Source organism: Trachurus japonicus, chromosome 16, assembly GCF_045865225.1.
Source record: "Trachurus japonicus isolate A0001 chromosome 16, Traja_1.0".
Classification (NCBI taxonomy): domain Eukaryota; kingdom Metazoa; phylum Chordata; class Actinopteri; order Carangiformes; family Carangidae; genus Trachurus; species Trachurus japonicus.
In genome coordinates, this window is record NC_140922.1 from 18,445,217 (window position 1) to 18,726,020 (window position 280,804).

General features: G+C 41.9%; 2 protein-coding genes across 4 annotated transcripts; both read left to right on the forward strand.

Annotated features, from left to right (window-relative positions):
- Positions 1-1,138: 1,138 nt before the first annotated feature.
- Positions 1,139-27,182, forward strand: slc9a1a (solute carrier family 9 member A1a). Of its 2 annotated transcripts, XM_085802363.1 has the most exons (13): positions 1,139-2,308; positions 11,455-11,927; positions 14,626-14,876; positions 16,648-16,865; positions 17,693-17,895; positions 20,351-20,440; positions 22,692-22,762; positions 23,196-23,372; positions 24,275-24,401; positions 24,826-24,927; positions 25,781-25,862; positions 26,129-26,191; positions 26,735-27,182. In XM_085802363.1, exons 1-13 carry the CDS (start codon positions 2,020-2,022, stop codon positions 27,010-27,012), a joined length of 2,424 nt encoding a protein of 807 aa, XP_085658489.1. In that variant the 5' UTR covers positions 1,139-2,019; the 3' UTR covers positions 27,013-27,182. The 2 variants fall into 2 exon arrangements, with proteins under 2 accessions (XP_085658489.1, XP_085658491.1); XM_085802365.1 differs by lacking the exon at positions 26,129-26,191 and having other exon boundaries at positions 25,781-25,857; positions 26,730-27,182.
- Positions 27,183-41,800: 14,618 nt separating this feature from the next.
- On the forward strand, positions 41,801-229,757 carry LOC146972313 (mannosyl-oligosaccharide 1,2-alpha-mannosidase IA). Of its 2 annotated transcripts, none has more exons than XM_085802367.1 (12): positions 41,801-42,439; positions 121,987-122,083; positions 147,679-147,794; positions 169,375-169,455; positions 210,510-210,604; positions 215,116-215,239; positions 215,456-215,549; positions 217,068-217,183; positions 220,023-220,242; positions 224,391-224,563; positions 226,447-226,562; positions 228,217-229,757. In XM_085802367.1, the coding sequence occupies exons 1-12, from the start codon at positions 41,894-41,896 to the stop codon at positions 228,356-228,358; spliced, it is 1,920 nt and encodes a 639-aa protein (XP_085658493.1). In that variant the 5' UTR covers positions 41,801-41,893; the 3' UTR covers positions 228,359-229,757. The 2 variants fall into 2 exon arrangements, with proteins under 2 accessions (XP_085658493.1, XP_085658492.1); XM_085802366.1 differs by having other exon boundaries at positions 210,510-210,603; positions 215,112-215,239.
- The last annotated feature ends 51,047 nt before the right edge of the window (positions 229,758-280,804 follow it).

Consider the following 280,804-nt stretch of genomic DNA (forward strand, 5'->3'; position numbering starts at 1 on the left):
CCAGCTTTCAGTTCCTGGTAAGGTCAGTCTCAGCCCCCGCCCCACTGTGAATATCACTGCTTAAGTATTCAGATCGTGGAGCGAACTGGTCTCCTCAGGCATAATTTCCATCATCTGAGAAGAAGGCACAGTTCCATGATTATATTTGTGTGATGAGGGTTGGCTTAGGGCTAGACAATAATTCATTGTGATGAAACTTGTGGGAGTGGTCCCTAACAGTTGGTAAGATAACATACAGTAAAGGTTTTCAGTAGAGTAGTCACACATGTGGGGGTGCAGTTAGTTAATGTTAAAGCTGACATGACAGCAATCACAGTGAGCATCTACAGTATTCTGCTGAGGTGTCATTGAGGGAAAAAATAAAAGGATTGAACAGCATGTTTAGTCAGTGTATGACATTTTGTAGTAAATAGTTTGCATGTTTTGTACACATCAAAGATTCTTTCTGTTCTTGCTTTCAGTATTGCAGATCACTTCCAGGACCCCTAAAGCTTCAGTTTGTGTTTAAGGTGTTTAAGGTTTTCTCTTGACCACTGTCCTGTTGTAGCTAGATGTCATGCGTCTTAGTTTCCATGTCTTGAGCCTGACTACCTGCAGGACATTTGCATCCAGACTTTGCTAACATTTAGTGTAATCCATTCTCCATTCTGGCTGCCACACACAACCCCCAAGCAGAATATTACCACCTCCGTGCTTCACAGCTGGCAAAGTGAAGGGAAAAAAGTGGTGAGTATTGAGCCCAGTGCACATGCCTCCATATTGTGTTTAAGTTCATGAAATAAAAAGTGACAGGCTGAATTTAATAGGCTATATGAGGGCTGCCAGGGTTGTTTAAAAAGAATCAAACCTCTGCACTGTAGGCCGATGTAGCTGGGCTGTGACTGCAGTTTTCTGGCATGCAGGGCAGCATCCCTGCCAGATGAAAACATTATCAGATGACTGTCCAACAACACAGACTCAGGTTGAATATCATGATATTGATCCCGTTCATATGGGCAAAATATTTTCAAGAGTGCAGTTTGTAGCTTATTTATATCCTCGTTACACCTTAAACCTCCTTTCCTATAGGTGTCACTATAGTCGGCCATCCCCCTCCCCTTCCACTCTACTCCTCCTCCGCCTCCTCCCATCCACCGAAACCTCCGCGAAAGGGTGTGCGTTTTGAAGGTTGTATGAAGCTAAACACCGATGAGAACAGAGCAGTCGCCACTTGGGTTGACAGCCCGGGACAAGCCTGTGAAGCCGGGGATCATCACGCCCCGAGTCTCCTTCTTCTACCCCCACTCTGAGCTGAGCCCCAGACCAAGGTCCTGTCCTCTCGGGGAGGAAAATGCCGCATTCACGGACACTGATGTCAAAAAGTTGAAATACATAAAGGTACACGGGGCAAAAATGCAATGTGGCAGCGGTGTGGCTCATCTTCAAGGTCAGTATCAGAGCACCGCCGCCTCACGGACGGAGTTTTGTCGGGCTGTCGGAGGGGAAGGAGAGGCGTGGAGGGGGGGATGCCGCTGTGTCTCGCTTTGCCTCCAGCATCAACAATGACATCTTTCACCGACGACGACATTGATCGTCAGTGACACAAGATACAGAGAAACTCGCGGGACGCGGCTGTGATAAAAACGAACAGGACAGGTTCGACTTTTTACAACACTGTTATCGGGGCTGTTGTAAAAGAAAGAAAAAGAAACTCTTCACATCACCCTCCCTGGCGTTTCCTGCACTCTAGCTCTGGCCTGTGTGAGCAGCACTGTTCACCTGACGACGGTGAAGTGGAGCTGTCTGACGTCTCCGGAGAGAATGGACTCTCGGTTCGGTTCTAGTCGAACGACCGTTACTGTTGCTTAGAATGCTAAGAATGTTCGACAGCTGAAGAGTTCGGTTAATTAACTAACTAACTAACCTGACGTCACGGAGTTGTAACCAACTCCATTCAAGACAACTTCTTGAACTTCCTCGGTTTACAAGCGGACTTTTACCAACTTTTATTATTTTATTATTTTATCTTTTTGAGACAAAATGCCTTCGACAGGTTCGTGCAGCCCGGTGAGCTTCGTGAGGAGTTTACCGGAGCGGGGACTCCTCCTGCTGACGGTGCTGGTGCTCCTGGAGGGCACCGTGCTCACCCTGGGAGCTGCCAGCTCTCCGGATGTCACGCACCAGGAAAACACAGGCGGCCACAAAGAGGCGGACCAAGGACATAACTTCACTAAAAAGGCTTTTCCTGTAATCGGCGTCGACTACAAGCACATACAGAAGCCGTTCGAAATCTCATTATGGGTTCTCCTGGCTTCTTTGATGAAATTAGGTGAGTATCATGTGGACGTATGTTTGTCTGTGCTTCAGCTTCAGCCCTTCCAGGAAATGCTCGCGTTGTCATGAGTAAGCGGTGGGTTGTATATGAGAAGCTGTTATTCAGGTGTAGCTACTCAGCGCAGGTAAATTAGCCCTTTTGCCGCCTGTTCTACAAATGCATAATTACCAGCTCATCAAACATGACAGTCAGGCCACACTTCCAATCAAAATCGCGTGTTGAGCAAGACTTGGTTAGACTGTAAACCTATGGATCACATAGTGGATTTAGTTAACTTCAGAAGAGATAACATAATTGACATAAATCTTGAGATTACAAGTCTGTTACATATAGGCTGGGTTTACAATGATTGACAAAAAAACCTATCATTTCACAATCACCAGATAATCTCTGACCAATGACCACCAAACCTTCCCATCACTTTGTATTCTGCACAGCAATTAAGCATGCTGATTCAGGGTTGTGCCAGAATACCTCGGTTTGCTCACTGACAAGGAGTAAATCTATATTGCTGGTAATGCAGATTACTCATCAGATCTGTCAGTTTAATGTGGAGAGGGTCTTTTCTTCTTTCTGGACCTGTAGGCTACGTACTCTCTCTGCTTCAGTGATGACTAAGCAGCTTGATGCAGCAGTGTGGATGTTGGAAAGCAACAACCTGGCAAAATGTCAACACCGAGGAACCTCCTGCTACACTTTTCTATGCCAAATCCCTTCAATATTGTCAAGAGCGTTGTCTCAGAAGCAACAGGCAAATTAGAGTTGACACCTCGTGGTTTTGAGTGTGTTTCTGTCCTGCTCTTTCCTTGTGTCTGTCACTTTAGTGTCACTCCTCGTCTCTCCACTCCTTTGCAGTCTCTTTACGTCCTTTTTCTCCTCTATACACTGTCCTGTCATTCCCTCCATCGTCAATCCCCTCCTCGTGTTGTGCTTTCCACATAACACCGCATTGTCCCCTGCTATCTTTCCTGAGAGCCAGCAGTTTGTCAGTTGCGTGTGACATCAGGGGCCTGACTGAGCACCAGTCTGTAGTCAGGGAAGATACTGCCTCACTGTCTGGGCGAGAGGCCCAGTATCTCCGGGGACAGGGCAGCCAGAGAGGGACCACCTGGCTCAGGAGGATCACCGTTAGGACATACGTAGCTCAAGGACACCGAGTGAAAATGAGAGATGAGGACAAGGACAGTTAGTGAGTGGAAGGAATTATGCAAGCAGAAGGAAGACGGAAAAGAAGCGGGGTTGAATGAGCTGACAGCAGCAGTAAGAGAGTGGTGACCTTAAGCCTCTGGTTATCTTGGAACAGCTGAAAATGGGATGTGGGTAATTTAATGTGACTGCCACACTGTTCAGCCTTGGCCATGTCTCCCATTCATCTTCATGTACCCAATATCATACAGCCTTAAAAGCCCCGCCACAATCCATTTATCCTTTAAGCAACCCTGCCTATGTGCATGGTACCTTTCTCCCCTTAGTCTTCACACGAGTACATTTCCTGAATTGTGCAAAAGATTTCCATGGGAATATAAACCACAGAGATGTAATAATACCATGAACATGACCTGTTGTATTGAAGTAAGAGTGAAAATCCATATATTCATGAGAAATCTTCAGACTTCTGTCAATCAACACTTCTGTCAGACAACGCTATTGGAACTGGAAGTATACCTTATGCTATTAAGTTTTTTTGTGTCTGTCTTCGTTGGAAGAGTATCTGTTAATTCATAATCAAGAAGAATAGATTTATAAGCTAAGCTTTTATCTAAATGACCTTGTTTCACTTTGATGTTATCAGGGTAATATGTAACATATCAAACAAGTACTCACCAGCAGCTATAAACAGTGAAAACAAGTGTACTATTATAGGGTGTAAAATACTTAGTGTAGATTCACAAGGCACTGGCTTTCAGACTGATGAGCTCAGATATGATTATATTGACTAGTTGTATACAGTATGTGTAGGCAGTGGGACACACCTCATTGGTAATAACTTTGATGACTGTGATGCTGCTTGTTCTCCCTTGTCTGACAAGTCCAGTTAGTCTCACCTTCCATTTATAATTCACAGTTGGACAGACAAATTGTGGAGAAGGTGTGTGTTACGTAATTGTGACACACCACGAAAGTTACACACACACACTATAAGACATTACAAGTTGTTGTAATCCTGCTTTGGTATTTGTTAAAGTGGGAGTTTGACTGCAACCTGAAGCTGGATTCCTACTGTATGGAGTGAAGACGAGGGAGTGAATTTCAGCCTTATAGTTAAAACAAAATGTGTGTTTTTATAGTTTATTAGCTCACTTGTGATGATATAATGTTGACCTATTCAACAAGAATGCAAAATATAAAAACACTTTAAGTGCTAGTGCCCTACTGTGTGAGGAGTGTTGGATCAGATAATAGTAGTCATAAAGCAATACAGTGATAACATCACAGATGGCATAGTTTTACACAGACGGGCTGTTTAGTCATGTATGTCATAAACCACAGAGGTTTTGCAGATTGCGGTGGAGTTTGCTAATAAAATGGAAATATTTGATATGCCTTGGTCAACTCAAGCTTGCACTGATTGAGCAAATATAAATGGCGCTCAGCAGTGCTGCAGCTACTGTGGTGTGTGGTGTGACCCAGAATTTTAACCTCACCGATTTGTCTTCTATGAGTGTTAACATTATTGTCACCAAATTTTACCCAGATACACCTACTGTCATATTTTAAGTTGTTTATGAATCCACAAAGGTTCAATTGTTTTGTCCACTCTCATTGGATTTGTTTGCCTGAGGAACCCCACGGTGGTGTCATGTCTTTGTTTTTGTGCATTGACATGACTGTGAGGAAATCAAGCTTTCAAAGTGTTTGGTTGAATTTGTGAACTGCGCAAAGGTTTAATTTTCTAAGAGTCTGTGTCGGTGAACATAATTTTTTGTCAAAAGCAGCAATTGTTAGAATCGCTGAGTGAATGGGTCCTTAAGAGCCCTGCCCATACCTTAAAAGATATCTTATCTACAGTAAATAGCATACAGTAAACGGATAACTACGGTTGGAGACATTATCAGTATCACTGGCTTGACCTTAAATTCACCCATATAATCCTTCCTGAAGTGTAACTATGCCTCATGGTGCCTCTTGTTACTATTACTATGTTCTTAGTCGCTACATTTTGTTGATGAAATAGAAAATTGAGGCAGCGTGCCCAGATCTTACAAGTAACCTACTGATTTTCTATTACCTTAGACTGGGTGTCTGATCACATGTTGACAAGAACCTGCCTGAGTAGGTTCAATGAGTACATTCGTTGTCTAAAGTATCAGGACATGGTAAATTCATTAACAAAAAATGGGTCATAACATTGTCCTTATCTGTTATGTCTGTGTGGGAAAGATCTGAGGTGCTTCATTACAACCACACCTTTAGCAAAGCTTTAGTAAATGTGTCACAAGTTATCCATAGCTTATCTTCAAGGTGCTATTTAGCTTATGACTTAGCTGTATGCCAAAGAAACATTTTTGATTGGCGCCTAATCTTATAAATCCTTACCTAGCATTTACCAAGAGTAAACAATATCCAGTCAGTAACCACCGTATTCACAACTGTTACAGAAATAATGAAAAATAGCTGATGCTTGTCTATTCTGGACGTGTGTCAAAGACGTTTTAGTCATTAGGTTAGTGTTTGTCATCTTTATGAAGCAAGGCTATCTCTCACTCACAAAATACCCTCAAGGGTCAATCTACAAATCCCATACTACTGTAATGTTGAACAGACGTTTGATACTACCACTGAACACTACCCCACTCATTAGTTACGATAGATGTCCTACAGTAAGGATCAACAACAGTGGTGTTGTGGTGTTAACATCTCAACTTTCACCACAGTTCAGACATCCACCCTTGCAAGGAATCACCGGCTCAGATGGGCACAGCTTTTCTGTGCAGATGTGGCATTGGAGAAGATGTGTCCTAAATATACCAGCAGCAGGCCTTTATTAATAATTTAAACCAACACTGTACTTGCACAAGCAACTTGAGCAGCACAGTGGTCTGCATCAAACAATTTGACTCACAAAAGGCTTATCTTTTTCACTGCACTCATTGTCAGTAAGGCCCGTACAGTATCTCTCTGAAATAAACACGTTTCATCACCTTTCAAAGAACATCAAAGTGTCACGGTGTTTTAAAGCCAGTTCAATGTAATTTCAAACGTATCAATCTGTCTTCAAACAAAGGAATTGTTTAAATATTTTCTGTCTTTTGTGCGTGCTCAGGCCAACAGATTTCTTTGTCAGCGGCGTACAATTAGTCACCTGGCAACAGGAAACAGGCTCTGGCTGTGGAAAGTCTAATGTGTAGCAAGTGCCCGGCCGTGCTGACACTGGGTACACATGCACGCCAGTGAAAGAGCTGTTACTCTTTACTGGTTTTCAATAACCTTGCTGCATAGGAGCTCTCGGGAGCGAGTGGAGCAAGGACACGGCGCCCGCTGTTATTCGCAGACAGCCGGGATGAACCATTTGATCTTATAGTTCAAGAATGTGGGCAAGGAAAATCCACATGTGTTTTACATTCAGTTTTTCTCCGGAGTTCACTTACCTCTTGTCTCCTCCATACATACGCTTGGACAACACTGAAGATGTGTGCCCTGAGTGATTCTTTCAAGTTCACTGGCCTCCTTTTCGCTATCTTATCCTGTGTGGTATGGCTCTTTACTGCATGAGCACAAGCGACCAAAAATGGAGTCATGCAGGAGAGATTTAAGAATGTGTGAACTGTCACCACTTAGCCTGGGTTGGATGCTTCAGGCTTTCCTCACTGAGGCTTTTGTGTCGTGGTCACGGATGTGTTGAAAGTTTTTACATTTAGATGGGTCAATGCTGAAGCTGAAATGGTTTTTTGTCTCCTGCTGGTTGTGCAGCATGCAGTCCTCACTTTGTCCCCCCTGGTCATGCTTGAATGATAATGGGTCATTAAGAGTGTCATTCCTGGATCTAGTATTCAGTGTAACACTGCTTGAGGCCTCAGCAGTAATACATTTAGTCCATCTAGCCATGACCTGTTTGGCCTTTCAGCAAGGGCAGCGCTGCCTATCCTTTTTACTGAAGCTTTTGTTTAAGTGACTGTCTTTGTGGAGCTTGGACGCAAAAACAGTTTAGACATGTTTGCTGAGTCATTTCCCTCCCTTGAGAATGAAGCAACATTCCTGTGAGTTACAATTATTCCTCTGCCCTTAATGAGATTTCAAATATAAGTATAATATGTAATATATGGACACATGCCCATTTGCTAGTCTTCCCTGAAGAATTCAAAAGTCTGCACTGTAAACTAACATTCATGTCCCTCCCCACTGATCTTAATGGGGTTAGGCTAATGTTTTGGTAGAATCTCAATCTTCTTTTATCAAAAATGTGTGAATTTTGAAGTGTTGTTACAATACAAAAACTGACCCTTGAGTTATTGCCCAGGCTCAGTTTTGCCATGTAACCACTGTGGCAGGAATAGGACTCCAACAAATTATTGGAGTGTTGGAGTGAATGATGATGTGTTTCTATTCAAATATATATATAAGAAAGAAAGAAAGAAAAATACTATCACAGTCTTCATATGGCCGCCATCCTTTTATTGCCTGATTAAGGTTCAAGTGCCAGTTCATTGTGGCCTATTTATGGATCATGACACGGGGGGTGGAAGCTGTGAGCTGTAAGTGCCCTGGCTCGGGTTCATTACTTAATGTCACTCGGAAGAACACTTCACACGAGGGAGAATGGGCTTCCTTGTTTTCTAATAATACCTCCACTTGGTTCTCAGGCCACCCTCCAGATTCAGTTCAAAAATTGTATTGCAATTTCTTTTTACAGTAGCTGTGTACTTGACCAGAAAGTCACCCTTCAGCCAACTGCTCAACAACCAGTGGCCACTCCAAGGTGTAGGGTCTGGAAGAAGAACTCCCAGTTGGATATTACATTGTGTATTTTTAGTTGTAAAGAGAATTAAGTCTGTCACATGGCTGTCACTCCTTAGAAATTAGATGTAGATATTAATCAGCATGTGAACAAACAAATACTGGCAACACCATGTTGTTTGCACTGCTTTCTGTTGGACTTTTCCAACTTACAACTGGTTGCATCAATGAGACCTATAAATACGTGAAAAACTGACTATGCCTTGTTCACACATTTAAAGTGTTTCCTAAATTTGAATTGTTACCAGGGGAGCTTTTAAAGTCTTTGTGCTACAAACTCCCAGTAACTGTTGGATTTTTTTCTGTAACAAACTACTGTGGGCACTGGGCATGGTCTTTGAGGAAAGCCTGTTCCTGTTATCTCTGTGTCGTCAGCCACTTGTGTTAATGTAGGGGCCCTCACACTGAACAGAGATCTATGAAGTGCCGACATCTCGAAGAGATTTAGACACATGGTTCTTAATTATGCAGCAGTGTCTTTAGGGGGGTTGAGGTGTTGTGCTAATTTATGGAGCTAATTTAGGTTTTTAATTTTGATGCTTTCTTCTGGAGCGATTGTGTGCTTTTAGATAGTTTCCAAACTAGCTGTGGGATTGACATCCTGCTCGCCACATCAACGTCAAGGATGAGCTGCATGAGGTTCCTGCTTAACATGTTTTTGGCAGGTATCACAGTATATCTTTGTGAACATGGCGCCTCCATGGAGATGTGAGTGGTGCTTGTTTTCTAATGAAGTTGACTGAAAAGAGAAGAGCACTCACGCTCTGACATGTAGCTGTGGGGATATTAGGCCTCCGAAGACCGTTTTGAATAAAGGCTTCCTCACTGTCTTTCCTCTGAGCTCCAGACCTACAGCTGCATGCAGCTGGATAACCCACAGAGAAGCACTTTGTACTGAAACACTATTAGTGTTGTCCTCCAACTGCCCGAGTACACACCTCCCCCTACCTCAGATGTCTTGTGTTTTCAATAGGAAGCTCAGTTGCTGAATGCTCACATACTGTTAAACCATGTAACACTGTAATGATAAACTGGAGGGCACATAATTCCTGTGTGTTGATGATGAACAGTTCATTTACTAGTAAATCTTGTTTGGTGACATCTGTTTATAGGCGCTGTTAGTCAACACATTGTGTGATGTGCTAATGAGTGAATATTACGTAGCTGCTCTCCAGCATCCTGATTGTGCAAATGTATGTGGATCAGGCCTGGGCTGTTCACCTGGATGCCCCTCCTGTATTTGTTCAGGAGGGAGCACACCCTGTGGTGGCTACTGTGTCAAATGGTGCTGCTGTCATTTCTTCCATTATTGATAGCTGAACACATACATTGCGGTGGTAGCTATTGTCCAAGAGTCTAACAGCACGTGGATTGAAATCGTGTTTGAATATCAATGTTTTGGATGACCTATTTCCATGTAATGGTTGTAGCTCTGGGTGGATTATAAAACAACTTGTTGACATGACTCAGTAAACACATCATTCCCTTTGTGTCTATCTCAGATATAAACAGAGAGAGAGAGAGACTGCAAACACCAGGTTTTACTGTGCCACTCAGAAGAGCAGTGAATCCTCTGAGGCATGTAACAGAAAGCAGGTGCCATATCTCACATGAGAGCTTCAACCAGCTTCTGTCTGAGATTGTGTTTGCACTAGGTTCTATGAAATCGCAAAAGCATGTCAAATTCAGAGTGTTATTCGAGCGGTTCTTATTATTTGCAGGCGGTTCCCAGTTGAATTTCACCATGATAAGATCTATTTAATGATATATACAGTGTTGTATTATCTACCCCTATATGCCTGTGTGTGAGCATGTAACCTTACCTGGCTCGTATTTCTTCATTGTTGTCATCAGCTTGTGCTGTGCCAGCTGGAAAATGGCGTGCCCCTGTGCTGCAATAGTGTACAGTAAATATAGCAGAGCAAAGACTTCTCACTATGGGATGCATGCAGCTGTCTCTTTTGAAGTCTTCATCTCTGTTTTGCTTACTGTTTAAGAAAAGGCTCTGGTTGTCGCATTACCTGCATTTCTATGTCGCCTTAAGGTTTATGATGTCATGTGAAACTTTCACAGCAGCTCAATGTAAAGATATACGGATGTGGTCCCATATCAGCTTCAGTCAAGCTCTTTGGAGTCAAAAATAAAGGCGTCTAAAGTAAAAAGCTTTTGCCAGTTGTGAGGCAGTAGGTGTTGTTGTTTGTAAAGGCATTAGCATTAACAGTCTCCTGAGACTCACTGCTGAGCTCCTGTGCTGTGGGACATGTCTGCCACACAGCCACAAGCAAATTGTGGATAATTGCAAAAGGTTATTTCAATTATGTGGAAACTTTCCACTATATGGGATCCTTGCACATGTACTTGCACGTACTGCATCTAAATTGCAGCCTTGGCTTGAATGTTTGGAGTTATGTCATGTGATATTAGTCTACGATCAGTGTTTTGCATATTATTTCCCTCTCTTTTCTTTCCAAAATTAACAAAACCGTGGTGGCAGCACCAGAAGCTACACAGCACCTGTTGCATTTTTCACGTTCCTTCTGCAACCTATAGCTTAGAGACAGGAGATACCACTTTTTTTGCATGCTGAGAAAATCAGTTCTTCAAAAGTTTTGTATTACAGACCTGTCTGACCTGAAATAAGGAAATAAAGTCAGGCAGGCTGTGATATGTCGGTCTTATCTACGCAAAAATCAGAAGTCGGTGCTTTCTGCATTTCCTACAAACACTAACTTTGCACTGCATACATTTATTTTCTGTTGAAATGAACACGGATGTGTAGAAATAGTACATACTGTAATGGTGTTTTGTTTTTTTTAACCCGAAAGGACAATGCACCATCAAAGTGTCAGCCAGAAGTTAGAATCTGTTGCCTGGGTGGTGCTAGTTCTTGTGAAAGTGTGGCATGTCACAGCTGATTGCTCTTGTAAAGTTGTGTCAGGAAGCTGCAGATTGCATTGCAGTGTTGTCATTTTATACAGTAGCAAAACTGATGGGAGGAGTTCCAGTTCATCTTCCCCACAAACACCGTCGCCCACTTATCAGGCATGCAGGCAGGCACACACACACTCACACAGACTTACAAACATCGTTTAGGCCTGAAGCACTGAATTATCACTCGCTCATTCTTGTTCGTTGTCTCCCAACATGCCGCTGCATCTTATCCTCCTATGCCGTCTATTTCCCAGGGTTCCACCTGATTCCCCGTCTGTCCAGCATCGTGCCAGAGAGCTGCCTGTTGATCGTGGTGGGCCTGCTGGTGGGGGGGCTCATCAAACTAGCTGGAGAGGACGTCCCGCCAGTGCTGGACTCCCAATTGTTCTTCCTCTGCCTGCTGCCCCCCATCATCCTGGATGCCGGCTACTTCCTGCCCATCCGTCCCTTCATGGAGAACATGGGCACCATCCTGATGTTCGCTGTGGTGGGCACTCTGTGGAACGCCTTCTTCGTGGGGGGCCTGCTGTACGCCGTGTGTCAGATCCAGCCCAACAACCCGTCGAACCTCCACTCACTGGACCTGCTGTCCTGCCTGCTGTTCGGCTCCATCATCTCGGCCGTGGATCCCGTCGCTGTGCTCGCCGTGTTTGAGGAGATCCACATCAATGAGCTTTTGCACATCCTGGTGTTTGGCGAATCGCTGCTCAACGACGCTGTCACTGTGGTGAGTGCCGGAAACAAAAAAATAGGGCACAGTGTGGTTTCTTGCTTCATGTATTGTTTTATTGATACTGCAATAAAGGTAGACTCTGTGACAAGAGGGCGGGAGATAAGAGGATGAGATAAGTTCTCTGTCAATAATATAGATTATGCTACACTATAGTGAGGCTTTGGTTGTAGCTCTCAGAAACCTCTGTTATCATCCTTACTACCATAAGTTAGTCAAGCTGCCGTGCTTCCTGTATAGAGCATCATCAAGTAATTTCTGAACTGTCTCACTGATGCAAATTAACACACTGGATGTCTGTGATGTTACAGTTAGACCAATTAGAAGTGGTGCAATTGAATTCTGTTGCTTTAACCTTATCCACAAGTTTCCGACGTCATCTATGGACAAAAGCAGAAGTCAGTTTTGCCGGTTTGGTGGAATTGTACGTTTACGTTTCCATGGTTTTCAGTCGTTGTCATAGTTGCGGTAAACGCATGGATCTATTAACGCTGGCTTTTAACACGGATGTCAATTTGTGTGATACCCACTGTTAAAAGCTGGTGTGATGATCCATGCGTTTTACAGATTTTCATTGGGGGGAAGAAAAAAAAAATCCATGCATTCACCATTCACATTCACCTCGCTATGAAATAATCATGTATAATTATTAGGGCTGTCAGAGTTAACGCGTTAATCGCGATGAGATTAATTTAAAAAATTAACGCGATAATCGCGGTTAATCGCAGCCCATTTTGTCCTCTGTCTGCTGGACTGGAGGACTGGAGTGTGGGACCTCCAGTCCAGTAGGTGGCGGTAAGCCACCTTCAAGTTGGTTGCTACACAAATATACACAGTCTAACATATATCCACAGCTCCATCCATTGATTTTTTGACGGCTTTGTTGTCAACAAATGCACGTGGCGATGTATTGATTTTTTGACGTGTCTGTTGTCAACAAATGCACATGGCCAGGCAGAGACGTAGCAAAGTAAAGGGCAATTTCCACTGGATGCAATTCGTTTCAATTCTGTGTGAGTTTCATGCATCATGTGTTATGATTAGGTAGGCCTGCTAGGTCTGGTCTAAAAGTTGTTTGTCTAGAGATTATAACACTTTGGAGTGTTGAAAGTCCAAAGCGCCATATATAATATTTTTAATAGAGATTAATCGCGAGTTAACTATGGAAAAAATGTGATTAATCGCGATTAAAAAAATTAATCGTTTGACAGCCCTAATAATTATGTAACATTACGACACACAAAGTAAATATTTAGAACTACTTGCACTTTTGAAATCCCTCCACCCAACAGCCGTGTCTGGAAAGTAGGGCTGACCCAAAAAAATCGAAGCTTCGTTCGTTTCCATGGAAAATCGATCATGAAGTCTGTGATCGATTGTTTTTTTTTTCTTCCTTTTTTCCTTTTTGACACCGGTTCTCATCGGCACTTGTTACATTACAATGAATAGTCTACTTGGCATCCTGGAAACCTGCCTGATTTTGGAGATATGCAGTTTTTGTTTGCAATTACTTTCATTATTTCCGCAACCCCCCCCCTGTCACGATCGCGCACCCCCCCGGCCGTCGAAGCTTCAATTACAATTGATTTTATGTCCGCGAAGCTTCGATTATCAAAATATGATAATCGGGTCAGCCCTGCTGGAAAGTAGTTTTGAAATTCCTCCACCCAACAGCCGTGTCTGGAAAGTAGTTCCGTCTATTGAAAACAACTCTGTCTTGTAATGTTACGTTATTATTTTTATAGCGTGGTGAATGTGCAGGTCACAACTTGACCACTTATGTTTTGGAGTTGTTGGATTGTGTATTTGATGAGTTCAATGAGGGACAGGGGATTTGTACCGTTCGCTGAGCAGCTCAGGTCTCTGCCCCGCGGATCTCCAAACAACATGCACCGATAATTAAAGATAGTGAACCTACTCCTATGACTACAAGGATTATAGCAATAGGCCAATTTGCCAAAATGTTGAACTATCCCTTTAACCTAATGATCAACTGACTAGCCTGTCACCTTATAATACCTCCAGGCTCACAGCACACCATCTGTTGGATGGCCAGTTTCAATACAGCATCTTCTATAGTGTTAAGTTACAGTAGTTGCATTGAAGCCATCCAAGTCATCAACATTAGTTTTAACAGCTAGTTCGTTTGACATCAGCTGGCAAAAGCTTATCGTACCAGACGTCTTCCCCAGTATGTCCCTCAAGTGCTCTGCACGCTCATTTACCAAGGGCCATTGTCTCCAGGTCATATGTTCAGCTACAAGTCGGGCTTCAGTGCACTCGTATACAAGCTGGTCAGCACTGTGTTATCATTGGCACCGGCTGTTTTGAGTGAAGGCTCTGCTGAGTGCCAAAGCTCATCAGCTTAGGAGCGTTTGGCAGCGTTTTGGTTGATCTTCATGATTAGGCTGTCTGGCATAGCGGGGAGTCTGTATTTCCCATAGTGCAATGCTTTAAAACGCTTGGTGAGGAACTTTAAAGTATCTTTTTCTTTCTCCATTTGGCACAAGCAGAAGTTGCTGGCTAAACCAATCCATTATCTTTTACTACAAAACCCAATCTTGAAAATTAGCAACACTCAGCATTACAAAATAAAGGCTATAAAGAGTTTTGCCTATTTGAAGATGAATGAAATGTATATGTTTTCACCAGACCTCCGTTCATCCTCTCTCTCCCCCTCTCCACTCTCTTCTAGGTGCTGTACCACCTTTTTGAGGAGTATGCAGGAGTGGGCACAGTGACGGTGATGGATGCTTTCCTTGGACTCATCTCCTTCCTGGTGGTTGCGTTGGGTGGTGTCCTAGTGGGAGCCATCTATGGGATCTTGGCTGCCTTCACTTCACGCTTCACGTCCCACACGCGTGTCATTGAGCCGCTTTTCGTCTTCTTGTACAGCTACATGGCCTACCTGTCAGCTGAGGTGTTCCACCTCTCTGGCATCATGGCGTAAGTTTTTCAGGGTGGTTACATATGAATAGGCATAGAGATAGAATCCACAGAATAACACATCATTAGGAGCTAATATGCAAGTCCAGTTGCTTTTCCACTGTTTTGCTAACACTCCTCCCGACCATGTGCATTTGTTTACAACGAGGCCGGTGAGAAATCAATCACAAGAGTAGTACGTAGCGTTATGTATCATATACAATGTTACGACGTGTACATTTGTGTAGTCTTATCTGTCATAAACAAGAGATTATGAGGCGTGTTTGGGACGTGGTGCCCAGAGAAAAGAGCTGGGACACCAGCTCTTGCAAAGTTGTTTTTCAGCCAAGAGACGCAATAAGTGACACGCACTCTGAAGGCAGACAGCCGTCATTCTCACTGTAACAAGAAACTTAGGGTTAGGGTTAGGGTTAAACCATCACAATTACTCCAAAGCTGTAATGTAGCATAGTTAAGCTTAAAATCCTACATAGTTCCTCTTTAACATTGCTACTAATGTGACAGTAGAATGAGGGAATGTGATCAGTCACATCCCCTTGTTGTTACCATCTGAATTAAATGCTTATGAACTTCCTGTCTAAATTAATTGGCAAATAATCTAATCTAATCATTCATTCTTTCATTTATGTGGTGCTTGTAGAGCTTTCAAGTTTAATTTCATGGAGGTACTTTCTTTTACTTATACAACATACTGTACAAGGACAAGGAGGCAATGTATTTTTAGCCTGGTTGGCCCTAGAATCTAAGGCAGCTATCTGTACCCTGTGAAACACCGTACCTTGTATGTTCAGCATCTACCGTGCCGTGTTTGCTCTTTGGTCGACAAGTACTTCAGCTGTTTCAGGGCTGTCCCTATCCAGTTGCACCTTTTTAATATATGGATCCTCTCTCAGTGATTAGTCGTCTAGGTCTATATACAACCTTGCCTATGCAGGGAAAATCAATTTCAGCTCCTCCCCTATGACTGTAAGTCAACTGTTCATCTTGGTAGATTACACTACCGTAAAACCAGTGATATAATGAATGAATCTGATTTAATGCCACCTAAACCGAGCTTGGATTTACTGGCATTTCAGCGCTCTCCGTGGTGCCATTTCTCATCAGCTCCTCCAGTATGTATCAATCCATTTTCTGTTTTAGCTGGTAGGAGTTATTGATGTAGAAGACAGGAGTAGATGATGTGTGTGACTCTCCCCTCAGCTTCAGTGTGTAGTGGTTGTGTAGTGGTCGTGTTGAAGGACAATCCCTCCCAGTGCCTGCAGCTGTCATATTGTGCACCAGATCCACAACGTGATTTGTCAAGGTGGTTTTTCACAGCATGTGATACAGCTTACCGGTGTGAATTCCCTTCGTCATTTCTGTAAAGCTTTCAAAGTCAAACCAATATTGACACGAAGTAAAAATGGGATGAATGTTGAGCGGCAGTTGTGGCTTATGTAACTTGGAAGGTAGCCTTCCTTTTTGTCTCCACACTTTTACATAAAAACGCTGCATGACACAAGAATGAAATGGAGAAGTGGCAACCAGACACGAGTGGTGACATCTCTGTCGATGTCACATGTTTCTGTGATCATTGTGGAACAGGCTAAATAACTGGAACGCTCTGAGACTAACTGTCTCAAGTCAAGCCACCACTTCTTCTAAATAAGCCTTTATTTAAAATGTCAAAATTAATCTCACTTTGCTTCATTTCAGTCACATGTTCAACGTATATCTTTGATTTTTCCAGTATCTTTCAGCTGAGCTAAGCTTTGCCTTTCTCTCCTTGCAGGTTAATAGCATGTGGAGCGGTGATGCGTCCCTATGTGGAGGCCAACATATCCCACAAGTCCCACACCACCATCAAGTACTTCCTGAAAATGTGGAGCAGCGTCAGCGAGACGCTCATTTTCATATTTCTGGGCGTGGCCACGGTGGACGGACCTCACCAGTGGAACTGGACCTTCGTCACCGTCACTGTCCTTCTGTGTCTGGTGGCACGGGTCATAGGTCAGCTACAACGCCGTATTTCTCACAGCTAAATGTAATTGTTTAACGCAGGAGAGTGAATTAATTTTACTGATACCATGATGCAACAATGTGGCTGTTGTTTCATCAGCTGGCCCCTGCATATTTCTAATTGAAGTGCTTTTCATCCAACAGTTGTCATTTATATGTTTTATATATGCAAATCAGTTGATTTGCATGATCATTTTTGGTAGAAGGAGATAAATGCATCATAGTTTACTTTACTGGGGGGGGGTTGAAGTGCCAGAAAAGAGGACAGGGCACACTGACAGAAGCAAATGTTAACATCATGTGTCATCTAAGAGTTGTCAGTGTGTGAGAGGAAGTGCCACCGAGGATTTCCATGTTGGCTTCAGGCTGTCACAAGCTTTTCCATTGATGATCTGTCATGCTAGATTTATTAGTATTGTTGGAAAGAGAGACTGAAAGCGAAGGAATGATGAGTTGTGTTTGGTCCTGCCGTCCTGAATTGTCTAGCGTGCAGCAGGAAGTGAGCAGACAGAGCTGCTGTCTGTCTGTGACTGAGTTGTAACCATTCGTAAACACATTTCACTTCCATCATGCGCTAAAAGATCTTGTGATGGAAAACAGTTTGAATATTTCTTTTCCCCATCAGTTACACAGTCATCCCAGCCTTTATGCAGTTTTTAAATGGTTTACTGCAAGTCACATGTCATTTTTATGACTGCCAACTACTTTCCAAAGCATGCTATAGTGTTGCACAGGTTTTTACTACCATGACCTAGATCTTTAACATACCCACACAGAAGCAACCTAACCTCTGTTTGTCATTTCATTATCCTTCTCAGGTGTGGTTGGCCTGACTTTTGTCATCAACAAGTTCCGCATTGTAAAGCTGACCTCCAAGGACCAGTTCATCGTGGCCTACGGTGGCCTGCGAGGTGCCATCGCTTTCTCCCTTGGCTTCCTGCTGGACAAGGAGCACTTTCCCATGAGGAACATGTTCCTCACAGCCATCATCACTGTTATCTTCTTCACAGTCTTTGTTCAGGTACCAGTTTCTGTTTGTCTGTTGCTCTATTGTAGTCCTGTATGTTACCCACTCATTTGCATCCGTCATCACGTCAACACTGGTTTGCAAATGAGCTCCTTTTTGGTGTAGTGTATTTGCCTTGTCATTCTAGTTTGAACTTTCACTGGCATGACCTTTGTGAATTCACACTGACTGACTGGCACAAGAACAAAACCAGTCTAGTTCAGAAGAAATGTTTTGGAACCATTCAGTGAAACACTGTCAGTCTTGTTCCTGCTAAACATGCTGAGCAGTGAACATCAAAGGAACGCTCATATTTTTGCTCAATTTTTCTAGAAATGGCCTTACATGATGTAACGTCAGTTCCTCAACCTTAAGTGGTAATATTTTCTTTCTGTGTCCTTTCCTCCTTAAGCAAACAGCCAAAGCTGATTTAGGAAAATGATATTTCAAGATGTTTCTTTTAAGTATACCGACAGGCAGGCACGCGAAATAATTCACATGAAAAAAAAATGCAGAAGGAAAAGCAAACATGTGCGGAAAAATGTGCATATTACATTTTGTCCATTTTAAGAACTGCAGCCTGCCTCTGCACTCGTCGTTGCTACAACCGTAGGAAGGTTCCTGTGAGCTGCACCCGGAGTGGCAGCAACTAAATAAAACCCTCAAGACATGTGCCCTCTTCAGAGGCTGGATGAGAAATATGTTTTATTTATGCTGCGGGATACAGCACTGACAGACTGATGCTGAGACAGATGTAGGGTGAGGACGGTGAAGGACCTGAATGTGGAGTTAAAGTAGAACTGTGTGTTATTTAGAAGAGAGCCAGTCTACATATACATGTAAACAACTTATCATGATTAATAGTCATATTTACCAGATTATCTAATAGTAAATTGCAATGCAATAATAATTCAGAGGCTGTTTGGAGAGTTCAAGTTCTGTTGATTTGTCATTAGTATATAAAAGTGGCTTGTAAGCAAGCTCAGGTTTATTTATATAATGTAGGTTATTTATTGCTCTGCATGTGTGGGTTGAGTCTTATCTATTTTGTCATATGTTTTTGTAAGCTATTGAATTTCCCTCCAGGGGGATGAGTAAAGTATTTTTCTATTCTATTCTATTGTAATATTCTAGCTCTAGCAGAGAAATAGCATTATGTTTTATATTTCTGTGAATCAAGCATCATCACAAACATAGAAAGCTGAGGAAATCCCTACAAAGTAATCTTATGTCTGAACTTGAAGCTGAACCGAGGGAGGGAAGAGGGTTGGTGATGGTTTGCTGGTTTGTCACACACGGTGTCATGGATGACGGTGGATAGTTTGAGATGGTGCAATTTATTCTTGGCATTCTGAGATTTTTTAATTGCACTGTTTGGCTTTTAGCGCAACATAAGGGACAACCGTGACATCTCAACTTGTCATATGTCATGGGGGAAAGAATAGATGTAGCAATGTAATATGCATTTGTCATATTTGGAAAAAAGCAGGAGGTGATTGAAGTGTCAGTTCCTTTGCTTGCATGCATAGTAAGAGCACAGGGTTTCACAAAAGAGCAGAAATCTTCTTGAGGCTTAAGTTAACTAGCTAGTCGGCTTAATCTCTTTAAGAAGCAGTGATACGCTGTGTAGTGTAGATGTGCAGACAGGCACAAGTGCACATACACACAACCACACACACAACCACACATCAGTTATAGTCCAACTGCAGCAAAACATCAAACTGGTATTTGATTTAGTGTTCCTGCAGCCATTTTGTCGGCCATGTATTTTTCTTAATCCTATTGATAAGTGACCAAAAATAGAAAAACAGGATTACACATCAAGATAGTAGTGAAGCTGAATTGGGGATTCAAGTTGAAGGTTAAGGTGTACAATAATCAACAACAGCTGCTTTACAACCAGACTCACAGGAACAAACACACAACGTGTACACATCATTTAGGTATTTCAAACACGGTTGTGCACACAAGTTTTGTTTATAGTCACAGCATCTAATGACTGGAAGGATTTCTTTGCGTTTATCTTACTAGAATTTTGATTCACGTCTTTGTTAAAGATGCAGATTTTTTAAGCTAAAATCTGTAACCACTGTGGTTGCGATACTGTGAGCTGGTGAGAGATTTACAGTTGAGAGCTGTTGCGAAAGATTGTGAGAGAACCTGGTCTGGTTTTATCAATCGGCTGTTGCAACATGTGCCAACGAGTGACTTGTGATACCACCAGCCTCAATACTTGACTTTAGGAAGTGAAAAGAAAGTTCTCATGGCCTCTCCTGCGTTATAAACCAGGACAAGTGTGATCCGATAAGCTGATCTGGTGATGTCAGTATGATGCTTTAACATTTCACTCTCACAGAAATCTTCTCATTTCACTTGCATACACTGGGTAATAGGAGCTTGTCTCCGTTTTTAGCTAAGGTTTAGGGTGTTTACAGTAAATGATCTGCGGTTCCTCCTATCCTTCTTGCAGGGAATGACCATCAAGCCCCTGGTGGAGCTGCTGGCTGTGAAGAAGAAACAGGAAGCAAAGCGCTCCATTAATGAGGAAATCCACACCCAGGTAAAAAAACAACAACAAAACTCTCGCCTCCAATCATCTTCAGCCCTGATGCTAGTGTTTCTATATACAGCTGATAGATAAAATGACAAAATGCTTTAACATGCTTTCACCTATAGAATATCTATCACCAAAATCAATGCAAGTCATGTAGGAAATACTGATTAATTCATCAACTTCCTCTTTTGCTGAGGCACCTTTTGTTAAAGCAGAAGTAAGCGATCCGGTCGTTTTGGCTAACTTCTTGTCCTCGTCATGGATCTATTGGTCCTCGTCCCTACGTCACCACATTCACATGCATCCCTTGGCTGCACACACAGAGAGGACCGCCCCTTTATGCCGTTCTCTCTCCTCATTGGATAAAGGTTGTAGGATACAAGGAAGTATACAAGACGTTTTCTCCTCGGCTTACAGCAGAGCAGAGTGACTGACAGACCCGTGTTTCGGTCCAAACACTCTATGTAAGTGATTGCTGTGGGAAGATATAACTATTTAAGACTTATATTAACACAAACATTCCGCTTACTTCTGCTTTAAGCTGCTGCTGAGCTTTTCATTCTAATTTCCTGCCATGTTTTCTTTACCCAGTAGTACACACAGGTACAGAAAGAAATGCACATTAGTTGCACAAATTATTAGCCTCTCAGGCCATTTAGTTTAACAAGTTTGGATCGCTGCCTCCACCTACTGGCCGTGAGTTGGTACTTCACCTCATACACTGCAGCCTAATGAACGTTCATCCACAGATTTTCATAACATGATTCTAAAAAGGCAGCAGAGCCTCTTGTTTCCAAGGTATTTGCCTGTCAAGCACATTCATGAGTGACCACCATGGTGCACAATCCCCATGTGTTAAGCTAATGCACACACACACACACACACACACACACACACACACACACACACACACACAGCGTTTTCTGGGGCTGTGTGGTGAGTCACCAGTGCTTGAGGCTAGAAGAGCAGGTTTCTCTAATGGCTTCTCCTCCTCTATAAAACAAGGGTGATTAGAGTTAACTGAGCTGCCTGAGTACACAATCCTACTGGAGTAGCCGTGGTGTTGAATCCAAATGGAGTCCTCTGGTGTAGAGGCTCTGAGTGTATTTGTTTGTGTATTTTATTTCGGCAAGTGGTTTGCACCTGTTTGAGGTAAAAACTTGACATGCGGCCTTCAACAGGGTCAGGCTGTCCCACCTGGTAAATTATGCTACGTATCCTCAAACAGAGCTTTATCTTGCTCTGTTGGTGGTTTGTTTTGATTGGCACACAGTGCTGTACTGTTGGATCCTGACAACATGATAAATTACTCACAGTAATTTTGAAGTGGAAAAAGGAAAACATGCCCCCTGGATATAAAGTTATGAAATATAAAGTTATATCTAAAAGCAGACAACAGTCACACGTGTCTTTACTGCATAATGAGCAGCTGTTGGAGCCTCACACAGCAACAAGTCCACCTGTTCCTTTTATTCACTGTCAAATAAAGATAAAGTGATTGAAAGGAGAATCTGTCGATGCATACATGTATTAATTATGAGTTTCATTTGTTTACCTCTCACCTTCCTGTGTGAACACTCAAGCATGGTTGCATCTATTTAAGACGACACTTTTCAACCCCGCCCCCACACAGCGTTGGGAAGTCTTTACATAAATCAGTCACTTGTGACAAAGCAGAAGTAATTTCTGTGGCTCTGCTTAATCACTTGTTCCCATAGCAACACTGGCTGCCAGACTGTCATCGGCAGGCTTAGTCACAACACCAGGGCGACCTATGGGCTGGCTGCACTCTGAACACCGAGCGCAGCAGTGCATTTCTCTGGTTGTGTGAGCAGGGCGTGCTGCCACCGCTAATAAACGCTGGGCCATCACTCACAAGGCTGCTGCCACTGGTTTTTCACACATGGACTCCATTTTCAGAGCTCATTGCCTGCTGTTGTTGATAACGATGTTGGCAGTCTTACCTGGTAGGATGTTTTAACCGTGAGGTAACAGAGGGGAGGGAGAAGGTACAAGATGCAGCTGAGGAACATGTGTGGTACCAGAGTGTGTTCACTGTTGGTAACATTTAAAGACCAAAAAAAATTAAATTGTTTTGAAGTTGTTTGCTACAGACCTTGGAAAAATGTCTCACAAAAAGATCAGTTCTTTAGAATTGGAATTGCTTTAAATGGCACGTGACACTTTTTTTGTGACGTTTTTTGTGTGTCCCGACAATTTCTAAAGATTCATTTTTCTGTTTTCTTATCAATCCCAGTTCCTCGACCACCTGCTGACTGGAATCGAGGACATCTGTGGACACTATGGACACCACCACTGGAAGGACAAGTATGGATTTAACAGTGAACTGACATTACAGCTTGTAGTCATTAGCAAACTTATGGAAGACACACACACAGAAAAATACTCATCATAAGTTCCTGAAGCTCAAACTAAGTGTCTTTAATTACAACCAGAAAAGGGAGCAACTGTTTGACTGTCAAGTGTTTGCTAATATTTACTCATTAAGTGGCTTATGTTAGTGATTCATCTTCATAATTGTCATCGGTTAGTTTTCTGTCATGATCAGCTAATTATTTTAGCTCTATAGCGAAAACACATTAATAGATGTGAAATAATTGCTGTAAGTAATTCCCCAATTAAACATCTTTTTTCTGCCCATTACACAAACTCTGTCCAACCTCTCCTGACTCACTGTTCTGCTTCCTCCCCATGTCTCCGTTTCATCCCTGGTTCCTGTCTTGATCCGTTCTCCCCTCAGACTGAACCGCTTCAACAAGAAGTATGTGAAGAAGTGCCTAATTGCGGGCGAACGCTCCAAGGAGCCACAGCTCATCGCCTTCTATCACAAGATGGAGATGAAACAGGCCATTGAGCTGGTGGAGAGCGGAGGGGGAGTCAAGCTGCCTTCTGCTGTGCCCTCCACCGTTTCCATGCAGTGAGTGTTGAACAGCCACTTAGAGGGTTCACATATACTGTAAAGTGACTGGAATCCACCATGCTAGTTTTCACATTTATTACGAATTTACCTTTCACATAGTCCTCCGGTTATACAATAATCCTGACATATTCTTGATGTGAAGGTCATATGTAGGCCAACACTATAATAGCAAGTTGAACAAACCACAGTGGTGCCAGTGGAGTTATAAATAGAACAGTAACAGTTAGTGGTAAAAAATGAGGACATGGTGATTACTTTAAGTTTAATTTATTTTTATAGTTACAAGGCTAAAAGAAATCCTTTCAAAACAAGAATGTCACCCACAGGTGTGAAGGTGTTCTCTGATATCTGATGGCTGTGACTCACTGTCAGGGGCAGTGTGGTTGGCTGATGACTGACATCAACAACAGCATGTGTTACAGTTTTGAGCTATGCAGTAGCAAGTGATACATAAACCATATGGTCATCTTGGTCCATGTGGTGACAAGGAGCCTCTGGTTAGCACAGTGTGTTTGTGTGGTGAAACCTACTACAGCACCTGCACAGGCCTCATTGATTTCACATGTGTAACAACATGTGGTCTGTGATATATTCCTAAATGAAGTCTTGGTCAGTCTCAGTATCCAGTGCAAGTGCATTAGTCATTCTTGACTAAATGTTATTAAAAGTTGGAGACAGTAGTTGGATACACATAAAGGGATGTTTTGTTTTCTGGCCAGACTGATCACAGTAGAAACTGCTTTTTCATTCTGCTGCTTTCAGACTGAGATTAAACAGGGTCAGAGCTGTCTGCTTTGTTAAACTGCATGCTTTGTTAATAACGAATGTCAGCATTTCTACATAAACAGTTTTTTGTGGCCTCTTTATTTCTCAGACGATTCTTTCTGTCTGTTTTTCAGGAACATTCAGCCCAAGAAGCTTCCCCCTGCCAAGACTGTGGAGAGAGCTCTGCCTCAGCTGCCTAAAGGCAGGGAGGAGGAGATCAGGAAGATCCTCAGAAGTAACCTTCAGAGGACACGACAGAGGGTAACAATGCTGCTGCTGTATCAGCTAGAAAGATCGTCACGTATTCGTGTTGGTTAAAGAAGCATCATCTTGTCTTAGTGGTCCTCCATATTGAAGTACCTGTCTTCTATCATATCACTTAAGCGTATTGATTGTTTTTGAATTTGAATTGAATCAGTGTACTGGCACATTCATTCTTTTACACAACACTGAATTGAATCTTCAGGGATGTAAAACAATAAGAAAAGCACCTCTTATTGATTTACCCTTCCTGGAGGAGATCATAACAACAGTGACCTCTTTCATTAACAGTGCAGCACACTCTTTTCCTTCGTCTCTTTACATATTTATGAGTTCTTCTGTAGGACTATGACACAGACAGAATATTTCTTTACACTTTTTTTTTATTTGTTGACCCTGAAAGTGTGTGTTTTCTCTCTTTCAGCTGCGCTCCTACAACAGACACACTCTGGTGGCTGATCCATTCGAAGATGGATTCAGTGACCTACTTATTAAGAAGCAGAAGATGATTGAGCTGGAGAAGAAGGTATGATCATCAGTCTCTGTCATGTCAGCGCTTCCTGAATGAATCTAGATTTGTCTGTGTTGTTACTGACATCTGGCTACAATGTGACTGAGCCAAACATGTTTTGTTGATCAGTCTGTGCTTAAGAAGCTACTAAATCTTCAGGTGATACCATGGTAGTGTCCCACACAGGCTGTTATGCAGTCTGGTTTCTAAACAGTATTTTGTAGCATAATATTGGTGGAAGGCGACAGCAGCACACAGACACAGTCCAGATCACTTTCTCTCTGAGAAATGGTTTTCGACTTTTGGACCCCTGTCTGTATATCGCAGACAGCAGCCTGTGGTAAATCCTGAGATGCACAGGCAGCAGATATAGAGCAGCTTTTTCTCATTTCATAACAGGGCCACCAGCAGAGAAATGATTCAGCCAAAACTATGATTTGTGTTCTAATTAGAGTCCACCTTCAGTCTCCTAAATTAATTTTCTAAGCACAAACGGGAGCCGATTTATTTGCACGGCTGAGTGGCCCAACCACAGACTTCCATTTCGTCTGCCTGTAATTCCATAATGAAAATTGACTTTTGTTTTGGTTAAATCGAATGTGCTAGAAGCCACTGCAGACTCAAGAGGATTTCTGCCGAGACTAACAAAGCAGCACATCACTGTAATGAAGTTCCTCTCAGATATTTATCAATGGGGAATTACTGAACTGTTTTAGTTTGGCTGCTGTGCTTCCAAACAAGAGAAGGAGGAAGAAAATGTATTTCTTGTCATTTTTCTGTCATCTCAGCTTTGTATTGTAGTTATACTATACTGTATGTTTATGGAAGATGCATTGTGTAAACAAACAATACCCTGTGTGTTTCCTAGATAAAAGAGATGAATAACTACCTGACTGTGCCTGCTTCATCTCCTGACTCCCCGACCATGTGTAGAGCCAGACTGGCCTCAGGTAAACACCTGCTCCATGTCTCACCACCATTTTTACCGTCAGGCAGCACCTGAAACAATGGCAGATATTCACCATGATGCGACCCCACAGGGATCAGACGTTATACTATGTATGTGAGGCTGGCGAGGTAGCGCTCCACAGAACACGTAACACTGCAGACAGCACTGCTGTTCTTCACAGCCGCAGCCACAGATATTTCCCCCTCTGATGGAAATATGTTTGCATGTGCCAGCCGGCATGTAAACCAGTGTTTGGTCTCATTTTAGGCAAAGGTACTGATTTCAAACCTGCTCAGAAGCAGCAGCAGAAAGGGAAGAAAATCTGTCCAGGTATGTAGTCAGTGTAGAGAAAATTCATTTTGAGTTGTGATAATAACCCAGCAGCAATCCTAACATGCATGCTCCAAGTATCCTGCTCGTTAACCTCCATTAATTATTCATTACTAATGAGGTAATGTCATGACATGATTGACAAGCCTGCATTCAGACGATAAATTCGAGGCAAAGAGAAAAAGTCCCGCTGGTAACAGATTCTAGGTCAGCATGTATGTTACATGTGAGGAGAGAATTATTCCAGCATGTTTTGCATTATAAATGATCGTGACTTACTTTGCTTTTTTTGTTGTTGTTGTTGTTGTTGATGTTGTTGTGTTGAGAAATATGTGAATAGGTTTTAAAGCCTGCTGTTGTCTGGTTTGTGCAGTGATGGTACAATGATAGCTTTGTTGACCTCGGTATTTGTTGTTCACATTTTTTTCTCCCTTGACATTATATGTTCCTGCACGCTGATGGAATGACTAAATGATATCAGATTCCTCTTTAAAGCCCTGTTAAATCTCATTTCCTCAAACCGTGTCCCCGTCTCGACCTCAGACCCCCAAGCTTACAGCATGAAGACGGCGTCCGACAGCGTGCCGACCATCCAGGTGGACCTGGCCTCTCCCCAGTCTCCCGACTCCGTCAACGTAATGGACGAGTTCAGACGGGCCAACCAGGGGGAGGAGGAGCAGGGCCTGATGATGAGACCTCCACATGGACCTCAGAAGTCAGGTGACGCCGATGGGAGTAGAGATCCGCAGAAGCTGACGAGGTGTCTCAGTGACCCCGGTCCCAGTGCAGACGAGGACGAGGACGAACCCTTCCTGCCTTAGCGCGGCGGACGGGATGTGGAGGGATCAGGCCGCATGGCCGCCCTCACTGGTCAGAGGAGAGAGATGCTTCTCTTCTCTGCTCTAAATGATCTCTTTGGTTCAACCAAACAAGCCAAAACTGCTCATGCTGTACAAACCAGAAACTAAAAGCAAAAGGAGGTTGCCTAAGAGAGAAAAACTAGAGCCATTTGTTTCTTATTGTCATTGCTCTTAATTTTTTCAGACAGGATTGGAACTGCGGTCGCTGCTCTCTGGGAGATGGTGGAGTTTATGATCACGAGTCTGAGACATTCAGGAAAGAACTATGCATTACCAAAGGTCTGGACTGTTTTAGTGTCAGACAATGTTGTTTTTACTTTTTGTGTTTGACTGTTTTCTCTCCATAGTTAGTCATTTTATTTTTGTTCATGATTTTATAACTTTCTTTCTTTCAAACTACATCCTGAGACATGCTGGCTCTTGAGTCCTAAATGTAATCAACAGAGCAAACTACTTCAGTCCAGTTTTCACTGTTGCACATGAGCACTTGAGTTCTTTCATACTGTCACTTGAAATAGCTGGATATCAAACAGTTAGTGTAGCTAGTTGAAGATAATTTTGCCTTATTTCATGTCAGATCTTTTCACTTGGTGCATTTTTTTTTTGAATTTCTGTCTGTTTTTCTTAAAGCATTTTAATTTCAGGGGTACCAACATCTGTTTGTAATTCAACTTTGTTCCAGCATTCGTGGGATGTAAGTAAAAGCTGGATGTATTTAGTCACTGTGCAAACCACTGTGTAAAAGAACCACAGTTCTTTATAGTCATGCTTTCAGACCTGCAGCCTCGTCCGATGGCTTTGGAGGCAGTGAATGCGGATTTGAAAAACGTCCTCTTTATTGTATAAAGTGGTCGTGACGTACAGTGGCGGAGCGAAGCTGAGCGTGTGTGAGGCTTGTCAGACAGGCAGTGATGCAGCACAGATGTGTTGATGTCAGCCATCATGCTTGATTCCCCATCAAATTATGATCTCATGTTGTCATGTCACATTTCTGTGAACATGTTTTGTGTGTTACCTCAGTTTCAAACACTCACTCAATGAGGAGTGGAGTCAAAAGAGTAGATTTCTATCTTATCTAACACTCACCGCAGTCACGCTGATTATAAATCATTTCCATATTTTACATTTGACATTCTTAACTCTGTTTTTTATCGGCCTCGCAAGAAGCATTTTGTTCCTCCATTACCTTTGAGCATCTTACAGGACATGACAAGTGAAGGTTAACCTCCTTGAAATGTTCAGACTGTAGGCAAACAGAGAAATGTAACTCTATGCAGTATAGATGTGTGAAATATGTACATGAACTATAATATCCTATATTTATGAACACCCTTTAAAATGAAGTCTTTAATCTTATAAACATGCAAAACACAGAGAAAAACTAATGCTAAAGTCAAAGCTAAAACCGAATGCGGGCATTAAGATCAATAACAACCGTAAGAGAAGAAAAAAAACAGTTCACGAGAATTTTTGCACATCATCAGACTGAAGTTATCTGCAGGCATGAAAATGTAGTCTAGTGTTTGTTGATACTCTTAGGTCCTTCTCCACTGTACTGTACTGTATTATACGTAGCTGTACAGTGTGTATGATAGCCAGTGTAAAGTACATTGCATGTCTTTTTTACACAGCTGCTCAGTGAATTGTAATATAAATCATTCATTTGCATCGAAGTCCTCGATTGTGAAAGAAACACGCAACACGTTCTGTTTGCTCTCCAGTCAGAACAGCAAAGTGCCACAGCCACAGTGATGATTAGATTTCAAACCCACAAGTATTTCTTGCACCCGCATATATTATCACTAAATACTAAGGGGGAAAAAAAGTGTAGTTTCTCCACAGAGACCAAGAGCAAACATTGGCTTTGAAACATCATCTCACTGACGTAGCTAGAATGAGTCACTGTTCCACTTTTCTGACTGTTTCTAGGTGTTAGTGACCACTGAATCCTTCCTGATCCTCTTACATGCAGCAGACTCACATTACAGCAGACTGGAGGGAGCAGGAGAATCTGACAGGCGTCTTCCCTTTTTTTTTTATTTTTATGAAGCATCTGTAAATGCATTGCTATGATTACCATAGCGAGGTGTAATAGGATATATTGACCCGGGGTGTATGCACATGAATCTCTGAGCCTACCTGCACTGTAGCTGAGTATATTTGGTTTGTTTCTTTCCCCTTGACACTTTACTCGCTCCCCAATTTCTAAAGGGATAATTGCGGCTGAGGGGATGGGAGGGTCAAACCTTTAAAGCGTCTGTCTCAACCAAATTGAATTTCCCCTTTGGAAACGTCTGCGTGTGCGATGGAGCGTCGGGAGTGGAGGGCTGTGCTGAAAATGCCAACAAGGACAAGGTCAAAGACACAAGGGTTGTTAAGAACCCTGGAATGACTAGACATGTGACAGACGGTACCTTCCCCCCATCTTCACATCCTCATTTTATGGTTGCGTAAAGGATAGCGACATTTATGTGCAGCATCACATTTATGAGGTTCTAAAGAGGGGTATAAATTAGGCTGCAGTATCTCTAAAACCTGTTTCCCTCCATCTGTGAATGAACGCTGCTGGGACGACTTCTGTATCATCGTCCTACGTGCGAATTTGGTCTCCGTACTTTTTTGACTAGGTTTCAGGAAGGTGACAGTGAGCAATGCCTTTCTGAACATAGTCCCAGTAGTGAGTATGTGTAGCTGTGTGAATACAAAGCAAAGTTGTTCCCTGAGAGAATATGTTTCTCTGCTAGGCCATAGTATTTTGCATATCAGTGGATACATGGATATCATAACTTAGGGATGCGATCAAATAAAGGGAAACCAAAAAAAATTTGAATTAATACAATCCTGACTTCACATCCCTGATCATACTCCATTTTATTCCAAAGACTTTTAGTTTCTCAAAAGAAAGAGCCACTATTTTCATACTTTTCTTTTTTGTATATCGAATGCATCTTTTTCGGGGCAAACATTCTCACACTCCTTGGAGAGAAATGTTTGGTGCAGAAAACCTTAATCTGAAGCCATATAGCCTATAGAAGAACCTGTTTTATTCTATTCATGTATTAAAATGTCATGCACGTCATTTTGCCTTTTGTTTTGCTCAATGTGCAGAGCAAACAAAACAAAAAATCTTTACATTTAAATCACCTGTGTCTTCTTCACTTGTGAACTTCTGCAGCGGTGAATAGTTTTAAGTCGTGGCAGTTGTTGTCATTGAATGTGTCGGACTGAATTACAATGTCAACGCTGTTGCCTCACCAGCATTCACCTCAGCTTTGTTCTTCATGTTTCTCTGCGCTTTGAAAATGCTTCATGTGCTTTACTCGTTCAATGGCTTTATTGTACAAAGAGCTTTTGTTTTTTCTTTTTGGGGGCTTTACAGGAATATGAGCCCCCTTTTTTTTATCATAAGTACTTTATCAGAATTTGTGTGCATTACAAGACTTCACTGTTTTTCTTTCCCATCTTATGTTTACCTGTAACGGCACTGCAGGAGCGTCTGTCACCCAGACTTTATACTATGGAGGCTGAGGCTCCACATAGTAGAAACAAACTGAATTTACAGCTCTAAATATAATCAGCTCACAAGCCTTATGCTCCGAATTCAGTGCTACTAAAGTTACAATGTGGGAAAAATAAAGTGAAGGCATCTATTACAATCAGCCACACAAGCTGGTAAATAACTTTCTAACGTAAGGACACATTGGTGTTTTTGCATGTGTTTGATTTGTATTATAGTTGTTGTTTTTTCCCTGCGACCCAGGCAGCCATTAGTTTCCATTCATTCCCTGCAATGTAATATAACAGTGTAAAGACTTTAGACTTGCTTCACATCCATCACCGTGGACGTCAGCTGTCATGTCGGGTATCTTTTTGTTGTGTTGTAATTACAGTGCATTTTTGTTCAGCCAGGTCCTACCTGCAGTGCCATGCAACAGTTAGATGAATATAAACTAATGGCTGTCTCAAAGGTTGAAAAACACAAGATTTTTAACACTACAGTGCGCTTTGAAAAAGGCTTAGCACTTATTTAGTCTAGTGTCATGGTTTATACTACACAGGCTAAAATATGCAAAACACTGGTGTGTTCTATTATAATGTATTTAAGATTGTAACATTGGACCAGCCTGGCAGTGCACAGCTCAGCCACACTGCAGGTGAACATTAGACAACTATAAATACAAGGCTGTAATCACAGTGACACACACGCACGTCATGGACATAATGACCCTGTGGTGACATTACTCCTTCATCCAAAGACTGTTTTCTTCCCTCCTGTACCTCATCGTTCAATTTGCCTGAGTCCGGCTTCTGTTGAGTTCCATGGTTTCACACCACACCGAGCACTTTAAAGAAGCAGAACCTTTATCTCCAAACACTGATGTTAGAGACAGCAATAAGTGGCTTTAATGTAGTGTACACATCATGTTTCAGGTGACACATCACAGGGAAAAGGAATGTACTTTACGGTGGGCCTTATAAGGGGAGGGGCTTTGTGTTTTTAGTCCTAAAGCAGAAAAGCTGGGGTTTTAAATCCCAGTGAAGGCTGTGCTACGACTCGACAGAGTGGATTATATTTCCCTTTTACTCATATTTGGTTTTGTTTATCTTTATGAGTTTGTTGTATTTATGTCTCAGTCGATTATTTGCTGTTTGCAAATTTAAATTTTGCAATAATTAAAGTTTTTTTTATTTTAATTTTGTATATGACTGGGATATACATAAATTGGGATTATGTATAAATATAAATAATATATAATGAAAAGAAAACATGTATTAGTTTACTATGATGTACAAATCAGTCTGAAAGATAATGAGTGTGCACTTTCTTGTTGATTAATCTTCAGCTTTCAGCATTCCATTCCTGTAATGACCAGTGAAAACTAACAACCAGATGAAACTGTCAGAAACTATATACCAAATTAAAGTTTTACTTTATAGCACTGCTGTATCCGTATCATGATTTCAAAAACACAACATTGAACGTTGATATCACTCTCATGTTTCTCATGTAAATATAAAAGTAGGCTACCACCAGCAGCCAGTTAGTTTAGCCTAGTTTAGCTTAGTATAACTGGGTAAACAGTGCTAGCCAGTTTAAGTTTCCCAGTGTGAAAGTGAAAGGGTAGGGGATCATCAGCAGTTTGAAGAATTAGTATTACTACAGGTACAAAGACTTACTCATTGATGAGAGCATGTGTGAGCAGGAGTTTATGACACTTGAGGTGGAGCTAATTCGTTGATTTTACATACTTAAACCTCTACATAGCTGTAACATTTTATTTGGCCACAATGGTGCTAGATATTTTATATTCCACTAATTTATAGTATAACAATCCATTCTATTTTATGTGCCCATTAAATTTTAAAATCTATATGCAGCTAGTTATATACAACCTTAATTGACATTTTTTCCTGTTAAGTACCACAGAATTATAATTCTTGTTTGGTTATTGAGTTAATAGTTACTTTGCACTGCAAGAGACCAGCTGCTACAGTATCTTATTATCTGCAAGTGTTGAACAGTGAGATCAATTTCTCTAACCTGTAGTAGCCTTTTCCTTCCAGCAGGAGGAGTGCTGCAGTAGGCTACTCATAATAAAATCTGCCAACATTCAGCTTTCTGAAAATACGCGCCACTGAATGAGTGCCAAAATGAAAATGTAGAGGGGATGATTTAAATTTGAATATGTGGATGACTTCTCTTTTTTTTTTTCTGCCGAGTTCTTTGTAGAGCCCAATAAACTCAGTATGAACTGTCTGCCTTGTTATCGTGTTACAGCATTACTCAGCTTGGCAGCCACACAGTTCGCATGGAGGATGTGAGATATCCAGAGAGAAAGCTGTGGCCGCTCTTGTTGGCTTTGTTTATTTACTCTGCCTCTGCCTTTTTTTTTTTGTGAAATGGGAAATCACAGTGGCTCATGTGTTTCTTAACCAGCTTGGCCTGACTCTGCCATTCACTGGCTAATATTTTTGGAAGGGATCTGCTCTATTTATAACATTCGCTTATTTTAATTGTTGGCACTTGTTGCATTCTATCATTTTCTAGCAGAGCCTCTGGGTGGCCAAGTTAATTTTACATCTGAAGAGTCTAATTTGAGACTCAAATTACTAGAATTGTTGTTGGCTGGAACATCCTCTTTATATTTGTATTTGTGGACATTTAGCTGATACTTATCCAGAGGCATTAACAGAAAGTCAACAGTTGAACAAGCTTAAATCCAGAGAACACCAACTTTACAAGCAAACAATGTCTAAGTCGTGCTTGTTAGAGAAGAGTTTCACCCGTCCATCACTGGTGGGAAACAGTCTGGATGTTGATGTGTGTCTGACAGAGAGTGATCACAGAGTATTAAGTGGATATAGCAGAAACATGATGTAGCCTATGGGCTCTCAAATGCAGCACTCTCTTTTTTTTTTAAGTGTGTTTAAGCTGCAGAATGGATTGTGTAACAAACCAATTTCTCCAGTTTCTAGCTTTGAGGTCAAGTTGCAATATTTAATAAGGGAGAAAAAGAAAAGTGTTTGCTTTCTTGCCAACGCTTAGATGAGATGATGAGAAGATCAGTCACACTGTCTTGTCTGTATAGTAAATACCAAGTTGTTGCCAGCAGCTGCTTAGCTTAGCCTCAAGAAGTCACTGCATGCAGCCAAGAAACAGTCTGATACCACCACAATCTGGCACTTTTACACCACGTCTTCAATCAAACAAGATATAATGTGTTAATTAGTGAGCTTCAGGCCTGCTGTCTGTTGGATGTTTTTAAAACCTTTACAGTGTCAGGCTAGCTGATTCCCCCCCCATTATTATTCTTTATGCTAAGCTAAGCTAACTTGTTCCTTGGACCCCTCAAAAAATATATATATATAAAGGAATACACACACTGTAGTACACAGTATTGCACAATATTTGAATGCAACCCAATGCAACAGCCCTGCAATAAAATTACTGTTCATGAATCTACTGATTCAGTTCTCTGAGGCATCAGACAAGATTTAAATAATCTATATGGTAATTTTGTATTGAAGCTGTAGCTTGTGGTTATTGCATTGTACACCATTATAATCCACTATAGGTGTTGATTTCATTTGACTATACTGTATGTAAGCACCAAACTACTGTGAGATGAATTCATGCCTATCTTATATCTTATCTTATCCTATCTGAGTAACCATTTTCAGCTCTCAGCAGTGAGAAATATTGCAAAGTATCTGCTGCTCTAGTGAATCAATGAGAAGCTTCTACTAACAGAATTGAATATGACAAATTCATACTCTTCGTTCATTCATACTAAGTGACTCCGATTTACAGGCCCCTTTTTTCCATCCTCGATTGTGGCATAAACACACAGTAAACTCATGCCAGATATTTAATAGCCTTCCCCAGTGCTGCACATTTACATGTGGAGTGTGAAATAAGCCTGAAAGCTTCTCAAATGGATGGGTCTAAGTGTTTGTCAGTTTTATTTTGCTTATTATATCACTGTGGGCTCCCATCACGGTGGAGCTTGTTAAATTGGTCATATTTGCATAAGGGCTCTTCTGTTTATTTTCTCCTGATCACTCTATATTGTCTAGAGCAGCTGCCCTTTACACCTAATGACGCTATCTGTTTTGAATGTCGGAGCAGCCTGACCCTCTGTCACCTGCAAATACTTGGAGAAACAGAAGGGGTTGAAGTTTATTTTTCCAACTTTTATGATTGACAGTGAGTAGATATGCACTGTGTAATAAAACCTGTTTTAATGACAAGAAACAAGCTGAAAGGTGAAAGTTATTCAAACTCCGCCACAGTGTTGTCCCAGGCCTTGCAATATACACCCTGACCAGCAGGTGGCACTGTGTGGCCATAAAACTCTCAGCTCCACAACAAGTTCAGTCATTACTGAACAAGCTTCTAGTTTTTCACTTGTACTTTCGCTGTAGGAATAGTTAGTACACTGGAAGCATACTGGCATCTTTAATTGCTGTGTTGGGGAGGGAGTCAGCCTTTCTATGGACCTTTTCCATCAGCTTAATGGTGTGTTTGCTATTGCATTCACTCTCATTTACATGGCTCATATACTGCCTCTAATGTATGGCTAATTGTTGTGTTTAGGCAATAAAAACCCTGAACCACATCGATGTTCCTCACAAGCGAATGTTCTGATATCCGGCGACAGCTCTGAAAATATTTTGATTATGAATCTGGTGGAGACGGGTCACTCGAGGCCCTGCGTACACACAGCAGTTTGCTGTTTGTCTTGTGTCTATAAAAGGAACAGACAAATATAACTGCACCAAGGCAATAATGCTGAGCTTATTGTTCCGCTGGTACTATTTGCACTGATGGCTGATCTGAGCTGAGTTCTATTTATGTTATGGAGAGGGATGAGGGATGTAACGTGCCAGTTCAGACACAGAACTTTTCCAAAGAAATAAGCGTGCGATAAAGTGAAGTACAGGTGCACATGCAGCAATAGTTAGACGTCAGTGAAGAAGGTGACTCAGTGAGAGTGCATTTGCTTAAGTGCTGTACTTGCAGTGCAGTTTTGAGGTACTTTACTTGGGGATTTCCATTTTATGCCATTGTATACCTCTACTCCATTACATTTCTCCGACATTTTAACTGGACTACATTCATTTGCCCGCTACAGTTAGCAGGTACTTTGCTGATTTGTATTTCGCATAGAAAACCCATGATCAACCTATAAAAACAGCATACAAAGTAGTTCAAAAAAGGTCCACCTAAACCACTTAAATGATTTATATGCTGTATGATGCTAATCCGACATTTTAACTGGACTACATTCATTTGCCCGCTACAGTTAGCAGGTACTTTGCTGATTTGTATTTCGCATAGAAAACCCATGATCAACCTATACAGCATACAAAGTAGTTCAAAAAAGGTCCACCTAAACCACTTAAATGATTTATATGCTGTATGATGCTATTTAAAAACTGCAAAATTGGAACTTCTATAGGCTACTTTTGGCTGATAACACTTTTGATGATTTGGGACACTGTGGTGATACCACTTTCCCTCACAGGACGCACATAGCTTCAACAAATCACCCACTAAAATGAAGCCAGTCATCAGTATTCAGGTGCCTTGCTTGTCAAGTGACCCAGAATTCATGGAGGGTCACGTTGAGTTCCCTGTCTACAGTAATGCTTTGTCAGGACTTGTATATCTCTAACATCATCCACCAGGGTCAGAACCCCATCCCAAAAGGCTATCCTTGATATTTATAGCTCGACATCAAGCGCCCCGCTGGGCCATGATTCCCAGTGTCAGGGAATGCTTTGCGGTGGTGCTTAAAGAAACAAATAGCGGGCACGGTGACATTATTAATCTGGACACACTGGCATGGGCCAATACATCTCTGCCGGCTGTTTGATGTATTGGAATGAGCAGAACACAGAGATGGACTTTTTCATTGGCATCTCATTTGATGAATAAAACATCAGTGCGGGTTGGGATGGAATTGAATTTTTGAATACAAGAATAGAAATAGTTATGGATCACAGGACATATTACAGTCTGTGAGTCTAAGGACGGTCTGCTGTTTTAGACATGTCCCACCTAGCTTTAAAGAAACTTGGTGGCCGTTATGCAATTGTGCCTAACAAATCCTAATCGTTAGTGATTACAGCGCAGACTGTAAATGAACTGTCTCTTCCTCACCAAAATACTTTCTTACAGTCCATCTCGCCTCTGATCATTATCAATGTCAATTAAGAGCAGAAAAGAGGGCACAAAATCATTGCTCCTATTCCCTAATGTATTCTGTATGTGGAACTGCTCCCCGACTGATAAAGTCTGATAACAAAGGAGGGATGCATCTTTGCAAACAACTTCACATGCAGCCAGCGCCACATGTCCCTTTTCATGCTTATTATTTATATTTGTACATGAACGGACAGAATACCAGTCTGCACAGGAATGCTCTGAGTGTGTGTGTGTGTGTGTGTGTGTGTGTGTGTGTGTGGTGTTCTATGAGGAGTGAACAGTCACAATTTCTGCAATGAAATCATACACTGCATCTGGACAACAGCAGTTAGTTATAGTTTTTTAAAAGAACAAAATCAAATTATACACGAAATGGCCTTTTGTAGGAGCTATTTACTTGTACAACACATTTATTTTCAGTGGAAAAATGTCTGCACTTTGATTTCACCCTTGCCTGTTGGTACTGGTGGGACCGCATTGCCTTCCCCATCTATCCTGGTGATAAACTAGGCTGTCACTTGCCGGTGCAGTTGCATGCAAGCTCGACGACCGGACTCATGTATGACTCGGCCTTTTGAGAAACACTGACTTGATGTGTCTATTACGTTGTTTTAAAAAGGCCGACGTTGCTTTTTTCTGTTGGGATTATGCATTTTCCATAATAGAATATCTAAAAATGCCACATTAATGACATTCATTTTTCAGGGGCTGTGCAACATGCGCACTCAGTGGCCACTGCGTTGGGTGCACCTGTACAACCTGATGCAATCCAGTGCAACAGCTCTGCAGAAATCCCACATTTCACAAAGTCTGTAATTTTCAAAGCAGTCAACAAAGTTGAAAATATGAAAATCCAATCCTGCATTTATTGTTTGTATCAAAGCTAAAGGTGGTGTTGTGCTATAGCCTACCACATTTTACTGAAGAATTTCCCATTTGTTGTGGTGGCAGAACTACACCACTAACTATGACCGCAGTGTTAGAGCATATAATTTATTTAACACCTCCATAACAGTGTCAAAACTCAACATTACATGCTTCGTAACTTTATGACAGCAGCACTAGGTTGCATTAGATGGTACAGGTATGGCAAATAAAGCGCCCACTGAGTGTAGCACACAGTGATAAAAAAAGCTCAAGGTTCAAGCCTCATTATACAGAGACGCTGAGCCATCACAAAGCCCCCCTTTCTGACTACAAACTGTCCTTTTGTCAGTGATAAAGCCCACAAAATGCTTCATAGATTTACCTACTCTCAGAGGAAATGCTCTCGGATCACAAAATAAAAAGGCTAATTCAACAGTTCTGTCTTCTTTCTCCCCCCTCTGTTCTTTAAATTACAGACAACCAGTCTGATGCAATTAGGGCTGCAGTGGGAAATGGCTTAGCAGTGAAAATGTGGGGTCAAATGCAGTACAAATTACCTTAAAATTAGCTCACCCAGTCATATGCAACTGACAATGACCACAAAAAAAAAAAAAAAGCCTGAGGAGTTTCATATGTCAGATGTTAATACGTGCTTTTTTTTCTTGTACAGGCAGGGATTTTCACAGGAAATGTTGAAATTGTAGTCCCCTTTTTTTGCCTGGAAGGAAGAGGAGTATCCGCTTTTATATTGAAATGATTGCTCCAACAACTGAGAAGGAGACAGAGGAGAAGGATTTGGGCTTCAGGCTCATCAGACACAAGCAAATTGTCAGGAAAGTTGTGTCCTGAGGCCGCCTATGGACAACAGGGTGAGAATCACCCACCTGATCTCCGGGGACCAGCAGAGGCCTCGTGAGGAACAATGTTGGGGATGGATGGGGTAGATTAGCAATTAAAGTCCAATATTGAAACCAATCACCTTTGTTTTCTCATTTCTGCTTTCAGGTGCATTAGCTAAATAGTGCTGTGCAGGCTCTTCGGTAATGGCCAACTCACTGGCCCATCTGTCTTATTTAATCTTGAGAAAACATTGTGTTTACTCTCTGTTCTATCTTGCTTATGTAAACATTAGCTATATGTACACACACTTTTCTAAATTCCCTGTTTACCAGCGAACTTCAGCCAAAACATGGATAAAATACCTTGAATTCGAGCAAAAAATCCAAACTTGAAGTTATGCATAAGACTTAACCCTTGACCTTAGAAATGGTAGTATGACAACAATAGTTTTCAATTGTATCGCACAATTTTCATCAGTAGATGGAGTTTGCCATGGAGACAAACCTGACCAGCAACAGCCCTGTCTCCATGACAACTGTGCATACACTATCCTTTCATGAAGACCATGTGATATGGTTGAAAAAAAAAGCTGGTAAGTGCACTTTGACTTTTGATCGTTTTGTAGCTAGAATTTGTAGTCAGTTGGCCTTTTATTTTTAGTTTCACAGCACCAACTTTGTATGTCATAATTTATTGAATCTGAATCTATTCTCCAAGTAGGCTAATGCACATCTAAGATAGGCTATTTAATTTACAGCCAAACTCAGCGTCTGGGTTAGGCCTAAACAACATGGCCAGAGGCATTTGTTAGACACTGAGAAATAAGAACTTGTCTTTATGTTGCCATCATCAGGAAAATGGATGGAGTTTTACAACACATGCCCATACACAGTGAAATCCATGGGCCCTCTGATGTCCTTTGTGGGCATCCAGCTGGTTCATCATGGCACTCATAAATCATCATTTTTACAGCTGAAACTTTGGCACTGAAGGTTAAGTGAAAGTTAAGTTATAGTTTTCCTTTTGAAAGAGCCCAAGTCAAACTGTACCCCAATAGGAGTTTTCACAACACATACCACTTAAGACATTTCCACATTACTTACCCAGATGGAATGAAACATAGCCTCTATGGAGCACAATGGAAAATGATTGTCCATTCCTTTCCAGTGAGACTCTTTGCATCCAAGCAAAGATGGCAGCCCCACCCCCCAGTAAAATACACAGAAAACATATGAACATAAAAATATAATAAATGGAAACTTGTATACGAATTATTTTTGATTTAATTCCTCAAAATCACGAATATGGATATGTTTAATTTTATGGTTTTTTTTTTTTAGCTGTTTTAAATAAACATTTCATGGTGATGCTAGCCATTAAGGCGGGAACGTCACTTCCGGCAACAGAATTAGCGGCTAATCAACGGTTAGCAGAGCCAGTCTACGACGATATTAGAAATTCTCTGTGGGTAGGCTGCTTGTCAAAATATGGTCTTTAATGTGATGAGCATTAAAGCTGGTTGGTGTTTTAGTTTCTGCGTGAGTTAGATGGATCTGTTGGGGTTTGAAAAAAATGTATTCAAACCATAGGCGTGTGTCCTTACATGACTTATTGAGCTCTTCAAACTTTTTGTTTGTGTGTTAGCTAGCTCATTAGGGTCGATGCCAAACACCTGGGTGAAACCATGGATCTATTATACATCCATGGGTGAAACATGCTCATCATCAGACCAGGGCGAAGTGGAAACATGGCGATTCAACCAGAAATAAACACACTTCGTGGGTAAGTGTCACTTGTCATCAGGTGAATTTGTCCCAACTGCTCCTCACAATGAGAAAAGAGGTCATGAAAACCAATAACAAACAATGGACGTCTTGTACAGTGGCTAATAATCTGTTTTCTGACATGTGTATCTGACTGTATCGCTATTTAAGTCTTTGAGACTGTGCAGACATCTGTAGCAGATACGCCCCCCACCCCTCTCTGCAAAGGCTTTTCGAGGATTAAACAAACTCCTTTTCCTCGGGGGTGTGGATGGTTTCCTAACGTGTAGGCTACGGGGCCGTTCAGACCTCTCTCTGCCTTTGTCCAAGCGGCTCAACCGGCTTAACCGTGTTTTGATAAGCCGCTGTGAATATCCATCAAGAGATCCGACCAGCCCACTGGACTGTCGAGACGTGGACCGTTTCCTCTCTCTCTCTGTCGCTCTCTTTCTCTCTCCATTACTCCCTCCTCCTCTTCTTCTTCCTCCTCCTCTTCTTCCTCGCCCTGCCTGCACTATATGTTACATTTCCAGCCCCTCTCCTCTCGCCTTTTTACGCAAGCGGACGTCCACGGCACAGCGACACAAGTGCGCACTACAGGCGAGAGAGAGAGAGCGAGGCTCGGCACTCAGGCAGGCGGGCGGACGGCGGAGCGACGACGCGGCGACGTGTGTGTGTGTGTGTCTCGTCTTTTGTTGGAGACCCGGCGGACTGGATGGTGGATTTGTTTATTCCACGGATTTGGATTGGGGGCTAGGATAACTTCGCACGGGACAAAACCCGCCTTCTTTTTTTTTTTTTTTTTTAATGTCATCCACCGATTTGTTTCGCCCGGCGTGTTGACGCCAGTGGAAAAGGGAGAAACGGAGGCTGGCGGAGGAGCGCGACTGACAGACAGGCGACATGAATATACACGCGTTTCCGTCCACCAGCTGTACGGGATAGATGCAAACACAACGGCTTGCGATTTTTAACGTGATTTCCGGAGATTGTTATGCAGCAACGTGGGCCGGTTTTTAACGGAGACCAGGAAAAAGATGCTCTGCTGCACGCTTGAGGTTTTGCACCGTAGGGCAGTGTGTTATTGACGGATTTGCTCGGCGTGGAATAATGCATCGAGACACAACTTTGTTCACATGCCTGTCAGACTGCGAGACGTTTGATTATCTCCACTAAAAGTGCATTTATTTGTCAGACCGGCGTATGCTACAGTAATCCTGTTATTCTTGAATATAGCTCAGTGCTTCAGTAAACGCCAGTGCCATTTATCTATCAGCCCCGAAGCCCTGCGCTCTTTATGATTAACATTTTAAACCCAGATCCTGCCGTCTATTGATGTCAGTGATTGTGCTGTGTAGATAATCCCCCCAAAAGCTCTGGAGTTTGCGTTTCCAGATGATTGGTAAATTGTAGATGTAGGCAGGCCTAACCTTTGCTTATGCAGATCCAATCGATAGCGAGATAAAGACAGCTCTGGCAGGCTGTTTACGCTACTCTGCAAGTGTCGCGGGGGTGTGTTTAAAATCCCGCATATATCTAGTTTTTTACACATGCCTCAAGGCAACAGAGAGGCTGCTCAGTAGAGAGTGGAGGCTGACTGTCAAACACCGTGTAGTGTCAGAGATATCTACTGTAAGGCTGCGTCTCAAGAAAAGTTTCAATGGTTTTCCGAAAGTTGCCCGGTGTGTCGGCATCGGGCATGGGTCTGCGCCTGTCCCAGAAATTCGTGTTTCTGCTCTTTCTCTCGGGTTTGGTAACGCTGTGTTTTGGGGCCCTTTTCTTTTTGCCGGACTCGGTTCGACTAAAACGCATTTTTCTGTCCAAGACAGAGACCCAGCCCGTCACTGTGGGCTCCGGGTCCGAGAACGATGCCCGGGAGCACCTGAAAAGACCCAAGGAGCAGGAGCACCTGCGGGGCATGACCTCGGCCAAGGGGGAGACCAGCACCAAGCTGAAGAGTCTGAGCCGCAAGCCGTCCGTCTCTCACGAGGCGACGGAGGAGCGGCTGGCCGGGGGCAAAGCACAGGAGGAACTGACTCTGTCCAGGTCCAAAACGGAGTCCGCGACCTCCCCTGACCGCGGTGCCAGCTCGGATACTTTCAGTTACCTGAAGTTCAAAGGATGTCTGCTCAAACCCCCGCTGGGCAGAGACGGCGGCAAGCCCAGCGACCCCCAGACCAACGAGCGCCGGGAGAAAGTCAAAGAGGTAAGGATGTGACAGTGACCCTGGCTGGGGGTCTCACGGCTGTTAAACGTGTCTGCAGGGTGTGTGGGCGGCTGACATGTAGCGGTCTCATTGGTTATGTGGGAATAACTCAAGACCTGTTGTGCTAAAAGGAAGTAAATCTTGAGGGTTAAGAAGAGGGGAATAAACAGGAAGAATGTTTTGGAGGTTAATTCAGGACAGTGAAAGATGACAGCTGTCTTAACACATTGACCACAGAAATCATCTACTCCACCCCACAAATTAGGATAAATAGTGGTTCTTCTCATGTTTCTGTGTGTTTCAGTTCACATGAAGTAGGGTTCAGTTTCACAGAAAAAACACACACTTGAAAGAAGTTATTATATTTCTGTGGTTGAGTTTGTTCATGCCTGAATTGTCAGACAGTAAAGACAATCTCTCTGTAGGAGCAGTGGGATAGTTGTTTGTCAAGCTGCCCTCAAACAGACTAAATAAATTGCATCAGTTCCGTCATATCAGTTGTCTAAATTTACCCAGTGCTTTTTCTGCTGAGGTGACATGAAGTCGACTATTTTGTAAAAGAAATATCAGAATAAGTTTAAATACACGTGGCTGCAGATTAAAAGTATAAACTGCACTTGACAGTGTTTTGATATGAATGATAAAACGTGCTGCATTTAGTGATAGCACCCCACACACACAATCGCCCGCACATGATGTGACTGTGTGCAGTGACACTTTGGCCAGCAGCTCTTCAAGCTGTCTGCCAGCCTTTGTTGAGCCCTGTGGGTCCAATAAGGGCTCCAGAGTGGGAGCGTCTGTGGATCACACATCTGTACCCACTCGAGGCAAGTGAGGCTGGTGAGGAGGAGGAGGGAGGAAAAGGGGGAGGGAGGGGTGAAGCGAGGAATGCCATTGGCCAGCGTGTGCAGAAGGGTTTCATCCTTGGCATGTGACACGGATAAGTCCCGTTGTCACTCTCACTTCCAGCCGGCTGTCACCCTCTCACGCTGCTCACATGCCTCTCATACCTAGAGGTGAAGCGCTACATGATAACTGAGGCATCAGTGGACGGAGAAGGTTATGTGCCCTCATGCACCGAGCTCCGACTGACTCATGGTTTCTCTCCTTCGGATGCTCTTTCAAGTGAATGTCAATGTGACTTTGCTTGTCCGGTCTGTTCAGCTGAGCTCGGCAAAGTTCTTGCCTTGGGGTCATAGTCATCTGAGGAAAAGTTATTTTCCACCACACCCTCTTTTGCCTAATTATCCTTGCAGAATAATAATTGTTTCCTTGAGTGAAGGTCTTTATCATGGCGCTGAAGAGCAGCCAGTCCCTGCTTACATGCGTTGCGTGCTAACTCTTTTTGTGTTCATATCCTATTGTGTGTTTTGTGTGGTTTGCCACTGCTGTTGCTACAGTTCCCACTGTCTCAAGCCTGTTGGCAGTGTTCCAGATGGTTTGTCTTTTTTTTTTTTTTCCTGGAGGCTCACATTCATGCTGCCAGCACACGCTGACACATAGCGAGCCTGTGCTTTGTCCAGGGCTATAGAAGTAAAAACCAAAGAGCAAAGCTAACAATACCAGCATATTTTGATGTATATTTCTGTGTTGCACGAAATGCTGTACAGAGCTGTATCTCTAGTTCATTCCCTCAGCGTGTGCTATGGTTGTACAGACAGAAGAGCTCTTCTGTGAAAGTGGGGTTTTTTTGTTGGTCATTGTAAGGGAATGCAGAGACAGGGTATCCCCTCCCAAAGCCAACAGAAAAGGTCTGGTCCAGCCCCCCCCCCTTCAATGTGCCTCAATGCCCAAACTCTGAATGGGCATCGTTTTTCTCAACTGCCAGCTACTAGAAAGCAGACTCCCCACCTTCTTCCTCTGTGTGTGTGCACCCACTGCCAAGAGAGGGTGAAACAAGGGACAATGACTGCCTGATCACACAAGGCAAATGTTTGAAGGCGGCCCACCACTGGCTAGGTTTCCCAGCATGCCAGCAAATACTGTCAAAGTTGCCAAAGGGCTGTATACCTGCTCCAGCAACTCCCTGCTGGTAGATAGTTCATTCCCCTTCCAAAAGTCCTCAGCAGGATGAAGACGATAATTTTCAAACGGCCTCCTATTTGTAATTGTGTGATGGCATGTCATGGCTCACTGAGTCGCCTGCGATGCTATGTTGCTGCCTCATTGGCTCCAGAATAGGCTGGAGCAGGAAGCAGGGATCGCAACCACAAAAATGCAACCGGAGCAACAGGAGGCCATCCTTTTCTGTTTCTGCATGCACGTCGTGTTGCTGATGTCCTTTTCATGCTGTAAAGTTAGAACTTGGATTACAGTAATGAAATACTAGATTGAGGGCGCAGAAGTAGCACATCGCTCCGAACGCAACTGCAGTGCAACGAGGACACCGGAGAGTGGTAGGGAGCTCTGTGGCAGTTGGAGAGCTGAGGCTCATTCGCAGAGTGAAGCCTCCACATCTCCCTCCTCTGTTGGTCTCATACATCAAAACGAGAAGTGCGCAATAAAAGGCAGCCTGGGTAAAACCTGAGATTCGCCGTCTCTTTCATCGGCTGAATGTTTAACACAGATATGCCGCTGTAGTCAAATGAGGTCCTTTGCTTGAGGAAATTGGAATATACTATATAATGCAGTCTCTAATGCATTCGCATGGGGAGAAGGTAGCACTGGGAGGAGATGGAGCTGACAGCTGAGAGTGCTGCAGTGAGAGGACAGACACACTGCAGCCTCTCGTGGCAGAGCCTCCTCCAGCAGAGCAATAAAAGTCTTCAGGGCTTCTTTGTCCTCTTTCTTTTGTGTGTGTGTGTGTGTGTATATGTGTGCACTGTCTGGCTTATCTGGCTGATCAAATGCTTTGGCATGAATGTGGAGTTTGACAGTGGCAGTTGGAAGTGTTGTCACTGTGTTTATCCATCTATGTCCAAGTCCACCTGCGTCACTGTGTGTGTGTTTGTGTGTGTGTGTGTTAAGACCCACAACATTCAAATGAGACACGTGTCTGTTCTGTTTCAGTACAGGTTTGTACTGATCAGTTGTCACATGCTACAAAGTCAAGAAAAGTGTAACACAAAGTCCATAAGACTGATGAGACATGAGCCATGAGATAAGTGTGATGAACCAGTTTTTTAGTTGGATCTAGATGCACTAACACTTCGTCTGCTTACTTCATCTTCTCGCCAACTAAATAGCTGAAGGGACATTTTGCCAAAATGTAATTTATGGTTGGCAGATTTCTGCCGAAAGTATATTTTTAAGGTCAGTTTTAGTTTTGAGTTATTTGCCTGTAAAATCTTGGATTTACAGAAAAGTTGGAACCTTGGGAAATCAGATTGTGTGTGTGTGGTTTGTGCCTCCGACTCATGTAAGCCAATTTAAGAAGGTGGTCAGAGGTCGAGTTCACTGAGAGTGTGTCTGAAATGCGTTTTGGTGACGTTGCCTTTCAGTTAAAAGGATGGAGGCCTCTCCACTGTACCATAGCATTGGATCTTTTATGAAATTGTAGTAAAATTACAGGTTTTGAATGTTTGTTTGAGACGCACATAGCCAGGAATGTATGCTTTGTGTGTTTTTCAGAACCACAGAAGAGCCACTCATATAGTCAAACCAGAGGGTAGAGAGTATTCATATTTCCAGTAGCTTTGGAAAATAACAAACACAGGTACACACGGACACACACAAACGTAACACAAAGCCTCCCAAATAGGCGAGCTTGTAGCTGAACCCGAAATCCCCTTATAGCGGTAATGACCAGTGAGCCGGGTGTCTGTGTGAATAAAATGCTGCCGTTAAGCTGGCGCCTCCTGGCCGCCTCTGAGCACCGTGACCTCTCTCCACCCCTCATTCCCCCCGCTGCCTCCCGCTACGAACCAGGTACACCAGACAACCTCCAGTCGCAGCCAGGAAAATGGCGAGAGTCTTGCTGAGCGAGAAGAAAGAAAACGGAAGATGAACAAAGTCTTAGGGAAGGGGCTTACACCCTCCTAGCGGGTGCTTTTCCTCTCCTGTGTGGATGCTGTGCAAATGTCAGTGGCCAGTGTTTGGAATGTGAGTCCACAGTCGTCTTGGTCTTGTTTATGCTGGGGAGGCATTAGCCGGGCCTGCTTGATATTGATGTATTGTGTAAGAGGATCATAGCTGAGGCAGATATTAGCAACCTGCCTTTGCTGTAGGGCAGTGACGCAGGCTTTCTCTTCCACTCGCCAAGCAACTGACCCTCTGATCTTGTCAGTGAGACATTTGTAGGAGCTGAATTTGCATCGACTTTGAGGCTACAGTAGGTTTTGTATGGCGGTGGTTACAGTGACTGTTAACATTATGACCAGCCAATAATAAAGATGGGAAAGCATGGATGTGTATACCACCTGGTTACTGTTTTTACCAAGACAGCCTTATAGTACTGCAGTTTTTCCTTCCCTGCTTCTTTTTCTTCCTCATATTAACTCTCCGTTATCCAAGTTGAGTATTTTGTTACTTTCAAATCCCTCACTGCTTCCTCTTCTTATATCGTCCATGAGTATTGTGGGGCTTTCTCTCTCTTCATGTAGAAAAATCCATTGCAGTGAAGCCACCGGTTAAGATTTCTGTTTATGAGGAAGCGAAACCTGAACATAGAGGGTGTATGACATGATAAAACTAACTAAAAGTCGTTGCATGTAAAAATGCCAGCGCTTTTAAAAAGCGGTACAGTGGTATGTTAATGTGCATAATTGAATTCAATGCATTATGGATGGACTCAGTTTACTGAGCGAGCTGTCCTCACACAAACATGAGATATTTATTCAGCCAGCTTTTAAAGCCACGCAGCAGTCATTACTCCAGTGATAAACTGATAACTGCTGCAGCAGGTGTCGTTGTCTGCAGATCCGTTTTGAAACCCTCTGAGAGATAAACAAATGTGGCACAGACTTCAGTGAAGCTCTGAATAAAGCTCAGCTGCTGCAGAGCACATGTTTTATGCATTGATTACTTTAAACATACAGAGTGCATGCTACGTGTTACACCCAAACCCCAAAATGTTATGTGTTCTCGTTAGTGACTGCAGTATTATCAAAACAAAACACTTCAGAATGACAACACACTAAACCTGCACAAAGGTGCAAGATTATGTAACAGACCTTGACTCACAGAGCCCACACATACACACACACACACACACACACACACACACATTTGAACCATTAATGCTGTTTATGGCGATGAGTAGTTTAGAGTGAGTGCATGTCTATAGAGAATAATCCGCCTGAGCATGATTGACACCTTAAGTGTATTTAATTGATCAGTTTGTTTCCCTCTCTTTTGAAAAATACATTTAAAGGTGATCTGTGGTTTTATTGTTTGTATATTTCTTTCCCCAGGGGGCCTGATAAACGACTTGTAAGCCTCTGCCCTTGAGGAGAACATTTTCAACCCCGCCCTGCCTGTGCTGGCACATTCTTGTGTTATGTGTTACCGCCACATGTGGATCAGTGCAATAATGTGAAACCTCTGGCAGGAATGTACATCACGTCACCCTCGTTCTTGTGTGTGTGCCGGAGCGATCCTCTCATGAAGCCTTTGTTCTGTAGTGCCACTAGTGGTCAAAACCCCTCGGGGTACCTTTGTCATGATGTTACCTGTCTGAAGCTGAATGCATCAGCATGCTGGTCGCAGCAGTCCTACATGTACGCATCCTGCTGCAGCACTTGAGTGACACTCTGCTGATGTGGTGTTGACCAGTGAAAAGTTTGCTTGCTGGGAACTACAGTATCGATTCACTGCTTTACTTGCTCTTTCTGTCCATAAGTCAATACGTCGCCTCTGGGTTGCATGGACACAATCTTAAACATTGTAGGACACTCGGGGCTGGAGGCCCTTACAGATGACCCCAAAGGTCAAAGCAGCTGCATTATGGGAAATCCTTTTTTTTTTTTGCAGAATAATAGTCAGAGAAATGTCAGGTAGAAAAAAACAAACATCACAGCCCAGCAGAGAAGCTTTTTCCACAGTAGGCGATAAAAGCTGATTAAGCTATACCATATCAGGTCTTTTCCCCCAGGCAATCACTGCAGGAAGTGAGTGATCGGGTGAAACGGAGAGAGGGAAGGGAAGGATGTGAGGTAAAAAAGGGGAGATGTTAGCTAACATCCTTTTTGCATTCATGGCAGTTTTCTCCCCACATTCCCTTTGTGGTAGGGCCACTAGCTTCAGGCTAAGTCTCTCTGTTGAGGCACGCTTTTCAAGAGGTGTGTTACCTTGTGTGTGTGTGTGTGTGCATGTGTGCATGTGTGTGTGTGAACATACCTCATGTGCAAGTGCATTCATACACAAGCCCGTGTAGATAGCTTCAAGATATTTTGGTGTATGCTCCTCTGTGTTGTTGTGGTTTGGGGTAAGAAGTGGAGGATTATGTCCCATCTTGAACAAATAAAATGCCTAGAGAGCCCTGTCCTCTTGAGAGGCCAGGAAGGTCGCACTGCTCAGGGTTTGTGTATACATGCTGTGTGTGTGTGTGTGTGTGTGTGGAGGGAGACGTGGTGCATGAGAACATCGTTAAATGTTCCTCAGCACTTTTAAAGTCACATGCAGCTCAATGGTTTTTCTTTTCCTGATGACGTGGCTCGCTCAACAACAGTTTTCAGATGTTTTTCCTTTGTCGCACAGTAAAAATAAAAGTTTTCCCCAGAAACTCCCTCCTGTTTGCTCACGCTCCTCCATGTTTGCACAGTCTTAAATCCAGCCTCGCCAGTCTGTTGGTTTGCCGTATTTGTCCCCCCCCTCTGTCTCTGTTTACTGTAGCCTGTGGGCGTTTTGCGTCAGCTGCCAGTAAAAGCAGCGGGTCACGTCCCCGGACCGCAGTTTGTCCACATTTTGACATTTTGCTCGTCGAAACAGAGGAGCCCAAAGAGTGGGCAACTCTTTTGGCAGCGGTGGTGTGTTTTTTTTTTCAAATGTAGATTTCCACTTGTCTCAGATTTCATCACCCGGACTCTCAGAAATCCTTCTCACACCGTCAGTCGCTCTTTCCACTGCTGCGATGTTGCAATAAGTTCCACGGAACCCCATTTATCCGGAGTTAACGGTGCTGCTGACATAATGGGGTCACTGTGTGTATACCTCTTAATCCTGGCTTCTGAAGGCCTGTGATTACTGGAAAACACACACATACACACACTCACTCCTGAGTGGATGCTCTCAGGTTTCCTTTTTTTGGGGGCGATGACTTTGATAAGGCCAGATTCACCTCAAGTCCTGCATAGTCTGGCTCTCTGGCTTCACCACAGCTTTCTCTGCTCTCTCCTCTGGTGTGGTCACCGCCATCAGGCACAAATAAACAAGGGGCTAATAGGCATGCTTTCACACCATTATCTACACTCTTTCAGTGCTCTCGCTGACATTATTAGCTCTATAAAAACAAGAGAGAAAGAGAGGAGGAGATGAGCAGCCCGTGGATGCATATGGACCTGCAGCATCCAACAGTTACACCCCACAGGACAGATACTTTCGGCCCAGTCAGGTTTTTGCCAGATTCATCCTCTGTATAATTGAGTGTGCGTGCGTGCATTTATGTGTGGGTGTGCGGCCGTGCGTACAAACAAATGTGTATTTGTCAGAGAAGAAAATGGAGAAGATGAAAGGTCCAGGGACGGTCTTGTTTGCTGCAGGCTCTGCTTGACATCATTTGGAAGGTGCCAAATGAAATTGTCCCTACCTCTTCTACCCCCCACCTTCTCTGTTTGGCCTTGCTGCCTGGGCAGATTCAACAAATAGGAAAGAAGTAGAGAGAGTGGCCTAGATGTAACCAGCAGACTCCCTGAGCCCCCAGCTGAGTTCCAGCCCCTTGCCTTTATGCCTGCCTAATTGGTCAGAAACAACATGCGTGGCTGTGTTCATGGGGCACTGGCAAGACATTAGAGTGGGCCGGGGGACCTGGCTTGTCCCCTTATGTCTTCTGTCTCTTCTTACTACTTGCTCGCCTTTTTTCACTCCTTGTCATATTAAAAAAAAAAAAAAGCACAGATACTGACTCCTTCTAGTCTTTGTCTTCTTTTTCTGCTTCTTGGCGATGTGTCGCCTCAGGCATGTTTATTGCCACTGCTTTGACAATTATTCTCTCCTCTGCATCACCAGAGAGCCAGTGTGAGCTGCCCAGCTGCTGTCATTGCAGATTGGCCCGTCTGCATTGTTGTTATCATGTTGTGACATGGTTTCAGCCTACTTTCAAGATGGCTGAATAATGCTGTCAAGCCTTTGACCTACAATTTAAACGGTTCCCCCGGAAGACAACATCATCTTTTATGTAGCGGCCTTTGGTGGCCAGGATTGGGTCTTCCCCGACAGCCAGAACAATGGCTTCATATGGAAAGCTTACCAGAGCGTTTTCATGGTCAGCACAGCGCTGTCTAGTTTTCCGCGGGTTGAGAGGAAAGTGTGTCTCCCTAGTGATTTTCTCTTTCATCGGCATCAGTGGGCAAATAGCCATTAATTAGCTAAATGCTTACAAAACCATTTTAGCCAGAGCTGGGTGTATTTGTTCATTATTATCACAATTAAGTCCCTAATCAAATGGCAGCAACGGTGCTCAGTGCTCATTAGGGAGCCATATAGATTTCTCTTTTTTCCGTCAAGGTTGGATGATGGGCTAACTAGATAATTGCAATTTTCATCCATCCACAGTCTTTTGAAAGGCAGAGAAAAACAAATAAACCAATTTGATTGTCTAATAATGACTGCGTGTGTGCATGCGCGTGAGAACAACCAGTTTGCTGATCATTAATTGGATGAGTGTCGGTGACAGGCTCCCCAGCATATTTCTTTAGTATGAATATTAGACGGGGGAGAGACTCGACAGAGCTGGATGTGGAAGAGATGGATGCTTGTGATGACTTTGGAGAATAAATAACGCGCATTGTTGTTTTCTGTGTTGTTGCTGTTTTGGTACGTTGATGTGTGAGTTTGTTTTGTCTGGTTACTGTGGACTGGTGTGAAATAAAAATCTAGAAAAAAACCCCTTTTGAATATTTAACTTGACCAGAGAGAAAGCAAAGTGGTCCAAAATGAACCCTCAGTGAAACAAATCCCCATTTTTAGGAAAGCTGTTGTCAAAGTGGGAACATGAACAAGCTACTTTTGTTTTTTTGCTTAAAAAGTTCTGATGTTTCACAAGATGGAAAACCAACACTTATTATCATTCACAATGAATGACTACCCTCTTTGAAAGGTAAACCTTATATCTCTTAACAATATATTCATTTAATGTGTTGTCTACTTCACTTAAATGTCGTCACCCATCTGTGACACATCAGGGCTTTTTAATGATGGTTCTCTCTTATCTTGACAATGAAAGCATTGGCTTTTCATTTTCTCATAATGAGATGATGGTGATAAAGTACGTTGTAACAGGAAATGGGTGGATCTCCCGATCCAGTTTCAGAAGTCACTGTGGTTTTTTTTTAACCCACCCCCCCTGTTGATGTGTTGTTTCAGCTGATCAAATGTGGATGCAGGGCATTGGGTTGAACCTCTGAATCAGACAGCTGCTAAATTGATGACGAGGGTGAGAACCAGTTTCCAAAGAAGAAACACTGTGTTTTCAGATCTGTTTTTCACTTAAGTTTATGCGTTTACTAACACATCAAGTAAACTCTCATGAAACTCCATGAAACTCCAGCTAGCTTTGAGCAGACAGTCTTTCAAGCTGTATGTGAACACCCACTTGTGTTATTTGTAAACCAGAACTAAAAGGGGTTTTTACAGTTTTTTCTTATTTTTCATTTGAACCCACAGACCTCAGTCTCATGAGATCAATGTGCATTATATTTCTTTTTCTAAAGTAATTTTTCATGGGCACTTTATGCCTTCATTTGACAGGACAGTGAAGAGAGAAAGCAGGGAGACAGACTTGGGGGAATACATGCAGTAAAGATTGTCTCGGTCAGGAATCAAACTGCTTTGGGGCAACTGTTCCCATATCGGACGTGCTGTAACTAGCAAGCACCCGCAAATGTGCAACATTTTCAGGAGCATTTGCAATATCAGTTTTAATCTATCACTTGCATCATTGATGAAAACATTAGTCTAAGTTCTGAGGGTGTGCTGGTGTATTCTCTGAGGCTCGGCAGTGTTATACTTCTCAAAACTTGTGTTATAGTGTGCTGCACGATAAGAAAGACACAGAATATTATGTTTTTATAAATACATTAAATCAAACGTTCTTAACTTTTGGTGAGGAAATCTACTTTTGCAGAGAGATAATTTAGGTTGGAGCACAGACAATAGTGCAATAAAGTCAGGCAGTCAGTCGGCACAAAGTGAAGGATTCAGAACTGTTTCTGAGACAAGTCATTTTCTACCTTCATCCCCTGTGTCAGACCCAGAGTGCTTCTGGGTCATGCAAATGAACTAATTAGGCTTTTTATGTGCTAACCTGACTAAAAGCATGATCCATCTCGGCGTTAATTTAGCCCACCATTAGAGTGGAAACCTGCTGCTATCTAAACCTCCCTGAGAAGATGTGAGCCTGGTCATCAGCTCTCCCATAATGATGTCCGCCGTGGTCCTCTGGACGCCACAAGAGCCATGAAAATGACCATGACTTGTCATTTCTAGATGACCCAGGTCAAAGAATGTGGCTTCTACCCGCAGTGGAAAAAATAATTGTGGTACTGGGTTGAGATCATGTCATTTTTAATTACACTAGCTGAAAATGCAAATTGAAAATGGCACATGGCAACGACAAAGCAGCAATTTCCAAAGATATTATCACCATTTGATATAAGAACCTTAATTATGACAAAGTACAGTAGGGCTGGGTAAAAATATCGATTCAGCAATGCATTGCAATTCTTTTCTCTGCAATTCAATATCGATTCAGCAATCTTCTGAATCGATTCAAGCCCCTGGCCAGTGGGGGCGCTGCGAGCAACACCCTCGTGTGATTCGCGCTGTACGGACGGGGGCCGCACTAGACCAAACCATAACAATATGGGAGTGAGTAGCAGCAGCAGCGGGGATCGATCGTCGGGGGAGGGACGCACCGCGCCGTGCCGTATTAACTTTCGCTTTCAACACGCGCTGCTGTTATACATGCGTGCTTCTCTGTGGTGTGTATGTGTGTGAGAGGATGCGGCCATCGTCCGACGGGGGGGGGGGGGGGCGGCGGCGGCGGCGAATATCGCTACTTTTTTTTTTTTTAAGACGTTAGTTTAGGCGGCAGCTCTTTGTTGTTAAGGCGGCCGCCTTAACAACAAAGAGCTGCGGGAAACCCTGAACTTATCTGACAGCTGCTCTCACTTCTTCCTCTGCTCCTCCTCACTCACTCACCTACACACAGACAGGACTCTGTCTTCCTCACACTCACCCCAGCCCCTCAGTTTCTCATCCCACCTGCCCGTACCAGACACATTGACAGTCAGTCAGAAATCACAGAACTTAAACATCATAACAAGAACATTACTGCGGGGTCGCTACAATATTTTCAGTTGTGCAGTCAACTATTATTAATAATATTGTTTTGTATTGTTTTATTACTCAAAATGTTATGAGTTATTTTCCAAGAGGAAAGTATCACATAGCCTAATTTAAATTTAGCTGCACTGTAGTTCAGTGTTAAAGCAGTGTCATATTTTGTTATGCTATGAGTTATAGGCTGTTCATAAGGCATGAAACTAAACAAATAATTATTAAAAAAAAAAAAAATCTGGTACTCTTATTTGTGTATTTCTGCTTGATACTGAATCGATATCGAAGCATTTCAATCAATATCGAATCGAATCGATATCGAATCGAATCGTGACCTAATGAATCGAAATCGAATCGAATCGTGAGATTCTCAACAATACCCAGCCCTAAAGTACAGATTGTCTGACCTGTGATGTTTCAATAAAATTCACACCCTGGACTGATGTGAAATGAACTGGCCCCAACCTCAAATTCTTCATAATTCACCGAGTCAAGAATGTGTCGTCCCAATTAGTCTTCAGATATGTGTGTGTGTGCGTGCATCAGGATTTTGGACTCAACTCAGACTTGTGGCTTAGCAACAGTTGAATATATTTTTGCCTGGTCACTAACAAATCTAAAAAGGCTTTAGCTCTTTAACTGCCAAGTGTAACAGACACCAGTACAAAACAGTTTAATTGGTGTGAGACTGCATGAGCTTTAAAATGAGTTCGATATGTGTGTTCACTGAGTTGACAGTAAGACATGCTAACAAACAGTGAGTGAAGTATGGAAATTAAAGTGTGTGTGTGTGTGTGTGTGTGTGTGTGTTTCAGTATGTGTGAGGATGGGGGGAGGGGGTGACACTAAAAAATCATGTGTGGAAATGGCTTTTAGCTTTTTAATGGATTTGCCAACATTTCAGAAATTCTGTTTTTGCTTTGTCATTATGTGGTATTGTGGGTATTATTATGGACATTCTGGCATAAAGCTGCGACAAAAACGACAAAAAAATGAAAAAAAATGAAAAAATTGAAGGGGTCTTAACACGTTTCTGAATGCATCTAACATTGTGTTTTCTCAGTAAAATGAGATTGATGGTTGCAATTAATTCTGCAGTGACCATTAGCTGAAGCACCGAGCCCAGCAGAACCAAACAGCAGGAGACTGGAGATGAGAGCAGTGCAGTGTGTATGTCTGTGCATGCGTGTGTGTGTGTTAATGCATGTGTATGACGTTTTAAAGTTTGCGTGGGGACCTTCGAGGTCCGCTGAGTCTTTACAGGAGGCGACTATTTGCTGACTGGAGTGAATGAATCCTGACAGGTCCATTCAACATCTGTTCCAGCTTCTGCCTGTTTTGTGTATTTTAGGTACATGCAAGGAGAAATCATTATTGTAGTTTCTGGACTCATTTAGGGCACAGAAGACAGACCTTTGACATCTTATTACTTGGCATTTTTAGGGCAAGAAAATACAGTAATGTGCAGGCTGAAGCAAATAGGCTGTCAACCTTTAAAGATACTCAAAGGTCCTGAGGTCCTTTTTCCTCGGCAAGACATTTCAGCATAAAAATGCAATGAAATACAAAATTAATCTGCTATGTTGCCTGATTATGTAGCATCGCTGGCCTTTTCCTCAAGTAATGCTCTTCACATTGTGATGGAGGAGAAACAAAAATGTGTCGAGGCCTTATGTAAACGCCTTCATTCTGGTTATGTCTGTTTCCTGAATGCTGCTGGTGTTTCCTGTGTGTAATAATATTACTTCCCTGACCCACCAGCCATACCACCAACCAATCCCCCAGTCTTTATTTCTGTTCTGTACATCTGGCTGAATGGCACTGTAATGTATGCAGATCTTAAATCACTGATAAGCTGTAATTTTTGTAAATGGTTTTCTCTTTGACCCCTACGTTGTCATGGTAGGATGGTCTTGCTGTAATTAAATTAGGTTTTGCAGTGGGAGCAAAAGACATGAGAATCAGCGTTTAAATTGATGTTAAAGGCGTACAGTAAGTCCAACTGTGCGTTCAAGAGATGCTACAGACTGAAAAAATTGCCAAGCCTAAAAAGACCACTTCTAAAGAGTTTTATTTTGAATATCTTAATGTATTTTATTATACACTGACTGCACACAGTCGTCTTCTATCTAGTATTTTAATTGATTTTAAAAGGCTACTGGACTGAAGGGTAGACAGCTCTGATTGGCATGTGGGCCCAATTATTTCCTGTTATCTACATTATGGCTGGACGTCTCTGATGCAAGTGTTTTTAATTACTGTAGTAAATTAAAGCTTCCCTATCTGATTTTTAAAGCTGCCCTTTGTAAAGATTGGCAACAGCACCAATGTAGAATTGAAACTAGTGAGAAAACAGTGGGTGATTATCTAATTGGTTATAGTCCAGGTTATTAGCATGTTCAGATAATAACAGAACCATCCTGCTATATGCTTTACCAAAGCTCATTTATTTATGGTAAGGAAACTGCACAGTCTGGTGTAGTGAGTTGTTTTTAATCACTGGAAAAAAGGAGAAGAGAATATGACAGTGTGTGTTCAGTAATGCAGCCTCTAAGATGACATTTTGACCTCAGTGCCCTCCCTCAGACATCTAATGAGTAGCACTGAGATGAAAAGCACCGAGCTTGAAACCTTACATACATAAATGATAATGAATTTATACACCACAAGAGGAGCTTTCATTGTGCTGAGTTGACTCATCTGTGTTTTGTATTCCTTCCAGCAGCTAGCCAGTATTTGGATGCGAGTGTGAGGTTTTTTATTTTTTTATACTTTGCCTGAGTCTGAAGCAAGGCCTGCAACAACCGTGCTATCACACACGCAGGGGTCTGTTGGCCGCAGGGAACCAACTTATTTTAGCAGGGAAGTCAACACATGAGTGAACTTACAATGCTAACATAGCTAAAGGAGCTATCGGAGCAGAAAAGCCCAAACCAAAACAAACAAAGGGCTCTTGTTAGGCACAGGCTGCCACAGGCAGACCGGGCTGACAGTGGAGGACTTGGCACTGTGACAAAAAGCGCCATTCATTCATATTAATGCAAAAGTGTTTTCTTCCCTGGTTTGGCATTATTCACTAGCTCCCTATGGCATCACATACCAATCTGCCAGCCACATCCCATCAGCCCATCTCGGAGGATGAGTGTTGCTTAGAAACCTCCTGGAGACATTGACTGAAGTTGACATTCAGAAGAAAGTCGAGCCCAAACAACCGCTCAGAGGCAGGGCTGTAACTAAATGACTTCACTACTGTAAAATGGTGACACCCCGGTCATATTACAGCTAAAACTAACAATCATTTTCATTATTGATTAATCTGACTGCTCATTATGTTGTTGATTAATCGTTTGATCAATAAAATGTCAGAAAATAGAAACAAATTGTCATTACACATCTGCAGAAAGTGCAGGGTGACGCCTTCAAATTGGATGTTGCACTGTTGATAGTCGAGACAGAAGAGCAGAGCGTCACCTTAACTGAGAGGCGCTTTTGAGTAAAAAAAAAACCCAAAACCTGGAAGGAGCCATTGATTTTGATAAACCATGACCTTCAGCTGATATCTGGTGTTTATCAGTGAGCGCTCACCGTCACTCCTGCCCACTTGGGACCAGTCCATCTTTGGAGGTTATCTTGGGGGACTTGCACTGGGCGATTCATCTACCACTCCCTGTGTGCTGAACTCATTTGTTCAGTGCTCACATTAATAATTTATAGCGAGTGTGAACGAAGGGGAGCCTCGACTCTCTGGCTGTCGGGCTCGTCTTCAATCTCCTCCTCCAGCCTGTTCGGTTGCATTTCTCCTCTCACACTGTTTTATATGAATTTCACATCGCTCTCTCCCGCCCTTCTCTCTTACTTCCTGACTCTCTTCGTCTGTCTTTTTCAGTCTCACTCTGCAGCTCGGGCTCCGTCATCTGCTAGCTTGGTGTTTAGACTGACCTGCTGCATTGGAAATGCCGTGCTCCTTTAATACAGTACTTTGCCGGTCAAGAGAGGGCGATAATTTTCTGTCACGCCTGAATCACATCATTCTGCCCGGTGAAACAGATGGATCCCCCCGGCAAAGAGTGTTCATGTAAAGATGTACTACTGTATTGGCATCGTGGGTTAGAGACCATGCTGATTCATTCACTGTTCTCTGTGTTTTTTGTTGTTGTTTTTTTGGAGGACCAACATTCAGTGCTGGAAATTGTATTGATATCAGAATCTGCCCAGAGACCGAAGCAGTAGAAACAGGGTAAACCTAACTTTAGGTCAAAGAGAATTTAAGATAATGTGGAGGTGCTGCAGGTCAGACGTGTTCCTGCTCATCTCACAACTCCCTGTTGTTGGTGTAGAGACTCACCACTAGTGATTGTAGCACCGCCACATTTCAGAGATGTACAGACCAGACTGTCTGGCCACAGCTTGGCTCTGGTCTCTCAGGTCTTTACGTCCTGCCCATTTCTACCACATCCATTCACTAACTGTCTAATACATCAGACTTTGACATGCACCTCTATAATTATTTGCATATCTGTGAGTGGTCATAACGCGTTGGCTCTCTAGTGTATTTTCAACCGCACCTACCTTCTTCAGCATCATTAATCTGTGCCTGACATCTCTCTCTGCAGCATTTTTGTGCCGCCACCCTCAGCCCAGCAACAGAGTGAGTGCGAGTCGCATCCTGTACCAAAAACTGCACTTTTTCTGTCTGCCAATACCATACAATAACTTCCTCAACTGAGAACTCACAGGTCTAGCCTCCATCTCTAATCCCATGCCAACGAGTAGGAAGCTGCACAACGACCCAGTGAGGGTAGCTGGCTGCTGATTAATAAGCACTTCCACTCCCACACTATTGAACGCTGAAACATACAGACTGAACATTACTGGATAAAACCCAGTCTAAACATAGGCCCCCTGAGTCGTTGTTGCCATGGGCTTTCGCACACTCTCTGTATTTTCTTAAAAGAAATGGCCATATCTAATTAAGTCTTCTGAACACTTAGGCCCAGATGATATATCACAAGCTATCTTTTCTTTACAGGCTCTCCTTGGATTGTCCCACTCTTAATCTAGTGTAACATGCCTCCCTCCCCATGTGATTAGAGTAATGGTAAAAGGTCGAGTGTGCCTGCAGCCTTCAGGGGTTACATGGAGATTTAAGGCTTATTAAGCGTTGTCGAGATCATGACCGCGCTGGAAGTAGAAAACCAACTATGTTGATTTATATTTACTTATTTATTCATTGGTTTATTTAACAGAGGCCATGCTGAGTAATAAATATCACTGTATATGGTCTAGCTTCGTTTAAAAGCTGTTCTTCTCGGGGCAGATGTGGCAATGGAAAAAATCATGAGGAAATGGAAAACATTTAAAAAATGTGATACTGTCTTCCTTCTAGTTACCAGTTAAAATGGGTGTGATGTTACATCCGGAGAGACTGTTTTTAAAATGCATAAATAACACCTCAAAGCTGAAAAAACTGCCTCTTAGAAATGCAATCCAGTGCTTCACCAGAAAACTAGCTTCTTCAACATCCATACGTCCCTTCAGGATACCGCCCCTAAATTTGGTGATAAACTACTGTGACAGCCGCGACCAAGAGGAGGAATATGTGCGAGTCTTGTCTTTACCAAGTCAAGAGCTGGGCTCACAGTCGACAAGAAAAATACCCTCAGACCACGCCAAGCAATCTGTGGCCAAGTCATGCAGGCAGGGAGTAGTCTGAGATATGATGACACACAGATTGTAATCATGGCAGGTACAGGCAGGCAGAGCAGACAACGCCGGAATTGTGAAGGCACCGCAGACGATCTGATGCAGTGTAACTGATGGCTGCATGCTGTCTATATATAATATACTGTAGAGTTGGAACGAGCAGCAGCCAGCTGGGCAGGTGACTGGGTCGGGTGATGAGCTGACACAGGGAACTCTAGTAGTCGTTGATGGTGGGCAGGTGTGAATCAGTGGGTCTGTAATGATGGAGGAGGTTGGTGCTGTGTGCACAACACAGATTAATCAGATACACTTGGGGTGGAGGAGAGGTGGATGGAGCAGCTGTCACCCCAACAAACATTTATTCTACACTTTTTTCCTCTGCAGTTTCGTTCATAAGCTCTGCCTTCACTGTGCAGGTAGGAGCACTTAGGTGAGGTTATATCGTATTGATTTTCTTTTTTTGTTGAATTGGCACAACTTTTTTTTGAAAACCTTTTTTCTACTTGTATTCCTTCTCACTTTCAACCATTGCTCTGTCCTTTCTTTACCACTTGCCATAGCCCCCCCCACCCACCCCACTTCCAGTAGTGTTAGTGCTGAATCGTCCGTTTTTCATCCACTTAACATTTCAACATGGATGTTAATGTGCCAACGCCTCAGGGTGCCTGCAGTCTCCTGACATGCATTAGCATAAACAGTGTGCCTTCTAAATGCTCTTTACACTCTGGACAGCCATGTTTTTTCTTCTTCTTGCAGTTAAGAAAAAAAAAATCAGTTCATCTCCCATGTGACTTGGATGCAGCATTTTGGTATGCATACTGTAGCACCCAGCTATTCAGAATGAGCTCCCCTTACGCACACACACACACTGATGAGGTTCATTAACAGCTCTCCTCCTTTTCATTAACACTTAAGTTCATCCTCTCTGTGTTAACCTGTTTTTTGTGTCTTGATCTGCAGTAATGAACAGTATATAGTTCTTATCCTGCTCTTTCTTGGAATACGTTTCCATACAGGAAGTTGTTTTGTCCTAGTTTACAGCTCCACCTCCGTGCGGACGTTGAATAATTACAAGCCTGTCCGTCCGGAACAGATTGGCACCCCGCTGCATCCAATCTCGGATCTCATTTCAACATGTTATTTCCAATCGGTGTTAGTGACTCATCTCCATCAGCTATAGAGACATCAGTGAACCCCAGTGCCCTCAAACTGCCCCTGAGTGTCAGGTAAAGCTCTTCACTGAAATGTCTGAGCGGCTGCAAACAATGCTCAAGGTTTTTTTTTCCCGGTGTTCTTTGCAGGCCTAGAGCAGGAAACAGGAAGTTGACTCAGCAGAGGTGGTGTTTTCCCCTCTGAGATAAACAATATCAGTTTCAGTTGGCTGCCTGTCTCCCTTCTCCCTGTCATCCCCTGCTCATTCAGACATATCAGGGTCAGAGGTCACCTCACACTCATCCACACCATAAAAACAGAGCAGGAATCAGGGAGAGGAATTTCCTGCGGCCTGTTATCGACGCTTAAAAGGTCCAGGGGAGCAGCTCTTGGAAAGTGCCCCTTCAGCACTTCGTAGTCACCCGCCCCCAGCCTGCCAGGAGAGCTGCCTTATTTTATTGGACAACATAAGGAAAACAATTGAGATTTATGGGTCATATGGCTGTTTGCACTAACATTCTGCTTTCCTAGCTAAAGGCGAGCTGTAAGTTACCGCTCTTTCCCCGCTGCCTTCATCATTCACTCTTGCTTCATAATCCCTTAGCCCTCTTCCTCAGCCCCCTCATATGTCTCCTCTGAGTTGTGTTGGAGGTCTTATGAGTCCCTTGGGGGTCAACAATTGCCTGATAACCGCACGAGGGGGCCGGCTTTAATTTAGTTCTTGTCACTCAAAGGATGTGTTTAAAAAATTGCTTGTTTGATAACTGCATTTAAAAAAAAAAAATATATATATATATATATATATATATTTTATATATATATTTTTTTTTTTTCTCCAAAATTCCAAATTATTAAGACTGCATGAGCTCTCCATGGACCTCTTGATTAACGGGAGGAGGAACAGTATACAGCACAGCACAGGGTCATTATCTACCTAATATCTCTAATTGCCAGTACTAAAATGGTTTCATTCAGAACATGTACTTGTATGTAATTTTGCATACGCATAATATGCATAAAATATGTAAACTGCATGTATAAGTCACTTGATTAGCTAAAAATATGAGCTTATATTGTTATAGATGCAGACAATCAAATGTATATCACCAAAGATCTGCATAGAAGTAGAAATCCAAACTTCTCCAGGCTACAATTCATGTCTGCAAGGTTGTACACTATGTTTTTAAAAAAAATACTTGGACAACATAAAGGACAAAACTGCAAAGTCACATCATATTGGGCCATTAACTCTGACAAGAGGGTCTGTTTTAGTTAAGTAATAGCTTTCAAACCTCACTATTTTCCCCCAGCTTCCGTTGAAATAGATGCCCTGTCTTTGCTGCTGTGCTAAAACTCCCTTTAGCTCCGTTATCCCAAGCATGATGATGAGCGCCTCCAGTATGCCGGCATCAGAAAAAGGCGTGGAATTGTGTACCCCCCAACCTTTTCTTCAAACATTTAAAAGTTAGAAAAAGAGAAACGGATTTTACGCGAGGGTAGAAGCCAGCCTCCGAAACTCATTCTTCACTGTGACACTCGCGGTTCATAAACTGGGACTCGTGCAGCCTGAATGCAATGACAAAATAAAGACAGGGAGAAATATATTTTCAAATGAGGAATGAGTTGTTGGAGGGAGCAAAGCAAAGGAGCTGAGGCAGGGACTGCTGTTTGTGTGTATGTTATGACACTTTTCCTCTGAGGTGTGTTGTGCCCTGGGGCTGAATACTTTAAGAGAGGACTGACGGGCTGTTGTTTTGCCTCTCTGCTTAAGACAGAGCCTCACCCCAGGGGTCTCCCCCCCAGAATACAGCTAAATATACCAAATGGAAAAAGGAAAGAAAGCGTGCGTCTGCTTTTGTTTGTAAGCGTTTTGGGTGGAGGGAACGGCTCAGTGAGCCACGGCGCACCCTTTCCCCATTTTCACTTTCATGGGAACTGACTATTGGGCAAAAGAAGATTTCCCTTGTTGCCACACCAGAGTCCTAGGAAAATGACTCCCCATGACCGTCTAATCTCTCAATTCCCATTAAACCTTTTTTTCCCCCAAACAAAAACGCACACCCATGCGCACACATGCGAAGGCTTATTCCAGTACAGTTCCTCCTCTGGAAAAAAACTGCTGCTGTGGGTCCTGGAGAGAGAAGGCCATGCTGGAAAATCGCTGTGGGGATCAATAAGGCAATTTTCTGTTGGGTCAGCGTCTGACACTCGGGTTATTTACTCTTTGGGGCGGTGGTGTGGGGATAGGTAGTGTCAGTGTGCGTGTGCTGGTAGACATATTGCCTTGCTTACCTAATCTCTCTCTGAGTGCTTTGATCATGACAAACAGCTTCAGCAATGTCCTAGAACAGTCAGGAGATACAGCCCATCATGCTTTCACTCAGCGTCCCGTCTGTTTTCTGTTACTGGACGGCCAAGATAAATTTCCATCGCTTCTGGCATACTTTCGTATATTTATAGAAGAGAATATCTGAAATTTTTGGTGGGTCCCTGAATGTATTTGAGGTTATTCAATGCTGAAATGTGTAAGTAGAAATGTCTCAGGCTCATAAAGGGACACATTTTGGCCCATAGCTTGTCTCACTTTGGTGGTACAGGCTTCAAGAACAACTCCAGGATGATTTTACAACTCCCTTTTGACATAACATTAGCATATATGAGAGTGGAGACTTGAGGCTCCAGTAAAGGACAAAGTTTGCCCGTGGCGTCAAGAGCCAGATGTTGACGCACTGTTACTGGAGCTGGATGCACGGCCTCGGAGCTATCCCTGCCCGAGGGCAGAAAGCAAACAGCATTATCAGATAGCTTTTGGGGAGGGGTGAGGCAGATGGCCCCCACCCTGAGTCTGGCTCTGCTCAAGTTTCTGCCTCTGTAAAGGGAGTCTTTCCTTTGCCTCTGCTGTCATAAGTGGTAATTGTTGGGTGTCTATAAATAGGAGTACAGCCTATACACGAATTCGGCAAGCGATTTGTGTATGCCGCCATCTTGCGGAGGCGCCATTACTGCGGTGACATGTGTCAGTCACTTTACAGTCTATGGTCAGTCATAGTAAACTGATTCTCTATGACAGCATCATAAATAGGCTGCATTTGTGATGTTTATCTTACATGAATACCAATATTAATTTAGGAATTAATCATTTGTTTGAGCGATTAGCAGGAAAGATTAGAGTAACAGGGAGATAAGAGACTGTATCATAAACAATATAACATACCGGTACGTTATGCGTGCTGACGATGGCAAGCCAGCATCGGGATATTTAATCATGTGGACAGGCTACATGAATAAAAACAACAACTTGTGCTTTGTTTTAGATATTCAAGAATATTTTATTGATCAGTTGGCCTCCGATGATCAGAAGACATATTTACAGAAGAGAAAAGGTCCACTTCATGGCGCTTCATGGCAGAACCCATCGCTGCCTGACTGGGAGCTGTCACCGCAGTAATGGCGGCTGCTCGACTAACGGTTATTTCGCCGAATACGTGTATAGAGGGATGAAACGTGCCCTGACAGAACTTCTGTTATTATTTCATGCTATATAAATAATATTTGACATGGCTTGACCTGAAGTAATTAGTCAATTAATCAAATGGAAAATCATCATAAATGATCATAATTGATTCTCTTACAGTTTGACAAAACAAGTCGTTAGCATATGAAAACCTGGGAACTGATGAATGATTGACAGAAAGAAATGATCAGCAGATTAAGCAATGATGAAATTGGGGATAATGATTTCTCCCATGATTGATTTGATATGTCAGTCATTTTTCCAATTTGTACTAAAAAGAAAGTTCCACAGTCGTCAACAGACCAAAAACCAAAACCAAAAGAGATCTGTCACATCCTCATATTTGAGAGAAATTGAATCACCGACTGAAATTAATATTTCATCGTTAATGTTTACAGATTAGTTTTCTTTCCGTTGTCTAAACAATTAATCACCTATTATCATAATTTCTATCCAATGCACTGGAGTCAGCTTAATGCATTTTTAAATTCCTCTGTATGTTAAATGCAGTCGAGTCTTTTTATTTTAATTTTGCATTGCGTTTCTGTACTTATATTTGCATTCCCATGCAAAGTTAATTTCCAATTCACTCGATTAGAGACTGCCTGGGCTTTCCAAAGGCGGTGCATTAGACTTTATGTTGAACATGTAGATTTAATTAGTGATTTCTATTTTTCTCTCCTCCATCAATGGGAGATTGTACTGCAGGCATGTATCATACACTGCTATAATGCTGTGAGGAGGGTGGGGGGTGGGTTGGGTCAGCGAGGAGAATCTTAGCAACACAAACACAATGTGTCTGAAACCGAAAATTCCTGCATGTGGTGTCTGAAAATCTCCAAGGATTAGTTAAAGAATCTACGGAGCTGGGAGACCTTACTGATCTGTGTGGGGGTCTAACATTGCTGAAGTGCTTCCAGCGTCTGTGATGAAAACCATGCCTTTTCCCACTTCCTGGATTTTTCTAATGAGCAAGTGTAGTGCTGTGGATTACGCTCACCCACCCATCCCCCCCCTCGTGTTGCCTGTGGAATAACAGGAATCCCAGGGGAGATGGGAGTTCAGATGATTTTTGCACAGATTCTATATTTACAGAAGCCAGGATTGGATTCTTTGAGTCCTAACAGCTGTGGAATAACAGCAGGTTATCTCTATCACAGAGGTCTGTAGTGAAACATAAAGATCCAAATTTACACAAATAGGTCTATCATGCAAATGAGCCACATCAGTGCCCTTTTTTATGCACTCAGTCTCAAAAGATGATTTATGCTACATTACAGATTGTGATGTATTCAAGGTGAAATGGAATCCTGAGATTCTCAGACTAATGAACACAATCATGTCGCACACTGGCACCAGCTGACATTTTCCTAATGTGACGATAATGAAGCTCAGTGACCAGCTACACTGAAATGTGGTTTCACAGATACATGCATGCACATTGCACACACCCAGAAACACATGCAATATTCAGATAAATGACGAGTAGATCGTTTGGAGGTGTAGGAGGTTATGCAGATCTGTAAATGTTTTTGTGTTTTGTTATAGACAAATGACAATTCTTCTTCTGTTGACCGTGCCAAATGTAATTTAATTCACATTTGATTTAATGCCATTTTTACTGTCCCACTCCACAGTAATCACAGAAACTGTACAGCCTGCCAAGTGTCAGGATCTATTTTCCTCATGAGCCCACTGCTGTGAATACAGGTGAACTGAGCGTTCATGTATGTAATCTCACTTCAGGGGTGGAGGCAGAGCTGGCAGCACCAGGTGTACTGTCAGAGTAAGGAAGGGGCTGCGCGTAAACTGTCCACTGAATATACTCTGGATACATCACCAAGCCATCCGACTTGACTGCCTTGCCCAGGTGACGTGTTCTCAGAGCCCGGGTCCATCTTCTTTCCAATTACAGCGGCAGTGCCAGTGGAGTGGCCTATTTGCTTGTCAAGGCGCGCAGGGCACGCTTGGCTTGCTGGGATGCCTTGCGGTGAGGACTGGGATAAGGAAAGAGGATTTTACATCGACGCAAACGCTCCATCTGGGTACACAGCGAGTACAGTTAAATTCACTAATGGATGCTGTCAGTCTCAGTTCATGCTGGTTAGCGTCACAAAGTTATCAGTCCCTACCACCGCAGCGTCAACAAAAGTACTAAATAGAAGTCTGGATCGCTAAAAAATGTTGATGTTGATGGAAATTTACAAACGGCGGTAGACGTTCACTGGGTTTCAGTGTGCCTTATTAATATATTCATTCTGTTTTGGTTTTGTCCGGATCACCTTGTACAAGATCAACTGCTTGATTTCCCTTGTCATGTTTTTTTTTTCTTTTTATTTGAGGCCTTGCCAATGAAAAGCACAATGAGTAATGTCACATTTACAAGTGTGATTAGGACTTCTGATGAATAGCATTCATTCTTAATAATGCCCGCTTCCTCTCTTTGGTGTATTTTTAACTAGAATGTGTTGCACCCAAACAAGAGTAGCACATGTCTCGGAGGATTTAATTGCAAGTGAGTTACAGGACTTTTTAGTGATTCCCTTTTATGCATACTTTAGTTGCATCCGTGTTTGACAGAAACACTAATCAGTGTTTTTATGGGACCCCTCTGCTGTGGCTGGTCCTAAAAAGCTTCTAAATATCTGATAATCTGGATCGCCTTAATGACAAACTGATGTTGTGTCAGTAAATGAGTATCCAAATTCATATTTTGCCCTGTACCTGCAATTCAGTATCTACCCCGGGTTCTTCTTCCAAACCACCACCACACTGCTACCAGCCTTTGTTTCCTGCAGGAGGCGTTTGTTTAAATCAATAACAAGTTTTATATTTGCTGCCAAATTTGACAGCCGCAGTGACAGAGAAAGACAGAGGACCCAAATTGCTTTTAATACAAGAAGTCATCTTTCTGGGAGAGGGAGATAAATGTACAAGCGTCGAGAGACGGAGCGATAAAAGGGACTTGAGTGGATAAAACAACATTTGTGAGTCAACACAAGACTTGAGCGGTCAGGGGAGGGAGGAACAGGCAGCGATACCCAGCCTGTCTGTGTCTCTCACAAAAGACAGTGCTGCTTCCTTTGTGCCACTCCAAACACATCTCTAGCTGGCACAGACGTGAATGACGAGAGGCCGCACTTGTTTCTGTCCAACGCCGAGGCTGAGTCCTCCTCCTCCCCCTCCCACTCTCTCGTCCCATCACCCAACCCCCTGTTGATGAAGAGTGCAGGGAAAAACAAAGACAACCATTGTTTCACCGTCTGGTTTGTGTGTGTGCTAGGGGGAGGTGGCTAACATGGAATATACCTTTTAATAATAGAGGGAGAGAGGCCTCTCGGCACAGCACTGACACCTAATGTGGCGAGTGACAACCCAGTTATTATAGCAAGGAATTTTGGGAACCCTTGTGGGGAAGGGAGCTATTCATAGGCAGTCTGGACCCGAGAGCCTCTTAAAATGGGGGAACATTGTCATTCTTTGTCACAGCTGAAGTTACAGATGCATTCAAATGCCTCACTTGCCACTGAGATATTGTATTAGTAGAGGGAGTAAGTGGTGGTGAATGGGCGGAGAAAGGGGCAAGGAGGGGGGTGGGTATACAGGCTGGTGCAGGGTTGGGGGTGGTACCCACCCTCCCTGATGGAGCCCCCCTCCCTGCTATGACCTCGGAGTGACATCACTGCAGCTTTTGTTTCTGTCCCCTGCTGAGCACCAATTAGCCCCGTTGGCGTCTGCTACTGGAGAGCGGGGCCTTTGTGCTCCGCCAGCCGAGCAGCAGCCGCGTCTTGCTCGTTGGCTTGTGGTTCGCTCTGCATGTCATCCAGCCAGGAAACAGGATGCTGTGGTAGTAAGTGATAGCACGCCTTAGCTGTCACATACTATATGCTCAACTGTTCAAGCTGGCAGTACTTCAAGCGACCTCTCGCGTAGTTTTGTTTTTAATGCTTATGTACCATGCTGCTCCCGTAGAGAGCCCGGCGGTGTTTGTATCACAACGTCTCCTGTTGGTTTCATCAGTCAAGTTAGAGGGAGTCAGTTGAAAATACATACAGTATATTAATACATATCTTTTACTGTGAGCAGCCAGCTGAAATTTGAGATTCTGCTCGATTCGTTTGTACAAGTTTTTCTGTGTTAGTTTTCCTGCTTGTAAGCTTAATTTTACAAGCTGCGACAAGTGTGCGTGCACTCACAGACTTGTCAGGATTACTCAAGGTGAGCTTCTGTACACTGTGCTTTTTAAAAGAAAACAAAGGATTTTGCAAGAGAGGGGTCGGGACATTTAACTTTTGATTTAGCAGTTTGAGGAGGTTTTAGCTGAATAATGGTTTCGTAGAGCCCAAGTAAAAAGACTCAAAAAGCACATCAACATACAGTGTGTAAATGTATGCCCTGGACTGATGGATCAAAGGAAACAAAGAGCTGAATGTAGCAACTTGCAAAACAGAGTTTCACAGCAGCAAACTCAAAACTGTATATTTAGAAGACTAACAAACCTGTGTTTTTAAACACACACTCTGACCGATATCACACTCCACAGCAGTATGACATTGTGAAGTACACACACAGACCAGACCATGTGTTTGCTGTGGTGAACGACCGACTCGCACAGCCTCATCCCTCATTGTGGTTTCCAGTCACATCTGACTTTGGCTAATCTGGGGATTGACGGCGACTCATTGAAAGGACTCTTACAATGCCCGCTCTCAGCAGGATTATGAAGGATGTGAGAGCACACAGCTGAATAAGGGTCGTCTGGAGACGTTGATCCAGCTCACTTCCTTCGGCCTTTTGACTCCTCCAATCACTGTCAGCCACGCAGCATTCAGGACCTTGTGTTTGTTTGGCAGTACGGGGGCGTCCGCTCCAGGCCTTTGTCGTCCGGAGACCCCTGACACCAGTATTGCTTCAGTCAGAAGAACAACAGAGTATTTTGCTACTTTATCTCCTTTCACCTTTTGTTCCATTACTCCAGAATATGCCTCTCGTTGAGGACAAAGTGAAGACGATTTAGCTGAGTGACTGTCTCATTCCACGGTGTTGTAATCGTCGGCCTTCTCTCACTGTGGCATTGACAACGGTGCTGAAAGTGAAGTTCAGCGGCCTCGTGGCGACTGTGAATCATTCACAACGCTTTAAAGTTAACCCGTTAACCCTGCTCAGAGTTTGATCGTCAGAGTTGTCATATCATGACTGCACTGTGGCTGGAGTAAAGGTCAAGCAGGAGCCAGCCTCAGGAGTTTCCAGAGATTGTCCAGTTTATTTTTGCCAAAAGAGTCTGTGGCTTTAAAAGAACATGCAAGATAGGATGGACATCCTCAGTATTTCGGTCACATAATCTAAAAACAACCCTGCCGCCACATGACTGACTGTAAATTCTGCTCTTCTTGTTTTGGTATCCTTGACCTTCATGCACAGTCGACTTTTATTCAAGACTAGCATCTAGGCCTGGGACGATAATAAATTTTGCTGGACGATATATTGTCCCACAAATTATTGACGATAAACGATATTATTGACACATTTTTTTGAGAACAAATTAACCACTAATATAATAATAATATTTCATAATAATGCAAGTAGACCCTTTTAAATGCGATAAACTTTTATTTCTCATGAGTATTTTTTTTTAACCATTGTAATTGGAATGACAAGAACTTATATAGCTACTATCCTAAATAAATAAAATAAACAGAAAATAATAAACAGTGCAGTGCAGCTCTTCTGTCCAATAACGTTACACACCTGAAGCTCCACTTTTCATTCAAACAAACTAATATGACTTCCACAGATGTAAGATTTCATCAATGAGACTAGCATTTAGCTCCTATAAAGTATTAAACCAGCCGGCGGTAAACCTCTAAAAACCTGCTGATAAGTTTTCTTAGTCGTTTTCTCCCCCTATGACGGAGATTGACCGGCCCGTGAGCTGCTGCAGACGGCTGCAGACTGTGGGAAGCCCCGCTCCTCCTGCTCGCTGCTACCACATTAGCTCCAAAAACGTCGGAGGAAATCTCCTAACAGGCGATATGTGGATAAACTGACCAAAGACTGGGGATCTAAACTGTGACTTTCTGGCATGAAAAAATATTAAAACTTTAAAAAGTGACGTGTTAACAGCGCTGCAGCGAGAATTACAGTAAAATAGCTTTTAGCTGCTTAGCTTTACAGCTAGCGCTGCCGGTTGCTGCCAAATGCACTCTGGGAAACAAAGATCCTGGATGACTGAGAAGAGGGTTCACTCCTTTCATTCTGCAAAACAAACGCCCAGGTGCTGAGACCGATGCACAGAGTGAAGCCTCTTGTCATCCAGCCTGGTTGGAGGGAGAGACCAGGAAAACAAATACGTGCGCATGCACATGGCAATTTATCGAGGCCGGAAAAACTATCGAGTTTATTTTCATTTATCGTGCGATTAATTGATTTATTGATTATCGTCCCAGGCCTACTAGCATCACTAGCAGTGGCATCGGCATCGGCACCAGTCAGGGTACCTCTCAGATCTGAGCTCCGGGCTAAATCCCTTTCTTTGGGGTGCTCATGAAATCTTAAAGTTATAGTTACATGTTTGTTTTATATCTTCCTTGGAAAGCTGACACTTTTAGTGTGCTTTATCAGGCTGCTTCCCCTTTGTACCAGTTTCTAACTGTGTTGCATCTGACCATAAAAGACAGTAATAGTGTGTCGTGGATTTTATACCCAAATAAAATACACCTACACTTTGGAGATAAAAGCTGGAACAAAAACCGCTTCACTGCTAAATATGAATGTAAATGGCTGCACAGTTCGTCTAATCACTCACAAACAATCCTACTTTTGTCCAACCCCGTTCTACAGTTGTATACATTACAATAGCCTATTGTATGGAGTATAATAGAGCCTTATCCTACAAGTGTGCTTTATAATAGAGAGTAAAATCAGTACTATAGGGTGATTTTACACTTGTCTACGTATGTGTATCAGTATGCACTGCACTGACAGTGCTGCAGTTGTTGTGAGAACCTTGCATCTCCAATTTTGTGATCTCACTCAAGATGACACATCCATTTGTAGAGGTACGCCTTTGCATGCGGCATCAGTGGAAGTTCCTGTATCCACATTATACTGATTGTAGCAGTTTGATTTGTTATGCCACTTCACTCGTGAAGAAACACCTGCAGCCTACACCTCGCCCTTTACTTAGAGACTCTTAATTTTCACTCAGCTCTTCACTTCATTCTTCACTTTATGTCACACTTTCTGCAGAAGCACTTAGCTGGAGCACACAGATGCCATTGTGCCGGCTGAGTGACACGCTCCGGGGTCTCGGTGACGGTGATCTACTGGGTGAAGCAAAGTGGGCCGCTGATTGACGTCTTATTACAGAGACCTACTTCTCTCTGACAGGCCTATCAGGGAACTGAGACTGTGATTATGTGATAGAAGTCCCTGCACTGACACAGGATTGTTTTTTTATGAGGTGTGAATCATTAGCAATCCATCTGATCCTTTGTCAAAGTGTAAAAGGAAACAGAGATGGCCAGAGATTGGGGTGTAAAAAAAAAAATTTAAATCATCATTTCACCTCAGCATTCTGCTGAGTTATAATTCACTTTTCGGGGAGAGGGCTACTCCTAGTTGTTAGTCCACTGGTGGTTCTTTGTGGCCAGGGGGCTTTCTGCGGGATGTGATAACAGTTGTGTTTTCTGGTTTAACTGCTGTCCCCCAGCCACCTCTTTTTACAGCTGTGTAATTCAGCTTCTTTTTACTTTCCCGACATGTCTCATACACCCCAACTCAAGGCCCTAATTAAGAAGTGGATGTTTTCCTCCAGGGCTCAAATGTGTATGTTTGCCTGCACAAGTGGGTGTGTGAGCGTGTGAATGTACGTATTAGTGCTTCCGAGGAAGCAGCCGAGGCGCGTGTCATCCCGCGCTGCTGAAACAGAATGTGGAAGCTGTCTGAGCAACGCACGTTTAAATAGGACCTGCCAGATAATCTCCACCCCTCAGGCTTCACTCTGTTCTTCTTGCTTAATATGAAATAGACAGTCAAGATGTGACAGTGAAGTTACAGTCAGTAGAGACAGCGCACATGTAACATGTACTGTGCTGTGCCATCTTAATTGGGGCAATGCCTTCTCTGGTTGGTTGTAATCCACAGTCTCATGTGTATTATCTCATGGTAATGTAGTTATTACCATACTGAGAGAAACAGGCCAATGCATGTTTAAAAGACTATTTTTATAGCCTGTGCTCAGTCATGAGAATATTTCTCACTGATCACTGAATCGATAACTTCAGCTTAGGGATGTCACGATTACTTTGCGGTATTAAGCGCCACAACTAATTGATCGTAACGATTCCTAAATACCATCACTTTCAGAAAAAAGATAATGTCAGAACCATATTGGCAGATGTGCGCCAAAGTAAAGGTAAATGCACAGATACTGGTCCATTTATCTAATGTAACATTGAATTGGTAGGGATTTAGCATGTCATTTGTATTTTAATAAATGATTAAATAAAATATAAATATAGATGAGAATGACTTAAATATTTCAAACACTTCCCCTGGGGGATTAATATCTGGTCCTATATTAAGAGATTAGTAATGTAATTATATTTTGACTATATTTGATTTCACACATTCATAGTGTTGTGAAATTTATTGATGCACAAGAATCGTGATAATCGTAACACTGTGATTATTTCTCTGAAAATAATCGTACCAAGAAAATCTATAATCGTGACGTGACGTCCCTACTTCAGCTACTGTTCCTTCTGGTCCGGTTTGAGTTGTGTTTGTCAGTCTTTGTTGTGTCTTCAACCGTTTCCTGCTCAGCAACTAGTGTTTCTTTTCATTCACATTATTATGTTCATCATAATTGTTGTAATTGTTTTGACTGCATGTGAAAAAGCACCCCCAGCATTTATCACACCTAATTGATGTCTGGAAATGTCTTAGTTTTCATAAAGGGCACTAATCTGGTTTCTGGGTTATGAACAGTTAGTCCGTTAAGTATAAAGTTTATACACTGAAGAAGTTTGAACCAGGAAATCAAATTAAAAATGACATTAACTGTAGCGTTATGATGAAAAATATTTGCTATTCGTTCTGTTAATGGACTGTTCAATTAATCAGTGATTAACTGTAATTAGTTCTTCCTGAAAATAATTGAACTAAAGTTCCAACATATTAAGTCACTAATCTAATCAGTTTGTCTCGGAGGTTCTTAGGCAGAACCAGCCCAGATGATCATAAACAGCATCATGAATTATATTTAATATAACCAAAATATATTTGTATCAGTTAGAGCAGCAAAACAGGCAGCTATTTGGAATTTAAGATTGTGGATTATCACTTCCAGCTATAGCTCTAGAAACCGGTCGCTTGACCGGGCCGGTACTGATAGATGCACCCACACATACCCACACACACACTGGCCGTCTTTTATCATTCTATTACTCTAATTAACGGCAGCCTGCAGCTTCAGTGGTATTGTGTCTGTGATGTGACGGCTCTATCAGTCTTGCTTGGCCACAGCTCCGCACACAAAGCATGACAAATGAGAGAGGCCTCTCCCTCATTACCTGAACTGTAATCACTGTGTTGCCTGATAAGATAACTGTCACACCGCATGCTCGGCTATTGACAACACTAGCAGTTCCAATCAACTATCTGCGCTATCTTGCACAGGTGTGGTGAAACGGAACAAATGGCAAATGCGATTGATCGCTGCACTTTTGACCTTTTTGAATTTTGATTGACTGTGTGAACGTTAAGACTCAGCCTTGGGAAGAAATGAAGGGACATGCAAATATAGGCAAACGCTCCATGTTCACTTCCAGTCTGTGGTCATCTTTCAAGTCTGTGCCATAGCAGCCGGCGTGCACTGTGGCCCGGCATGGTGAAAGTGACTTTTCAGATAACCCTGCCAATTCACAGCAAGGGGTCTGTTCTCCCCTCCCAGCCCAGGCATCCCAAGGGGAGCCCCGGGCTAGAGTGAGATAAGAGCAGCGCTGAGGGAGCTGTTCTGGGCTCGGCTCACGTCTGCTGTTGGCTTGTCCCCCTGTGCTCCCCCCACAGGTTTGTTTGAGCCTCGGTCGGTCGAGCGAGGCTCAGCAGGATTTTACGGAAAGAGAAGCTTGGCTCGAAAAGAAAAGACTTGGCACGAGTCTGCATCAAGGCAGTTATGAATGAACTTAGCAACCGTATTGTATTGGACCGAATGTTGTTGCAAAAAAGCCCAGTTAAATGTTGCTATGATTTTTTCCCCCCTTTGAAGATCATCATACAGAACTAAAATAGACGTTGAACTGAAACTGACCGCATGTGAAACGAACATGAGAGCACCCTTGGTTTTCATGTAACTGTAACCATGCCCAGGGAAGTCATCAGAGGAGATGACGTTTGTCCATGTGAGTGTGCCTTTTGTTTTCTCTCATGTGCAGGTATTGAGCTGCGTCGGTTGGTTGGAGGCTTGCCCTCTCAGTCTGATTAGTCACACAGACAGATGTGGTCTGCAGGCCACGTTGCGTAATTTGGACCAGATGTACTATAGGTGGAGACTTTTCAGCCAAACGCTGAGCTTGAAGCCTTTACTCCCTAATCCCCCCCCACCCCCACCCCCATCACTGTTGTCTTTCCTTTGACTTCTCAGGGGTTTCCCATAGAAGAATCATGACTTTCAGATGGTGAGTGAGTGGGATCGTTTTAGTCTGAACCTCGAAAGTCATGTCCGGAGAGGAGTTTGGAACGGCTGGGCTCTGCCGGCCATTTCATTTTCTTGAGGTCATACCCTGTTGTTTGTTTACCAAATGCCTGCCTCAGCTTGTTTTGTTATCATCTAGGCCCCCCCCACACACACCCACCTCCCCTCCATCCCTTCTTTTGTCATGATGCAGAGTGCTTGCCAGAAAAAAACTGAGCTACACAGAGTGGGGAAAAAAAATAGAAAAGATGGCCTTAAAGATGACCAGGGCTTCAACACTGTGGCTCAAGATGTGCTGGGATCTTTTAAAACAACAGTCCCACACTTTGACATTTTCGTTCTCCTCAGAGTCTCTCTTCTTGTCCCGCCTTTCACCGCTTTAAAAACTGCTTTCCCTCGCTTCCCTCTCTCCCTCTCGTGAAGCTAAACATGTATGACGGCAGCAAAAGGCAGGGGAGCGTGAATGTCAACAACCGATTAAACGCAGTTTGGTTGTGGAGACTGAGTCACCCCCTCTGTTCATTTATGTTGTCAGTTCATGTACCACTGCTTACTTGAAATAAAGCTTAATCAATTATAATTGCACATTATCTACTGCATCTAATTTGTGTCATTACTTGACAAAGGAGTTCAGGTCACTGTTCGTGTTCGAACACCGACCTCGCTGCAGTCTTTGTCTCGACTCTGTAAACCGAACAAGGCCCTTCACAGAGCTTCGTTAAGTTTATTGCTGGAATATATCTCCTTCCTTTGTGAATATTTAACGGGAAAATACTCAGGAAAAGAAGTAGATTTGCATATTTGCATTGATATGCAATTCCCTTGAAACTTTTGCCTTTCATGTGACCTACTTGCGTTACATCGCCAAGGTATGATCCTCTGCTGGTATAACGTGCATGCTGTCTGCTCTTTTTTGATAAAGGCTTATAGTAAATTGATTTGTATGCTCTCTACATGACTGGTCAGCGGCAGTTTTAATCTGTCACAGAAGTGTTTCTCAGTCACAGCGTTGAACAGTGTGTGTGTGGTACTTAGTCACCAAAGGCATATCAGTCAAGTCCAGGAATACGAAACCGGTCTGAGAGATGGATACAAAAGAAACAGACGTGGTCAGAAGATGGCGAGTCAAGGGAGAGCAGAGGGAAACAAAAATAAGAGCGTTCTGGTTTGATAAAGGCCAGAAGATGAAGTATCCAGCAACAGCTCTGGTAAGCAAGGCATGCTGCAGGCTATGGCAGCCTTTTTTTAATCATCGTTTTATATCTGCCATATGTCCGTATCAACACACAAGTGGTGTCCATCAATTATTACTGGCTGCGGCTGACGCACATTACCCACCCGCCATCTTTACTCCACTTCTCAGTGCTGCAAACCTGGATGGACTGACCAATGACATAGCATAAGGCTTGCTGGGATAAACCCGGTGTTTATGTCAGTGGCACTTGAGCGCCGAGCCAAGTCTCTGTGGATGAGAGGTGAACAAAAAGCTAACTCTTAATTTGCAGCCGTCTCACTGAGGGAGACCGGGGCTGCGTCCTCTACCTGATGTTCAAATTACTGCCGTGCAGCTACAAATTTGCGTTCTATGCGAAAATCAGAGGCCACACACAGAAACCTCTCCCGAAGTAATCATTATCACCTCCGTCAGGTGCTTGTTAGGCCACCCTCATAGCTGGAGCTGTCTGTGTCCTTGAGGCATCCACTGAGCTGCCTGTCACCCTTCAGAGACGGATCATTTAACACCGGCGGCATCGAGGCAGCCATTACTGTCACAGCGCTAGCTAACCAGTTAGCCTAGGACAAGCGCACCGGTCAGAGGTCATTCGGGGCTAAACACAACAGCTGTCGTGACATGAGACAGGCGGGGAGCATTATCCGTTCCTTACATCAGTAGCTGATGGAAAATATCCTTAATTGCCATCAAAATTTGAAAAATTTGACTTTGACTCCACGTTGTTTCACAATTCACACACAGAGAGAAGACATCAGCAGGCAGATTTCACACAGCAACGAGAAGATGCTCTCTCTCAACCCTTGCAAACAAATCATTAATTCAGTGGCCAACATACAGATAGGTCCAACAACAAGACCTGATTCCCTCCCTGCTTTACACCAGCATCTTGTTTTGACAGGGATCTCGTCTGGATCAGGTATTTGAGTTGGGGGTCCACTGTGAAGCCTTTAAAGCTTTGGCACACACTTCCAAACAAACCAAAACATCACCACTGACCTATAAACACACACGCAAACTCATTCCATACCTAGTTTGGTTGTAAGTTTTAGTTTTGTTGTGTTTACAGGTAGAAAACACAAGCCCCTATATAATGTATTACAGTCCAACAACCCTGCAGTAAATATTTCACCAAGTGAGAGCCTCCTGTAGCCTGAGGATACCAAACATTCAGACTTTTAAACTTCGTATGACAGCAGCTGTAGACGGGCTGTGTGGAGGAGGAGGAGGAGGAGTGGAGAGGAGGGGGTCACGTCCTCAGTGTGGTAAACAAGGAAATGGTTAATGTCTTCCCTGAAGGTCGACCTCTGACCTGCCACCTCTTGACCTCTGTGTCCACGCATGATGCCTGAAATGATTCAAAACACAACAGGCTGGAAGTCTGCCTGAGTGTCGGCATATCAGAGATATACGTAGAGACATAAAGAGTCCAGTTGCCTTGAGACGGGAAAGATAATGTGTTTGCATGTGAAGGTGAGACCTGAGATTTGTTTGGACTTAGGTGAGTGTGTGCATATTTTACTGCTGCTGCCTGACTCTGCATCAGTATTTCAGTCCATCTGTAACTCGGTGTGTGTTCTACCCTGTGACTCTCCACTCCTCTCCCTTTGCTCTGTTGCCCCGAGGGGGTGTGTACGTGTATGTGTGTGTGAGGGAGTGTGTCTTTCGTTCTTCAACGTACAGAAAAAAGGAAACCGTTTTGTTGGCTTTCCGAGTTCATCTTCACAAATAATAAAGTGACACCTTATAGATGTAGTTTCAAATTTAGGGGATAAGAAAGTACAACTCCATTGTGTGTAATACATGTGCAGCTATTGCATCCATTTGCTTAGCTTAAAAGCTAAGCAAATGGACGCAAGCGATCCGGCCGTTTTGGCTAACTTCCTGTCAGCCGATGGAGTTAGCAGTCCCCGTCCTCGTCCCTACGTCACCACATTCACGCGCATCCCTGGGCTGCACACACGGAGAGGACTGCCCCTTTATGCCGTTCTCTCTCCTCATTGGATAAAGGTTGTAGGATACAAGGAAAGTTTTCTCCTCGGCTTACAGCAGACCTAACCCTATTGTCGTCGGAAGATATAACTATTTAAGACTTACAGTATATTAACACAAATATTCCGCTTACTTCTGCTTTAATATGAAAATGAAAAAATCATTTTGCTGTAGTCAGATTGTGTTCTCATTGGATAGAGCCATATTAGCTGTTTCCCTCTGTTTCCAGTCTTTATGCTAAGTAGAGCTAACCAGCTGCAGGCTGTAGCCACTCAGAATATGTGACAGATGTGATAGAGGTATTAATCTCATTAATCTTTCCCCTCTGCCAGAAAACAAATGCTTATGTTTCCCAGAATGTTTCCTTTTCTTTGAATCGCTGCTAAGATGCAGTAAACATTCTGCTAAGAAGCACGTCGCAGGACCACCACATGACCACATCCCCCACAAAGCATTACTCATGAGGGTCAAGTAGCAAGTATGCAAAACCTAAATCAAACACTTATGTGTTGCGCGTGAAACCCTCCGTGTCCACTCGCACTCGTAGAGGAATGTGAACATCGGCCGATCTGATTAACACAGACCTAATGAGAGGCCTTGTGATGTCAGCAGAGGGTGAATCTAACCCCTCAGGCAAACATAAAATGAGACATACAATCATCTGTGTGTGTGTGTGTGTGTGCGCGTCAGGACATCTAGTCATCTGTTCCCTGTGGTATCTGAGACCAGCATGCTGCGGCTGGTCATATGACTCCCAGCCATGAGTCAGAGATGACAGTGGGAGTCCTGCTGCCCGTCTGAGCCTCCTCTGTCCGAGCCGGGGGGGCAGCGCTCGGCCCCACTGTGCCAACCCCTCTGCAGCTCTCCGTTTCCGTTAGCCCATTAGCTGGAGTGGGCCAGCGGACCTCCCTCTCATCCAGCAGCATTAATGGCATAATGGAGGTCATGGTTGGGGGTAATTTTGTGTGCGTGGTGGCAGATTGTTTGTGCATGGAGGGAGCATATGTGCAGGAAGGGAGCAGTCCTGTTCGTGTGTGTGTGTGTGCGTGTGTGCGTGTGGACTATCTACTATACACAGACATTTTGGGATCATCGCCTCGGATAATTAAGACACAAGGTGGTTCCATATTGCAGAACTGAGCTTAGTGTTCACCTCACTAATTTTTCCCCACCATACTTTATATAGCTGTTACTATTACACTGATGAGAAGTAGACCCATTAATTGATATCTGACTGTCCAAGTGATATCAAAATGATTGAAACGACCTCATAGCCAACATCATCTTTTGCATTTCTGCACTGCAAACATATAGATATACAATGAGGAAGTTGTCTCAAATGTACTGTATCTGCAAACATTTTGCACACAGTGGCCTGACTAGCCCTAGTGGTGATGATGAAGGTAAATGTAACAGATTTCATTATAACTCCCTCCATTTATGAGTTTTATGTTGTAAGATATCAACTTTAAGTTGCTACTAAAGTTATAATTGGCTCTTATAGTGGAACAAAGGTTTTACTTTAACTTAAAAATGTCTTTTTCTGATCTACGGGAAGTCAGAGAATATGAGTAGGAATGGCCTGTAACTAAGTGTTACTGTGGTCACAACTAAATGACATAATTATAATTTTAAAAAGGAAAAAAAAATCAGTTGGTTGTTTCGTTACATGTGTATAATGTGTACAAGTTTTATTTTTATTTTTAAGCGCCATCATTCTTCATGTGTTTTCAAAAGTAGAAAGTACAGCAGTTATGCATCATGACCTCCCGGCTGGCATCGTGCTCTTGTTCTGTGCAGGTTATCACTTAAAGCTTTATGTTTAAGTACTACACAAAAGTAGATACTAAACAACAGAAAGATTTATCATTCGAGATGGGAAAGATTTACTGTGGAGACATCCACAGCCCGTGCCCCTGTCTGCTTTGGCAGCAAGATGTCTGGGAGGTAAAGAGCCAGGTCGATAACAGGAGCGCGGTTGCTGGTCCAATTGCTGGCTGTTATTACATCAGTGGTACTTTGAATCCCGGTTGAACTTCCCTTGAGTGAGGTATTGAATCTTAACATGCTCCAAGGGCGTTTTGCTCTGGAAGACCTTCTGCTCTTAACTCTAAACTCCAAATCTGTATGTGTAGTGAGTGGGCCATTAGTGTATCACTTAGTGAGATACGCAAGAATAAAGTGTATGAAACTATCTTTGGATCTCAGTCTATTTCTTTCTGTCAATCTGACTGGAAATACTACCTCATTCGTTTGCAACTGGGTGGGGGGTGTGGGGGTGTATCTCCTGCTTTTAAAGCATCCTCCTGGCAGAGGATAGATATAGCTTTCCACTCTGCCAGTCACTCTGTCACACGGCTGCCATTTCCTCCTCAGGGTCTCCTCTCCTGAGAGCTGGCCTGTCAGACGGAGACGATTTGGAGGTGGAGGGTTAGAGGTGTCAGATTTGACTGGGATATGGAGGAGATGGAGGTGGGCGAGAGGCGCCACTCTGAGGTTATCAGCTGAAATGAGGATGATTATCCTGCTGTGGCACACAGTTTTTTTTATTTTTTTTTATTCCTTTTTCCTAAAGAACTACCAGAGCAGTTATTATCTCTGGGCGGCTCTGAATGGACTGTGTGCGTTAATGGAAGTCAGTTGGCCTTTGTAGTCAGCTGAGCATACTATGGAAGTCTATTTAACCTCTGGTAGCTCTGAGCCTCGGTGATGAAGTGTGAGGTCGTTAGGTAGTACCTCTGCAGAGCCTTATCGTTATTGTCTTGATGCCACGTATTGACTCCCTCCGGGATTAGGAGAAACACTTTTGCCCAACTCGAGTCCTCTTGTGCTAAACCAAACAGAGCAAACACACACATTCACACCCTTGTCTCCGCCTCCCGCCATAAACAATCATGACTGTGGCAGTCTATTTAGCTGATGGATATGGTATTGACTTTATGGCCTCTTGCTCCATCTGCAAGGGGCTGACATAGTTGGTTTCCTGCGTTCGGGGGGAGTTAGCCGAGGTGGATGGATTGACTTGTGTTTCAATAACTCTCTCTTCCCGTCTCTGGGTGGATGTTTTATGGCTGCAGGAGGATGAGATGCTGAGGTTAGAGAGGAGACCTGGCACGGATGTCTTGGCTGTATTGGTTGGAGAAGTTTTCTCTCTCAGTGGAAGATAATGAGCAGACTTGAGGACTTATGGAGTTGGAAAATGAACGGGGAACAAATCACTCATCATGTTGGCTTGTTTTTCACATCTCTCACTTTTTCTTTTTACAGAATCTCTGGATATTTGCAGGGAGATGAGTTTAAACTAAGATGAAACTTTAATGCTGCCTTTGGGCAGTTTAAGTAACACTAACTTATGCATGCTAGTCAGTATATTTCCAGCCAGCGCCTCGTGTTTTTTCTATCATCCCTTAAAAAATTTGCTTTTATGGTAACAATCTAAAACTTTAATGGCTTAGGATTCGCTTGTTTCGGCGTTAAGCTCGCGTGAGCCTCCCAGACCCACCACACCCTGCTGCCTGTTATGAAACATAATTGGGAGGGAAAAAAAGGAGAAACAGCAGATGACATTATGTCGACAGCATGTCTGTTGGCTTCAGGAAGTTGTGCAAAAGACAAGCTGTATTGTCTTTGAACTAATCCCCTTTTTCGAAAATTGTCCCACTTTTGTACTTCGTGACTTGGACTCAACTTTTGGCTGAAAGTACAAAACCATTATTCTCTCTCTTTCGCTCCTGTTGTTGTCGTTGTTGTTTTCAGCCTGGCTTTGCGAAAAACTTCACTCATTGGCGCTTTGAAAACTCTCAGGTGCTGGCTAAGGCCTCTGCTTTAATATCGAGCAAAGTGACTATGCATTTGTCTGAATTCCGTTGTGTCTCCTTAGCGCGGGTTATTGATGAACGTAGGGTAAGTAGCTGCAGTCTGCCAGAGAAATGGCCTTAGCTTTTGTTTTCTCATCTCACACAAACTCGTAATGGCCTTATTGGATCAATTAGAGCCTCTTCTGTAAAGGTGCTCAGTAACTCCTGATTTAGCCAGCCTTCATTAGTTTATTGGGCTTGTTAATAGGCTTAGTCTCCGAGTGTGTGTGCGCTTGTTGGGATTAGGTGTGACATTTCTTATCTTTGCTGCAACTTATCTTATTGACCTTTTGGGTTCTTGCGATCGACTCCCACTTAAAGTTGGGACAAGTGGGAAATATATCCTTCTAATGGAAATATGAAAATCGCTTCTGTTAGTTTGTGATGGCCACTTTGCTGTTTCTCTTGCCAGCAGCACATAAAAGATTGTAATCTCAGCAAGAGTCTGTTGTGCAGGTAAACATAAAGCTGTCGTCTGTGGCTGTAGTACTGTCTTCACCCACCCACCTCCTCTGATAACCATCATGCCTGCTGCTCTTGGGGGCTTAGATGTAACACAGCACACATGTAACTGTGACCCTACACGAAAGAAGCTGGGACACACTGAGACACACACATGTATGACACGCTGCTGCACATGCTCACACACTGAAAAGAAACAGAGCGTGAAGCAATCTCCTCCGTGTGCGCACATGCAGAATGGTTTACTGTTCAGAACCTTTTTCCACATGATGCTCTCCTCCTCTCCCTGTTTCTTCACCTCCCTCTCTACAATGAAAGCGTTTTATTTGTGCCAGTTTCCCAAAGGGATGAACAGGGGGGGGGGTATTATGCCTGACCAGAAAGTGCTGGTAAAGGCTCTATTGTAACTTTGCAACCTAAATACAAGGTTGTTAAAGGGCTACAGTGAGAGGATGGTCCATGTTTAGCTTTAATATTACACATTATACTTGCAAACTGTAAGAAGAAATGCACTAGTTGATTGGCTGGTGATCAGAAAAGGCTGATTTAGCATGATCAGCCATAATTAATGCGCGGGTATTCAGTCTCTATATCCAATTCTGTGCTGGACAGATGTACACCACATGCACATGATGGTTCATGTCATGCACACAACAGCATAGACAAAGCTTCACATAGGCTACAGTGTGGTGCCACTGTGATAATTCTACATTGTGTGTGACAGTCACACAAATCAGAGGTAGAGAGAGAAGACTGACCTTTATCTACTATTTACAGACAATTGTGCATAAAAAAACGTTTAATTTGTGAACTTTAGTTGCTTGTAGATAGAGATTTAACCACCAGTCTAGCTGTGTTCCCCCAGAGCTAAGCTAACTATTATTGTGTTTACATCTCCTCTCTGAGGCTACAACTATTATTTTCCCTTTTCATTAATCTGCCAATTCGTTTCTTGATTAATTATTTTATATGTAAAATGAGACAGTGTTATCACCCACATGTAAATTACTTTATATGTCTGCGGTATAGTTGGCACAGAGGTCTGCTGCAGAAATAGTTTATCCTTCAATGTGGTCACAAATGATACTTTCCAAGCAACACTCTAAGCCGCCACTGCTAACTACTCTACGGGCTGCTGGTTCTTCATTTTGTTGTAAAGTTAAACAGGAAATGTGAACTTTATTGACATATAAACAATTTTCCACCTTTGCTGTTCACCTCTTCAATATTTTGATTACAGCATTTATTGTTCCAGTACATTTTAGGTTGTTTTGTGCATGACCACCGCACACATAGTAGAGATAGATAGAGATAGTAGAGTAGAGAGACGTAGAGATAATGTCCTGAGAAAGGTGTGGTTTGAACGTGAAACAGACATTTAATGATAATTAAGATGTTAAAAATGCAGAAGAAATCAAATCTCTGTCCCAACCTGTTTTTTCAGTCAGTGTCTCCGCTGATCTTCAAAGTTTACCTGATGCCATCTCAACCACAGCCATCCGGTGCTTACGTCAGCAGCTCAGCGCTGCTGTGGCGGTGGTTTCTCTGGCTGCTGGGCGCCTCTGTTGCTTGTGCAATGTGCATCATTTGAAGTGATTGTACATTTCTTCTCGGTTTGCTTTCTACACTGTGAAACCTTGAAGAGGCTTTTGTGCCTTTTTGTTGAAAATTGTCGCCAAATGAAAGACATAAACCAGCTGAGACTCTTGATCAAGTTTTTCCTGCAGCATCAGTACGGTATAGTTGTAGCAGAAAGTGTCACATCTCGGAGCCGTGTTTATCTCATCTTTCTGCGCTAAAAGAGTTAGCTGGAATTTGCCAGATCTTAGATGACAGGCCTATTATCAGCTCCGAGCCTCCCTGCTCCCGTTGTGAAAAAAACCCCTCAGATATTGTTGGAGGCGTGTTTGGACAGCCTTCCCTGGTCTATGCATCAGCAAGAAACTACAGAACGCGCCCAGCCCTCTGTGTCAATCACATCTGCTCTCGCCGACTGGCTTTCATCTGAATCTTTTATAGTGCAGCCAACATCAAAGATTCACCAAAATGATAAGTGCTGCTGTGGCCGTTACAGTCCGTGGTGACGATAAAACATTTGTGACAGGCATGAAGCTGCTCACACACGGCCCCGCTACCAGCCTGCATGTGTCCCTTTGTCAACAATGTGTGCGGTTCAGTCAAGGTAAACCAAGGCTACGGGGCAGAGAGCAGTGAATCAGCCCCCTCCCACCCCCCCCACCCCCCCAAAAAAAAAAAAAAACAGGAAGTGAGAAGATGCTTATTTTCAGTGAGTCAGGCGAAGAAGCAGCTGTTGTATGTTGTGTAGAGTTTGTGTATCTTTTGAGGCTGCTGTGTTGGTGTACGTGCTGCATATTAGTCGGGCAAATGAGATTAGGACGATTCAGAAAGAGCTGGTATTGTGCGTAAACTCCCACCTACGCCGCCCCTGCGCCTCATATCCATTTTGAGAACACAAAAAGTGGGTTGAGAATTAACACATTTTATTCAGTTGTTGCATAAAACACACACTTACCGGGGTCTTCTGTCTGTGTTTCCATATCTTTTCTTTACAAAGTCACATCGCCGCTTTTTGTTAGAGGAGGTAATTATCTCTCTAAAAGTCCTTATAAACAGTGACAAACATGTCTTTGACGAACATGTCTTTTTTATCAGTGTAACAGGTTTGTTCTTTTTGCCACTAGTTCTTTGTTTATAGCTTTTCACACTGCAGTGGTAGTATTCATAATTTATAATTTATTTATTATATTTTTCTTGTATAGTGTTTTAAACACTTTCATTATAGACTATGTGCCCTTTTTTCTGTCATTTAACCCACAATTCCTTTGTGCCTGGACAGTTTGGTTTGTGCACAAATGGCAAATACAATCTCTTGACTCTTTAAATGGGAGTAACATGCAAGCAGACTGCAGTGGGATTAGGCAGTGATGCCAAAGCATCTGGTTATTTCCTGCATTGTCGGTTATTTCCATCCCTCCATTATTCACATCCTCCCTTCTACCCCTTCTATTACTCTCCAAATGTTGGCAATTTGTCCACCGCTGCCGCTGTGATTCAGAAAGGCCTCCATCCCACTCTGTTTAGTTCCTGCCAGATCAGTCTCTGATAGAGAGAAATAATAATGATATGCTTGAGTGAGACAGTCAAAGACAAATATTGTATGGCCATTTTCAGTTTGTGAGTGTCAGGGGAGAGCTCCTTTGGCCCAGACAGGAGCGCTGTAATGCAGAAGTGGAAGTCCAGCCCTCTGTGATCAGGCTCATCTCTAGGCCTTGTAATGCTGCAACATACCAAGATTTTATTGATACCAATGCCATTATCAGCTGGGCTCATCAGTCTGAGTCTGTATGGATTCTTTAGCAAATCATTTTTCTGCAGTAGTAGGCTCGCTCAGGATCGAAGCATCAAGTGTTTTCTTTTCCGAGTCTCTGGACACGACGTAGACACAGAGTAGAACGAAGGCATGCACGCCACGCAGGTGTGCAAAAGCTCGAGTGTTAAACTGCTGTTTAATTTGAGGACGTGGAAGGTTTTTGCTGGCTGGGAGCTGATGCGCCAGTCGAGCTGGATGTAGCCTGAGGGCTAGCTGTAGCAACAGCCTGTCTGTCATCATCTGAAATGGATGAAACGGAAGAATATTTGTTTTCATTTAGGTTTTCTTAGTCAGAGAAGGAAAAAAAATCTGCTATAAGCCTGCCTCTGTGAATATTTGGTCTTGGTAACAAATGTGTAAACAAGTGGTGGCGCTCATGTGTGGAGTATCAAACATCCTGAGTTGAACAGTGAGATGTGAAATAATTTTACTGCTGTTTCCACTCTGGCTTAAAATTTCAACTGAAACTGATATCATCCATCATCCGCTATGACTCCATCTTGTCGGTGAAGACACACGAGTTTAACGTCACTGTTTTATGCAACTGTCAGAAAATCATCCCAGCTAAACTAACTAAATTCACATCATACTAATTCATTCAATTCAATGTTCTAAGGCTGTTTATATCTGACTACGCCCACTTGCATTTTTGTACTGTATGGGACTGTATTTGATGTGTCTCTGCTCTAAGTCGGCGACACATTCATGTTGTGTGAATCAGTGGAGCCTTTGTAGAGCAGCGAAACAGAGAAATGCATTGAAATGCATCCTGCCACAGTCCTTTGGTGTTTGCTTCTGATGCAGGCCAGTGTTGACTCTGCAAACACTGTGGGTCAGCCCATGTATTTATTTGACACATTTATTTGAAAAGGAAAAGCAAAATACTAAACGGGGCGTGTAGATCATTTGTAGCAGAGAAAAAGGAGCGCATGGAGTCATAGCTAATCAAGTATGTGGTCAATTAATCTTGACCTGCGGGGAAAATATTAATGAATGTAATCTTTAGAATAATAAAGAGTTGAGTTGTCAGTGAAATTTCCCAGAAAGCAGTTAAGATGAACAGACGGGGTGAGAGCAGGCGTGCGCGTGCCCGCGTGTGTGTATGTGTGTTTATATTTCATCGACGGGTCTAATCAAGATAGTGCTTCCATATTAATCCATGTCAATATGATTTCACACCACCATAACTCTCCTGGCAGCCAGCGACAAAACAAAAGACCTCAAGCTGAATAATCAATAATATGCTAATTAATGCTATATCAACAAATCTGCCGTGCCCCTGCGATGTTTTTAATGCACGCCCGTGTATAAATTAGATTTGTGATGTATCTGCTGGCGACTGAACGATGGCGTTTGGAGCCGTTCAGTAGCACAACAATGCATCTCTGAAGAAATGGAAATGTGCAATTTAGGATTCAAGTGCCACTTGCTTTTAAGTGTAAATAAAAATGCTAACCTATGCTGTTTTTTTTTCTTTTCTGTTTCTCCATGTTTGCTGTTGCTGTGATTGCTGTCCCTGCGGTGCCTTTTCAACAGGTAATGTGATTTTTTTTTTCTCCTTCTCTGTCTCTTTCTATCAGCCTTATCTGTGTTGTTCTACATGGTTCCGGCCCGCAAATAACAGTGTCAAAGACATCAGTAAATGGCCGTTATTTAATAGATATGACCTCACCGAGGCTTGGAAAATACATATTATTCCACATAATCTCCGGCTAGAGCTGCACTTAAATTTATCCTCTGCTTCCACGGTGCAAACAGAGAAGAAAGAGTGGAGAAAATGCATCTTGTGTCTCCTTGGTTTGTAACACTGTCTGGGATGGGCTGAAATGAAACAACGGCAAAAATATAACTGTGACACTCGGGTGGTATAAACTTGGCTGCAGGAATTTACAGAGCATTACTGAGGTATAATATTTTTGGAGTTGCCAAATGAAAGCAAAATAAAGAAATAAAGAAATATATATAAAAATAATTTAAAAAAAAAAGAAACATAACTGTGGATACTGGGCTTTGAGTTGAAGAGAAGCTCTCGGGTTAGAGCTGCCTGGTCAGTGAGGACGAATAACCTCACTTTAATCCCTGGAGGCCCATCTGGTGTGTGTATCTCTGTGAGTGTGTGTACGAGGATGCCACACTGCCCTCATTCACAACTGTCCATATTTCAAATCCTCTGGCGGCCCTTCTCGCCAGCTTGGCCCCGTTGCCCAACCCTGGTGTTGTTGTTTGATGTTTTTCCTCCTCTTGCCCTCTCTCCTCCACCTCTGACATTTTATAATCCGCCCATTTCATTGTCTTAAACCAGCGCGCTTCTAAGCCATCCTCCTACTATTACATTTGTTTCTCTTGACCCTGTTTCCCTTTCGACCGTAATGTGTGCCCCCCCTCCCCCCCGTCACACCACTCCTCCCTCCTCCTCTCCTCAGCCTCTCCCTGCTGCTCCGGCCCCACCTCTCCTCCTGACGCTCTGTTTTTCCCATCGCACACACACATTGTGTCACGATGAAAAATTAAAAAAGAGAGGCCAGATTGTTTCATCGGGGCACTGGGATGTAGTTATGTTAAAGGCCATGACATGATGGCACGTCACATGTGAGATAGTGCCAGATGATCCACCACGGCCAAACGGCTGCCCTCCAGCCTGCCCGTCTGTCTGCATGGAGTGTGTAGCTGTGTGTCTCTGAATTGTTGCTCCTTTGTCAGCAGTGCAGTGACTGTCAGCTCCTCTTTCACTGTAGTTGCTTACAGGGTATTCAGAGGTTAGATATTGCACCGTTTTTTTTTATGTTCCAATCCCTGTATATGTATCTCTGTGTATCTCTGTTTCCCCTCCGTCTGCTCTCACCCATATTTTCTGTCCTGGCCTCATGTTTTTGTCGTTATTGCATCATGAATGCCCTCAGGAGACTGTTAATGCACTCCAAATGTCATAATGCTTCAGACCCTGTTATCCAAATGACTGTCTAGTGCTAATGTCTAATGCATTATACAGTACATGTGCGCTCTGGGATATTGTGCTGGTGTTGATCTGTGTGTCTGCGTTGTCTGCACAAACAAACGTCATCTGGATCAGGGTCCCGTCCTCGCACCAAGTGCAAACGCTGGTAGCTGGTCTCCGCCTCGACAGAGTGTTTAGATGGAGGGTGGAGATTATGAACTGATTAATTTGCAGGGGAAGATTTCGGGGGGCCAAAGGAGAGGCGATGGCAGTGAGCTAAGCATCTGGGATTATCCAGATTTAATGGAGGGAATAAAGCGGCCTATGGGTGGCAATCCGCTTTCCATCCGCGCAGATTTCCGTCACATTGACGTGTGATGTCGCGCTGGAGAAACCCTGCAGCGGAGAGGGAGAGGCCTCTTCACCGGCCCACTAGATGGCACTGTCCTCAGTTGTAGCTCCTTACTTCACATACTTACTGGACTTTTCGTTGCGTTTCCTTAATATGTAGCAGGAGATGCTGCAAATAGACTTGGATAGAGGCTCTGTGAGGGTTACACACACCACAATCCGACAGTCAAACCTTTCTCCTCATGCCTCTTTTTGTAATGTATGACAACAATGGAAACATTTCAAATTTCAAATTTGTTCTGACATATTCTTGAATAGCAGAAGTTTTTTCACACAGGAATCCACTGGAAAGATGTTTATGTTAGATAGAGGCATCCATTAGCATCCTTTTCATGTCCATAATCAAACCAAATGGCTTTCACTATAATCATTTAATAAATTATTGCTTGAAATCCTCTTCACACCCCGATTGCAACCAATTAATTAAATGCTTTTTCACAAAAATGACAAATGTAAGTCACCTGTCAAATGGACAATCCTGTCAAAACACTATCCAATCATTTTGAACGCCACAAATGAATTCATTGGGCCGTGATGCGTCTATCAAACTGCCATCTGCCCCTCCCTCCCCCCTCTGCGTGTACCAATCATCTTCAACGATTTATGATACGGAAAACTTGACGCCAGAGTCAGAGCCTGTGCTAGCTTGCTTGACAGTTGCACAAGGGAAGGGAGAGAAGTCTGAAGGAAGCCAACCTGCAGTGTATCAAAGCTTACTGATATGTTTTTTTTCCCCCCAAAGTGAGACTCGTGTCATCTGTGTTTAACCTGCGGGGGACAGCGGGTCCATTAATCACTCAGTATCATCAGTCAAAGCAGACAGTGGTCGTCCTGTGTGTTGTCTTGACTTTGAGCTCCCGCCATGAAAGGTTGATTATACAGCAGGACGGCTCCTTGATGAATGGACTCTGACTCTGGATTGATGAGTGTTAATAAGACAAAGCAGACTGCTGACCTCATCCTCCACAGACAGAACGCCGTCCCATAAATGGATGTCTGATGGTTCAAATGGTTTCCTAACATTGCAGTGCCTCCTGTGGTGTGTGTGTGTGTGTGTGTGTGTGTGTGTCTGTCTGTCCGTGTGCGTATGTGTGCTAACAATTGATGGGAGCTGTGTTCAGATGCTGCATGTTTTTTTTCTCTCCCTTTTTTTAAATGCCTGTGGGTGGTTTTAATTTATGTCTGTGTGTGTGTTTCTTTTTCTGCATTTTATTTATGTTCACACAGTACAGTGCTGTGTGTGTGTGTGTGTGTGTGTGTGTGTCATGTGATGCGCAGCTGGCCCCTGCTTGCTCACCCTTGGGCCAAGGAATTCAAAGCAATCCATCGTTTCATACCAGGAGTCCTTGAAATCCACAGTATACTGTACCGTATGCCCTTGTAGGTCCATTATTGAAAGATTTATGATATTTACACTGCTCTCCTCCACCTATAGATAGTGATGAATACCCTATGGCACAATGAGGCAGGTGGCCGTTCACATCCACGCCTGATACAGGCACCAATCAAATCATGTCACCTTGAGTGTCTCAGGTGAGGAACGATCCAGCTGCGTCACCCAATTACTGCACGTCTCCAACGTCTTCCACCGCTTTGTCACTTATACGGTGGTCCGTATCGTATGAAGATCTGTGTGTGTGTGAGATGAGACAAAACGGTGGCGCACGGTTGTCGAGCTCAGCACTTTCCTGGGAAGCTGTGGACACCAAACAGCTGGTCGGGGAGAGAGGAGCAGACTAAATTTCCCAGGTGTCTCTGTGTTTCCACAAAGAGCGACCTGTTCTGTCAGCAAGGAGGAACGCTGCCTTCTCTGTGTTTCACTGCCCACCACCTGCAATTACTCTAGTCTGTAATTTCCCCCCCCCTTTTTTTTTTTTTACTTTCTCTAGGTCGTTTCCTAGTTAGACGCTTCCATTGTTTATTTATAAACCCTTTGCCTTTTATATGTATTTGACCTCAAGTGCACAAGCGGTTTGAAGTAATCTCATATATTTTGTGTTTGTAAGTAGTTGACGTGCACAAGAACACAAAGACGTCTCTTCAGACAACAACTAGTCGTTTCACTGGTGTTGAATCTGAGTTTCCACGATACTTTACTTTTGCCTCGGACTTTATTAGCAGCTATTCTCCAAACGCTCTTTTCCGAAGAACACTTTACCACATGAATAAGTTCCTCACTAATCCTTTCAATAAGTTCTCTGCTAATCCTTTTAAAAGGTTCCCCTCTTTTAACTACCCTACACATACTTCCCTCAGTGTGAGGACTTTCAAAGAATTCTTCCTCCTTAATGAGTTTCAATATTGTTGGCAGCAACAATGGAGGCATTTAGGGGATCATATCCCCCCGCCTCGGCCCTGCCTCCTCATCTCCCTCGTCAATCTGATAACGGTCTTATCTCGACGGTTGCCCCCTCTCAAAGAACACTGCAGTCTCTCACTTCACAGCTCTCCCTCGCCTCAGATCCTCCCTTTTTCAAAAGGAGAAAGATTTTCATCTTTGGGGATTTTGTACCTGGAGCAGGAGGGAACTTGGTCCAGCGTTGCTGTCCTTGGCTGTGGTTGATGAGGAGGAGGGAGATTGCATGTCAAATTTAATGAAGTGAAGTGTGTTATCTTGGCGTGTGTGTGTGTGTGTTCTGAGAGATATGGGTGCAATCCCCTGTGGAGTGTTTTGGTGCTGTCTCAGCAGAGGTGTAGATAACTCTACCTGAGCAGAATCCACACAGTATGGCATTTATGAAAAGTTTCACTCACACCACACAATGTTGTTTTTGTAACCTCAGGTAATCAGGTGTGTGGCTGAGGTTTTCTATTCATCACACTCTGCTGAAACTGAATTCTCCTGCTTGGTTGGCATTTTCTTTTCTATTCTATTCAAACGAGTGATTATTTCCGTTATCAATTAATTATATTCTTGAGTAATTGTTTGGTCTATAAACTCAGAGAGGAGGAAAAATTCATTGGTTTGCAGGGAACAGCAACAAATCACATTTTAGAAGCAGGAACCAGAAAATGCTTTTGTTTTGTAGTTGCTCATTCATTTGTGAATCAAGTAATTAGATAATTGACCTATTAGATTATGATCTTTAAACCATATACTTGACAGGTCACCTAGTGATTGTTGGTTACCATACTGACACATGTTAAGAGTAGTTGTCACGCTTTGTGTCGGTAATAATTGCATAAAATGATTAGCAGTGATTGAGCCAAAACAAATAGTCCATTTAGTGGCCCATATTGGATTTTTGTAATGTAGCATTTGGGACATGATGAGCGTTCAGTATGAATGACGTATTATCCATTTCAATAGATTTGTGCTCTGGAGAGGGTGCGTAGGCGTTTGCTGCATCCACGTGTGACATGCATATAATCACACAGGCTCTGCTTTTTTTTCCAGGACGAGTTTCATCATCCCTGAGAATATTTTTAGAAAGTCAAAGACACCAATTGACTTGGATCATAATATCGGATGTAGCTCACAGGAGTAAATAGTACCTCTAAATTGTAAAAAACAAAACAACAACAGCACAGAGGTGTGTCGTCCTTGGTCGGTCCTGCGGTCGTGTCGGATCAGTAAATGATGCTGCAGAGTGGAGTCTACATCTGGGGTCGCAGGGGTTAAGAACCAATGAGCTCCGGTCGGTAATGGGATCGGCCTGCAGGGTGGGCTGTGTGCGCCCACAGGCTGTCAACATATGTCATAAAAGGTGATTGAAAAACAGACTGATGTGTGTGTGTCATGGTGAAAGATGATGGCAGGGGAAGGCCGTGGCGTGGTTTGCTGTGAAAGAATCAATACCGTGATTGAATGACTGACTGCCATCTCTGCCTGTCCCTCCTCAGGTGTAATTACGGAGGTGGAATAGCCGTGTTCCTACAGGTCATAGATCCCAGGCTCTCTGCCTAGTGACAGTGATGGCGACCACGTCCACTGGAGCATGTCTGCCGTGGTGGGGCTGCGGCTCAGACCCAACTTTCATGAATTTAGATGAAATCCTGATCTATTTCTGACTTGTGTTTATGACTCATGTTTGGCTGATTTAAACCAGTATGGATAATTGGCGTAGTTTTATCATGCAGCAGCAATAATGGAGTCTAGCGCGCGCAGAGTGTCCTCATTAACTGCGACTTATGTGTCATGTTATCACTTGGTGTTTAGTGCCCCTGTCATATTAGCGGTAAGCCGCTCTGGACGAAATGGATGAGTCAGCTAAATGCATACATAACAGTGCTGCATAATATATTTTATTTCTCCATTACAGATAGACCCCGATCTCATCCCAAATGAACTCTCACACTCAGCTCACACCTCAATGCTCCAAGGTGTTAAAAAGATTCACTTTTCAATTATATATAATCCATATTATCATACCACAGAGTGCCAATGCAAATCAATGTCACTATAGTCAAATACAGATTATTAAAGTTTATGCACATCCTGTCTTAACCTGTGTGCTCATCCAGAGAGAGTTTTCTGGTGCACATACTTCTACTCAGCTGCACTGACGTCCTCCATGGTCAACATGATTTTTTATTTACTTTTTGCTGTTGACCAGCCTGGAGTTGAGTCTCTCACGCACCACAACAGCTAAGTTTACTTTGTTTATCTCTTTCCCGAACTTTTCTCTCTCTCCGGAAGTTCCTTTCTCCATGCTCTGGCTGCGTGGAGCGCCTCCATACGGAGTCGCGCTCTGCACAGTTGTTTGTTTTTCACACTCTTGAAGCAACTACAGGTGAGCAGCCGTATCAGCTGAACGAAGGCGACAGCGTACCTCGCGCTGTCATACATAAAGAATCATGGTAGAAGTCACACCAGCACCAGCCGACCGACGTGCTGTGAAGTCACACTATGGATTTGCATTTAATTCAGTCGCTCTTCTGCCGTGTTGCGATGACAGAGGTGGATTTTTATTTTATTTTTTTGGGGGGTCGGTTCTACTGTGGTATTTTGTTATAAGATCCCTGCCGTTTCCTGCCCTTATTGTTTGTTTTCTATCAGTGTATAATGCATTTAGATCAGTGTGTGTCTGTGCTCTCTTGCGACTGGCTGCATATGTATGAGTGGGAACGCAAGCAGAGGCGATCCCCTGTTTGCATACGGTATCCTGTGGCGCACTCACACTCTCTCCTTATCCTGTTTGCAGTATATAACACCCTCTCTCTCTCTCTCTCCCTCTCTCCCCCCGCTCTTGTGTGTGATCAGCATTCAACCCCTGGAGGAGAAAGTGTCACAGGTTGTCTCGGAGCTCAGTTTGGCTATAAAGACGAGTGGCTCATTTCCCCTGACTTACAATTTGTGTAGTGTACATTTTGACACCTGCATATGTAATGAACAAGTGTGTGTGTGTGTGTGTGTTTATTTATAGACTCTGATGCATGTCCTATCAGCAGTCCTTGTGTGTGTTTGTGTGTGTGTTTGACATACTTTCCTCTGCCTCTTGTCTTATTTCCCATTGATTCCTCAGTTGGAGTGCAACAGTAGGCGGCAGGGGACATCAGTGACCTGTTCAACACTGTGTGTGTGTGTGTGTGTGTGAGTGTGGAGGGTACTCAGAAATTCATACTGTCAGTCAAACCTCATCTACCTCAGTATCACTGTATTGCAAAGCACTTAAAGGACACTAGAGGACACACGCTGGTTTATATTTAGAAAGTCTCGGAGGATCAGGACAACATCCAAACATTCAGTCTCAGTCAGAGCTGCTATTGGACAATTTAAGGAGGTACAACAATGATCCACACGATAGATATATTGTTGCATGTTAAAAGTGACTCGTCATGTCAAATACCTCTGTCACTTTAAGATACAAACTTTTCTGTGACGGCCACTTCTGCCTTAAACTCTGGACATCTATACATCCCATCACTTGATAATGTCCAGGGGTGCTGTTGTCATGCTTTTACTGTATTTTTCAATGTATGTTGACGTTCAGTAGTGCTGTAGACAAGGAGGTAATCTGCAACTAGAACATAAATTATGGGGTGTTTTCAGTAAATGTAAGAAGACATATATAAAACAAGAAGACACTACAAATGAAAAGATATAACGTTTTGTTTACGTCAGGAAAATTGAAAGAAAACAAAATGTACTCAGATCATCTGTACAGAAGTGGCCAAGAGCGAAAACACAATGGTTCATGAGCAGATAAATGAAACACACCAACCTCATCTCTTTTTCTTAGAGGATAGTAAACCCAAACCAAAATGCCACTCTTGAAAGGTGAAGCCTCCTTGTTTCATCAGCAGCAGTGAAACAGTTTCACCTCCCGCCTCATCCTCTGGTGATGATTTGACTGGACTTGTTGGTTAAATGTGTCCGGTCCTTGTCAGGAGAGTGAAACACCCCTGTTCCTCTTGACTTTGAATTAGGTTATAGTCACTCTGACAATCAGAAGACGATCAGATTGTGTTGCTGGGCTGATACTAAACCTACAGCCATCGCATTTACATTTACATTACATTACTGCATATTTATTCATAGAGCCCTGTCGCGATGGGGCCTGAGTGGAATGATAGATTGAGCTAATGCATTTTACTTAAAGATGGATGGGGAGGGGGGGAAGAATCAATAGGATCTGCTGGCCTTTCACTTTGTGCAAAGAAAGTATCTGAATGCAAAAACTACAGTGTTGGCAAAGGGATCAAAGTCGAGCAGCAAGAATTATCGTTTTCTCTTTGCCCTTGATTGAATAATTGACAGATATTGTCAAATATTGACTTGCTTTGACTCTCTGTTTCATGACTGATCATACTTAATGCATATTTGATAAGTATCATCCCTGTCAGTCAGAGCCTCCATGTCCTGATAGATGAGAGTAAAGGGCAGCAGCAGGCATGTGTGGGCTTATTGCTCAGACAGGCGTGATGTTCTCTGATGTTCCCTCACGTCACTTCAGCAGGCTGGGTCAGCGAGGGCCGAGAGAGAAAGGGATCGGGGCACGATTCCTGCACGGCTCCTATAGAATTCATCCATGGTATGAAATGAGACACCAGGGGATGAAACCTGATGAGGACAGGACCGGTTGGTTATAGCTCCTTGAGACAAAGTAGAGCTTCAGAAACAACAGGTTTCCATATTTCTGTTTGCTCGTACTTGTAGAACAATAGAAGATTCGCCCCAATAAAGGGATGAACAAGCTTTTATTGGTACAACTTACAAACAAGGTGACAGTTTCTGGATTTTAGCAAGAGATGTGCAGATATGAAAAGGCATATTTTTAAGAAGTCAGCGGAAACTCTAGACTGGGCCACTGCATCAGTGAGGATTTACTGAGTGCTGGTTGTTTGCTCTCTCTCATTAGTCTTTATTCTGCTCTGTTTTTATCAGCAGAGCTATAAAGCTATAAAATGTTGTTAAAATGTCAAGAACATTACAGATATTTTAATTCTATTTATTTGCTTATATTGATACCAGCAGTATCCTCTCTGTATACAGTCTGAGTGAATGTACACTGTAGAGATAAACACAAAATAAAATAAAATCTTAATAACCCACTAACCATCCTGCCCTCCCCCCAAAGAAGTCACACACTTTGTTGGACCACCTTTAGCTTTGATTACAGCACGCATTTGCTGTGGCATCGTTTCAATAAGCTTCTGCAATGTCACAAGTTACATTTATTATCCATCCAGAGAGTTGCATTAATTTTTCAAAGATTCTCAATGGGGTTCAGGTCTGGACTCTGTGGTCACGTTGGACCACGTTTCTTCCTTGAAGATGATGGTTCCTCACTATCCTTCCAGTTTTTAATAATGCATTGGAATGTTCTTAACCCAATTTTAGTCTCAGCAATCTCCTTGGATGTTTTATTTGCTTGATGCCAAAAAATTTGACACTTATGAAACAGATTAACATCTTTTCCACGACCACAGGATGTGTCTTCCGACATGGTTGTTTAAGAAATGAAACTGCATCACTTAGGATTAAGTAACTTTTTGCCATGTGAAACATAATCATCCATGCATGGGAGGCTCTAACCTATTAGCTTAGTTAACTCCAAGTGGTGACTTAGTGTATGACCCTATACATACAAACAGCATTTCAGTATAATGTGATGTAAAGTCTCACAAAGCTATTTTCCATCATTCATGTTAACTTTTGTCCTTCATGGAGAAGTTTTTTTTCCTTCCCTTTCACAGCCAGTGAGGCCACTCAGGCTTTAACACTGCTTGTCAGTTTACGGTCCCCCTCCAGTAGCTTAGGTGACCCCACTGTGGGAGGGGGTTCTGTCATGCCTTATGAATCCCCCTGCCATCCATAAACAGACCAGCAACACTCAAGTCATGACGGTGTGAAGCAGGTCTGTGGGGTGGGAGGGCAAGTGTGTGAGGCCAGAGGTGTGACCGCCTTATGCATTAAAGATGAATCGTGCTGTGTTTGCTTGTAGTTATTTTGCTGCTTTTATGGGTCTGTAGGGGCTGCTGGTCTCTGCCTGGGGTGTTTGTTAATCAGCCTCAGGGTGAAAGTGGAGGTATATGTGTATTTGTGTATTTATGGGCCATGAAATGTCATTACCTCGCCCATACCAACACACTTTCTCCTACAACTCCCACAACTGGTAGCCTGTGTAGCCTGGCCGTAGTCTGTGTTGTCATGGAGGTGCATTTAAATGCAGCTCTCTTCCTGTGCAGTGCTCTTTGAAACAAGTGATATGTTGTTTTTAAGATGCAATTTTCCAGCAATAAAAAAAAAAAGTAAAATAATTTGGGAAGCCCGGTTCTGTGGTCTCCTGTAATATATTTTTTCCTTGCAGTGCCAATTCTGTGTCTATCCACTGTAGCCTGTTAAATATGCCTTCAGTCTATTAAATATGCCTTTCATTGACTTTCTCTACTCTTTAACAAACCGAGGTCCCGAGGCACAATTTAATCTCATCTCCCTCACCATTTTCTCTCCTCCCTCCCTTAAATTACCTGGAGTGTCCAGGACTCGGACAGGTGAGACACCCTCCCCCCTGTGGGTGCGGAGCCTCCCCCTCGTACATACTGTTTAGCCGCATAACTCTTTCCGACTTCTTTATCATCGTCCCATTAAATTGCGGCTAAATCAAACGCTGTCATCTCAGAGGGGCCGTCTTTATGTTCCAGAGAATTTACAGCTACAGCTTCATCAGTCTATTCAAGCAGTTCGCTTTTATACCTGTTTTATTGATTTTCGCACCTGGCACTGTTTATGGGGCATTTTCACCACCAGTGGGGACACACGGGAGGATTTTCTTCATTTTTCTCTCCCGTACATTTTGAACTTGTCTCTCCACCCAGGTGTTTGTAATTCGATTGGATTAGATTTCTGCCACCTTACTGGAGCTCTCACTCACACATTAGGGAAATTAGCAGCGTAGTCATAAAATGGAATCGGGGCACTCATGTGATAGTGTGATCAAGGATGAGTTTGTGTATGCATGCGTACGTGTGAACAGCTCCACCACTGTGCCTCACCGCATGCTAATTGAGCTAAACTGATTTTATGTTGAAACGAATGTCTTTTCGGCATATATTTTGTCTCTCTTCCCATTTCCATACTCATCACGCATTTCTACATGAGCTTTAACCTCTGAGTTGTTTTTTTTTTTTTTTTTACTTTCTCTTCTTGGTGTCTTAACTAAACTAACACTGTTTTTTAACCTTCTGTTGTGAGTGTTTTCAACTTCGCAACATCAAGAGAGCCAAAAAGAAAATACACCCGCACTGTCGACAATAAGTAATTATTTTTTTAAGAAAACAACGTTTCTGTCCTCAGACCTGCATCAGGTAGTCTTACAGTGTAGAGAACATCTTAAATAGGTTATAGCGACCAATCACATCTCACAAAAGATGACATCATAAATTGAGACGAGTAACATAAAAATCACAGCATGGCACTACCACTCAGCAACATGAGTAGACCCTATATGAATAGAGCCTAAAGCTTTATTGTAGACACTCCATATCATACATCATACAGTATAAATAGTTAAAAAAGAAAGGAAAATATATATATATCATATATATACAAAAAAACAAAAAACTTCATCTGGAAGTGAATCTGTAGCAGCTTTTCAATGGGCTGAATTATGTGGTTCTCTGATTTGTCCAGGCGACACATAAAACTGATCAGCTGTTTTAAGAGTGCCTCTAGGGTGGCACTCTATTGGACACAAACAATTGACTGGCACTATGCCACCTAGGGATACAAAGCAGTAACCTCATTGCATCGTTGTAAGCTACCTTGAGCCTCTGCATACTCTTTTTCTTACAGTTGACCACAATTGAGCAGTATACATGTAGCTTACAATAACAAGTGATTACAAAAAGCTGAGGTGCCATGATAGGACGGATAGGATGTGAACTTCACAACATCAAGAACATTTTTGCAGCTCCACTACTCCTCCACTTTTTTCGTTCTCTCCACTTTTTCTGTGATGCTCAGTCTTAAGAGTTTTCTCCATGGGCAGATGATAAAGCCAAGTTCATTCTGTTTTTCTAGCACCTCCCTGGTGGGGGAGGAAACAGTTTCTTAGTTTCCTGCATTTTGGGATATTTTCAGGAGCATCTGTTCAAGTTTTCCCAAGTGTCACCCTGTTGCCTTTGCAGTCTTAAACTCTCTAAGTAAAAGAAACACAGAGGAATCTCATAAAAACAGCCTGCGTATGCAAATAAAAAGCAGACGGAGAAGCTCCAAATTTCCATCCTGCACCAGCACATTTTACCCCCTCGTAACGCTAGAAGCTAACAGTGATAAACACTCCTCTCAGGCTGAAGTTTGGATTCATAAAGCATTTGTGTTCAAAGCAACTGGGGCCCAGGAGGTTTTTCCTCTCTCTCCCCTGCCTCTCTTATTTCCTCTTTTGTCCTCTTTCTGTTACTTTCCATCCCCTGCACTCTCCTCTGGTTTCTCTTGATATTCATGCCTCCTTTTGAGTTCATCCCCTGCTCTCCATCAGCCTATCTCTGCCTTTATTCTTCCTTCCCCTATCTTTTGTTCCAGAGTGGAGGCAATCCCTTTGCTTATGGACATAAAAAAGAGAAAAAGATTAGATTAGTTGGGAACTTAAATAATTGTGCTGCTCAGTTTTCGTCCGTGTGGACACTTCAGGGGTAAAAATGGACGCGGGATGACTTTGTTCCAGGACAAGGGAACGAGGATGGGCTTGTCCCAGGCCTTTGTCAGTATGTTTTTCACAGGGTGAGATCAATGCTAACGTCATCTGCCCTCTCTGCCAAAGAGAGCCTGATAGGAATCTTGATGCTCCCACTCGAGTGGAGGGAGGGGAGGAGGGATGGAGCAGCTGCAGCCAGAGGTTAAAACGGGCCTTCGCTTTGCCGTTATGATCCACATTAAACGGCTAGAAATACACAGCTCCCTTGGGGCGGTGTTTAGCTCTGTTGGTAGTCCTCACTGCAGGCAGCCCCGGTTCGAATCCCGCGTCGAGCGGCCCTATCCTGCGTGTCATCCCCCCCTCTCTGCCTCCCAGTTCCTGTCTCTCTCTCAACTGTCCTGTCAATTAAAGGCAAAAAAGCCCCAAAAATATACTTTAGAAATACACAGCTCCCTGCCACTGTGGCCAGGGTACCATTGAGCAAGACATTTAAAACTATTGACGGACTACTGCTATTCTGTATCAATATGCATCACTAGACTCCTGAAGTAGGGAAGCTGCCCTGGGGCTGCAGACCCTTGGACTCCTAAAGGCACTGTGGCTAATTGTTTGTAGTAAACTGATTAACTTCTAATGATTGGATCGTAGTAACAGTCTGTCTTTATGATTGTCAGTTAGCTGATTAAATATGTAGCGAAGGACACATTGTTTTTTTATGGATCAAAATAGAAACCAGTGGTTTGAGAAGCACTTTTAAAAACAAGAAGTGAGGGGGGCTGGAGGAGGAGACGGACGGAGACAGAGCTTTAAAGGTTTTCAGCTTTATTGAAAAGAACGCTGTGCTATTGTGGTCTCCAGGCTGAAACCACATATTGACCAGGTCTGGATCAGCCCTGGACCTTCGCCTCTAATCAATGTCTGGTCAGTGAAAACCATCAATCTGGAACAGTGTGTTTGGTCGGTTTGTATTTGGCCCTGATGGCCATTGATCAACACGGGCCCAGGATTGCTGCAGGAAGTGAAATCACAAGGGAGGGCTGTGTGTGAATTCATCTGGGAAATGAAATTGAGTGAATGTGTGTGAGTGTGTGTGTGTATGTTACAGAGAGAAAGGGAGAAACGCTGTGTTGCTACATCTACAGGTTTGCTTGCATCATCCTCATCCTGCTATCAGCAGTTTGAAACCCATTTTAGGAACTGGTGGTTTCAGGCGTTTGTTATTGTTCATATCTCCCCCCCACTGCCGCTGATAGTCAGCAGCTAATGCAGATTGCAGTTTATCATTTCCGTCACATACATTCACAGCATGCATGAGACAAGGGACATGATGGAGTACATATTTATCAGGCTCATATTTACAATCGCTGATAAACTGCGTTGCTTTAGAGTCGGCTTACCTGCAGGTTTCACTGCCTCACTCGGCCTCCAGAATAAATAACGCGAGCAGAGACGCACACCGCCACCTGCCTCGAACCACCTCCGAGCAGATTAGTAACAAACACTCCCTCCTCCTCCTCCTCCATTTGCTTTAGTGCTTTTTCTCACATTTCCAATCAGACTTGTACTTTTCCATCCTTCTCTTTGTTTCCTCTCTGTGTCTGCCTCTCCTCAGACACACACACACACACACACACAGGCCCTTGCACACACATACACACGCAGGCACACTATAGTAATAACTAAAAGCCCCAGGGTATGATCACAAAAGGGGCAGAGAGAAAGAGAGGTGTAATGTGAGTCTTTCTGGGACTTATCAGCATTTTACAGAGACATTGACACAGGCCTGAAAAAGAATTTGAATCCCAGCACGGCGGACCGCTGCTACATGCACTTTGCAAATATCAGACTCAACGGTATCTGTTGACTAAAGGACCCAGCAGCAGCAGCAGCAGAAAAGTGTAGCATTAATCCTGCTATACTGTGAATACGTAAACCACCGAATGTCCATATGTGGTCATACCAACATCCACTGCCATCTGCAGTAACTCATTCATTCAGATGATAAATGGCAAGTTACAGGTCCCTGCCGGGGGCCTTTTTATATGGACGAATATTACCTGCCTAATGAAAATTTATTTTCCATTTTCTGTACAGTGTACCACTTCGCCAGCTCATCAGATAAACCAAAATAGCAGCCGGAGAGTGGAGATGAGATGAGAGGAGAAATAAGGGAAGATGGCAAAATATGGGAGAGGAGGAGGAGGTGGTGGTGGTTGTGGGGGGATAAGGGTAGAGACAGAAACAGCAGACAGAATAAAAGATAAAAGAGCTAAGAAAAGGTAAATGCAGAGGAAAACAAGTGCAAGACCTGAAGACAATAAAAATAGAAAGGATCGAGGTGTGAAACAATAATCTCCTGCAAAACAGCCGAGTCGGACCTCTCGGTTCATTTGAGTCTCTCGCTCCGTCTCTGTGGATCTTCTGTAATGGCCATGCTCAGAAAAGCAAGGCATTGCACAGACTCCAACTCATTTTCTCCCGCTCCCAGGACACATTTTAAGGGGCAAAATGGATTTAAACGCGGCCGCAGAAAGCTTTTCTGAGACACAGAACCACTTGAAGGCCGTGTTCCTGGTCTGTGGTGGTGGAAGGACTCAAAACTCTCTGCACAGTGCACACGCTTAACATAAAGATTAGGCTGATTTCATTTGTGATTCTGTTATGGAAATATGCGTGATAATTGAAATCACATTAAGTGTACTGTATTAAAGCTGTGTCTCTTCATGCAGGAACATTTGCCTTGTTGGACAGGCTTTTAATCCAGAGGTCCTCACTCTGCTGCGGCTGCATCCACTTCCTGCCAAGGTTGCTTTAGTGGGAGTGGAGCTGCTCTATACACAGACACACTTTTCATATTCAATATTTATGCATCTTTTCTGCCACATTATGGCACCATAAGTTATTTACTTGCATCTGGTTCAAGTGTTTCTATTTATTAGATGTAGAGTACTTCTTTACCGTCGAGCTGCATAAACAGTGTTGTCACAGTGAAACAACTCTATGACTCCCACCCACCCCCCCGGGGATTGAGTAGGTGTAAGTTCTACAGCGGGGGGTCTCTAGGCTCATGAATAAGATCATTTTTTGATGGCTTTATACTGTAAGACTGACTCTGATCTGATGGATCAAACCCGAAACTAAATTAAACATTAATGTAATAAGCAAACAAATCAGTCCTCTGAATTCATATACAGTGAATTAGTAGAGGGCTTTGTATTATAATGAAGTTACAGTTACACCTTACCTTACAGGTGCACATACAGATAGATGTAAAGTTGTTAGAAGAAGAGTATAGGTTGAAAAACTAAAGTAGTTGTTGCACTTAAAGGCTTATTTATTATTTATTCTAAAGGCTTATTTTTAGAGCACACATTTTCATTGAGATTTCTCCTACTTTCCAGTTGAGTTTTAAAACTCTGAAAGAGAAAAGAGAAGTTGCATGTGATTGCAGCGTTGTTACCAACAGACCTCACCACCGTCAGAGGAAAAAAATCATAATGGAATTGCCTCTTTCTCTCTCACACAATAAATACGCCTCTTTTCTTTTGTAACAGTGAACAGTGAATTGCACCCGAGGTCTGTTTTTCTTTTCCCCTGCTCTTTTCCCTTTGAAGCTGGAAGTTGCCTGGACTTGAGGAGAAAATTTACCTCTGCTGTTTCTATTTGTCACTTCCAGTGAGGTGAAGCTTCAAGAAGCTCTGAATCAAAGCAAAGGTGGTTTGAGTAAAGACTCATCTGTTGATACGTCATCTTAACAGAGCGACATCTACTGGACATGAATGTTCACTAGGCCAATGGCTGGATCCAGTACCTGCAGTGGTATTTTAAACATATAGTACGGCATCCACAACAATGTTAACATCACATGCACTTTATTAGGAGAGATAAGATCAAAGTGTCTCAGTTTTCCCTGCTAGATCCAATGCAAATACAACCAAGATTTTTATACAGTCAAGTTTTGTTCTATGATTCAAACCAAACTTCTCAGGAAAATCTCATATTTTAACTTGCATGTAACTGCATACAGTTTCTGATGGTCATTGTTTTGTTTTTATGGCACTTATTTTGTTTTTATTCACACCTCAGTTTCACCATATGTCTTTGTGAAGCGTGGCTGCTTCTACCTGTCGTGCTTGTTGTAAGACTATTTGCTAACAGAGATCCACCCTGGCACGCTTGTGAGGGTGATTTAAGCTTCAAGATTTAAGTTTCCATCTTGAAACCACCCTTGAAATGTGTGTCTCTATGACAACACATCCCTTAACCCACTGTTCAAATATTTCATGGCTGACCTTTCGCTCTGTTCCGCTCCTCTGTGTCTGTGTTGAGGTGCGAGCTCTCGCCTGCACTCTGCCTCTGAAACGAAGCCGTGTTTGCACACATACCTGTTTACTTCATGTACAAACAGAACTTACACCACAAGACGGCGGAGCACGTCACAGCACTCTAGAGTCAGGCCGCACTTATTAAAAACATGTTCCCCATAACCTCCATCACCCCATCTCTCGGTACCATCCCAGAGTCCTCTGCGATGTCTCTGGTTGTGTAATAGGTGTTATCTGAGGGGAGCCGGTTTCACTATGAGGAATACGGACTAATCCTGGTTCTCCAGAGCTGTGTTTATGGTACGGGGTCACCTTCAAATACTGTGTCGCTGCAAAATTGTGACGTAATTGCTCTCCAGCCGAACTTGTTTTGGCCCCTTCGTTACCAGCTCCCCCCGCCCGCCCCATGATGTCTGGACACAACACTGTGCAGCATTATAGAAAAGCTGGGCCCAGATCACATATGATTGCTAATCCATTTGAAAAGGATCGATAGCGTAGCACATAAGTGTTTCTGTCACACCAGTAACGTGGCCTTTTGCTTGCAGCGCTGCAGACAAATGTCTGAGAAAGCTCTTGGCCATTTCTGTAGAGTGCATCTCTGATACAATAATATAATGTGATGTTGGTAAATACATTTTTTTCTCCCCACTTCAGGCTATTGTTTGAAAAAATGATGCTGCAGTCGTGAGTGACCAGTAAACCCCTGCAGACCATCCAAAGAGCTTTAATGCTTTTACATTACACTGACAATACAATCTGTCGTGCTGTGCCAAAAATATATCCAGTCATGGCAAAGCGTGCTTCTGACTCTAAAACAATCACAGACATTTTAGATGTTGACAAATTTACAAATAGGAAGATTAAAGTGAATGAGTGAATTTGTCACAGAACTTTAGATCATCGCTGTTTTTGAAAGTCACTGATAAAATGTTTTTGAATCGGTTTGAATTTCTCTTCTGGCAAGTTGATTTGATACTAAGGTTGATGTTTATGACAGGGCTACAGAGGCCCCACCCATGCATTTTACAGCACTAATGTCAAAATGAATGAAAGCAACAGACAACAGAGAGGAGACAGTGCACTTTGACAATATGTTATCTTCTGTCAGTGTGTCTGTAGCAGCTGCTAGTTAGCCAACGTCATTTAGCCAGTTGTCTCATGGTGTTGGGCCCATGCCGGGATGCCCTGACTGATCAGTCATGATCGTACATGATCAGTAGATCAGGAGACACAGCATGTTGTTGTTGTTGTGTGGAAGAATATGGTCAAATACGCCATCTCCAATGCATGCTAGAAATTAGTATCAGCTGTGAATTGGCTGACCACACTTGTGATGATGCACTGAGGCAGGTGTCATCACAGTCTTAACTTAGACTTGTCTTGACCTTAAAAAATCCAGCTGCGATTTGACTTCAGTCTTTATGTCTCCTATAAGATGGAGGTGTTTGGCTGGTTCTTCATCAATTAAAAATACCACCAGGCTGTTTGCATGTCAATAGGACACTGATGTGCTGCAGAGCATGTGGCAGAGCTCATCATTTTATGTAACATCCCTCCTTCAGTTAAGACCTAAATTAGAGATGCAGTTTGCTCTCATTCTGACCTTAATCTGTAATAACATATTCACCCAGTGATTATCTGTTTCTATAGCTGGGTGTCAGTCAGACATACGTCACTGCAGGCTGCTGGAAAATTCCAAAGAGATCTATTGATGTGTTAATATTATCATGATCCGCTCAGAAGCTTATGCCCCCATTGTTTTTAATTGAAGGTGATATTTTGGGGATTTACTAGATGTGTGTGGAGGCAGGGAGATGCTTAGTCTGCCATGTGTGAACGTGGTGGAGGATAAGGAATTGGAAGGTTTATTGTCTGAGTATTGAAATTGGCTCCTTTCTGAGCTGGGATTTCATTAAAGTTAGAGAATAGGGCTGTCAAACAGTTCTGCCAAGGTGACTGATGTCTCCCTGTTACCTCAGAGGCAAAGAAAAGAAATATATAACTTCCCTCAACCTGTGTTCATAGCTCAGCAAAAATGCATCTTGCATTTAAAATTGCTGGTGTCTGGAAGTGGTAATAAATTAGAGAACTGTTCCTCCAAGAGGTTACTCTGCTTATCTGCACATGTAGCATCTGCAGGCCGGTGTTATTAAATTAGAATTTAGGAGGTCTGTTGGTTTCTGTTCCTGCTAATGGAAAGTCAGAGCTCTGCTTTTTTATTTAGTGCTTCTTTTATGATTTATGGTTTAAATAAGGACAGTAAGGCATGGCCGGTGGTTTGTTGTTTCTGTTCAGAAATTAATCAAAAGGCTTTTTTTAAACTTGGAAAATAATGAATCCCAGAAATACATGATCTAATTTCTCATTCATTTTATCCTACAGTATAGGCCTGCACCATAACATCAAATTAAGCAACAGGAACTGTTGCTGTGCAAATTAATTCTTATCAACAGAATTGTAATGAATACGTTGGTTTCTTCTCTGTGCGTGTTTATTTTATTGGCAATACCATTTTCAGGAGAAATCATGCACGACTAATTCACCGTTGACAACATTTGGTATCCAAATACTTATTTTTTCAGCTCTGAAAAGTCTCAAATTTAAGATGAAAGCAGTCGTGAGTCCGATTTACTTGTGACATCTTTGAGTTCAAAGGCTTGCCTCAGTGTTTGAAGAGTCATATGGGAGAAGGAAGGTGTTTCAAAGCTAGCAGAGTATATAGGAAGGCTTCTGTTCAAATATGAAACTTAGACTAAGGCTCTGCCGTAGCGATAAGCCATTAACCGCTGTGTTTTCAGAACATTTCATTTTAACAAGGCACAGAGAGATTTTACACTTGTGACTCATTATTAATGTTTTACTGGAAGAGTTTTACATTGGTGCTACTTTTCTCAGCCAGCGTGAACTGTAGCAATTAAATTTATATTATTTTCAGCTCAAACCTGACTGTAAAAGTCTGGAGGAAGATTCTTTGTTTGCAAGCTAGTGTTAAGAAGAAAAATTCCCATCAGATGTTTGGTTCATTTCATTTGAGAGCTTTATTGTTCTTCTAGAGGAAATTCTTATGCAACAGTAACAGTAACACAATACCTGCAAACACAACCAGTACAGTAGAAATTATCATTATCATTATTAAGTAGATGATTGATTGTACAGTCTGTAAAATGTCAAAAAAAAAAAAAAAATAGTAACAATTATTTCAGTTCCTAATGTGCAGATTTATTATGTTTGTTTTGACCAACCAATGATCCAAAACACAAAGATTTTCAATTTACTATCAGATAAGATAAAATAGCAGCAGTGGATCCTCTCAGAAGCTGAAAACACACCGACTTTGCATTTTTGCTTGAGAAGACTGGAAAAAAAATATTGATTATTTGACCAATCTTTGCAACTTTAATGAAACATTTGACATGAAGTTTGAAGATTATTCATTTGCTCTTGTATGTTGTAAGAAAAGCTGCAAATCCCTTAGTATGAGAAGGTTGAACCAGAAAGTGTTTGGTATTTTTGCCTGAATCTTTTACTGACATGATTAATAGATTCTTAAAACACTTGCCAGTGAACGTTTTCTCAATCACCTTGTGGTTTCAAATCAAATGTGAAATGTCTTCAACCGGACGATGATCTCCATTTGCCTCCAGTTTGATTTGTTGGCTAAAGGCTGCTGCTCACCAGCTTTTATTTTATTGACCACCTTGACAGGGTTGCTCAGTTGATTCACTCTCACAAATAAATTCCATTTCCAATAAATTATTGAGACTCACTGCCAGGACATATTGTTTTGCTTACTTTCTGCAATAGCAGATATGGTCACCACAGGAAACCATACAGTACTGCCCAACACTTCACCGCTGTCAATTATTTGAAGTGGATAGTGTGTTTTATTCATTTTTATTTGCTCATGGGAGTTGGTTTTCCCTCTGACTCAATCTGTACTCCTCTCAGTCTGTTGAGTAAAATGACAAAACAGACACATTTGTCATTTGCACATAGTGGTGGTTGGTTGGTTGGTTGGATTTTCCCATCAGGATGAATCCAATCAGAAAACGCATCAGGTCGACACCATCAGAAAAAAAAACAACAACAACCAAAAAAAAACCAGGTCAGCGTTCTCACTTCATCTCAGCAGCTTCTTTTGTCAAAATCCAGCTCTCCTCATCTTACCTTGATGAATCTATTAATGGTGCTCCCTTTTCCTCTCCCTGGTGCATTAGAGCCAGACCTGATCTACTTGTCTCATCGTCGTCTCAAAATAACTCCTGGTGAGAGTCTTCCTTCGGTTCCTGGAGCTTGTCGATGCACCTACGGAGGCAATGTTTGAAGTTTCCTACTGAGGGAGCATTGTGGATTCATTCACTTCTAATAAGCATGTTGGGCTCACAATCGTGATCCTCACAGGAGACGGTGCGGTTCCCCGAGAGGAACCCTGTTCCCTGGCAGCCCACGCAAATTGGCAATTTCTTGCAGACAGATTACTTCCTACTCCTCCGTACGTCCTCCTTTCACTACCCGTCCTCTTGTTCCTCTTCCTCACTCTTTCTAATGATACTGTAACAGCTCAGTAATGGACTGTATTTACTTTCACCAACCCCTCATTTTCTACACCATCCCTGCAATTTCATTACTAGCTTGTTTTTATTTTTTTATTTTTTATTTTTTTAAAGGAGGGAGTTGTTGCTTGCAGGGAGCTCAGTGGACTTTTAGCTTGTCCAATATGCAGAGTGAAGGTTCCTGTCACTCCTCTGAGTGTAGAGACAGTTTGGGTCTCCACTCCTTCAGATTCCATCTGCTTTTGGCAGGGACTATCGATTGAGCCGAGTTGGTGATCTGAGAAAAGTGAAAGGATGGAAAACTGTCTGACTGGAGCCTCGGGAGCTCTTGTGTATTAAAAGAAAAAGAAAAAAAAATGCTTTCTGAAGAAACATGCTGAATACTTGAAAGAAAGAGCAGCTCGGCTAAAACAAGTGTTAATCCACTGCTTCAGTCAAGTTGTCAGTTTAAACAGTGATTGCTGCTGAGGCTCTGTGGAGGCAGACGTTTACTTAAGTGCGTGTGGTCTGTGCAGCTACAAATTACAAAAACGATTTGTAAATATTTTTCTTTGCAAATAGTTTCATTCTATTTGAACAGCTGCACGTCTTGGTTGCCGACTGAAAGCACGTTGCAGTATTGTCTTAAAACAGTCGGTCTCACTTTTTCTGTTTTGGCTTTGACCTACGTTCATTAAACAACCAATACAGCTCTGAGCTTAAACCTGCATGCATTGATTGATTACAGCTTACTGTATGAAGTTATTACAGTGATCATTCTGGAAAAAAACAACAAAAAAACAATAGAGCCTGAACAGACACAGAGGTACAGTATATTAGAACTTTTGCAGCTGGATACTTGGCGAATATAAGTCCAATATCCATTGTTCTTTTAGCTCTCCACCTGGTGTCCCAGGAGGAGCCAGTCAGAACAAGTGAGTGAACAGGAAGTTTGAGGCTGTGAGTGTGAAAGCAGAAGAATTTGCAGAGAGACTCTGAGGGGACCTGCAGAGGTTTCTGTGGGTTTATCAGTACAGTATATTAGGGCTGGGCGATATGAGAAAAAATCCTATCACGATAATTTTTTTCATATCAGTCGATATCGATATATATCACGATAGGACTCAAGTCACTGTTTTTGTCAAGCCTAAATGTTCCATCATACTCACAAGTGAGATTTGAAGATATCAGAAGGTTATTTCTGATTTAAATATTTATTTTTTGTCAAAAATTGAACATTTCAGATGTAATGATTAACATATAAAAGCAATGAGTAGCCTAATAACAGTTTCAGATAAATAAAACTGTTATACAGTTAGTTTCAACCAAATAATTTGATTGGACAAGAGACATACATGAGTGGTGATATACTACAGTACAACAGCTGGGTCTTTTTACAGACATTATCACTCCACGGTTCAGGCGTTCTTTAACATTACATCAGACAGGAGTTAAATCAGAGCCACGTTCCCCATACAGGAGCTGCTCCATCTCTCTGCTGCTACACTTACAAACGGACGTGAAAATTAAAACCCGGACCTGACGTGGCCCGTCTAATTAGCGATCATTCTCAGCCTAAACCCGGCGGAAAAAGGAAGAGAAATCGCCGCGGTTAGCGCTTGACTCGCAAGTGGCCAGTGTTTAGGTCGGCACAGCTGAACAGTGTCGCTCTGGTGTGAGGAGCAGCAGCAGCAGCAGCAGCGGCAGCAGAGCGGCCACGCCGTGACTGCGCTCCCTTTGATGTGTGACGGCGAGCCGCTCCGACTGCCTGCTGTCTCCGTGGTTAAAGTTTAGTGTTGTTTACAGTACTGTATTAGAGTTCCATCAATCTGGGTTAATGTAAACATGACGTACCACGTCTTTTCGCGGTCACTCGTCCTAGTTCTCCTCCATTTTTTCTTTCGAGGCAACACTCATTCTCTCTCTCTTTTTTACTGGCGATGTCCCGCTGCTGACGCCAGGCTGCAGCAGCCCAAACATTACCACGTGTTGTTGTGCTGTGTACAGTCCTCCTGTGCTGTGTCAACCTAACCTGCTGGCTCAGCCAGTGGTTCAGCGCGGCGCAACTCTCGTTTTCATTGGCTGTTTCAAAACATGAGTGAATGAAACCTATCGACTTTCTATCGACCACGTTTCATATTGCTATTGAGTAAAGTTATATCGCGATATATATCGTTATCGTTTTATCGCCCAGCCCTACAGTATATAACTTGTTTCACATGATAACACTGATAATAGAAAAAAAAGTTGATTGGAGCCATTGTGGAGTTGCAGTTGTTTTCATGTTTACTGCTGTACCTTCTGTCAACAGTGTAATGCCATCAATTCATCTCTTATTTTGAAAAAAAAAGAAAGAAATACTTGTCAGCTTATCATGAGCAGACATATTGTTTGCTGTGTGCTGGTTGTACCTCTACCATGTGACTGCAGTAACTCCCTATGATGGGGACTGGGTACTGTAACTCTAGACATCAGACCTCTGAACATCCCCTAGCAACATTTAGTTTTTTATTTGCTCTGGTCTTTGAACCCAAAACAAAAGATCTCCCAGGAAGTGCTGCATGTTGTGTGTCGGCTGCTCTGCTGCACCACCCCATTACACACACACACACACACCTTGTGTGTATGTACCTGTTGTATAGTATGATGGTGTTTTAGCCGTGTGCTTGTTTCCCAGCTGACTGCCTTTACAGCTGCTGGTGCACTTTTGCACACTGCGTCGCCCTCGCCCTCACAAATGTTAAAGCTGTCACCGAGGGACAAGAGGTCATCCGCACGAGCATGAACAGTTGACTTTTACATTTTACTGCACCTCTGTATGTCAGTATATGCTGTGAAGCTGCCACACAGCCAGTACAGTGCGTCTCTGCAGCTCTCACAGCTACAGTAAACAGGCCAGGGTTCTGGTTTTAGAGCCAGACTCAGGTTTGTTTTGTAACTCTATTGTCACATCTCTTTTTCCTCTCATTTCCCATCATCAGCAGGCTCTGCTGGGGCTGTTTAGGCGCGTTAATACTTCAGGTCTTCCTCTCCCAACAATACTAGAGCAGAGTCCAGACATTTTAATGGGCTCCTTGTGGCGATCCTCTCTCTCTCTTGGCATGAATCTTTCATGGCGCTTTGGAATTTGCGACCCACCGGTGGGAGACACTCAGGAGAGGACTTGGCACAGGCCACATATCTCTCCTAATGATCAGTTTTGGAGTGAGCAGTGAGGACACCTGCCAGAGACGGAGGCAGATACAGCCAAATGCATATACAAACAGCAAGGTGAATTTACAGTGGGAAGACTAGTATCAATTTGCATTTAAACTGACTTTAAGTTATGCATGTGATTTCCAAATACTCTGTCGTTCTTAAACTGATTGTTGGCTTGAAAATAAAATCACATTACCGTGGAGAAAGTGAAGTGACGATCTGAAGGTTACAGCAGAAATCCAGCTTTCTGCTTCACTTCTAGTCATTTGCTCAAATGATGTGTGTTGCACGTGGGCGTAAGCATTTCTGAGTGTACCGAGGTTTGCTGACTCAATTATTCTTAATTACAAGGACTGTGAGGACATATTCTAATCAGACGTCTGTTGTGTTTGTGTCGTGTACAGCTGCGTTGCATGTTTTGTAGCTTTTCCAAACGACTACACGGTGACTTCTGGAGCAAAGGGGGGAGCCCTCAGCGAGACCTTTTCTGCTCTGTTTACGCCACACCTCCCTAATTAAAAAGATGCACGGTAATGCCAATGATCAGCTGATGTTGATCCCAGACATTCATTAATTCCACGCATGAATGATCTGCAGCTCAGTGCCGCCTCGCTCTCCAAACTTTTGGGACTTTGCTTGTAATTGACCACAGTGCTGTGCTGACTCAGGATGAGACCTCGCTGGTCCTCAGGGACCCGGAATGCTCCGTCACCGCTCGCCATAAATGTGGCCTTAATAGGCAGGAAATGGCTGCGCTCCAGAACAGGTCTAATACTGGAAACAGGTGGATGTGTGTGTGTGTGTGTGTGTGTGTGTGTGTTTTCAGGAGGGGAGTTAAGGTGGGGAGTTCAGGGGGAAACGGTGGGGGGAAGCTGAATCTGTGTTTTCTCTGCCAAAGGTCCCCTCGGTTTCAGGTGATGACACAGCACCTCGTTAACGCAGCGGTGTCTTGGGGCCGCCATGCCAGGGTGCAGGGGTGATTTATTACCCACGATCCACCCAAAGCCGCCTCAGATTAAAGGGGTCGCCTCGCTCGCGGAACCAAATATAACGACTGCATTACAGAATGTGTGGGGCGGGAAAATGTCGAGCGCTTTATGCATATTTAGAAGATCTTTGTTCACATGGTACAGCATGAGACGGTTCATGTGGATTCAGCTCCGAGAGCGCTGTGGTCAGCACCGAGCTCTGTCAGTGGACAGACGGTACACGACAACGGGTTTGATTCCCTGAAATGAAATGTTAAGAAAACAATGAAGAATTAATTCCCACTCAAACACCATCACATCTTGATGTCTGCTGTTTTTTTCCCCCCGTTTTTTTTTTAATGGATTTCAATTTCCTGCCATGTGAGAGAGATGATCTCTTGTATTACTTTCAGGGTGCGTGAGCATTGTCCCTGCTAAGGAAAATAAAAATCTACTTGCCAAGTGTCTCAGATCGAGAGCAACTTAGAAACAAGTTGACTGAAAGTACGATAAAATCCAAAGCTCAGTGATGGATGGCCCATTTTGTTCAACCCTGTCATCAGACGTGATGTGACTGTTTCTAAAGAGCTGCTCTGCTGTGTTCAGTTGAACAGGCCTCAGTACCTCTTATTGTTGTTCTCTAGTTTCTTCTGTTAGGGCGAGATCTGACTGATCCATTTAGTCTTTGTTTTTTCTCCTGTATGGGGAGCGAGATGCTTCTGGTCTTCTACCACCTGCTGTGTGATTGATGCCGTTATCCAAGGAGCCAAGCGGTGCCAGTTATGTACATTTTCAACATGGACGGTCTCGGGGGTAATCAGACTGCTCCTGACTGTGGAATTATATCACCATGCTGTGTGGAGTCTTAGCTGTCCTTTTTTTTCTTTTTCTCTTAAATCTGTAACACCCCAGAAGCTACAGTCTGGATTATTTCCTGACGATTTAATTTCAGAATAAAACTTTATTTTACTTTTAATTAAACCTCTATCTCAGCATCTTTCTTATGGGCATACAATATGTGGATCATTATATTTTCCTTAGTTTAAGTGCAGCTTAATTAGCATGCACATGTCTACTGTCGAACGCAGTAAAGTAAATGTGTAGTGTTACATAATGTAGAAGAATGTGATCTTTATGGTCTTTGTCTTCGTTTATTGTTTGCACATAGAGCTGGTCTAACGCTCGCAACGTCTTGATCTCCACGACCTTCACATTTACTTTTCAGCAATTAATTTTTAATTATAAGTTTGCTTGTGTTTTATAATGTTGCATTATATGCAGTGCTTTAAGTGGGGAAAAAAAGTGCCGGTACTCTCCTTATTCAACTGTTGGCGGTAAATTAAGTGGTGGGCGGTCGGTACCAGCAGATCATTAACTGATACATTCAAACATAACAAAAATAATTGTTTTATTGAACTTTCCACAAAGAGTTTTATCAAGTATTTTCTTGTTAAAATCCATCTATGAATAATCCATGAAGACAAATGAATCTAGGTTTGTCATTTGAAGTTAACCCACTTCATAGAAGGTGTCTCTATCCTACTGAAGTCCTTTCTCAGCTCCCCAGGGGAGGTCTTCAGAGGGGGTGGTCAAGTAGCTGCACCGGAGGAGGCTGATGAACAAGGGAACTTGAACTGGCACTAATCATTGCCTATGGACACACACATCAGTAGATGGATAAAGGATGGACACCATACATAGAGACAATTGGAGAAGTAAGCTATGCAGTTGACAAGTAATCAAGTATCAAATGACATACTCCTGTGTCTATCATAACAAAACAGTAGGCAATATATTATTTTAGACCTGAATATATTTGATTTGAGTATAACTTAACTGGGCAGTACACATATTTAGAAGGACCAACAACATTGAACAGTTAAACAGAAATGTCAGTGTTTTGGACTGTATGTGGCCCTCACAGCTCACATCACTGGAGGAATCTGCTGGACAGGAGGTTGTTGAACAAGGCAACTTCTATACTGAACCAAACGTAACTTTCGTTTGCGATTTGCATTGATGTGACGTTCTTCTTCTTCACGTCCTTTTCGGCAGACTCGACTCCGCAGGACCTCCTTGTGAGAGAATGTAATGTAACTTAAAGCAGAAGTAAGTGATTTGGTCGTTTTGGCTAACTTTCTGTCAGCCGATGGAGTTAGCAGTCCCCGCCCTCGTCCCTGTCACCACATTCACGCGCATCCCTTGGCTGCACACACAGAGAGGACCGCCCCTTTATGCAGTTCTCTCTCCTCATTGGATAAAGGTTGTAGGATACAAGGAAAGTTTTCTCCTCGGCTTACAGCAGAGCAGAGTGACTGACAGACCCGTGTTTCAGACCAAACACTCTATATAAGTGATTGCTGTCGGAAGATATAACTATTTAAGACTAACAACACAAACATTCCGCTTACTTCTGCTTTAAGTGAAAATTGTCAAACATATTCAAAACAAGTGAGAATGAGATGTATTGTATGTTCAAAACATAAATGTAATATAACTTTTATTTATGTTTTGACTGACATTAACTTGATCAGTTCATGTATATTAAAACTATAATCCAAATGGGTGGACAGCTAATTTGTAATTAAAAGACATACATTTCAGATATTAGGCTAAATGTTTTCATGAGCGTACTGCGCTGCTGAGTCCCCCAGCAGAGTGCTTTGAAGAAACCCACACGGCTCCAGATTGTGGTGATATGAGTGGGGATGAGGACGACTGTTGCTGTGCCTTAAGCAGAAGATCTGCTCTAATTAGGTGTCCAGAATAAGCTGCAAATTGTGCAGCTCACCAGTTAATCTACCTCTCCGGAGCCACGTGGGGGCCACTGAGTCCAAACCGGGAGCTGTCAGTACAATGTTTACGACGAAGCAGTGTAGCGATCCTCACCGGTTGTGCTCTCGCCTCAGCCCACACTGTTAGCTAATTAGCTAGAACCACAGTTAATGTGGATACTCGTGGAAGTCTACCGCTGTAAAACAAATCAGAAATTCATTAAATTCACTTATTTTCTGCCTGCATGGAAAGTAGCCAATTTATCTATCTACACAGTTTGCCAAATTCATTAAGGCTACTGCACAACTTTAAGCAGCAACGGTCATCAGTCCATCCTTAGAGACCTGCAGAGTGGTCATGATTGTGGCAGTGATTTAATTTTGATTGCATCTCCTATGGATCGCTGTTGGTCAAATGATTAAAGTATTAACACAGCCACAGCCGTACCATTCACAAGACGTATCGCTTCGTCCTCTCTCACAGATTCAGACCTCTCTCCTGCAGCAACATCTCATTACAGAGTCCCGATTCTGAAACAGAGCTTTTGGTTTAGTCGCTCGTTATCTTTTTTATTTATATGTATCGTTGCCTCAGAGAAACTGTAGTTCTGTTGACTGCCAATTGGCTCTTTACCTCCCTGTCATCCTTTGAAATTGTTCGACGTGATGGATGAAAGGAGACCTCCTGGTGTTTGTGCTGTCTGTTACTGTATGTTCATGTTCGCCAAAGTGGTTTGAACTCACCCCAAAAAAGTGACCAGCTGGCTTCAGCAGTTAGATCCTCAACCTCATACTACCAGTCCTTTTAGTAATCTTTTCTTTTTTTTCCCCTTAACTCATTCTTCCATGACTTTTCACAATCACAGATTTGCATATCGCCCCCCTCCAGTCATTGGCAATCTGTGATTATGCACCTTTGGAGAGTGTCTGTTTGTGCTAATAGGAGGTAGCAGATGTGCGTCCAACAGACTGAGAAACACAAAGAATGCATGATTGTAGCCTTGAGTTTTGAAAACGCATGCGTTTATCAAAGAGAAACACTTTGTCCTTAGAGTCTACAAAAGGCAGATTCACACACTGAGTCGAACAGAACGGGTCCAAATTATATAACCGAGGTTTTCTTTCATGCGAGGCCAATGCAGAACCTTTATGCGATTGTACAGATTGTTCTATTGTCTGAAGCACATGTACGGCCTGATTTCTTTTTGCTGTTTGTGGTTTTTGTTCATTTGTGAAGTGACTCAAGATTTTTCAAGGACTAAATTCCTCCTCTCTGAGGTGTTGACGCAGCAGGATGATCAAGGTCATGATTCGTGCTGGTGCACTGAGGTCTCTGAGCTTCACTCCTGCTCTGAACGGTGCAGAGGAAACACCTCTGGGTCTATGCTGACCGGGATAGAGAAGAGTAGCGCTGAGATAATTGTACTCTTCTTGTGGTGTCATTTCCTCTGGGAGCGTTATGACCCACACAGGAAAACGTTGTAGATTTCCACATGACCAAAGCGAAATGTAGGTCCTTTTACTCCTGGTAGAGGGTCGACTAAACACACTTTCTCTTTCGCTCTTTTTTTTTTTAGAGTTTTTAATTTATTATTTTTAATTTGTCTATTGCTGCTGTATTTATACTTGCACCTGGGATTGCGACCAATTTCATTGTGCTTGCGCAATAACAACAATAAAATCTAAACATGTTTTTTTTTCTTTTAAGAGGAAGTCAGGGAATCAGCATTTGATATGATAAAAATATGTGATGCTGTGTCACTTCCTCTGTGATTTTAATAAAGCTTTTAAAGATTGACACAGTTTAAATGTGCATGTGCAACAGCTGATGTCATCTTTACGATGTCGTGCGACCAGCAGCCCCGGGCCCTGCAGTCTCGGTATCGGCACGCTGTATGTCTGGTCAATCCCTGATTCATTTTAATCACCGGCCCTGTGTTGTTCACTTATTGATCTCCTCTGCCCAACAACCAGCCAATTAGTTTTACCAAAGAACGATCAGTGTCCTGTCAGATCATGTCCGCGTCTGCTTTTTGTGCTCCAGGAAACGAATCATTCATCCGTTTTCTCTCTTGGAAAAAGCAGCTTCAGGGGACGGCACACTCGGCCACTGCTGCACCTATTGATTGGCAATGTGTGTGTGTGAGTTGCGATGATGAGTTGTGTTACACCAGCAATGCTATGACCCTCCTCGGTGTACAACAGGATGTGAAAAGACAAAGCCACATATCCGTTGATGAACACTGGTATAAAATACTGTAGTAAATATGCCGGATTCCAGCCGAGCTGCTAATTTACATCCGTAGTCCCAAATAAATAAATAAATAAAATACTACTAATAGTACACCACAAGGAATAAAAACAATACAATAAATAAAATACAACTGGCAATACACTACACAAAGGCAAAACAGCAAACAGAACACAGTACTCAATCCACAATAAAGGCCATGAGTTATCATTGGATTTGTTGTCTTTTTGATGGATTTATTGAGTAATTTGCTATTTGTTTCACTATAATTCGCTGATCAGCCTTAATTCCCAGTTTCTTTAGGTTTAGTATCTCTATAAATTTTTCAGCATTTCCGTCAGTGCAGTCAGTCAACAGTCGGAAACAATTCAAAAGAACAAATTTAACTTTGACTAACTTTTTGACTGATTCCCGATGCTAAATGTGAAAAACTCATTAGTTTCTGCTTTTCAAACTGTCAGCTATTGTTCACCATTAAAAAGTAAATAGTAAATTTGAAAACATGGCTTTAGCTGTTCAGAAACAGCTTTTTATTTCTTTTTGTGACATTTCATAAATTAACAATCAGAAAATGCTGATTAATTACCAGTGAAGGAAGTCGTTAGTTGCGGTGCTAACTGCTATAAATAAATCTCTTAGCATCAGCCATTTCATATAGCTGTGCCTACAGTTGTGCAGTTTGAGCATCTGTCTGTTTTCTATTTCCCACAACATTTATTTGATGATGGTCGTAAAGTCCTGCTTCCCTCGCAGCCTCCATCATCTCATTTGATCATTTTTTCTTCCCATGCAGAGGTGGTAGCAACATCTTGTCTGCAACATCCCTCAAAAAAAAAAAGAAATGGGAGAGGGGCAGAGAGCTCCAGCGTTTACCTGAAAACCAATGTTTTGTGCAAACACTTTTTCCTATTACTTTTGTTCTTTTGCTCTTAAAGCCATCGGAGGAGCTAGACGGGCAGGCAATATAAAAGATGGAGTAAGTTTCAAATAAAACTTGAAGACGTTGGCTGGTTTTCATTCTGCGAGGCAGAACGTTCTGTCGGGACACAGACTGGCAGTGGCTATTTTTGTTCTTTCAACAGTTTCTGAAGAAAATGATTACCTCTGTGAACATTTCTCCACCAGAAGATTCATAGGTGCTATTCCCTTTAATCATATTTTGTGCTTGTTTTTCACACTCTGTGAGATTACCTCTGCATACGTGGTTAGTATTTGTTTGGGTAAATGGATAAAAGGCCCGTTTGAAATTCTGCATTCTTAGATTTGATGCCATACTCCAGATAAAGGAGAAAAACAACAAAAGCAAACAACAAAGACGACCCTGATGCAGATTGTTTTCTCTCCTGATCTCCAGATGTTTTCCAGTACATAGTGCTTTAATATGTGGTGCAGCACAAATGCCAAATCACAAACGTAACTGGCACAGTAGCTTCAGAATACTTCAATGACACATAATTCACATGTAATCGGATCGCAGCGCCCTGTTTATGAGAACTTGAAGTGCATTGATTGTTTATTTAAACAAAGAGTCTTTTATGGAAGTGTGTGTGTGTGTGTGTGTGTATTCTTCGAGGTGTCTTTAATGAGCTTTTTTCGGTTTGTCAGGATTGTCAGCTGGAGGCCTTGTCAGAGGTAATCGGATTCATGTTGTCTGTTTCTCAGGGGCTTATCTGGGCCCACCCCTGCAGAGCCAGGACTCTCACACAGTATTGATAATAGAGATGACATCAAGTTACTGAGAAATCCACAGTGAAAGAAACTGGGAGGGAAATCTCTGTTCATCTTCTGGCAGATTGCATGGAGGGCACCGGTGTTTTATTTTTCTGAAAACAACAGAATTCATTGAACATGTCATTGTTGAAGCTTGTTGTGTTGTATGTGCATCTCTATTTCTCATTGCCTTTAAAAGAAATGGAGCTGCCTGCATGGCTGCCAAAGGATTGAAAGCAGCAGGGTCACAAGGAAGCGCGGCCGATGTGACTATTGTATGCGCTCCATTGTCAAATGTGAGAAATGTCAGTGCAGATGAAAAGGCCAAAGAGTCAACAAGTGCACTGTACGTACAGTATGTAGTGTAGCAATCGAAGCTCATTTGCACAACAAGGGGCGATGACTCTGTTGGTTCATCCTCCACTTTTGGCCCAGACTGAAACATCCAGATCAGCTGCAATATTCTACAGACAGAATATTCTACAGTCATGGAGTTTGCTCCAGGATTACCATGAGGTTTAAGTGCCTTAATTATTGACATAAGGGCGTCTTATACTGTAGCTCACTTGGTAGAGTAGGCGCCCCATAAACAAAGGCTTGAGTCCTCACTGCAGCGGCCCCAGGTTTGATTTCACATGGCAGCTCTTTGCTGCATGTCATTCCCCCCCTCTCTCTCCCCATTTCCTGTCTTTCTCCAGCTGTCCTGTCAGGACACAGACATAAAAAGCAGAATTAAAAAAAAAAAAGTAAAATGTAAATATTAACATTGGCTGCAAGGTGTCTCTTCACTTGTATTTTGATGATGTCATGAAAGAGCATGAGATTGTGGAAGTTGTTGTCTTTGCCATCACAGCTACAGTACTTCACTGAAGAATAGAATAGAAAAAACAAGAATGGTCATGTTGTCTGCTGACTGTGTCGTCCATTGGCAACTTCTACTTTACTACAGCACAGTACGTTAACATGACACTAAAAAAACAACAAATTATAACATTAATCTGTCCATAACTGGACAGTTTAAGTACGTTAGTCCAACTAAAAGACTGGACTCTCCAGATCCGACTAAAACACCTTGATAATGTGATTGGAAACCGATTTTCCTCTGCATGTATATGTAACAACTAAGTTCACCACTATAAATGTCTTCAGTTGATTTTACAGTACACACAGAACCAAGCCATAGAAAGACAGAGAAAGTGCTGTGGCTTTACTGAAGTCCTCCTTCCACTGAGAGTGCTAGATGGGGGGGAGCATCTTAGGATAATTATAGTTAATAATGTTTATATGTAAATTAGTATATAATGTTATTCTCAAGCTGCTCATATAATGCTATGGTGCTGTAGGGGACCTGCTTCCTCCAGATGATGTTTGTTTACAACCAAATTGAAAATTATGCCCAAAAAGTTTTCTAATTTGTGTTAAATGTATTTGATTATGACCCAACTTCCTCTCATATGCTGCTAAGTAAACTGTAACTTTGTTGCTGTGTCGAGTGCAGATATGCATCACTCAACTTTGGACTTTGCAGCTTCATCCTGCACTTTCCTAGCTGTTTTATTGTGTCAAAGATGGTTTTCTTCTTCTTTTTCTATCACGTCCAGATCACTTTTCTTAGCAGTGAGGGAGGAGGAGTGCAGAGCATCAATGTTTAAAAAAAAACCTTTCTTCTTTAAGATGTGTTCTTATCCATTAAACGTGCTTTTCATCCCGTGAAATCATTCCATCTTTAATTTAGGAGGAGGAGCTGCAGGGGAAATGTCCATCTTATTGTTTCTGTGTGATAATTGCATGCTTGTCCTTAATCCTGTCTTGATCAATAAGCTATCATTCCCTTTGCTTTGAGCCATACCAATTTAATTACATCTGGGTATGGAGGTGTGTTGTGCTGTCAGTCCAGTGACCGGTGCGTCTGCCCTCTGTCTGTGTTGCAGATGATGAAGTTTGCCTGGGACAACTACAAGAACTTCGCCTGGGGCAAGAATGAGCTGCGGCCTTTGACGAGAAACGGGCATATTGGAAACATGTTTGGTGAGTGTCAGCATTTTGCTTAAGGCCCACGATGCCAGCAAGGTCATCCCCAGCGTTATTTTTAAGACCTGTTGGCCTTGTTTTTTCTGTCAAGTTTCATCCACAGCACTCCACCGAGGCAGACTAAAACAAAACGGTGAGCTTGCAGACAGATATTTTTTTTATTTTCATGGTGTAAAGTGCAAGAACAAGTGCAATTTCAGATTGATTTTCTCTCTTCCAGCTCCACCAGCCTCTATGGTGTGAAACTTAACAATAAGAATTTTATATAGAACAATATACAGTAATTCCTTTATTATATAGGCAGGCACCTGAACTTAATGGCATCAACCGTTTTTAGTTTGACAGCATTGGACTACTGCAGCATTTTCAACAAACTCTGACAAACATTTGCTAGACATTCACTAAATACAAGGACGTGGAAAAACAAAAGACTGAAAAACAAGGTTTTATGTGTGAGTTGCAGCTCGTGAATATTTGAGACACGGAGTCTGACGTGAGACTGAGGAGCAAACTGACATTAAAGAAGCACCTTCCTTCAAGGTGAATGGAAGGATGTTGGTTTGCTTGTTACTTCGGAAACAGACGGGATTTTCTCATAATTAGACATTTGAGACAGTTGTGTATAAAGCTGCTGTTTTCATCCGGAGAGTAGCAATAAGGAAGCAATATGTTGGACAGGAGTGTTGTTACTGTAGCTGCATATTGTGACCTACTTGCAGCCAGTGTAATTTATATTTTTTCTAAATTATAAATGATCTGTGTATTACCCTTTGTGCCATTTTCTTTTTTTAATTTGGAGCTTGTTTTGCCCCATTTGGCCCTGTTGCCTTTTGGCATTCAAGTATTTTGATATCAAATAGTTGTTCAAGCATTTAAATCATTGAATCATTTAAGAGGGAAAATAAGGCAAAATAATATATATAATTGGTTCTTTCTTCTCAAATGTCAGCTTTTTTTTTGGCTAAACTGTATAGCTTCAGTGTTCGCGCTGTGGCTCAGGCAACAAATAAAAGAAACTGAACAAACAGCACAGGCGCTGCTACCCTGGGGTGTGATTGGCATTCTTACTCATTTACTGATGTTTGACAGATTGAGTGATTGATTTGTTAATGAAAAATCTAAAGATAAATCCAAACTAAATTATTGTACTCTGCAGATAGTCTTGTTTTTGTTTTTAATTGTTTTTGTGCATGGATTTTTTTTTTTCAGGAAACTAGTGTTTACATCACTCAAGTCTAATAGTAATGGATTCTCAGTTGTAAGGAAACAAACACCAGAAAGTAGAATCAGAGACAAACTGTTCTGCACACAAACCCCACTGAAAACAGACTGTAATGAAACCGAATCTTAAACTTCTGTTCTTCATGAGTTTGGAGTTCGTTAGGTGACAGGTAACAGGTAGCACCTGTTGCGCCTCAGTGAGCTTTTGTCGCCGCATCTGTCATACCTCTCAGCGCAGAAAAGCTCCCATCCTGCCAGGGGTGTCACAGTTTCCAGCGGCCTCTAATTGGAGCCAGATCCGGAGGGGTCCTCAGGTCTTCTACAGCGGAGCATATCAGTCACTTCACACTGCTGAGCCAGAGGGAAAAAACCCACAATAAAGCCCTTCATAAAAGGCGGATCAGCCCTTAATAAGGCTTGGATGGTACTGTGCCACTTGGTACTGTCTTCCACACCTGAGGTCCACCACATCTATCGGGATTTGGGATTATTAAGGCGATGATGCAAGCTCCCTTGCAATAGTTTGCGTTGTCTTTGCTGCTGCTGTTCCCCTGAGGTGGTTGAGTTCATAGCAAAGAGGAGTCCTTTTGAAGCACCGCGCTTAAATCATGCGATAGGTGTTAGATTTCAAGGCCAGAATTATTTAAAGATCTGTTGGTTTTACCTCAGGTAGTGTCTCGAGAGGAGTTGTCAAGTCATTTTCTCTTCACACCACTTGTGATGTAAGGCATCCTTAGGAGGGAATAACAGTCAAGGACACTGGAAGCTAATGGACTGTACTGTTGTCAATATTAAACTTGGGGGATGATGGAGATGGTGATGGAGTCGGTTGTAGTGATTTATTTGTGTTAAGGCCGCATGAAGCATTATCTACCTGCTGGAGGGCAGAAAGTCAACTCCAAACAAACTCATAATGAGCCTTGATATCGTCTCATCAAATAGTTATGTTTTAAGCAAACAATCACTGCATATTACTTACCGATCCAGCACAGTTATTTTAGCTGTGGTGTGGTCCACTAAAGCTGGATTTATCAATGACTGCAAGGTTAATGGCTGTTGTCCCGTTGAGTGAAGGTTTTGATTTATGGCTCAGTGTCGAGATTCCAGTTGTTGATATTAACGCCATGACACCTGACGGAGGCATTGTACATGAACGGGCCATGTCACGCTTTAATTATGTTCCTCACAGTAATTGTGTTTACATTCTTTCATTAACTCTGTGATGTAGAGTGATGATAGGAAGAGCTCCTGTGTCTTGTTACTGAGGAGGAGGCTTTAGCTGTGCAGAAGGGTCTGCAGTGATGAGCGTTTCCTTAGCTTGTAAGAGAATTTTTATTTTGTGTATCCACATACAGTATTTAAGCCCTGGTGTGAGGTTTGGCTTTGCACACGTACGTTTCCTAGCTACACACACCACTAATTTATTTGGGCCCTGCAGATAGAACATAGTTACTGTACCTTGTGTGAAGTTATGTGAATCAATGTCAATATTAAAGGTCCTATTCGTAGTGTTATTATCCATAAGGATATACAGTATATGGTGTATATGGATTTGATTACAGAATTACAGTTTTGTGTCTACTTTCTGTGGTTTCTCTCCTAAGCCTTAGCAACAACAGGAAAGTCAGCCAATCAGAAGACAGACTCAAAAGTCTCCACCTGATTGGCCTGTCTGTTTTCTGAGTGATCACGTCCTGCCAGACTCTACGATAGGTCCAAGTAGGCGGTGTTGTGTTGGGTTGTGACTGTTTTGTTGTGACATCACAAAGTTACAAACTCTTGACGGCTCATTATAAGACACTATTTTTGAATAGGGGCATTTTTAATGTGCATTTTGACTGTGGATTGCGCACTTTGATAATTCCACAAGATGATTTATAATCAGAAAAGATATCAAATCTTCACTTTCTACAATGTAGGACCTTCAAAAAGATTGCTTTGTGATGTGGTAAAGCTTTTCCAACCCATTATCCCAGAGGATAGGTTGATTTGGTTTCATTTGAATGCTGCTCGGCCTTAGAAAAAGCTTCTGCAGTATAGTTTTTTTTGTTTTGTTTTTTTAGCTTGCATGCATTTGTGTTATGAATCAATTTGTAACAGAAAGTGTTGTTTTTTTCCACAGCAGATGTCTTGTATTGAGGCCACACTTTTCAAATAATTCTGCTGTCTGGGCCAAAGGTTTCCCATAATGGATAGTGCAGTCCTCGACTCCTGGCAGCTAATTGCCATCTTTATACATGCGATTCAGCTATATGCATCTTAATGCAGATCTGACCGATATGCAAACAATAAAACCTGAGAAAGAAAATGCTATTCGTCTCTGGCAGCGCAGCAGAGAAATGGTTCAGGCTCCCATCAGTGGGGGAGGAGAGCGGCTTCCTTCAACTCAATATGGTTAATTCCATACAACAAATATATTTCCATTTTGCGCAAATCAAGAATCATTTTCCTGCTCTCCTTGTTTGCTACACAGTGCGTTATCTAAAAGTAGTGAGAGAGAGAGAGGGAGACAGAGAGAGAGAGAGAGAGGGAGAGCGTCAGGGAGAGGAGGAGAGAAAGGGCATCATGCTTGCGAGTAAATGTCACATTGTGAAGAGTGGTGCGGGAAGCCAGGTATGAAATTGGATGCTATGTTCTTTAATTTAATCCCCAGAGTAAACAGAGATGTGGCGAGATTGGATCTACAGTTATAGTTGTCATCAGAAGCTTGTCAATATGCTGAGAGTCACCAGAACATCCCTGCTGCACTACACTGAAGAAAAAAAAACAAAAAACAAAAACGGCACAAGCCAAAACCACAGAAAGGCAGAGTGAGCCGTTTTCCTCCTCACACAGCTTCTCTGGCACACTTTCACTTTACTATAATCTTCCTTTGAGTCTGTCTCTCAACCCCCCATTCCTTTCTATTTTTACTGTAATCCCTCTCCTCCTTCCTTTGTCATGACCCTCAAGGCTGAAAGCAGCTCTCTCTTTGCTCTTTCCTCTAAACCAGAGTTGGTTCTGATACACTTTTTCCTCATATTTTCCCTTTGTCATTTAAAATACACAATGTATTTAGAGCTTAGAAAAAGTTTCTTTGGCTTAGGGCAATTAGAAAGAGAAAACTGGGCTATTTACACTATTCTGTGTAAGATTGTGTGGGGGTTCGTACATTGAGAACATTTCATGAGAAAGTTAAAATATGAGCATTAGTGTTTTCCCCCTCAAGAATAACAAACATTTTTGGATTGGTAAGCATTGTATTAGCATATTTTCAAAAGCTGCCACAGTAAAGCCTTAATATATCTCACAGATAAATTACTGGGTTGCTGAAAGGTGAAATATAAATCATGTGTGACAAAAGCTTTTCTCTCTTTCTGTTCCTTTGATTTCATTAGAATACTTTATGTCTAATATTAAATCTGGAGCACCATGACACGAAGGAGAGCAAGGTGATGGGATCAAGGTCAAATACTGGTTCATTGTGACTGATGAAAACATTTGTACCATTTGTTTCATCTGCCTTTATAGATTCCTCATTAATATTAATAGAAAGAATTATGGAAATAGATGAACTCAGTGCCACAGAGGAACAGTTGTCACCAGTCACAACATGATATGAGTTCTCAGTACCTGAGTGTTAGTCCTGTGTGGATGTGAAGGAGGGTGAATGCTGTTATTCTGGAGAGTGGAACTGAAGTTGAATTTTACTTATTAATGACATGTTGATCCCTGTGTTGGAGAAGCTAATCTTTCTCACGAAAAATATACAAAAAATGTTTTGTTTACACTGTTTGCAGATGAATGCTAATGCATTGTCTATTTGTCAACTTGCCAGGTTCATGCAGAGTTTTGTTTTCATCAATATATTCATATTTAAGTTTAGAGGTGAAATCGATGGTGACCCAGATGGAGTTCGTCTCCGCATAGTTCGGGATTTATTCTTCTATATTTACATGAGTAAATAACTTTAGGGATTAGCTCTCAGTATTTGGTGCTGATATTATCAGCAGTTTTCACCGTGACTGACATAAATCACTGGGGAAGGTCAATTGGATGATCTGTGGGATGTCTTGTGTGCTGCTGCTGACTCTCAGCACTGATAAATCTCTAAGCAGGGGGTGTGTGCTGGCATTAAAACTGCCATGGTTTTGTTGTATTGCTGCAAGTTTAGGGTTTTTAGTGCGTCTGAGATTTTATAGAACAATATCCACTAAGTGTTCTGTTTTAAATTATTTCTATAAAGAGGGTTTTATGTCTAGACTTGTTGCCACGCTGATGTATCGTCACATTTAACTTAATTTAGCAAAGTAGTAAAAAAAAACTATTTATGCAGCAGCATCATACTTTTATACTTGTGTTTCTTGTAACCTCAGGAATTTAAATTAGCATTGTCAAAGTTAATGTGATGCTAACGCATTAATGCAAATTCCTGTTGGTGCCACTTTTTTGATGCACAAATAACACACTGTTATAATCGGCTGTGGCCCGACCCAGAGTTTAAATCGGTCACCTTTAATGAATCAGTTCAGTAAGTTCAGCTACAAAGTCCTGCTTAATGTGTCTTTTGACAAGACCAAGATAATTTGCAATTATTTGCAATAATTGCTTTATGCAACATTTGAAAAATATTCCTTCAACATACATTGGCACAAATAAAGGCACAAATATAAAAATGTTTGGTTAATTTGCGAATAATTGCGATTAAAGCAGAAGTAAGCGGAATGTTTGTGTTAATATAAGTCTTAAATAGTTATATCTTCCGACAGCAATCACTTATATAGAGTGTTTGGTCCGAAACACGGGTCTGTCTGTCACTCTGCTCTGCTCTGAGCCGAGGAGAAAACTTTCCTTGTATCCTACAACCTTTATCCAATGAGGAGAGAGAACGGCATAAAGGGGCGGTCCTCTCTGTGTGTGCATGCCAAGGTGGCAGTTGCATTGACTGAGGACGATGCGCGTGAATGTGGTGATGTAGGGACGAGGGCGGGGACTGCAAACTCCATCCGCTGACAGGAAGTTAGCCAAAACGACCAGATGGCTTACTTCTGCTTTAACTACTGTATGGACACTCAGGTGGTTTATCACGATTAATTTGTGTGTTCATTATCTTTAAGCTCTGTTTTGATCTCTGTTAACTCCAGCCGTGAAGTTTCCAGCTCTTCAGCAGCTCAGTGCTGCACTATGTTCACCTGCCGGGCTCTAACAGCGCCTGTCTGCTGTCTGGTGCTGTGCAGGTAGTGTACAGTGTGTCTTTTTGTATAAGTTTTTGGCTGGAAACAGATGCCTGCTGTGGCCAGGAACGACGCTGTGAGTGCAATGAGACGAACCAAAGCAGTACATTTACCAGCTGGACATTAAAGGTTGACTATGTAGAATTACAAGAAAAACAACAGAAAAAGAATTCCAGCAGTCGATTGCCAGACCGTTGCTAAGTAAAACGGGCCGTTGCTAGGGACTCCGCTCTGATCAGAGGACAGAGGAGGAGAGCTAAGCAGGATATTTACCTTATGTTTCATTTTTACCGTCATTAACAGCATAATAAATGACTTGTAGCGTGTTACAGGGAGAGTGGAGGCTCTCTGCTTCCACACCGCTGCTGCTCAGAGCCTCAGAGCCTCCGCTGTCACTGCTCTCGTCAAGTTGGAAAAAAAGAAAAAAAAAAGGAGCTCCGTGGCACCGAAAGTCCGCGACGATAAACGTGTTTATGACAGATAAGACTACACAAATACACCCATCCAAACAAGTATATGATAATCCATTCATCCACCGATTGATTATTAAAAAGGCTTGGTTGGAAACAAACGCATCCGACCGGGAGGAGGCAGGAAAACAGCGGAGAACTGAGCCACATGTCGGCTACAGGCAGGTACGAATGTAAACAGAACGTTGACAGAAAGTCATTGTCGAGCCCGTCAAAAATATTAAAAATAATAATTCAGACTAAAAAATTTTTTTTTATGGAAAAGCAATACTTTCATTCTGTACCCCTCTAAAGGCCCCATGGATGTATTATTTTTGAAAAAATATAGCTTTTAATAAATATTCTACATATTCAACCTTTAAAACAATGAGATGAAAAAAGAAAAAAAAGAAAAACCCACAATAAAGCTCCTGGAGCTCTGAATTCAAGTGCTAATTCTCTGTAGGTTCATCACTGCAGGCAACTGCCTTTCACATTGTCATCTGATACATTGTTATGAAAATACTGATCATCTGAGCAGCTTTAAAAATGAAATCCATGGAGATGAAAGGTATTAACCTAGAATTCAGCAGCTGCACTTATACAGCACATGATCACAGTAGTGGCTGTTGTTTTTGTTTTTATTTCAACCAGTCATCTCTGTGCTCTGTGAAATATCTCTCTTTCTATCCTTTCTTTTCGTTTGTGCCTCCACTGAAAGGTTTCCTGTCAGACAGATCATAAGGAGGTCTTTTGTCATCAGGGATCAGTTCACATGGCGTCAGATGATGAGCAGGGTGGTGTGACAGGGTGAGGAGGAAATGCCCTGTTTGGAGGAAGAGTCAGCTAGCTGTGAACAAAGGAAGAGGTGATGATATTAGGAGAAGAAGACTTACCTCCCATATGAATGAACACATTCACATAAACAGATTGAAGAGAGTGTGGGAAAAGTGACGCAGAGTCATTTTGGGACACTTGTTAACTGTGTAAGACTGGCAAACCAAAGCTCTCAGTGCAGTGAATTATTTTCAATGTTTGGCTCCCAGAGCTCTCGTGACCTACTTTTATGGAGGAGAGCATTAACTAAAAGTGTCAGTTGTGATGGTTCTGTATCACCAGCTTATCTCAGAGCAGGACCCAGTGAAGCCCTCAGCCTCGAATTTAAACAATGTTTAACACAAAAAGGACGCCATCCATCCTGCAGAGGTATTTATATGGTACTGAATGTAAAAAATACACATTCTCAAGCAGAAGATGTTTATCCTGATCTGAGCAAAGCTGGGCAGTTTGTGGATGTTTTGATCTGTTGGTTCTGAGTCACTATTGTGAGATAATGACATAATGTTGGTTTAGTTATCCTGCTATTGTGTGTTATTCTTCAGTAAATATTACCATCCACCACTGTGCTGCTGGAAGCAAATCAGGCTGGACAGATTGTTTATATTATTAATGTTTCATCATCCGAGCCCTATAAGCAAAGTTGTTTTCTCTGATCTGAATAGAAAGACAAGTCAGCAGGACTCTGCTGAGAAGGAGGAGGATGTGTGACTCTTGAAAAGTCTCTAAGATACATAACTCTTCTTGTCCCTTCCGTTACCAGTGTGGAGAGAAAAAAAAACCTTGTGAATGGGTCCCTCAAGTCAACTCAAGTCCTTCAGACCTGAGGTGTATTTCTTTTTCCCTTTGGGCTACAAAGGAGAAGTGGGAGGATTAATAGTCCTCCTGTGCTAACCGCCTGTAAAGTAGGTGGTTTTGGCATGAAGCTTTCAGAGTGAGTGACACAAAACTCTCACAGTCACAAACTCCTTTGTCGTTTCTCTGCGCCTACGAAAAATAAGGTGAAAAGCAGAACAAGGTCCATTTATCTGTGATATGAACCACCATGGGCTTTGAAATCACTGAATCACCGCAACATCAGACAATAATAATGTTAAGGAGTGATTTCAGAATTGATTGAAGATGATGAAATTAGTGTCACCTTCAACTCAAACAAGTGACGCTTCACAAATGAAAGTGTAATAGCTGCTAGATATGGAAACGTTGCATACTGTTACCTTTACATTAATAATGTGAGATTTTGGCATTGGAACATCAGCTTTCTTTACAAAAGGTAAATGTGAAGAATAACACTCTCACATTTCTATGTCAAACATGTAGCTACAGCCAGCAGCTACCTAGCTTAGACAAAGCACAAACCTGTCCTCCAGCACTCCTATACCTCACTAATGAGCATGTTGCGTCTCATCTGTGCCTTCAGGAAATCGCTGTGCCCATCCAAGAAATAATCCATCACATAACCTCGTAAAACCACATGTCATTTTTGCACTTTGCTTGTCATGCAAATGAGAACAGAACGTGTTAATTAGTGCGCCTAGATGCTCGCAGGCAGATTTTGCCGCTTTTGGACAGAGCCAAGCTGGAGTTTGGTTCCATCTGCTTTCACTCTTGATGCTAAGCTAACAGTTTGGTGGTAGCTTCATAATGTATTTAGCATTGCTTTGTAACTCTTGGCAAGAAAGATGCATGCCAACTGACTTTTTTTTAACAACGATACAAAAATGATTAGACAGTTGGTGCCAACTTTTGGTTCAATTAGACCAACAGTGATACGTGTGAAACAGAGCCAAGTGAACAGCAACAGTTCTGGTCAGTCACATGCTTTGTCAAGAATTTCAGAGTTGGTGTCTTTATACTATTTCAGATAATAAGCGCTTTTGCGCATATTTACCTCATTTCTTCCCCTGAGCCCTCATGTGCTGTATCACTTTCTCCAGTTGCTGGAGAAACGGACCAGTCCCAGAGCCTCAGTGGAGGATTAAATAGACATTCATCCCTCTGTGAACGTCACTGCTCTCGTGCCTACGTAAAGTATGTGGGTCAGTAACTGTAGCACGCGGTGCATTAAATGCCAAGCCAAAACCATAGTCCAACAGATGCTGGGGACAAGGAGGATTGTAATTAAAAAAGCGAGAACATCACATTAGATGTCACAGCCGCCCCTCCCTCACCCCAGAGGTTTTTCATCAACAATAGATGTCCAATTGCTGTTAACAGGATTGGCCCCGTGCAGCTATTCAGTTACTATCCAGCTTTCTGCTACACTAATCAAAAAAAACCAAAAAACGTTCTAGTTTGTCTGCTTTTATCTTATATTCATATGATCTGCTTCCTTCTTTGTTCCATCCCCCCACTATTATTTCTTTCTTCCTTCTCTTTTCCCTCCTCATCCCAAGAGGTGTGATTAAAGAGCATGAGGTCACACTGGGTTTTGCTGAGAATTGTCCTGGAATGCAAAATGAGCTACTCTTAGCAATACAGGGTGAACCCCTCACCTTTTCTCACAGGTCATGCCTGGGGACCATTTTTAAACCAGCGGCGTTTATTAAAGGATCCCAAGGGCTCTTCAGATGGTGTAAAGCGCTGCCAGGTGCTCTTACATGATGGAGAACAGAGGAGGAGGGAGGAGACGCTTTGAAAACTTGATTTAGCTGCGATCGATGGTCCGAATGATGAAGCCCTGGGTATTTATTATTTAGTCGTCTCTGGCTGGAGGAGCAGTTGAAAGGCGAGATAGATTTTTTTATAGAGCAATTGGGGGTCTTCAGGACACTTGGAGCCCCTCAAGGTGGTGAAGGATTTTCACCAGTTTTCACAGGCATCATTAATATTGTTATGATCTTTTACAAACAGTCTCAAAGCTTTTGAAGATATCTGCTGAGACAGCACATTGGCAAAGACAACAATGCTTCGAGGGGACTCGTAAGGGACTCAGACATGCATGCGCACAAACAAACAGGCATATTGCCCGTTAGACTGACTGAGATTCAACCTTGAGCACCTCCTCCTCTTTTTGTTTTCTAAAAAATATTTGTATTAAAAACATTCAGCAGGCAAACACTTCCACTGACAAATGCTTCCTCGTCTCTCCACCCACATATTAGGCAGCCACCTCCCGGCGGGCCCGGCGCCTGGTATTGAAGAGGGCACCGTGAAGGTTGGAGAGAACAGGGGAGGGAGCGGCATCCTCCCCGATCATTTAGGTTAAACGAGGGGCTACGCAAATAGTGCCCATCACCCACTGTCACATTAAAGTCGCACCCCGAGTGAAGGGTTGGCGCCATCCGCCCACCTCCCATTTCTATCCCATCCATTCCCACATCCCATGGGCTCCATCATGGTGCAGTGGAAATCATCCGTCTCCATAGCAACCAGCGGCAGGTGACAAATCGGGATCTGGTCCCTCCCCCGTCTGCGGAGCACATCCCCAACCCTCCATTCAATAAGGCCTATTTGTTCTGGAGCCAATAAGGCCACAGGCTGGAGCTGCTGTCTGGACGTGTCACATGTATCATCATAATTGTTGGGGGTAAAACGTTTTATCATCCTGGAAATATGAAGCTGCAGCGGGGGTCGGTATGATTAACACATACTGTGGTGTCATTAAGACTGTGCATAGCAGGGCTACGTACCTAAGAATAATGAAGTCCGAGGAAAAAATATATCAGTATTTTAATTTGAACAAATATTTCAACAAATATTTTGTCAAAAGTCCATACAGTAGCTATATTTTAGTATATTTATATGTTACTATGTGACATAGGAATTGATTTGTTTCAGCAACTGTCTTCAATTCTTGAAAACAATTTCTTCTTGACTCTTTTGTGTTCAAAATACTTTCCAGCCGGAGCCTCAGAGTGGCTGAATCCTGTGGAGACGGAGAGCCAGGATTGCTCCAAGTTGGATACGTGCACACTGTATAGCAGGCCAATGCTGCTGATACAGATTTATTTGTTAACACGTCTCCATAGTGACAGCTATTTGCCATGAGTTGTTTCAGCTGCTTGTCTCATTTAACATTTGCAAAGACTCATTACCGCATCAAGTTATACCATCTAATCTGTTTAGCTGGCGGGTGTCCATGCAACATGTCCCTTCTTGTTCATGTTATGTCCGCATGGACTCCGTCATGGGCACCTACTGTAATGCTGTGTTCATTCAGTGTAGATACTGTAGGAGGCCATCGAAGCAGCGTTAAAGTAAAGTAAAGATGCTTTGTGGTTGATCATATTGACCCCCCCCCCCCCAAAATAACACTCATATTATTTGAAGTGATGTTACTGTATGTAGTGTTAGTGCCCACCCACACAGGTATTACGGGGTGTACACACCTATCAAATCACCAGCTCTGTAATCGTCATTCGGAATCAATGGATGTAAAAGGTCTTATCACAGAAGGAAAATAAATTGAATTTTAACTAGTTTATTATTCTTTTGTTGTGTAATCACAGTTTTGACCAAATGAGTCAAAAAACAATCAGGATGTGAATTATATAAGCATATTTATTCACAAAAATAAGATTATCTTAATTTTTTATGTGAAGTAAAGCTGCTGGAAACATTTGTACTGCAGCACTATAAATAATGATTTCGAAGTATTCAGAAAACACAAACTGAGCAACAAAAATCAGACTACGCACTTGTGCTGTCATCAACTTTTAGTCAGGATAAGTTGGTTAAGTTCACTCAATGAACTCGGTTAAACTTTGAGAAGAGAAGAAGGGAGGAAATATTTCACCCTAAGTGCTGCTGGAGCATTTAAGGAGCAGGGGGATGAGGAGCTTGACAGCAAACCTCTGATAATACACTCTGGGGGCGAATTTGCTGTCAGAGCAGGTTGTGTCCCGCTGCAAGTAATGATGGTCCTGGCTGCACAGCTCTGCATCTACCGGGAACGAAGCAACGACAACTACCTGGAGATCACAGAGAAAACCCGAAGTGGGCTCAGAGCAAGCAGGCGGAGACGGAGACGGGCTTCTGAAACCACGGCTGCGTCGGAATCAGGAGGAAACATTTCTACTGTAGGTCTGAGAGAAAGAAACAGAGTTCATGACCTCCACCAACTTTTTCACTGTTTCACTGTATCTGGGATCAGCTTTTCCTTAGTGATGATGTCACTTAATGTAAAGCGATTTCTTGTGTATTGCAGGCATTGAGACGATTTGCTACTGCATTTCTGCAGTCCATGCCATCATCAGCTGAGGGAGAGAGTCATTTTACAGTGGGTGACAGGCAGACAGGACATCAAAGTGAAGCCATCTTTTGTTATCAGCACCGCAAAATTTCTGCTCTCCCCCCCCCCCGTTCCGGATTAGAACAAGTCCTCTCTCAGCGGGCACGAGCACATCATCAAGCCTCAGCGCAGGGATTATAGCCAAGATGATGAAAAACTGGTAGCAAAAAATGTATGACGAAGCAGGGGGGATTATGAGGGGTTGTCTATTCTACTGTAACGATTCAATCGCAGGCTAATGGATGCAAAGGGCGGGGGTCACATTTGGCTGCATTCAGATGAGGCTCCAAACTGTCTCGGCATTGGTTGCTGCGAGGATCCTTGAAGCGTGTGTTTATGTAATCTGCGATCACCCATCAGTCTGCAGTGACGTCGAGCCGGAGTCGCTGTGACGATGACGTCTCTGCAACCTGAGACATGCTGCTTGGTGTGTAGTAATCAGTGTTTAGCAGTTTTAATCACACTCCTGCCAAGCTTTTAAGCTTGCAGTAGCATTAGGGGAACAGATTTTGCTTCATTCACTTGTTTTAGGAACTATTAATATACAGTTTTTTTTGTGCCTTTCCTCATTGCAGCCTGTCGCCAGTATCAGCCTTAATATTTCACTAAGCTGCCGAGTCTCACAATAACTCCTCCAGGAAGTGCGAACACGTCCGCCCATCTTTCCATTCATCATCTCTGAAGCAGTCCGCTGTGACTCATCAGACTTCCAGTCTTCTCAATGACAATCCCCCAGTTTAAATTCCCCTCAGACCTCCATATGCCAGGAACATTTTTGTTTCTGTCTCTGTGCTCATTCATCATTCGCCACTAACTCTTCTGATATTGCCTTTTGTTGCGCGTGAAAAACACCCAGCTGTGTTTACGTTTCACAGCACACTCTGTCTGAATGTCTCTCTGTTGTCCCCGCTCCTTCTCCTGCTGGCAGCTCACACAACACAAATCTTCCCTTTTTTTTTGTTCCCGTTGTGAGAATCATAGCTTGAACCGTTCGACCTGGCTGCAGCAGGGCAGGTTGACTTTTGTTTCTCTCCAGCTCAGATACCGTATCGACTTTAACTTTTCACCTCACTCTTCTTCTTCTCTGCATCCTGCATGGGGTAAATACAGGGGGGCTTTTCTCCAGTTTCATTGCCATGCCCCCACAGCATATCACTGCAAGGTGGTTCAGGTTCTCTGTGGAAACTCTTGTGCTGAGTAAAAGGAAAGAGGAAAGTGAGGGCATAATGAATAAGTAAAATTGCATGAAATAAATTCCTGCTGTTGTTGGATTCTGCCGGAAGCGATGGAGGAACTTTAACACAGAGCCTGTTAGTCTGGGCCACACTTCAGAGGTGGTAAAAGACCAGGGGGGCAGGGGGGTGGGGGGGTGCCTCTGGCATCCTGGAAACAGAAGAGGGTGACACTGAAATAAACAGAGGGACGGGGTGATGCGCTGAAACAGAAATTGATATTGAGTAAGTGTTTGAAGTTGTCTAACTCCCAATTCCTCTAGGAAATGTTGTTAGAAAGTTTGCATTGCTGCTGTAATTGAGTGTGAAATTGCAGGTGAGCAAGCAGCGGTACCTTCCTGTACATACAAGTGGACTTTATACAGATTGATTAAAAAACGTGGAGCAGTTCATGTCCTTTCCTTGATTAAAATTGTCTTTGTTATATAGAACTCTGCAAGCTGTGGTCTCCCTCTGTCCCCCAGATGAATCCCTATGTACAAAAGAAACACACACACACATGAACATAAAGTGTAGATGTGCTCCCTCACCTCACTAACCCCAGGTTCCTCCTCTACCGTTAAATGCCTGCTGGGCTGCACAAATGATGCGGAGCGGCTGCTCTTTCAAGATGGCTGGTTTAATTTCTCCATCTGACGGGTGCTCTTTGTCAACAGGTTATTATAGCTTCCCTAAATTGGTTGGGCTGTGCATTTTTCAGTGCACAACTAGTGAGCTAGAAAGCTCCATTCAGCGGAGATAAACTCCGGTAGATGGGATGGGAAGCAACACCTTTTTTTTTTTCTTTTTTTTTTTTATCTCTGGAAGAAATCAGAGATTAGCCTTGCAAGGTGGATTTCTATCAAGGTTACACGTAAAAACCTGAGATGAAAAAAATTCATGCATTTTCCATCCTGCTCTCTCCTCCTGCAAAGAGGGTTTTATTGATCACTGAGGATATTCTAGGCTCTTTTTTTTCTATTTGTTTACTTTCTGGGTTTAAGTTTGATGTGCTCACGACTGGCTGAATTGTTGCCATGGTGCAGCGACTGAGTGTCTTTATCAACTGCCTAATCAGAACCTCTAGCTTTAGCTGTCATCTCCAATCTGGTTTTGTGCGATGACAGACCATCAGATGTATGATTCCCCCCTCTCCTACTGCGCTCGCGCGTCTGTTGATCAATGCAAGAGAGCGGCTTTTGGGAGATGGAGGAGGCGAGGGGTTCAATAACACTGTGTGCGGTGTGTAATCTCATCTGAGAGGCTGTCATATCAGACAGGGCTGCTGCACTGACACGCCACGCTCTCCCAGAGTGGCAAATTAGATTGCTGCAATTAGATTGACGTGTGTAGCGCTCAAAGTCTGGAGCCTCTCTAATCATGTCTGGACAGTGTGCATTTTCTTTTTTTGTCTCTGATTAGATTAATGTGTGTGATGGTGTTGATTGGCTGATTAGTCTTTGACACTTTGGCAGTTTATTGATAATCCTCGTTGAAGCCGGTTTTCACGTATCAAACCTCCCATTTCCTGACTGTGAAAACAACAATCACTACGCATGGTGGCCTCTTCTTTGAAACTCATGGCTCTGCTTCCTGACTCGCACATGAAACGGTCCAACTCTCAGCAGCTGCTGTTTTGTTATTTCCACTGAGTCTAACATTCAGAGTTCAAAGACTGTGCTGATGTCCCGCTCCAAACACATTTCCTACACACTTACTCAACTGTCACATCCCCCATACTGTCTAGGGGCACAGGGAAGTAATAATGAAAGTAGGAGAACGGGCAAAACAGAAGTGAGACAGAGAAACAGGGTTTAAATAATAAATAAATAAGAGATTTTGTTCATAATTGGTGAAGGAACAACAGCAAAACACTGGGCGACACCAATTAATGATAATAAAACAATAAAAAAAAGAATATCACTACCTTATAATATCAGAGGAACACTAAGCAGAACTTTCTCTCAGGGAAGAGCGCCTGTATTTAAGCACCAGTTCCTGACTGGGGAACATCTGTGCCAGATCAGCTGCTGGTGGAGAGGGCAAAGCAGATCAGGACTTCACCCCAAAAGACTAATGCTGCATTCACATGGAATCAGGTAGACGGCAGACCGGATGTCATTTTTGTGGACGAGAGAAGGAAGGTAAACTTGGGAGAGGCTGGCAGAGAATACTGTTGACGGCAATGGTGAGTGGCGATGCCATCCAAAGATAAAATATTTTAACTTTTTTACCGTCATAGTATTCACAACCGGATGTGACGTTTTAGAGGGAATTTAACATAATTTTCAGTTTGCAATACAGTACAATATCTATAGAAATCAGAGTTTTATATAGCTATGAAAATAACCTTAAGTTAAACACAAGAATATGTACGCAATACATCACCATAGCAACATATTGTCATGTATACCCTTTTGCCCTTCCATCGGACCACTTGTTTGATTTTCCCGTTCCGTCCAGCGGCTGTCGTCCATCTGCCTGATTCCACGTGAATGCAGCACAACTCAGTGCTTCACCAAGAGGATCTCCACCACAACACTAACAAGATTCAACCTTGGGGATGTGAACAAGCAACATGTCACCCAGGAGACGGAGCATCTGCCACCCCATTCTGTCCCACCTGTTTCCTTCATCACAAGTGCTTATTGTCATCAAATTAACTGTAATGGATCCAAAAGCAGTCGTGAAAACATTCATAGCAGTTCGTGCTGCACTTTTCTCCAAGATACCAGTACTGGAAAACTGGAGGTCTTTGCTAATTTTTCATATAAATCTTCAAATCATCAACTCAAGAATAGATACAGTACATTACATTAACTCAGACATAAATGGGAGATTGATGCGGTCTCCCTCTGACAAGTATTCATCAGCTGCCTGGTGAGACTGAACACTGATATGCTTTAAAATAAAGGATCCCTGCTGTCGTGACTCGTGATTCCAGCTAATGCTTCTGGCTCAGTTTGCCTCCTCCTCGGCAGACCTCATAATGGAGCAAATTTATTTTGACTCTAGCTCTAATGTGCCTTGATCTATCAGTCCTCTGTCCTTCCCTTTGTCTTTCCAAGAGAGTGGCACCACACTGAAAGATACCGAAAGCCATTAGATGCGAGTCCTTTTCTGGGGCAGTTCAACTGTGTGATTACCATATTGGTGGAAATGGAGGGACAGCGGGATGTGTGGGGTGAGACGGGACACAATCAAGAGTCATTGCCTGTAATTTTGTCCCTGTGGTCCATTATGAGGACCGAGTGTGGAGTCGTGATGGGTTTTTTTGTTGTCGTTGTGTTTATGCACACATGCTGAAGAGGAGTTTTATATGCGGACTACTGGTAGCCATAGCAGCGCTGCAGTCACACAGATGTATGCAGAGAGTGCAGAGGGAGTCAACTTTGTCTTTCAGAGACAGAATGTACAAAATGTTCTTTTTCAAACGACAGTCGGCCGCCAAATTATAATCAACGCATTTCTACACATTAGGCACTAGTGAAGAATAGAACAGAAAACTAAAAAAACATAAATGGATGGATGGAAAAGTTACTGAATGGTGGAATGTTCTGTCTCAAAGCTCAAGAATGAACCTTAAACCTCAGATTTCAAGGCTTACCTTGTACAATTATGTTTAACAGATTAAAATCACAGAGATGGAGGACGGGAATTATAAATGGATTCTTGAATACTCCAAATAGCTGTTTTCTGTAATTCTGACTCGCATTAGAGTTAAGTGGGGATTTAAATATATTAGAAGTCATAATTCTTCGTTGACAAACCTGATACTGTATGGGTTTATAGCAGGTTACGGGTCATTAGTGCTGCAGCTATCTGCTGTGGTTTTTCTTCACTGACAGCTGGGTGGTTTTCTGAGACGTCCCACCCCCCTTCATCTTCCGCTGCTCCTCTCCCAACGAACGGGTGCTACATCAATGTCTCGCACGCAACAACAGCTCTGCATATTCCTTCAGGCGGGGTCAGCTTTCCTTCGCCTTATGATTCAAACAATTCGTCTCGGTAAACAGACCTCTCCAAACAGCTCTGTCCCCGCAGCTGACACCTTCCCTCTTCAAACACGCCTCTTATTCTTGTCTGAAGTTAGGTTTCGGGACCAGGCGACGAGGGATTTGTTAGCAAATCTATCAGAATTCATTGCACTCTTGGTAACTGTGCGCCGTGTTTGCGGTCTCACTTGAGATTCAATCCTCTCGACAGCCGACTGGTGGATGTGAGCTGCGTTGGAAGCACAATTTGTCCAGTGTAAAGAGAACAAATGTGCAGTATTGAGTGATGAGATTCAATTGAACATGTCTAATCATGTCTAATGAGCCCCATGTATGCACCCTTGTACTGTGAAGTAACTGGTAGGAAAGCATTTACAATGATAATCAGTGGGATTAGTTTCTCTTCACTTACATCTTGTATCAAGGGCAGGATAGGATCTGGGAGTAAGGATCTTATATTTGCGGCTGCAGAGGAAGGTCTTAGCACAAGTTCCCTCTGATAGTGGCACTGTCGGTTTCTGCTGGCTTATCTTTGGATGACGGCCAAGCTGTTTGTGCCCTGCAGTCTGAAAGACTTTGGGTTTGTTGGGGAAGACTCTGTGTGAACATGTTGGGGTGGAAACCGAAAGCAAACAAGCCTTGATTACTGCAGTGGAAACTCGCATTATTAACCTACACTTTGTGTTTGTGAGACTGATTAACGTCCACATTGACACAGGCCACCTTCATCTGTCATAGGGGTTGATTTTTCCAGCAATTACTTATTCATTTAAAGCAGAAGTAAGCGATCCGGTCGTTTTGGCTAATGCTGCGTTCCAGGCAGGCTTTTGAAACCGTAAATTACAGCTTCAAGTCACGACTTACGACTTCGTAGCGTTCCAGGCAACCCACTCGTGTTTTTCCGACCTGTTTTACCTGTGAAAGTGCACTATAACGGCCACTCGTAACTTCCGACCCGTGAACTCGTACCAGATCGAACTGGTACGACTTCACAGGTCGGAAAAACACAAGTACGAGTTGCCTTGAACGCACCATAACGTCTTGTCAGCCGATGGAGTTAGCAGCCCCCGCCCTCGTCATGGATCTATTGGTCCTCGTCCCTACGTCACCACATTCACGCGCATCCCTTGGCTGCACACACAGCCCTTCATGCCGTTCTCTCTCCTCATTGGATAAAAATTGTAGGATACGAGAAAAGTTTTCTCCTCGGCTCAGAGCAGAGCAGAGTGACTGAGAGATCCGTGTTTCAGACCAAACACTCTATGTAAGTGATTGCTGTGGGAAGATATAACTATTTAAGACTTATATTAACACAAAAATATCGCTTACTTCTGCTTTAACAACTAAATATATGATTTATACCTCCCGACTGATCGGACACCTCTATCTGCATCAACATCATTTGTCTTAAATTTCAAAATTGGTCCAACACAAATTACACTTATTAAAAAATGGATGTGACAACTCGATGATGAATGTTTGGCTACGTTTTACAGTATGCACAAAAACAACCTTTTTTTTTTTTTAAGGAAAGCGAAGGAGTTGGGTTAAAATATATAGTTTGTCTGTTTTACAAGGTTATAAAAGCATTGTGGTGTGGGTTTGAAACACTACCTTAAAAAAAAATCACAGTACAGCATGTTTATGATAATAACCCCTTGGGTAGAATTGGGGAAATGACTGTGGTCATGATTACAAGAAACCAGCAGTGACAGTCAGCAGGAAACAAACCTCTATCTGTGGGCCGCGGTTTGTTGAGCCAAACCCTCCAACCTCTTCCCTACGCAGACTTGTGGAGTTTCACTACTCATTTTGCTTTAAACAGACAAGACGAGAGTTATAAATGTCAACATGTGTCGTCAGTGGGCAATTCCTGAAACCACTGGTGCTGTGTGATGAGCCCAGAGATCTCTTCTCTCAGTGTTGAGTTCAGCTGCGTCACTGATGGCGTCTGTTACTGCCCAGTTTCTGTGGAGAGGCAACACAGACCCAGGTGATCGAACGTAACTAAAATGGGAAACAACGCAAATGTGTCAACTCAGATGAAGTAGTTGTTGATCAAACTAAACTAAAGTCACTTTCTAATACAAAAATAAAGTCTGCGGGCCTGCGGCTGTGTTGGTACTCTAGGTGGATTTATCTATAACCTTAAAACCTGGCTGACATGAGCTGTTTGCTTTTTTTTTTTTTTAATGAAATGCATCATTAGTTAGAGTACATCCGCTCGATCATCCCTTCTCACCCATTATTGATATTTCCTGACGTATCTGCCGTCTGCTCTTTACGGAGACTTATTCACGGCGTTGGTATAGTTTTCAGCAAAATCCATCATGATTAATGAACGTGACATTTCTCACTCCCCTCGTCTCCACCACCTTTCTCCTGCTCAGCTCAGTAACTCGACTTAATCCTGCTCCCTCTAAACTCACGGCCCTTCTTCCTCACCGTTGCTCCGTCGCTGCTCCATCCACTCACCTGCGCTGTCATCTCCCTCATGCACCTTATCTGCCGCGCTAACCGCGTGCCCCGCATAGCAAACAGCTAGATATCATTAATGTCACACAGGCACAGCGGCTCGCTAACCCCGTCTCTCTGGTGCCAGGTAGCATTAGCGCTAACAAGATGCTCATTGCCCTGGCGATTGATAATTGGATACAGGCAACCAATGGCAACACGGGCGGCGTAATTAGCGTCAATCCCGGCGTCTGCATCAGTTATCTTCACTTTGGTGACGTTAACAAGATGACCTATTGACCACGTCTTTAATATTTCATTCCTTTGTCTGTTTGTGCCATGAGAAACAAGCTGAAATGAGAGACTCATAGCTCTGATTTAACTCCACTTTCCCCACGGGTGCATTAAAGCAGTCCATCTCTGAAAACTGATTATTTATTCTTCTGGTTAACTAAAGTGCACTTCTAGTGTATGTGGTCAATGGAATGTACCATGAACATCGCATACATTTTCTGCACATATTTTTGCATGCATAATGTACACTCACTGTGTGCTGGTTAAATGAAATTAGAACGGAAATGTTGCCTCAAGTCCCCTGTGGGATTAAATAAAGGAATCATTTTTCTCATATACTATATATACTATATATACGTAGTATCAGGTGTGTGTGTGTGTGTGTGTGTGTGTGTGTGTGTGTGTGTGTTGAGAGGAAAAGAGGGCGAGGCCTATAATATCATGATACACAAACGGGCTGCAGTGAGTGATTGATCACATGGACCCTGGCTGTCTAATGTAACCCCCCCCCCCCCCTCCGACCGACACTGACTGGCCAGTGACAGCCATGATGAATGAACATCCACTGGCCAATGTCTCCCTAATGGCTTCTCATGTACTTTCCTGGCCTACTCACTCACACACACACACCCACATTCTTGTACACACTTACGCACATGTGTACACTTAATTTCTACCTTTTAATACCGGCGCTCAAGGGAGACGAGGATGCTGAAGCACTTTGAGCGGCAGGAATGTAATTTTGTGGATTGAGTGTAACGGCTCATGTTTAACAGAGGTTAGGAAATATATTGATCAGTAATGGATGATTAATGTTTTCTCTTTGCTCCTTTTCTCCGAACCCGAGTTTTTGCTCTGCGATCTGGTTACAGCTCTTTAGCTTATTGGACCCTGTCTTTGTTTTAGTGGTATGAAATGTATGAAATGTACAATCTCTTGACATCACAGATTTGCTTTGATATTTTATAGACTGAACAGCTGACTGACGAAGTTGACAAAAATGAAACAGATTATATCAGGGGTTAGTATTTGTAAAGTACTAAATTAAAAAAGAAAAGCTCTTAAAATCAGATAGGGATTCTTTGGAAGGTGGCAATAATGCTAGACTTGTCTTCTTGTATACTTTAGCCAGGTGATATCACTCTAAAATTTGCGGTTGATTAAGTCATTATCTCGTGCCTCCTCAGTCTGTAATAAAGATTTTGTTTGTTGTTTATTTTATCAGGCATTAAATATTATGCTAAATGCACTGATGACATTATAATGACTACAATAATAAACCAAATTGAGAAAGATTCTGTGCTGTTGTGAATGTCAGTGCATGTTTATCGTTTTTTTTTTATAATAATACACAATCAAAACACAACTATTGCCCCTGCCTTTAGAGAGTCCCTCAGGGCTCCTGTTGTTTGTCGCAGAGGGCTACAGAAATAAATAGGGTCTAAGACCATGAAAGCCGAAGAGTATACCATGATGGATTGATCTGCTCCGTCTGTCCTCAGAGTCAATCAATCATCTCAGCTTTGGCGCTGTTTTCAATAGGAATTTTCCACACTCTCCTGCCTTGCCTCACAGCCACAGAGAGCTACCTCTGGGTTTGGATAACCGGAGGGCATTAGATATCTGATTACACCCCTCCTCTCAGTTGTCGCCATCGCTATTCGTCATTGAATGGAGATAAGGCTTCTCAGTAAGCAAACTTAAAAAAAGAGTCCCCTGCCACATAATGGAGTTGAAGTTTAAGTTACATCTGAAAATGTGCTGGATGTCTTTCCTCTGTAACAGAAGAAGAGGCAGCAGGAAGTCTTCCTGATACAGTACACCAGCATACATGTGACACGACATATGTACTAGAACACGGCTAGCAACCCTCGGCAGATGGTACCGTGGAGTTATGTGGACTACATGTGTCTTGCTCCAGGCTAACGCTGCCCTCTCTCTGACAGGAGGAGGTGAACTGCCAGCAGGCACATGGCAGATGAGATGAAACACTGGAAATATGTGGTTTATTTGAACTGAGCAGTCACAGTCACAGCCGTGGCATGATGACTACTGTACAACAACAGTACTCAAATTTAGCTTCACGATTGTTTTCCAAGACACGGAAAGCTTAAATCCTTGTCTCTCTACCTCTGATGCTATAAATAGTTCTGGATTTATAACCAAAGCATATGGTGCCCATCATTCAGTCAAGCAAAGTCATTGATCCCCTGTCCCACTGGCCTTTGGCAGCGAGACTGACCTCATCAGATAATCCATAAAGCTATGGAGATGACGTTAAAGGTCAGCGGTGGTGAAAGTTTCATTTTCTGCCCGGTTTGTCGAGTGGATACTGATTAAGAATGAAAATCCTTGAGAGGATGACAACAAACCTGTTGACAGTAAGCGAGTTTGAAGTCTGCTCTTAAAATCTAAAATGTCACCTTTGAATTATCCCCTGAGGGATTAAAGGAGTGGTTTATCCTAAGTGGGGCCTGTCCTGTGTGTGTGTGTGTGTGTGTGTGTGTGTGTGTGTGTGTGTGTGTGTTTCATTTTCATTTCCAAAGCACAAAGCAAAAATACCAGACATTTGCTATTTCTCACTTCTCTAATGTGAGCATTTGCTCATTTTCTTTGTAATATATCTCGCTATGAATTATATAGTCTCTTAGGGATGTGGACTGCTGGATTCACAGGCTAATTGATGATTGCAAATTAGGATTATACTGGACATCTCTAAATATATCGGGATATAACTCCAAAAGTCAGAAAACCTCTGCACAGTTCAGGGAAATTGCAGCCTGTCACAATTCAATGGTGACAAAAAAAAAATTATACATATCAACAAAATTATAACAAACCGCAAGGATGGGGAACCTGAAAAAAAATGGGAAAAGAAACTAGTATCATTTCCCCAGTTTGTGTTTTGTTGCCCCAAAGGTCTGGTTATCATGTGCATATTTGGGAGCTTTAACAATAATTCCTGATAAAAACTCCAGACTTTGATGTGCCACGTTGCTGTGTGGTTGCATCAGATCAATCCAGCCATCTACTGTAGGCTAGGTTCTTCTCAGGGATGAACACAAAGACTTTTCATCACTTTTCTCATTTAACCAGGTCAGTTTCCACACGATTGCATTTTTTTCCCAAGTAATCTGCAACGTGAGCCCCCGAGCAGCACGATTCAGCCTATTTAGTCACAGCTCATTGTTATTAAACTTCCAAACTATAATTTGCCCTTTTACAGTAATTCATTACAGATAATGTTTATTTTTCATTTGTGCCGAGTTGTCTCTGTGAAATGCAGCTGCATTTGCATAATATTTGGTCATATAAGAATGAAAATAAGCTGTGCAATCTCTCAGAAGGCCACCAGGGCGGAAGAAACGCCCCTTAGCATTTCTCATTTAGTTTGTGAAAAGAAATGAATGATGAATAACTTAAAATGAGATTCCTAAAGACACACACACACACACACACACACACACACACACACACACACACACACACACACACACACACACAGAAAGTTGTTTTACATACAGGAACACACACACACACACACACACACACTTGCAGTTACAATGGGAGCTCATACAGTGAATGTAATGCAGGAACAGCTGCTAAATGTTTGGTATAATCAATGCATCCGTTCTTTTTTCCCCTCTGCTGGTTGATTCCTAAATGACTTGACTTTCATGTTGCACTGGCTGATGCTTTTTAGTTGATGCTTTTAATCTCAGAGGGGAGATGCTTTTCATCCTAGCCACACAAAGCTGCTTTAGTATTATCATTCAACATCACTGCAGCAATTACAGAGGCTCAGCATGTGAGGGACTTTTATGTTTTGCTTTTTTTTTTTAAATCCTAGATACTGTCAAGTCACTGTTGCTAATCAAAACATTAAAGGTTTGGGGTTAAATCTCAGCATTTATCTACCTTCCAAGAAGACGATTTACATAACAGCCTGTTAGTCACTGTACTCTTTCCTTTCTTCTCTTTATCAAATCTTATTAAAAACTCTTAGACAAATTTGATGTGGACACAAATGTGGTTCTAGCATTTAGAAAGGCAAAAAATCTGTATGGCTTCCTTTGCTGAGATACTGTGAAATGTCACCTTGTTGCACTGTCACAACAAATACAGCACAACATTTGTCATAGTTTCCTCTTAAACTTTGGATTTTTTGTTAAAATCACTTATTTTCATCATTGTTCATCATTTAGTGTTATAAGTTGTTAGTGAAGAGTTACTAAATAGTTTATAACACACCATAATGTAGTTCAAAATGTAACAGTAACTCTTAAATGGTTATCATACAATTATACAGTTAACAAACACTGATTGCTTTATGAGATACACCATTAGTGCCTAATAAACACGGGTGAAAAATTCTGAAAGGTGGCGTGTATGTGTGACATTGAAATTAAAATAGGCCTACATGCATATTCATGTGTAAAAAAGGCACATAAACCTAAAATCATATATGTGTATGTTTTTTTTCAATGTGACAGACGTGTCACATGAAGATTACTCACATAACACATGGTTACTTCACCAGTTGAAAGTCTTTTTATTTGTTTACTTACAACCATAATGTGTTCATAAACAACTTTAGGTGTTTTGAACTGAAGAGTGTATTTTCTCCTGAGTGATGTGTCTCTGTTTGACCTGGCACTAACTCAATGCTGTCATGTATTCTGCAGGGGGCCTGAGAGGAGCATCCATCATTGACTCACTGGACACTCTGTATATAATGGGACTGACGGACGAGTACAACGACGCCAAGGAGTGGGTGCAGACCAGTCTGGACCTAAACTCAGTAAGGCACTTTGTCCAACTGGACACTGTTTTGATTTACTGTTCAGTCTGTAACTCACTTTAAAACCTCAATTAACTCATGCGCAGCCACCGACACACCGGCAGGCTCAGCCACACTCTGACTACATTTACATAATGAAGTTTTCAGCAGTGGCTGCGCATGCTGGATTGATTTAAGCTGTACTTTTGTGCTTGAACACCGACATTGTGTCCACCGAGTTGGACAGTTTTCCAAAGCTGAAGACATTCCAGGAGGAATCAAAGGCTCCCTGTGTGGCCACTGTCCACGCCGTGTTAGAGGCTGACGGGATTCCCTGCCTCTCTGAAAGGTCTCTGCGGGGCAGAAAATGTGATAAATAAAAGAGACAGAAGGCATCCAAGGGATGTATTTGATGGAAAAACTGAGGGAGAGAAGAGGCAAAAGAAAAAAGGCCTTTGCCCTTTCACTGAGTCTGTAATGATGAGGTCTGGAGCCACTGAGGGGCACCAGCTCTGATATCATGTTGGGATTGAATGGAGGTTGACAAGAGACAGCACAGGTCTTTGTGTGGTTTCCTGCAAACAGTCAAGTTTGGGCCAGTTTGTCTGCAGCTTTGTGAATGAAAGGTCATTCCTGAGCCAGCTCTAATCAAACATGGTTTACAGAATGGTGCGTAATTAAATCAAGTTTACAAGCTCAAATGTGTCACAATGGCTGTCAGCATCCTACCGTAGATTCTAGGCAATAATTAAACCTCTTCACAGCTTGTTATGACAGAGTGTCACATGTGTCAACTTGGAGATGTTTTGTTTGCAGACAAAATTTGCCTCACTTAGTATTAAAAAAACAACTTGTTTATTTCAAAGTTTCTTGCTAAGAAAACAACTCCTGACTCCATGTGACACGTGCGGCGTTATGCACATGATGCCCCCAGCGCATCTGAATTGTGTGGCAATAGATACAGTAAAGTCAAGCAGCCAGTTGTGCATGCACTCATTTATTCCACTGGGGAGCAGCCCCAGTTTATAGAAAGGGCTAAAGCACAGCAGCAGTGTGTTTATTATGTGCTTTTATCTCAGCACCATCTTGATCTGTGGCAGTTTTGAGGTCATAAACAAAATGCACAGCGAGTGTTAATTTCACCCACACATCAAAGAAAGTCCTTCACTTTCTCTGCCTCGGCTCTGATGACAGATGTGGCCACAGGCTTCATGTTTTCAGGCATTTATTTCTCATGCAACACGCCAAGGAAAATGTCATAAGAACTGAATAAAAACATGTAGGAAATTTCTACATATTTGGTCGAAAGGAAGAGCTGATCAGATTTCAAAGGTCAAGGGTACTGTGACCTCACAAAACATGTTTGTGCTTATAACTCAAGAGTTTGTACTGTATGCTAATCATGACACACTTGAATTGAAAAGTCTAAATGATCAAATGATGAAATATTATATGCAAAGGTCAATTCCTTTGTGACATTATAATGTCACACTGCTTGCTATTATGCAGTCCTGAAGGTGCAGGCATTCATCTGTGAGGCAGTAATTTTACTCAGCAATGAATGAGAGGCAGACATGAATACAAGTATGTTACCGTACACACACACAAGTCATGGAGACCTGTCACTGACATAATAAATCTAAAGTCAAGTGAATCCCTAACTCCTGACCTAAACTGATTTAAACAACCATTTAAATTTGTGGGGCTTCTTCTTTCTGTCTCCCTGCGGCCGGTCTATCCTGCTGGATGCAGATGACGATTAGCTGTGAGAGGAGCAGTGGCTGCTGGCTGCGGCGGGCATCAGAGAGCTGGTCATGGCAGCCGGTGACAAAATGCCAGGCGGTCGCCGGTCACCAATCATAAAGACAACAAACGCAGATTTACACTTCACACTGCACTTTGTCACGGGTGTGATCTGCCACAATCCATCAGCCTCACTCCCTCATGCCTTCATCAGTGGATTCTGGAGGGGGAGGGGGTGGGGGGATGCAAACCTATCACTCAGCGCCTCCATCTAAAATGAGTCAATTAGACCTGACTTATTAGTGCCAATTTATACGCTCTCCAAATATTTTGATCATTTAAGGGCAAATAATTTACATGTTCTGAGCAAGAGCTGTGGTTAGAGTCTGTCATCTGCTGTGGGGAAAAAAATCTGCCATGGTTTTGTAATTCATCAGAATTATTCTGTGCACATTTATGGATTTGATGGGACTATTTTTCAGCTGCTTGGTAAATGGAGTCGAGGTTGAACGTTGTGAAAAGGGGAGAGATGGGGGGCTGAGCTAAGGCTTTGTTAACTCAGACACACACACAGTTACCGGAACATGTTCTTTGCACAGAAAAGTGGTGTTTTTAAATCTCAAATAACTGAGTACCTGGCAAACGTTTATGTGTCATAGAAGCCTGCTGCAGAGAAAGTAACCGACTGGCTCAATACAGACAGTCAGATACACTAGGGGATGGTTCACCAGGCCTGCCAAGAGCCTAAGGACATTTTCTGATGTCTTTTTTATTTAATCAACTTACTTCATAAGAAAACTGAGGTGATTATTAGTGTATTGCAGAAGTTTCAGTTCCTCTAAATTATCATTATTTTTATTGAGTTATTTTTCACCCACTGATGACAGATATCCTGTCTGTGGCAGTCCGGGTCCATTATTATCAAATTAACAAACTCATAATGCATTTATTGTGGACACAGAGGAAAGAAGTAGCACCTGGTAGAGGATGCTGTTACACATTCATCTGGTCATTCACTGTTTTGCCATATTTTCACTCTTGTCTTCCTTAATGAAAGAAAGAAACTTATTTTCATCTCAAGTTAGGGAATCTGCTGTGTGTCAGGAAGGCCTATAGCAACAGTGTCAAGCTTCTTGTCATAATATGTTGTTCTATATATTTACTGTATGCAAAGGTACAGTAGCTATGGACAACGGAAGGAGCAGAGACACGTGCACATGCAGCTTTTCATACACACATTGTTCTTAATTACATTGCAGTGTCACCAGACACAGCCATTCATGCTGTAAGGCAGCTTGTTAGATTAATCTGTTCAGGCCTGTCTGTCATCCAGAGCTCCACATACAATGACAGCCTGAGGAAACGAAAAAAGAAAAAAGGAGCCTGGAGCACACGAGTCGCTGGTGATGCGAGTAGTTTACTTAGTGCAAAGTAACAAGACCAACGTTTCGACGTACAACGTCTTCATCAGGGTCAATATGACCCTTTTGACCCTGATCGTTTCCTCAAGTTGCTGGTCCTTCCTGAGAGCACCGACCTCCTGTGGAGTGGCTGCAGCGCACAGATAGTCCTTTCTTATATACAATGACAGCCGTTCTTTGAAACTCAGGCGGACAGATGAGGACAGCGTTGCACTATTACAGATGTGACAACATAGGCAACATGTTTCAGTCTTGTCCCCTCTCCTACCAGTGGGCTTGGACATCAGCTGCTGCTCAGTGGGTGCAGTTTTTACAGAATAAGTTCCTTCTGTTCCTCAGTTGCTGAATTTGCCACTTTCAGATTTCAACTGAGTGTTTTTTTTAAAGTAGAGCGGATTTCAAAACTCCATGCCAACCGAACAAATTAAATTCTTTGAAATGCATCTTGACCTTATGACTTTGAAACAAACAACACGTTCCTGAGGTAGATGCAGATAAGAAGTTCTGCAGACAAGCTGGAGCCAATTATCAAGACAAAAGAAGCTCCACAGTGTCTCAGCCTTAGCTTTTGCCATGTTTTTCTACGAGCAGTTGTCACATGAAGCTTGAATAAGAAATCTGCGTTGTCACATGTTAGGAGTAAGGCATGGGCTCGGATATATATATGTACATGGATATGTATATCTTCAATCAACACTTTGGACAGTACTGATTTTTAACTTGTGGTCAGGTAATTGTCCTTGAGTAGGTCATCACAGCTATCCTCATTTCCAAGAGAGTAATGAAGAGTGATAAATGAAGGCTTTAAGATTAGAAGTATTCCCTCATGTCACCCCCTACATTTTATTATACCTCTAGACCTCCACCCCCCTCCTCTTCTTCTACTCTTTCACTCTGTGTTATTTTTGCTCTGTTCATATCAGTTAGCGTCTGCTTCAGCACTTCTCTCTCATCTCTCATTTGTCATTCTGTCTTTTAGGGCTTTCATCTCCTTTCTTTTCATTCCCTGTATACGAGTGTGTAGACTTGGCCGGATCTGTTATCAGGGTGTAAAACCGAGAAGGAAGAAAGAAGAGATCTACGATCGGTTTATTGACTTGATGACGCGTCCAATAGATTTCCAAACTCACTACTTTGATAACTAAACTAATGCTATTGCAGTTGTATTAGTTATGAAGAGGGGCCCTGTGCTCATTGACTCCATTAGACTTATTGATTAATCACTGTCTGTGTTGAATACAGAGAGATTCTGGCAGCTGTAACAAGTCTCTTTAGTAGGACATAGAGAGACACCTGGGGCTTGTTCATAACACAACAGTTTGCACAAGCTTTGGTGCTGAAAGTGTAATTTAAAAAGTGTAATTTAATTACGATACTTAATTTATTGGTTGATTGACAGAAAATTAGTTTTCAGCTGTTTCGATGGTCACTGAATACTGTAAATGTGAAGGTTTATATCAGAATAATTGCTGCTTTTCTCAGTGTTTTTGTGGTCTCCACCTTAATACATGGACTGCTAGTTAAACAAAAGAGGTAAACCTACACAAATTGTGATTGATTATGTAAAATTTTAGGGCGTTCTTTGTTTTTACAAGCACCATCATCACATTCTGGCGATTATTCAGTGCTGAATGGGCAGACTTGTCTTCTGGTGTGTAATGTGAATTTATAGTTGAACCTGATGACACTGAGAGGTTCAGGCTGTAGGCTGCAGTACAGATGTACCACAGGACTCAAAGGCTTTGTTCCTGTTCATTTTTGAAGATGAAACCTTAACATTTATTTGTTGGTCTTTCATGTGATAGAATAAGCCTGCAGGCTGACTTTAGGCTATCTAGTAGCTAGTGCAGCTTATTTAGTTTCATCCTGTAAATAGTCTAATTTGAACAGAGTCCTGTCACGTTTAACAGTCTTACCCAGGCTGAAGTGTGCACGTTTTGTTTTTCTCACTAAAATCTAATCTACTTTGACATTGCAATTGTTTCTGTGCATAGATTAAAGGGTCCCCCTGTGTGTTTGTTGATGATTCCCATGGAACCTCTTAAGCGTAACTCGCAAAAATGGGCTGGCAATAACTCTTCATACACCGCAGAGAAAATCTCAAGAGCCAAACCAGGACAGCAAAATGACTGGATAATTAGCACATTCAGGCCTGTAATTCCACATCTCAAATGACACTTAAGTGAGTGTGAAGTCTCGTGGGTGACCGAAGAAAACAAGTGTGTTTTACTGTTGTAGCGCACGCTGCATTTTCCCACCCTTGAGGAGTTTGGGGGGTGCAGATGTTGGCATGTGTAAGCTAAAGTGTCGCTAAGCAGCTGAGTGGGAGTGAATGGACCTCACCGTTATTTGTGAAGCTCAGTGTCAGAGGCGGTCTAGCCTGCAAGGGCGACAGTGTCATAAAATATGTAGGAGGTGCCATCAGTACAATTGTGTGGTCACCCACGGCCAAGACATAACACCATGGAACCATGGGATATTTAGGCATTAGGTGCGTTGTGTAATATAATGACCTCTGTTTTAATGTAAGTGCTTTCCAAAACTTTGCTCCTGTTAAAAGGTTTTTTTTTTTCCAGCTGTAAACTGTTTTTAATCACACTAAAAGCGTGTCTCTGGTGATGTCAGTTGGTCTGTCCACCACTTTGGCCCACAATGAAATATCCCAGCAGCTGTTTAAAGTATCGCCAAGGAATTTATGCAGATATCCAGAGTGGCCAACAGATTAATCCTCCAGACTTAAATGAGCCCCAAATTTTTCATCTAGTGCCACAAAGCAGGTCAGAGTTTCAATCACTTATCTAGTAAAATATCTCATCATCTGATAAATGGATTGATACAAGATTATGTAGACATACATTGTTTGCACATGATGAATCCTAATGACTTCACATCCCCTGGCTTTTCCTGTAGCACCAGGATGAGGCTGAACTTTTTGGCTGAACATTAAAAATGACCAGCAGCAGTCAATATTTTACTGTAGGATGAGAACCACACTGCAACACAGTGTCAACCAGCACAGACCTACAGTAGCAATCACAAATGGTTTGTAAAAACAAGTATTTGCATTATATTTTCCAGTTAGAGTTTGTCAAAAAATGAGTTTATTGTTAAAATAAAGAAGTCACTTGCACTTGCAGAGTCCCTCCCTTTGATGTCCACTTCAAAGATTGGACTGCACCCCCACATATTTATCCCTTCCCTTTTTGCTGGAAATTGTTAAACTGACAGAACTTGTCTGCCAGGTACTTCAAGCACTCAGCATACACAATGTGTGTCTTGGCAGTCCACATACGTGGTTCACCAGGATGAATTTCTGGGTCATGTAAGGTCTGTAGCTCTGCCGAAGGGTCATCAGTAAACCGGTAATAGGTGGACTCTAGTGCATGGAGCCTGTGGTAATGATATACCCAATCTGCTTAAGTAGGAGAAAACTACTGCCCAGTCCTGTATCCTGCATGCTGGTCTCAGGTCACAAAAGTCAGTTATTCAAGGGTAATGTTGCAACCAGCTCCTTCTCAGACTCAAAATTGCTTGAATCATTAGTGGATCTGAGTGCACCTCGAGGCAGGAACAGGAGGGAGTGTCGGACTGATTGATTCTTAGCAAGGAAGCTGTGAAATATTGCAGTTATTGTAACTACGGACGAGTTTTTCTTACCAACCTGCCCAAATCCGAAGACCATTGAAATACTGATGCATGAGACTAATGAATCAATAAAAATGTCTTTTAGGAAACAGAGAAAACACTCAACAACACTCAACAACAATATTAACATGTTGGTGTTATCAAAGGACATTAAAAAAGAAAGACAGTAGAAATGCATTTCATAGAAATTGGTTGAAAAATACTGTTTTCCCATTCAGCCCCGTCACCTTCTGATGGCTGTAGGTGGGGTCCTGTCCAGTCAATCCTGGAGAGACTCATGTTTCCCTCAGGATTGAATTGTAATGACTTTTATGGTCCCATAAAGTAGAGCGCCACCATCGAGCCAAAGCTTCACTTTGTTTTTTGGTTTATCTGCAAAGTAATGCCCCTCCACCTTCAGTTGTGCTTTGTATCCAATTCCCATTAGCACATTTGAGTATGCAAACATGCTATACTAGTATGGTGACCATGATTGAGATTAGTATAACATCAGCATGTTAGCAGCATAGTGTAGTTTATGAAATCCAGCCTGGCAGAGCTGCTAACCTGGTTTAAATTCTTGGCCCTATTTGTTTTGGGTTATTGTTTTGCCCACATGTGGTGTTGTGGTCTGAAATGTGAAGAAAAGCACAGCAGGGGCGGTTATAGCAGCAGTGATGCAGAATATTTTCTAGAAATGGCAGTGGAAGCTGTGCACAGAGAGAAGCACATATCTCCCCGAAACATGCTGGAACAAAAACACAATCCCTCAGATCTCCCTGAAGTTTCCTCTGTCAACGCAAAGCGTCTGTATGCAGCACAGACTGTCTGCATGAGCTTGAGGTCTCAATTTCATTACATCAAATCATCTTTCCGGCAGCATAAAACATTTAGATTGAAAATAGCTCAAGTGCATTTATATCAGCGCTGTTATAATCAAGATGTAATTGACTTATACGAGCGCAGATACTTTGCTTATTGTTGTTGCTGTTAATCTTTTCCACCTTAAAAAGGATCCTGGGCCCAGAGGCCAGAAACAGTTTGTGCTGCCAGTTCAAAGACACTATTTACTTGCAGATTCTCACACAAGACACGCACAGGAGAGAAAGCTGAGCGAGTTGACTTGGGAGAGGAACTTCATCAAATCATCTGAGAGATTGCCGGCAGTGTTTCATCAACTACTGAACAATATACAACGTGTATATGTGTGTGTGTGTGTGTGTGTGTGTGTGTGTGTGTGTGTACTGACACAGCAGCACACATGCAAGAAGTGCATTGGTACCTATTTCTAGCGTAATTGCCAAAGAAAAAGTTGTTGACAGAGTTCAACTTTGCATACGCCTTAGGCAAATCATTTCAGGTGCATGTGTAGGTTGTTTTCCTAAAATATTTTAAGCAGACAAACATATTCTGAATATATTACATCTTTTCAGGAGAGGAGTCTTTAAATATGGATGTATCATCACATTGTTGAGGCTGACGAACATTCTTTGGACATCCTCATCCAAATGATATATCCCGTCTTGTAAATAAGCCAGTTTTTAATGAGTCGTAATGAGTTGTTTTTCCGAATGTACGTCTGCATTTGAATTTGGAAGTGACAGCAGCTGGTAACAAGGAGACCTGGAGCAAGGTTGTTGTTTACCTCTGCAGCGCTGTTTTTTGACCCCTAAAGACCCCTGTCTACTCGTAACGAGACCCAACTCGCTCCCAGTCTGAGGAGAAGTAGCGGCATCTTCACGGCGCCGGGAGATGCTTCAGTGAGGACACCGTGCCCCCAGGCTGAGGTCGAGCTGAGTTGACATTCTGTCTCAGGATGTGCGGGGCAAAGGACATTTTGTGTGGGTGTGTTTTTATCATAACGGATATTTACCAACACGTTTTGTTTCACTCGTGCTCTTTGTCCCTGTAGGCTCATTTGGCAGAAGCAAATGCTGACATGGGACTAATACAAGAAGGCCACATTTGGCTCAGACATGGAGTATCGATGTACTACTGTACATATGTTGGATGTGTAAAATGCCGAGACTATTTAGCTTGTTGGCCTTGAGGCTGAGGTTTCTATGAGAAGCTTTTGATTTATACTGATGAAATCTGATACAAGGAGACCAGCAGCTTCCATACAGTGACTCTCAGCTCATTGTTTTCTCATTGTTTTGGTGTTATGGCCCACAACTGGGTAATTCCCACTGCTTCTAGCTTCAGCATGTAGCTCCCATAAACTCCATTAATTCCACAACCTGCACAGCACCAAACAGCAGACAAAGTTAGCAGAGCTAGGTGGTGAGCACCCTGGGACAGTCACAGTGGCTGAAGTGCTGCTATTTCCCTTGGTGTATATCAGACTAACATTTTCCAGGAGGTCAGTGGTCCAGTGTTTACAATGTAAAAACTATAAGCTGAAATCAATGTTGTTTTTACTGCTTACTTTAGCTGTGGACCGTAATATACGTACAGTACATACGTAATATGTGCGATGCCATAGTGAAAGATGATATTTTGTTGGCACCACGTTATAATTAGTGTTGAAATGATGAAGTAACAGAGAATTAGTTTGCAAGATTTCTGATTAATGATGAATAATTTAGCAGCAAAAAGGCCAAATATTTGTAACTTCCTGCTGCTCAAATTTGGGGGTTTTACATCATTTCAAAGTGAATATTTTAGTTTTGGGCTGTTAAGTGTGGGCTCGAGGAAACGAGTGAGTTTTTCACTACCTTTTGACATTTTGTGGAATCAATTATTTATGGATTCATGGGAATAAAATTGTTTACAATTGAATTTGTAATGAAGATAATTGTTTAGATTTGCCACGACACAGTGGCTCTGTAACATGGTGTTATAAAAACCCCACTGCTTTATCAAAAGAAAAGCCCCTTTGTTGAGAAAATCATCTGATTATGTTTTGAGCCACCTTCCTGCATAAATCTGCAAATTAATTGGGAAAAACATTTTTCCTTCAAGCAACTGCAAGTCATTTAGTTTCATTTAGATACCACTGAAGTCATGGAGACATGTATATTGAAACAGAAATATTCATAATTGATGCATTAATTAGCTCAGTTAATGGCCTCATCTGCATAACTGGGTGTTTAATATATCAACGTGAATATCGTGGAACATTAAGCAGCTCAAGTGCCTCTTTTATTTATTTTTTCCTTGTCGGCCGTTTGGGAGCAGGCGAGACTCCAGCGCTGCTGAGGCAAAGTGAAGGATGTGGCTCAGTCAGCGAGGCCAAATACAGTGGGAGGTATATGATGAGAGACAGAGGCAGACAGCTACACACAGAGTCAGAAAGTGGGAAGATGGACTGCAGCGGGGTGAATAATAACGGCAGAGTGAGAGCATAGAAAAGTCCCACGAGACCGAGCATTATCATAGAGAACTCAGTGGGGAGCTGCTGCATCCCCCAGGAGAGCACCGAGACCTGTGCACACAATATTGCTCTCGTGCTTCAGCGTGTGTGCGTGTGTGTGGGGATGTTGAGATGGAGAGAACATGAAAAGATGAAGATAAGTTCCCAAAATAGACCAATGAGGATTGACAAATATTTCAGGGTGCAGATGATGTGAGTAAAATAGATGGAGTGATCACTATGGCAGCATTTGATTAATAATTCACCAGCTTGTTAATTCACCACTTAAGAGGATTTAGAGGAGATGTTTATGATATGGAAGCAGATTATCTCTTTTGTGTGTATGTGTCTATATGATGATGGAGGGAGACGTTACCCACTGATTAATTGCCTTATTCTACAAGCCAAGTGTTATCAAAGAAATAAAATAAATCACACCTGACGAGATTAGAACCATTAGTCAGTAGTTTATCTTAATGCCTCTCTGCTCGGACCATTTAATCAGAGTTTATTGGTCTGTGATGGAAAAAGGAAGCATCTACCCCGAGCTTGTAATAAATGCATCATGGGAATGTAACAAGAGAGTAAAATCAGAAACAGTTTGAAATTTCAAACCAGCAGTGAATAATGGTTCCAGGAAGAGACACGACTTCCTGATGTTTTGATTGTTGCCGCAAAATGAAAAGGCGCGTCTCACTCAAGCCGACATAAGCTCTTTTTGATTAGCTTGTTTTAATTAGGTGCATTATTTATTTTGTGTGTCATTAGGTCGGGATCATAGAACCACGCTGCACTGAGCAATAAAATGAGAGGGGAAAGTCAGTCTTTTGGAACATGTTAATAGTGCAATGATAGATGTAAAGAAAACCTAGCTAATTAACACTATAAGACATGGAATAACACAAAGGAGGTCTGCTTATTAATGTTGCAACGCAGCAGTTTGGATCCTGTCACAAGACTTAATTTGTGTGTTTACTTATTTTTGGTGAGCAAGTTTATTTTTACCCTAGATCCATATTAACACAGATTGCATTTGCATTTTTGTTTTCTTACTCTGCTTTCACTTCTATTTTTTATGTTCCTCTTTTCTGAAAATCTACAAGCACATCACCAGATAAAGTGGCCACGGAGCGAGAGGCTCCGGTTGCTAATTGTGTCTTTAAAACGCATTCAGCGGGGGGTGGCCCGGCGGTCTGCAGCTCCGCCTCAGCTCCCCCTCCGCAACCCCATTTCATGTTTAAGTTTCATTGCCACTGACAAAGAAAGATAGCCTGTGTTTTAGTGTCATTGCGTAACTGTAATTTGAAACCGCCTCAAAGCCACTTCAAAGAGACCACACTGCTGCCACCTTGCCCACCGCTGGCTTTCAGAGGTCCCTCAGGTAGAGTCATACCCAGAGTTAGGCCCAGAGCCGGGGGAGTAAGACAGCATAGAGCAATTTGCACTCCTCATTCACCCCCACAATTGCAGCAGTAGTGGAAGGCTGGTGAGGATGAGGACGTGGAGCCTGCTCCACTTACATTCACCCCAGTAAGACAGCCAGGGCTGCATGAAACCACCGAAGATGTAGACTTTTTTTTTTAACAAAGGGCTATGCTGGAGTCTTTGGTTTACAACACCAATTATTTTGGTAAGCAAAGACAGAACGTGAGGAGAGACACAGCATAGTCTCTCCTCTCATAGTCCACCTTTCTATCATTCATGAACATGGTCATCTACGTATATCAGACTTGTGGATTTGCAGTGTTATTAAGAAACATCCTGCCTGTATGGCTTAATATTCCCTAATATTCTCTGTCATCTCCTGCAACAAGTTTTGGAACATTTGTAGAGCTCTTTACATGAACAGCCCCACAGCTGTTGCAGAGAATGAAGCTAAGAGGGGGACACCTGTACAACAGCTTCACCAGTGCCTGCAAGGCGCACTCCCATCCAGAACAGAACATCTCTATTGGTGAGATGATGTCGGCTTCAAAGGCACAAATTGCACTGAAACAGTACAATTGTTGCAAGGACGGCAAAGATCAATATAGTTTAGTCCCTTGAATACACGTGGACCCTCAGTAACTCATTCGTAATTTTATGAAGGAGAAAAAATACTTCTTAGACGTATTTGAATTGACGTAGTCTGTATTACTGTAGGGTTTAGTCCAATGCTAAAAACACAAACTCTAAGAAACTAGACAATGTCACCTTTGGAATGTTTCATATTAGCATTTTTTCCTTAACAGTTCTTCTGTTAAACGTGTGTGCACTTGCGTAAATAGGAGAACTACATTAGAGGGAGGGATGCTAAAATTCAAATGTCCATTAACAAAAAATCAAATGTCCCATCACACTCACCATGTGGTTGTCTGTTTAAACTCTGATAAACAATTTAAAACTATACTGTCATCACTCAGTCTTTACAACTAGGTTGATATCACCCGCCTAAATATTGAGCTGTGTGGACTCATCATCTTTTTACAGGCAAGCATTTAAGAGCTCCACTTCCATCAGAGACGGCGTCTTCGCATGCTGCAGAGGTTAGGATCATTAACGCTAATGTTGCAGACTACTCTCACAGCTTGGATGCCGATCAAGACTGTAATTACTGAACAATAAGAAAGAAAAAAAAAAGCAGCCACAGCTCTCTGTCCTGAAAGTAGACGGGAGGAGATGAGCAGCCTTGTGAAACTTCTTTGAATGGAAGCAGCAGCTTTGAGTGTTGAAGGATGCTAGACTGACAGAGATTAGAGTTGCAGGATCTAATTGGTCTTTCATGATTTCTCCATGTTAATTAGTGATGTTGAGTTAAATCGCAGCCTGTAAGTGTGACTCACCAGCTCTGGTAGGAGAGGCAATCATCTGCATAATTTTTATCCCCGGCTCATTGGCTAATTTTTTTCTGTCACATCAGTCTGATTTGGCTTTGAAATGTGGGAGCTCGTCGAAAACCTGGATCACGGCAACGCCGAGAGTCATTTGCCCGGTGACAATGATGCCTCTTTATTAGCAGTAAATCATTACATTAGCATCAGAGCAGGACACGGCAGTGGGCAGCAGTCTCGTCGGCTCCTTGGCACACAGCAGCACAGAGGACGTGCCAATCAGGCTCATGTCCCAGGCAAATCTGGGCTGAATCTGACGACAGTCTTTGTCGATGAGTATTCAGCAGCCATGGCAAAGAAACTAGCATCAGACACCATCAGCAACATTGGATGGTGCTGGTGAAGCAGAAAACCTACAAGCTACGGCAGCAACGTACCCAACGAGTCATTACGCTCAGTAATTAATCTTCCTTTCTGCTGTGACTCCTCCTGCACAACTATCATTTATTATACAATTATACATTTTGTAGAACAATTAAAATGCTAATTTTTCTACTTGTATCATGCATAGTTTAGATATTTGAAGCATCGTTTAACTCAGTATGCAGCTGCCTATTTTCATTCAAGTCATCAGTGTATCCTTTTGAAAGTGGTAAGAAAGGCATTTTCACATCTGTCCTCTACCTTTGGTCGAGACTAAGGCTGTGTTCGAAACCACATACTCCATACTACATACTTCCATACTGCATACTTCCATACTCCATACTACATACTAATCGATCATACAGTATGCAGAGCGTTCACACTACTGCGTACTATGATAACCCACAATGCATTTCGCTCCTGCCCGAGCCGAAATCAGCCGCCCTGAAGCTGATTTCACTTAAGCTCTAAACTGTGTAAATATATAACTTCAGCAACATTTGAAACATTTTCAGGCGAGAAAGTACTACTTCGTATCCCCATGGTGTTGAAAAAATGACAAAATAACACCTATTTACAATTTTAGTCGGACGAAGTCGGACTTCTCTGGCGTTAGTAAAACCAGCCGTAGTGAGCACTGTACTTCCGGTTTCTGTGTCAAAATAAAGCACCCGTTGCAATTGACCATAAAGAAAGCCGTTACAATGACGTCAGTGCTCTTACTTCATAAACAGGAAGTGAACCTGTCCCCACTGTGGCTAGCTTGGAAACGCCGTTTGGACCGACCTCGTGCCGTTAACGGAATTTGCCCGTTTAAAATGCCTTACCGGAGAGTTTTGCCTGCTCTGAGACGAAGATCCGCCCGCCGTCTTCGCTACATCATACTTGCTCTGGGGATTATTTCAAAATTTATAGATTTGGACAGCTCCTGTGTTTTCTGTGGCCATACTGAAGAAACTTTAAATCATCTGTTTTTTGAATGTAATGTAACAATGAAATTTTGGTCAGACTTGTGTTCTTATATTTTCTCCCATGTAAACATGTCATACTGCTTCTCCCTTAAAGATGTTATATGTTATTATGAAAATAAGAAGAACAGGAGTCTTCAGTATTTAGTTAATTTTTTCATTTTATTTGGTAAATACTTTATTCATAAGCAAAAGTTTGCAACCTCCAAACCAACCTTTTCTCATTTTTTAATTGAATTCAATTCTCTCTATAAATCCCTAACCTTAGTTAAAAATAAAAAGAACACAACTTTTTTAGAAAACTATGAAAAGGTATTTATTGTACTTCCTGACATTTAATGGAATTTGTTAACAGTGATTATTACACACCTATGTATTGACATGACAATATTTATTTATTTTTGTTTTGTTTCTGTTTGTCTAATTTTCTTCATTTTCTACTTATTTGAATGAGATCCTTGCTGTATTTATTTATTTTATCCATTGTCTTTCTGAATATGAAACAGCTCTTGTGTTGTGTTATGTGTCAGTGTTTGACACTTTTTGTACACTTTGAACACTTAAATAAAGAAAAAAAAAAAAGCAAGGAAGAGGCGGTCCTTGACGTCACGTTGCGTTGCATCTTGGGTAGTTTGAGTATGAGTAGTGACCTCATGATGTATACTCAATATTTCGGCCGAATCGTTAGTATGAGTAGTACGAGTAGTAGGAGAAGTATGCGGTTTCGAACACAGCCTAAGGGAAAAATGATGTGTCCTCGAGTGGTCGATGTGCCAAACATATGGGTCACATGTATGCCCACATACAGGACTCACCAGAAGAGTGTGTGTAACCATGACCTCTGAAGTTGGGACGTCTAGAGCAGTGGTTCTCAACCTTTTTGAGTCGCGACCCCCAATTTAACATGCACGACCCCTCCACCGCCACCCCGCCAGTGTGAACGGATAATGGATAAAGCGCCGTCAGAAAAATTTACTTTGAGTTGTCAATAAAACTCTAGCTCTAATTTCACTCTAATGTTTTAGAGTTTACAAATCAAGCACTTAAGATCACACTTCAGTTATTAGGGGTCGGTACCCTAAGGTTGGGAATGGCTCGTCTAGAGAACTGTTACCAACTGAGGCTAAGCTAAACTACATGCTGGTCGGTCAGCAACTCCCTCAAAGCTCTATACGGCTGGCTGCTTGTGAAACTGCTGAGTCATGTTTTAATCTATTAGATAGAAAAGATGCACCATGTGGGCGTGGACGATTTTGGGTTTGTTTTGACGGACAGACGGATGATGTTGCAGGACTATAAAAGAGGCATCTTCTTAGAAATAGAACTGGGAGTTTTATTGTGGGATCACTGTAGCACTCACTTCTGGCTTAATCAGGCAACACTCACGTGCTGACAAGCATTAATGTTACTATGGTTGCCTAAGGATTTTATATATACATCTACAGTATGCTGATGTTGTAAATATTGATATAAATGTTCACTATCAGCAATCTTCAGAAGGAGGTGGTTCTGTTTGTAGTTTAGGTTTTGAGTATATGCTAAAATCACATTTCAGGTGGTTCCGGTCCAGTTGTTTAGTCCATACTGTGGTTTGACTGACTCTCTTCACTCCAACAAAACTAACATGACAAACACATCAGGCTTCACTTAACCTAACCAAACATGTTAGTTTGGGAAGCATCTTCAAACTATACAAGGCAGAGATATTCAGGATGCTCTACTTGAGTATTTATAGTAGATTTCACCTTGTTTTTTTCTCAGCCATTGGAACAGTGTCACGTCTAACATGTTTGTGCAAGTCAGATGTTGTTATTGTTTTAAAGCTGTGGCACTGCAATGCAGATTTGTCGCTGCTGTTCAGTGATCATGCAGCTGCCAGAGAAATGAAGGGAGACGGAGAAACGGCAGGCAGAGTTTTGTCTGGGTTGCAGGGGTTGGAGGGAGCTTTGGTGCCGTCTCCCAACAAGGTCCTCAGCCTGCGCGCTGCGAGGGGGGACAAAAGTAAAAATGGGTTTTATTAACTTTACCTGATTTCTTTTCATGCTTGCAAGAGAGCACTAATGGTTGCCGTACCGTGCATAAAGGTGCCTCGAGGAGCTGCAGCACAGTTAAATTGAACTCATTTTATGCTTTAGTGCGGGTGGTCTGTTTTCACAATTGCTTTTTTGGGGGGGCTAATTGTGGTTTTAGGAAACCCTTGTGATTTTCTTATGACTGATACATGATCTATTTGCTAGAAAGGAGCCTAAAACCATACAAAACTGAGTTAATCTGGGATAACACCAACTGTCACATTCAGACTTATGATGGGGAAATATAGAGGCTTTTACAGCTCGGATGAAACTAAATGATTTATGCTGACATTTCCCATAATTGTCTTTGATCTGCTCCACATTGATATTTTTTTCCCCCTATAATGAAAAGTAAATTTCTAGGAACTTAATTAATCTCTGAAACTGAAATCATTACTTTCAGTTTTTCCCCATTTTTTCTTAACTTAATAAGAATTATGGAAAGAAAAGGGGAGTATTACTGTATGATATTTCATTTATCCACATCAGCCAGATACTATGTTGGTCCAATTAACAGCTCAAGTGCAACGCCCTGATAGCGTTGCAGTGTTATTATTCTGTATTTTAATCAGAAACTAAACTTGGATAATGAATAAAAACACAGCAGTCTGATGCTGATTTGGACAAATTTGAATGTTAAGCTGGAAAAACCCATTAGGTTGCAGCTAGAGTCAAATCCAGCCTGCTGTTACGACCTCATGCACTGTACACTTACAGTAAATGCAGAATTTGTATTTGTTCATCTCAAAACGGGCTCTCAGATGACTTTGAAATGGCTTTTTATTGGTCGTATTGTTTCCTCTGTGTCTTCAGAACCTCAGGGATTGAGTTTTCTTTTCTTTTTTCTTGGTGGATTTAATGGAGTTGCAAATCTGAGTGGTTGCCCCATTTGTACTGAAACAGTTTGTTAGTTGTTCCCGCATTTTCCTCTGATACAAAAATCAACAAAACCCTTTGTATTAGAATTGGTGCCCGCAGGCATGTTCTCTGTCTAAACGCAGTTTGTTGGATGTTGAAATCAGTATGAGTGGAAGTTTTATACAAAGCCTGCTGAGTGATTTATTGGACCTGTACTGTGAAGTAAAAGTCTGATTAGCAAAACCTTTGTCAGCATTACGTGTCCTCTCTTGCTGCACTCTCTGCCTGTCTTCCTGATTGCCACGATCACCAGTGATAAATAGACACTCCGTTCCTAATCACTGCCATCTCAGTACTATTACTGGGCCCACTCATTTCAGGGCTGGCAAGACGGCTCGGCCTGGCCGCCCTGCCAGAGGCGTCAATGCTTTGTCTCATGAAATGTCACCAGTGTGCTGACTTCAGGAGCGGAGCCAGCACCTTGGTGATACAACACCCCTGCTCTTATTACCGCATTCATTGAGTTACATAATACATGACAAGGACACTGTACGTTAAAGGGATAGTTTGAGAATCTGCCAAGGTTACATGTGAAGATTGTCCTATGTCTGTATTGTAAATGTAACGCTGCAGTCAGTGAGCTTGGGTAATAAAATCTGTCTACAACCACCTCCAGAGTTGACAAATTAACACATTTCAGCTTCTGTGTTCATAAATACTGAAGTGTGAAAGTAACGGTCTTTTCCCTTTATAAAACTATTCCTTTAAAGGTTCAGTGTGTAATAATTGCAGGATTTTTTGGCAAAATCTGAATATACTACCCATGAATATATTTGTTGAAGTGTATAATCGCTAAAATGAAAATTAATTTGGTTTTCGTAGTCTTTTAATTCTTCTTTTATATATACATTTAGCAAGGGTCTTGCTTTAGAGAGTGGCGCCATCTTGCGTCGCCATGTTTGTACGGCAGCCTGAACGGGAAATCTAGCCAGCCAGAGAGTATGTTCCGCGTGCATAAATACATAAACGAAGAAGAAGGCGGAAGGAAAGAGGAAGGAGTAGGAAACAGCAGACATGTCGTATAATGGTTTAGATCTTCACTTCATCGCTCCATGCTCCTGAAATACTCCCAGTCGTCCCAGTTGTGGTAAACAGGTTTTTTTTTCCCTAGGAGGCTACTGACACTTTGCAGCGTTCACTCACTCGCTCGCACTCACCCCTCCCGTCGGCAAAGTAGAATCTGAACGCTAGATATCACGGATTTACCCCCATATTACACACTGGACCTTCTAAAGAAAACAGTGTGTCCAAAATTTGTTTGCTGCTGAGAAGTGAAGAAATATTCAAACTAGCATTTTGCAGTTAGCATCTAAAAATTTGCGTTAAATTTGATAACACAAAATAGGACTAAGCATAATAAAATGTAAAGGCAAAGATATATATGGAGATAAATGATACCATGGAACAGATGCCAGTGACTTCTCATCTCTATGCTGTTCCTCAGAGTGGAGCTAATTGCTCTCTCTGGCACCCAATTACAGTTTCCTTATCATACACACTTGAGGTGGCAATTTCCTTCTCAATGGGTCTCCAAGTCAATGAGTACCAGTCTGCCTCAACCTTCAGCTAGCATAAGAGGCAATAATTATGGTGACACATCGAGACGCATGCAGCGTTACCTCTTATTTCGTATTTAATTTAGAAAAAGAAGTAGATGAAGTACTTGTAAATGTTGGCAAACAGAAGCCGCAACGTATCACAGTTCTTCTCCTTGGAAGGGTTTGTATAGCAGCAAGACAATATTAGATATTGCTCCAGAGCTTTTCAGGTATGTAGGTGTCTCGTTTCTGTTTTTGCCTGGGTTAAGGTTGGACTGGATATTTATGTTTTTGCTATGTAGCTGAGAGCTGAAACCGTTTTTGTTGAAAATAGCAGCTCTTAAATTATAAAAAACTAAACAAAACACACACACAGAGCAGTTTAAAGCTCTCTTTAAGCTCACACAGAAACTACACAGTTTAGCAGAATTCTTAAGTTAGTAGGGCTGCAGAAGAATTTGTGAATGAATGTGAGATTCCAGCCACAAACAGCTAGTTGCGTTAATTTTATAGGTGAATGTCTTCTTTTTTACTCCCCTCTTAAACATGAGCAAAACTCAGTACTTGGTGTTTTCACAGTTCAATTGCGAAGGTCAAAGTCACCAACCAATATCTGAGAATTAACAGTAATCAGGTACAAAATAATATCTGACTATATCTGATACAGAATCAGATTGGCTCTAATATTGTAAACAGATGAGTCGACATTTCATAGTAAAGCACAGTGGGTTGAACAAAATTCAACTTGAATCTGTGAACCGACTCTCTTCTAATCGATATTTCCTTGCAGCAGTGAGAGACTCTCAGACAAAAGAGGAAACAAAACACTGGGGGGAACATGATTACAAGGCTTAAACTTTGTGGCCTGACTTTTTGAGGTCGTCCTGATTGTAGTCATTGAATTCTTTGGAGAGGGAATCTCCATTTCAACGGGCCTGCAGAGAGACAGAGAGGAGGGGGAATCATGGGAGCCTGGTTCTTACAGAGGTTGTCTCATAAAGCAGGATATTCACTAAGTCCTGCTCCCACAGTGGTTCAATGGGCCTATCAACCATCAGGCAGCTTGCGTTTGAATACAAATTCAAATCCCAAAGTGAAATTCATCTGTCAGTCAGCTCATCTACCATTTGCAGAAGAATTAAAAAACCTAATAGCGTTTTTTAGGTCCATCCAGATGTTATAAAGTGGATGATCTGAGTTGTTCAGAATGGTCTCTCTTCAGTGCACATCTCTCCACCACATCCTCCAGTGAGTCCATCAGGGAAACATGACTGAAGTCAAGTGCCTTGGGATGTTTAGTCTGTATCCTAGCAACAACTTCATGGAGACCATCACATGGAACTTCAGCAGTTGCCGTTGGTGGGATGCACACAAGTATTGTTATGATAACATGAAATACTGTAGATACTTTCTGAGTCTTCACCAATATCTCCAGCTCAGCACTCTTGTTGGCCAGAGACTTGACATTTCCCATGATGACCGATGTACATTACATCTCCACTTCCAAGCCTTTACCTTTGCACCAGCATAGCAAGCACAAAAACACCTCAGACAACATCTCAGCGGGAACAGGAATGTGTCTCTGAAGCTCCTCTCCTGAACCAACGCCTCTCCCCACAGGAGTATCCATCAAATATGACAAAAACATAGCAGAAATAAAGCAAAGGTTGGGTAAACACTCAGATCTACCAGACTTTGCTGAACAAAACCAAAGTAATGTGTGAAATGAGTGAGTACACATTTTAATTATAGGAATTTATGGCTGAAGGCTTCCCACTTGACTATATTGTATTTTGGGGTGGCGATCTGGCAGTGAGGATGCTGCTAATGCACTTATACTGACTCTTTGATGTTGGCAATTGATGCTGATTTAAACTTGCACTACTTTATTGGCTTGATATCGTTCCTGTGTTAAACTGTCAGGTTTATGAATGCACTGCAATTTCCTTTAGAGGGATAATAGGGTTAATCAATGAGTCAATCAGTAGAGGTTTTGTAGTTCTGTCACATCACCTACTGGCAAGCACATTTGCTGTTGTCATGGGGATTGACTGGAAAGCAGCCTTTGTGTTCCAGCACCAACAAAATAGGACGTGGCAACAACTATCGAGTGTGAGATGCCTGAGTGAGTTTGTATTTGTAGTAAATGTTTAGAGGGAATTTTGGCTGCTCTCACTCAATTAAAATCTGGAGATATTCTGTTTTGTTTTGTTTTTTCTCTGAATCCAAAACATGTATTACTTCTACTAAGTGTTCTCTAAGTTCACAGGTTAGCCAACTTATCTGTGCCATAGATGCCATTAATGTACTGTAAAGTCCAGAAAGGGCAAAAGATTCAGAACAGCTTCAGCTTCAGCCATACAGCAGACTACTTAAGTATGGCGTCTGAATAAGTGACCTAATGCAACTATGGAATCTATGCAACAAACATTCATTGCATACTGTGATCAGTTTAGGTCACATCCTCCATGAGACTTTAACAGCTTGACATGAAATATTTATCTACACATCTGGGCTGCGGCATACCCAAGAGCCTTCAAAGGACAATTAATGTACCAGCCAGCCCAGTTGTTGAATAATTCCCACTCAAAAAAAGCATTGATGAAGTAAGAAAAACAACATATGATGAGTACAATCCATAATCATCACTGTGCTGCTTCACCACTGACTCAGACCTTGGCTGAATATGACTTCTGACAATTTGATCTCTTTCCCTCTTGGCTCAACAGAACGGTGAAGCATCGCTCTTTGAGGTGAACATCCGTTACGTCGGCGGGTTGCTGTCGGCGTATTACCTGACAGGAGAGGAGGTAAGATTAATAGATGTCTGTTATCCCCACTTGGTGAGATCTGCTGCTTCCTTTATCCCCAACCACCCCTGCAGATTGAATGATGTAGAGGCCGCCTCTTGAGTGTGACTGCATTTGTGTACATCACTGAGTTGTGTCAGTGCTTTTTCAGACTTTTTTTATACAAACAAAATAACAGTGGCTACCTAAACAGTGTACACACACACAGACACACACACACACACACACACACACACACACACACACACACACACACACACACACACACACACAAACCCCATTGTCTTTGGAGTTTTACTGATTTTGATGGGAAAATGTTTGATTTTTAAAAGTAGCGGATTATCCAAAGGTTTACTGACCGTAAAAAAGGCCCTGTTGTGACAACCGAATCAGCTGTCTTCTAAGTAGTAAAAACACAACTTGTTGAGTTACAGAGTTTGGGCAGTTCATTACTTGACTATTTGCAGGCTGTCTTGCCAGCTGTCTTACTGGGAGTGTAGTTCATGGTCTGTTTGCATCCAGTCGACACACCGGTCCTGGATGTGTTGCTTGTTGTCACAGAGGCTGGAGGAGTGGAGAGGTGGTTAGCTATTACCCACAGAGGAGAAATTCACCTCCTGCTAACTATAAGGATGTCTTATTTACATTCTGTGTGTTTCTCAGCTTAATTTGCTGACATTCGTCACAGGCAGAGTTAATTTAGAGTTGGAGGTGCTGTGTGAACCCTTGAGCTTCTTTTTAATTCTCTGTGCAGTCACAGCGGCTGTGGCCATGGATGGTCAGTAAAAAAATGTAAATACTTAGCTCTAACTTTATATTACTTGTGTTGCACAGAGGTTAGATAATCAGACTGACAAGTGAGAATAATATGGTTAAATTTGGAAGGCAATGAATGAGAATGATTTTTTTGCTCTGCTTGAAGAGCTACCACAGCTGTGTCCTTGAGGAAGCCACATCTCCAAGTGTTGCGGGCTGCGGTTACGATGGACAGCATCCAGGTGTGAAGCTGTGAAACTTTATGAGTGTGAAGCACGGCCTTGCCAGAAGTGTGGAGGCTCTGTAAACCTTGGCAGGACAAATAAAGGCTTCAAAAAAAAAAAAAAATGCCTGTGACAACCACACAGCACAAAATGGTTGAGTTCATTATCACTGTGTTGTGAAGTCACTGGAGGTCAGCATGTCAGCGTAATGAGCATCTGCCTGCAGCAGCCTCCTGGAGCATGCACACAACATCCTGGGCAGCCGGTAGCCTCTCAGTGGACGAGAGCTGAAGTCCGTACAGGAGCAGAATTAATGGATAGTATCCAGTGACATATGAACACTCAAGTTGGTTTAATGGACATTGATTTGCAGGCCAAGCGAGTTGAAGGGAGAGCAGCATAAAAATTGTCCACCATGAGTGAAATATGAGCACGTCACTGAAGCACAATATGCAGTTATCCATTATTCCACATTTGCGTGCCGATAATGCGATGCAGAAAATGTTCTTCTATTTTATTCACTGGTCCATGGAAATCTCTGTATCTGCCTTTTGATAATGACATTATCTAATATGGGAGTGTGGATGTGAGCGTGCAAAGAAGGAAGTGTTTCATCCATGCTCTCAACTAGCCACGCCAAGTAAATCTGTAAAGGCACCTTACTACTTTGTTTCTTCATCGTTTGATTTCACTCTTGTTGACCTCAGTCGGTGTGATCAGTGTCGACATCCGTCTCTGCTCCAAGTTTTGTTCAGACACCAGCCGCTCGTCTCCCACGCCCTCTTTTCCTTCATTTTGGACTTTCCTACCTCTTCCACCACACCATCATTCACCTAAGATGGAGCATGCCATCTCAGTTTCCTGACGCACGTATCGATACCCTTTACATTGGAGCACTCCTCCATCACATGGCTCACTCGTGTGCTTTCTGTGAAGGGTCCCTGAGAGTGAGATTTATAACCACCGGACCCCCCCCCCACCCACCCACCCACCATCCCTCCCCTCGATTTCCCCCATTAGGCCTGTGTTGCTCCGAGTCCCCTGTTCCATCTGAATGATGAAACCAACAGTTTGAAGGTCTGTTGCTGCTGCAGAGACTTAAATCACCAGAGATACACTGTGAGTGACTATTACGAGATTGTGGATCCAGTTTGACCAGAGGACATTGGGCAGCTGGTGCCGCTGTAAATGATTGCCGGGGAGCGGATGATGATTATGGCTCCTTGCGGGATGCAGTTTGAAGGAGAAGTGCTTGGAGCAGAACAGGAGCCGCACCTGGCCATTAATAATCTCCTGTTGTTTTGACCGTGCCTGCATGTGTGTACTGCATGTACGTGTGTGCCGTTTGTATGTGTGCGTAGTGTTTTCTTGGGGCCCCAGAAGGATAATGGCTCGATTTTATGGAAGCTGTCCCCAGGTTAAACGGCTTGTTCAAACGGGTCTGCTCGCTGCCAACCCCTGCCCCTTTTGCCACGCTTTCATCATTCACCATCACACACACACACACACACTCAGCCGGGCCGCGTAGCTCTGACAAAGGGAGATACGACTGTAGATGTTAGTCTGGTTTTCTTGCAGTAAGCCTCTGTTCAGCTTGTTTTGTGTAACTCAAGGCTGCACAATTACTGTTATTACCAATTTCCCTTTCTTATTAATTTTTAGATTATTTAGTGTATAAATCTGAATCAAAATGTTAGAGCCCGAGGTGACAGTTTGCTTCAGCTGAGTATTTTGTTGTCAGTTGCAGCTGCTCCTGAAGTTTATCTGACACCGCTACAGCCATCATTTTGTCAGATTTGTCAGTTAAATTTACAGCATCAGTTTCTACTCACCAAAATTGCTAATGTAGCGACATTATTACTATTATTACTGTAGGACTCTTTTTATGTACTGTAATTAGTGTTGTGTTGAATGATTGATAATTGGTTTACAAATCAAAATAACTTTCATCAAATAGATAAACCTAAATGTTTCCCTGTTAATACATCCTCAGCTTCATGTGAGTTTCAGGGCGACATGTTGGATCAGTTTGCATGTAGTTCAGTGTTTGCCTGAGAACATACATGTGCATCACCACATGGGACTTTGCAGGAACTTGTACATATGCAGTGTGCCCCCTTCTTCACCCCCATATACGAACATGCAAGTTTGCATGTTACCTCAACGTCTGTTTCTCCACTGCCTGCATACCTACAGTACATGCTGCACTGTGTGTGTATGCAGCATGTTTCATCTGTCAGTGTCCATTTATATGCATATAAACGTGTGTGGTGTTAAGACCTTGTTGTCTCATCGCCTTGCCTTCGCAGAAGAACAGAGAACAGTGAGGGGAAAAAGGAGTGGGGGGGTGAATGAATTCAATCAGCCTTGTGTGAAAATTGCCCGTGGGCTGAGCCGAAGCAGCAGGGATGCAGGGAGGCAGCAGCCAGCTGAAGGAGAAAAAAGACGTGTGTTCATATGCTCATCAGCAAGAGGAAAGAGGAGATGAGGGGGGGGTAGAGATGGGAAGAGAGAGGAAGTGTTTTCATATGCTGATCAGCAAACATGAGAGAGTACAGGAGAAGGTGATGTAGAGTGGCATGGTGAGTGGAGGGAAGGAGAGAGTATAAAAGATGGAAAGAAATAAAGGAAGATGTCATGAGTAGTATATCTTGGGGTGAAGGAGGAGCCGTGTGTCCCTAAACTAATTTATTCTCTTTAATACTGCAGTATATAATCCAGCATTCACTCATAGTATATGATCTCTAATAAAACTGTAGTTTCCAGTAGATTTCCATTTGATTTCAACTGTAAAAAAGGTAAATGACACAGCGTAAAGGTTCATTGACCTTTGCCAATAAAAAAAAAAAAAGAAAAAAAAAGTGGATGAACTGTAATTCATGTGTTTGTTTATAGTTTTGTTCTGGCAAAGAAATACCCAAAGTTTAAACATTACAGTTATGAATTCTGCTGGGGGTTTCCTCCTCACCGAAACTTTAAAGAAGTTTTTGCTGCTTATTTAGTCAGCAACTTCAGGGATGTGAGACAGCGGAGGCTCAGCTGTAGTTGGACAGGACAGGTGGCTGAATCCCCAGCTTATATGAGTTGAGGTGGACAACCTTGTGCAAATCAAATCAAATTATGAAGCACATTTCATGCACAAGGCTAACTCAGTGTGCTTTGCAACATGTAATTACAAAACAATGCAAGTACTGAAGATGAGACAGTGCAATCATAGTGCAATCACACAAGCAGTACACACTTCAATATACGCAAATGCTGTGCAAGACACTACACCCTGATTTAGTCCTTATGTGTAGACCAGCGACTTCGCTGCCACTTGTGTCTCATTGTGACTGTGACTGGCATTTTTTTCTCATAATAAAATCAGTCCATTTTATAAGAGTGGAACATAGGACTGAAAATACTGCTGACAAATTGTCCGAATTAATAGCAAACTTTGCCCACAGCTGATAACAGGTCTTTTTATAGCGGCAGAGCTCCAGGTACCGACTGCTGCTTCTTTGGCCAGTGCCAATCCATCAGCCAGGTACAATTTTGAATATAGTTTTCTCCACATCTCAAGGGCTTTCCAAGTGCAGTTCTCCTGTTGTTTAGAGGAGTAGAATCCCACAGCAGACCAGATGATGATAGACAGCTGTCGGCCCCTTTGTTTATGATAGTCGAGTGGGTACATATGCTCATGGTTTATTTATAGAGATAAACAGCTTAAGACAGACCTCTAGAGGTATACAGGATATGGAGCCAAAGTTGCACTTGAATAAAAATAAACCTTATTTCTAATGTGCTGATGGAAAGTGTGCATCCGTGTTGAATTATCATCTGAGCTTTTCATTAATTTTCTATTTTACATATTTTTGTGGTCACAACAACGTGACCATAGCAAATGAAGTGGAAATGGAGAAATGTGTTGTTAAAAAAGTCCAGTTTTTCTGGGGAAGGGCCCCTAAACCCTGCATGTAATTGGCCCTCTCCCATGTGTGACGGACTATTTCTGCCCATGAAAGATGCAGAGACGCAGAGAAGAAGAAAGAAAGACTGGCGAGCAGGAGGTAAATAGGCAAAGAGGGAGAGCAAGCAAGACATAGAAAGGAGAAGAGAGAGAAATAGAAAGGCAGAGAGGAAGGCTGGGGAAAATGATAGTGATGGGGCGAAAGAGAGAATAAAGAGAGAGGAATAAACAGCAAAACGCCAGAGAGAGAGGAGGGGGGGGGTTCATATTTTTGTGCTGTAGGCAGGTGAGGATTAGGAGTTAGACATTACAATCACTGGTAGCAGCCACATTATGAACCTCATTTTATTCTGCAAAATCCTGTCAAGCCAACAAATAAAGGTCAAAGCTTTCCTTCTAAAAATAAGCTTTCTGCAAGACTAGGCACAGCTACTGATATCAAGGCATATGTTTTCCCTGAACTGAAATGCAGCATGTTGTTCTCCATGGGAAGCAATAAACACATTTTCTTATCTTGTTAGCTGGTTATTTCCATTCTGGGTCAATCACACCATCACATCCATGCGTTTCACTCCGCTGGTGGTCCTCAACCCACTTCTTTAACATGTCTCACTGACCTGTTTATGAATAGGGTGTGAAAAGGCCCATGCCGCTCACCACAGATCAACATTAAGACTCTGCTAAAGCTCATGAACTTTAATATTTGTTTATGGCCTGTAGGTCTTTGCAAATCTGGTGGCAATGGTGCAAGTTTAGATGTTTCTTTGAGAGAACGTGGTGTTTGAGGGGAGTAATGTTTGCACCAGTCCATGTTGTTTTCCTTCTAATTTGGGTGACCCACTTCTGTCTCCAAATATGTTTTTTTGGGGTCATAACACAGGAGAGCAAACACACACACACACACACAGAGACAATATAAATATCACACACTGTGTGTGGCTTGAATTGCTGTACATTGTAAACGTCTCTCAGAGATGACAGTTTATTTATTTTTTCTCTATTTAGATGTTTTCTCTCTGTCACAGCATCATTAAGTCACATCATCCAGTGCCGAGGGAAGCTCAGTTGTCACTTCAGCTTGCTGTGTGTGTGTGTGCGCCATGTGTGAACGGAGGAGCAGAGTTTACTCCCAGAATGAATGATTTGACCTTTAGTCGCCTGCTCGAGTAGATCATGCAGAGCAAATTGATTCATATTCATAACACGGCTAATGTCGACCAGTATGTCTTAAAACTCAATCACAGCCTGATACGCGGGAAGAATATGAAAATGATCCGTCTCTGTACATGTGCCAGCGTGTCTTGTCTTTCTCTCTGTCTGTGTCTCTCACTCTTGCAGCGCCTCCAGAAAATTTTCCAACTCCCCTGACATTTTCATGAGGTGATGCAGCTGCATTTTAAAATGGGTTATACAGAGATGTTTTTATTATTTTTTTGTTGGTATTCATATGTTTATATTGTGATAAATGAAGCCTGCTGTAAACATTTCTGAAAATGTGATTAATTGATAGAGTGAAATTATACAACGACTCAGCCCTTTGGCTGTGTTTCCTTTATGCTGGAGCTGCTGTGTGCTGCCTGGTGACAAGGCTTTTCTTTTTTTTTTCTTCTTTGGCACACCCAGATGATTTCTCGCCCGTGACTGTATGAAATTTTGTGACTTGTGGAAAATTGTAAGCCATGCTACGATGAAGTGGAAGGAGTGACGCAGCAGAGATTTCAGTGCTGCTCTGATGTCAGTGATAACACACGAGGAAAAATTAGATTTTGTGTGTGTGGCTGTGCCGCCTGCTGCTGTGGCACGACCATGTGCTCTCCCTCCCAGATTAAACACACAGTGTGTGCAATGCGCATGAACGCATGTTTTCCAAGAGCTCACAAACTGTTTGTTGGGGATATGTTGGCAAACTTGACTTACAGTAGAGACGGGTGCCTTGTTATACACACATACTGTGATGGGAGTTATAGTCAGCAAACTTATAACTATCACCATGTTCAAAGGTGTATACCTACTACTTCCTCTGAGCCCACCTCCTAAGACTTGTCTTTATGCAGCTATTTACAGCAGCAAATACATATTGAATATCCTAATCCAGGCTGCAGTCGCATTTTCCATCACAGTATTGGAAAAACAAATTGGTTTCATGTTCTGCATTATTTCTGGGAGACATGCTCGTTCTTCCGTGGATGGTAAAGACTGACAGATGGATGCCATCTACTCTTCCTCCAGTATAAAAAGTGACATCTGTGGCTTGTTTGTATTTGAGTCTACACATGAAGTCACTGAACTGTTTGTTTGTTTTTTACATTAAACATTTCGCTTAGTGCCAGAACGACATCAGACATCAGACATCGTCTTTAAGCTAATGTAATTTGTGGTGCTCAATGGTGATTCTGCACCTCCCACTCAGGGACATCAAAGTGCTGCGACACAAAGCGCCATGCTCTTTAAAGGAACACAGAAAAAACAAACAAGCAATTTGCTTAGTCATGGTTAATGCCGAGGCCCGCCACACCTTCTGGTCATGTTCCCTCCTAATTTGACCTCATTTCCAAACACGCTGCAGTTGCACCATTCGCCCCTGGCCACAGTATTACCCAAATGTCAGCTGTCAGGCCATATGCACCTGCACCACGCAGCAGCCACTGTGTGCTTTGAACTTTGTGGCACTGATTCATAAACATAATGTGATCTGAATTAGTTTTTTTTCAAAGGAACCTGGGCGCAATTACATCTTTTTTTTAATTTTTAATCTGTGTCTATCTGATTGGTAGTTTAGTTAGATTGGCCTGTGAATATTCTCATTCATCCAGGGACCAGTCCCAGCCTGGTCAGAGCATGAACTGATGAAGCCTCTTGGATGAGAGGTGAAACGTCTTCTAAGACAAATAACCAAGTCCAGTTGCATTCAATTTAAATTTCCGTAGTTAGATTGGTTTTCTCTATTGCTCAAAACCAGTTCAGCATCAGTGCTGTATGGGTCTAATTGTGGATAACTTTCCCTTTGTTTGAGCTGTCTGCTACTTTTCATTCCTCTCCCATCACACACTGCAGCAGCTGGTAATAGAGAAATTATATCGCCCACCCTGCTGCTCATCCTTGTGGAAAGGGTTACACTGTAGTGGAGATAAATTTATACCAGGTGAGTTTTTTTAACAGTACAATCAGTTACTGCATATGTGGGAGCCAGATGAATAAATCTGAGTCTCTGTGGTCCAGTGAGTGGTGATATTCATCAGAGTGCATGGATCACTTTTCAGTTGTCCTCTAGGGAGAGACAGGGACACCCCACCCCCCATCACACTGGCTGCCTCTTACATAAGCTGTGCTGAGAGGCAAAGAAAAATGGGAAAATGACGTCTAGGTGAAATGGGAGATACTGTATATGGTTTGTCAGTGCAGGTGGGGGAGACTGTAAATGGGGGTGATTTATTGTGCGGATGATGCAGAGTATGTCTTTGGTGAGAGGACTGGTGGTTCCTGTGATTTCAGAGAATATATGAGATACCTGATTTAATGTAAGACAAAGTATCTCTGTTCAATGTCAGGCTGCATCTGAAATATACAACAGTTTAATGTTGGTAATGATTGCGAATGTTATGTTTATAGCCATGCAAGCAGCATTACTTGAGGAAATGTCCACACCACTCTATCCATCAATAAATTGATATGGAATTTGATGAAGCCATTGAAATGCCACACAGGACAAATTATAACATCGTCTGCTGTTGTTTTTTCTCCAGAAGCAACATTTAGGTGCTCAACCAGCGGCATCCCACCTACTGGACTTTGTGTTTAATGTTAACATGCACAACTAAGACGTTGGACATAGAAAACGTCCTACACCTCCTTATGATGTTTTATGTTTTATTTGTTCGGATCCCCATTAGCTGCGCTCTAGAGCACCGCTAGTCTTAATGATGAGTCTATAACTATTGTCTATTATCTCTGTGGTCTATCAGGTGTTTCAGTTATGATGTCATACCTAGACTTAGTGCAACAATTAGTCAATGAATCAATTGACTTGACAGAAAGTTTATTAGCAGCTATACTGAATCACTATTTTATGTAAAACGAGCACTTGGTTTCATCACGTCACTTCAAACAATGCAGTAGATATTTTGTCACTATCTTCTGGCATCAAATAGACAAAAGGATATTCATTATTCGAGAAGAGTATTGGCAGATTATTGAAAATAGCCTAGACGTACCGGTAATTTCAGTTTGTGATGTATCTGAGCTTTATCTCAGCATCCATTTATCCAGAGCTGACTAGTCAGGCTATATTTCTGGCATTACAAAAGCTTTAACACTGAAGGTGGGTAAAATAAATTAGTACAGTACTGTAAGTGTGAATGAGCCTGAACACACACACACCTGCGTGCCTGAGCCATTATGTGTGTGTTCTGCTGCCTGTGTGTGAGCAGTGCACCTGCCTGTGCATTTTATCTGTTTGTCTCCTTTTGCTGAAGCGCTGAAACGCGCTCTTGGAAGAAATTTCATTTCCACAGATCAAAGTGAATCATCATAATCGCACAGTAACCTGCCGCGCTCCATAGTCCCTGCCGCAGGCTTAGCCGTGAAAGGAAAGCTCCCTATCCCAAACCTCCATTCTGCTCTGTGTACAAACACCTAATCCCATTTGTGCAGAGTTAAAATAACTGTGCTCTGCTCCACTCTTACATCTTTTAGTTTTATTATGGAATTAAGAGGCGCCGGATAAGAACAACATCTCATAACCAGCAGCTCACACATCTTGCATTATAGCTTCTTCAAATGTTAAAAGCACCAGAGCATCCAGCTTATTTAATATTTGTTTGGGTCTTGTACAGTTGGCTAATAATAACTCACTCTCTGAATAAATCTGTCACTCAGCAATAAGCTAGCAGCCCTTTTTTAATTTAATTTTTGTTTTTGTTTTTTTGCCAGAACTGCAGCCAAGCCAAGCTTCCAAGGATACGTCTGTGTGAATGATTTTACAATTAAAAAATTGAAAATTCAGTTTTTACATTCCAAGAAAGATCCTTTTCTTCTGTGTCTATGATTGCCCTTCATGGGTCCCCACCTTCTCTCAATCAGCCCATTAGTTTTCTTCTTGGATAAACCTTTCAATTAGTCTTTCTTAGCAGTACATAACATTTTTACTGAAGTAATTGGACTTGGCCTGAGAAAGAGCTTTGGCACCAGCCCAAATGAGCCCAAGCCTCAATAGAAGTTCTGTTGAGACACTGATGGTTTTTTTTCGTCTTTCACAAGTCATTCCAGTCAGAAAGGACACGACTCAGGCCAAACAAATCAAATCCAGGGGATCGTTAGGCTCTTCTTAATGATGTCAGCCTTGTAGCATCCAGGCCTTTTCATTCAGACTTTGCATAGCTCACAGCCCCAGGGCCTTATTTACAGGCTTCAGTGCACCTCTCTGTCCTTCAGCAATTAAAGGAAAGTGAAAAAGAGGCCGTTCCTACATTTGAGAATGAACTGAAGATATATTTTTTGAAACCCAAGTTTCATGAATCCTTTTAGTTTGTCAGTGAACAGGAATAAATGTCAAGTTCTACTGCATTCCACCTAAGGCTTTCAGATGCAAAGAAGAAAAAAATAATGATTTGATTATGTAAAAGAATGTATTACTGTATGGCCTCAGTAACATTACATTAAGGATCAACAAGGTGGCTTTAACAGATCAAGTATGGATCCTGGTGGTTTTGGCTGCCTTCATGGAAACTGTGTGTCTGTGTGTGGTGGGAATGGACAGAGTGAAAGACTAACGAACACAGATCATGTATATTTAAAAAAGAAAAGTAAAAAGAAACTGAAGCTTAAAAATAGTAGATGTGGAGGCTCTGCATCTGAATGTGTTGAACATGACACTGTTATTTCCTTTTGTTTGTATATAAAAGTGTTTTATATATATATGTTTGTATATAAAAGTGTTTTATATATATATATATATATATACATACATACATACATAAGAATTCAGTGGGAGTAGATGAGTTGTGAAGCAGCTGCCAATAATACAGAGTTAGGATGTGAAAAATAGTAACAGACAAACTGAGAGTGTTTTGAAAGTTGCAGAGGTCTTGCTTATTGTTTTGTCAAAGCTGAAAGGAAACAGAGATCCATGGGCATTTGAACCGATAGTGTTTTGTTTTGCAAACTTTAAACACACCATATCTCAGACTGCCTGGAGGGTATTTTTAATTCAGACAGTGTTGGCTATCACCATTTTTTATTCAAAGCCAGACCCCATGGTATTGGTTTGGGTGGCGGCGGCCTCTCTCAACATTAGCTAGAGAGATAAACACGTGTGCCAGTGTGAGCTCATGTGTTTCTGTTTGCATGTATTGTTTGTGTACAAAACAATAACCCCTCACCAAATAAGAACACTGTCGCACACTGGATATGATGCATCATGCATAAGCGGCGTCGACACAGTGTGACAAAGAGAAGCATGAACAGGGGACGGGACGGTCGCAGCCTCGGAGCAAACAAGCCGGAGCAGAGCGGCAAAGATTGTTGACAGTTAAGCTGATTCAAAGTGGATTTTGGGTCAAGAGGAAAACTTGAGACAGTAATATTACCACAGAGGCAGAATGACAACAATATGAAAAATAGTCCAATTTGGCCGAGAAGAATAAGTCTGTCTTATTGAATTCCATTTTCACTGATTAATGTTTCTGTTCAGTCCCTGGCACAGTGAAACAGAACAAACTGCCACAGCTTTTCAATTCCAAATGTAATTGAGTGTGTGTTTTTCATGAAGCTGCAGTGGCCATTAATTAGGCACATAAAAAGCAGCAAATTAATTGTGGGACAGGTTAGAAAGCCTGCTTGCTGTAATCAATTAGATGATAAATAATGAATGAAATCTCCCCATTTGTGGCCTGGGGAAATTCAATTATTTATCATCCTCACTTCTCCCCTGGAGGAAGCTGCACGTCTGTGTAACAGCTCAGGTAAATTATTGGCTTAACATCTTCACCACAGACGGCTATAGCTTTGAGTGTGCAGCAGCAAAGCCTCCAGCCACAATGCACATAATAGGACGTATACGAGTCCATGCAGACGCCCACAAATGCAGGCATTAAAACACACATTATCTTGATCCCAGGCGGAGGTGGTTAATCGATCTGTTTGTTCATATTTACTGTAACACAATTAGCTAATGGACCAGGCCTCTTTGTAGTCATGCAAGCTGAGATTTGGAAGCGCTCCCCTTGGAGCTGATGATTGGGGAGGATGAACAGCCGTCAGGGCCGGGCTGGCAGGTCCTTACACTTCCTCACCGAACAAATAGCTCCTTCCCAGCTTCAGCGTAGTGCTGCAGCACGTGTCCTTTTGCGTGCTGTGTGGGTAATGGAGCTCAGTCTTGCTGCTGCTGCTGCTGCTGCTGCTGCTGCTGCTGCTGCTGCTGCTGCTGCTGCTGCAGCCGAGATGTCCTTCAGCTGTCAAAAGGATGCATCCGGACAGCGGTTCCTGAGAGATGCAATGATGATATACTGTCTAGTGTAAAAGAAAATGATATTGAGTTTGCAGCAAAGTTGCAGCCACGACTTGCAACATTAAGTTAGGCTTTGTTTGAGCTCTATCTTCACCCCCTTCTTTTCTTTAAATCTTATTTCTGTGTCTTTTCTCTCTTCAGCTTTATCTTGTTTATCTTGGTTGTAACATTACTCCATGTCCCTGCCAGCTCAATGCGTGCCCCCGCCCCCCCCCCTCCGCCCAACTCTGTTTTGTATTCTCCAGGAAAGGTGCAACTCACACACAGTGAGATTGCTCTGGGATACAGGAGTCGGCTCACAAACTCCACCCGAGGTAGTTACGCTTCACTGTGCGTCTGAGGAAAGAGGGGACGTAAACAAAGTGTCCCCTCCGGCCCGTGGGAGAGTCTGTGTTCACAGCACGCCTCCGGCTCGGCGCGTTCATACATCTTAGTGCTCGGGTGACAGAGTTCTTTCTCTATCTCTCACTCTTTCTTTAGCCTGTGTGGGTAATTTAAGACCACATACAGTAGACCACCAATCAAAACGCTGCTGTGTCTGATGAACCGAGACGGACAAATGTGTGCCCACTTTCAGACTTGCTCCCCAACGATCTTTACAATGGCCACGTTTATATCTCCTGAATCTGAGTTGATGGTCCCTCGTGGCCACACAAAGCAGAACCGTTTGCACAGAAACTGTCCAGGGCTTTTTCAAAGAAAGCGTCTATCTGTAGACTGACGATAAATTATAATCCTGTTTCCTGTATGAAAATGAAATATTTTTCCTTCCCAACTTTTTTTTTTATCTGCTAATATGAATCGCTTAGTTATTTTTTCCATCTTTCATCTCAGTTATCTGTTACGATGCTGCAGTCCGTCGGGATGAAGGGATGAGATTAAAGAATAGACTTTTCTTCTGCGATTTTCCCATGATTGATTGCTCTCAGGCGCTCGGCAGTTGGAATAATAATTCCTGCTGCGAATTCATCCGCTTGATTCGATTCTCTGCACGAAATGCTTTTAATACTCACAATCCCATGGAGCAATTTGTGTCTTGTGTGTGCAGAGAGGCCGAGTATGGCCATCGGTTGACTGATGTCTCGCTGCTGCTGCTGCTGCTGCTGCTGCTGCTGCTGTCGTCATGCAGTTTGTGTCATGATCAGCCTGTGTGACTGTGATCTACAGTCTGCATCAGCACTGCAGGTGGTCTGATTGAAGTCAGACAACACATTTAGTTATGGCAAGCATGGATCACACTTTGATGGCAGCAAAAACAAGTGCTCAAAAAATGAATCCTTGGTATTTTACATCTGTGCCTTGCAACAGTCATGTTGGGAGTTTTGAAAGAAGTTCACCTCCTAGTCACAACCCAAGGTTTGCCTGCTTAGTCATGCAGGAAAATCAAAGCTGTGCTACCATGCTGCTTTGTAACTCCAGGTACACATAGTTGTGGTGTTGCACATGTTGCACATACAGCAAACAAGTTTCAACACCTGAGTGCTGTGTTGAAATCAGGATTCAGCTTCCAGAAGCCATGTAGGTTGTAGTGTTGTAATACTGTACAGGAGGTAAAGCTGAATCAATCCATCAGTCAGTTGGTCGAAAGATAGAATTTTGATCAGATCAATAGATCAATGTCTTTTTTTTTCTTTTTTTTTTCCAAAAATAGCAAACATTTTTTTGTTCCGGCTTTTGAATGGGATGTGCAACTTTTCATTTATGTTTCAGACCGATTATTGGAAAAAATTTGTGATGGACTGAGTGATAACAAAATAAATTGTAGGTGATTCAACACTAAAGATTAAGGGCTGAGGAGGACAGAGGACTGAGAGTGAGGATAAAGAAGGCTGGTATCATAAATTGGTCATGAATAGGGTCACCACTCACAATTATTTTGATTGATGATTAATCTGCTGATTGTTTTCTTGATTTAACCCTTTGGTCTGTGAAATACCTGAGAATAATAATAAATACCTTATATAATCTCCAAGGTCACACCTTAATTTGTCTCTTTCAGGTGAAAAAAGCAGTGGATTAACTTTCTATGGATCAATATTTAAGGCATTTCTGTTATGAGTCCATTCAAAAGAAGTCTGTAACTGTGTCTGTTTAAGTACGAGGAGTCTCTTACATTGTGATACACATAAAGAGACAACTCGGCTAACTGCCTCAGACACAATCTCAACCAAAATCAAACACTGCAGCTCCTACTGAGTTGTTATTTACAGAGGGGCCATCACAATAAATTACATTACATTTACGAGTGTCACTTTTATCATTTCCATCCATTCGTTATACAGATCTTATATTTCTTGTTTTGAGTTTCATGAAATACTTTGTGTTAGTGTCTCTGCACTGCTGTGAAACCCGCTTGATGCACTAATACAAACATTTATCATACTCAGCCCACAGACATCTACAGTATTTAGTGAGTTCTCATGCGTAAATTGCTTGTTTAATATTTATACAACCCTCATTTGTCCCTTTCTTGTTTTCCTATTGAGTGTCTCTGTTTGCTATTCAGCTGTATAATACGGATCATTAAAATGATCCTTTACTCATAGTAGCTTCCCAGTTTTACCCATTCTTTCAGCCTAGGCACTATGAGCCTCGTCCATGAACCTTTTAAAGGGGAGCTATGCAAGTCCAGTCGCTTTTCCGCTTTTTTGGTAACCCTCCGCCCGGCCATGTGCATTTGTTTACAACGAAGCCGGCGAAAAATCAATACAGTGCATGGAGCGGTGGATAACGTTATATAACATATACGATGAAAGACGTGTGTATTTATGTAGTCTTAACTGTCATACACAAAAGATTGCCAGTTACAGAGCGCGTTTGTGTCGCGGTGCGCAGAGACGAGAGCTGCGACCGAGTAACTACACTGATGTAGCAAGGTTGGTTTTCAGCCATGAGACGCCAGGTGGAAGGCAGAGAGCCTCCATTCTCACTCGTAACAAGTCACAAGTCATTAACCATCACAACTATCACAATTACTCCAGAGCTTTTTAATTAAAGTAAAAATGTAGCATAGCCACGGGAGAAATCCTGCTTGGTTCCTCTTTAAAAGGAGTTTTTCAGGAAAGTGAAAGTGCCAGACACTTACTGTCCCTGCTTAGACTTTTTAAAGGCAGTCTTGGAAGCCTTACTTCTATTAGGAAAAGTGCTGCCGTGTGTGTGTGTATGTGTGTGTGTGTGTGTGTGTGTGTGTGGTGTGTGTGTGTGTGTGTGTGTGTGTGGTGTGTGTGTGTGTGTGTGTGTGTGGTGTGTGTGTGTGTGGTGTGTGTGTGTGTGTGTGTGTGTGTGTGTGTGTGTGTGTATGTGTGTGTGTGTGTGTGTGACATTCATATCAGACTACATTCTGCTTCCTCATGTCCGTGGTAATGTACAGGTGAAGATGAACGCTGACTTTACAAAAAGGATTTGTATTCACTCTCCCTGGTGGCTCTGGGTTAGTGAACCCATCACTCTGAGTTGGTTAGAAATAGGATTATTGCGCATTCTGACAGTCGGGGGGTGAAGAAGTGTTTGATACATTGGTTAATATGCATGCAGGCTTAAGCCCACAGTTCTGGGCCTGTTCCCAAGTGGAGAGGTGTGTAGATCAGGTATTAACTCTCTGCTGAAAGCCCAGAACTGGTCCTTTCTGGAAAGTAGGACGGCTGTCATCTTTGTAGGAAGGTATTTTATCACCAGGTGACAGTAGCCAGGTGGCAGATGTCACATTCAGAGGGTGCAAGTGGTACGGTACGAGTGAATAAAACCTCAATGTGTGAAGGTTCAGATTTAGGTGTGTCGATGCACACAGACATACAGTATCTATCTATATATAAACTAAGTACACAGGCACAAATACACAAAGCATTAACACACATGCCATAAGACCCCATAAAAAAACACTCTACATGTGGAAAGACACAAGGAAGTGTAAAATCAATTATTTGTATCCCATCTGTGTTTCGAAGTTCCTCTAGGGCGCTGTACATGCTCGCACTCTCTCCCTCTATTTATCTCTCTACCTTTCTGCCTTCCTCTTTCTAAGGTAAAGAGAAGCATCTCCACATGTGTACAAACTGAGACCTCACTTCTTTTGTTGCTGCATACAGTACAGTATGTGTAGTGTTTACAACAAGGCAAACCGAAGGCAGAGCTTTACAGGCTGAGTTTGATGTTCATTCTTACGGAGATTAAGCACCTGTCATGTGCACTTCTTCATCTCATCAGCCCTTTTTCTTTTACGGATTGTCTCTGTAGGATTTCAGCTAGAAGCTGGAAAATCTTGGCTGTTCACTTATTTCTTCTCCCTTAGGTGTTTGCCGTTAGTGATTAAGGACGCAGGAAGCTATATAGTACCTACTTTACAAATGAAGTCTTAACACGTTTTCAGACAGAACGCATGATGAATTTTAGATGTGGCACAATTTTACACAAAGCGAATGAACAGAGGCAAACGGGAGAGGACACAAATTTATTCTATACTGCCCAAAATTTGAAGGGAAGACATGTCTGAGCCAGTTGATGGTGTTTCAAAAACACAGAGACAAGGAGAGAAAGGAGAGATATTACAAAGACCACAACACAGTCCCACTGCACACACATCTGTGACAGTTGTTTCACTAGATGTTTGAAGGAAATAAACAAAGACAGCACAAAGAATCCAGCAGTCACATCTTTACAAATAATGCAACACAGAAATGGCCTTTGCATTATTTCTTGATGCAACTTTACAAAGGTTGGTCGCTGGAAAGTTTTAAATGTGAAGCAGCAGCAGGAAGTGCTTTCATTAACAGAAATGAAACCAAAGGGTTCATTATTGGTCCAAGAGAAGATAAGAAATGCATTTGCTTCCTATTTAATATCTGAACAGCCTCTAATTCATGCAACTAAATGACAATCATTTCATTTATAAAGATCTACTAATCTGGATCAATGAAGTTGATCATCATATCTTAAAAGTAACCAACTCTTATCTGTTGTTTCCTCTCCTCCGCCTCGGTGTGAATCCAGTGGACAGATTGAGCATGGCTTTGGTTTTCGAGCTGGTGTGGTCTGATTAACAGAGGAAAATGGTCCTATGTATCAGTCCATTAGCTGCAGACAGAGGGGCCGCTGATTCTGGCCATTCTGCCATTACGTGCCGTCATAAGATACTCCCATTTCCCCCATTTTCTGCCTCTTCTCCAAATGGCATTATTGTGGACATGCAGCTGGTCAGGCTGGCAGAAGGTAGGGCAATTTCCTGTCTCTCTCTCTCCCAAACTAGATATATATAATCATGCACATATAGGACTGCAGCTAATGATTATTTCATTAGGCTTTATTTTTTATTCATTTTGAGGAAATAATTGATATGTTAAAATTCCTGTCATGGATTCAACAAAAATCCAAAAGAAATAATTATTTTTGCTAAATTAGTAATTATACTCAGCCTGTACAATCTAAGTGTCTTAATTTACCATTATCTTAAGTTGTTTTAATTGTTTTGTTTTTTAAAGCAACACTATGTAGAATTCGTGGTACTGGTACTCCTACTACTACCTTTGTCTTTCCCAGAGAAGCACAGTAGCCTACGTGAATTTGTTGCCCGTACCAACACCAGTGCCGTCTGTACCGGTGCCATTGCCATTAACCATCGCCATTGCCAGTAGGTCCGTGCCGAGCAAAGCTCCAGAGCTTGAGGGAGGCTGGCTGGCCGTGCGGCCCAGCACAGGGCGCTGTGGGTGAGAGGAGCAGGGAGACCGGGCTTGAGCTCGGTCTCTGGAGCTCACCATGGTGTTCCTACCCTCGCAGGGGAGTTACATATTGCAGTTTCAGCTGATGCGACCCCGCTCAGGCTACAGCGGCGGCACCATTCATCCTATTAACCGTGTTTCTACCACTTCAATGAGTTTAGAAACATTATTTTAGGGTTGAAAAACTACATAGTGTTGCTTTAAAGGAAAAATAGGAAAGATTCTGTCGTTCCAGTTTATCAGTTGTTAGATTTTGCTCCTCCTCTTATGTGATAATGAACTTTTTGTGTTTTGATTAGTGTTGAGTCAAGTGTTGGTCGAACAAAACTATCTGATATGATCATCTTGAAAGTGCAGTGGGTATTTGTCACTATGTTCTTGCATTTAATGATCCAAATAATTCATCAAGAGAAGAACCAGCAGAATGACAAGACGATAAAAATAACTCTTAATTGGGGCAATTAGCTAATGACTCATCTTCCATTAAAATTCACAACAGTCCCGAAGTGTCTGCACATATCATATCCATCAGTTTTCATTTCATTCACGGACTGGTTCAAGTGGCAGAAGCACAAAACAAAGATTTTCTCTCTCTCTGTCTGAGACGAACAGCACACGCAGACGTGTCGTGAGATCTGAGAAGGTGAAGAGCAGTGTCAGTGAACTTTCTGTGGGCCGAGCGAGAGAATAATTGACCTACATACATATTTAACTTGTTTGCTCAGACACAAAGTTTGTAAATCTACTTTCACCTTTCCATCACTCATCCACCCTCTTTCTCAAACACACACGTACACACTCCTCTGTGATGAATGCTCCGGCGCTTGCTGTCATGAGCCTGCAACTCGAGATGGCAGGTGTCAGTCAAATGTTCCCATTAAGATGGAAATGATGAATTCACTAAGCTGGAAGGAGCGTTTGACAGGACAGGAGCTGGGTCAGGCTCGGTCAGTAATCGGCCCACGTTGTTCCACAGCAAACACCCGATTCATCTTTGAGCATGAGATATGGTTCACCGCAGTCAGACGAATACATAACATTTATGCGCTCTGTCTGCTTTGGAGCCATAATTGGGCGATTTGTTTCTGCAGCTGTAGTAAAAAATAATTGAGTGTGGTCATTGTGTCGGTCTGGATTTTCATAATTAGTGCAGCAAAAAAGGATTTCTGCCAACAATTATCATAATGGTCACTGCTAATCCCACAAGTACTCGTCTTAGAAATTTACATTATCTGATGATGAAAATGATGAAAAATGGAGTGAAAGTGAGTTCGCTGTTGAACCCTTTTCCTCCTCGCTGCACACACAGCTTATGTTCCACCTGTATCCATGGCAACCTGAAAGCAGAGCATTACACAAGATGAAGGGAAATGGAAGCGCGGAGACGGGGCATTTTTGTTTTGATGTATTCACATCGCATGAAAGAGGATGGCAGCCATTGAATGTGTCTACCCATGATGCCCCGGGACACCTCATCTGCCGGCGGCCACTTCACTTGCCCTTCTCCCTCCTGCAATGTGACGTTTTTCAAACAAGCGCCAGACATCCCAAACAAGACTACATCCGCCTCAACTCTCTACCTTCATGCAAGATCAGACTCTTTGAGCTCTTTCATGATGTTTTTTGTTTGTTTTTTTTATCTCCCTCTCATATGAAACTTGCCGCTTCTTTAAAAGAAGATGTGCATGACCCAAGTTCAGTGTAGACAGATAAAATTGGATGCAGTCAGCAGCGTCTCACTGTGAAGTGGAGAAAAGTGGTTTAGAACAACTCCACAGCAGCGCAGAGTTGGATCTGGTATCAGTGCAATTGTACAGTATATCAAACCTTAACCATATTTTTGTCAGTTTTTGCAAGCAAGGGGCATAATTGTCTGTAGTAACCATGACAATAAAGCTCCCCCAGTCTGTTTTACTTCACTCAACCAAGTCCATGTGATTTAACCAAACCTTAACCATCACGCTGTCACATTATAAAACTGACCCATTCTCCAACAGTGACATTTAAGCACAGGGAAATTACAGTATGTCTGCATGTCTCTTAATGTGACATTCTGGAGTAAATGGAGAAAACGAAGGATTTAAATATATTGGATGTATTGTTTTTTTGGCGCTGGCATTTGAGTAATCTTTGCATGTTTTGCTCTTGTAAAATACTAGTTTTAGGTTTAAGAGGAATAAAAATCAAATCCTCCAGCCTGTGCTCCTACAGATTCTCCTTACAACAATCTTCACAGTTGATTAAGTTAGTTGCTGTATAAGATGAGGCGAAAAACAGTATATGTCCCAGTCAGTGTCAGTCTATAGCAGCTTTGAGCAGACCAGCTCAATAGAAAAGCAAACAGATGCAAGCAGAAGAATATCATCAGCTCACGTCATCTGTTGACAATGCTGTGATGGTTTTAAAGCAAATCACTTCTGTGCACTGAAGGCAATTTAAAGGACTGAAAGAAGACATTATGACGTAAGCTTCAGCAGTGAAGTCAACATCATCATCAAATATGGATGTTTTTTCAAAGTTACCTTGAGATACATACTGTAGGTTTTTAGCAACTGTGCTATGCTATCCAGAGAGAAAGAAAATAGCCTTTCAGTGTCAAAGTCTGCACATACAGTAAGTGTGTGTGTCTGCGCAAAGTGAAGGTTAAATATCCATGTGAAGTAACAGTGAGTGAAACTCATTTGTGAGCAGAGTGGTACAGTGAAGTATCCATCACTTCACAGAAAAAAGTACTTGAGCCAAAGAATCCTGAAAACTGTCTTTCATAATAAATTCATGAATTTCAGTTTATGGAGGCCTCAGGACTAAATACTGTTTTTAAAATGAGTACAGCAGTGTGGGGGATTCTGTGGATCCTTAAAGTGTGAGTTTTTTTTTTCCTCAAAATGAGTAAAAAAAAAAAAAATAGACTCCCCACTGCCCATATAGGAAACTGCTGGCCCATGAGAGCTGATGTGGAAAGCATGTTCAGACATGCTCAAAATTAAAAGTGAAATGAATCAGCATCACCTCCAACGTGATCATTTTATTAAGCTATAATTACATCCCAGGGAGCAGCAGGGAAACATCATCGCTTCATCGTTTCTCCCAGCTCCACCTGCTTCCTCCACATCATTGCCTCAAAGTGAATCCAGCGCACGTCAATTCTCCGCGGCCAATTCCACCACTGTTTCTGCTCCCCTTGAGCTCATTTGCCACCAATTCCTCTTCCACCATTCAAACTGTTTCTGGAAGCTGAGATTGGGCCAATTCCAGCGAGCACGACATTTCATTACAGCCAAGAATTGAACACATGGTGACCCCGACTCAGCTCCCGGCTTCCATATCAGGTCAAGGCTTCCTTTCTCTTCTTTTTAGTCCTACTTCTTTTTTTTCGCCCAACTATTAAAGAGCTGTGGATGCACAATCACAGCTCTCATAATGATATCAATCAGAGCCAATCAGACTGCTCCCTTTGAAGTGGCATGCTAATTTTGGCCTTAATGAACCTCATCTTAGTATGATTTGTCACCAACCCTGTGATTGCATTGATCAAGTTAACCTGCATAGTAACTCAGCAGGGGTGACATGTCTTGATTTGCCTGTCAGGCGTTCACGGGGAGAAAATGTCTTCATAGCTTCAAAGTGGAGAAACTGGCTGAAACCAGCAAAGGCTAGCAGCGACTGGGCAGCGAGCCAGTGTAGTGGGACTGGAAAGTGCTTTCTTTTCTTGCCAAACAGTGTTTTGGCAACGTTCTTATCCTCACTCTGCCCACGGAGCACGGACATCAAGTCTGGCATTCGCTCAAGGTATTGAACCAAGGCGGGAAATGGCTCTTATCTTTGTCCAATCCCTGAACTTTTGACCCCTCCCGTCACTTCTTCTCAGGTGAGAAAACATTATGTGAGCTGACAGCAGTGATGTCACATACATTATTTACATAAAAGCTGCAGTGCCATAGAGACATGTATTAATATATTATACTATGGGATTTTAATCACATGTGCATCTATGAGATATTGGTAGTAGGGTAGTGAAGGTACTGTTGTTATATTTTATAAGATGACCGAATGTTTTACAATACAAATACTATCACAGCTGTTAGTAAATGTTGAATGTTAAGGGTTAGTTTTCTTTTTTGTTGGAGTGGTAGTTTGATCAGTTAACTTAATCTCAGTTTTCAACAGCAGCTTATGGTCTTAATCAGTGGATGGAGCTCACTTACCCTGGAATTTGAGAATCACTCTGCTGATTAAGTGGAGCACAACGGAAAGCTCCATTAAAAGAAGAGGGACTTAAATTAAGATTGTTTTCTTTTGCTTTCCCAAATGAACTATCATCATCTAGAAAGACAAAAATAAGCAGATTGAAGAACTGAAATAAAGGATAGTCTCAAGAAATCTCAACCGTTTGAAGACAGGTAATCACTGGTAAATTCTACACAATAAAAAAAATATTAAGAACAAATAAAAACCTTGATAATAATTTAAATATCCATGTAAGGACAAAAGTAATAGATGGTTTTACTTACTTTTTCACTATGTAGAATACAGTTTGTAAAAAAAAATGTGGTGTAACTGGCAGGTAGAGAAGCACAGTCTCCCTTGAATTACCCAAATGTATCAAACAATACAGAATATAGTAAAAGTCCTGGCACCTTAAAGTTCACCTCTGGTTTCAGTTATTGTTTGCTACACAAACAGCTGCCCAACTCCATTTTTAAAAAGCTCAAGTATTTCTCAGGGGATTAGTAAATATATCCTTATCCTGCAGTGAGACATTTAAAGTTGAATAGAAGAAAAATAATGATAATGAAAAATATGTGGGTGGTACAATATGTGTGAAATAAACAAAACAGTGTGTGAGTCTGTAATATTCAAGAAAGTGTGAGATAACAATAGTGGAAAACTAAGCAGATGAAGAAAAGAGAGAAAGCTTTCTTTATAAGATTAAGCTGTAATAGTGAAGCTGAGCACTCAGGTACGGTTGCTGCCAGACATTCTGGCCACTTTAATTGCCGTCCACAGGTGAAAACAACTTCTGTTCTCTACACACTCAGCTGAGTCCAAATGTCTAATGGCCTCTCCAGTGTTTTCATACACACTTTTTAAGTGTGAGCGAGCGGTGAGGTGAAGTTGTTCCTGAGTCTTGTTTTCTAATTGGGATGTTTGAGGCGATGGCAAATTGGCAGATCACTGGTCTAAGAAGCCGCGCTGAGAGAGGCAAAGACAAAAGAAAGAAAGAGGTGGCAAGTGACAAACAGAGCGGTGGTGAGACGCTTCACAGCTGCCAAGCAGGTAGCTGCCCTCGCTGTGTGACACATCTGCCACCTCAAACTGTTTGCACACAGGAGCTGCCAGCTTCCTCCGCTCCCGCTTTTCCTCGCCACTCACACATGCTCCTGCAAAGACGAGCGAGCTCTTCTCACACGCCACCGCGGTTTTGGAATAAGCCGCAGCAGCGCCAGGTGCCGCTGAAAAGAAAAATGAAGGAGAAAAAACCCCCAGAAATGTTAAGCCTCCTCTGTGGACATGACTGCGGCAGGACCGACAGCATGCCTGCCCAAGAGACACCTTGGCTCTGCTATTGTCACCATTGTGGACACAGCAAGTCCCTGCAGCCCTCTGAAATTAATACGAGCTGACCGGCAGCCTGCTCTCTCAGGCTGGATGGGGACGGCAGGCTTATTCAGGGTGACAGAACCTGTGACTAGTCCCAACACAGCCTGGGTGTCCTGACTGGGCCTGGACATTAACAAACGCCACTCAGCATGAAGCACCCTCCTGATTACCGCTGACTTTGGCTTAGTTAAGTGAAATGTCTACGCCAAGGTGACTTTCACAAAGCACTGACTTGTCCAGATAAGTCACTTTGTGTCGCTTCCAAGCATACAAGCTCATCTATCTTCAAATGAACACTTATTACTTTATTATCCTGACAGTTTTAAACTTCTCCGAGCGCTTCCTCATAGACAAACACTCACCCTCCTACGTACAGGATTTGCTCTGTTGTTACCAAACAGCAAATAATTGGTAATGTAGCGCTACGCTAAGCTGATTGTTTTCCACGCATCAGTGAATAACATTTAAACATCTGAGTCACAACCAAGGGACAGCCACTGACGCACGTAACACCACTGGCACTCAGATGTGACAAATCCTGTTACACACACACACACACACACACACACACACACACACACACACACACACTCTCTCTCTCTCTCTCTTATGGGTCCAAACTCAGACAGTTTATGCAGTTTTGTTCTACTGGTTCATCGATCGAAGGCCTTCAGATGCCATCAGCAGCTGTCTTTCAGCTGACTGGGAGAACTGATGGCTGCTGGTGGTGTTCTGCCTCAGTGTTGCCCGTCAGGGTCGGACCCGTCACATTCCCTCTTTACGTGCACATTTCTACACCGAGCTGATGAACCGTAATGTTTCACACAGACGGAGGGCTGCCTGTGAATGCTCTCATGCCGGTTGCATTGTTGGCCCCTAAGCTTGAGCAAGTTTATGGATTCAAATCTGCAACACCTGATCTATAATATCCTCTTCAGTTAAATTGAGGAATTCATTCACACAGCTGTTAACGAGCAACTTTAGCTTGCATTCACTTGCCTCTCAGTATTTAACCAACCTCCTTCACTACCACCCCTCTAGAAACCTGCGGTCTACCAGCCTGTTTGCTGTTTATTTAACATTTATTTAACCAGGCAGAATCAATTAAGAACAAGTTCTTATTTACAATACCCAGCAAATCCAAGTCATGTGTACTCCGTTTACTTAGCTTTTGTCCTCACAGTAATCTCTTCTACGTCTTGAGGAAAATATCTGGCTAGCTGCTAACTGTGCTAACTGCCCTACTATGATCACCAGGTACTGTAGTTGCTAGTACTGTATTAAATGTATATGTTGTATACAGTGAACAGTGTCTGTGTGTCTTGTACTGTATGTTCTTTCCTAAAAACATCTGCCTGCTGTGTCTGATAACGACACAGAGCGTCGGGAGTGAAACAGAACTGTGAATTTATGAGCCGGACAGCCGAACAATGAGCTGAAACCTGCTATAAAGCTCTGTAAGGCTCAGGTGTCACATCGTTTTCACATTGTCATTTGATACATTGCTATTGTAAAATATTGGCGGTGGCCGTGAGCATTTTCTTTTTCCACTGTCTGATCAGCCAGCTCAGTGCCAGGAAAAAGGGTTAGTTGTATATCTTATCTGAACAGGTTGACAAATATGTTCTGTTCCAGAGAGGATATTGATTTAGCGCATCACGCTCAAATGTGGCTTTCTGAGCAATTTGGCAGTCTTGCATTTGTCAAGTCGAGCTACCCATCACTCTTCCCTCTCTGTCCCTTCTTCCTCCTGTCCTCCTGTCCTTTAAAACCAAGGGGACATAGGCACAAACACTCCAGAGATTCATGATTAAAACTGTGTGCGCAAATTAGCTTGTGGATGTAGACACGCCCTTAATGAGCCGATGTGTATCAGTACATTTCTCCGCTCCACCACTTGTTAGATGTGTCAATTAAAAACAGCAAAGAGGAAGTGCAATTGAACTGATTGCATGCCACTGGTGAGGAAAGCTGCAGCTATTTATAGTGCCTGTGTCTTTTATTGATCACATGGACCTGACAAACCGGCGTTGGTGGCGATGCCTCAGTCATTATGAAACATCAGGAGGATGTTTGCTGTTTCAAACACATTTCACCAAGTGATTCACGTAAGAGGATCAAATTAAAAAACATTAACAAGGGGAAATTGAACAATAACTTTTGTCGCTGGCAATAAAAAATACGTTTATAGATGTATTTTATTGTTTTGAATCCACATCTCACTTTATTTTTCATCATCATCTTATATCTATTAGCCCTAGAGAGCTGAAGCACCGTGTACGTAAGGAGAGCACTTTTATTTCTACATCTGGCTCTCTCTCTTTCTCCATCATATAAACTTTCTCTTTCTTTTTCCCCCCCTTCCCTTCTCCACTTTTTCCTCACACTCTATTCCCTCCACTCCTGCACTTCCTCTTTATCTTGGCGCTTGGTGAGCAGTAACATTTAATTAGCATCAAAAGCCTATGCACTATCTATGAGCTGTGACATTTGTGGCAAGACAGGGATCCCTCAGATGACCCCGAGGGGGGGGCCGCGCTCATCCAGGGGTCCGGGGAATATCAGACACCATTACTCACCATCTTGTAAGAATATTAAGCCCAGAGATATTCCAGTGCCTGAGACAGGTCAAAACTGCAAGCACTCCTGTTACCATGAATAATGTCAGAGTGATTCATGGTTATTTATATTGTTGCTCATGCTTGTGGCTGTTCTTTTTTTTTATTTCAGCTGGTACAGTGTAATTTCTAGTTAGTGGTCTGACTACTGCTTTTGTCCTTATTTGACTAAAATGTGAATGCCAATCCAACACAAGCTTTTGTTTAAACAAAGTCAACAATGCACCGAGGGGAAACTGCACTGAACTACACTAGGTGCGTTTCCATTACCCCTTGAAATGCGCAAAACCTAAATATCGAAATTAAAAACTGGTAATGGAAACACCTACATTTCGAAAAAACTCTCAAATATCGCAAAAAAGTTTTTGCGCTCTCATGAGGTGGTTTTTGAGACGTATCGATACAAACGTGTATCGCAAAAGTGTAATGGAAACACTTTTTTCGCTTTTCTACACGTCACCGCGTCACCGGAGTTGTGTGTCCACGCTGTGTTGGTTTATGTAACTTGAGGGGACAAATGAACCACATGTTTATTGTCATGCATTGCTGACCTGGGCATTGTTTCTCAATAAATTAGAAAAACCTTTCCTATCATTCCCCTTTTCCGTGCATGGTTGAAGGAGACTGGCTCGCATCCACGCTCCCACTCCCTCCTGCGCCGACATGTCACCTTAAGTCACATAAACCAGTACGGGTGTGTGGACACACACACAACCATCAGCGCCTCATCACCGCTGGTGTTTAAAAAGCCGTTCTTTCTGCAGTCAGGTTAAAGCGCACATCCGCCGTGTTGGTAAACAAATAATCCCTCTACATCAACGGAGGCAGCCGTGCTGAGCAGCTTGGGTTGGAGGTGATGTGAGTGCGGGCCAGCGGGGGACAGGGGAGGGGGCATTAGAGCTTCAGCACGGTACAACTGGCCCGTGTGAGTGCGTCCTTATTTGTGGCCGCTGCCAGCGCCACACGGGCTTTGCCTTTCAGCAATCAAGCGCTTTTTGTCTTTGTTAAAAACAATAACAGCAACAGCTGTCGGCAGCTGAGATCGCTGTGCCGTCACCATAGAAACGCAAGACGCATTACGGCTCATTCGCAAAATACCTTTCAATGGAAACACCCGCAAATAGCAATTGCACTTTTTCGAAGTTTCAGAAATATCGCTTTTATTTTGCGAAAATCTGTAATGGAAACGCAGCTACTGGCATGTTCCAGTAGAAACGGCTAGGGGCCAGTGACCACAGTTTTACAGCTTCTAATCTCAGGTGGGAAAGCTACGAGCCTGACGCCCTGAAGCATGGCTCTGCTCTGGCGCTGCCTCAGTGGACACACAGTCTGTACAGCACCATTGTTACCTAGTCTGCCCATGTTTCCCCTGGTATTTTCTGATATGGCCAAACTCAAGTTATTCAGCCACTACATGTGCACACTTCCCAGTTCTGCAAGTGAGCAGCCTGCTGTATGCAGAGATGGAAAAAAGAACATTGGGAATTCCCTCTTGGATAAATGGAAACTGAATTTGGAATATGCAACAGCTTGGCACAGTAGTTTAATTATCAAATTAAGCTGGTTTAACACTTGGATGATATGAGTGACCTCTTTCTCTTTGGGCTCAGACAAGCTCTACTGTACTGTGTTTGTTTTCCTTACTCCCAACGCCTGAATCCTGCACCTGGGTCCTTTGGCAACACTCAAACTAATCTGTTCAGCTTTCCTAACGTTATTTGCCATCAAACTGATGAAGCATGTCCAACCCCAAACTAAAATCCTCTTTACTGTCGAGTTGTGTGTCTGAAGCGGAGTCAGGAATGGTGTTGATGTGCGCCGGCGATGAGACAGAGGAGTGGCAGCAGGATGGATGCCGCCCCCCCGCTGAGAAAATGAGTGGAATCACAGCATTTTCCACCCAGCTGACACCCAAGACAGATGGAGCTAGCGAAGAGACTGCAGCGCAGCCTCAGCCGAGACCATGGCAACAGTGTGTACGCGGCAACAAGAAGCCTGCGAAGCCAATCAGAGAGGAGAGAGCGCTGCCATCTAAGGAGGTCCCCAAGGTAGACACGGAGAGGATGATAGCCTAATGGATGGAGGTTGTTGCTGAAAGAATCAAGAAGATCCATCATCCCACTCATGGAAGTTTGAGTTGGGGGGGGTACAGTACAACACCATATGCTTCATCTCCTAAAGGGATGATTTGATATAGGCTGCAACAACTACCATTTTAGATCACAGGCAAATGGCATGTCATCAGCAGCAGCAGCCTCTGTAGTGCTGTTAAACAGAAGCTGACTGAAGCCTGGAGGCATAACTCTGGTGGATGTGTTTGTAGAGAGCGTACACGGTGTTATGTGAGAGGGGCTTCCTCGCCAGAATCTGAATTCACCTGATTCTTCTATCCTGTTATTGTATTTCTGTTCTCTTGCCCACGGACAATTTGTCATTTCACTTTGCCACTCAGGGCAGAAGATCAGCTGCACAACAGCAGCTTTACAACAGGCTGATTCCATGTCTCGCTCAAGGGCATTTAAGTCCAGTACGCTTGAGCCCTGACCCCGTCGCTGAATGGAAGTCTAACTTTCCATACACTTAGTAAACCACCTTGTTAACCAAGCAGCTAGATGCTAAAAGGGGAATGTACAGTCAACATTTTTCTATTCACTAAAACATTAACACAATAGGAGGATTGATGCCCAATATGTAGAAAATGAACCTGCTATGTAGCAGAGAAATGTTATTTTCTTGGCCCTCAGCATTATCACAGCATCTATTTCAGACGGAAAGGCATGTGGTGCAATGTGGGAGGCCAAGGTAAATGTCATAAAACATGTCCTCATTTCACAGGTAGGGGGAAAAGAAAATAAGGTCTTGTGACATTCACTTAAGGTAGATGGAAAAACTGCTCTGTCTCATCAATAGAATTTGTGTTTGTTGAAAAAGCACCAGTTTTCCTATTGGATCTGAAGTGTAATTGCCCGATAGGGAAGCAGGCTGTGAACTTTCCACGACCTCAATTTTAGATTCTCAGATCAATCATGTCTGCCACTTTTTTTTCCTGACACTAACGTCCTGTCTGCAGGAGTGCAAGCAGTGTTTAATTTATGTGCACCAGGAAAATACATTTGAATCATCTCTGGATTTCCAGATGAGCTCTGCTGCACCACTGTTGCACCTTTTTTCTCGACTCCCTCATTATCAGATTTATCAGTTTGTGTGTCGACAGATAATTGTATATTAACATTTCAAATAGTTTTCACTGCGATGACGTCTTTTTGCTTTTCACCATAAACCCCCTTTTTAATCATGAAATCCAGTTTGACCTTGTATGCTTTTTCTTCTTCTTCTTTTACTACTTTTGAAATACATAGCCTTACAGCTTTCTGATGAAATGTCTATCATCATAAGAAGTGAGCCTGAGCCTTCGCTCTCACCCCGTTTGAAGAACTTGTGAAATTGAGTTTCTGAAGTGTCTTACTTGTTTCAATTTTTGAGGAAGCGGTGAAATTTTTGCGGGTCTGAATGGCGGTTATCTTCGCTACGCAGCCTGTACACCGCGTTAGGCTGAATTGCTTTTTATTTCCCGACTCTATGGAAGCTTGGTGATTATGTAGGCCTTTCTTTTAAGGGGCGGATAGATAACATGGAGTTTTTGTCACTCAGGGCAACAACTTCACTCCAGAGACATCACACTTCAGAGGAACAGCAGAGTTAAATGACTGCATCTGCTTTTCGGGCTGACATAAGTGACAGCACATCTATGGCTCTCCAAGTGCGCCATGCTTACACAACGGTACCTTCTCCTGCACCGTCCCAGTCTCTATCAGCCACTGACAACAAAATAACCTCCTGCATAGGCACCACCCAAGTATTCACCATATAAACATCCATCTCTGAAAGCATGTTGTTGTACGCCGTCTTAATTCACAGTGCAGACAGATATATAAAGAAAACATAAACACCACCATAAACATGATCTGTCTCTCTGGATTCCACACGCACGCACACACACACGCTCGCTCCCCCACATGCATGGCATCACAGTGGTCATATTCCTCACTGAGTCAAGCCTTTGATGAGGCAGGCGATGCTTTGAAGCTCGGCTCTGCCATCAGCAGCTTTTAAAGAAGCCCCACTCCTCTCTCTCTCTCTCTCTCTCTCTCCATCTCTCTCTCACGTACAAACAACTTGCTCCTATCACCAGCTGAACCACAGTTTCCACACTAGGCCACACAGATAACCCAAATCTGATCTTCCTCATCTTTCCTCGCCTCCTCTCATCCCAGTCACAGATTCACACTCGAACCTCCCACATTCTCCCTCTCTTTCCCTCCTTCCCTCCCTCTCTCTCTCTCTCTCTCTGTGTGTCTCCCACTGAGGCTGTGACTGCTTTATCTTCTACACTTTATCCTCACCCCCTCATCGCATTGTGTTGCTCCAATCTCATTAACACCCTCATGCAATCCGCTGGCTCTTTTCACTCGGATTATGTGTATCTCTTTCTGAGAATAAACAACAGGTATATGCGGTATATTTATTGTCCAGTAGTCAGAGATATGTTGGAGGAGGAGGTGTGGACATTCCTTAGCAAAATTCAACAACACATGGATTCCTCTTCTGTACACTTACACTGTTGGCAGCACTTAGTCCGAGGATTGGCAGCTGGTTCTTTGTCTCATCTTTGATTTTTTTCCTGAGCCTGAGAGTGCCTGTGATGGCTGAGCTGTCTTTGGCCTTGAACATATCTTAGATCTCAGCCATACCACGAGCGTCACTCTAGGGATAACAATACTGGTGCAGTCGATCCACCACTTTGGTTCAAACTGAAATATCTCAACAACCAGAGGAGGGATTGTAATGTCATTTTGTACAGTACATCCACTCAGTGTTCCCAGTCCCCCAGAGGGCCATGAACGTCTGTCCTCCTAATGTCTCCTCATCCACAAGCCGCTTATTCAGTGATGAGTCTACTTGATGGATTGAAACAAAACATTTGCTCAGACTTTTATGGTTCTTCAAGGATTAATTGTAATATCCTTGATGAATGATCATTCACATGTAGCCGCCATTCTCATTCGTCACATTCTTATCAGCCTGAGCTGCTCTGTTTGGATTAACATGTTGAACACCGTGTCTGGTGAACATTACCATGTCAGTATGCTGATGGTAACATTTAGCTTAATGTACCACGACATAAAAGTGTGACCTCGCAGAGCTGCAGAAGTGGATGATTTGTTTATGTAGATTGTTTTATGATGGAGTTTTGTCTTTTTTGGTGTTGGATTATTTTTTAGGTAGATGAGTATGACCTAGAACAAAGACCCCAGACTGGAATGAACCTACTGATGTGGTTATGTGTTTTGTTTACCCATTAGGTCACCGTTGCACTGGGGGGGGCACTTTTTTATTTTCACTTTTTAAACTTTTTTTTTTTTTAACAAAAAATAGAAAAGAAAATCTACATACAAAATTGGCATACAACACCTGACACTGCTAAATGAAATAACTGAAGTAAGAAAAGGAAAGACAGAGGCTATATGAGGATATACTGTATACAATAAGCAAAGTAGCCCAGTGCCTTCTGTCTAGACTTCAAACTTTTTGACTTTTTTGGTTTTCCCTTCTGTCAATGATTGCAAGTTGGCGACAGGATGTAAAAAAGAAAGAAAAAAAAGTGTGTGAAAAGTTTAATCCATCACCCACACAGTCTTGCAATGTTTCTGCCATTTGTATGTATAGTAACTGACAGACAGTTTGAGACAGTTTTTATCTTTTAGACTTTAACAAGATCTCTCAGATTCCCTCAAGCTACCTGCTAGCTCCTCTGTGTGGCTGAGTGGGCCAGGTGGGGCCTGCTGTCCTCCTACACCGGGCCTGGAAGAATCTGTCATGGCCCTAATGAGAAATGGACCTGACATCTTCTCCGACCACTTCTTCCCTCAGAGTCCCATCAGCCCCCCACTCCTTCCTGTTCTCCTTCTTCAGTAATGATGGCAGAGAGGTTGTGGCACTGGGAAAATTGTAGGTTGAATTATTGATGGGTCAGCAGGTCTGTCTGGTCTATTGCTACAGGGAGGCCTGATCCTGTGTGACATTCGTCAGAGCGTAAACAGGTAGAAGAGTGTTGCTATGTGACAGCAAAGCTCTTTTATGTTTCGTCTGTGGAGTGTTGAGTGTGTGGCGCAGGAGAAACTGATGAGGTCCAACATTATTATCTCTCAAGGTGCAAAGACAGTTGTTCATAGTGATTTGAGACAGATAGAGAGACAGAAACACATTGTCCTCCATGTTTTTCTCTTAACAGTTGGGTATTGAGTCTTCCATCTGGATTCCCTCCTCTTTCATTTCATGCATGGTAATTGCAATAACACTGAACGCAGCAATCAGCTTCATCTGGCTTCCCTCAGAGAAACTGAAGCATACACTGCCACTCGGTGGCTGCACAGCAACATGAAAAGACGGTGAATCTGAAACATCCTATTAATAACCAGATGTGTGTTCATGACAGTCAATCTGCTACATCTACACAAGCATCTTTAATCCACTGCAACAAGATGTTTTCTCTTTCCTGGCTTCAGCTAAAACACAAGGCTGATATAATGATGTACTTTCATAGTCCCAGTAATTAGGGTAACATCCAGAGCTGAGGCACAAGGCAGAATGTATATGTATGCACAATAATCGCATCATTGAATGGAGAGAAATAACAGCAACTGCTGTATTATACAGTAGCAGCAGTCAGCAAACTGTGAAATCATTTGTATAAGCCCAGTTTAGTGGGTCAAAGGGAGGGGGAAGTAGGTGGTAGGGGGAGTAGTAAGAGAGAGTAGGTGGGCGGCTCATGTGCTTGAGAGAAGAACATTTAAGCTGATGAACATTGCTTAACAATATAGCTGTAATGCAGACTAATTTAGAGCTGCTCTTTTCCAGCGGGGGCTTGATTGAGCAGCCACCACTTGTTTGTTTTCCAATTTGAGCTTTGGCGGGTGCTTACATTTTACCACAGTGTTTGTTCGCTGAGGAGTCCTAATGTCTAATTTATTGGATCTGCCTTAGCATGTTCGCCTGCTCGCTCGCAGGCGATGCCGTGCTGCATAAATTATGCAGAGTAGTTTCTGACATCAGGGGTGAGCGGCTGATGGGAGGCTGCGTGCTGCAACTTACCAGACGCCGTTCAAGACATCTATGTCACTCTGACAGCTTTTTGCCGATTGAGACGCTGAAATGTGCCGCAGACAGAAAATTACAGCCTTGTCACATAAAACAGAGCAGAACTTCCGCAATTAAATCACAAGCCCAGACGCCATTAGTAATAACGTAACCTTTTACCTGTGGTACCGCTTATCAGAGAGCACAATGAGCACAATGAGCATCACAGGCTTTACTGTCATCCTGACCATTTTAACCTTGAATATTTCATGTGATTTTTATTCACCACTAACGCAGCTCAATACATGCCTCCATCTACAGCTGAATATTCAACGCGGGGGGTGAATCTTGCCCGAAGGCAGCAGTGTTGATTGTACCGAGATTCAGACTTGTTGAACCGCAGTGGAGTGACGGAGCAGCGACCTGTGGGCTCTTGTGCTTCACAGTCAGCTCACACCAGCAGGTTGTGAAATGAAGAACGAAATCAATGTGCAAGAAAAGGTCTCCTCTCGTCGGTCTTGTCAGATCTACAGTAGCTTAAAGGATAGAAATATTTGGGCGGACGATTGAAGCCAAGACTTGTAATATTCCTTTCAATCATGATGACTGCACCCAATGACTGAGATACCAGTGGAGTATGTGTTACTTTACGAGTACTCCTGTGTTCCCAGTGTCGGCTGGTGAAGCTGCAGAGACAAGAAAATAACCCTAATAATGATCAATGCCGCTGGGAGAGAAACTAAACAAACCAGGTGCAGCTGCTTCTCATAAAGAACCAGCCCTTTTCTCCCAGTCACCTTGTATTGAGCAAATGAGCTTCTTATAATGGCCTCAGAAGAATGAAACTTTGCAGCCGGCAGCGGTCCTTGAGCCACGTTTTATCCTTTTTGTGTGTGTACAAAATTCAAACTCCAAACCATAGAAAACATTTCTCACACTGCAGCAGAGCGCATACACCCTTTATAAGCTTTTCTGTTTGTATTTATTCATAGGTTCTACTGTCATTTTAACCTCATTTTGACCTTGAATATTCAATGTGAATTTACTCAACACTAATACAGTAAAAAAAAATCAGATTTCAGTGGTTCCAGGTGGTTAGTTACAGTATAATACAGACTCACAAGGATATTTTTTTGTGATTGTCATCATAACACAATAACCCATTTAAACATATTTGTTATTTACTTAATCTAATAAAAGTGGAAAAATCTTTCATGCCCACAGCAAATGCAGAGCGCTGTTTAAACCATGTGCTCACCATAGCACTCTTGTTTGAAGTGCTTGTGAATTAATCAGTGTAACTTTATAGCGTGATAGGGCTTTTGGATTTATGTCTCGAGGAAGAAGAGCAGTGAAAAGAGAGAGGGAAATGAAACCATATTCACATTTAAAAAGCCTGAAACCACGTTTTAAGATTTCAGACTCGACTCGTACTCATATATTTGGTCTCATATCTTACTGTGACTGAAACTGGATTGTGAATATTTGTTGGTTAGATCCTGCATGAAGATAGCTGTGTCAGCTCTTATTATAAAAAAGTGAGGTATCATCAAATAGATCAGATTCACAATATCTGCTGGTATGAGGTTGCCCTTGGGGTGCAGGATTGATATTCTTTGATTGTCATTCATAATCAGGATGAAAAACAAATGTTGATTCCATTCAGTACATTCAGCAGTGTGGCACACAAAGAACAGAAAATATGGTCCTTTGTTTATTGATGGCACAAATATCAAAGATGGCAACAAACCCTCCTGAGACTTTCCTCCTGTGGCTCATCCACAGGTGATCGCTGCCATCACAAACTTTCTATGGGTCTATGAATGACAAGCCAGTAGAGACAGTTCAGTGTAAAGTATTTTTTTCTTTTCCTTTGTGGACAGAACCGACTGTCTCTGCAACCTTTTCAGCTGCTCTTTCTATTCGGTTTCAAGAGTAGAAGCCAACGTTCAGCACAAAAAGGAAAAGACAGTGAAGAAATTACTGTGGACCTGTTGGTGGATGATAGTGATGGAGGTGGGAGAGGTTAGTTTGCAGATCAGTGTTCATACAGTAAGCAGCCAAATAGGAATTATTTATCGTCTGAAGAAAATACTTTTTTTTTCTCTGCATGGCAACATCAGATGATTCTCCAAATGTCACCCACTGAATTTTTAGATTTGGTTGTTATTTATAGGAGACAGGAACTTGAAATAACGTCTTGTGAACTCCTTTTTACAGAAGCAACCAGTTGCATGAAAATAGCCGTGGCTGAGCTGGACTTTATCAAGATGATATTATGCATGCACTGTGCATGTGTTTTGCTCTCAGGACTAGAGGACAGAATCAAGAGAAAAACTAACGGCCCTCTGAAGTGTACTGTAGATAAAATGTGCCTTAAAACTGCAGATGCGTTCTCCATGACAGTGCAGTGTTTGTCATCTCCAGCAGATCGGGCTTCTTTGCTCCTACATCTCTGTGATAATGTCTGTGTAATGTGAATAAAGAGGAGACGGAGCTTTGTTCTCACATTAAAAGCCCACATTGTTACTCAGTATATCAGGGACAGTGAATCAGTGAATTGTGCAGCCGATGAAGCTTTTCACATGGCTGCTTGAAACACATCAGCGACCGGTCACACAGTTATCACCATATACTGTATATCTCCACCATGACTGTCATCCCTCTCATCAGACATGACAATGTGTTGCAAATGTGAAGAGGAAAGGGGGAACTGGGTGAGACCACCTGCCTTACTTTGTATGGTGTGATATTCTATGTTCCTTATTGCTAGCAGATTGTAATACAAAGACCAAATCCAACAATACCACAAAACAGTATGGACCAAAAACTATTAAAACACATACAGTCGAGCCACACTGATGCACCCGGTGGCATGTTTCTTTATTGAGATGAATACCATAGTTTATGCTGTGACAGTCACACACACCCCTGCCACGCCTTCTGCCTCTTCCTACCATTTGAAGATGTTCCAATAAACTGGTTATAATATATACAGTACAATAAACCCAGTTGCCATGAACTACAGCTAAAGAAAATGCAGTCCAATAAAACTGTCCTGATGAATGAGGGTAAACAAAACAATTACAAAACTTCTCTGTAATAATAAGCAGCAAATGAGTGTGAACTGTGGTGAAACGTGCTGATGGCAACAACACAGACAATTTCTATTACTGTCATCACTGTGACAAACATAAATACCATCGATGCATTAAATTAAGAGGCAGGCGCTGTGCAGAATTTTAAGTTGAACTCCCACTCACTGTCTGACAAACTCGCCTGCTTTTGCTGTTTTTAAGTGGCTTTCATTATATTTCAACTCAACAGTCGTTATATTTCATGAAATCATGATAACATAATGCACTGCGATTCGCAACCTCAAGTATCCAACTGATTTAGGATATTATTTAGTCTTTTTAATGTGAAGTGGAAATGTTGGTACTTTGTAAAGATTTGCTTTTCCAGGAAAATATGGGCTGGAGGCTGGGAGCTATGTACAGAGAAGTTAATTCAGTGGAGACAACCTGAAGTGTTTGTTTTGATCTTGTAGTAAACCAGTGTCGATGTCAACTGTGACATTTGAAAGAAAATGAAATCCTTATGTCATAGTGACAGTTTTTACATGCACACTTCCATGAACAGTCCGACATTTGTATTTCAGTCTAGTTTATTTGCCAAATGAACCAAAACGTGTAATAAACAAAGTTAAAGATTAATTTGATTGAGACCAAATTTCTGTAGAAAAACTGGCAATATGATGACTGAGAATTCCTTTGGTCACTTTAATTGTGTGGTTAAATTTCTGATATTGTGACATCTGTAGTCTTGTCACAGGATCTGTTGCAAAAAAATCCCAGCAACCTTAACCTTAGATTCAGAAAAATATGATTGTCAAAAAATACAGTGCATTTTATCAGTTATTTCATTGAGTTGTTGTTTTACATCTTCTGAGAGCTGGACATACAGAGAGCTAAAAATGACAATATTCAACTGCTCTGGATGAGAGCACGGGCCCATTTTCTCACGTACGTCGTTCCCCGCGGTGGCGACTGAGAGGCTTTACTGGTAAACAGAAGTGGCAGACCAAGAAAAGTTTCTCAAAGCGTCTCTCCGCTGGGCTCTGATGATGTTTGCTGTGGCAGAGATGACTGCATGTCTGATGCATGCCTTCAGTGGTTAAGAGCTGATAGAAAAGCCATTTGTGTCCAGCCTCCTATCTGCCGTTCTACTGGGAATCCCAACTGAAAGGGGAAGACGGCGACCTGTCGGCTGTCACATCGGATCAATGCTGCTCTTTGCTGTCCTTCACTAAGCTGCTGCTCCCATCCGTTAGGGAGAGAAAGGTAGAAAAGAAAAAAAAACTAAATTGTGGACATAACCAATCTTGGAATGTACTGAAAGCTTGGCATCGCTGGATGGATGGATGTGTGTAGCAAGCACACAAAGTGCAATTACAGTAGCGCCTCAGTAATGAAGCTCACATGCTGGAGGTGGCTCTGAGCGTGGCACAAGAGCTCAGCAGCATGTCAGCAAACACAGATTTATGAACACACAGCCTTTAATTTAGTTTGTGTGCTGCATACAGTAAATCACAGAGCAGATGCCAGCCAAAAGGGTTTTACTGTAATTAATCAAGTAATTTATAAACAAGCTAACAAGAATAAATGAGAGCAATATTATCAGCTGACCCTGCTCCGTATCTGTCTGGTAGTTAAAAGTTCAGTGTGTAACACTCAGGGTGTTATTAATGACACTGGTGGCAGCTAAGTGAACTGCAGTCAGAAACCTGTAGCTTGTACTTGGTAGACAGGTGTGAGCTCACATCAGAGTGTGATCACTGTTGAGAGATTGGATTATTACAGTTTGACAACAAATTATAATTAAGACCATGGACTTTATTTAAGTCGGCAGCACTGGCACTGTGCTAGAACAAAGAGTGGCAACAGGTCTGGTTTTGACTAACGCAAGGTCTGTGTCTGTGCAGAGAGACAGACGTTTATTGACATTAGCAAACTCCATTTCTAAGCCAATGTTAGGAAGTGTTACATACTGTTTGTGCTGTAGAGGAGGACAGAGCAACGTCACGGGATGGTTTTCATAAGTTACATTACACACAATAACAAAAATAGTAAAGAGAGAATTAGTACATATCATAACTTTAATGTAATGGTGTGTGTTAAGGTGTCTGTTGATGAATAATGTGGTTGTGTCTGTGTTTACTGTGTCTTGTTTATACTGTATAAAGGTATATTTCATTAGAAATAATACAAGTACAGGATTTAAATGAGGGCAATACTATGCATGTCTTTTTAATGTGCGTGTGTGTGTGTGTGTGTGCGCCTGTGGGCGTCTGGTTTGTTTGAGCAGTAGTGGTGGCAGAGAGGGCCGATGAGGAGAGATTAAACCAGTTGGAGGATCATTAGTGGTCTCTTTGATAGAATAGAGAGCCCGAGGACTCGAGAGGGAGCGTAACACAAACACACACACACCAGAATTAACAAGTGACAGTGCAATGCCACCCTGGTCCCATCCCACTACTTGGACACGGGAGTGTGTAAACAGATTACTGAGAGCCTCAGATAGAGACACACAAAGTATCGTAGCATCTTGGAACTTACATAATCAACTCTGAGACATAATTTAAATACTTGTTTTGAAGAATGTCAACAAGTTTTCTAATTAATCTTTTTCTTTTTTTTAGCTAAAGAAAATGTCAAACCTCTCAAATGCCTCATTTCTGTCTCATTACAAAGTGATGGCTAAATAATCTGCAGTCTATAGCTGACAGCAGCCAACAGTTGTTTTCTTTATGGTTGTAATAAAAAACTCAAAGGATTTAATCTGTTATGATGTTAATGCAGGAGAAACAGAGTATTTGTAATGAATATTGGCTTTGAATGTGACCTGCAGTCTGTTAACACAATAATGATTTAAATCAGACGTTTGATTAATATTTGATCACAATTCAAGTATTCAGTAATAGCAGCCAACCCTTAACATCCATTTGGATGCTGCGGAGGATTGTGTTGAATGTTGTACTTTGTGAATGAGACTCTCTTCACGTACAGCAGCAGACCTCCTCTGACAGCATCTGTACGAACATCTTATTAACAGCTCTGCTTGAAACGCAACAAATGGCAGGCTCTCGCCATTTGGAAGTTGTATTTACCGATTCAGTATTTCTGTTTGTTCATTTATTCAGTCATCCATGTATTAATTTATTCAATTCTTTTAACCCCTACAGCAAGATTTCTCTATGAGAGAAGGCTTTTATGAATCTGTAAAGATCCCACGGGAGTCGTCTGAATGGAGATATATTCATGAGAGTTTCATGGAAAGGCTCATGCATTAGTTTTAAGAGAGTACTGAAGCTAGGAACTGTGAAATTACCATATATAGGACAGGTGAATATTGCATATCATATCTATCTATGTGTTTAACATGCATCTAGTGATATTAGGTGTGTTTTAAAGTACAAAACAATGACACTTTATTAAAGGAATGACCATCCAAATGGACGAGGTTGGGGTATGGACTAGTTGTTTACAGAGATTAAGGTGATACAGGCTGAAACAACAGTTGCAGCCCACAGCATAATTTATTGTATCCATGGCAATATTATGCCTTTCCTCTTTGCATCTGCTTTTCTCCTTCAAAGCATTTTGGGAAATGCAGTCTTCAAAGAACATGATTATCTCCCCAGACTTTCAGCAACTAGTACACTATTCAAACAGTAATACCTGTCTACTTTGAGCAACAATAAGTCACTATTATGTGAAACCTTCAGTCTTCATAGTGAAGGACACTGGTTTCTTGCTATCTGGCTGCATTCTTCCTTAGTTTCTCCATCATTCCCCTCAGTTTTTTTTGCTGACTCACTGCTGCCACGCTCACACACTGCCTCATCCTGACTGCTCTTTGCCTTTGTGTTTTCCCTCCGTGCACCAGTGTCTGTCTCTTCTCAATCACGCTCTCCGCTCTCTCTTATCTCCAAGGCTTTCCGTCTCTCGTATGAATCTCCCCCTCTCCTCTCGCCTCTTGCTATGCAACCTTGACCCTTTTTGTCTCCTCAGACGTCTCTCTCATTGTTCGGGTCTCTTTCTTCACTGTCTTCATTTCTTTTCCCCAAGCATTGTTCCCACTGGCTAAAGAAGATATAGTGACTGATAATCCAACTCATAAGATGATACATTACTTTGCCACAGCCTCCTCCTCACAGAGTCTGGGCGGTGGAAATGGGAGGGCAGTGCGGTTTTAAATGGACTGTTGTAGATTACATCAATGTGATTGCTTTTAATCTTGCTGGAGCTCTGTTGTAACACGCCTTATGTTTCCCATTATTAGCTTTTAGAGGGAAAACAGCGGAAATGTGTGGAGGGTTTCTGAATCCCACTCTGTCACAGCGTTGTTTTTCCCTCTATGACAGGTTTTTTTTTTTTTCATTATAAAATACATTTTCTAATTATTAATGCACTACAGACAGGTTTTAGGTGTATTGTTTATCTGTTTACCAGGTTTTACAAGCTGCATTCCTCTGTGTTTTCTCTCCAGCTGTTCAAGAATAAAGCAATGGAGCTGGGAGAGAAGCTGCTGCCTGCCTTCAACACGCCGACAGGAATCCCCCGAGGAGTCATCAACCTGGGGAGGTGAGTCTCAGCACCAGCCTTCACCTCCAACCGCCCTTCTCCATCCCTGATAAAAGATGGTATCGGGGTTGGCTGGCATTAATCAGCGCACAAAAGACCTTTCATCTTCGAGGCCAGAGGGAGTAGCTAACTTCAAAAAACGTGCGGCAAGTTTGACATGCAAGTTGTCAACATGTGGGAGAAATGTTAATAATGTAATGCTCGGTTAAGCTACGTGCAACAACACTGAATTTCAGTTCTGCCTTCGGCTCTGCACATAAAAATAAACCTCCACGTGTTCTTAAAGAAGCAGGAAAGTTGCTTGAATTTGTAGCAAAGATTCTCAACATCAAGAGGCAAAATTAAAAAAAGAAAATCAACACGAACGAGAACGAGAACCTCTGTTTATTGACAATGGAGCTGCTGCAGGCCAAGCTTTATACTGTTGATGACATTTGGATAAGAATTAATCTGTGTTCATAAACACTTTGGAAGATCACAGGAATAATATTTGTCTGTTTTTAAATGAGTTGTTCATTTTTAATCAGTTCCAAACCATTACCTTTCTAATCTCAAATCTTTATTGACACGATCGTGTTAAAGCCGTGGTCACGCAACACGACCGAGAGCTATTTTCATTTTCACTGCGATTTGACCGTGAATTTCTCTGTGTGTTTCCATTTGGGTTTGACCCTTGTAGAGTGAGAGTGGGGATAACAAACGTGCCTTTTTTGATCCAACAGTCTGAAATAAGAATTGAAAAGGATTATAGGAGAAATATCTGACAAACTGATGAATGCTGATAACAGCTCAGCGACTGTGACAGTCAAATTACCATCACAAGCCGACATTCGCGCAGACAGACTTTAAGTGTGTTGTCGCCAGCGCTCACTACAATGCATGAACAACAGGGTAAAAAAAAAGAAGAAGTTTGCATTAGGTTTCACTGAAGTTTTCTATGAGATTGGACCTAAAATATTTCACACAGACAACCGGGTGAGATGATTGTGACTTATTTAACTTCAAACGCCTTATGTCGGTTTTATAAGATCGTGCTCAATCCTACAGTAAACCCACCTCTTCCTAATTTTATAAGATGCTTCTTGGCGCCTCTGTCATCCACCTGCTACCAATTAACCCAGCAGCCAAACTAGACAGCTGCTGGCAGATTTAATTACCTTATTCTACAGTTAATTCCTGCTACATCACCAACATGGCTCTGTGGTGCAGATGGACAGGAGGAACTGTGCTGCCCATAGTGTGGTCACATGGTGGAGGCTATGGAGAGACACACAGGCCCATCCGCCCGAAGCATACACACACACACAAACACATACACACACATACAAACATCACTTTAGAGGAGAACATATGCAGTGTGCAACAGAATATAAGCAGTCAGCAAGCAGCGTGCACACAGGGGAGTTAGGTTCTGCTGCACAGCCTGTGGCTCTGTCAGAGTGTGTGGGAAGGCAAACCTGACGAAGTGTCGCACATTACTCTGTGTTATGAGTGTGTGTGTGTGTGTGTGTGTGTTATTTACACAACAATCTGCCAAAGGTCTGCAGACATGATTGAGCTCCATAGCTCTCGTTGTGTCATAGATGAAAAGACAACATTCTCCCTACAAGTCATTGTTTATTTATGAGCTGAAATAATTAGTTCATTATTTGTTTCACATGTTCCAGCCTGAATATTAAGGTGGAGACGAGCAACATTTGTCGGTGTTGCTCTGAGCTTGGACAATTTATGATCATCCTTTTTTCAGTATTTTCAAAGAATAATTTGACTAAATGACAACTGCTAAATAAATAAATGAAATAATTAAAACAATCGTTAGTTGCAGCACTGCCCATTTTTAAACTTGAAATAATTGGTGTTTTTTTTTTAAGCCTCCAGCCTCTTCATTTGTTCTGCACTCTATCACCTCTGTATGGAGGAGACCATTTGAATTGTGTGGGAGTGAATATAGTTTGTACTGTGGCATGAATAATATTAATGTTTGTCAGATCCAGTATAAAAGCCACAGTATTTCACCTTCTACCACATTGTTTCATATGGATAAAAAGCTATAGATGCTCCTCATTGCTATAAATGAAAAACATGATTAAATGCACAGAGAGGTCACATGTTTATAAAGTGTGTGCAGCCCCAGTCAACATCACAGACTAAAATAATTGTAGCTCATCTATTACAGTAAATGCAGGAAATGCCAATTTCCCCCCGACACATTATGCATGACGCTGATATTGATTTAAGCTTTTTTCCATCATTTTCTACACCAAATTATTTTTCTGATAGCTGTGGAAGAGCGGGAGAGTGTGTTTGTTAAACGGGGTGAAAAGATTAATGAATGAGTGCCAGTGTTGTTGCTTTCCAGGCAGCAGTGATGTGGATACCGCTCGCCCCCCCTTCCACCCCCTCTTCCCTTTTCCAATCACTCACAAACACAGCGCCCGCTGCCCTGCACCTCCGCTTTGATACTCAGATTGATTCTTCTTTAAGGAGGAATCAGACGTGATTCGAGCCAGAGCTACTAATGATGCAGCCCCCCAAAACTTTTAATGGATGCATTCAGCGGAGTGGTAAACTCTTTGATTCCCCCTTTACCCTCACACACCAGCCATCGCCCACACACCCCTCCCCCTCTTACAGATTCTGTTCAATTCATTATTGGATGTCTGATCCCCCTCCCCAGCATCTATTACAGGATATATAAAGTCACTCTCGTAGTACATTCTCCCTCCACTAATCATGAGTGAGCAGCAGTGCACCACACATACGCTCAGAATTAGATTTGCACACAGTTATATTACCCACACTGACGTGAGCAAATAAAACTGAACGGCACCCTTGATGTTCAGCGTTTCTAGCTAACATTTTAAGGCTGTTATTATGCCGTGAGTGCACAAAACTTGGCTGCACTGGTAAGTTTCAAGTTAAGGTTAAAGAAAATTAACATGCACATCAATCACAGCTGACACCGACGAATGTATTTAGTGACAGAAGATGGCAAAGGTTATTTTATAGACTGATGAGTTTATTTTGAGCAGACGGAAATCTAATTTGTCTGACATGTTGTAATTAAGGTTTTATGCCAAGTTAACTTTATATATTTTAACTTATCTGGGCAAAACATCTGCAAACACAACTCCACTGCAGGCAACCAATTTATTATCTAAGTTGTCACACACCATTTCACACAGAGATGTAACATGGAAGCATAAAAATTAAGTCCTGCCACTGTAATAGCTTATTTTGTGATTCTGTTTAAAAGAATCGCAAATGCATTTAACCCCTAAATGTACCTTGTTATTATAACCTTGACATGATGTCAGTGTTCGACCGGTGGTTGAATGAATCTTACTGCAGAAAGTTGAAGCCTTTTCAATTTAATTCACCTTGTTCAGTTTTCAATAGTGCTTCACCTGAAGACTGTCATCATCATTTACTCTCCCAATTATATGAACTACAACAGCAGTTTTCAGCATGTCACTCTGTGGGGCACATTGTCACAGCATAGCACCATTCAAAGCGTGAACGAATTGGCTATTGGAAGTTCTCTTTTTCTCTGTATGCATCAATTGACGCCGTTCACCGGAGTGCTTTGATACAGAAGAACACTTTAAAATGTGATGATAACAGTGATGATGATGATACAGTGAATAGATGCTTTAACAATACTGTCGTCCTTGGAAAGTGTAACACTCATACGTATTATTCTCAAAGTGGAAAACAGGCTATTATTTCCCAAGTAGATGCATTCAAAGTCTTTGAATTTGATTTGTCTAATCATCAGAAACTAAAAGATATTAAAATTTCTATCACAGTAAATAAAACAAAGATGGTACATGGTCTGTTTCTCTGCATTAAGAAATTTAAAGCAGCACTGACTGAAATCTAAATGGTTTAAATGTTTGAATAGATGAGTACATTTTGAATGGGAGTGCTAAATGCATTGTGAAGACCACTGGAGAGAAACGGTGGTTGGTTATTGATTCCTGAAGAGGAAATAAAAAAGTACGGTACTGCCCAAGTGTCTCTGCTATGATGTATTAAACAGAGCTTGAGTACAAAAGGCCAAGAGGTCCATCAGGGACAGGGTCAGTTACTTTCTCTAACTTTGTTCAGCTACACCGTGTTGTGAATGTAATGTGCAGTGTAATAACAGGTACTCACTTCTGAAAGAGACAGTGAAAGAACTGATCAGTGGGCTGGATTTTATACACAACACTGCTGCCCATAGTATAACAGGATCATATGAAGCTGGAGTTGCCTTTAAAACTTTAAACCCTCAGGAGGAACTTCAGAAAATTGCACAGGACTTTGGATCGACTGACTGTGCTCATATACCACTGGTACTTTCATCTTCGGAAATGTCAGATCATTGAGGGTTTTTGAAGTTCTTCCAGCCAGGAAAGTGCAATGTATCGGCTATGTGTGATGCACTGTATAAAACCAAACTCTAGTTTTGGTCCTGTAATACCCGTGGTACTTAGTACTTATCTGTTGGGATGTTGTCTCTGCTGCAGTGGAACCAGTTGGAGCTGGGGCTGGGCCTCAGCCGGGAGCAGCATCCTGGCTGAGTTCGGGACCCTTCACCTGGAATTCGTCCACCTGACTGAGCTCTCCACCAACCCCATCTACACTGAGAAGGTCTGGAATATGAATTTAATTTACTGTTCCTCTTCCAACTTTTTATGTATCAAAACTTTTTTTTATGTGCAGGATCTCTTCACTGTGATTTCTTAATAGCGAAATATTTCCCAGCACAATGATTTTCAGCCTTGAGACAGTACTTTGATATGTTTAAGTGTAATACCATAGTGCTTTGGCCTGATTATATTCATTTGTACTTTGGTGTCTCTGCAGGTGATGAACATCAGGAAACTTCTGAACAAGATTGAAAAACCCCACGGCCTCTATCCCAACTTCCTCAGTCCAGTCAGCGGCAACTGGGTCCAACGTAAGTGCTGTAATTACACAGGACATTCATGGTTCAACATCTGTGCAATTACAGTGCAGTGCATTATGTAGAGGGTGTTGAACAGGTTTATCTGTAATAAAGGACAAGGTGAGACTCTTACCTTCATCATTAGAAAACATACATTTTACATCCCAGGGTCCTGATAAGGTCATTCATGTCATGTGACACACTGAGTATTACAACAATTGTGTTTTTCCCTCATGTAGGTCAAGAGTGTGACTTCAATGAATGTCCACCCAGTTTTTTACCTTTTGCCCAGCTTTCACACCACTGACAGACCATGAGTCACCTCATACTGTATGTCAAAGCTCTTTTAGCTCTTCATCTGTGTCATCAATCCACCCATCTGCCTATTTCCTTTCATTTTTAATACCAGCCTCATGGCAATGGCTATATAGCTCCCATTGCTCTGGGTTATTAAAATGATAATGAATTCAATTACTCCAGGAAATTGGATCTTTTGGGTTTACCTAAAAGGAGGTGAAAAAAATGATGGGGATAAGAAGACGCTGGGACTGAAAAGGCGGTAATCTGGATGATTACAGAGGCTAATTGTTGCTGACGAGCTTGTTGAGGAGCAAAACTGTATATATTTATTACCACAAAGGGAGAGGAAGCTTCACTGCTCCCCCTCATCTGTCTGTGTCAATGACGAACACAGCAGCACTGTGATAACCTTGTGGGGGAGTGAGCAAAGGTGTGTGTGCACACACGAGTGGATAGAAGGAGACTCATGCACGCCCCCACTGCAATATTCTATTCGTCTTTATGAATTTGACTGTGGACCTCAGAGCGAAATGGAGGAAACTCAACAGCCACTTGTTTCAATTTCCACTCACAAAATTGAAGTATGTTACATAATTGAGGTTTTAACTTTTAAATAAAGTATATTCTACCATACGTCTACAGAGAGTGCGTGGGCTCCACGTTGTGTGAGTACATGACCATGCACATCACGAATTAATCAGGAAAGCCAGAGTGGTGACAAACAGTCAGAAAGCTGCTGAATATTTTAGATGCTCTATCACAAAAGGTTTTTGCAGCACTGTGAATCCAGAAAGTCAAACAAGAGTTTGTCAGATGTGGTGTTCTGTAAGACTTCATCTGTGATGGGATTAACAGCGGCTCAGCAGAGTTCACCGAGTTAAATTTAACACTTTTTAATACCCTGTAAAATTTAATACCTGTTTCACAACCATACTGGAGAAAATAAGATGGAATGTAAGATGGAAACAGTGTTATTATACAGTAGTTTTTCAGTACTTTCCAGCTGGATTTTCACAGTCTTGCACAGTCTAAAAGTGTGTAATGTGACATAACAGCTGTAGTCAGTTCTGTAAATAATAATTGTATAACTAAAATTCTTGCTTACAGTAGGCAAGAGGAAGTATTTAAGAAATCTTTTCAATGACTGCAGACACCCTGACTAAAGACCAGTGTGAAACCCTGTTGATTATTTTCATTAAACCCTGTTTCCTTCTGCTTCTCTCCTTGTAGATCATGTTTCCATCGGCGGCCTCGGGGATAGTTTCTACGAGTACCTGATCAAATCATATCTGATGTCAGACAAGACAGATGACGACGCAAAGAAGATGTACTACACTGCACTGGAGGTAAGATTTTAATCTTATATTGTACACATGGGTCCACCAGACATAATTAGAGTCAGCTTCATACAGTAAGCCTTTGATTGAACAAACTATACAAAGTCCCTCACACCCAAGACAAACAAAAGAATCAGTTTCACACTAAATCACAAGAGGTAGCTTAAATATTTAGGAAGGAAATCCTCACAGATATGAAGAATGTAACATTACTGATTTTATTTATCCTGTTAACTAATAGCTCTTTGTCACTGAGATATACAGTAGTTTACTTAATACTACCGGTACTCATATTCATGCACCCTTGTGCAAGCTTCAAGGCTTGTGCAATATTCAGTGCTGCTGTGGCCTCCACACTAATCAAAGTTCAGCTCAGACTACTGGCTTAGTAAGATAACCACTATGACTTGTAAGTAAAAGTGGTCCTGGGGCTTATTTAGTGCCATATCAACAATTTAAATTGCCATCATCATCATTTATCTCATGGGATTTGTGTCTGACAGGGGCAAAATAAATAAATATAAAAACTAACAACTGAAAAGCAAGATACCATTTTAAGGCTATGCTTAAAACCAATCTTTTTATGCATAAATGTAAAGGTGCTTCTCCTTTTGAAATGCAGTGACACTCAGATGCGTTTAGAGATGTAATGGATGCTTTTATTCAAAGTGCCATACCATGATTACATACAGTAAAAGTATCATTGCAACAGAGATGTTACAGTGGTCATAGGGGAGAGGAGTACTGATGATGCAGAGACGGTTCCTGGTACTACATAATGTGATTACAGCTGTGATTCGATGGCAAGTGACTTGTGTGTTCATGTACTCTAATGTAAAAAGAGAGCCCTCCTATTATCTGCAGAAAAACATCTGTGAACATGATCCCACTGCGTGGTACACACATGCATAAAGACACATTAGACGCTGTCTGTTTTCCTCTTTAATGGAGATAATGTCAGAGTAAAGCACATATTCCCTCCAGCTACTGTTACAATATTACAGACAATGACTTAAAATTGCCATTGAGATTTCCTCAGTTCTCATCAGCGGGTCAAGCCAGAGGCAGAACTATTAATTATAGACTCCCTTTCTCCCCTGTGAGTCAGTATTTAAATGGCCAAGGACCCCTGTAATATCAGATTAAGTCATATACTGTGTGTTTATAGAGATCTAAGGTGAAGACACAGTGCAACTCATTATCCTTGGCATTCAAATAAAAGTAGATTGCTAATTAAAGAGAATATTTTCCAATTATACAACAGCTACTTAGCAGGAAAATCATCATTCTCAGCCCACTATAAAAATGTATGAACATGGTTTTTATAAGCTTCATATTATACACATTACCTTGTTTTGTTGGATGTTGTTGCAAATTGCATCTTTATTAACCCTTATGTAGCCTGAAAGGTTTCTCACAGTATAGAACAGTGGTGGGAGGGAACAAGTACACAGCCTGGTGTGTCTTTTTTTCTCAACCCTGATAGAACAGTTTAAAAAGGAGGAAAATTAATGATCCAACAATTGGACCTGGAAGTCGAGAGGGAGTTTACTCTTTTAATTATAAGGACTTTGTGGGGTGTCGCTGCAGAACATCACAGACCTGCATTTAAATGCAAAATGAGCAGAAGAGAAATGAGTGAGATGGAACGACGGAGAGAAAATGATGAGTCATTAGAGATGCTCTCATGGGATAATGCAACTTCAGACACAGGTTAAAGACGGCGTTGTTTCCCTTGAAGGATTTTTATTGGACCAGTTTCTCACAGGATATCACGTGGATCTCCTTGGAGGTCTGACTTCCATCTGTGCAAAGCAGTGCATGTGTTACACAAAACACAAATAATTTAGCATATAAATGACATTTACAGGGCGACACAGCAGTTGGGCTCATCTTTACTGTGTGTGATGACTGCACATGTGCATGTGGAGCAGAGATGCCCTCTGATGGGACTTTGTGAAGTGGCGTGCCTCTGCCTGGAAGCCCAATCTAGTTGCTTCAATTATGACTATCAGATCCAAACTAATTTGAGAAATTGCATCACTCAGGCTAGTTTGTGAGTTAAATGGCGTGATTGCATCTCGTGGTTTAATTGGTGTATTAACTGGCTCCACTGAAGTTCTGTTGGGTACTGGTAAATTGTAGTTTCTAGATCGGTCAGTATAGCACTGAAGGTGGGCTCTAGCTGTATACATTAAGAATAAATAATAATAATAACTTTATTAATCCCCAATGGGAAATTCTCTTTTGATCTGAAATTTTAGTTCAGATCATGAAAATACCCCCCTAAAATACTCATGTTCTTACAGTTATATTAACTCTCTGTGCGTGAAACAGTACATAGAAAACAACCTAATAAATAATTTAAAACTGTGTTTAAGCTGAGTAAACCTGAACTTATTAGTGTAGTGTTAATGAACTAAGTGAAGAATATTTGTTTGCCCAGAGACCATTTCCGAAACTGCAATATTTGCTTGTGCAACAGAATGTGATTGCATTTTAGCGCAGAGAGTGAAAGGGCGATGACACACAGCTGAAGTCAGAGGCCAAACAGAGACTAACAACTGTCTTTGCAGGTGTTAGACACAGACACTTCTCAGGTCACACACAGCAATTAGCTGAAACACTAAAAGAAAAACAAAACTCCCCTTGAGTGCTTCACTTGTAGCAACCAGATGGAATCATTTCCATTTTCATATGTTTTGCTACCTGAAAGCCTGGGCAGATCAGTAAACACAACTTTTACACTGCACAACTTCCTGCTGCTATTTGAACCAGTGATTACAATACAGAATTTAAAACTACCTTTAAAACAACAGTGTGAACCTGACATTGTGTGTTGCTGCAGGCCATTGAAGCCAACCTGGTACAGAAGTCACCTGGCGGCCTCACCTACATGGCAGAGTGGAGAGGTGGGATCCTGGATCACAAGATGGGTCACCTGGCCTGCTTCTCCGGGGGAATGATCGGCATCGGCGCTGACGACGGCGCTCCAGAGAAACGACAACACTACCTGGACCTGGCCGCAGAGATCACACACACCTGCCACGAGAGCTACACACGCTCAGGTGAGTGGAGATGTCAGGGGTGTCAAGAGGGGGCAGTTGGAAACAATCGTCCTGTAATGCAGAGGAAGGGCAGTGGGTGGGTAACTGCTCCTTCTGGTTAGGATCTAAATGTACCACGTCAAATCAAAAGACACGTGGACACATTTTACCCTGGGAATGGTTCTTTTTGCCCAGGATTAGGTTAGAGTAGAACCTGGCTCAGAAGAAAATATTTGCCTAATTACATCGTCACACTTTACAGTTGCTTGTTATCAATCATCAACACTCAACATAGTAATATACTAGAGGAAACGACTGAGGATCATCAAGTCAATAGGAACCATCATTCAGAAACTGTGGCTGTTGAAATCTTAAGATCTGGACCAGTTGGTGACCATGCAGCTAGTATGGCTACACACTGTATTCAAGTCATTTCTATTTGGTGTTATCCAGTTATTTTAAGTATAGCACATGGCAGTGAAATGCTATGGTTCATTACAGTGGTGGTGCACAGTATCTGCCTTGTTGAGAGGAGTTACAGTAACATTCAGAGGAAGGAGAACAGCATGTCGTGAATCAAAAGGACCTGCGGCTTTTTAATTTTGCCCTGGTTCAAAAGAGGACAATTGCTCTTCGTTTCTTCACCTCGACACAGCGTCGACAGGCCTAATAAGGACCAGTGAGGAATTAAACTTGCCGATTATTCTCCATCGCCTCACAGCTGCAAGCGGCAGAAGCGGAGGAGCCTCTTAAACGTGTTAGATACTGATAATCAGTTTGTTGTAATTTAGAAGAAAGACTGAAACCAGGGGTTGAGTATGGACGAGCAAACGCTGTGATAAAAACTCCACAGGCAAATTTACTGAGGTTCCAGCCGACGAATGAGGAAGTCTAGAGGACACGGCTGCATGCACACACTGAAGATATACACTACAGAGAAACATGCAAGAAAGAGGGTGAAAAAGGGATGAATAGATGAGAAAAGCCTATTTTTTTAACTCCCCTCTCTTTTTTGGAAGACCCATGTTTGATCTCTCTCTGTCTTGGCCCTGGCAATAATCTCCTTTGCTAATTTCAAGCTTTTATTATGCCCTCCTCTGATGGGTGGGCTGTAAGGATTCATCCTAAAGGATTTTTTTTTTGCTTTCACTTCTTCAGTAAGCTCAAGTGACTCATAACAGTTTCAGTGATGCAGTTGGAATACTTTGGATCTGCAGGCCCAAAAGGCTTCTCCAGTTTTTCCCTTTCATAGTCATCCACCAGGTTTCTCTTCACTCATTAAAGGAACTGGATGGTGCTTAGCAGCTCCTGGATTAACTGTCTGCAGGCGAAAGAGAGAAGCGAGATTTGCCTCCTGCTTGCGTGCAAAGTGGCTGCTATTAAGCTGTCTTTAAATACTGATGCCACAAAGACGCTCCTTCTGCTGCTCCTCTGGATCGTCGCCATCCTCACAGCAAGACTGATGCAGGCCTGAGCCCAGTGCAGGAAAATGGGGATCTCATAAGAAGCAGCAGGGAGAGGGAAAGGTTAATGGTTTTAGGGCAGATGTGGAGAGCAACTTGACCGACTGATTGCATGCATCACTTTTGGGTTATTCTAGACTGGAGGGAAAAAAGATGCTCAGTGGGGACAGGATTTGGTCTGGTGAAATGGTGTGGGCAGGGTGATAAGTTTACCAGCGACAGCACTTGATCAAAAACTTTTGAGGTACCATAAATTCTCAAACAGCAGTCAGGGTTTTATTTACCCCAGTGGCAGAGAGAACCACGCCTGTATCGGGGACAGACTAATACTGTATGACAGACTCGTTTCCATTTCTAATGTCATCCAGTTATTCTGTTGATTTCATGGTTTATCTTTCATTCATCAGTACAAAACAGAAGATTTTTAGCTTTTCTACCCAAAACGCAACACTTCCCTCAGAATGTTCACATTAAAGGTCTTGCAGGAGCGTAATGGGAAGAAACATCAGGAGGTGTTGAGTTTTGTTGACAATACAGTGACAGGGTTTGGAGTAAGAGTAGGGAAATTTCTGTTAAGACAACAAGCAGAGTGGGGAGTGAAACATTATTGTTGTGTTGAAAGAATTAGTGCTGTGGACATGGACCAGTTAAGGTTATTCCATCCCCAGCCTTTGCAGGAGGATTTATGGTAGGCTTAGAGGTGTTGCTTTTTACTTTGCACCTGTTTAAAGTTTGCAGAGGTCCTTGCTGCCAATTGATCCTCTAAAAGCTTTCTCCTTGGTAGCAAGATTTTACTCATGTTTTGGTGTGTACCAATCAGTCTTCACACAAACTCCACAGATTATTCATTGTTTGAAAGCTGTACGTCTCCTGGTTGCATCTGTGCAAAGCAATTAAGGTTCCTCGTATCACTACAGCATCTGTTGATTGTGTCTTGTACACACAAGGTTACATTACTGACCTTTTATTCCTCCTACATACCAAAAATATTCTACCAGGGTTATATTATATTTGGGGTACATTATTTTCTGGCTTGTCTGGTGACAGGTTCAAAATTTAGACTAAAATTGCTGTTAATAAATCCTGGTTTGTAAGAAGAAAATGTATTATGGTGTAAAAGGCTATTATTCAATTCTCAGAGTACGTAAACAAATCCTGAGACTAAATTCCTAATTGTGTTTGATGCAGGAGTCTTATTCATCTGATGAACTTGTAGGAAAATCAATTGTGTTGGCCGTGCTCTGAGTTAGCGATGGCTCTCTATTAGGGGTCTTAGCATTCCAGTCACAAGAGTTAACGGCCTGTCAGGGTGCAGGGTGTGGAGTCTACAGGTTGAAATAGTGGTTGAAGAATGAAGACGTCCCCTGGTGTGTTTAATGTGAAGACATCCTTCAAGACAATGCCCAAAAAAACAAGAGAAATGCTGTTTCGACTTGGAACAACTGAGTCATTGTTGTGCTGTGGCCAATGTGCTGAATTTATCAGACAAAAAGATAAACATGGAGGAATTTTTCAGGCCTCTTTAACAGCAAAAAACAGCTTTTTGCTGAAATGTGATGAAATAAAACCCTCTTCTATTTTAATGAGCTGTGTGCTGCAAATTTATGCAGATAAAAATTAAAATAATAGGCAAGTGGAATTCAGATTTAAAAAACAAAACAAAAAAATGCAGTGGAAACACAGAATAAAACTAAGATACTGAAACTAAAACAAAGAGCTAGTTGTCTGATTTTCTCTAGCAGGGCGATCCAGATTTAAGTTGCTCTGACTGCAAAAGCCCAGTCCCCTCTGGTTTCCAGCCACGACCTAGTTTTACCAGATGATATCCAGCATGTATGATGGTAGAAATTCAGACCATATAAGACAGGAAAGAACTGGAAAATAATGAAGGTCTAGGGAATTGGTTGAGACTGTGCAGATACCACTGTTACTTCTGTCTACTCTGGAAATAAAGAAAAACAATTTCACATCTTGAAAACCTGTTATTATCCAAAACAAACTTGCAAATGGTTTCAAGCTTCTGTCTCACCTACAGTGTCTGTTTGTCTTTGCTCAATTGCTAATAGTTTAAATTCCAATTTATCTTTTCTGTTGTTTTCAGTGATATGTGTGTAATTTAGTCTGTGGGTTTGTATGGAGCAGAAAAACACATTGTCCTTAGTGCACATGTTCTCTCTCAAACTGTCTCCTAACTTGTTTGATTGGATGTAGCTACTCAGAAACATTCACTGACCTCAAAGAATTCAAAGACCAACCAGGCCCATTGTCCAGCGTTTTGTGAAAATCAAGTTGTTAAGCCCAAGAAAAAGAAAATGTCTAACCTAAGAAAGCACACAGACATACAGCTTCAAAGTGATCGTGCATACTGTAATGCAACTTCACTCACAAAATGTTTCTAAATTTAATTTGCTGAGCTGATGCTCCTGTCCTGACCTTGGCAGGAATAGGATTCATTGTTCTGTATCGTGAATAGGATCTCTTCGCCAAGCAGACTTGAATGGTTGTACAAGTATAATGGAAGCGAGGGGGAAGAATAAGGAGGGCGACGCACAGACCATCTGGACAGCTGGTCCTTTATGAGCAAAGAAAGACAGAGCATTCACTGTGTGGATTTTAGGATTTGGAAATGCACTACATCTGTGACTGTGAGTGCTCAGGTCTGGTAACTGGCAAAAGATTTATGTTTTAATTTGTGTCTCTGGTCAGCCACCAAACTGGGACCCGAGGCGTTCAGATTCGACGGCGGAGCTGAGGCCACAGCAACCAGACTGAGCGACAGATATTACATCCTACGACCAGAAGTCATCGAGAGCTACATGTACATGTGGAGACTTACCCACGACCCCAAGTACAGAGAGTGGGGCTGGGAGGCTGTGGAGGTAAGACGCTAAATACACTAGTGACACTTCCCTTACTAGTCTGAATATCAGAAGATGAGCCCTCTTTTCCTTCTGTGAAAATAGACCAGTCTCTCTTGGAAAGGTCTCCACAAAGTATTACTGTAGATGAGATGATTAGTCTTAGTCTCTGAAGTCTTTCCTCCGAGGGAAGTGGCGGTGAATGTGACATTTTGAGAAACTTTCTTGTTCACTTTCTTGCCAAGAGTTAGATGAGAAGACTGATGTCACTGCACAAACTCTGGAAACAGAGGAAACAGTCTGGCTCTGTCTAAAGGTAGCACTAATTAACATGTCAGATCTTGTTTGTTCAGTCTCTACAAAGGCAACAGCATAAAATATGAATTTGTCCCAATGAGCTTTACAATGTGTTCAGCATATAGCACAGTCTGTCCAGAGAAATGTTAATAAGTCACAAGAAAACAAATTAGTGGCATTGACTACCAGGAAAAAAAGGGGGTGAGCAAAATAGTGAATTGACAGGATGTACATTTATAAGCTGAGAAAACTAGACTGATTGTAAACACAAAGACAAGAAATCATCAAGAACGATGAACCAAAGGAACAAATTATTGTATTTATGCTTAAATGTTTGAACAGTTTTTTCTCATCATTGATTAATAAGTGTGCTGGTTGGCTGTTTAACCATTGAGAAGTTTCCCCTTACTTCCAGTCTTTGTATTAAGATAAATGACAACTGGCTGTAACTGTAAATGTAATGGCCAAGCAGACACCAGCATGAAGCATAATAGCAATAGCAAGCGGATAAGCATACCAGTTTAGATCCATTCTGTTAATCCTGTTGATCAGTCACGTCCTCTCCTCCTGCTGCCTGCATAGAGACAGAACAACTATAACAACCCTCCATTACACATTTGTACCGTACGTACCGTTTATAGAGAGTAGTGCAGTGGAATAAAGATAAACTCAGAGGTCTGGCAACATTAAAGCTACAAACAACCCATAATCCAACCCTGTTTCAACAGAGGAGGTACTGTAACAGTGACCTGTACTGTATTTGAAGAGAACATCTGCTGTTGCACATTTGTGTATTAATGCCTTTTAATACAAATTCTAATTTTCAATGTCTCTGGCTACTATTCGGATTATATAAATTGCAGTCACCTATTGTGTCAACAACCTTAAACACCCTTAATTAACCTCGACCGTCTTCCTTGATATTGAGTGGCACGATACATTAGCTTGTAGATCAAGCAGCCTCACTAGCAGGAGGTGAAGGTTGTGTAGGGAGCACCATTATTAACGCGGCAATAGACAGGACATTAGCCGCAGTAAACTGCACAGAGCTGGCATGATGGATCTAGCATTAATTTAGTGCGCACAGAAGTGGAGAGATCAGGCTGACGAGTTTGACAGGCTTTTAATTATCGGGCACAAAGGTTGAAAGCAGCGCACAAGGCTTCTCTTCATGAACATCGAGCATTAACACGTTGGGGTCTTTGTTAATTAGCACATATAAGCCAGCCCTTTGTAGCTGGGGTAATAATGTGCTAATCCGCTTGGCTAGCTCAGCCACTCTCCATTAGCCCTTGTCAGATGTAGCATTGCTTGGGCTTCGCCACCTGAAGGGCTTGACATGCTTGACATGGACACAAAATATTTAGTCTTTTTGCACCAGACTGTACAAATGGACGGCCCGTGAATTCTTCAGTGCGCGTTTGGGAAACATTTGGTCACAGAGCAGGAGGGAAAAAGGCCTCTCTCTGTGAGGGCTGATTAAATGTACAAGAACAAATGAATGCTTGGTCGTTCAATTTGAACAGTCAAGCTCACGACAGCAATAAAAGTTTCACGAATAAAAGATCCAGGTGCGTGTTAAACCTGTTGTCTTGGTTTCCCGTCAGGCCCTGGAGGAACACTGCAGAGTGGAGTCAGGCTTCTCTGGGATCCGAGACGTCTACACCACGACAGTCAGCCACGACAACATGCAGCAGAGCTTCTTCCTCTCAGAGACACTCAAGTAAGTTCCCACTCCCTCTCCATATCTCCCTTGGTAACTGAATGGGGCAAATGGCATTTTACATTCTGCATTCATAAACCATTATCGATATGGAAAGTAAAATAGAGTCCAGTGCTGACTGCCGAGGATTCGTCCTTGCCTATTATCTGTTCTGTCCGTGAAGAGTACTCCTGCTGTCAGACAGACACAATCTCTCCTTCGGTGCTCAGGAGTCATCTGAGGTGTTTCCAATCACTCTTGGAATGTGATTTTCTTCTCTTCACTTGAAAAAGAAACGGCGACGGCGAAGAGATGCCGTGCAGTTAAATGCCTCAATTTTACCTCCCCTCATTCTTGGGTCATTAAGCAACACCAGCCATTCAGAGAGCTCCGTGGGGCAGGTTAAGAGGTGGTAAAGAGCCTTTTCTTTCCACTTTTCCAAGAGACAGGACTGTGCTGCTGCTGCTGCTGCACCACACTGTTCCTAATGGGCATTCACACACACAGAAAAACTAGTGTTTTCATAAATGTGGCCAACGCTGAGAAAAATGTGGTGGTTTACTGGGTTATGTGCAGATACAGAAACTCAGCTGTAATGGAAAAGTAAGAGGACCTTAACTTCAGGTTAGTCCTTGAAGAAAATGTGGGATGTGTCATTTTCTACCAGAAACATCCTGTTGAGGAGGCACTGTGTCGCAAACACAACTGTTAACATGCAAGAGGGTGGGCTCACAATTTCTCAAGTTTGTCTCGTCAGGCACCCCACTGACAGAGGTTGTAATACCGTAATCATTCTTTGTTTATGCAGGGTGCGTTCCTAAATTGATTTGAGACCAAATAAATCCAATCGTTTTACTCAAAAATGTATTTAAACCATTATGTAATGAGAGGCTTCAACTGTCTGCGTTAGACTAATCTAGAGCATACTGTTCAAACTCTCTGTGCCTCCCTACTGATGTATAGTTGTAGTTTATTTTCATCCTACTGCCTTGCTACCACATTGACACTGTGTGTAGCAATGGACTTCATGCGTTAGGAGCAGTGTGTCCGTATGCATAGTACAAATTTGGTAAGGCAGGGATAATGACATGAATACTAAACATTATCATCATTATTCACAAAATAAAAGAAAGCTTATTTTTATGTCATACATTTCCACAATGGAACATGTCCTCTTCTCCTCCCTGTTGGTTTCATTTACTGAGGCTGTGGCTTCAATCCAAACTCTGCAATGTGTGAATCAAAATAAGACGTAGAATGTGTCGCTGTTGCTGGAAGTGTTCATTTCCTCCACAGGAAAAAAACTATTTGGAAGTGGTTTCAATTAGTACGCATCACTGAAGTTCCTCATAAAACTACTGTACAGTATATATAGAGAAAAACAGAGGAAAGGAGGTACAGTATGTGAAGCTAGAAAATACGTCCATAATTATCTATGGCAACAGTATATCATTTGAATCCTATGAAAACTTCTGCATTGCCAGAATTAACATGACTTACTTTAAATTACGTAATGTACCTTTGAGCTATTCCTTCTAGACGTAATCAAATTGCACACACCCACTTCCAGTTTAAATCAGAATACAGATCATTTGGGGTTAAACACATACAGAGACAGATAACGACCCATGGCTTTGATTGGACTAAACAGATGTTTTCTTCTGGTTTTAAATAGGTATCTGTACCTGCTCTTCTCTGACGACGACCTCCTCCCACTGGAGGACTGGGTGTTCAACACAGAGGCCCACCCGCTGCCCATCGTCCGCAAGAGCTGCCTGCAGGAAGAAGCAACACAGGATAAGACAGTGTCAGAATAAGAGCGAAGACAACCCAGCGAAAGAGGCAGTTACAGACACACATGCACAGGTCATGTGCACACAGTCTCACAGATACGAAACACCAATTCAATGCAGGTTCAGAGTCTTTTCAGGAGCGCGTTACAGACTCATTATTCCTTTCCAGTAAAGGATGTTGTCGTTTTATGCTGTGATTGTACATCCTTTGGCCGCGGTTACTTCCTGCTGGCACTTCTTTTTTGTGGACAATCAAGACAAACATGACTTTCATGAAAAGAGCACCTTTTTCTTTCCTTCTTTCCTCTGTGAGGAAACCAGTATAACTTACAGACCCAACTGTATGGGAGGAGGGTTGAACTATGGGCCATATTGTGAGGAAGAGAGAGAGAAACATATAGAAAACCACTTGAGTTTTGCTCTTTGATTTCATTGTTTCGTTAACCTTGAGTGATGAATGATTTCCTCTGATCTCGTCATTGCATCTTTTCCTTTGTGAGTTCACTCTTTGACCAAAGGTTTCTTTGCATTTCTATTTCCCTCTTTTCCAGTAATGTGTTTTTGGTGAGATTTGACAGAAAGTAAAGTTTACCATGAGGACTACTATGATGAATTGTAATGAATATTGATTGATGTACAGACAAACATGAAATGTGATTCTCGACTCCCCCTACAAACTAATGTTGATGTCATGTTTCTTACTGAAACAAGCTTGAATGATTTTTTTAAAGTCAGGAGGTGTCAGGAAGGGTGGCAGTGTCTTATGCATCCAGGGACCATTTTTAAACCAGAAACTATGTTGGGTTTGTGTCTCCACTCTGTGCTTGGTTACTTTTTGAACAGGACAATGCTTTCTCAGTCCTCTCAGCCTTTCAAATCAGAGTAACAAATGGAGTTCTGTCAGTTCTGTGACTGTAATACAAGCATAAAGGAAAAAGAAGGCGTTCGCCAGCTAGCTCCAAATGGGTTTTCCTGTTTCTGTTGTAGTTATTCTGCTTCACTCTGCCTTTACATGTGAATTCCATACAGCTGCCAATACTGATGTTAAAGGCTGTCCGACTGCGGAGACCACTTTTCATTTTCATCACTGCTGTCCTGCACAGTTGTAGAGTGAATGTGCTGTACATACGGATGAAGTGTGCCCCTGTATGAGCTTGTCTTGACTTTATTTTGTGATCTTTTTTTTTTCTTTTTCTAAAATTCAGTGGTTAATTTTTTTTTTTTCTGGGTTCTCATTTGATTTGCTTCCCTCAGGTGTTTCAGTAAAAAAGAAAAAAAACCTAAAAAGTTCTGATTTTAAGTCTAGTTATTGCTGATATTAATTATTGTTATTACTTATTCTTACTGTTTGATTTAACTTTCATTGTTGAATATTTTCAAATACTGATAAAAAGACCTGTGCAACTTTGTACATTTAAAACAATCAGTTGTTGTGTCCTGTTTTTTTTTTTCGTTTGTTTTTTTAATCGGCCTTGCTTGTTTACTTCTTTACAAAACACCAATGTCTTACTTGCCATGGTATTTATTTTCCAGCTAGTTGATTGCTACATGCGGTTGCTATGGTGACCTTTGAAGGAAACAACCTGCGGTGACTAACAAAAAGGAAGGAAGCCCGACTCCTTTGCTGCTTGCATTTGTTTCAGTATTTGCTTCCAGGATATTCATTACAGGTTTAATTAACGGCGGATGTCTCAGCGTTGTGGAAAGTTCCAGCAATCAGGACCAGAATATGACTAATGGGGTTTAAGCACTTCACCTCTCTCTGGTTGACAGGCCAACAAAGCAAGATTTAATATCATCCTCCTCAAATGATTCAGCGCTACCTGCTGTCATAGGAATCCTAGTTCCAGCCTGATGGCTCCAAGCGATCTTTCATCGGCTTTAAATAGAATCAGCATGCATTATTGACATGATTGACATTTAATGCTAATTTGAAAAATGGAAGTCAAATGTCACAGATCTGGTGACATTAATCTTAACGACACCTTTTTAAAAAAAAGAGCAGCGTGTGAGTTTAAATACTAAGTGTAAACGTTATCTGGGCCACAGCCTACAGGACCATTATTCACCTCAGCTAAGGCACCATGATGAAAAGAGAGGGGCAAACGTGAAGGGCACAATTTGTACATTTGCGCTCGCCTGACCTCGCCCGGGGGGATCACTGTCTGTTTGAATGCACCTGAGAAAATGTGGGGGGGGGGGGGGGTGCCGTCCGACTGGGTGAGACCTGCTGTCCATGTGTAACAAAGGGGGAAGAGCCGTCACTATCTGGCTGCCACAGTCGTCCTCCAGCCGTCCTGGCCTGGACAGCGGTTGTTATAGGGAATAACTGGAGAATCAGTGGAGATCTGCACTAAACGTTATTTGATTTCCAAACACTGTCAGCTCCGTCTACTCACATCTTCAACTCCCCAATGATTTAAGGCCGAGGGAGAAACAAACAAAACACACTGTTTTGTTTTCAAGCCAGTTAAAGAAAGAGCAGCACAAAGACTTCACTATGGTCGCCTCACTTGACCTTCTGTTGGGCTTAATTAGAAAACACACACTGGAAATATGAAAATGATTTGCATTAATTACAAGCTACTGGTGCTACAGTAATTTTGATGCTGTAGATGACATTCGGATTACTATAGCGTCCATTAATGTAAATATTCAGTTTCTATGCCTTACAACAAACAGATACACATACTGTAAACTGCTTACAGCGCACTAGCACATAGAAGTCAAGCATTTTCAGAGGTTAAACTTAAACTTTAGCCTGCTGCTGCCCAGTCATACTCATCTTACAGTTCAGTTATTTCCCAAAACTTCAGCTTGAACTGAAATTTCAGCAGCTTTGTACTTGAACTGGCGCTTGATCTGCTTTTTCCTTGTACTCTCAAAACAGGAGTTCAACTGATTTTGGCATTTTCACCTTCAGCCGACACCTCAGCTCCTTTCAGTTGCTCACATTTGACCTGATGCTTCATCCCTTTGGACATTCAGCTAAACTCTCATAAAAACATCTCACAGGCAAAGAGTTTAACATTATAAAACATTTTGACTTGCTCCAGTTGTTATTGTTCTATTACTACAACAGACTCAACATTTAGATTATTTTAAATTTCAACTGTAGTGAGCAGCGAACACCTAACCTATACTGATACTAAGAATTAATTAGACAACTACTGTAGTGAGACAACAACTGTCACAATGAGTAGTTACAGCTGAGAAACAGATAACTGAAATGAAATCGTAATTGTACAACATATCTTATAATTGATATGAGGAAAGAGCCAGGCTGTGACAGCAGATGAAGATACAGTACAAACCAGCTTGGCCAACCCTGGAGCGGACATTTTAACCACTGTAAGCAAACACATCGATTGCTTACAGAACTCACACTTTAGCTTTACACTTAACTGAAATGTCACACTTCATGTGCTTTTACTGAGCTACTTAACTCACTTAGTTCAGCTACCTCCAAAGTTTACTCTTGAACCCCATGAAACTGTAACTCGAAACTCAAAAACCTCCTACACAATTTAACATTTTAACACTTGTTTACATTGTTCCATCAGCAATAAAGCTGACATACTGTATATTCTGTCTTGTTTATTATATTTGACACACACACACACGGTTGTTGAACTAGTAAATACTTCACCTGCAGACTTTCAGCAGTGAACAAACAACAATTCTGAATTTCCACTTCTACTTAAAGCACAAAACAATGACCTCTTAACATGACCTTGTGTCTTGTCTAATATTGATGCAGCACTGTGAGAATGATTGATCTGTATTAACTGCAGCACAGAGAAAAAACACCAGACCACAAACAGCAGGCAATAAAGACGCAAGCCAGCTTTGTTTTCTCTGTTCTTATGACAAAAACAGTGAAGTGACAGGTTCAGTCTCCTTATCCTCCATCCTAAACCCACCTACTACCACCTTTGGATAAAATCCCTGTGATGTATTCTGGGACAACAATGTCATCTCTTGTGGTTCTCAAAACAAACATGACAAACACAGCTCACCTTAGATGTCACTATCTGACACGCAAGTGTTTTAAGTTGGAGAACAACTTCCAAAATAATTTAGAGTCAGACATCTCTCGCCTGCAGCTATTTTGACATATTTTTAAGGTAGTGAACCTCTCATTTTCTGGAATGAATCCCTTCAAATTAAGACTCAATTTTAAACTCCTGCTCCGCACTCCTTCTGTTCTCACCGCTCGCAGGTCTCGTCGGCACACCGTCATGGTTTGTTAGACACTTATTTTCTCTCAGGGCTGCAAATAAAAGGGGATGAAAAGGGGGATGTGGAAGGATTTGGACAGTAGTTCTTGTCTCATTATTCTTTAAAACTAAAAGTGAAGTGCCTCTAATTATACACTGAAAATATTTGGCTGATGGATATGTTTTGTGCTACTTAAACATCTCATCTTGTATAAAAATGTTTAGTTTTCATAGGCAATTTTAGACAAGAAAAAAAAAAGATGCAAACAGACAAACTGCAGAACTGAAGTACCAGCAGGTTTTAAAGCAACAGTTTGATATTTTGCTAAATTTGTTTATCTACACATGTTTGCTTGACGACCAGTGGAGACTTCTGTGGTCTTCAAACAGAGCCATGCAGTTTCCCCTTGTTCCCTGTCTTCATGCTAGGCTCAGCTAACAGACTTATTGCTTCTTATTTACTGTGCAGAGAGACAGAGATGCAGGGATCCACTCAGAATTTTACTGATGCAGGAGCCTTTTTTTCCTTTTCATCATATGTGAATTATAATCACAACTGTCAATATAAATAGTAACAGTGGTTAAAAAAACTGTCAGTACAAACCCCTTAAAGCCACTGTGTTGGCTTAACTTTGCATTTGTATGCTACATTGGCAACTAGCATTAGCACACTAGCTATCTGATAGGGCCAATGGTAATAATAACTTTACGTAACTCTGCTTCAAATAACAACACTTTCAATAGATCTGTTTCTTCTATCATCTTTATAGGCCAAATGTTAAACTACCCCTTTAAGTGTAAGAGGTGTTGATTACTGCACAATTCCCAACCTCCTCTGTCTTATTTCCTTCCTGCCACTGGTCAGTAGCTTTACATTACACTCCCTCTCTCCAGGAGGCCAAGGACAGAGAGATGAATTTGTTCTGCACAATGAACTGAAAATGGAATTCTTTTCATTAATCTCTACTCAGGGACTCATTCATGGATTGTTGTTCTTGTGTGTGAGAGTGTGTTTTGTGGGAAATGACAACCAGAGGGTTGCTTTGGAACAAACTAAAATAGCTCTTAGATGCAGACAAATTGCTGGGAGGGGTGGGGGCTGAGTAGCACAGATGATGCATTTGTTAGTGGAGAGATAGAGTATTCAGCATAACAGACTTTCACTCAGTGTCTGGTTTCCCATAACACCCTTGACTTTGAAAAGTTTACAGACTGAAAAGTGAATTACCGAGACTGAGCTGCTGTAATATTCTTATATCCTGGACAGACTGTTTGAGAAAGTGCTGTTTAATATATGTGATTAGCACACACTGATGCCTAATGGCACTAATCCAGGCAATATGGAGACCAATGCTGCTTTGTCCTCTGACATTATCCAAATTTATGATTATTAAAACTTTAATGTGATTATTAACTTCAGTCTGATTTTGGGAAATGATACTATTTAGCCCAGACACACTGCCATTTAATACCCATATTCAATTATACATTCTAATTAGATAACTAAAAGTCATGCTAGAAGCCTCTCTTTCCAGTCATGTATCTTGGTAGTGGACGTTTATGTCAAATTTTACCCTAAATTCTGAGCGACTAATTGAGCGAGTGAGTCTACAAAGTGTATGAAGTTTGGTGCGACTGGCTTTGAGTGTGTGTTTCCGCAAATAGATTCACCCAAGTGTGCACCGAGCAGATGTCTCAGCCCACAGACACAGTGCTGTGTAGCTGCAGTGTGTGTGTGTCAGAACATCCTGTGCGCTGCCAACACTTGAAGGTCCGCCAGGCTGGCCTCATCTGCTGCCCCAACACCTTGTTAGCGCCTGGAAGCGAACACAACTGCATAATAAGCTGCTAATATTTACTTCTAAAAATAACGGAGGCAGCAGCTCAGGGGTCAGAAGCCTGAGAGCCTCCAGGTACAGTACTCACAGTATGCATACTGTATATCCACAGACATCATACTGAGGTGTTGGTTTATCTCACGCAGCAACATCATGCATTTTACATTAAGGTTGAACTGAAACAACGATTTAAATATCTAAATAAAAGCAATTTTATTTATTTGTTTTACATTGATCTTCTAATTGGCTAATTCTTGCAAGAAAAAGAAGCACTCCATGTGAAGATTCCTCCTCTGGACACCATAAGACAGTGTTTTTCAACCTTGGGGTCGGGACCCCATGGGGTCACCTGGAATTCAAATGGGGCCGCCTGAAATGTCTAGTAATTGATAAAAAACAATTACTGATGAAAATATTATTTTAACTCATTTTAAAATGATGATTAAAAACACCACACACAATCTTAAACAACTGTATCTATACTTTCACTTACTCAAATATAAATCGAGTTCAAGTAAAATGCAACATACAAAAATATCTGAGCTGACGCATGATTGATGGCCGCGATCACATGACTGCACCTGATCGGAGGTCGCCAGAAATTTGTTGTCAAAATGGAGTCACAAGCCAAAAAAGGTTGGGAACCACTGCCATAAGAAGTCACAAGAGGCCGGCTGCACACTAGACTCACACTAAACGATTTGGGGGCGTGGCCTTGTAGCAAACAATTATTTGTCCAAATAATCTTCAAGTGTATTGTGTCAATGCGATTATTTAACAGATCCTGAGCGAGTCGTAACCTCCCAGATCATGAAACGTAAGTATCACATCTTTTATATTTATAATTCCAGATCAGCTGCCTCTGACGGGCCACAGGTGCGATAGTCAAACACAGTCACCAACCTACTGTTAGCTGCCAAACAGAGACAAGGAGAAGGTGTGGGCAGGGATTGCTGTGGTGTTGGATGTGATGGGTCAGTGAATGTGAAGGCTGATGCTAATAAAGTCATGTTTGTCCACATGAGTTTCTGTGAGATCTCATGTCTGGGGAAACACTGTGTTCGAAAGGATAAAAATGTTAAAAATCTGTGATTTTAAAATCATCTAGTGTGTATCCACACTAGTTTCATGGTGACAGCCGTAACAGTAGCTGGTTTTTACTGATGATAGGGATGGTACCTCAAAGCCTCTTGTCTTATCTCCTTTTCACAGGGACACTGGAGCGTCCTTAACAAAAGAAAAATAGATAGTGCTTATGCCATCCCACAATTCCTTGCAGCAGTGACATTAAAAAGGCACGCACCATTCATGCCTGTAACATCCACTGCTGCATAATTAGGAGGCAAATGGAAGTTCTGTCTAATTCTCTCAGCGCCATTGCGTCTTTTCCTGAGTCTGTCACCTCTTATCATGATCTCATGACGTTTTCCATCAAAGTCGAGGTAAATTACCACATCCCACCAGAAAACAATCTAGTCTAAACTGTTTCAATCAAAAGTTTGAGCTGCAACACCGGACTCACCAAAGATTTGCAGTTTTAGCCTGAATAATTACTCAGCCTAAGATGAAGTCGCAAACTCAGTGTTTGAGATCAGTGAGAGTGTCAGCTGACATCACATGTGAAGGCACACAAGCCCCGACTTCACATTATCACTGTCCCCGATGATCTGTTTCTCACAGACTACAACACGTGGCGTGCAAAGGGAAACATGAGCGACTTACAGCTGGGAGAGTGAACACAAATGGCAGATGGCAGAGAGACAGCTTAAGAGAGTTCTTGAAAAACAGAACATCAACATTTTGAGGAAATTATATCCCTCACTTGTCACATTTAATTGGATGTAGCTTTGCAAAGTTTGAGTTTGAACTCCCATGAGTTGTATGAAGTTATACAACTCAATAATCTCTCGGTTATTGGTTCGGTGCCTACAGTACAGTGTAATATCGGTCTGTACAGTTGAGAGAGGGAGTGAGTTTGTAATTTAAAGATGATAAAATAAACAGATCTATTGAAAGTGTTGTTATTTGAAGCAAAATTACGGAAAGTTAATATAATACCATTAATAATATAATACTTGCGCTACTCCAGCGTTTCATTTCTGTGTTTAAAGCAGCCGTGCTGATTTAGCCGTCTCCACAGTGAGATTGTTTTGTAGTGGCCCATCCTCCTTGTCAGTTAAGTGTTTTACCGTTCAGAGGCTTTGAGGAGCCTCATGAGTGGAGTGATTTAACCCAGAATCCTGATGAAAGCTAATGCTAATTGTTATGGTTCTGGCTGTCATAAATATTCATTTGTGAACACAGTCTAGCATCTGTGACACACCACTTACTGCTCTCTGCAGAGATTTACTGCTTTGAAGATGCCAGCAGCCCTACTTTCCTGGTGGAGTTGGTGAAATATTGAGAGGTGTACTTTCATCTCTTCACCGCAGTAAGTTCATTATCGAAAGTCATGATGAATGTGTCTCTGCTCTTATTGTGGCCAATCTCAACACATTCATTTTATTTATTATGTCTTTACTGCGGTGAAGGTTAAAAATAGTGAACGGTTTTCAGAGTGAGGTTCCTTAGTATCTGGGACATCGTTTCCAGAAAGGCAAGCTGTACTGTCGAGTTTTTCAATTTCAATTTCAATTTTTTTTTTAAATCCTTTGAGCCCAGTAAATTAAAGCAGATATCAGTGGCACGGCCGTTTCGGCTAATGCTGTGTTCAAGGCAGGCTTTTGAAACCGTAAGTTACAGCTTCAAGTCACAACTACGACTTGGTAGCGTTCCAGGTAACCCGTAGCTCGTGTTTTTACCGTCCTGTTGTCTGTGAAAGTTCCCTATAACGGCCACTCGTAACTTCCGACCCGTGAACTCGTACCAGATCGAACTGGTATGACTTCACAGGAAGGAAAAACACAAAGTACGAGTTTCCTTGAACGCACCATGAGTTAGCAGCCCCCGCCCTTGTCAGGCATCAATTGGTCCTCGTGCTACGTCACCACATTCACGCGCATCCCTTGGCTGCACACACAGCCCTTCATGCCGTTCTCTCCCCTCATTGGATAACACTTGTATCCCACAAGGAAAATTTTCTCCTCGGGTTACAGCAGAGCAGAGTGACGGAGAGACTCGTGTTTAGGCTGAAATACTTCATGTAAGTGATTGCTGACGGAAAATAGGACTATTTAGGACTTATATTAACAAAAACATTCCACTGATATCTGCTTTAAATGTCATTCTTCTCAATTGTACAGTGGTGACAGCACAAGCCTCAGTGGTGGAAATCCTATATGCAGGGATTGATACCATTATGGGAAGCTGAATTTCAGCATACCCTGTTGGGAGACCTTTGGATATTCTCATTGGTGGAAATGACCTCAGTGCATTTGATCACATACACTGCTTAAATACAGTTCAGAGTTACTTGGAACTAAGTTGAGTATTTCAACTTCATGAAACTTAATGCCAATTTTCAAAGAAACGAATTTGGCATCTGTAAAAAAAAAAAAAGAAAGACTGTATTTTTTTGTTTTTGTTTTAAAAGCTTTCAGAGAACTATGTGACTTTAAAATACATTGTATTATACAGTCAACTCGACCAAACAATGTTGCATAAGTACAGTACTGTAAGTAAAATTAGACCTACACTAGTCAACATTAAGATACTGCTTACATCATTTAAGTAAGACTATAAGTAAGATTAACAGAGACATGTTTATATTGTTATATCTGTACATTTACTTAAGAGACCATAGAAATACATTTATAAGTCAGTCTGGCCACTCACATGGAGATGGAGTGGTGAATCCTTGAGTCAACTTTATGTACGAAGTCAAAGCTCTGAGACAACAACATGCATTTAGGCATCTAACCAGAAAAGAATGCACCGTCACAAATGTGTGGTATAAATATATGCAGAGGAACATAAATAAATAATGAACGTACTTGGCGAACGTCACAAAAATGCTTTTAAGGTAAAATACATACACCCTGAGGGGGTTATCTTTCATCCACATCCCATCCCAGCCAACTACAGGAACAGAGAACATGTCACAGAGCTGTGTTTCCAGAGTTATTCCACAGTTTAAATGGGAACTATTTGGGTTTGAGGTGGAAGGGACTCTGCTGCTGCTGTGAAGTGAGTTTCTGCTGATAAAGTTTCAGGCGATAAAGTTTAATAACAGCTGATTTGTTACAGCACATATGGAAGAATACTGGTTTACAATGCAGCGCAGGTGTGCCGCTATTGTTTCTGCTTTAATCATTATGTTCTGAAGGCAGAGGGATGTTTGTTTAGCTTTTGTGTTTTTGAAGCAGGTCCAATCTGTTGTGCAGGAACCTGCATTTATGATTTCGACTGCCTCTCAATTATACGTGTTTTGATTCCCAAGAGATAAAGATCCTCAGAATCCGACGCTATCTTGAATACAAAAGCTGTTTACATGATATCGAATTCAAACTAAGGTGTCAATCAACATGCAAATAAACTGAGTGATTTTTTTATATACTTCCATCATGTTTTATAAATAGATATTTAAAAGCACTGGGAGGAATTGCATGTTAGCCTATATGTGCACACAAGAAATTCAAACATATGCTAATGTGGGGGAGAGGCTGAACTCTCAGGGCAAGTATATGCATATAGAAAATGCAGCGAAAACAAAAAACAACTCTTGTTCAGGCAATAAATAAAAACATAAGCTCTAATTCAAGCAAGAGTTCCCAAAATAATTCTTCTCTTTTCTGCTCCGAAAGATGGTCCAACATCCACGACCACTGAAGCTGACAAATTCAGCATCGTGGTCTCAGCCAGATCTGCTCAACCTCCAAACACAGTCTCTTCCTCTAGACACTTTGTTTTCAGCTTTAGTTTCCCTTTTTCATTTTACTGCTCTAGTTTACAGACACATTTACACTTGGGAGCCGCTCAATACAACAGTGTTCTTACATTTGGACGTGAAACAGCTCCACTGGAGCAGCTGCATCCCAAATATAAAGTCATGGAAAGGATGGCTCTCAATTTTTAAAGACACATCTTGCGGATGAAAACACGATCGCGTCAGTCTCTTCTTCCTCTGCTCGTCTTTGCCTCTACTGTACAAGAGGGGCCCGAATTCCTGCAGGAGGTGTGAGGCCAGGTTGGCAGGTGCCAGGGCCACACTGGCTCTGCCGAGTGTGGGACACAAGCGACGGGCATGAAGCCAACTCGGACTGAGCCTCCAAGCTGTCTGTGCTCCCTCACTGCTGTGGCAGTGTGATGAAAGAAATACATTTACATGAATCATGTTAGCATGCTTCTCAGAGGACTCTTCCTTCCTGTTGTCCTTGTCTCAAAAAAAGAGAAAACCAAAACAACAACAACAACAAAAAAGTCATCACTAATTAGTCAGAGAAATGTCTGCAACCAGTGAACAGATTCAACAGGAGCTGTTCTAACGTGCCTGATAATAAGCTGCTCTCCACCGATCAACAACTGCAGGCCATTAGTGCAGTCACAGACGTGCAGGAAGAAGTAGCACCAACACATCTTACAGTAGAAGATAACAATACTACTGCAGCAGCACTGTAACTGTACTGTACAATACTGCGCTCTAAAACTAACACTCTAACAGGTGAGTATATGCACTGGTCCAGTACTTGATAATTATTAAACTTTACGCCAGCGGGTGTAGCAGTGGATAGCAATTTCTCACAGCAAGAGGATTCTGGGTTTTGGGCCTGCTGACTTGGTGAGTGGGGTTTGCATGTTCTCAACAGGAAGACAGGTCGACTGGCGACTCTAAACGCCTGTTGGTGTGAATGTGAGTATGTTTCTCCTATGTGATCCACTGGTGACCTGTCCAAGGTGTAACCAGCCCTCACCCTATGTCAGCTGGGATTGAATCCGGCTACCCTGTAACCCTGCACAGGTAAGTGGTATAGACGATGGATGGATAGTTTCACACCCAGATAAACAGCCGTTTTCACAGAAATCAATTCTTCTTCACTTGAATAGTAGCTTACACAAGAAGTTGCACTGTGCAGCCGCTGGCAAAAAGGAAGCAATAGGGCAACACCTATATGTGTACAGTATGCAAGGCTTTCATTTCATGGGCTGGTACTAGAGTAGCAAGTGCAACTAATGAAATCTATTTATCTATTGAAAACAAGTGAGACACAAGTAAAAATTAAAGACCAGAAAATGCAGCACATTCTGATTTATAACATAAATGTTTGGCATATTTGCTTTTAAAAATGAACTGAATCAATAATCAAAATTGTGAATTAATGAATGTGTCTGCAAAGTCCAGTACAGCAAGGATGTTACAGAGCTTTATAATATAGTGGCTTAATTTATTCTAAGTGTTTGCTCTTTTACACTCCAGCTGTAACAATATGTTTGGTTAGAGATTATTGTATTAGCAGTGGAGCAATACGTTCAGCTTGGATTGCTTGCTTGTGTTCTTTGTAGCTTTTGCAGTTGAATATCATTTATTAATTAGATCCACTGAATCACAGACGAGTGCTTTGACTTCACACAGTGAGATAGTGAGCAGAGGGACCATCCGCTCTGTAAAATAAAACTACATAATGACCTTATCTTGTCCATCCACCAAACAGACATTATAGGATTTTAATGTAGCTGTAATCACTTGATCATTATCATAACAGCCTGAGTGTAATGGGGAGTTTATCCCACTCTGGATCTGAATCACAGCTGTGGTTGGATATTTGTCTGTGATGTTTAGATGACTGGCTGATCCCTGGACGTCTGCAGCTGTTACCACAGGAGGACTCATGTTGCTGCCTCTGCTTTCCACTCACAAACTTTCTGCTGTTGCACCTGTGTGTACTGTACCAACATTTACAATTTAGGATGAACTAACTATTTTTTGTATTTACTAAAGCGAACATTCAAAATCAGCTGTGGGACTCTTGTCCCCCTTTGAGGTTAGAGAAACTTTCCACACTAACATAAAATAACTTTGCACAGTGAAGCCCAAACATCCAACCTGCAGGAACAAGAAGATAAACATGAGTGGAGTTTGCTGTCGTTTGCCCACTACATTAATTGAATCTGCGATAAACAAGTCCTTGTCAATCTGTTTCTCGGCCTGGTGTGTCCTGAGGGGTGTTTTGTCATTGGTGATTGTCAAAGCTTTCCCTTGTACAGCAGCACAGCTGAAGTCATCTGACGGCTTTTGTTGGCGCCCAACCGTCTGCAAGCTTTTCTTTTTATTTATAACAGTCAGGTGCCCACAGACAGACGATAAAAACAAGGATGCTCAGTGTAAAAATGACAGTACCACAGAACAAATGGAGCATATGGATTCTGTCTGGATGTGATTCTGAAGTGGTGCTTTTTAGCTACACAATTAGAAACTGTTAGTTCTCCTGTCTGCAAAGTCACGGTAGCCTCCGAGGACAAAAACACTTGTTTACCACGACTGGGACGACTGGGAGTATTTCAGGAGCATGAAGCCATGAGGTGAAGGTCTAAAGCATTTTACGATATGTCTGCTGTTTCCTACTCTTCTTTCCTTCCACTTTCTTATTTGTTGGTTTATTTATGCACGCGAAACTCGTGAAACGTGCTCTCTGGTTGGCTGGATTTTCTGTTCGGGCTGCTGTACAAACATGGCATATGAATATATAAAAGAAGAATTATAAAGCTATGAAAACAAAACAAATTTTAATTTGTGATTATACACTTATTATACAAATATATTCATTGGTATTCAGATTTTGTCAATAAACCTTGCCAATTATTACTGAACCTTTAAAGGGATAGTTCAACGTTTTGGCAAACTGGCCCATTGCCATAATTCCTATAGTCATAGCAGTAGGTTCGTTACCTTTATTTGTCAGAGTAAGCTATTTTTAGAACAGCGGAGCAGAGCTGCGAGCTGCTCAGAGCTAGGCTACGGAGGCTCATGGGATTTCTTGGTTTCCCTCATGAAACTAATCAAATACACAATCCAACAACTCCAAAATGCTCTTGTGGACAAGTGGTGACCTGCACATTCACCACGCTATGAGATAATAACGGAACGTTACGAGACTGAGTTGTTTTCGAGGCAAATGCAGAGACTGCTTGCTGAAAAACTGCCCTGGACAGGAACACGCATCAGTGGTTTTGCATGAATTTACCTCAAACACAACTCCGTCTCGCAACCATGCGTTATTATCTCATATCATGGTGAATGTGGACGAGAGCGTTTTGGAGCTGTAGGATTGTGTATTTGATGAGTTTGATGAGGGAAACCAAGAAATCCCATGAGCCTCCGCAGCGTAGCTCTGAGCAGCTTGCGGCTCTGCTCCAATGATCTAAAAATAGCTTGCACCGACAATTAAAGGTAACGAACCTACAGTACTGCTATGACTATAGCGATTATGGCAATGGGCCAATTTGCCAAAATGTTAACTATCCCTTTAAGCAAAAATATCAGATATCCTCTGGTTCCAACCTCTCCAATGTGAAACATAGCTTCTTTTTTTTCTTTTTCTTTTTTACTACTTATTAATTTTAAATGACATCTCATTTAATGTCCCATTTTGTTCAGAGTTCAAAGGGTAATTATGAGACAAAATTGATAAATTATTCAGAAAAAATAATTATTATTTGAAAGGAAAATAACTACTAGTCACAGCTCTACTGCAGTATGACTCTTTATGCCATAAACCTATTTACAATTGGAAATTATGAAACAATATTTTTTTGCTTTTACTTTGCAATCACAATGAAAGTAAATAGCTGCAATCCTGGGTCTGATTGCTCTTGAACATGAAAACTAACCCAGTCCTTCATAACTGACTGCCAAGAGGGAAGTTACAGAAAAACTTTTTAAGTCAAACCAACTAAACTGCAACTACATGTACACATTAACATTGAAGTGGAGTCTTAATGTTGGCCAGACTCTAAAGTCTGAAGCAGATGTGACAACATGGCTGTGTTGGTCTTCAGACCACAAGTGACTGAAGTCCTCAGTAAGTTTAAAGCATGTTCTCGTCCAGAGGAGCGAGCAGCCAGCTGGGACTGTCTGAAAACAAACATCCCCTCACAAACAAGATTTAAAACATCTTTGTGTACACTCAGACTAAACACTAAAGCTACAGAGCCACACATGGCTCACTGAGTCACGATGGTGTTGATTTCAGTGCCATGTCATCATGTCAGCAGATAGAAGTCAATGTGTTTTCCTGGAATCTGAGCTTATCTGAAAACTCTACACCTCAGTTGATTTTCATGTTAGGTGCTCAGATGATTGCAAAAACCTTTTTCTATATCTTATCTACAGTATATAGACACAATCTTAAGTCAAAGCTACTTTTATAAGCAAAAGCCAAAAGCAAATGACCTTTGTGTGTCCATTACACACTAGCATATAATCATCTATTGTGTTTCTAAATCTGCTGAATTTTCCACGCTTCAGCCAGCATCTTGTTGATTAGCGTGAGGTACCTGATTAATATTCCAGGCCTGTAGGTCAGACATGGAGGTGCAGTTGGACATAGTATCAGCACTCTGTCAGATAACACACACAACACACAAATCTAATTATCCATGTTGTGTGTAAAGGGCTGCAATGACACTTCAAGTTCATGTATTTTTAGCGGCGAAGGCAAAAACATCATCGTTCACTCTGAAACACAAATAAAATTATTTTGACGACTATCAACCCACACTCACATCTTGCTAATTGCCCGTGAAGTCATTTCCATAAATAATAGCTCCTGTTTATTACAGAGGCTCCATCTGTCACACAACAGTAATCAAATGAGCATAGTGACTTGGAGTGATGGCTCCTACAGGCGGATGTCAGACTACTCCCATATAGAGCAAATGGAGTTCAGCTCATAACACACCTATTATTCCAACAGGTGTAAACTGTGCTGAACTTTTATTTAAAACGCAGAGATAGAAAATGGGATTTTCAGCTATTTCAGCAGCACCTGAGGAACGGTACTGTCAGTCACACCACTGTGGTCTGGTCTGACATTTCATAATAACTGCTGGATTCTTTGCCTCAGGCAGTCAGTACGTTTACATTCACAGCCTAATTGAGCTCTTAGTCATCAAGCTATGCTCATAGCTCAATATGAGTGTCTTGTTGGACTTCTGTCCTTGGCCAGTTTACATGCAACTGAGAAAATCGAATAACTGACTATGTCCATCTCCTCAGGCAGCGATATGCGTCGTTTCAGTGGGTTAATACGCCCCCTGTCCTGTTGACTTTTCTGTCACCTATTAAAAAACGGAATATAAACAACTTAATAAGCTTAATAAATAGTCAACTACAGTCCCCGACCAGGCGTGCCGGTCTGGGCCGGGTTCAGGGCTGAGAATAGGATACAAATGACGGTCCACAGTCATCCCTTTTCCCTCTCTCTCTAAAAAACACATCCTCTCGCTGGTCGCACTGTGTGAAATGCACTGAATCAATCAGCACCGGGTTTTTTTCTCTACTGGCCGGGTTCGGGTGGCTTCTCTGCTCCACTTTATGCTGTCTCTACTGTTGTGAAGCATGTGCACATGCATTGTCCAGTTTCAGTCCGATTAAGGCGTATACATGCTGAAGAAAATCAATTTACAGTCTCATTATCTGGGTGTCTTAATCAGAGTTGGAGAAATCCAATATTAGTCAGACTAAGGTGTTTACATGCACTTTAGTTGTCTAGTTATAGTCGGATTAAGCCAATAATTTGTTTTTTTCAAAACGTTTCATGTAAACGTAGGTGAGTCATGGCCCCCAGAGGATCAACCTGTCTGACTCTGGTGAAGTGTTAACCACTTTGGTGAATGTGATAACAATAGACTACTGCAGAAATGTCTATCTAACATCAGCTAGTAGCTAATATTCACAGGAGAAAAAAGACGTACGACCATCGTCTCTTTGGTCCCGGGAACTTATTGACTGTTTTTTATAGTATATAGTATATTTTTTGGCTTTTTGGCTTTATTTGATAGCACACAGTAGAGATAGACAGAAAAGGGGGAGGCAGAGAGAGGGGGAATGACACGCAGGAAAGCTTGGCCGCTTTACCCACTGCGCCATGCACTGCCCCGGAACTTACTGACTGTTTATTCTGCGTATGCAACATCCAAGTCTTGCAGACACACCTGTTATCAACATCTGGGGTCTGTAGGTTGACCTAGTAGGGGAGCGCCGGGTCGATTGATACACTTTTCATTTAAACTTCTTTTTCAAAGATGACGTTATGTACACAAACATTTTTATCATGTGATCAACAACTCACATGTGTATTCTCTTAGTTACAAGTGTAATTTAACACATATGTTGGATGATCGCGCTGTTTTATAACTTTGAACGTAAGTTGACATTTGTCTCAAACGCCCCACCGGGTCGTTTGAGACACAGAGGAGGGACGGTTCAAACAGCATATTTTAAACAGAAACTACTGACATTACTCTCGTTTTTATGCAGCATATCGGACAACATACTAGTGTACTCGTCATTGCCAAAATGTCACATAATTTCTCACAATATAAATAGGTAAAATAAATATTTTTGTCCCGTGCGTAAATGTCAAGATCCGCATTTCGATTAAACTCACCTTTCTTCTTTTGTACGAGTTGTTGGACGACTGCATTTTCATTTAATTTACTTATTTCCCTGTCCTAAGTCATGTTTATGGATACACAGTTGAATATTGTCATTTTACCCTCGGCATTTTCCCCTCACTTTGCTGAATATCTGTTGATTCATGTCATAAACACGAACATTAAAAATATGTGGTGTTTATTAAAAAATACATGTTGTTCATTCAAATAGGTTGTTGTTCATTGCAAAACAGTTAGGGTATTAATTTGGTGATTTATATACAGATATTGATCGCGCAATGTGACCACAATCACTACGCACGGTGGCGTGAGGGACATTTGAAACAACTGTATCAATCGTCCCTGCAGCGACTACTGACACTTCAACCTGTTTTGCCTCTAAACTTCAAAACTATGACATTGCATAGTTTAGGACCTGTTTATGTACGAATTCATCTGTTGTTAGGTCATATTATTATTGCATGAAACACACAATACAACTTTTGATCACAAAAAAACTACCGCACGTAAGATTTTACTTTCCGTAGTCAAAAACCGGTTTGCGCTAATAACTTTTGAATGGCCTGACGTCATTTCACAAGCTTTTCCAGGATTGGTAGGTGTTGAGTGCTGAAGGTAGTGACGGCTCAAGCTTGCGTGGTTTTCGAGGAAATCGCTGTGTATCAATCGTCCCGTGTATCAATCGACCCGGCGCTCCTAACCTCTGGCCTGGATGATGTCATCTCTGAGTGCTGCACGGCTCATTCTGGTCCATTTTTAGCACAACTAGCCTGAGTTTTAGTGAGTCCAAGTTGCGGAGAGAAAGCCTGTGGAAGCTGAACTTCATCCAGCTGGTCATTTTGGAATTCAATTTTGGATTTTTTCGGAAACACGCAGGAACAAACCATAGTATTAGCGGTAGCAACTTTCAGGTAAACAAGCTGCGTCGCGCTCAGACATGAGGTCAGTAGGTCAACCTACAGACCCCGGATGTTGATAACAGCTAACCCCGGACTCAGAGGAGAATATCACTAGCGTATCATAACTAAATATTGGTGAAATGATTGAATTTTGTGGCAGATAATGTGTTATTTAGAGGCTGCATTCCGCTGCCCTGTAGACTCACATTATACGGATATACGTGGCTCTCAGCTGGATCGTATTTCATCATAAGGACTCGTAATGACACCAAAGTTATCTAGGTGAGTAAATGATCATATTTTATGCTAGAAATAAGGTCTAGATTGTAAAAAACAGAAATTCTCCTTTAATGACTTAAATGATAACCTCTTGGATAAATGGTTGCTGATTAATTTTCTATATTAATTTCTATACTTATTTTCTATGCATCTAGAAATTGAGCTGCTGAAAGCTGCTTGCTTGCGTAACAGCCTGAGTCGCATTTTGTGTTGAGGACATGGTACCATGTTGATGCTAGCTGATGTTAGCAACTAGCCTAAAGTTTGACTGTGAAAGTAGAAGCTCACAGAGCTATGAGCGTAGCTGCAGGCTCACAGTCTTTTCTGACACATTGTTCTTCTTTTATGTGTTACTTTGTGGGAAGAGAGTGAAAAGGTTTTAACAGCATGGCTTCAGCCAGAAAATAGCCTCAGCTTACATTCCCCTAACAGCAAGACAGGATGAAAATTTCCATTTCACTTTTCTTTTCTTGTCTTCTAACAATGCCACATAAAATTAGATACTAGAGTGGCTGCTGCTCTGTTACAAAGTGCCGAGTATGAGTCATGTGAGTTATGCTGACTCATATTTTCTCCTCCATTAACATCGTACAGTAGAATTCACCTCACTCTAATTAAACAGACTTGGACCAGCAAGGCAGATTTCCCATGTAAATATGCAAATGCAAATTTACAATCTATAATTACAAGTTACGACCCCCCAAATACTTTACTCTGTTGCTAAAAATTCAAACACAGGTGCCTCAAATTCTGCTCCTGTAGGAAAGTTGATCTGGACAGTCTCAAAGATGATATTTAGCCAAGTCAATTAAGCAATTATATGCTCCATTTGACTGCAAACCTTAATGTCCCCTACTGTTTTCTGCTTCACCACCTGCTGTGTCTCTCTCTAATCTTCGTAGGGTGATTGATTTATTAGTGAACTGGTAAGTACATGTTCTCAGTATTGCTAGAATAGTTCAATAAACCCTCAGGTTGAGATAGTGGCCTATTTGAACTTCTTCAGACTAAAGAAAACATTTTAAAAAGAACTGAAGATGAAGAAAATCTGGAGTATTCTGAACAATAAGGAGCTGTGATTGGGTTTAAACTGTGATTACATTTAATTTTGCTCCAATAGTCCATCAAATTAAGCAGAATTAAACACAACGGAATTCAACAGACGATATCAACACTTAAGAATGAGTTGAGCAGCTAAGCATCAGCAAGCTCATTTAGTCATGCATCTGTTTAAAGCCTGTGTACGTTATTCTACCATTTTTGCCCCTTGTGTTTTTTTACAGTGTAAGTTGTTGACTTTAAAGAGGAACTAAGCAGGATTTCTCCCATAGCTATGCTACATTTTTACCTTCAAAAGCTCCGGAGTAATTGTGATCGTTAACTAGATGACTTGTGACTTGTTACGAGTGAGAACGGAGGCTCTCTGTCTTCACCTGGCGTCTCATGGCTGAAAACCAACCTTGCAACATCGGTGTAGTACCTGGCTGCCGCCCCGGTGTCCCAGCTCTCGTCTCTGCGCACCGCAACACAATGCGCTCTGTAACCCGTAATCTTTTGTTCATGACGGTTAAGACTACACAAACACACACGCTGTAACATCGTATATGATATGTAACTTTATCCACCACTGCATTTATTGATTTTGCGCCAGCTTCGTTGTCAACAAATGCACATGGGCGAGAGCAGTGTAACCAAAACAGCGGAAAAGCGAGCGGACTTGCATAGTTCCCCTTTAAGTACAGCTCTCCAGAAGTGTTTGGCAAACACTGTATTTTTTTCTGTCTCTACACTGTTGGATTTTCTCAACTTGGCAGTGTTTTGGCTAATCTGTGACTGACTACTGTATGTGCATCAGTGTTCACAGCTTTGTTGGCAGTGTCATCTCCGGAGTTTAGTGACGTGATGTGACACTGTTGGCTGCTTAATGCGACACATGATGTGGGGTTTAGATGAGATGCTGCCTTGACCCAAGAGACGCTTCATTAGTACGTACTGTACACTAACACTGTTCCCTGAAGACAAGCACAAGTACAGTAATGTAATCACTGACTTGTGGTGGGTCAATAGGTATGATGTGAGTTCCAGTGTAAGTAGCTTTTATAAATGTCCCACTTCAACTATTGCAGCTTAAACTGTATTTAATTGCACATCACCTCAAGTGATGGAAAGTCATTTAAACAGAAGGACGTGGAGATGTGCATTAATGTCATTATTAGCAAGCATACAGTAGGTCATTTCATTTCAACTTAATTACTTACGTCGGTGGAATAAAACATCTCCAATCACCATAAATCTGAGAATCATAAACTACTGATTAGACTTTCATCAGTGTTGCAGGTCTTTTTAATTTCTAATCAGATGTGTATGAATTATCGCACCAGACAAACAGAATAATATAATTTAATGAATGATAATGATGCATTTGTGAAATTGCTAATGAGAATACTGTATTGACAACCTGAGATTCATCGTTTTGTTAGAATGTGATCGTCAACTATTAAGTGGAGGCACAGGCAAATTTCCCACTAACTTGTCTGAACTGCAGGTTCACCTCAGCACAGAGCCAATACAACACACAAGTGGCTCATGGGACAAGTTTGAGTAGCCTCACTCGAGCCCTGATTGAATCAGATCGAACTTCACTGCAGAGACCTGGAAGAGGCCGTCCACCAACAGTCCCCATCCAACCAGAGACAAACCACTGCCAAACTTATGCCAATGTGATGTTTAAATATTTCTAAAATTATGTTTTCACTTCATCTTAATGAGTAAAGATTGATCTGGGAATCAAAATGATTCATTGCACCTTTCATTACTCTAGATAAGATTGAAGATGAACATTAAAAGAAATGTTAAAAGAAGAAAAGATTTAAAAACTGTTTGCAGTAGTTGCAGTAACGGAGTCTTGAATCATTAAATTAGTTGATTAGAAGGTGACTTAATAGATTTAAAGTAGATGCAGACCCCAAACCCTCAATAAGCACAGCTTGGAATTTCTCATCTCGAGCGATGAGCAAATTTTCCCTCTATCACTGTCGCTCGGAGCCCCAGCGATTTATTGCCATGAGTGAATATTCGCTCAATCGCCCGTTTACATTGACTTAATATGTAAACTTGTCGCCAGTAAAAAAAAATAAAATGCCCGTTGTGAAAGCACCTTAACTGTGTAAACTGTAAAGTATGGTATATTCCTAAATTTAATTCATATGCCCTGTGCTTTGTGATCAAAACACACCTGCTCTCATTATTCAAACCTCCAATCAGTGAGAAACTGATGAACAAAAGTGTGTGATAAACACACACAGTCCCGTCGGACCACGAGGATGAACAGTCGGTCAGCGGGAAGACAAAAAGCTATGAGCGGGCAATTGAGTTGAAAGTTAATGTTTGTGTTGATATTGTTTCTTTGTGGCTGTTTGAGATTGATGGCAGCTTTAACCTTGACGTGTCATCAATCACCTGCGATAGTGTGGAGATTGCTGGCTTGCGCGAATACTGGCTTAGGAGAAAGTGTGAAGGCAACAACCCTCCTTCATCACAATAATGATAGAGATCCAACTTATAAAGATTGGGAAAAAAAACAGGAATGAGTGATTGAGTCCACACTCTGCTGTAATCATCCCAAAGGGTGTTTACCTTCACCACAAGGATCAATGTTTCAATCCCCACTGGCCTTTATAAGGATGAAATGATGATTAATGGGGTCGTTTGAAAACATTGCAGTGTGGTGCAGGTAGACTGGGCTGGTATACGTTTTGTACTTATCTCCTCCTCCTTTCTTCCCTGTTTGCTTTCCTTAGTCACTGTCCTCAGTTCACCCCTTTGTCCAGTGTGACTGTTTGGATGACTCAAAATTTTTCCATCTTCAATCTGCAGCTGGTGGTTTAGAGCGTAGAAACAACTTTTATCCAGGATTCACATAAGTATGTAATAGTGGTGACCAATGTGGTAATTTAGGTTTTTGAACAGCTGTCCTGCTTTGCATTGGTTGATTAGATTGATGATTGATTAGTTTTTGACAGTTCTCTCTTGTTTTTCATTTAGTTTTGGTTGATTGCTGTTTGTTGTTAATTGGCTCTCTGTTGGCTATTCATTCTTATTTGTTGTTTGTTTGTTGATTTGTGTTTGTACTAAGTACTTTCACTTTCTTTAGGTGTGGTTATTCGCTCAATTAATTGATTAATCATCATGAGATGATCAGGCTGACATCTAGTCTGACCATCCAAACTGCATTTAATTTCCTATAACGTAAAGCACGGTACAGCAGTAAGTCTTGACATTTTAGACCATTGCACATGTGTGAATGTTGCTTGAGAAATTATTATTCAATCATCAAATGTATTAATTTTCTGTCAAATCCATTAACAAAATAGTTTCAGCCATAGTTTTCATTTACATCACATTATGTTACATTTCATCCAAGTGGTTTCTAGTTTTACTTTGATCTTTTTCTCCTCTTGCTCCTCTTTGCAGATTAGAATAGAAAAAACAAAAACAAATATAGACATGTCAGTTTGAGTATTTTTTTCCCAAAATGTCACCTCAGACAAAGTCACAAATGAAGCCAGGCTTATCCAAAGGTTAATACCAGACATGCAACGCTAGGTAGCAATTTGCAATCAGGAGAGCTCTTTCAGTGTAAATAACAAGGTCGCAAAAAGACTCCTCATGCACGAAACATACCGCAGAATAGCAATCACACATAATGAGCAGTACATGGCTACTCTGCAATCAGATTCTTTCTGCAAAGCCCTGATTTCCTCTGGACATGTGACTTCTGGGAAAATGTTAAGCTGAAGGGGAAAGACAGTTTGCCAACACCAAAACTTCACCATCAAGGGACAAGATGAGAGAGGCCGACAGGGAGCAGCTGGATTGTACTTTTACCTTTAGATTTTTTTGGCTCCGTCTCTTTCTTAAAGTCTTCACTTTCACTTTTCACTTCTTTTCTCATCTCTTTGTTCCTTTATACTGAGCTCCTGTGTGGTTTCTTTTTACCACCTTTTTCTTTCAATCAATGTGCCTTCCTCTATATACACTTGTCACTCTGGTTTCACACATTGAGACGATAAAAATGAACCTATCGATTATTCATGTAATCAGTCTATAAAACATCCGAAAATATGTCAAATACCCATTACAATTTCCTAGGGTAAAAAAAAACAAACAAACAAAAAAACGCTCAAAGCCTCAAAAACCTGACTACATTGTATAATGATCCACCACCTTGAAAAGTTTTCTGTCAACTAGTTAATCAGTTTATCATAGACATCAACAACCAGTCTTGGATTCAGACTGAGGTGATATCTGCCGGAGTGAAACAGACCTGCCAAACTGGAAGGACTCAACAAATGATTATAGATTAAGGAGTTCCTGGTAAATTTGAGTTAATTCCTATGCATGGTATCAGAAATAAATTAACATAAACTTATTTTTTAAAAAAACTCATTAATATGCAACTTTACCCATGTTAAATGGTTAACTGTAAATGATGTAAACTGTATAAATCTAAAAGTCTGTACATACCAGGCTAAAATCATGAGCTGTGAGAGCAGTGAGGACTGTGGTGATTCTAGATGAGAAAAGATTAATTTGCTCATCTACTTATTTTTGATTTGGCTTAATTCACTGAGCTAACGAGTTGCTTACGAAGAAAAGACTGTTGTTAACGTAGGTTAAGAATAAGTAAAGTTTCCAAACACATCTGCTCATGAGTAATAATGCACACAATATTTTAACTGATCTGAGAACAGTGAAAGCACAACCGGCCATGCTTGTTGATCTGTAGCTACGGTAACTAGACAATCCCAGGACTGTCCATAATGCATATAGCACAAACCTCCAAAATAAGCTGCTCTTGATCGTTCTCTATTTCCTGCTAATTGATCAAGCTGGCTCATTCATTTTTCATAGTAACATGTTTCTAGCAACACTGTATTGTTGTTGAGTTATTGTTATTACAGATAAATAAGAAGTCCCACGTGTTGATGCTCTATACCGCCATGGCTGGACACCAAAAATATTTCAAATGTGAAAAAAAAATTGGCGAAAAAACTTCCAATCACCAGCCCATCAGCAGCAGCACAACTCTATTAGTTTTGCATCAGAAACTGCAAAGTTTGAATTTCGCCTGAGGTCAGTGTGTGCTGTCAGTGCATTGACTGTTTGAGGAAAATATTGACAAATGCAAAAACTACCCTGTGGTCAAAGTCTCGCGAATAAGGCAAAAGCCATTTTTGTGATTGACAGGGTGTAGATGAATGGTCACATTGTCATTAAAATGCAATATGCGCCGCGTCTGCTGGTGTAATTAGTGGTGTAACCTGTCATAACAGATGGATTGGGAATGCTGCCGAAGGTGATGTTCTGTAGATTAATGTAGCTGCTCCTCCAGCAGGTCGTGTTTGTTTGCTTTGTGGAAACAGCCTCACAGCTTTAAGAGAGCCGATAAGAACAAGGCTGTCACTGGCTCAGTCTGTTGTTGTTGTTGAGTGATATTTGTGCACATGATCTGCACCGCACCAAGTGAAACTAAGCCAAAATTCTCCAGACTTTTGCCTTTGTATTTTTATAACACTGATACTCAAATACATATTTTAATATTTTTGGCTGTTTTACTTACAAAAACAACAACAAGAAACAAAAAAGACTGGCATGGATGTGGGGTTTTTCAAAACTCCCTTACATAATATAATGTACTGACAGAGATAACCTCATTCAAATCCAATGGGGGGTAATGCAATGCAGTTCAAGATCATCAGTAATCACGTAGGGATCATACAGCTGAACACAAACTGGACATTGTAACTTCCAAGAAGGTGTTCCTAATAAACTGACAACTGAGTTTATTACAGGTCTTTTTTTTTTATATTCCGCAGTGTGGCAACATTGCAACTTTGTCATCACACCATCAATTCCATCAATTATAATTAACAAGAGGACATTTCTGCATCCAATCAGTTTTGACAAAGTTCGCTCATCTGTCTTTGCTAATCGCTACAACTCGTCCGCTGTTCAAAGTAGCTGCTGTGTCATCTGGTGTTTGACAGGGGAGCACAGCCTCTCACTTCAGCAGAGAGTGACTGGAAAGCAGCAGATGAGCTGCCAGCTTCCATTACACAAACCATGTCACCAGGTATTTACAATATTTGCAGTGTCATTCAGAATTTAGAGCATACACAGTCAGTAGCAACATCTCAACAGAAGACAGCTTGTCGGATTAAAAACTGCATTCCTTCCAATTAAGACGCAAATAAAGAATATGTGATTGAGCGGTGGAGTGTCTGCGAGCCGCGACATCAATTTGAAGCACTACACAGGACTTAATCATCATTTTTAAGAGCTTACGTCGAGTATTTCCTTCATTCTTCACTCTGCCTTTAAATATACCTCACAGTGCACTCCACGAGTATTAGTGTATGGGATGTAATCCATATGAGTTATGCAGCAGGTAAAGGAGGATTTTTCTGTCTCCAAACAGGTCTTTGAAGAAGAGCTGCAGATAATCATTTAATTTTTTTTGTCAAAAATACTGCAAAAGCATTATCAATCACAAGTTCACAGAGCTTTGGATGCCATCCTCAACCCAAATCAAGCCAAAATGTTTAAAATCCAGAGGAATTCAAGTTACAGACATGAAGTGAAGAGAAGAAGGAATTTGATTCATTTGAGAATCTGGAACCTCTGAATGTTGAATTTCCCACGATTGATTTACAACTGATTAGGTGAAAGATCCCGATCCGGTTTTCTGGGCCTGATCCCAATCAGGGTCCTTAAAAGGGACAGTATGTAATTGATTTGGCTTTTTATTAACAACAAACAAATATTGCTTTCATAAATACGTATTTACCGAAGTCTAATCACAACTGCATACAAATGAAAGCTGTTGCGTAGCTTAGAATGAGTTGTTTACAAATACATAGGTGGCGGTGCACCCACCGGAGGCTGACATGTTGCATCGCCATCTTTGAATACGGTACGTGAAAGTGGACAAACTAGGCTCTAACGCTCTTCTAGTGTCTGTGACTCAGCTTGTGCCTGGAGGATAATCAACAGATTTGTTTTTGTTTTTGTTCTGCGGTTATAAAACACACACGGTGCTACAGCTGAGCAGCATTAGCAGCTAGATCTTACAGTGTGGAACTGTTCTTATACAAAGTGCAGCCAAACACCAGGCTGAAGAGAGAGGGACAGCAGAGGCTCCTCTGACAGTGGAGCTGCAGCTGAACCGGCTGGAGAGAACAGCTACTGTTGTTACAGCTGATCATTCCGTATCTATGTCCGAGTACGTTGTCATCTGATCTTCCTTCATGGGACCGCACTGCGTAACTGCCACATACTGTAAGTCCTCCTGTGTAACTTTTTGTTGTACCACCAAGTACTGTGAAGCTTTGTAACCATGGTTTTGAGAAGTTCTGCTGTTTACATTATGATAAATGACTTCCAGAAACACTCAGTCTGCTGGTAATTGAAGAGCCATGTTACAGAGCTCAGAGACAAAGCTCTTTGTCTGAGTAGATCGTCTTTCAGAGAGCACACAAACCTGACAACTTTCATTTTATCCTGTCTTTACATTAGTCATTGAATTAAAATTATTTAGTGTCAGCTGCTTTGACCTGCTGCCATCCATGTTTTTCATTTTAATGAGTGAAAGTGTCAGTCAGCGGCAGTTTAAAATGAGAAGCTGCTACATGAATGTTTCGTTCATTGCTCCAACCTGGAAATCACAAATCAGTTTCTCACAAAGAGGAGGAAATTCTCCTCTGTGGACTGTGCAAACAAGAGCAGAGCAATAGAAGCAAAGAAGCTAAAGAACCTGCATTGACTGGCTTTGTATTATCTGATGCAGATCCTTTAAAATGGGCCCAGATCATTCCTGGTACACGCTGAGGGTAACAGTCCACAAGCTTTAATGACTCTTCTCCCAATCAATGCTTATAATATCAAAGCTGGAAGTAAAAAAGAAAAAGACATGACAGGGCGTTTGAAGCATTCCAGGAGTTATGTCATAATGAAGTGTTGTAATTTATTCCCTCTCCCCCGATTTTCTGCCTTGCTGCTTCGCCCTGCGTTAATGATTAACTGCATTTCCCAGACGGACTTTCAACACCCCACAGAGAGTTATAGATCATGGTGCATCTCATTTCTCTTATTTCATATCTCCCACAACCTCCGGTCTCATGTGACCTGAAAATCGATTGAGGTCTTCCATCATTAAGGTCAACTGCGTTTGCTTGGCGATGCTTGGAGAATCAGGGTGGAGATTCAACCGAGGGAAGCTAGGACAAGGACACAAATAAGATGGGCTGGGTAACATGGCTGAAATCAATACTATATACAGTATATAAGAGTCAATAATCAATCACATGGCAGTATCTACAGTAAATGACTTGAACGCGACTTCTGTGGCAAAGTTTGAGGCCCTTAGAACCAAATGAGCATCATTTAAGTACCACAGCTGACCTGAGTATTGTTGCTGGAGGAGGATAACACCATGTAACCAAGCTGAAATTTTCTCAAACTGGTTTTTTTATCATGATGATGAGTTCACTACATTCAAATGGCCTCCACAGTCACCAGATCTCAGTCCAACAGAGCATCGTTGGAAATAATGAAGAACTAAGGCAGTTCTGTAGACTAAATGGGGTTTAGCACAGTAGGAAGGAAGTTACCCAGTAGTGAGGTGTGCCTAATAAAGTGTCCAGTGAGTGAGTAGAAAATTGATCTGCAAAAATAGTATACTGCAATACTGATTGAACCTGTTTTGCCTCCTCCCCCCAAAAAAAGTGTCTGACTGTGTGCAGGTGAAGTTCTCAGTGAGAGTGTATGTCAGAGATGAGTTCATTTTTCATTCAGGAGTTTCATGGGACACAAGAAGCTTTTCTCCTTTCACATGAACAGTCTCCTCACTCCTCCATGAGAGGTACATACATCACCATACACTCTACGTGTATACCCAAGCATGCACACAAAAACACACAGAGGCCTCTTGGGGATGAAAAGTTTTTTTTTCCACCTCAGAAATAGAAGGGAAAAGAGTATTGCCAGTGATGCTTGCAGAGCTCACAGGCAAGTTTCCCATCATGTGCAGCTTCAAAGGTTGTTCACAGTGCTCATGCAACAGAAACACTGCCTGTCCATGGGTCTGTTGGCAAAAATAACAGACCATCTTAAGCCTCATGAAGATGAAATTAACATTTCATGCAAAAGAAAACGGTCTCAGATCAAGGCTGATCCCAGTGTTATTATTCATCTGTGTCCCTTCTTCAGGTGAAAGTCTGGTTTGTTTTTGTGTTGTTTAATTAAATCAAAGCCACAAACACAACCCCAGACCAGGCACAGCAGCTCCTTCAGCAAATCAAGGACACCAAGCTGAACCAGACAAATGTATTCAGCACCACAGCAATGCCACTCTAAATTCAAAATTACAACCTTTGAATACAGACGTGCTATTAAGGCCCATTTGTAGTTTTAAAGCAACAACACAGCGTTAGTTTGTAATCAGCAGTTGCTTAGTAAAATATCTACCTGATCTTTAATTCTGCGATTAGTGAGCTCATCACTCAGACCTCATGCTGACATTCGAAGCATAAGATTAGCGTTTTTGCCACATTATCGTGCACAGAGTAATGAAAGATAACATGACAGACAAAGCTAATTTTCCAAAGCTAGTGTTGTATCAGATTCGTCAAACTGCCAACCTCGCTGTATAGTAGAAGTGGGGAGGCTAGGTGGATGAAGGCTGAACAGCAGGATTCACGTCCACTTTATTGACCTGCACTTCCTCTCACTGCTCTGACACTCTCTGCTCTGGTGCCGAGAGCTACCAAGGTCGGGTAACTGCCCCCGAACCGGAGCACGGCCCGGTCCTGCTTCCTCTCCAGCCGTGCGATCGCCAGCTCGGCAAACAGCGTGATCAGGTGCCCTGCTGGAGAGGTGCTCTGCAGTGTGTGAGGATTTTACAACTGAACCATGACAAGGACAAACACTTTTTTATTTCACTGCCTGTGTGGAAATCTGATGTTTTCACTTCACAGATGACGACCATGTTGAATGCCAGTGAAGCAACTAAAATGTGACTGTGAAACGTAAAATGTGGGATGTTGATATGTGGGGGTGTTATAGAGCACGGTTTCATGGAGGGAGCTTTAAAAGGCTTTTCACAAGAGGCCTCATGCTAGAACAGTTTTTCAAGTTTGCTCTCTCTTTTTGTTTGCCTTTATTACAGGACAGTGGAGGGAGAAAGGAAAGTCAAGGCTCTGCTCTACCTGGTTGAACAGGTGTTCAATAGCATGACAGCCCAGATGTAGAAAGACTTATGGTGGTTTCTGTGCATTATTATTATATGGAAAATAGTCCAAATAAAGGAAAATTAGTAGGTGTGTCCATTTTTTGTAGCATTAACCTGGTGTCTTTATATGTATTTATACAGACCCAAAAATGACTATGTTTCTAGCTGTTTTTGTTCATGCTCCCCCCCAAAAGGTTACCAGTACCAAGACAATAAAAAAAAAATAAGCAGAGCTTTAAATTCTGTTGTCACAAAAGCAGCACACAAAAACTTACCAAGTTTAGTGTGTCAGGCGTCATAGTCACACTAAAACAACAAGAATACATTGACAGTGCTGCTGTCAATGAAGTGACTTCATAACAGAGCTGTACTGTGACTGCTTTGACATGAAGTCAGATGTGAAAAAAAAATGTCTCTCAAAAGCTAAGTGGCCCACGGTGTCAGTAAGAGGTGGGCATGTGGCAGTCGCAGAGATATTAGACAAGAGAATATAATGGCCTACAGTGGTTCTGTTGCACTGCTGGGTGCAGCAGAGCATAATACTAGACAACAACCTGCACAAAGACCCCAAGGCAGCTTCAGAGAGACTGAATTTTAGTCACTAGGATAAAACATACCAGTTTATGGTGAAGAGACCAAGGACAAATACTTTACATCAAATATGAGAAACAAGTTATTCATGTAGTTAACTAATGTTAATGTGAAAAAAATCTGAAAAAAGTCCCTTTGCCTAAGGCCAAAATAAAAGTCAGACGAGTCATTTTTATCTCAGGAAAAGCTGCTGTACTGTAGTGTCTGATTCATTTTGTTACTGTTAGATATTGTATGAATGAAGATGCAGCAGAAATTGGGTATAATTGGAATGAGATCCCTATGAAACTGCAGTAATGCTTTATGTATCTAGGAATTATTTAGACTGCTTTGCAGCTGAAATAGATATTTCTATAATTAATACGTAACAGATATTCGGAGCATGCCAACGCATATGAATTATTCATTGACAGAGGGATCAGTCCTATTTATAAGTGTTTGTATACACAACATCTGATGCACATGCTGATCTACAGTATGAGACTCACATGCACATCTAATCATCTAAATGAATCGGTATCTGTATTAAATTGCTTTGTGCTTCCTGCCTGCAATATGGTAAGTGTTTCAGTGAGTTATGTTAAATCCTACTGAAAGGTTAGATTGCTATACTCCAATAAAGTTTAAACAGTCCCATTCATTATACAGCATCTCAGGTGATTCCTTCTACTCCTTAAGGCAAATGTGTAGATGTATGAAGATGTACGCAACAAAAACTATATGTCAAAAAAGAGAGTAATATTTTAGGTCGAATGTATCAGAAGCTGAGAAATGATTTCAAATATCCAGTTTATTTTTCAGAAAAGGTTTAACATCTCTGTACCACTTCAGAGTTATTCAGAACTGTTATCTACTGCATTTTCCCTGCTAATGCTATTTTAATGCTGCACTGATTACAATTTTATATAAAAATGCATCAACAGGGAGTGGATTGCTAACAACACATTCATTTAACATAACTACGGTGATCAGTGTTGTGTTTCTACCTTGTTTGCTACATAGTGGACCAAAAAGATTGAAATTCATTGGAGCTGAAGTAAGTAGAAGTAAACAAAGATATGAAATACAAACAAATGGAATAATTGGACACTCTACCCATATGGACATGCGACCCACATCTTCACTACAGTACCTTGCACAGACTTCCTATTGCAAACATTTAAAAACAAAACAATGCTGGTATGTCAATTCATCACAACCAAACATGAAATTGACCAAACTAATTCATATGCTATTTATACCTTTGTTATTATGTTTTCAGATGAGCAGTGTTGATGCACCGCGGCACGGGGCATCAGTGCATTTGCAGAACCGGTACCACCCACAGTTGCACTAGCAGGAGAGCGGAAGACCTTCAGCAATGCTCAAAGGAGAAATCTCTGTATTTTCATGTGATTGATTGAATTTGTCTGTATAAAACTAATTTCCTCTGGGTATCCCGGTGCATTATAAAAGGCAATAGTGCCAGTTTGGAACAGTGATACAGTGAGATGCAAAAAAAATGGACGCACCGACATAAATAAAGCCTGGCAAATATAAACTAATCACAGGGGCAGGGCCCACAGCTCTATTCTTCATCCTATTACTCATAAAGCTCTCAGTTTCCCCCAGCTCTCTGCTTGCCACAGATAATAAGGAAGCTGAACATTTTTCTCTCTGCTTTATGAGTCTCTCCTGCACTCAAAGTAGACACTGTTTTTCAGACATCTTTCTTTCTCTTCACAAAATTGGCTCTGGTTTTCTTTGGTGTAAAATAGTGATGAGCTTGATCCATTTAATAAACATGACCCTTTCCAGTGAGTCCAATATTATTAAAACAATCAAAAGTTATTTTTTAACTTTAATACCGCTTTGATCAGACTGTTGGCAGTGGAGACAAATGTCAAGGACATGTGACTGCTTTGTGGGGACATTTTTATTTTTACCTTACTAATCTGAAATCTGACGTTAAGCTCTAATGTTCATGTTCCCAGCTCATTGATGGAGGAGAACTCTATTTGTTCCATATGAGGGTGGTGTCGAGTGGGAGGTGAGTTATGCTGGGAGAAACAGCAGGGTCTCTGGGTGATATTCTGTCCCTGCCAGGGCCATCTGCACCTTCGGAGCTGCTTTCTTTTTTAAGCAGTCGGCTCGGGCGCTACATCTGTTTGCAAATTCTCTCACATTGTTGACACAACGTGTGTGTGCATGTGTGTGAGTTCTCTTTGCAATAATGACCATTTTGAGTTTTTCACTTTAAGGTGTGGTGCTTGAACTGAGTTTATTGTTATAATTAGATTAATGCTGAAGGATGTAGTATGGAGCCACTTGGTGAAATTTTATTTCATGGAGTAAAATGAATGCAGGGTAAGCAGCTGTATAGGGTTAGCACCAGGCCAATGCTACATACAGCACCAGTCAAAAGGATGGATTTATTTGGACTATCTTCTATATTGTAGATCAATACTAGAGACATCAGAAATATGAAAAAGAAAAGTGTCTTGTGGTTGTCTCCCTCTGCCACTCAGACTAGTTTCGGATTACATGAATGTCGCCAACACATGACTCATCTCAACATCAACTGTCCAGAAGAGAAAATCAATCAGGCCTTCATTTCTCTGAGACCAACTGGTTTCACCTTGAATGAGATTATTTACCTCCTCAAATGGAGTAGATCAATAATGTTATTTGATGATGTCGTCTAAGACATTAAGACACTGTTCAAATAAAGAAAATAACTGTCAGACTAATGCCTTCTTAAAAAATATATCGGTCTACTGTACGTTGTCTTCACATTAAAGGGACAACGAGGAGTTTTGGAAAAGCGAAGCGTTTTCACACTACATTTATGAGCCTCCGCGCGCACCGTAATATTCTTTGACCGGCACAAGACGGACTCATATTTTCATTCATCAATAATTAAAGTCAGAGGTTCGAAGACGATCACATACTGTCGTAGTTACGACCATAAATGGCGATTCGGCTGCGTTATTCTCATGACTCGCCGCAAAACCGAAAGTAAGGAAACGCTGGTTGGCTCGACCAGCATTTCCACCACCACTAATAACAAAATAACGATAGAAAATATTTTTATTTATCGAAAATGGGCCCATTAACAAGTGTGGGTAGCGGAGATTCATAATAGAAACTCCTCGTTGTCCCTTTAAAAAAAAAAATCTATATCTCCAGGTATACCTAGACAGGTTTTGTAATTGTGGGGGTGGAGTCTAACTATAAATGGCCTCTGAATGATCGCCTACTGCTGAGGATATGCTAATGCAAATGGCTGTTCCAGGTCCTGCAGGTATGCTGTTACATTGAGCTCTCCACGTAACAATATTGTAGAAGTATACATACTTCTTTTCAAAAATGATCAAACTGCTCAGTCTAGACTTCAAAGCACAAATTGTGTTTGTAGTCGCCTCATAGCAATAAAAACTTTACCCTCTGGGATAAACCATTTGGCAGATGAGCTCACAGCTAGAAGTGGCTCGATGTGGTTTGGTGGTCCTGAGCCAGACCAGGACACCATTTGGTCCATGGCTCACCCTGCTGGGTAATAATGCTATTCACTTCGCTGCTCCTGTGCCCCCACCATCTGGGGATTTAATGAGCCCAGAATGCCCTTGTTGATGCCAACCAATTGCAAACCTCCCACCCAGTCCTCCTGGTTAGTCAAAGCACGAGTCAGTAGAGAAACGCGTCACATACAGGCAGTTCAAATGAGGCCCTGCATGAAGTGCATACTTGTACCAGAGCCCTGCATCACTCTCATCACACAGACACACTCCCAATATACTTTACATCACTAATCCATAACTGCTTTAAAGACGGTGAGGGATCTAGATCTAGTGTGACGTCCACATGTGACTGAACAGCAGGCTTAATACTGTCGCCTTATCTCAGTTAAACATCAGTAATTAGCAGATCATACTGTTTGACTTTTCATTAAAACCCTTCAAATTCTCTGGTGTCTAATTCCAAACTTGCCATAATTGAGTGAAGTTTGTTTTGCTCAGAATGCCTATTTGCACACAAGGACATCTGATAAGACGTGGAGAAGAGGAGGGGGGGGGGATGCACACTGGAGGCGACTTACAGCCTCAGCGTCTGGCTGAACTACTTTTTCTCGCAGTATGAAGCGAAAACATCAATACTGCGTGTTGCTCATGTTGTGCCCTGCAGTACTTTGAGTGGTGTCGTCTGACATAGTAGCAGCCCCAGCCGCTGATTCAGACTGCTTTGATGGTGGTGAAATCCTCCCTATGATCGAGGACTTTAAAGCGGCAGAGCTCTCCCAAAAGGCCTGAGTGGGCCTCTGTCAGAGCACTCTGATGCTGTTCTTTAAGCATGGAGAGCCAGCAGGGATTCAAGCTGTATGCATTTAGTTATAGAAAAACCACTGTGCAGTGAAGGCGACCCCCAGCTGTTTTTTTGTGTGGTTCTAATGCGATGCCAATGCCTGTTGATGTTTTTAAGATGTGATCCTTTCAGCACAGTCTAGTTGATTACCATGACATTGCTAAATGTGCCAGACACTTTTACTCCATCACAGAGCTACAAAGAGTGATTCAATGATGACAACTGTAATTGAATTATCATATTTATTGAGCAAATATTCCAAATATTTGCTATTTATAACTTCACAAATAGCCTATGACAACTTGATCCTTTTCTTTGATGTGCGCAATAGTTTATAGCATTTTCCCCTATTTTCAGACATTTCATAGACAAAAAGAAGTGTTTCAGCCCCATTGTATTTATTTTATTTTTTTCGCTATTGCTGTCTCTGGGAGACAGGGAAGCTGGGGAAAAGGAGTGGAGGAATGACAGTAAAGATAATCTTGGTTGGGAGTCAAACTGATCACTGCTTCGGGCTATGCCAACGTGGACTGTGCTCTAACCACTCGACCACCACTGAGCACCTGCATCAGACATTTTAAAGGTGATTTTCTCACTGTTCAACTTGATAAGAAAATGTCACCAACAGTGCCCTCAGGGCTGGTAGGAGGTAAACTTCTCAACTCCATGACTGTATGATTTCAGAAAGATTGTTTGTTGTTTAAAGGGAACTCCATAATGAAAAGATCTGTTCGGTCCAGTGGTGTAAAAAAAAAAAAAAAGCCCTGTTGACCCCCTGGACCATCCTGGCTACTCACAATTTCAATTAAATTGTGTTTACAAGCTCTGAGGCAAGTGTTTAAGAGCGGGTCTTTGGCCAACCAAAATTCCTGATGTCAGAAATTCAACTGACCATCTGGCAGCTGTTTGTTGTGCAGGGTTGTCATCGAATCATCTGCACTCGATCAACACAAGGATTAAATTTTGGGTCAGCCTCTAAAATGAGTGGCACAGCAAATCCTGTCAAAATTGGCTCAAATCATACAGTGCCCAGCTTCAAATGTGTGCATTTATTATATGGAAAATTGAAACTGTTTTTTTTTTTTTTTCTTTTACTATTTTTGTGCTCATACAAACAAAAAAGAAAACGCTGGTACCAGTGCAACTGAACCAAAACCCTGTCAAATCATAAACAGAGGGGAGCTATGACAGGCTCTTAATCAAATTATAGGACCATCTGGTGTTCTCCTATTAATTTATGCTGATACTAGCGTTTTCTCAGGCCAGCATTGTTTTTATCGGGTATCATCAAACTCATTAATGCCAGATTTTTTTAAGCAAATCCAAAAACAGCATAGTATGGTCCTGTTCTCTGTCACCATAGTCTTGTATGTAGAACAATGCAGCAGATTACAAGCAGTTTAGATTCACAATATCTGCACCCAAAAGGAGTAAAAATGGCACCTGTCTTTTATAGTTTTTGGCTTTTTGCTGCTATTTTCACACAGTTTGTTCTCAATCGTGTATTTGTTCTTGTGACAAGGTTCCTGCTGCTTTTGAGCTGTGAAGAAGCTGGCTGCACCAATATGAGGAGAATCAAAGTATTTTCACAAATATGCAGCTCAATTCCAAGGCCAAGGAGGAACTAATTAACCTTTTTTTTCCTATGCTTTTCTTAACTGACACCATACAGATAAAAGTGACTTTGCAGGCTTCTCAGTCATCTCTTTTGACCAAGCAGACTTTGTCAACACAATTTAATTACTTCTTCATTGGTCACACAGAGGACTTGTTTATTGATGTTCGCCATTTTATGTGCCTTTGATTTTGTTTTTCACTTTGTGCCACTTGCCAGTTATGCCCTGCAGTTGCAAATAACTAATGAGGAGCTTTTGTTTGTGCCTGCTGCTTTTTTCAACACACCATCACTGCCACATAAGTCTTGTTCCCCCCTCTCGGCTCACATAATGCGCCCTTCAGGAGACCCTAAAACTGTGCAGCACAATCTGCGCCGAGGTGATCTTCTCCGTCTGCGGCTCTTCCCAGCTGAGACTGTAATTAACTTGCACTGATTGAACCATCAAGCCCACTCGACGTGTGATCCCGCTTATTTGAATCCCACAGACAAATCAACGTGAAATAGAAAGGATACTGCTGTTTGGTTGATGACAGTGGTGGTGTCTTCTTCTTTCTTTTGACTAACATCGTTTTTATATTTCAGATGTAGGGGCTCCCGTCTGGACATATTCATTTAAATTCCGACAAAAGGTGAATGAACCAGAATACATCAAGAGATAGATGAGAGCTTAGTCACACAATCATACCCTCACTCACATACAATCTTTAGTTTAATCCAAAGAGCTTTGTTAGTAATAATTCTCAATTATCTCTCTAAAGCCACATAGACCCCAGCTCAGTGTGAGGCATACCACTCTATCCACATGGACGCCTCCCTATTGGGCTAAATTATTAGAGCTCAAGAAAAGACTCTTCAAAGGCCTCTGCGACTCACTTCTTCAGCCCATAAGAGCTCATTTCCATTCATGGGGTTTGTTTGCAGTCAGATGGGGATTGTAAGAATTGTTTCTGGGCCAATTATGCACAGAAAATAAGCTATGATTATTGCCCCACTGGGCCACAACTACAGTAAAGCTATCAGTTTGAGAAGCCCCATCAAGTACATCTAAATGTCCTAAATCAGACTTTTCAGAGCTTGATGGTTTTTATTATAGCAGTCACAGTAGCTTCACTCCTTCAGATAGAAGAAGTGACATTGCAAGTCTTCCACAGACTGCACATGCCACCATCACTGGACTTCACTAGCAGATATTATGTGAATGGTTGAGAGCTCTCAATAAACGTACTTATTGCTCCTAACGGCCTGAATATCTGTGCTTCAAATGAGTTCTGTCTTTGCAAACTGACACAGATGTTTATTTTAAGAGCTGAGAAACTCTTCTTAGGATATGTCACTTAGCACTTTGTTAAAACAAACCAAAAAGTCTGTTTCCACTAACCTGCACAGAATTATTTTAATCAAAAAACTGCTGCTCCTCTTTTTAAAATGTGTCTGTCATCCCTGGAATGAGCAGAGTTGTATCTATTGTACATTGCAATGTATTTGTATACAGTATTTTACAGTCAAGATCAACTGACCAAGACAGGAACAGACTGGTCTGATCAGTTATCATTCCACAATTATTTATATAATCGACTCAAGAGTCAAAGTGCCCTGCCTGCGCGGCGCCCTATATGCATTGAGCAGCAGCTGCTGTTTGAGCTATAGAGAATAGATTGTTGGACTTCAGAGACAAACAAAAAGTGACAACCACAAGTACTTTAAAATGTAAAAAACAGTTGGCTACACTTTGGCTTTTAGCTTAAATTTGGTCATAAACTGTCAGTCAAAGATGGGACCAGGCGTCTTAGAGTCTGACACAATGTAGATTGGTTATCGCTTCTACTCCACAATGATCATAAAATTCATCAGCACCTCTGCAAAACAATTTTAACAAAAAATGAACATTACTACCTTCATGTAGGTGGATTTATTGCCAAACCGGCACATTTGATATTATATCTATGTAGGTGTTCCTAGTAAACTGCCAACTGAGTCTAAATTGTCTAAGTTAAAAACCCATGCCAGCAAAGACAAGAGATGGCCCAAAAAGTTTTCTGTCTATTACCTGAACATCACCACCATCGAATAAAGCATGCAGAGCACAAGCCATTACAGTCTCTAACTTCAGCAATTACACCCATCCACTGGAACAAGCTGCTAGGTACTAAAGAAACATTCCTGCAACATTACCTCTACACTCTACATTTACTGTTGCTTTTTTTAGACAGTCAAGTATATATGACGACATGTACTCTACTGGCTTTTAACATCAAATACTTCCTTTTCTACTGCAGATAAGATCCCCTCAATGCAACATCATTACCATAGCAACGATGCACAAAGCGATCATGATGTCATCTTCAATGCAACACACACATAAGCAATGGACAATATCAAAATGATACAAAACAGAGAAACCACCTCTTCCATTGACCACAGTGTGGTTTTATAGGCTGTCCAATGATTAACAGATGCATCAGGCTACAGGTGGGTCCAGAGTTCAGACCAACCCAGCTTACACAGTGATTCTCTTTGGCCAATTTAGGAGTCTGCATCTCACATTCACCTGTTGGAGTTGCCTCACCTTGTGTGAAAGCTGATAACAACAAACATATGAAGTAGTATCCATTCTGTGTTGAGTTGAGCTGGTGTCAGGCAGAGGAAAAGGGCTACTGAAAGGAAAATCCTGCAAATAATGAGTGGAGGAAGAGGATGACAACACCTCTGTCCATTCAATGCAAAGGCAAATTAAAGCTGTTCTGACTACTTACAGTGGCCCCACTAGATCCACCATACTGAGACATTTTGTGTTGGTTTGACTTTAATTTGTCATCATTCTGTAAATCATGTCATACATCACAACAAAGAGTCAAATAACTTGCATGACACATTTTGTAAAAAGTGATAGGATCTTGCATGATGTCAGCCGCATTTATCAAAGACAACGTTCTCCTCACCGCAGCATCAGTACCATAAAGCTGAATGGAAATGCCCCGTCAGTGGTGGCTGCATGTCCGACAGAGCATGAATTAAAAGGTACAGATACTGTATCTCCTCCCGGGGTCAACACACATGCTTCAGTGTTGTTAGCAGGAGACATACAAGGAGAAGCTTAAGATTCTAGGCATTGTTTGGGAAACAGCCTGGAATGAAATTAGGACAGACAGCAGTGAAATGAATCCCGGTTGGTCTCTCGCTCCAACTAATCAGATAACAACAAAAGGCAGCAGAGCATGGGGAAATCTGTCAGTGGGAAGTTACGGGCTTGAAACTCCGGGAGAGCAGCAAAGAGATGGAGCGAGTACACAGCAAATGTATTTGACTGGGGATGAAAGAGTGCCAAAGGTTTCCATGGAGAGCTTTGCATCTAATAGCTTTTGTTTTGGATGCACCAGCAGGTGTCAGCAAAGCAAATGCTAACTGGGGCAAACCAAACCGCCACTTTGCATAAATTATTCACCTCGAGTCTGATGATTTATTAGGAAAAACTGGAGCGTGAGAAAGGGAAATTGATTAAATCATCACTTAATTGATAAGATTATTGACAGGAACGATTAGAAGTTAGTTAGATTTGGTTGGTTTTAGCTTAGTTTTTGAACTAAACCCGTAAAATCATCTACCTGTTACAGATGATATTTTAAAACTGAGAAAATAATCTCACCACAAAGTCAAATTAGAAGTTGTTGTGAAGCTTTCAATAACATCAAAGGATCAGCAGATGGTATTTGTGCAGTTTCCATGGAGACGTAGGTATCAATGTTGTGGTGTTGTAACTCTTGGGTAAGAAGTCATTAAAGTAAAGTTAAATATAGTTTCACTGTTGAAAAGGCTGATGAGGTCAATATAAAAAAAAGTGTAACAGCAAATTTAAAGAGCAAACAGCAAGTTTAAAGTATAAACTTGTGGCCTATGAGCCAAAATGAAAAAACAGTTCTATTCACTCTCAGACATGTAAACATATTTCAATCTCTCCATCAATGCACATTGTCATACTGCTACATACTGAATATTCCACTCATGTACCAGTGTTACAGTGTGACAGCTCTGTAATACCACCTGACAAAAAGTGTTGTTTGACAGGTGAATACCTGAAGCTACCTTCTGCCATTTCAGGACTAATGCACAATAGTTGCTGTAGATGCAGGAAGCGTTAATTATGGATTGTCTGTCATGTAGGTTTAAGCTGGGGGACACGTCAGATGGATTGGCAGCCGTCTCCCAATGTAGTGCCTCTATTTGCATCTCCATAGGGCCTGAGGTCTCCTTTTAACCAATGGCTGTCTGTCTCATGTCAGCTAGAGCCGTCATTCTCCTAATTTCACTGCACACTCAATCTGCCTTTGGATTTCAAATCCTCACTCCTTGTTTGCCGCAACTTTTTCATTCAATCATCTGAATCTATTTTTGACATGTCATGAGCATGCAACAAACCATAATATTCATTTCATGTCCTCACCTGTTGCACAGACTTTTCAATTTTCCTTCCCTGCCACCTTTCTTTCTTTATTCCTCACTTATGTTGTGTGTTTTGTGGTCATCAAATTGCAAAAAGGCGTTTCAAATCATTGTCAGCCTTGACCTTTCCATTGAAAATTGGCCCACATGCACGCCATATATTGGTTCTGTGTGCATGTGTTCCAGGGCATATTATGTGTGCACGTACTGCACAAGCTTTGCTCCATCTTTACAAATAACACACCACCCTAATCAGCATGCCGTGGTCATTACCTTTCATTTCTCCAGAAAGGCAGCATGAGTTTACAGAAAAAATCTATTTGTGAAAGGTTTGCCCCGGCCCGCACAGTCCAACACTTTCATTTTGTATCACCCTGCTCTCTCCCCCTTACTTTCTCCACTGCTATCTTCCAGTGCCATCTGTCTTTCTCCACAGCATTTCTCATCAGACAAACAGAGCTTGTCTTGCTTTCCAAGGCAGCCACAGCCAGCAGCTATCAGCCTGTCACATCTTATCTGAGTTTTTTGCCCTCTGTACAGAAAGAGGAGGAAGTGCTCCAGTGGATTCATGGACATAGAAATACCAACCCTTAAACACTAATAGTTAATTAATTAGTTAATACACACACAAGTTTAAAAGCCTTGCAGATTTCCAGTGTTTGGGTATTGATCAGTGCTGGAGTCAACATTTTGGGCTGTGGAGTATTTGTGGGTCATTTACAGACAAAGTTCAGAGTCTAAAAAAGCCACCTCATCTGAAGGCAGCTCCCATTCAGTCAGCTCTTAATGAAATTCCAGTTGTAATGGTTTGTTTTACAAAACAGAAACTAATAACACCGACAGACGTCACAAGCATTCCCTTGGATTTATTTTATTTTTTCCATGTAGCCCATTTTGCCAGAGACAGACGTCGTTGTGATCTACTGTAAATTGGCATATTTAACACAAATGGTGCGGCAATGTGCAATTCCTTTAAATACAATGCAAGTGATGTGGGGAATTTGGATTCTACTAGTTTTACAACAAAAATCAATCTAGTGAATAACCTGCAAGTGATGACAAACATAAAGATGTGTCCTATTCATTTCTGCAATGGATGTTTGAGCAATGTTGAGCGAGTTTATAAAACATTTTGCATTTGCGAGAAAATTGGAAGATAAATGTCTTTGACAGTCAATTCATCATATTTTAGCTTTTGTATATGAATTAATAGGCACATTCAGGTTCTTAAGGAGCACAAGATGCATCAGTGTTTACATTGGGACAGCAGCAAGAAAGTTGCTTTGATATACTCAAACAGGGACCACCAGCCTTGACTACTTCTAGTTGGATACTTAGAGAATGGCTGTTTTGAAAGCGAGCAATAACCTTGAGCAAGGCATTTCATATTAGTTTGGCTTGGAGCCCTTGTTAAAGATGAGGTTTAATTTACATAGATTTTTTCAGCAAACAGCTTACACACAGACACATTGTGCTCTGAGCCACTAATCATGACTTTAAATCCTCAGGGCAACAATGTTTGCAACACCCATTTGTGCCAAGGTCACTGCAACAGCAACCGGAAACTAAAAGACTATTCATTTATTATCCCTAAAATGCTCATACATGAAGATTCAATTATTCAGGCTGTATTTTATGACTGAAAACAGATTTGATGGTAAATAATGACCTTAAAAGTAAACTTATTTCATAAACGAAGAGACGGCTTGAAAACTTTGCCCTTTACTATATCTAGAAGGTTAATGGAATAAGGCCTCACTTACAGTCCTTTAATCAGGAGTTATAAACTGGGGTAAATGGAGACAGATACTGTAAATCTTTGATATCTGGGAGTCCCATTCTTTTATAACCTCTCTCACTCTTAATTAGCTGATTCAAAGAGGATCTGACAAAAACTTACAGGGCTCATTTGAATTCTTGATAAAATTTTATTTTCAAAAACTTGACTGTGTTGACACAGCTCTGATCATTGTTCTGTTTTTTAACTCCTTTATTATCGTCATCATCGTCGTCGTCATCATCATTAGCTCATAAGGTTATTTAATCTCTTTTTACTGACATCAATGTAAGTCTGTCCCCTTTATCTAATCTCTCTCGCCGATAAAGACTGCTTGTCTTGGTTTTTTAGCATTATGAGACAATGGAGATACAGACAGTATAACCTGAAGAGAAACCACCTCCAACTGCTTCCTTGTGACTCCGATGTGGTACATAACTGTCTCGCTTGAGTCACAAAACCAAAACGATGCGAAGCCTGCAAAGCTAGTTCAGACAACTCAAGCCACGCCCATCCTGATCAGCTGATCAGTCACATGCTCTCCTCATCCAAATAGGGCGGGTTATTTAAACCCCCCAGTTTACCTGCTCATCCCAGGCCATGCTGCCGCTGCTGCTGTTATTTTCTGCTCTGCTGCTGCTCTACTACTGCTTACATCTCGTTGCTGCTGCTGTGCTCAATAAAGCTACACTCAATAAATTATTTGTTCTCATTCCATAGTTTTCTAACTGAACTAGAATTAGCACCGCAGCTGTACGACTCCACCAAGCAATCATAATCCTCCCTTCTGTTCCTGACTTACAGCAGTGAATAACAGTCACAGGTGCTTTTGGCAGAACTTTAGTCCGTCACAGTGAAGTTGACCTTTTTTATATCCATAAAATGTCATCACTTCATTATTTTATCCCATTAGACACGTGTGTTCTCTTGATTAGCTTGGGAGTTGGCCTTTGACCATCAAAATCTGATCAGTTCATCTCATGTCCAAGTTAATGTTAGTTATAAATTTGAAAATATGCCCTAAAGACATCACATTCATGAGAACTGGAAGGACTGACAACATCAAAACATGACGCTTACAGTCGCTGCTGCACAGAGGTGTAAAAGAGCACCACCCCTTCTGACCATAATCTTTCCAGTGATGATACATTGACCAACAATGTTATTGGAGAACCATTTAAAGGCCCCATGCTGTGCACTTTTCTTTGGGTTTATTTACCTGCTGATATCCCTAACAAGATGTTTCATTGGTTTTGAGTACCTGTGATCTGCTTAATATCGTTTATACTGCCCCTTTCTGTTGCCTCTTTCTGGAGCTCTAGCAGGCACAGGTCATTTGGCCAATCAGAAGAGAGAATGAGAACCTCTCCTCTGATTGGCTGACTGATTTGAGTGGCATGTGGTTGGGCCAATCGCAGGCAAGTAACTGAAACTTAAGCTGCATTCATAAAAATTGAAAAAAAAAAAAAACAACTGGTCACGGTGGGCAGGGTTACCTTGTGTGTGACATCACAGAAAGGAGGAAGTGCTATCTGCTCGTCTTAAAGAGAATGGGCCTCATTCACGAACCGTTCTTAAGAACAAATTTGTTCTTAAGTCCTACTTACGAAGTCTTTACGAAGATTGTGGCATTCATGAATGTTTTCTTATCCTGACTGTTCGTAGATTTTGTTCTTAGTTAAGAACAAAATCTATGAACAGTCAGGAGTATACTTACGCACTTTTAGGTGCTGAGACTTCTGCAAAAATAACCGATTATAGCGTTTTCTTTTGTTCTGCAGTTGTATGATATTATATGATTTGAATAAGAATTATTTTCTTATCTTTTATGATGTTTTTAATAATCATATATTAATAATTGACAAATCATTGCAGTTTCTTAAAAAAACATTCTAGACACTTAATACATATCAGTTTTTTTTTCTCGTTTTTTTTTTTGGGGGGGGGGTGGTGGTGTTGTTTGTTGTTGTGTGCAACATACAGCTGCCGATATGATTTTTTTCCCCTAATTGCGGGCTGCAACAGTGCACTTACTGTAAGTGTTCACACTACACAAAACTGTTTTTTTTTCATATGTGATAATATGATGATATTTATGGTGGCACATGTGAGAGTGTGGTCTCTCTGATAACAACCGAAGAGCTGCATCCACTGCTGACGCTACTAAATATAGCCTAAATATAAATATAAAAATATAAACTATAAGCCTTTTGTTTGTTTCTTTGTTTCATTCCTGCCGCAGTAGCGCCACTTCACTACTTAAGTTCTTTTTACGTTTGGAGTCTGGTGCTCCCTCCCAGATTTTCATTTGAGCGTTTCAACTTTCTTTCTCACTTCACCTCCTCTGCTCAGTGCCTGTGGGTTCTGTGTGCACACGGCCCTGCAGTCTCATGCCCTTTTACGGGCATTGATGGGGCCGTTACCTATGCTAATTCTATGTTAATTAGATTCACCTGGCACATGCCCTCAACTTACGAGGAGTTGGCATAAGAACACAGCTGCGAACAATTCTGAGGCTTACGAACGCGTTGATGAATCTGACGTAGGGTTTTCTTAAGGAACCTCTTAAGAACAACTTAAGAAAGAATCTAAGAAGGTTCTTAAGAAGATATTGGTGAATGAGGCCCAATGTTCTTACAAATGGGCGGTGTGCGTTTCTCTGTTTATGACCAGTTTGATGCATGGGGCAGTATACGTGGCCCAGAGACCTCCCCAAGCACGAAAAAATAACCAAAATCACATTTTTCATGCCATGGGACCTTTAAGTAGCATATGAACACAGTGTCTAGGAAACAAGACTGCATCCAAGTTGGCAAGACCACAATTTGAGACTTAAATCACAATTAAGAAATTAATTTATGCAAGAATATAGTCCCTCTGTGGCCTCAAAACACTGAGTTGGAGTCAAACAGAGAGAGGAAGAGACTGATTAAATGTTTACAACCACCCTGCTTTCTAGGGGTTCTTCTACCAAAGCAGTAAGAGTTTGATGATCATGAAGTACTGTAATTAGGAAGGGAAGCTGAAAGGGTAGCACACAGAAAAGCATTTACCTGAGGATTATGTCTTTCCTTTTCTGTGGGAGAACTTACAGTGCCATTTCTTGTTTTATTTCTGTGAGGGAGCACATAAACAATATAAAAAGCCACATTACCTTGTAAAATATGTTTTCTAATATCTATCAAAACAAAAGGATGAAAACAAACAATCATCTTTAGGGTTGATGTGGTGGTGTATTTGTGTACACAATACATTACAGTAATATTGTACACATTGTGTTTTCCATCTTTCTTTCTTTTTTTTTGATGATGTTTTTTTGTTGTTGCAAAAATCTATAATTACTGCTGTGAGAGGAGCTAGATAAATGAAGTTTGCCTACTTAATGACCTCTTCCCTGGAGAATAAAGCTCCATGATGAAGTTTGGTCCAACTGTTCACAAAATAGTGCTATTCAAGGGCATTTTACAAAAGGAGACTTCATGCAGGCAATTGCATGTTCAATTTGGAGTCAAAATGTCTATGGAAGTGGATAATCTTCGGCGAAAACATTACGCGAATGGTTTTTCCGTGACCTCCAGATTAGACAGATGGGGAAAAAACCCCATAGAAACCTCTCTCCAGATTGGGCTGAGCCACAGCAGCCACAGATCATTGCTGGAGGTCACGGATATATGTGTTTCTTCTCGTCAAAGTGAACTCCTGGTGACTAGATAATGGGCGCTCTGCGTCTCTCTTCTCACCCATGAATTAATCACATCTTCAGAGAATGGTAAAATAGAGGAGGGGTGAGAAAGAGCGGAGAGGCCAGGAGCCAAGGGAACCTGAGGAGGATAACTGACTTTTAGGGAATAAAGATGAAAGAAAGAAAAAAAAAACAACACAGCATCAAGAGATCTGACATCAACTGACATGAGAGGATAAGACATCAGTATTCTCTTTCTCTCCAAGCTAACTTTAATCAGTTACCACAAAGCTCCACCTTTGTAAATAAATTATTTGATCAAATTTGTATTATAATACTTTGATAGGACAATAACTATTCTGCAAACACCGTCAGCACTCCTTTTGTAGGGAAAAATAAATAACTTATCTATAATGTAAGCCCAAGAACATTATAATGAAATGAACTTCAGTGTTCATTGGAAAAATGCATCATAAGTAATTTGACTGAACTGAGTAAAGAGACAGCAGAATTTAAGAAAACATAATTCAGGCAGGTCAAAGTTTATCTTCACACATTTGTGAAAGTATTTCTTATTGAGTGAGGTCTTTTCATGATTAGGTATTTGGTATTTTGTGAGAGTTTTCGCTGCAACAACTGGAGTGACCTTACTCTGTGGCAGCTATTCAATAATGAGCTAAACTGCTATTACAAACATTTTAGAGGGAATATAATGATCTGTCATTAAAGCTATGGTCTACGATTTGAAAGATTGATCATTATTATTAACATGATTTAGACGGTGGTTATGGCCCTATAGTACAACCTACAACCTACCATTCTCATAGCGGCTGGAGGCTTGCAGAGAAATTGACCAATAGGAACCATGCGACCCACATGGCTCCTATTGGTCAATTTCTCTCTTCATCCAATCCCCTCGACTGCCCTGCCCCTCCTCGTCCTGAGACGTCCCGCCTCGTCCCCAACCCCTTCCACTTTTGAACCTAAGAGGTTTGTAACCGCCCTGAGCAGCTCAGCCACAGACACATTGAACCCAGGAATTCAGATTTTCAAATCTTTCTCATCCATAGCTTTAATAAGAAAGATTGACTTTTTCTAAACATACTTGTACCTTTTGAATTAATTTTTCAATATAAAAACATAAACATTGTACAAAGTCAAAAAATAAAATTCTATCACAGTTTACGTGGCTCAAGGAAAATAGTTCCAGGTCCTTGAGTTTAGAGGATTGTTGTGCATCTGTACACATCCAATGTGTTCTATAGTGCAGGGGGTTCCCAACCTTTTTATCCCCGCGGACTGTTCACTGGTGGACAATTTTCTATAACTATTTGACGTCCTCCATAAGCATCACTGCATTACAGTTTACACAACACTTTGGCCGTGCAGATGGTTAACAGAGCAGCAACACCAGGAACTTATTATCTAACAATAGACTTTGACATTTATGGACCAACTTGTTACCATATGACTACAATCTCACAGAGAGACACTCAAGGGACTTTGGGCTTAATGATCCACAACCACACACATCTAGAAAACAATGAAGTCATTAATGTGTTGTTTGTTCTTGCTTTGTTGTGAGTTATCTACATAATGTCAAAGTATAAGTGCCATATTCTGCATAGCTGTAGTTAGGCAACTAATGAAATCCCATCACAGTGCAACAGTTATGGGATATACATATACATATATATATACATACATATACACAGTATATATATATATATATATATATATACATATACACAGTATATATATATATATATATATATATATACACACACACACATATATATATATATATATATATACACACACACACACATATATATATACATATATATATATATATATACACAGTATATATATATATATATATATATATATATATATATATATACACACATACATACATACATACATATATATGCACACATATACACACACACACACACATATATATATATATATATATATATATATATATATATATATATATATATATATATATACACAGATACACTATGGGTGTTACTTTGCATGTTCTTTCTCACTGCACAATAAACATTATTTGTTGTAATGGTAATTAAAACAAAATTTTGTTCTATCTTAGTTTTTTTTTATTTTTATCCATGTCTTTCATTCCTATGGTTCCACAAGTCCACCTATCTTGTCTTTACATCGCACTCTCTTTCTTAATCCCAGTTTCACTGTCGCTGGTTCAGAAATGGATTACTTCCATTTAACCATCATCTCTCATCAGCCAGTTGGAACCTTTTGTTCTATTCTGTATCTTTCGTTTAATTTCATTTCAGCGTTGACTGATTTTGAAGGATGGTGTTATGTGCTTTGGCTTAAAGTCCCCCATGCTGTCAGAATGGGTAAGCAGCTTTCTAAATGTTAGAGAAACCCATGGGACTATAGCCACAAACAAAATGTCACTACCATGCAGAATAATCCTGGTGCTGAAAGGCTTAGCGAGTGTAGTTTAATTGAGGATACGATGCTCTGCAAACAAGGACACGCGAGCTCCCTTCCAAACAAAAAAAAAAGAAAGTTGAAGGGAGGACTCACATGGCTGTTGCTGTTGGGATGAAACAAAACCGCAGTCTGCCTCGTCTGTGTCATGATGTAAAACCTTCTAGATTTCAAGCAGCTTCACAGAGTCTAACAAACTACCCACAATCATAAAGCTGACATTGTGGAAAAAAGGCCGACGCAACCTCAGTGTTTTACAATTTGTTTGAGTCACAGTGGTAAACCTAGCTTGAAGCTGGGAAACAGAATAAGAAGGCACTGCAGCAGTCAATACATGTTGTGCAAAGAGAGCCTCCTTCTATTGACTTAATCCTTTTGTAAAATCAACATGGTAAAAAAAAAAAAGAGTAAAAGAGGAAATAGTGGCAGAAAACTGCACCTAACCTCTGAAAAACCAAAGATTTACTCAAGGCGCACACATCAGAGACGTCTAACTGACACAGACTGACATCAGAGACGTCTAACTGACACAGACTGACAGTATGTCTATATTTTAGACTTGTCATTGATGCTTTTATTCATGCTGATGCGTGGTGATCAATTTTTGGAGCAAGGATGATGTTTTTAATAATGTTTTTCTGCCACTGGGAGCCATTTCCACAGGGTTGACAGAAACACACCAACAGACCTGCAGAGCACTCACTGTGGGTCCCTGCCTCCTTTTCCATTCAATACATGGAAAATAGGAGCACTACTGTCAGACTCACAGCACTGTGTCCCAGACCGTTCAGTCATGTTTTTACTTCACTGACTTGCAATGGGAAACATAACTGGCCATTTAGATAACCTCTCGATGTCTGAAAAAAACTAAAAAAGAAAGTAAGTGCGTATAGGCGTAGAGCCACTTTCTTTCTTTTCTTTTGGAGGAAGTTAATTTCACAAGTGGAAACTTGTTACAGTGCAGGCTGAATAATCAAATCAAACTGTGACATACGGACCACCACAATGAATAAATGTGTTTTGCAGAAACACAAATTGGTGAGCATGTTGCAAAGTAAGAGGGAGGGAATAAGAGTACTTCTCTTGTGCCGTTTCTAATTGTCAGTCCCACATTTGCACTGAACATGCAGGTCTGTTGCTGTGAATGGACGATAGAAGGTTTTATAAAGTGTTTCAGTGTGCAATGATTATCAGGTTGGAGGTAGACCTTTTAATTGCACCTAAGGCTAATCATAAAGACATTAAATCCAAAATGTGCCCAAACTTAAAGGGATAGTTCACCCAAAATTCAAATTTCACTCATTATCTACTCACCCTCATGTCAACTAAGGGCTGGGAGTAGTTTCAGAGTCCTCCGTGCCTTCTCTGAGTTACAGCGGGGCTCCGTGCAGCACTGCACTGCCATATGACGGTAGCGAACGGCTCTTCCTGGTCCGTTCAAATCTCGCTCGATTTGCATCGGCGTCAGTGCAAATCGTGCAAGATTTGGACGGACCAGGAAGAGCAGTGCTGGGAGCTTCCGCTACAAACAAGCTTAAATTTAATTTTTTTCGGAACAATTTCTCATGTTGGGGCTTCAATACAAGAGGGACATTACAGACGGGCACTATGGAGGTATTTGGATATTTTTTGGTGTGTCTTTTTGGACGAAGAAAATTGAGGCCCATTCGCAACCGTCATATGGACAGGCAGTGCTGCACGGAGCCCCGCTGTAACTCAGAGAAGGCACGGAGGACTCTGAAACTTCTCCCAGCCCTTAGTCGACATGAGGGTGAGTAGATAATGAGTGAAATTTGAATTTTGGGTGAACTATCCCTTTAATATATTATGCATTAGACACACCTAAAATGAATGTGTGTTGCACTGAACACATCTGATGGCATTTCCACCACCTAAACTTTTAATTACTGAACAAAAGAAGCACTATAACAGTCAATTAATCATAATATTGCGATTTAAAATTGAATTTGTTGATGTACAGTAAGTGATGTTATTCTGTTGATTACTGTGTTGTGCAGCACTCCATCATCTGGAGTGGTCGCTCATTGAAGAGCTGTCATAGTTCCCAGAGCACTCTCAGCAGGACTGTGATTAAAAGACATGTTCTTTAGGGTTGAGGTTGATATAAATGGGGGTCGGGAGTTGTACCATTACTTGTAGCCTTGATGTTTTAAAAAATGTCTCAAGTCTCAAGTCAGACAAATGGCCACAAATATAACAGAGTCCACTGCTGACTTCTGAGTAAGAGAAACCATGTGAGTCTGGAGGCCTCTTTGAAAATGCAATAATATGAACAAATGGACTTATGACTTATTGAAGGACACCTTATTCCTTTTGGAGGACACGTTTATGACCGCTTTATAATCCCTTCCCAAGGTGAAGTGCAGATCAGTAAAATAACACACGGGCTACAGGGAACAGATTGGTCTGTGCCTCTGAATTGTCACTTTCTTGATTTGTGAATCCATAGAGAAGCCCGGAGGGGACTTGCATTCATTTACACATTTTTCTGATGCGTTTTGTCTTTTATCCACGCATGAAATGTCCAATATGCCTGCCTCTCTGGGAAGAATGATGGATAATGGTTGTCAACCCAGGGTGAGTCACGGAGCCTGCGGTAAACTGTCACTGGCCTGTGTCATCCCCAGCTCTCAAAGGTGGCCGCTGCAGATCCACATCACTCACTAATGTCCAGTTTACAATGACAAGGCTGGCATTAAAACTCTCACAGCCAACTTGGCTGAATGATGCCTGCACTCTCCTAATCGATGATTTACTCAAGGCCTTAACACATTAAAGTTTGCTCTAACACGCACTCAGGCTTTAGAACTGCAAAGCATTTACATTTAGCTGAGCCACAGGAATTCACAATGAGAGAACAGGTGTAGCTCAGTGACCCAGGCCGAGGTCCTTACACTTAAAAAGGGGACAAATAGTACTAAAGAACATGTGTTGATTGAGCAAACATGCCATTTGTAGTATAGGCTACCCACTATATCACCTAGAATCATAAAAAACAAAAGAAAAAACCTTCTCTCTTTCAATAGCCAAAATGTTTTAGGTAATATCTTTCTCATAAATGGGATTGGGGCAACTTGCTTAACACCACCACTTAATTATTATTCATCTTCTCATTTCTAAAAAAGTTATTGTGCTCCACTTTCTTCCTCATCCACCACCTCCTGTTCCCATATCAGTAGGGGGGGAACGGGTTTGGTGCGGAGGCCAACAGTCCGTTACAGCCCCCCCATCACACCAGATGTGTTAAAACCATATCCATTTTCAACTGATCCACACACGCAAGTGATAGATGTGGTTTAAATCCTCTCCGTCAATGTGTTCAGCCCACACGCAGCTTTTCAAATCACTTGGTAATATGATGAAGACACCAACAGCTGTTTCGCTGTCATTTCAAGATGTCAGCATTTGGTTTCAGATGGAACCTGTGTCCTAACATAGTGAATGTG

Excerpts from the sequence above, each read along its gene's own strand:
- slc9a1a (XM_085802363.1), top strand. The coding sequence starts at position 2,020 with ATGCCTTCGACAGGTTCGTGCAGCCCGGTGAGCTTCGTGAGGAGTTTA. Across the intron at positions 22,763-23,195 it reads CACCACCACTGGAAGGACAA|ACTGAACCGCTTCAACAAGA; the intron begins GTATGGATTTAA and ends TTCTCCCCTCAG. Across the intron at positions 26,192-26,734 it reads AGGGAAGAAAATCTGTCCAG|ACCCCCAAGCTTACAGCATG; the intron begins GTATGTAGTCAG and ends TCTCGACCTCAG.
- LOC146972313 (XM_085802366.1), top strand. The coding sequence starts at position 41,894 with ATGGTTTTCCGAAAGTTGCCCGGTGTGTCGGCATCGGGCATGGGTCTG. Across the intron at positions 210,604-215,111 it reads AGGAGTCATCAACCTGGGGA|GCAGTGGAACCAGTTGGAGC; the intron begins GGTGAGTCTCAG and ends GTTGTCTCTGCT. Across the intron at positions 215,550-217,067 it reads CAGCGGCAACTGGGTCCAAC|ATCATGTTTCCATCGGCGGC; the intron begins GTAAGTGCTGTA and ends CTCTCCTTGTAG.